The sequence below is a fragment of the Pinus tabuliformis genome, chromosome Q (genome assembly GCF_031772625.1).
Source record: "Pinus tabuliformis cultivar Carrire ecotype Pingquan chromosome Q, CPIR1, whole genome shotgun sequence".
NCBI lineage: Eukaryota > Viridiplantae > Streptophyta > Pinopsida > Pinales > Pinaceae > Pinus > Pinus tabuliformis.
Window position 1 is genome coordinate 797,201,066 of NC_142296.1, and position 288,358 is coordinate 797,489,423.

A 288,358-nucleotide genomic window follows, 5' to 3' on the forward strand; every position below is an offset into this window, starting at 1 on the left:
TGACTTAAGAAGAGAAAGAATTTCTAAATCAGCCTTAGCAGAACATGTTCACTCTTCCTCTCATTACATTTGCATGGAAGAAGCCAAACTTGTTAAAAAAGAAGAACACTATCTTAAAAGGAAAATTAAAGAAGCCATTGAAATAGAAAAAAGGAAAAACAACTTTAACCGGGATGATGGATTAAAACTAAGTAACACTTGGAAACCTTTACTTGAAATCTTAAAAAAACAATAATCAGCTCTTATCCCTTATATTAACCTTCCCTCCTCTCTTAAAATCAGTAAGAAATTTTCCTTAATCATCCTCATCATTGGACTAATTAAAACATAAATCAGTAATAGATTACTTCCCAACTAACCAAATATAAATACTTTAATTGGTAAGAAAATAAATAAATATTAGTAAATATTAAAATAAGTTAATTTTCTATCAATTAAGTCAAATACAGTAGTTAAGTAATTGATAATTTTTACATAAAAATAATAATTAAACAATTAAATTAAGTAATTAATATAATAATTAAATCAAGAAATAATAAAATTAAGTAATTAATTTATATCTCATCAATTAATTATCTATTTAATCAAATTAATAAATCAGTAAGCATAATTAAAAATATATATATATATATTATTTAATCAACTATTTTAATAAAAAATATAAAATAATATATATATATATATATATAATATATAATATATATATATAAATATATATATATATATATATAATAACATAAAATAAAATAAAATAAATAAATAATAACATTAATAAATAAATAAATAATTTAAGACAATTAAATAAATAATTAATTAATTTAAAATACATTAATAAATTAAGTAAATCATTATTCAAAATAATTAATTTGATATAAAGAAATTAGTAAACATAATAATTAAACCTATAAAATACAAAATTAATTAATTAATTAATAATAATAGTAATATGAATAGAAAATAATATATGGTATTTGAAGAGAAAAAAAAATAAATTTAAAAAAAAAAATAAAAAAAAAAATTTAAAAAAAAATAATAATAATAATAATACAAAAAAATAAATAAATAATAATAATAATAATATTAATATAATAATAAAAAAAAAATATAAATAAATAAATAACAATAATTAATAAATAAATAAATGGCCGACCTAATTCCTCACATCATTCCTTAATAACCTATATATATACCCTAACATAGCTCTTGGATTCATCATTAATGTTGAAGAATATCTATTGTCGCATCCCCTAATGATGGACTCACTTGGCAGTCCGAAACGTTGGGTTCACAAAACTCTGTAACAGGTCATTCCTCCTCTCTATCTAATAAAAAAGGATTTAGTAAGAATGATAAGGAATGTGTTTATTAAAAAAAATGGGAGGTTTTACTAAATCCTCCTATCTGGCTTTAATTCCAAAGGATGCAATGCCTTCCACTTTTAGCAGATTCTGACCTATTTCTTTATGCAACTCTTCTTACAAAATAATAATGAATATCATAACCAACCGAATAAAGAAAGTTCTCCCTGAGATTATCTTGGAAAACCAAGGAGGCTTTGTTCCAAATAAAAAAATTATAGACAATGTTATGGTTGTCCAGGAAGATCTACACTCAAGCATGCTGAAAAAAGAACAAGGAATCATCATAAAACTGGCTATGGCAATGCCTTTGATTGTGTAAGTCTTCCTTACCTCACTGTTGTCTTAAGGAAATTTGGTTTCTCAAACGAAATCATTAAGGTCATCAGTGCCTGCATTATGGGACCATGGATGGCCCCATTAATAAACGGAAGACTGAGTGATTTGTTTCAAAGTTCCAGAGGGTTGAGGTAGAGTTGTCCTCTTTCAGCTTTCTTATATATAATAATGGCAGACTCGTTAAGTAGAGCTCTGGAAAAGAATAGGAGAGAAAGAACACTAACTGGTTTGCACATTTCACATGGTGTAAGAAGCATTAATCACTCCTTGTTCGAAGATGACACATTGTTGATGGGTGGAGCCTCATGCATTATTGCCCAAAGATTCAAAAAATTCCTAGATAAATTCATGGAGGTTTTAGGCGATCTCTTAAACAATGCAAAATGTAGAATATATGGTTGGAATGCTCCCTCCCGCACCATGCAAAGAATATCTCAGATCCTTGAGATATCCATACTGGAAAATTGGAATCACTTCTTCTACCTAGGACTACCCATATCAAAATAAAATCTAAAGGCTAAGTTATGGAGCACACAAACTAAAAAGATGAAGAAAAAAATCCAAAGTTGGGGAGTGTTGTGGTTGAACATTGTGGGTAAGGTGACCCTAATCAAAGCTATGATCACTATGCTGCCAATTTACCAATATGCCAATATTCTGGCTTCGGCCAGCATCCACAAACAAATGGAATTAATAATCAGGGGGTTTCTATGGAAGGAAGGAAAAAAGGAGACCAAAAAGTTCAGCTTGGTAAAATGGGAACAAGTAATTTTGCCTTATGAGAAGGGAGGCTTATCTATAAGGCTACCTGGAATGATGAATGTTGCCCTAGGGTCCAAAATTATATGGAGAATGATAACTGGAAAGGACAACTTGTGGAAACAAACTTTGGCTTTAAAATATATGAATCTTCAAAGAACCCACTTGTTGGATGAAAATGTCCCAAGTATGGAAGCTAGTCAAAAAAATGTTACCTACTATCACCAAGTACACTTCGAAGATGCCCGGAAATGGCAAAAGTATCAAGTTTTTGGGAGACAGAATCATGGGGAAAGAGCCTTTATCAACATACCCAAGTATCCATGAGATAAGAGAATGGATTAAAGATAAGGGGCTAACCTCCATGCATTCTATTTCTCGATGGAAAAATAGAAATTGGCATGACTAGCACATTCCAAATCTGCCTCCAAATTTAAAAAGCCAATGGGATCTCTTAGTCCTCCATCTCAAAGGATCAACCCCAACAAATATGGAAGATGAAGACACAGTCATCTAGGATCCTAGTGGGGGTGCCTACTCAGTCAAGTCTGGATATAACACTCTCCAGGATCAACAAGATGAACAAGATTGGGCCCCTTGGAAATCTATATGGAAGACAAAAAGCCTCCCCAAAGTTAATATTTTCAGTTGGACTCTCCTAAAAGGAAGAATTATTACTGCTGATAACCTTAAAAGAAAGGGATTCTTCGGCCCGTCAAGGTGCTCAATGTGCCTAAATGAAGAAGAATCCATCCAACACCTCTTCTTGGATTGTCCATTTACTAGAGAGTGTTGGAAGCAGCTTACTAGTCCTCTAGAAATAGAACTCAACTTCTCCATAACCTTTAAGGAAATTTTTACTGAATGGGAAAAAATTACCCTTACTCATTGAAGAACAAGCAAACCAACAAAAGGTTTTGGGAAATTCTCCCGTCATTTCTCTATTCGCAGATTTGGCTCTCAAGAAATAAAAGCATTTTCAAAGACCAAACCCCAAAGATTGGAAGAATCTGTCAAAAACCTAGGGACTCACTTCAGAATTTCTAAACATGAAAAGTTTAAAAACTATAGACAGTAGCAGCCTCCAGCAAGAAGAAAGGAATTGGATCAACCAAGAAACTATCAGAAGTAACTAGAATATCAGTCCCAATGTTAGACCTCCAACTCAAAACTGGAAAATTAGATTAAATAAGGAATAATTTTCATCATGGAAAGGAAATATGAACATGCATTGTCTCTTCTTTGATGGTGCCTCCAAAAACAATCCAGGTAGAGCTGGAGCAGGAGGGATCCTCCTAGAACTAGGGGGAATAATCTAGTCACTTATGAGTGGGGGTTGGGGGAAACCTCTAACAATAAGGCAAAGGCTTATGGCTTGCTAATGGGAACCAAGATACTAAAAAAAAAATCAAAGACCCTATTATAATGGGAGATTCAACAATCATAATTGAAGCCATGATCAGTAGAAGAAACCCTCCAAATGTTTCCATGCACCGAATCCTCAAAAGAATAAGGCAAAATATGGAAGACCTGGGAAATGTCACTTTTAAACATATCTTGCGGGAAAACAACAGTTTTGCGGACCACCATGCAAATTTGGAAGTAGCCAAGTCTGAAGGGGAAACAAGAGTAGTTGAGGATGTGTTCCTCACACCTATTCCTTAGTCCTATTATCCATGTATGAAAATCATGTCAAAAATATCTTCATTCGATTATTTTTCGTGGTTCAATGCAAATGTGATCTGCAATACCCATACATATCCCCGTAGTGATTTCTTTTTTACTGACAAAGCATGGAGGTCTCGTGACTCCACACGCATCTCACTGCACATTTTCTGCCATTCTATCAGCTCTAAGATATTCAATATGCCTCTAATCGAGCTCCCCCAGGTAAGCATTTCTTCTCTTCTGACTTGGTCTCCTTCCGCTCCCCCCTCTCCTTTATATTTTGGGCCTCCCTCTCCTCTATTCACTCCCCGATCGTCCCCTGTTCTACCTGTTGATCTCTCTCCCCAGCGAGCTCCCTGTTTCTCTGTTGTCCCCTCCCTTCTTCTCAGCCTGTGTTCCATCCTTCTTCGCCTTCCCTCGGCCCTCTCGGGCCTTCTCTCTCCCCCTCTCTGCAATCCCAAGCCTACTGCAAGATCATAGCCTGTGGATTGCTGCTCTCCTCATGCAATCAATCCTCTAGTGAGCTTCACATCATCGCTCTGCTCTCCCTTTGGCTTTGCGCGTTTTTATTCTCTCTCCACTAGCATCTTTATTATATTCTCCATTTTTGTTGTCTATGTTGTAAGGCTTGATCTCTTTTGCTTCCTATTTCGAATCAAGCCAACAAACTGGTGCATTAACCAAGGGAAGTTGGAACTTTGTCCATACAATAAGAAGGATCATAGGCATCACTCTATCAAGCTCAAGGGAACAACAATAGGGCCTTCATCTAGCAGAGATACCAGGAAGAACCAGCACACCACAAAGGATCATATCTCATATCAAAGGACAACAGAAGACCGCTCAGCAATGGACTTAAATCCAGTAGATCGAGCTTCCCAAAATGAGAAATGCGCTACATGCAGAGCTAACAAATTCATGATCGTCAAGACAAGAGAGACAATTCAAGGCTTGAAGATTCAAATGAGGTCTGAAAAACTATGCTTTGAAGAGCCAAATGGAGAGTCAAAAGGTTGAAATAGACTCCCTCACCAACAAGTGCACTCACCTTGAGGAGACAGTCAACTACCTCAAAAACATTACTCTGAATCAGGAGGGACAAAACTCAAACTACCAGAGCAGTAAACGGAGATCTCAGCAAGATCAATATGTAAACAAATATCAAATTGCCCCACAAGTGTTTTTGAAGTCTCTTAGTTTCTAAAAGTTATGTTATGTAAGTGTATTTTCTTGCTTTCACAATTTGTAAGGCAGTATGCTAGAAATGTAATTGGAATCTCTGGAATTTTTGGATTCATGTCTAAAGGAAGCCAAGACTGCGTTCTCGACCTTCTCTCCTTCAGCATGACTCTTTCCAGCCCCATATGTATCAGGAGCTTAATCCTCTCTCTTTTTTGGAATATATACAACCATAACCGATCTTGTAAAAATAATAATAATAATAACAACAACAATAAAGATTTACTTTAAAAAAAATACAAGAGGGGTTTAGAGTAAAAAAATACAAGTCCAATTTAGAATTAAAAAATACAAATCGATTTTAAAGTAAATTTAAATTTATGTTATTGAATTAAAACTAAAAATAAAACAACATTAGTTTTAACATATGTCAATAATAACAATCATAATAATAGCCTTAAAAATTTCTAGTTGTTACCTTTCCGTAATTTTCTGCCGTGATATCTAAACCACAAAGGTGAAGGAGATATCCCTTTGCATCATGGTCAGTGATGCATTCTTCTGAATCGTTCTCCTTCCATTTTTGTGTGTTGTAGCACAGAGGCCCTGCAGCCTTGCCTATCAAATTGTCGCCCCTCCTGCATAATCCTCCCTTCTTATTTACATAACCAATTTCGTCTTTTCATTTTCCCTTTGCACCCTCACCCATTTCCAATAATCTGGCTTGTTGGGCTTGGATCTATCCAGGTGGTCAACCATGGTCAATCTGGCCACTCCCCCCATTTAGATCAGGAGATTTTTTATTTTAACTCCCCGGTCTCGAATGGGCCAAAGTTTAAGAATGTTTCAAACTCTCATGTCGTGAAGAAGCTGGATGAGATCCCTAAAGTCGAGATTTAGACTCCACAAGTTAGCCTTTGAGCCCTTCAAATAGAAGATTGGAGTCTTATGGGTCAATTTATGGGCTTATGGCCCTCCCCAAGAATTATCCGCCAATGGAACCAAAATAATTTGAAGCCCTTGATAGATGGGGAAGTCACTTTCATCATTTTGTGGTAATGGATTTTTCACCTTCTTCTTCTCAGAGAAATCAAATCGAGATGAGATATTCCATAGTGGTCCTTACTCCATGGGGGTGCAAGGGATATAATTTGATCGGTGGAGCCTTAATTTCAATCTTGATTATGATGTTCCCTCCACAGTCCCTGTTTGGGTGAAGTTTTCCCTTCTTCTCCTTCACTGCTAGAATGACGCTAGCTTCAGAAAGATCGGGAATGCCCTAGGAAAATATATAAACTATATTAAACCTAGAGACAGTGTCCTCTCTTGTGTCAGGATTTGTGTTGAAGTATATCTAGAAAAGGGTCTCCCTACTGCAATCAACCTAAGATTGAATAATTGGACTTGTATGCAAGAGGTGGACTATGAGTATTTGTTGTTTAAATGTAAAATTTGTCATGCTTACGGGCACTTCGCTAGAAATTACCCTAAGAAACCGGAAGACCCGGAGAAACAAAGTAAACAAGGGGACCAATGGCAACTAGCCAAAAGGATTAAGGGCTCTCAAAAGAAAAACCCAAATCGGGCCCAGAGGAGGGCACCTACTAAAGAAACTGCGCCCTCTTCCCCTGAGAATAAATCAATGGGTGATGGAGAATGCACAAGTAAATTAGACCTACTAAAGAAACTGTGCCCTATTCCCCTGAGAATAAATCAACGAGTGATGGAGAATGCACAAGTAAATTAGGAAATGTGGGAAAATCGGGCAATGGATTCAAAGTGCTTTCTAATGAAGAGGAAGAGGGAGGGATTTCACATAATAATCCCTATATCATCGATCCAACCCCTAATCTCATGGACTCCCATGTCCCGGCAGAAGGACCTTCAGTTTCTTGACTTAATGAAGACATAGAGCTTATGCAAGTCGACTCTTCATAAGATGAGGAAGATTTCCTCTTTCCAAGAGAAGTCACTCTGGGAGCTCCTTTTGCCAGCTCAACATACGAGAAGTTGGAAGCATACAAAGTCAAGGAGAATGATCTTTGAACCCATAGATATGTGAGGAAATCCAACAAATAAATAAGGATCAAACAAGCGGAAAAAGAGAAAGATTTGGGCCACCAACCTCCCCTCAAAAGCATCCAAATGGGAGATACTGGAAGCAAAGGAAATAAGAGAAGTTTTGGATCTTCCCGGCCAAAAGGAGCCCCTCATCCCAAAAGTAAACAATGGCAGTTCTCTCCTAGAACTATAGGGGATTAGGGTTTGAAAGAAGGAACATGTAAGTAAAATCCCTAATCAAGAAATAAAAACCCTATATTTCCCTTTTCTAGGAGACAGAGCTTGAAGACCAAGAAATCATTGCTCAACAGTTTAAGTTATGGAATGGAATCAATATTTCCTCAACTAGTGCCATAGGTGCTTATGGGGGCCTATGCACTTTTTGGCACCCATCTAAGGTTTAGCTCCTTAACTCATCCCAATCTCTTCATTGTCTTGTAACTACATTTATGATCCTCACCTCCAACCGGGTATGTTATGTTATTAATGTATATATGTCAATTCACTTTAGAGAAAAGCATGATGGTTGGTTCTCTCTCCAAAACCTAGTTGAATCTGTATTTGGAGCTTTTATTATATTTTAGTATATTTGAGGGAGAAAAAAGGAGGTTCGCCTGTTCGATATCCCTTCCAGAAGAAAATGGAATATCTTATCTCTCAGGTGAATTTTATGGATATTAAACCTACAGGTCTTAAATACACCTGGAACAATAAAAGAGTGGATCCAAATCATGTCACAAATATATTGGATCGTTTCATGGTATCTGACTACTTTCTTCGATGAGATATCCTTATAAAATCTTCTATTATTTCATGGAATGGTTCTGACCCCCACTCCATCTGCTTGGACCTCTCCTCCACCATCAATTTTGGCCCTATCCCCTTTAGATTTAACCCCATTTGGGTACAATACCCTAAATTTTATGAGGTAATTGCTCAGTCATGGCTACCTTGGGTGAAAGGAAACCCTATTAAGATTTGGGAAACAAAGATCAAAATATTGACAAGTAGCATAAAAGCTTGGGAAAAATCATTGATGCAAACTAGCGAGATTGCTATACAAGAAATGGAAAAAGCCATTGGCTAACTCCACTCCTCCATGGAAAAAGAATCAGTGCCTAAAGAAATGTTGAGGGAAGATTAACTCTTTTTGATAAATACCATTCATTATTTAAAGATGAGGAGGAATATTGGAGGCTAAAATCATGAAGCTTATGGCTACAAGGACGAGATTGAAACACCAAATTATTTCATAAACAAGCAAAAAAAAGGGAATGGAAAAAAACTATTCAGGAAATTATGATGAATTGTAATAAGATTGGGGACTTTCAACAAATTAAGGAAGAAGTGGTGGCCTTTTTTAATAAACTCTATTATGAGCAAGATCCTACCTCGGAGGATGCAAATATGTATATGCTAGAGCATAGTCCATATGTCATCACTGAAGAAATCAATCGACAACTTTCTCTCCTTTCTTTTCAAGACGAGATTTGAAGAGTGTATTCTCCTTTCATCCTGATAAATCCCCTGGCCTAAACTACTTATCTGCCCATTTTTATCAACATTTCTAGGAAATGAGTAAGCATGAATTCTATAGAATGATAGGTTATTCCCTAAAACATTGTTGCATGGGAGGAGGGATCAACTCATTTTTTCTTGCCTCGGTCCCTAAAGAAAAAAAATCCATCCGCTTTCCACATATTTTGTCCCATCTCTCTGTGCAATGTTTTCTACAAACTGATATCCAAAATCCCTAATGAAAGATTAAAAAGCCTTCTCCTTGTGATCATATCAGAAATCCAAGGAGGTTTTGTTCTGAGCAGAAAAATATTCGATAACAAAATTATGGTACAAGAAGTTATTTTCTCCAATAGAGCGAGAGGTGATAAGGGGATGGCCATCAAACTAAATATGGCCAATTCCTTTGATCGACTCAGGCATAATTTTCTATTCTGAATGATGAGCAGATTGAGTTTCGACAATAATTTTATCTAATGGATATCTCTCTGCACTTGGTCTGCATGGACCGCCCCCTTTGATCAATGGCAAAGTCACAGTTTTTTTCCAAGCTTCTCGTCGTCTACGACAACGATGTCCTTTATCCCCTTTCCTATATATCTATATTTTTTATTCCCTTAACAAAAGGTTGCAATTTGAATGCAACAACGACGGTCTCCTAGACCTAAGATTCACTACATCTATCAAAAGTGCAAATAGTTCTCAATTTGCATACAACACCATTTTTCTCGGAGGGGCATCGATGACTACTGCAAATAGATTCAAATTGGTATTAGATAACTTCCCGATTGCTTCTAGAGGTCAAACAAATTTGAATAAGCCGAAAATATTCACTTGGAACCTCGATGGCGAGAAGACTTTGAATTGGTGTGATCTTCGGCTTCAATGCCACTAATGGATGGAAAGACTTCAAATACCTAGGTATTCCTATTTGTTTGAAATCCCTCTCTTCCTAGGCATGGAAATTGGTTATTTCAAAGGCAAAAACTAAGTTGGAATCTTGGGGAGCTTGTTGGCTTACAATGGCTGGTTGAATTGTCCTCATCAAGTTGGTTTTGTCAGCCATCCCTCTATAACAGTTCTCTACTTTGTTAGCCCCTAAATATATTCTACAATATTTGGGAAAGGAAATTTGTAAATTCCTTTGGGAAGGGAATAAAGGCACCACGAAAAAAGTCCATTTGATAAGTTGGGCCACAGTTCACACATAAAGGATCATGGAGGTTTTGGGATCAAAGAACCAACCCTCATGAATTAGGCCATGTGAGAAAAGCTTGTTAAGAATATGAGAACCAAAAAGGACGCTTGGTGGGTTCATATTTTTCAAACGAATATGTACATTTGGAAGGAAAACCTCCTCCTTTGAACCATCTCTACTCACCTACGTGGAAGTTGATTTCCGCTTCGTCTGACCTTATCAACAACCACTTAAGTTGGACTCTAGGGAATGGCTCATCCATTTGTCTTTGGCAAGACTCCATCCTGAATCACCCTCCTCTCCAATACTCAGAAGATCTTAGGCCTCTCCTAGAGTTTCTATCTAATCATGGAATTACCTCATTAACTCACATCTCAAATGGAATGAATCAGAAAATTGGATCAGATGGTGTTTTGATCATTCCCCCCCAATCTTTCAAATAATCTCGATCGGCTCAAAATATTCCTATCAAGATGTGCCCCAATAAATTGTCACACAAAAGACAAGTTGGGATGGAAAGCTCATGTTTACACAGGCAAGGTCGGGTATCAAGAGCTGCTTTTCTCAGCTCATATTCCTTCAAAATACTCTTTGTGGAATAAATTATGGATCAACATTTCCATACCTAAAGTAAACACATTTGTTGGACACTTCTTCATAAAAAAAATTAACTGCTAAAAATCTTCAAAAAGAGGAACCTGTCGACCTTTATGCTGCCCCTTTGCAAACATGACAAATAATCCATCCCACATTTGTTTCTATTCTACTTTTTCTTGTCTCAAGTATGGGATTTTGCCTTGGGACCCTTGTCCAGTCATCTCAATATGCTTACTGATCTCTCAATTTTCATGAACAGTTGGAGCAAACAATATTATGGGTCTCTAGTGGAAAAGCCCTATCTAAATGGATCTAGAACTCCCTCCCGAAATATATTTGTTGGCAGATCTTGTAATGACCCGCTTAAATCTTATCATGCAAATTTTATTAATGTTTACATTACCTGAAAATATTGAGAAATATTGGTGAATACCTTCATTTTGGAAACTATAAATTTATTTACTAATATAAAATTCATTATTTCTATTTTATTCAAATTCCCAACTTGCCCTCTCAAATTGAATCTTAGGTAGGATATGGTCTCCTTCCATTATTTCAAATTATATATATATTTACCTCACATTCCCAAATGAACTCTCACGTTTACTTAGGAGAAGACATGGTCCTCTCCATTTAATTACATCTCACATTCCAAAATGTGCTCTCACATTTACTTGGGAGAAGACATGGTCCTCTCCATTTAATTACCAATATATATATTCATCTCACATTCCCAAATGTACTCCCAGATTTACTTGGGAGAAGAGAAGTCAACTGTAAGGATGGAGGAGAAGTTAATGACATTAATGAGAGGTGGTTGAGGTGGAGAAGAGAGGGAGGGTATAAAAAGGGAAGGAGGAAGGGAGAAAAGGGGAGGTAGGGGTCTTGCTTTGATTTTGGGTTGGCTGTGATTTTAGGATTGTTGTGATTTTGGAGACCTAAGGAACCTGTGGAGGTTTCTTGGGTTTGTTGAGAGGAGGGAAATATTGTTTATCTTGGTCTGGATTATTCATTTTGGACACACTACATTTGGTTGGACTTGGGCTCGGAGGGCTAGGGAACCTGTGGAGGTTTCCTGGGCTAGGATTTATTCCTAGTTCGGTGGGAGGTAAATCTAGATAGGTTAGTCAAGAGGAGTGTTTTAGCAGGAGCAGCAGCTCAAAGGCATTTCCACTAGCTACTGGTACAGCTATTCCGCTATGCATATATTACTCACGTTAATTATTGAAATAAAATGTTCACAATAAGTTATAGGGATTAGAATGTAAATGGTAAAATTTTCATTGTTTAAAAGCCTTGTAAGAAAGTAAATTATTGCCTCTTATCGCTTTTAAATTCCAGAGAAAATAGATTTGTTAGAAGACCCTAGGATAGGGCTCTTACACATGGTATTAGAGCTATGGTTCAAAATATGGATCCAAAGCCCACTAAACCCCAAATACTGCTAAAAGGAGGGTCGCGGCTACTTTGGGTTGCGCAGCCAAATTCTTTCTAAAGCTTTGTATAGGAGGCCATCCTACCACCGGGGGTGCTCTGGAAGGGGTTCCACTTTAGTTCGGAGCACGATCAGTCTCAGCTGGGGTTTGTATCTTTTCAGAGGCAGAAATAGGTGTCGGTGGTCTCTGGCTCTCCTGTGGAGCTTTGACTACAGATTGAGTATTTTGGGTGGGTATAGCACCCTCCCCAAATTGATTGTTCATTTTATCATCTGGAATCCCGCTGGGCGCTAAAGCCTTGGAATAGTGTTGCAAATTCTGCTTGCTTTTCTGCTCCCAAGTGATTTTCCAAGCGTTTGCAGGGCCATACTGCTGCGGAACAACCCAAGGAAATATGAAATTCCTTGGCTGTGACTGATTCAACAACTTTGAGTCTGACTTTGGTAATCCAAACCCAAAATCACGCATCAAATTCACTTCCAGAGCATCAGAGAAACCTCGCTTTGCTCCTAAAGCAATACCCTTCGATGCCGCGTGAAGAGCCCGATAATTGTAATCTCGTACAACCTAAGAAAACTCACGGCTGTTGAACGAGTTCATCCAGCATTTCTGAGCCTCCTCGCTTTGGATGAACCAAGAATCATATGCTCCCGGGTGCAAAGGTAAACAGAGATCCTTCAGAGAAGAATGCAGCTCAACAGGAGACACATCATTAAGCTTGGATTGGCCAGCTTCGTCCACCAGATCAGAACTTTTCTTCATGAAAACAAAGCGATTATATCTGGAAATCTCTTGGCTATTAACGTAGCAGCTCTCCCGTTCCAAGATCGATTCTCGCTAGGGACCGTACTCGTCTGCTTTCCCTTTTGTGAACACTAGGAATATCAAGCCGAGGCGGCTCCGTTACCTCAATAGTCAGGCTTTTCGCATCTCTCAGACCTGGGAAACTCTGGCCGAGACGTGGTTGTTCTGGCCAAGTCTTTTCAGACCTGACAAGTTCTAGTTGGGTCAAAGCTAGGTCAGCCTGAATCTGGCTGCCTCTAGTTTGAATCGTGTTTCATTGACGAGTCAAGTCTATGTGGTCTTAGCAGTCCTCCCGTAACTATGCTTCCTTAATACATTCTTCTAGTGGTGGGTAAAATTTTCAAAGTTCCCTATCTGTATTCTTTTCTACGTTTAATGTGCATTCATTTATTCTATAGAGATGTTTATTCTAGTATTTTCAAATTAAAATGCATATTTATATTCTAATTAATTCGTGAAGTGCTTCTACTAATTGCTTATTGTCCAAAGCACTCTTGTAATATTGTCTCCCTTCTTCTTCTTTTTCGTAATTTTGGGAACTCTTAAATCAATGCTTTTTAAAGCATTAGGTTAACAGAGTCCATTGAAAAAAAAAGGAAGGCATTAAAATGGAGTTGTGCCTCATTCCATCTGGATATAGTAGAGATGACCTTTCTCACTGCTAAAAATTTTGGAACCTCGCATAAAGATTCCTTTAATAATCTGAATTTTGGCCCATATTCAGATGAGTCCAGCTATGTCCAAAAAAATGACACGTCAATTCCATAAAATGCATATAAACACTCCGTTATAGTAGGTAAATAGCACAAAAGCTATGTAAAGTAATTTTCTAGTTATATTAAGCAATATAGCCTTTCCATTTAATAACAGATACAGATAATATGCTAGTAAACACTGCTTCCAATATATAGAAGGTTACTCGAAAAATAAAAAGTATTGAACTATTCTTTATCATATAGGACGTTATGCTTGCCCAAGCTCCGAAGCCATCCAATCCACAACCCCACTTCGCTATGCACAAAGGAATGCTCGCTTGTAAAAATCTCTGCGGAGGCTCAACTACCATAGTACCTAACCAAATGCTATCACAAGTGAAATTAAAATCTCTAATCACATTCCCTCAAATGGCCAATACACGTCATTTCACCAAAAAAAAAGAAGTACATCAACAGAGTAGTGCTGCTCGACCCATTGTACCAGTGCTTTCTTGCTCTAATGGCTAAGCCGCCAATAACAAGCTTACAAAAGGGAGCGAAAATTATAGCAAAGCCAAGGTCAAATAGCTCCTAACTTTTCCTTTTGTGGCTATATTTACATATTGATACGGATTTCAAAAGGGGGGGGCAAGGAACTTAACATCCTCAATATCTGTTGTCTTTCCTAGGTAACTATAATAATGGGTTGTTGGACTATTTCTCTTTTGCATTCCCAATTGGTTTCCCTTCCTTGGCGTTCTGCAACTTGTCTCTTGCTGCCTCCAACGATCTTTTAAATCCAATCTGTGGCTGGATCAATGGCTTTTACAACTATTGTGGAAGCCTGCAAGTTGATATTGTGGTTGTTGTATGTACCTACAACCCTTAAGGTGTTGCATGCATTTTAGGCCATTGCAATCAAATTATTATGCCTTTGTTGATGTCCCACAACTAATCTTTGTAGTTCTCTGGCCTTTGCAAGCGTGATGATCTTCCCTACACACACAACACATAAATCAAAGAAATAAAGTTAATAATATGTAACCAAAACCAGGATCTTTATGGAAACCACCTTAGAGGCTCCATTATCGTCAGTAAAACTCTAGTACAAAAAAATAAATAAATAAAAATAAAATAAAAAATAAAAAATTAATAACAGATACAAAAAAAAAAACAAAAAACAAAAACAAAAACAAAAAAACAAACCCCACTACTGAAACAACACTGTCTTTAGTTTCTCCAAACAAAATTCCATCACATAATAAAAGTCCATAAAATGGAATCAAATAGTTGTCATTGTGGAAACAGATAATCAAATAGGTATCATTATGGAAACAAAATTAAATAGGCATTAGTGTGGAAACAGATATATCTTCTTTAGCTCTCCAAGAACAAATTCCAACAATTAAAAACAAATGAAGTTTGTAATATATAATCACGAAAATGGCGATAACTTCTCTTTAGAATCAAAAGAGTTCACCATACAAGTAAAGAACAGTTAATAATCCGAGAGAGTGGGTTAATAATATGAAACAAAGTGGGTATCATTATCCAAACTGCAATACCTTGGATTTTCTAGGATTTCCTAGAGAAATTCCAGCACATACTAAAAGAATTAAAGTTGATCATGTTAAATCAATTCCTCTAATTTTGAATACAATGCACCTTCTTTATCATCACTCCACCACTAAAAACCACTAATAATTTTTTTTCTCTCCTAGTAAGTTGTGACATAAAAGTTAAAAAGCAGTCAGTGACTAAGAGAACCAAATGCGAGAGACAATCATGCAAATGCAATCAAAAAATAGGTTCTTCCTATACTTTCTTTGCCAAGACTCTTAAAAGGCAAGTAATGAATGTTTAAAGAGAACCAAGGATTTAAATGTTAAGCTTGAAATTTAAAAATGTATATATATATTGCAGCAATAGGAATATGAGAGAGCTCCAAACCCTCTTGTTCTTTCCATACTAAATATCTTTTTTTTTTCTTTTCTTTTTTTACTTTCTTTCTTTCTTTCTTCTTCTTCTTCTTCTTCTTCTTCTTTTTTTTTTTTTTTTTTTTAACATGGTCAATTACTTTTGTATTATAAAACGAACAGAAGAAGGACTAAGTCCTATTACATTCCGGTTGTAAAAGGTCTTTACTAAAGGAACAAAAGGGGAACGCAGTCCCTACCTCATCATGTGAGACCTTGTTTCTAAAGTACTGAAATTTAAGTACTGAAATTTGGTTCACAGACTCCTCTAGATGCTATCCCTTTTTTTACTGTATCTGGAGGAAGCTTCACCTTGCTCGCTTTGGCTCAATGAAGCGATGTAATCTACTGCATCCTCAAGATGCTTGCATTTGTCCTTCAGCTCTTCAATCTCTGCTCTTTGTTTCTCAATTTCAATTTGTTTGTAGTTATTTATGCTCTTCATCTCTGAACGAAGATCTTTGAAAGTTTGTATAAATTGACCTATCATGAATCTATTGGCACAGCACATTGCACAACTCTCGTTCTTTTCCACTTTTTCTAAGGGGTTGTAAGACATCTTTGTTGGGATGTCAACTATATTACTCTTTGGATCTCTGTTTTATGGCTGAGAGCTTCTATGCTTTTTGTTATGATGGCCTTCTAGCTATTTGCTTTGATCTCTCTTCTCGTCTTTTGAATAATTCCTTTCAGTGTGCCAGTGCGACTGTTTTCTCTTATTGATGCTGGGGAAATTAGGGATCTACTTCTGAGAAATGGGAAAGTGAGGAGTAATAGACTTAGGCCTTAGAGACTGGAAATTGCAAATGGATGAGATGCTAAGGGGGCTGATGGAGTCTGAAAGTATCGACAAGAAGTAAAACTCAGTGGCTTCTCTGTTTTTTTGCAAAAGATCAGGAGCACAACTATGAAGGGTGGGAGAAGCTGGTGCTGGAACAGAAAGGTCACACTAAGTGAGGAGACAATGGCCAGGTGTTCTGATCGGATGGGACCGACTCTGATCGGGATGGTGAATATCAGGGGACTGAAAAGAAAGAGTTCTAAGAGGAGTAGAGTGCGAAAAGGTGGAAACCATAGCCTCTGTTAACAGGGGCCTATAGACTCTTAACACAATGACAGACATGTTGTTAGTAACAGCTTGCTTAACAAGACAATTCTTGCAGAGATTATTTCCTCTGATAATTTCATCAAATCACTTACCTCTGCTTAGCTCCTGCGTTTTGAGGTTGATCCTTAGTTTGCTGACCACTCTTAGCATGCCTCCCACCTGATCCTTCGATTCCAAGCACTATTTTTTGCTTACTATTTGTTGCTCTGTAACACCTATTTCCCAGTGCTTTCTCTGATAATGGATGTTCCTATGCTTGTGATTCTTTTATAGACTTGTCTAAGAATGTTGGACTCATGACTCTTCTCGGCCTTCACGATAAAATCCCCCAGACTTCCGTGCTTGCCTGATTTACTCTTCAGATCAGTGCAATCACTGCCTTGACTGATATGACCTTTAGCTGCTGTGTTCTATTCATGGGGACGATTTCTGCTCTGGTGCCATTCACGATGCGTCCTTTTCTTCATTATGAGGATTTTCTTCACTGCACGAGAAGGATTGACTATTATTTTTCTGCCTGTTATGTGCAGGTGTATCTCCTGCTACTTGTTCGTAATTTGATTCCTTGCTTCTGTTGATTTGATGTGATAAACTATACTTTGAGCCTTAGACCATTCCTCCAGAGGGGACGGATTATGGGATAGCTTGTTCATAAATATTTTGGTGTTCTTTCACCATTCCAGCTCTCTGATCCACTGCCTTGTTGGCCAGTGAGTCAGCCTCCCTATTTTGGGTTTTGAGGACATGTTTAAAAACAACATTCCCCAATTTCTTTATGTTGTCCAAAATTCACTATCTAATTTTATTTAATGCTACGTTTTTGAAGTCTCTCCCTGCTTCCATTGCTGCTATTATAATTGCTGAGTCACCAATTATTATAGGGTCTTTTATTTGATTTTTTTTAGGATATTGGTACCCATTAATAAATTGTCTACCTCTGCCCTGTTGTTTGTCATTGTTCCTAACCTCCATTCATATGTTTCTATTGTCTCGCCATTAGGATCCAGGATTAATTCGCCTGTCCCTGCTCTTCCTGGATTGTTCTTTGAAGCTCCATCAAAGAAAAGAATGTGTTTTCTTTGATTTTTAATCCATTCCTCCATTTCCATGTCGTTCCCACGAAACTTTCAATCTCTGCTTTTGCCCCCTGCCTTCTTTGGAGGTTGGCTCCCCGCTGAGCCATCAATGAGGACTTTGTTGTACCAATCCTTTTCTTCTTGCTGCAAACTATTTTGATCTATACTTGATGCTCCATTTGCACTTATCATTTCCGAAACTTGTCCCCATGTCTTAGCTAGAATGGTCCTTGTATTTGGCTTTTGGCCTTTAAAGATACACTTATTCCTAGCTAGCCATAGATGCCAGTAAAGAGTGGAGGGTAGGCACTTCTAGATTAGACTTATGACTATTTTTTTTTCTTTGCATATGGGTAGCTTTGCTCCCAATTTTTGTTTAGAGTTGTCAGCTGCTCTATTGTGTTAATGTTCAATTCTAGAGAACTGATAATTTGCTTCTAGCATTGTCTTGCAATAATGCAATTCAAGAATAAGTGTTGAATACTTTCTTCTTCTCTTTGGCACATGACGCATATGGAGGGGCCTTAGAAACATTTTTCCTTAAATTTTCCGCCATAAGTATCTTTCCTTTTAGTAGAGTCCATGCAAAAAATTTTATTTTGGGTAGGCATTCGTTCTTCCATGCTGCTGTCCATAGGTTCCAATTTTCATAATTGTTGTAGTTTTGTAGGAAGTTGTAGCCTGATTTTACTGTAAATTTTCCACCATTTGGTAACCATATATAATTATCTTGGCTCTCTTTGTTTATGGGGGCTGCTCCTACTAATAGGAGCTTCAATTCTTCCCACTGGTTTTTCAGTCTATCTAGGAGTGACTGCACTCTCCAAGTTGTCCAGCTGTTTTGTTCCCAATCAGATATGGAATATAACGAAGTTGTACCTTTCTCCTCCATCCATTCTTTCAGTCCTCTTAAGTTTTGTTGATGGTTCAAAGGGGCTGCTCCCATGATTCTGTCATCCCAAACAGAGATAGATTTCCCATTCCTCGGGTTCTTGGAAATTTAATCTCTAATTTGTGGAATAATTTTTTTGATAAGTTTCCAAACTTGAGTACAAGGACGGTCTGGAATTATTTCGGTGAGCATCTTTGACTGATGAGAGTTGAGGTATTTCCTTGATAGTGCTTCGCCCCACCATTGATCCTTACCCATTTAGCATTCTCCAAGCTAACTTGATCCCAAGTGCATTGTTTGTCAAACCTGGTATCCTGATTGAGATACCTCATTTTTCAAATGGGAGAGTCAATTGATCCCATCGAACAAGACTTAATTTTTTGGATTCTTGTTTTCCGCCTTCCCATAGGAATCCTCTAGTAGTTAATTCCATTTGTTTGTGTGCACTTGCCGGTGCCATAATTATGGCATACTGATATAATGGCAAGGCTGAGAGGAGTGCTTTGATTAATATTGACCTGCCTGCTAGATTTAGCCACGTCATTCCCCAACTTTGGATTTTCCCCCTCATTTTTTCTATTTGTTTGTTCCAAAATTCTGCCTTGACCACTTCTTTTGCCAATGGTAATCCGAGATATGTAAAATGACTCCATTTTAATTGAACCAGGATTTCCATTATTTGTGAGATCCTCTTCATTATGTTAATTGGCACATTCCAGGTATAGATTCTGCATTTCTTATTGTTTAAGAAGCCTCCTGAAGCATCAAGGAAATCGTCTAGAAATTTTTTAAACCGCCTAGCTAATATGCTAGAGGTTCCCCCAATAAGAAGAGTGTCATCAGCAAAGAGCGAGTGGTTTATTTCTTTGACCCCTCTAGCGATTCTAATACCTGTAATTTTCCTTTTTTCTCTTTGATTTTCTAGCTGAATACTCAATGTTTCAACCATTATGATGTAGAGGAAAGGGAAAAGCGGACATCTTTGCCTCAGACCTCTTGTGCTTCGGAAATAACTACTTGGCCTCCCATTGATCAATGGTGCTATCCAGGGAGTGGAGATGCATGCCATAACAATATCTATGAACTTGGAAGAAATGCCGAACTTTTGAAGGACAACCATAAGAAAATTATGATTTACTCTGTCGAAAGCATTGGCCATATCCAGCTTTATGACCATGCCCTTTTCCTTTCTTTGTATACTACTGTGAATGGCCTCCTGCACTATAATTACATTGTCTGTAATCTGTCTTTTTGGAACAAAGCCACCTTGGTTTTCTGAGATGATGCAAGGCAGAATTCTTTTCAGTCTATTAGCCAAGATTTTCGTGATAATTTTGTAAGAAGAGTTGCATAGAGAGATTGGCCTGAATCTATCAAAAGAGATAGGATTTGATTCTTTAGGAATGAGAGCCAAGTGTGAAGCTTTGTATTTTCTCCCACTTTATTTTTCTTGAAAACATTTTTGATCATTCTCACTAAATCTTTTTTTATTGTTCCCCAATGATTCTTGTAGAAGGCAATTGTGAAACCGTCCAGCCCTAGTGCTTTTTCCGAGTGCATGCTCCATATTGCTTCTTTTATTTTCTCCTCTGTGACCTCTTTCTCTAGATCTCTGTTTTGCTATTCGCTGCTTTTACTACTGATTTGCCGAAGAAAATCTGCATTGTCCACTTGCTGATCCCCTACGGAGAGGAGGAATTTATAGTAGTTATGTGTTGCTTTTTTAATTTTTTCCATTCCCCTTATTTCCTGCCCTTCCACTTGTATTTTTTCGATTTGATTGCCTGCTCTTCTTATTTTTAAATTGTTGTGAAAAAAGTGGTGTTTTTATCCCCCGCTTTTAGCCATAAACACCTGACTTTTTCCTACTTTCCTCCTCCTCTTGCCTGTTTTGCTTGTATAGATCCAAGAATATTTCTTTTTCATGTGCATGCTCTTGCTCGCTATCTTGCTTATTTTCTTTTACCTTGCTCATTTTTTCAAGTTTCTCTTGTAGTTCTATTTTTTTATTTTTTTCCTTGAGAGCATTTTCTCTTGCCCATGCTTTTAGTTGAAATCTTAAACTTTTCAGCTTAGTTTCCCATACATAATGGGGAGAGCCTATTACAGTGTTTTTCCAACTTTCCATTATTAGCTTCTCGAAATCTTCCTTGCTATCCCACATTTTGTTGTATTTGAAAGGAATTGGCCCTTAATTCTCCAGCCTATCCAAGATAAACACAACAAGCTTATGGTCAGAAGCTGAAGCGTGCACAATTTTGCTTTTCACTGTGGAAAAGGCTGATGCTATATTTTCTTGAATCAGGATTCTATCTAATATTTCCTTTACGTTGTGTGCACCTGTTCTTTTATTGATCCAAGTAAATTTTTCATTACTTGGAGGTATATCAAGTAAATTGTGCTCTTCTATGAGTTCATCCAGCGCTGCTCTTAAGGGATCACTGAAATAGTTGCCTCCCAGCTTCTCATCTATAATTTTAATCAAATTTAGGTCCCCTCCTATAATTAATTTACCTCTTTGCCCTTCTTGAACTTCTTCTTTCACTAATTTCCAGCATTGAGCTTTATCTCTATAGTGGTTTGGAGAGTATATATTTATGAAGCTAAACTCTTCGTTTGTACTCTTATTTTTTAAATTTGTTCTTACCCAATAATTATTGAGTTTTTGGTTGGCAAGTTCCCATTTCCATTTGTTCCACAATGTACATGTACCGCATGAGGCTCCATTAGGGTTTATGGTTGTTCCTTCAAAAAAAAAAAGTGTTTTGATCATTTTTTGAACTTCTTGATTGCTGACTTTGGTCTCTTGGATCATAAGAAAATCTGGTTGTTCCTGTTTTATTATGCCCCGAACTGCATTGATTTTAAAAGTGGATCCCAGACCCCTGCTATTCCAAGAGAGCGTAATCATTATTTACTGAATTTGTGGTGAGTCCCTCCCTTTTCCTTTTGCTGATTTTTTTCTCCACTCCCCTTCTGTTTGCCAAGAAAGAAGTCCATTGGCTGTTGAGTGCCTATGGCCATTTCCTTTGTTGCTGCCTCATCCCTTATTTCTTTGTTGGATTTCCTACTTACATTTTTAGGCTGATCCCATGCTTGGTTGTTTTCTTTTGCTTTGTTTCTTGTTTGTATTCGGTCGACTGTGGGTGGAGGGGAGGATGGGCTCTATGTGGGGGATGATATAATGGCTAGTGCATTAGCTTGGGAAGGAGAACGAGGGGATGGAAAGTCTCCTCCTAGAAGCTCGAATGGGTTTGAGGAAGGGATTGATGGAGGGGTCGTATTTATTGGGGGAATAGAGGTTGTTGCATTGGTTTCATGGGGCTAGAAGGAGTTCGATGCAGCTTGTTTATTATGGGGTTTCTTTCTTTTTACTTGTTCCCAAGTATCTTCTTGAGCTTCAACATTCTCAAAATTCTCCACTTCTTTTAGTTTACTACATCTATTTGCAAAATGACCGTATTCATGGCATACCTTGCATTTGAATGGGATTTGTTTGTAGTCCAGCTATTGGATGTGTGTCCATTGGTCCACCTTGATTTTTATAGCCTCCGGTATCCATTTTCCCAGATCTACTTCCACGCAGATTCTAGCACAAGCATGCATATTGTCTTTTGGTTCATATCTGCCTATGTACTTTCCTATCGCATTTCCGATTGCTTTCACCGACTCATCACCCAACAGTGAAGGGGAAGATGAGGAAACCTAACCCAAACCGGAACAATGCTTGGGATATCCATCTCTGGATCAAAATCTAGTGACCATCTATTCAGATATAAACCTCTTGAGTCCATAAAATAGGGTCCATTTCTGAATATTAAGTTCCTATCTTCCTTAGTTTCAAATAAGAATGTAAAATATCCCCTTCCACATAAACGTATGGCTATTTTTCCTTGTATATTTGCACTCTAGTTTCTCTCTACCCATTTTTGGATTGCTCTGGGAAAAGGCCACAACCCTGTAAATTGTCCCACCAAACCATGTTCATCTAAAGAGATAGCAGCTTTTCTGGGGAGTGTTGGAGGTAATGAGATCTCTGGTACGTCTACTAACTTCTTCACAAATTTACTAGTGGTTGGCCTGGCTTTTGGAGCTCTATTTTTTGCTCTTAAAGATGTAAATGTTGTTTCTTGATCATCAATCCCTTGATGGGAGGAAGAATACCCCCCTGCTAAAAGGGGCATGGTGTGGAAGAACTCAGCAGCAGGAGGCTGCCAAGGAAAGAAAAGAGAACGGAAAGCTGCGCAGGAAGAGGGTACGCATCAGTTCAGAGGCCGAGACCGAGCTCTGGGGAGCTCAGCAGCAAGAGGCTGTCAAGTGGAGGTGCTGCAGGAGGCAGCGATGGCTGCTAGGTCAGGCTTCTTGCGCGTGCGAGGTATAAGCCCATACTAAATATCGTTAACTAGGCTAGAAAACCAGAATTGAGTCCTCCCTCGTTACAAACGTCATGATCACAAGTAACAAATAGAATAGAGCACTAACAACTGCGCAAAAATGATATTAGATTTACATCCTTGCAAATCAAAATCACATCATATTGAGCAGGTACTGATTTATATCTGACGATATTCCTTGCTGAATAGTAAATATCATTGTGCTTGTAAAACCACTGAACTCCAATATAGCACTTTGAAGGTTCTTCCCAAAAAACAACCAATATTGTTTTGAAGAGACATTTTTCAAGCAACTGGCCAGAATAGACTAAAATGTTTGAACCATTATGGTAAAGACATCTGTTACCCAATTTATATTCCAAAATCTTTCCACATGCAAGAGAGCAATTCTCTATTTGTTTGTTATGGGCTGCACCTATCATTTTTCCACAACATTAACCAATTCATACTCTACTAGCAACAGATTATTCTCTTCTTTAACTTTGAAGTCAGCATCTTCAGTAACTTCAACTCTTCCCCACTTGTCAACTGCCAGCCTCATTGAGCCCCTGAACATATCAATTTTTGCATTGCGTAGAATTACAGCTGAGCCAGCCTTCATCAAGTCCACTAAAGGTAACAAAAAAGTTATAATGTTAGAATGATCATAGCAAACTACATGTGTATAAATTTATTTCAATTTTTCATACCTTCCTCAAACGAACATCTAAACTCTTGTATCCTTTCAAATTGCTAATAATCTAAGAGACAAAAACACATGGCAATATGTTATACACTGAAATTAAACAACAATAAATAACAATATTGAGATCGTGAAACTGAAGACTTCCAAATGTATTTCAGCTGGATCAGAGTCCTGAAATGACAATCCATTTGATCTATCAAATGCGGCCTACTGTCATCATTTGACTAATTAAATGATTAACCCATCCCTGTGTGTGGAAAAACCCATCACTCCCTTTCCAAAATTATGGTCCACGGGTGAAAGGTATCGTAGGTGCCGAATGTAACAACATAGGATAACTAATGATAAGACTTTTCCTAATGGAGGTGTGAATGATAGCATGAAGAACATTGGATTGGATATGTGTTGTTAAGGACACAGAGATAACGTAACAGAATTATAAGAGAAACTGGACAATCTGCTTATCTTCTGTAACCAATGGAAGAGAAGACCACAAGACAAAAGATGACTTCAATACTTACAACAGCTAGCTCTAGAATTTGGTCCATGTTAGGAGGAGCAAGAGGCAATAATAATGTTACAACACAAGCCATGATCATTGTCATTGCATGTAGACAAGGTATGGAACACACCTCCAGATCTCACTTATCTCTAACACTGGTAGAAACCAATAAGTAAAACCTATGACTATTTTCCAATACCGTCATAATGATAATTTGCTACAGTCATTGTGGTGAGAGAGCCAATGTTGCATTAAGATCATTATAGTTCCCAAATTGGCTAATGAACCTCGAGGAGAATCTGGAACACTTACTGTGACACAAAAAAGGTAAAATAACTATGAACATCTGCATTAGGCCAAGATTTGTGAGGCCCTCCCCTGGAGAAATGTCAGAAGTTTTGTTGCATTATGTTATGAATCAACTGTAATCTGAATTTGTAGTCTGAAATGTAACTGGGTATCTGACATAAAACTCCTATCAATTGAGGCTATGATATCACTGTTACGAGCCAACCAGATTTCTACTATTATATCATAAATCTGAAACCACGAACTCAATATGTAAAGCAACAGAAACCCAAAATCTGAAACTAACAAGGCCATAACTGCCCAAAAATCTTCACCGGTTTTTGGAGGGATAATAGGCACATAAATGAACAACAGGAACAACAAGAAAATACCAGTGAATTTCAATCAGAACTGAACAGACTTTCAAGGGAATAACCAAATCTAAATAGGAAATAGTTTTAGCTGAACATTATTAACCCCAAAAATATGTATGTTGAATAGAAACTCTCCTGTGAAAGTATGCCAATTCCCAAGCAGAATGGAGATGCTTGAAGAATCCATGAAAAGAGGACTTCCTTATAATTGATGCTTATATGAATGGATTTAATAATTCAATAAACACTAAATATAAGTAGAATTGAAAGGATCTCATGGATGATAGATACATTAATATAAACATGCACAACATCAATTAATGTGAATTTCGGTGTTAATTAAGCAGGCATGTATTAATAACTCTTTATGGTAAGAAAAGAGAAGAAGCACCCATGTAATTAATTGTAAGTATCAGAACATAGTATTGGGGTTAAATTGGAGGAATTGTTGTCTGACACTACCCCTGATCCCAGCAGAGTGCCAGACTGTGAAAACCCCAAATGTTAGGTTTTGAGAGTTTCAAAAACAAATTATTACGTAGATGATTTCTGTTTAAAATGTCCAGCTCGAGAACCAACACATCTCTCTACCATAAATTTCATATATTAGCAATATTTCGAGCATAAAGCTGAAAAGAAGCATACCTTGATCATTCCTGGTTGTAAAAACAATAACACCAGTTTCATCACCAACCAAGCACTTTGCAATACGCATTTGACGAACCTGAGAACCATCCGACCAGCCCTTTTGTAAAACCATCTTCGCAGTGACAACCTTCACAGTCAAAGTATGACCACTAGTGCCTGGTCGCAGCTGGTCAACTTTAGTGAATACAGGTTTTCTCATCCCTGGCTTTGACTCTACCATAGCTGACAATATTTCTCAATGATTACCTACCATCAAGTTGTAGAACATTAAAATTATGCGACTGAGCCTAAGCAATATCTATCGAACAAAAAACCACTACACTACACTGATATAGTTGTGGTAGCATTCAAAAGATCGAACCATGGATATAAATGTGATGTGCAATTAGCCTTGAATTTGACATGCAAACTTAAATTGGAAGCACCAAAAAAAGTGGATTTACTCGCAACAAGCTCCTTTTAGGAAGGAATAGGGAATGACTATGATCATTCAAGAAAAAGAAAAAGAAAAGCCTTGAGATCCTATATGAAGTGGTTATGCATTAACTCAAGGTAACTCTTGTACTGTTACAACATTGATCCAAACTAATTAACATACAATAACATGGTTGACATAAATGGAAAACAGAACACGTTACTTTAATTCCTATTGGAAGATATAACCCATCAAAGGAACCACTTTGTCGCCTGGGACTTTGCACGACCTCGTCCCTTCGTGACCCAGTTAGTTCAGGTGAGAAGACTAAGGGAGATCAACAAGTGGAGCCCTGTCATACAACTTAGTATTCCATCGATCCCATAAATATGCACAACAAATTAGAGTTAATATGGGCTCTAAAAACCCATTACACAAATTAGAGTTAATATCATTCACAATCCACATGCAAAATTAAAGTTGAGATCCATTATAACCCATACAGACCTAGGGTTAAGGATTTTCATAACCCTTTCGAAAACGGGGTTCAGTTAAAAACAAACATTAACGCAGAAACTGACATCATTCATTTCGCAGTATGGATCTAGTCTTGTCACGGCTTCACAACTTAAAACCCCCAACTTGTTTACCCTAAAACGAAAAAAAATAAAAGACAAAAGAACCATTAACATCCATATATAGCTTTACAATGGAGCCAGTAATTTATACCCAAAATGTGTCCCAATCAAAAAAAGGGGAGTCAGTTCTATTTTACATATGAGGGTGGCTTTTAATTCTGTTGATAGTAGATTATTATTATTCTTATTCAAGATATAGTAGATTTTCCATTCGGATAGTAGGATTATCTTTCAGATAGTATAATTTTCATTCTTCATGGAGGAGATCATAATAACAAACCTTGAGTCTGAGAAGTAAACGACTCTGAAGCACGAGAATTCAGATTAGGATGTGATGAAATATCCTACATGTCACGTTAATGATTATTCTATAGGTGGTGGAATTATCTAGTGAAAACATAAATTGAATACCATGGACTTGTGTAAGGCTTACTGTGATAGTTGTTTTAATGATCTTAAATTAAATGAGAAGATCAATTCGTAGAGAATTTGGGATTTTAATGGAATCTTATAAAAGACCAGTGAAAATATTAGAATACACTTTTACCATTATTCTAGTGTTGAATAAAAATGCCATGAAAAATAATGTGTCTCTAGTTTTGGATAAAAGGACCCTCAACTTTCTTCGCAACTTTTGTGGTTACTGGCCACTTGTGAAAGGAGAAGGCATCTTTTGAGATGCGGTGCCATTTAGAGGGGAAATACTAATAGCAACAAGGCAAAGGCAATTATTCCATTCGTTTATTCATTTCTCATTTGTCTGGTCATATTGTGAGCTGCAATATATATCATGAAATTGTTTTAGTACTAGTAAACAATGATTAAATATATAATTTGAACCTTTGACATTTAGAGGACATTTCTCTCAATAAGTATGAAAATCATGCTGGAAACAATTTTTGAAGTTTGGAGTCTTTTATTTTTTAAGTTAACTAATTGGTTTGGAAGATGAAAAACCAACAACTTGGAAGAGTGGGACTTTTATATTCACTGAGGTATTAAAGAAATTATATGCTTGAAACTTATACTAGCGCCTTCTAGTGGAATTGATAGTGCACTAATCCGTTGTTTGCCAATATTTTGGTTCTGATACCACCTTATAGCATATTCGAGTTCGAATGCTATTTTCCATGGTGGACAGTTGAATCCATTTCAACTCTAACTGTTATCAAGGGGTTTCACAAGGTTGTCACATGAGCATCTGTGATGCCCATTTTGACTTAGATAGCTACCCATACTAAGGCTCTATTTTGAAGTTTCGTGTTATTATTTATGAACATTATGTAATATTGATGCATTTGGTTGGACACGTGAAACTACTTAGGTTTGATTTTGATGATGAAAATGTTTGATGTATGACCTAATGTATGACGTACTTGGTGATGATTTATCTAGTGCATGACTTATCAGAGCTATAGTTGCTTCATGTATGGTTAAGTGGATATGATTTATCTAATAAGTAACGTAATGAAATTATGATTTGTTTCCAATATGAACTACAAAATTGACACGTGGATACTAGACTTAACAATGTGATGATTATACGTCTTGTTGTGATATAAATGCATGAATGAGAGCTAACCCACAGGGGGGAAGAACTATATGATAGCTGAGATCTACTCTTCCATTGAAGGAACGTTGAGACATCCCATGGGGAAGGTATAATGTACATGATTCTACTACATTTGGTATCTACTTGATATGCACTCTTATGGCACGAGTAAAATGCAAATGACAGGTGGAAAGACGACCTGACTGGATTATTCGACGACAAGTCCAACCAACTCTGTAGTGTGGTCCATGTTAGGGCATTGACCCTAGTTGTAAGGAGGGGTGAAGGCATTTCTCATCGTGTATCCTCCGAAACCTGGAATCGTGGGAGGGCAGTGGTGGACACGCTCCCCTAGACGTGTGATGACGATTGCCAGTTGCCTGCTGGGGAAGTTAGGTCGATATAGTCGACGCTTCCACCATGTTGGTTTTATCAGTGGTTAGTATGGCCATTGCCACTGATAAAGCAGCAAAGGATGGATAGGGTGGGAACGAAAGTAGGTCAGGATGGATAGGAGGATATAGATCAGTTGGAGACTCTTGATGGGAAGTAATTTCATTGTCTGACTTATCAAATTTTACCGCTATAACTCTCTCTGGTTTGCTATGCTTTCAAACTCCTCCTATCTTTTCATTCTAACTTCGGGACAAATTTTTCTGAAGGAGGGTGTATGTAATGCCCCACTTAAACCTTATCATGCAAATTTTATTAATGTTTACATTACCTAAAAATATTGAGAAATATTGGTGAATACCTTCATTTTGGAAACTATAAATTTATTTACTAATATAAAATTCATTATTTCTATTTTATTCAAATTCCCAACTTGCCCTCTCAAATTGAATCTTAGGTAGGATATGGTCTCCTTCCATTATTTCAAATTATATATATATATATATATATATATATATATATATATATGCATCTCACATTCCCAAATGTACTCTCACATTTACTTAGGAAAAGACATGGTCCTCTCCATTTAATTACATCTCACATTCCCAAATGTACTCTCACATTTATTTAAGAGAAGACATGGTCCTCTCCATTTAATTACATCTCACATTCCCAAATGTACTCTCACATTTACTTGGGAGAAGACATGTTCCTCTCCATTTAATTACCAATATATATATATATATATATATTCATCTCACATTCCCAAATTTACTCTCAAATTTACTTGGGAGAAGACATGGTCCTCTCCCATTAATTTCCCAATTTTATATTCATATCACATTTCCAAATGTACTCCCAGATTTACTTGGGAGAAGAGAAATCAATTGTAAGGATGGAAGAGAAGTTAATGACATTAATGAGAGGTGGTTGAGGTGGAGAAGAGAGGGAGGGTATAAAAAGGGAAGGAGGAAAGAAGAAAAGGGGAGGTAGGAGTCTTGCTTTGATTTTGGGGGTTGGCTGTGATTTTGGAGACCTAAGGAATCTGTGGAGGTTTCTTGGGTTTTTTGAGAGGAGAGAAATATTGTTTATCTTGGTTTGGATTATTCAATTTGGACACAATACATCTGGTTGGACTTGGGCTCGGAGGGCTAGGGAACTTGTGGAGGTTTCTTGGGCTAGGATTTATTCCTAGTTGGCTGGGAGGTAAATCCAGTTGGGTTAGTCAAGAGGAGCGTTTCAGCAGGAGCAGCAGCTTAAAGGCATCTCCACCAGCCACCGGTACAAGTATTCCGCTATGCATAGATTACTCATGTTAATTATTGAAATGAAATGTTCACCATAAGTTATAGGGATTAAAATGTAAATGGTAAAATTTTCAATATTTAAAAGTCTTGTAAGAAAGTAAATTATTGTCTCTTATTGCATTTAAATTCCAAAGAAAATAGATCTGTTAGAATACCCTAGGATAGGGCTCTTACAGATCAGGCTATCTGGAAATAATGTTATCTTCAAGAATGTCTCCACCACTCCTAAATTAACTACTAATAAATCCCTCTCACTGTGTGTGGAATTCAATCGAACCAAACTAAAGGATCGAGATCCTTCTCTAGATCATATTAAGAGGTGGTAGATGGACCTACTTACGATCCAATGGGTAAACTCCTCCACTCAGGTCAATACCACTTTATAGCTAAATAAAATTGGAAACTACATCTCTCAGATAATTAATTTGATGGTTGGGTAATTAAGCAAAATAAATGGATCTTATTCTTTGATGGTGCATTAAAAAATAATATAGGGTGGCAAGAGGGGGAGAGATTCTTCTCAATCCCAAAGGAATACAAGAAGCAAAGTACACTTGGGTGCTAGGTCTCAAATCAAATAACCTTGCTAATATGTACGTGTTTTATTTTGGACTCCAGCTACCCAAAGATAAGGATATTTATTTACTTGTAATGAAAGGATCCCTTCCTATGAATATTCAACTATCTCTCCTCCTCTGCAGAATCAAATCTATTATGGAATCCCTCTCTCAAAAAGAAAATTATCACATCCTTCAAAATCAAAACAAATCGATTCTCAGGAAAATAGAGCTTGCCAACTTGAAGCAAGGCACTATTAAATTAATGGATATATGGGGTGGAAAGATATTCCATGACAATCTATCACATGCATATAAGGTCTTACCATTTTATGCGGTTTACCATTTTATGCGGTTTGAATATTTAGGGATATATGAATCATAAGAAAATAAATGAGTCCAAGTGCAACATAGTTACCGATCAAACAGGAACTTTCACCTGAGAACAGGTACTCGAGCCCAAAAATCCCCAAAAAATATGAAAAAACACCTTGAAGTCGAAAAGTGTTGATGTGGGAATAACCTTTTTTTTCTTTTTTCAATATTTTTTAAAAATAATAGTAAAAAACAATAAAAATCTATTTTGTTTAGTGCAAAAAACACCTTGAAATCGAAAAGTGTTGATGCTGGAATAACGTTTTAACCTCAAAATGGGTACTCGAGCCCAAAGATCCCAAAAAAACATGAAAAAACACATTGAAATCGAAAAGTATTGATGACGGAATAACATTTTCTTTTCATAGTAAAATTTCAATATTTTTTAAAAATAACAATAAAAGCCATTTTGTTTGGTGCAAAAAACACCTTGAAATTGAAAAGTGTTGATGCCGGAATAACGTTTTTTTAACTTCAAAACGGGTACTCAAGCCCAAAAATCCCAAAAAAAAACATGAAAAAATACCTTGAAATTGTAAAGTCTTGATTCCATAATACTTTATTTATTTATTTGTTTGTTTAAGAGAAATTTTTTGGCGTAAATCACAAGATAAATCATTTGTCGACGCGTTTCGAACCAACAAGTGTGGTTCATCGTTAGGACAAGTTGAAAAATTAGATCCATCTTTCCCTGTTAAATAGTATGAGCAGAGCCTCCAACAACTAACAAGGGTAATTGTTAAATTTGACTAGGGACCCGGGTCAAACAAACCAGAAGTTAAAATAAGGGACCTTACCTTTACCTAAATATATAATTTATGAGTATAAATTAATTTTAATTAAATTGGTTCATGAGTTAATAAATAGTTAAAAATATTGACTATTTTATAGATAAATGGAAATTATAAATAATAGAATAGATCGTATAACTAAAAATATATAAAGGAATAACTAACTAATTAAAAATATGTATATAATTTTTAAAAGAGAGGTTAGGTTAGTTGAAAAAAAAAAAATAAAATAATATATATATATATATATATATATATATATATATATATATATATATATATATATATCAATTAATTCATTCATTCATTAAATAAATTAAAAATAAAAATATTAGAATTAAAAAATAATAATAATTAATTAAAATGGAAGATATTTAAAAACAAAAACAAAAAATACAAATATTAGAAAAAAATAATAATAATTAATTAATTAAAATGGAAGATACTTAAAAAATAAATAAATAAAATAAAAATAAAAATAAAAATATTAGAATAAAATAATATTTCAAAAAAAAAACTAAGTAAATAACCAGAAAAAATAATGGAATATATTCTAAAAAATTAAAAGACCAAGAAGAAAGCGACTAGGGAGAGAGAGTTGGGACCCAACACCTACTAATTTTCCAGCCATCCTCTCTATTGAGATTGCTCAGTCTCTTTTCAATCTCAAGAGCTTCCCTGAATTTCCGATGATGGAACTGCGAAACTCTAGCAATGACACTAGCCTCCTCAATACAAACATGATGATTGGTTTTTTCCGCATGCTTAGCTAAAGCGGAAGACTTTGATCTCCTATGCTTGAGGTCAGCTGCGTGTTCACTGATCCTTTGATTGATGGAGCGACCCATCTCACCAATATAGGGGGTCCCACAGGAACAAGGGATAATATATACCCCTTTCATATCTTTAGGGTCGATAGGATCCTTTGCTGATCTGAGGGACATACGAATGGTGTTAAGGGGCCTAAAGGTTACAAGGACACTATGCATCTTGAGAATCCTTGCAATCTTATCAGTGGTCCCTTGAACAAACGGAAGATGGACACCTGGAATCCGCTCCTTCGGTTCCCTTTTAACAAGAGAATTCTTGGCAGCTTTTAGGAAAGCCTTCTGACCCATGTATCTACTATAACCATTCTCAACGAAGACATCAAGGAGATGGGATTTTTCCTTCTCAAAACTCTTTTTATCCGAGATCCTTAGGGCTCGAGTAGCAAGGGTATTGAGAACACCCATCTTCTGAGCTGGGAAATGGTGGGAATTGGCATGAAGATACTGCTCCGTATGCGTTTTCTTTCGAAAAACTTGGTGGGAGAGGGAACCATCACTATTCTTAGAAATAAGAATATCAAGGAAAGGGAGGCAACCATCAACTTCATGTTCTTTAGTGAACTTAATGGCCGAGGATTGATTGTTGAGATGATCGAAGAAGAGATCTAATTCCTCTTGGCCGTGAGACCAGATAACATTGGTGTCATCCACATACCTTTTCCAAAGCTTCGGAAGGAGACGGGAAGAGTTTAGAGCCTTGGACTCAAAATCTCTCATAAAAAGATTCGCAATGACAAGGGATAGGAGTGAGCCCATGGCAACTCCACAGGTTTGCTCAAAGAACTCTCCCTCAAAACAAAAAAAGGTGGAAGTGAGGCAGATCTCGACTAATCGAGCGGTGTCAAGATCTGTTAAGCGGTTGATAACCTCCAAGACCTCATTAATAGGGATGCAGGTGAATAGGGAAACCACATCAAAACTAACCAGGATGTCCCCAGGGTCAAGCTTAATGTCCTTAAGTTCCTCAATAAAGGAAGCAGAGTCTTTTACGAAGGACTCTATACGACCAACAAGGGGCTTGAGCCTTAACGCAAGGAATTTAGCAAGAAGGTAGGTAGGACCTCCAATGGTGTTGAAAATAGGCCTCATTGGAGCTCCTTCCTTGTGAATCTTGGGGAGACCATAGATCCTAAGAGTGATAGGGTTGCTCTCAATGAGTTTATGGTGCAGGGAACTCACAGAACTAATGGATTTAATGGCAAGAGCCACATTCCTAGTGACCTTTTTTAACGGGTTTTTGGGGAGCTTTTTAATACTACCGCTATTATGAATATGATCCAACATCTTATTACTGTAATCAACCCTGTTAATTAATTAATTATTATTATTATTATTTTATTTTATTTTAAAGAGTAAATTTTCAATATTTTTTTAAAATAACAGTAAAAAACAATAAAAGCCATTTTGTTTGGTGCAAAAAACACCTTGAAATCGAAAAGTGTTGATGCCGGAATAACGTTTTTTTAACCTCAAAACGGGTACTTGAGCCCAAAAATCCCAAAAAAACAATGAAAAAACACCTTAAAATCGAAAAGTGTTGATGTCGGAATAAGCTTCTTCTTTTTTTCAGAGTAAATTTTCAATATTTTTTAAAAATAATAGTAAAAAACAATAAAAGCCATTTTGTTTGGTGCAAAAAACACCTTGAAATCGAAATGTGTTGATGCCGGAATTTTTTATTTATTTATCTTTTTTTTTAGGGTACATTTTCAACACTTTTTAGTAATGACGTTAAAAACAAAATATCGTAACTCTGGAAAACTTTAAATTTCCAATGATTTCAAGCATGACATTAATGATAAAATATCACGTCTTTGAAAACCCTTAAAATCCAATGATTTTTAAGTATGACATTAAATTTAGAATATCACTTCTTTGCAAAACCTTAAATTGCAACTATTTTCAAGCATGGTGCTAAGAAAATATATTTATAATTGTTTTCAGCCATAACATTAAAGATAAAATATCACAACTTAGAAAAACATTTAAAATCTTGACAATTTTTCAACCATGGAATTAAAACCAAAGATTATGACTACAAAGCAATCTTAAATTTTCAAAATATTTTAAGCATGACATTATGGAAAAAAATTATGACTAAAAAAACTTTAAAAATGAACACCTAAATGAAAGAGTTATTATAACAACAATAATTTTTTTTAAATGCTAAATGTATAGCAATTTTGAAGTCTTAGCCTAACACAATTTGATACATTCGAAAAAAAATTAAAAATCAACTATCAAATTGACACGCATTGTAGGTGAGCTCAACCCATTGTAATGAAAATTTAAAGACCGACCATGAAACTAACACATTTTGGGGCGGACTCGATTCATTATAACGAAAAAAATTAAAATCAATTATCAAATTGCACATAATGGGATCGGGTTGCTAGACAAGCATCGACACATGCCCTACAAAAAAAATAATATATATATTTTTGTGTGTGTGTGAAAGATACATAAGAAAACAAAAATTCAAACATTAAAAAAATAAATAAAATATATATATATATAATCAAATATAAAAAAAATAGAAATTCACAAATTCAAATATTGAAGAAGAAGAAAAAAAAAAAACTCAAAAAATCAAAAGAAAACAAAAATTCAAATATTGACAAAATAAAATAATAACAAGTAATAATACATAATATATATATATATATATATATATATATATATATATATATATATATATATATATCTTAATGACATAAAAATAAAAATAAAAATACCCATACCATGTAAAATTAAATATTGAAGATGAAATTCCCTGATCGGGGTGATTTCGACGGTGTACAGAACAATAAATTCAAATCAGGTGAGAAGGAAGGACAGGACAGAGGAGGGTCAGGTAATTATGAATAAGGATAGAGAGATCATCAGAAGAGAGCGCATCTCAAGGAGGAACGTTGATGGAGTGGTGACGGAGGGAGGTGGAAATGACAGAATGTCAGAAATCAAACATGAGTATGACAGTACGAAGGAAGGACGAAAGGACGCAGGCGGTGAAGGAGGTAATAAGTGGCAAGTAACACGGGCAAAGGAAGCAACGAGAAATCGGAAGATACGATGACATAAAAAAGGAAAGCGGGATAAAGGAAAGCAAACGCGAAAGGAAACAATAGAGAATTGGCGAAGAGATAGGGTGGCGAGGGCTCAGACCAAGATAACAGGAGGACAGAGGAGCTGGAAAATCCAAACAGACAGTGCAGAAGGTAAGGGTTGAATGGCGACAAGAAGAAGGTCGAGGAACGATGGGAGTGAAGCCAATGGAGAACGAAGCAACTAGGAAAGGAAAGGAAAAGGAATAACGGAAGAAGAAATGGCTGAGGATATCTTAATTGTCCAGGAATATTCAGAGGATGACATAGAGATGTTTGATTCGGACCAGGACAGAGGGGAGAAGGAACGAGAGAATATTAGGAGGGTAGTAAAGCTTGGGACGAATGACAAGCAGGAGACCAGGGAAGATGACGAATGGAGAGGTCGAGGACGAGAAGGAGGTCGTGATTTTGGCAGTGCCTCGAGCACGAAGAGTCAGGGAGGCAGAGGAAACTACAGGAATAGAGGAGGAACAGGAGGGAGACGGAGACAACGCGGAAGGGGAAGGGGAAGAGCAGGAGGTTACCGGGAAGAACATGCAACTACATCTGCTAGAAAACCCAGAAGATCTATAGGAAAAAAGATTCAGTTCGCGGAGAGAGCCTATTGTGAGAACACCAACAAGGACATTAGAAGGATAATACAGCAACTGGAAGAGGAAGCAACTTAGGGACAATCAGACTCTGAAATGGAAGACTGGGAATATCTCCTCCCGGATGCAGGAAACACGAGAGGCCGTATGACCCTGTATAAGCAGGCTCTACACGTATACTGGGTAATGAAAAGACTGCTAGCTAAGGCAATGGAGCAAGTAGCTATGGAAATGGCAGAGCTTTCTCAAGGAATTCCAAATCTAAGGAAAGAACTGAAGAACATCCAGATTACTCTGTTAATGCAGGACAAAAAAATGGATAAAATACAGCAGCAGATAAAGGACTACTACCCAGACATCAAGAAAGAAGTGGAGCAGCAGACAGACATGGCGGTGCAATAATGGAAGATATGTATATATGCTGGTTTCAAGATATTGTTAGATAGTAGAGTGGCATCTTTAGTTCCTTTTTGAAGTTTAGAATGCGGACACGAAGCAATAGAAATCTTTATGATCGTTTAGTATATTTAGCCTGGACAAGAAGAATTAGAACTTTCTATTTTTGGATGGTTGTTAAAAATTTAAGGTGGCCAATAAACCCGGTTTCCCCTTGGGGCGGGTTGAGGCCACCACAAGCATGTAGTGGTTTTGAAATGAAAAAATTGATAGAATTAGACCATGAGCGTAACAAAAGGGCCTTGAACCTTATAATCTTCAGTTTGAAAGAGGAGGTAGACGATGATACTTTAGCAATAGCCCAAACATAATTACATAACAGAGTACAAATTGAAACAACGTGTCTCACAGAAGCAACAAGGTTGGGGAAACTAACTGAGAATAAAGGAAGGCTGATCCGAATAAAGGTGAGCCCTACTGACCATAAGTATGACATACTTAGTAAAATCTCAAGTCTAAAAGGAACATGAATATTTATAAATGAAGATCTCATTCCAGAAGATCAAACAGAATTGAGAAAGGAGGTTCAAAAGGTAAAGGAAGCTAGGAAGGAATGAAAATGGACAATAATCAGAAATAGAAAAGTCGTTATTCAAGATAGAAACCAAAAAGATAATAATAAATAACAATTCAACATACTACGGATTCTTTCTTGGAACTGTCGAGGCTTTCCATGGAACAAATGCCCCAAGCTAAGTTGGATCTCAAATGATGTTGATATTATTTTGTTTGTTGAAACTTGGGAGCACGAAGAATCTAAGGTCCCTAACATAGATGGCTTTACATTATGGTCTACCTGGAATAAGCAATCCTCCCGTAGAGGCATTGGGGATATAGCTTGTTACATTAAGAAGAACATCTCTCCCCATGCTAGGATCTATTAAAACGACCCTTACAACCAATATAGTTGGATAGAAATTACTGACATTTATGATAAAAAGATCTACGTAGCAATTTGTTATTCCCCCCCATCAATTCTAACTTCTATAAGAAAAAGAATCTGATAAAAATAGTCTTTTTAATGGGTGACTTTAATGCTCGAACTTCAAGCAACCAAGCTATTCTTCTAAGCAATCATTCCAACCCTAATCCTCTTTGGTTAGACAAAGACCTTCCTCTGGCTAGCCGGTACAAAAGGAGCTCTAAAGACCTCGAGGAGAATTTTTTTGGGTGAGACCTAGTCAAGCTTTGTAGTGCTCAGGATCTCATAATTTGTAATGGTCTAAAGAAGTGGCCCAAATCTAGCCAGGTGACCTACATCCATGGGCTTGGTAGCAGTGTGGTAGACTATGCTATCTCTGATCTCCCTCTATACAACGAAATAACAAATTTTGACATCTTAAATGACCATGAGCCTGACTCTGATCATAGGCCTTTACTTATAACTCTCAATTTTTTCATGCATAGAGATCCCATAGAAGATAATCCTTATAGTCAAAAGAAGTTAATATTTGATAGAAATAAAAAAAGATATCTTTCTAAATGAATTAAAAGATCTTTATCGTAATTTTACTACAACCCTCTCATATTCTATTAACAAGTTCTCATTTGAAGTTTCAAGTAATAAAAGAAATAGCAAAACCAACCCATGGTATGACAAAGATTGTAAAAGTGTGAGGAGAGCAATTAAGGAAGTTGCTGATGAATCTCTTAAAACTGGCAAGATAAAAATATACAAAGCCCTAACTAAAAGGAAAAAAGGCAATATATTCGTAAAAGACAAGAGAATCTCTTACACCTCTCTAAGGTAGCTCCTAAGAAATTCTGGAGGAAGATTCTAACTAGGAAAACTAAAGATAATAATAAAATTGCTTTACACGACTGGAATTCCTATCTTATGAATCTCCAAATGTCATGGATAACTTTGAAACCCTGCTCACAACGAAAGAAGTTTTCTCATTAGAAGACATTGATTTTGGGGTTAATCGCTTGGCTAATGGGAAAGCTAAGGACATTGAAGGTTACCAGGTGGAAATCTTAAAAATTGGAGGTCTTGTCCTCATCCCCCACATTCACAAGCTTTTCAATCAAGCGGTCAAGCAAGGGTTCCCTAAACCATGGACTCAAAGCCTCATTATCCCTATTTTTAAAAGTGGGGATACAAATAACCCCTCTAATTATTGGACAATTATGATCAGCCCTCTCCTAGCCAAGTTATATGGTATTATTTTGGAAAGGAAGTTGAGCATATGGCTTGAAAGTGAAGGTAAGCGGGCTAAAGGCCAAGCGGGTTTTAGAAAGCAGCACTCAACAACAGACCACCTCGTTATGCTTAGGATCATTGTGGAGGAATGTCGCAATGATAAATCCAATCTCTTTTGTTGCTTTGTGGACTTTAGAAAGGCTTTCAATATGGTTCCTAGAAACAACCTTTGGAACAGATTAGAAGAGCTAAAGGTTCCTTTTGAGTTGAGAACTGTCACTATAAGGTTATACGAGAATGTAATTGCCAAGTTAAAGAGCAATGAGGGGTGATCGAAAGATATTAAGTGTAATATCGGAGTTAAACAAGGTTGCCCCCTCTCCCCTACCCTATTTGGCATTTACATCAACAAGCTAGAAGGTTGTTTAGAGGAAGAAGGATGTGTTGGCACAATCTTAGCTGGGATAGTCATCATCCTTCTTCTCTACGCTGATGATATTGTTCTTCTTGCAAGGTGCCCATCTGATCTTGATAAGCAACTTATACTTCTTAAGGATTTCTGCTCTACCATGGGTATGATTGTTAACACTGAGAAAACAAAAGTTATGATTATCAAATCCAAGAAGGACACTTACGCTAATTTTATGTATGACAATAGTAACTTGGAGGAAGTGTCTTCCTACAAGTACCTAGGAATTGATATTCATCACAAGCTCAACTGGAACTATAGCATTGAGAAAAGGATTAATGGGGGATGGAAAGCTTATTTTGGTCTTGAAAATAATTGTAAAATGACAAACCTCGTAATGTGGGATAGAAAGAAGTTCCTCTTTGAAACTTTAGTCACTCCGGTTATCTTATATGGATGTGAGGTTTGGGGTTGTAGCATCTCTATAGAATCTTGGAGAAAGATTGAGCAAATCTAGAAGCGTTTTATAACGTATAACCTAAAAAATTAAAAGCAACACACCCTATCCTATTCTCCTTATATAAGTGGGTCTTTCCTCTATCGAGAGCTTAGCTATGACTAAGCTTCTGTTGTACAAGCACAAACTCAATAACATAGGAGACCATAGACTTCCTAAGCTAGCTTTAAATTCCAGAAAAAACCACCTAAGGCTCAAACGAGGTTGGTATAAAGACACCAGGGCTTGGTTAAACCATTGGGAGATCGACAAGAATGTTGCATTGCAAAACATTAATAACATTAAAAATATTGTTACTTCTAAGTTCAAAGAAAAAATGTGGTGTGATAAAGATTTAACAGCTAAAAGAAAATTAAGATATTATAAGGAGGTCATCAACCCCACCCTAGAAGATCAAAAGTATCTCTATGATTTAACTAGCTCAAAGAAGAAAATTAATATAGCCAAGATTAGAACGAACTCTCATGAGCTCCATAGTGAAACGGGTCGTTGGGCAGTTCCTAAAACACCATGGATGGAAAGGTTCTACCATCTCTGTGAGAATACGAACATCGAGGATGAAAATCACTTCCTCTTAGAGTGCTCCACGTACAACCACATTAGATCTCAATTTCAAAAACTTTGTTGCAATACTGACCTTCCTAGCCTTTTACGTTGTCAAAATTACAATGAGCTCAGGAGGCTTCTCTCCGAGCTTTTTGAGCATAGGGATAAAATCTTAAATCAGACTAAATAATTCATTTCTTTAAGTCTGATAGACCAAAGTTTGGTCTCAGTGGACGTTAACCATCATCATCATCATAAAAAAAAAAACCAAAAAAAAAAATTACAAAAACAAAATACAACATTAAAAAAAAATAAAAATAAAAACTTAAAAATAAATAAACAAAAATTATTCCCGAGGACCAACCGACCACGGTGGCAAGGGAACGATTCATGACAAAAAATAAATTAAATTCATAAAATATAAAAAACAAAACAAAAACAAAAACAAAAAACCATAAAAAAATAAAATCAAAATCAAAATTAACTTGTAAAAATGAAAAATTTAAATAAAATTTAAATAAAATATAAAAAATATATATAATATAAGAAAATATAAATAAAAATTTAAAAAAAGACCATTTTTTAAGTTTAAAAAAAAAATAAAAATAAAAAATAAAAACATCATTTAAAAAAATGTTAAATAGTTATCGAAAGACAAAATAAAATTTAAAATAAAAATAAAAACAAAACAATTAAAATATATATATATATATATATATATATATATATATATATTAAAATTTAAATTAAAAAAAAGAGATTAAAAATAAACAATTTAAAAAATAAAAATAAATAAACAATTAAAAATAAATAAAAAATAATTAAAAAAACAATATAAAAAAATAAATAAAACAAAACCAATTACAATATATCATTACCCCGCTCCCCTCCCCTCACCCATCCGACCCCTACCGCACCCCCCTCCCCACTCTCGGCCCTCCCCCTCGCTCCCTTATCACCCTTCCCTCCCCCACCTGGAATCGACCCTACCTGCCACCCTCACCGACCCCCCGTCCCCACTCTCGACCCTTGCCCCCTTTCCCCGCCCCCCCTTACCCCCCTCCCCTCCCCAGTCGGGACCCTAGGTAAGGGGGGGAGGGCCGAGAGTGGGGAGGGGGGTGCGGTGAGGGAGGAAGGTGGGGTGCAGGCCGGGTGCAGTGAGGGAGGGGGTTCGGGTGCGGACCAGGTGTGGTGAGAGAGGGGTGAGGGAAGGCAGGTGAGCGATCGGGAGGGGGATAGGGTGTGGTGAGAGAAGGGGGTTGGCTGGGGGCCGAGTGGGTGAGGGAGGAGTGAGGGGAGGGGGATGAGGGGTCGGGAGGGCGGCTCATTTAATTTGAATGTGTTTTTTATTTTATTTTTAATTGTTTTTATTTTTAATTTTTTATATTGTTTTTTTTAATTGTTTTTTCTTTAATGGTTTATTTTTAATTGTTTTTTATTTTTTAAATTGTGTTCTTTTAATTGTTTTTTTTTAAATCATTGTTTATATATATATATATAATTTTCATTTATTTATTTATTTATTTTCCAAAGAAAAAAAACGAACTTCTTATATTAATAAAAAGTTTCATGTACATACACAGCTCTATTGTTGTTGTAACTGTTTGATTATACAAAAAACTCATAAGAGAGTATTTCTTCTCTTCCCGAGAATAGAACATTTCACCCGCGATCTTGTCCCTTGACTTTTTCATGTGTCCATCTTGTTCTCGTTTTTTATTTATTTATATATATATATATATATATAATTTTTATTTATTTATTTATATATATATAATTTTTATTTATTTATTTATGTTAATGTTATTTATTTATTTTTATAATTTTAATTAAAATAAATAAATCTTAAATTTTATTTTATTTTTTTTATTTTGTTTATTTAAACTATTTAATTTAAATATTTTTTATCTTTTATTTTATTTTTTTCTTGATTTTTTTTTAATTTAATTTTTTTGGGTAATTATTTTAAGTTTTTTTTTTGTAATGAGGTTTTTTTTATTATTTTTTTTTAACTTAAAAAAATGTTTATAGATTTTTTTTGTGTGGATCAATTTGTTTTTCTTTAAATTATATATTTTTTTTGAAAAAAAAAAATCCTTTTTTTTATATTTTTATATTTATATTTTGTTTTTTAACTAATTTTTTATTTTTACAAGTTAATTTTGCTTTTTTTTTACATTTTTATAGGTTTTTTATTTTATTTTCTTATATTTGATTTATTTATTTTTTTTGTCATGTGTTTTTTTTTTACTAACATGTTTTATGGTTTATGTTTTTTAATTTATTTGTCATGTTTTTTTTTTTAACATGTTTTTATTATTTTTATTTTTGTCATCTTTTATGTTTTATGTTTTTTTTTTAACATTTTTATAGGTTTTTTGTTTTTCTTTTTTTTTTATATATATTTTTTTGTATTTGAATTTTTTTGTCATGTTTTTATTATTATTATTTTTTATGTTTTATTACTAATATGAAAATCACCAACATTTAAAAAAATTTATCCACACTTAATTCATTAGAAAAATTTAAACTATAAAAACCAAGTCCTCTCAACAAAAAGGGTTGATGCTCATCAACGCTTTTCAAAATCAAGATGGAAATCACTAACAAAAAAAAAATGTTCACACTCGATACATAAAAAATAAATAAATAAATGAAATTAAAGTGCAAAAATAAGCTCTCTAAAAAAATATGTTGATATTACATCAACACTATTCAAAATCAGCATGAAAATCACTAACATTTAAAAAAATGTGTTGATGTTGCATCAACACTTTTCATAATCAGCATGAAAATCACTAACATCGAAAAAAAAAAAATGTTCATACTTGATACATAAGAAAATTTAAAGTGCCAAAAATATGCTTAAAAAAAAAGGTGTATTCTGGAATCACCACTTTCCAAAATCGGGTGATTTTTTGCTACCTCAAAAAACTGGTACCAGTTCATTTTCTCATTTGATCGGTAACTATGTTGTGCTAAGGAGAGAAATTTGTGGGGAAGAAGGCCATGTGCCTATGGACTTAAATCATGTGGCAATGGAGAATTCAAATCTTATCCATGCTCTATCCTCCAAGTGTACATTCAATCTAAGGAATACCAGACGGGGTAAATTTAAGTGGTTTTAAATGGATGCGTTCACTAAAGCGTGGTGGAGATAAGGGTATTGTGTTGCATTCAAGGCAAGGAAATTTAGTTCAAGCAAAGAAAATATGGTTCTTGAAGATATTGGGAGGAAAAATAATGACATTTATGGAAGATGGTTGGAACATTTCCTCCAAGACTCCAGTGATCTTTCGCACTCTCCCAATCCTGGTAATCCTTTGGTTAGAGGATTAAAAATGGGTTGGAGATCTCATGCTCCACTATCCAGACAAGAAACCTTGGTGTTATATAGCTATGTGAAGAGCTTAATCTACCCTCCTTCAAGTGCACCAAGAGGATTTAATTTTGCATGGGTTGACAGACTGAAGATGTTATTGTAGGTATTTATGTTCATGCCTTTGGGGCAGATCTTTGTTTCCTTATCAATATCCACCTAGTCACAAAATTTGGTCTATTTAGCAAGTCCTGCCCACCAAAGATTCTGATCATTTCCCAGAATACTCTTTTTTTTGTATCTTTAGTTGGGCAGAATCATGGTTCTTTTCCTGGGATCCTCCGTATTTCAAACCTTGTGGTTTATATTTGGGGATTTGGGCTCATTTTCTCTACTTGGCACTTCGAGTCTTAGAGGCATATCCATCTCCTGGAACTAGAGACGAGTTCAACTTAGTTTGGTTGTTTTCGGGGAAATTAACATCTTAGTCCCGCATGGTAGAATCAAGGTGCCCCTTCCTCAAGTTCTGGGTGTTTGAACCACTGATCCAGGTGGCTCTGTCGATTCGATTACACAAGTGTTCAAAGTGTCGTCATCAGTGAATATGGGTGTCGTTCAGTGTCGTTGTCGCTTCAGTTCAACCTCGACAGATCGACAGTGTTGGTTATGATCAGTGTCGTCAGTGGCATAGACGCATCGTCCAAGTTGTCAACGATGTGTATGGATTGTCGTCATGGCAAAGTTTGGTCATCGTTTGTCGATGATATGTATGGCTTGATTGTCGCATTGTGACAAAATATGTAATATGGATTTTTTATTCTAGACCCTAAAAATCCTAATCCTACATCTTAGTCCTATGTACTAAATCCTATGCCTAAAACCCTAAGCCTATGCTAAACACCTTAACCTAGTCCCTAAACCCATATTTCAAACACTACACATTCATGTTATGTATTTAAAATACATTGTCATACAATGTATTAATCAAAATACATTAAAACAAACCTAAACTATGGTTTATTACCCCTCGGCCTATATTAAAACATTACAATTAAATCAAATTACAGTCCTTAACCGTATCGGCTTCTTAACCGCATCGGAGATCATGTGAACAACGCAAAAGGTTTTCGGTTAGCAGGTTGGAGGTTACCGTAACTGTAACCGCGTCGAGAGAGCTGTGGCAATGTGAACAAGAACGGGGACCGTCAGGGTTAACGGACAACAATTAAGCGTCGGAACCGCGAGATAGCAGGTAACAGTCAGCATGAGATCAGAGCACGTGGCCACACCGCTAGCCGGGACCGTCGGAGTAAGCCGTTAGGTGGCAGTCAGCCACCTATTCACATGCCGACGGTTAACCCCCTCCACCCGGTTAGCTGACAGCTAATGGTCATCGACTATTCTAATGTTTTATTTTGGGTTTGTAAAGATTTTAATGTGGATTTAATGCCAAGAATCATAAATATAATCCCTAAGTGGCAATTTGTGATGAAACCAAGGGGAATCAAATCCCACAAATCAACCTATACATGCCAATCATAATTTGGAGACCTCAAGTGCACCAGGACGCCTTTAAAAGGCATGTATGCTCATTGAAGAAGAGGGGAGAGGTTTTTAGAGTTTTTGTATGCAGATTCTGCAAGAGAGAGTCTGTTTTGTTTTCAGTGTAATAGGAGCATCGGGAGTCGGAATTGGCAACCAAGATAGGCGTTGGAAAGTTGGTTCAAAGAACTTTCTGTTGACAGTAACCAGAAGTGCTTGCGAGCACATTCAGTTTGGTCAAATTTTTGTGTAATCAAACTCCTCGGCTTCATTCCTAATAAAGCGGTCGCCCATCTTGAAAGAGGACCCGAAGACGTAGTCCATCAGGGATGAACTTCGTAAACAATATTGATGTCTGGTATAGCTGTGTATTTGTTGTTTTCAGTTCTGTTTTGCATCTTGATTAAGTTTTCCAACTGTCGCAAAGTCCTTCTTCTCTTCACTTCTCACGATTTCTGCACTTCCGGTTAATAATCAATTCATTAATGGCATAATCAATTCTACATCAGTTTTAATATGATCGTTTTCAGATCAACCACTGCCCTATATTTCCTCATTCTCCCATAGGTAATGATGATGGGAACAATGAGTTTAAGAAACACGTGAACCGAAAATTAGCTTCCATTTTGTTCTTCATTGAAAAATTACATAAGCTTCAGACCAAAATGAACTAGTTTGAAGAGAAAATCATTTGGATTTGAAGTCAGATTGAGAACAGGCAACTCTAGAAGAATGTTGAAGAAAACAACAACACAACAAGTAATGCCTTAGGGGGATCTTCTGATAAGATGTCCATCAATCCCTCCTAGTTGATTTATGGTTAAATTTTGCAAATGTACTGTGTTTCTTGGCCAATTTTGTAGAGCGTGTAGTTGTAATAATCCCTTCATGATATATGAACATGAAAGAAGGACTATAGTAATTTTTGAAACTCCATATGTGATATTTCTAGAAGATCTGGCACCTTTGTACTAAATGTAAACATTCCCCAGGTTTTCTGTTGTGTTCCAGGCACATATTTAATGAAATTACTAATCACTCTTGTAAAAAAAAACAATCTTAATAACAAACATTTATCTTTGATTATGTGTTAGTCCTCGACATAGAGAAAAAAATATCTACTTAATTAATTTGTAATAAGAAAATAACGAAAAATAATATTTTTGTTCATGGATTATTAATGAGATTAGGAAAATGATTGTTTTTCATTAATTGACAATGAAGAAAAAAGATTAAACTCTATTCATAACATAACACGGAGGATATGTTGTCACATAACATCACATTACAACAACAAAAAATTAAACAAAAATTAAATAATTATATGTGACAATATATAAAATAAAAAAACAAACCAACATAGATCCATCTCAACTGAAAATATCTCAAGCACATCAAATTTCTCAAGGCGTCAATTTTTTCATCATTTAATATAAGGGAATTAATACATAACATGGAATGTTTAAAGGAATTAATATGTAACATGTAATTAAATGATTAAAAATCTTACACATGATTCCTCTCAATGCTTTATATACCTAAAATTAAAATAGATTTACAATCATATAATAAATAAATATAAATATTTTAACATATCAATAAAACAAAAAATCTTCAATTTATATAATTTGAAAAAATTCTAAATTTAGGCTTCTGTGATGTGAATAGCTCTAATTTTTCTTCTAGATCCATCACAACTTATTATTTGAATCGATGTTTCTAGCCAGCAAGTGTGGCTCATCATCAGGACAATGATGAGAAGTCTAATCTGGTCCAGCAATATAAATATGCGAGAAATAAAAGAAAGGGCAAAAATTAATAAGTCAAATAAACGATCAAAAGATTAAAAATATATTAAAAACCCTATAAATATGGAAATATAAATATATTGATAGATAATAACTAATATTAGTCATATACCTCCCCATATCTGAGTGATCAAGTGGTGCCTGAAGGCATTGAAAGACTTCATGTCAGTCAATGCACTAGTAATTAAGGCTGGAGGATGGCGACACTCCAGGCCAACCATCTTCACAAGCCCCATGCAAATTTTGTGATGGGGTGGAAAGGCAACAAGAACTTAGAATTTATTTCCAACTTGGGACAAAATCGACTAACAAGGAAATAACCTATTCAATTGCTCATTTGCACAAAAGAAACCAGAGTGAAAGTTAGTGGAGTTGATAAGATAAATTCTAGTCACATAAGGCTAGCAACAATGGTTAGGGAATGCAACTATCCCAAGAGAGGGGGAAGAGGCAAAGGTCAAAAACCACCTCCTCCTTAGCATGGCCCTAGCACTAAGTGTTTCGATGAGGACCTTCCAAGACGCATTCGTCGCATGGTTGTGGACATGATAGATCAAGAGCTTGGAAACACATGCAATAATCTATGGGCATTGAGAAATATGTTAGGATGCCAACTATTAGAACAAGAAGAAGTCAAGACAATTGTGGAAGGTCGTGTCTTCGACCTGGAATTTTACCTAATTCAGGTGTGCGCTTCTCTACGAGTTATAGCTAGAGACATGAGAATTTGGTTCCCACCTCCTCCTTCGCCTCCAACACCTTCCAACAATTCAAACAATTTTTCTTCTCAGAGTCCTCGAGACTTAGTCTCGCAAGGGGCTAAGCCCCTCTGTCTCATGAAGATGAAACCAATGAGCGGGGTGAGGGGGCGAGGGGGAGGGTGGGGGCGCCGGGAATAGTCTTATGGAAAGCCTTGGATTCTAAGCAATATTATGGAGAAAACCCCCGGGTGTGAAGATTCCAAACTAGAATCCTATTGCAGCAACTGGAAATTATTCTCCTAATTGTTTATTTAATTTAAATATTTATTTGTTGTTTTCTATGGAAAATATTGAATAAATCAAACTGCAATTTGCACAAATAAAATTGCAGAAGAATAAACGTTGGAAGAAATGCTAGCACACACACATAAAAATAACGCAATTATTTTTGGACAAAAAGTCCCGAAAAAAACCCAACTTTAGAAAATCGGTGTAGTAGTTGAGGGTTTTACTATTAAGCAGCAATGAGAAATTTTGAGTACAACCAGATGATGAAATCTAGCAATCCTATAGAGAAAAATACTAGAAAAAATCTAGTGAGGAATTTTCCTCACCCCATAGGCAATCTCTCGGCTCAACTTGCCTTCAGAAATTCGGCCCTTTGACCCTCTGTGCCAGCCTCTATGTAACCTGTTGGACGTCTAACCTCATACTAGTCTATAATGAAGTCGTTATGCCTTCTATTGACTTGAAAGATGCTTCTTTATCACTCTGGGACTCCTTCCCGGCCTCTGGAACTGAAAACGTCTCTCCCTCTTAGAAAATCGAGCTTGCCTCTAGAGGTTGTTGCGCTTCCCTTGCGTCAACCTCTCTGCAGCTCTTCTGCCTCTCTGCAAATGCACTCGCTGGATCTGGAATGCCTCCTCCAACCTCACTATCTCTTCTCCTCTCCCATTGCTTTAATCTCTATCTCTCTCTTTAACAATTGACTGTTTCTACTCTGGAAATCGATCTGCTAAAAAATCGAACTACTCAAGTGCACTCTCCATCACCACATCAACCTCCTCTTTTAATCCTCTCTTGGAGCACCAACGACCAAGATTAAAACATAGTCAATGCCTAGGATTATCTCTTGATCAATCCATGTGATTTTCTATATGATTCACACCTTGACTTAATTAATATTGATTAATTAACCATATTCCCTAAGCTTAGACTTAGGAAATTTTTAAAAATTGGTTAATAATCTAATTAAGTCATTTCCAGGGGGAATTTCCAGAAATGATTTCCAGGTTTTGGAGATATTGGGTATTCTAGTATCTCCACCAAATTTCGTGGCTAGAACACATCCGATGCTACAAAAACTAACACTCCCTCTTAGCGAGGAATGTGTTCTAGTGCTATTGCACATCGTGTAGCAACACCATGTCTTTGCATTATCTTTTGTCACGTTGTTGATGTCTGGCCATACTTACCACCAACTACTACGCAACTCTGATATACGCTGCATCTGTGTTGCTGCTGACCCTGTTGAACTGCTTCCAACACTGCATTTGTGATGTTGTTGACCCTATTAAACTGTTGCCAACACTGCAACTCCCTCTCATTTGTTGCTGCTACAATTGCAACATCTGCAACTGAAAAACATTCAAAATACTGAATCAATTGTGATCAGTGTAATGCATCAGCCATCTGAGTCTCTGAATGCTACTAGCCTCTACACTATATATTGAAGACTCTACGTTACTGTTGACTGTGCACTATGCCAACTACACTACTGCCAACTCTGCACTTCGCTCCCCAACATCTAACTACTACTAATCTCTGTGACTATCAGTTTGACATCTGACTGCATCAAGTATCACTGATCCATCCTGCTACTGAATATTTTGGGCCCTCGTAGCAAGGTATTGATCTTGGAGGTGGACTCCTCAAGGATCCTGCCTGTCTGTAGCATTCTAGGGCTACAACACCAAATCTCCCCACCTCACTCTTGGAGGTATATCAACAAACATGGCGAAGTCTTCCTCCAACTTGGAGGATAATCTATCGATCTCTATTGAAGCTGCCTACTAGTCCTCCTTCTCCTCCTTCTCCTTCTTCCTGAGAGGACACTGGGTACTGTAGTGAACAAACTCACCACAGTTGAAGCACTTGACCTTCGACATGTCCTTATTCTTCTTCCTTTGCTCCCCCTAACCCTGATTGGGACCCTTAGATGCGAGGGCCACATTCTCCTCCTCCTTCACATGCTTCAATCCGTTGCTGCTACCACTGACAGAGCTCTTCAATAGAGCTTGTCTCAACTCCTCCTACTACAAATTGGCCCACATCCTGTCCCACCTTGGCAAGGTATCTCTACCCAAGACACTTTGGATGAATACCTCCCACTCCTTTGAGACATTATTGAGTGCCAATTGCACTATCTATGTGGGTTGAGGTGCTTCCCCAACAACTGAAAATTGGTCTAGAACCTCCTGGAATCTGGTTAGGAAGGGATCTATGCCTTCCCCCTTCCGCATTGTGATGCATCTCAACTTCTCCTCTAAGTACATCTTCCACTGCTCAGAAGTACCTTGGTATAACATGGAGAGAGTCTCCCACATCTCTTTGACAGTATCTTTGTCAGCTATATGTGAGACAATATGATCTCGGACTCCATCTAGGATCAACCTCTTCGTCTGCGCCATCTCATTTTTGTACTCTTTCAGGTCATCCGCTTCTGTGGGAACTGCTACCACCGCATCAATATAGGCTTTCAGGCCATATTCATCTAGAAGGAAGGACATCCTTGCCTTCCATATGACGTAGTTGGAAGCTCCATCCAACTTGTCCTCATCATGAAGCCCAACAGTGACCATCTCAACAATCTGTCAAAAATTTCCTATTTCCTTCTGCTCAGCTGCTGCTTTGTTGTTCACACTCCCTTATGGAGTGAGAAGATCTGCTCACAACGACTATTGATCTGCAAGGAAAAATCAAACTTCTTGAGACTAGAAGTTCCATGAGGAAATTTTTCCTTCTCTGTGTGCTCTTCTCTCTTCCACCCGACGCTGGCTCTGCTCTAGCATACTACTACAAAACCTTTGCATCCAGCTAGAGATCTGCTCAACGAAAAATCTAAGTTGGTCCCTCAACCTTTGCAATCACTCGATCTCGTAGGATCAAAATTTTCTGCCCCTCACTCAGAAAAATCGAACCTCCACAAGTAACTCAGTCTCCTCACATAATGACTATGTTTCCCTTTGGAATTTCAACCTGCTGCCCTCAATGAGCAGCAAAATTCCTTCTCTCTTTGCCTCTGAGCTCTCCGGCTGATCAACTGCACTCTGATATCATGTGAAGATTCCAAATTGGAATATTATTGCAACAACTATAAATTATTCTCCTAATTGTTAATTTAATTTAACAATTTATTTGTTGTTTATTATGGAAAATACTGAATAAATCACGCTGCTAAAATTGCGGAAGAATAAATGTTGGAAGAAATGTTAACACACAGACATAAAAATAACATAATTATTTTTTGACCAAAAATCCCTGAAAAAACCCAATTTGGGAAACCAATGCAACAATTGAGGGTTTTATTATTAAGTAGTAATGAGAAATTCTAAGTACAACTGGATGTTGAAATCTAGCAATCTTACAGATAAAAATACTGGAAAAAATCTAGTGAGGAATTTTCCTCACCCACAGGCAATCTCCTGGTTCAACTTGCCTTTAGAAATTCGACCCTCTGACCCTCTGTGTCAACCTCTGCGCTACTCTGCACATCCTGCTGGATGTATAGCCTCAGAATGGTCTCTAATGAAGTCGTTCTACCTTCTTCTGACTCGAAATATGCTTCTTCAACACTCTAGGACTCCTTCCCCGCCTTTGGAACTGAAAATGTCTCTCCCTCTCAGCAAATTGATCTTGCCTCTAGAGAATGTTGCACTGCCCCTGCATCAACCTCTTTGTGGCTCTTCTGCCTCTCTGCAAATGCACTCGCTAGATCTAGAATGGCTCCTCCAGCCTCACTATCTCTTACCCTCTCTCACTGCTTCGATCTCTAGCTCTCTCTTCGACAATTGACTATTGCTACTCTGGAAATCAATCTGCCCAGAAATCGAACTGCTCAAGTGCACTCTCCATCACCACATCGACCTCCTGTTATAATCCTCTGTTGGAGCACTAATGACTAAGATTAAAACATAATTGATGACCGGGATCATCTCTGGATAAATCCGTGTGAGTTTCTAGATAATTCATGCCTTAACTTAATTAATACTAATTAATTAACCATATTCCATAAGTTTAGACTTAGGAGATATTTAAAAACTGGTTAATAATCTAATTAAGTCATTTCTAGGCAGAATTTCTAGAAACTATTTATGGGTTTTTGATATCTCATTTGTTCTAGCCTCTCCACCAAATTTCGTGGTTGGAAAAAATCCTTTGCTACAAAAAATAACATCAGGGAACCAGGACCTTTGAGTAATAGTGTGATGGGACCAATGACTAGTAGTCGGACAATGGCAATCGATAAACAACTGGAGGTGAACCCACAACAGGATGCAAACACAAGCTATGGTTCAACTCTAGTGGAATGGGAACAACCACCCTGGCTGAAGGATGGACAAGAGGATCCCTTCAAGTAGCTCTAGGCATGTCCTTGATCACAAACAAGAATTAAGAAAGGATTTCTCTGCTTCTGTGGTTCATTTATATATCAACTTGGTTTTTGTATAATTAAACTATTCTCATAACATTAAGAGAGGCCATCTATTTTCCCATATATGGGCATACAATCATCCCCATAATAGTTCCAAGCTAGTCAGTCATTTTTGCTTTTTGCTCAAACTAGACATTGTCTAACAAAGACTTTCTATGGCTACATATTATGTAAATTTTCCATGATCTAATGAATCCTTACTTACAAAAAAAAATATTAGTCATATACCTAACAAAAAAGGTCAAAACCTTAATATAATAAAATTAAAAGGGCCAAAGCTTAAAAATAAATAAAATGAAAAAAAAAAAAAAATAAGAACACACACACACACACATATATATCTTAAAATTAATTAACTATATGAATAACCTTAATTAATAGGGTTTAAAGATTTAATTACTAAAAGATTACTTCAATTTTTTTTAGTAATGACCCTTAGGTAGGCCCACCGAAAGGGGCCGCATGCCCAATGGACTCAACAATCTTATGGATCCAAGGAAAAAAAATTAAATTACTTAAAAACTTACAATAAAATATAATAAAACCCTATCATTACAATTATATATATGTGTGTGTGTGTGTGTGTGTGTGTGGTTGGTCATATATATATACATGGTTGGTCATATATATATATATATATATATATATATATATATATATATATGACCAACCATATGAATTAATTAATTATATCCCTAATATGATGGAATAGAAAAAATTAATTAAAAAAATAAAAATAAATTTAAGAAAATAAATTTAAAAATATAAAATATAAAAATTAAATTATTTTTATAAATATTTATCTCTATGTATATGATTAAAAAAGAAAGAAAGAATGAGGACAAAAATGAAAATAATAATACTGAACTCTTAAAGAAAATATAAAGAGAGCAAAACACAAGGCATAAGAGGATTCAAGAGGAAGAAAACTGACAAAAGGGTGAGAACCCAATTCTTGCTAATTTTCCAACCGTTATCCTTGTTTAGATTACTTATGCGTTTCTTGATCTTAATGGCCTCTTTGAATTTCCTATGATGATAATGACCAATCTTGGTTAGCAATCTGGAGTTTTCATTGCAGATGTGATGTTTAGTCTTCTCTCAGTGCTCTGCAATGGGTGAAGTACGAGACCATGCTTGATCTCAACTATGTGTTCTTGAATTCTCATTCTAATGGAATGAATAGTTTCACCAATATAGGGAGCCGCATAGGAGCACAAGATTAAGTAGACACCTTTTTCGCTTGGAGGGTCAACTAGATCCTTGAACGATTTAAGGGTACTATGAATAGTGTTTAGAGGCTTGAAGGTGGCAGAAACCTTATTATTCCTTAATATGTGAGAAATCCTATTAGAGGTTCATTGAATGCAGGGAAGCTGAAAACTGGACACAATATTGCTAGGGCCATTTTTCGATCTAGGGCCTTGGTTGGCTTTTTGGAAGACTATGAGGGCTTGGTGTTTCTTGTTACCATTCTTCATGAAAACTTCAAGGAGGTGGGTCTTTTTCTCATTAAGGTGGTTCTCATCAAAAACTCTTAAAACCTGAGTGGCTAAGGTGTTTAAAACACCACTAGTCCAAATGATGATGGGAATCGACATGAAGGTACTGTTCTATATGAGCATTTTATGGAATGCTTGATGATAAATGGACCAACCTTTGTTCTTAGAGATAAGGACATCTAAGAACAGAAGGCGACCATTAACCTTATCTTCCATGGTAAACTTAATGAAGTTACACATTAAAATGCTGCAAGAATAATTCTAATCTATTGTGACCATGAGGCTTAATAATAAAAGTATCATCAACAAATCTTTTCTATGGAGAAGCCAAGGCCTTGGTCTCAAAGTCTTCCATGAAAAAGTTAGCCACAATAGGGAAGAGAGGAGAGCCCATGGCAACACCACACATTTGTTCGAAGAAGTCACCCTGAAAGCTAAAGAAAGTGGAATTAAGGCAAATCATGACTAACTTAGTCATACTAGAGTCAATTATGTAGTTAATAACATTATTGACTTCACTGATGGGAATTTTTGTGAACATATTAGAAACTATGTCGAAGCTTACCAAAATATCATAGGGTTCAAGCTTGATATCTTTAATTTCTTCAACAAATGAAGATGAGTCTTTAACAAAAGATTTAGTGAGGCCTACCAGGGGCTTAAGCTTTTGGGCCAAGTACTTGGCGAGAAGATAAGCGGGTCCACCTAGTGTATTAACAATAGGTCTCAAGGGGGCCCCTTCTTTATGAATCTTGGGGAGGCCATAGATTCAGAGAGTAAGGGGATTAATCTCAATCATCAATGTTCTCATTCTCTAATGGTCATATCCTATCTCTATTTATTCTTGGTATGACACTCTTCATATCATCAATCTAAGCTTTTTGTCCCTAAAGATGGGTGAAGTGTTTGCTCGAAATGTCAGACTCCTCAATGAGATCACATAGTATTTTAGAAGAAATTCTTAACATCATCATATTGTTAGCCATGAAAATATAGATGCTATGATTCATTTTACCATAAAAAACAAACTAACAATAATTCGGATTTCTAACAAGTTCATATTTAAATTTAATTAATAAACATATAAAAACTTAATATTTATAATAAAATCTCTTTTCTAAGTCGTTGTTGTTTTTTCCCCCTTTTTTTGTTTTGTTTTGTTTGTTTTTTTTAATATGATTCATGGATCCCAATGATCTGTGACCACTACATCCATGGAATATTTGTACAAGGAAGATATACCCCAAGAGTGTCGAGAGAATTGAACCCATAACCTCTCAACAACAAAGGTGCTTTAACAACGAGGACTTGACCAATTGAGCTAACCCTCACGGCTAACTTTTTTTTTAAGTTATATAATCAATGCAATACATATCACACACACACATTTGAAAAATTCCAAGTATATATGTATGTAATTATATGTATTATCAGCATAGATCCATCTTAACTCTGGATCTACCAAGTGCTGAGAGGGATGAGATTTGATCCCTCTTGACGCTTGGTAGATCCAGAGTTAAGATGGATCTATGTTGATTTATATATTAGAAATACTCATTGTTTTTTACCTTGAGAAAATTTAACTCACACAAAAGCATTTTTTACTATGATATACTAATTATTTTTTACTTTGATAAATTTGCTTCACACCAACTAATTTTTTCATGCAACATTTTATTTTTGTAACCATTCAAATTCTAATTTCATGTAGCATTTTACATTCAACAGACAATCTTTTAGTTTTGTAAGTATTCCAGTCTCTTTCAACATTTTACACATAATAGGAGTTATTATTTTAGTTTTGTAAGTATTCCAATTTCACGTAACATTTTACATGTAATAAGAGTTCACTGTGACTTATTAATATTAGGTTTTGACAAATAATCTTAAATGGTTTTTTACATTACAAACAAAACCTAATCAAATTCGAATGAAGAATGTGGTTTTGGTAAGATTTACAATCTTGTGATTTTGTTGTCCCAATGTAAAGCAAGACAAAATTTACAGACAAATAATCTCATTTCATTACTATATGTTACAAATTATATAGATTAAGAATTTTTGAAGATGAAACATATCTTCACTTCGACAACAATACTCCTTCGCTAAATGAATGTTATACTTTTTTTTTTGTTTTCTTTAATTTTTTCTACTCTTAATTTCTTTTTGCAATTAACAATATAACTGTATATATGCCTTTTTTGTTAAAAAGTTTAATTGAACAATATATTCAATATTATTCTTTATTTTTCATTAATTAGATGACATATATTTTTAAATTCAGAATGCAAACTTCTATGGTGCATAATGTTAAGATAGAATGTTTACGGAAAATCACATCATCAAGACATGGAAGAAAGTACGGATCCAACCAACAATTATATATTGTAGGGATGCAAAACTACTAAAAAAAATAGACATTGAAAGAATGATAAAATAATTAAGATGAACGTTATATAGTTAAAAAAATGTAAAAAGAAAATCTTAAAACGAAATATAATAAAGGTTTTAATAATAAGTAACTATGAATTTTAGTTATATATATATATATATATATATATATATATATATATATATATATATAATATTTTGAATTAGTAATATATATATATATATATATATATATATAATATTTTGAATTAGTATTATCACTTTGCCTTAGTATTATAATGTTGATATAATAATAATAATTTCAAAATAAATAAATGAGGAATTTCGAAATTATTAAATCAAGTCCTAATAATAATATGTTATTAAAGGTTAGATATAATCTCAGAAACATTACCTTGTTTTAATATTATTATGATGACTAATATTAATACTATGATATAATACTAATAATTTCACAAAATATATATATAATAATAATAATACCTAAATACATAGGAGTATATTAATAATAAAAGTAGGAATTAATTAAAAAAAGAAGAAAAAGACGAGAGAACAACATTAAGAAGGAAAAGAGAAGGGGAAAGACACTAAGTAAGGAAACAAAGAGACGAGATCCAACAACTACTAATATTCCACCCATCATCCCTATTCAACATGCGAGATATTTTTTCAATTTCGATAGCCTCCCTAAACTTTCGATGATAGAAGTGGTTGATCCTTGCAATGACACGAGAATCTTCAAAACAAACATGGTGTTTAGTTTTGTCAGCATGTTCCGCCAAGGCTGAGGAGCTAATCCCATAATGTCTAATATTAGCCACATGTTCACGAATCCTTTGATTTATAGAGTGACCTTTTTCCCCAATGTAGGGGGTCCCACAGGAACATGGGATTGAATAAACACCCTTCATATCTTTTGGATCTACAGGGTCCTTGACGAACTTGAGGGAGCTACGAATAGTGTTAAGGGGTCTAAAAGTGGAAGAGATCCCGTGCTTCCTTAAAATCCGAGCAATCTTGTCAATGGTACCTTGGATAAAGGGAAGTTGAACATTAGTAACAAACTCGCTTTGATCTTTTCCTAATTTAGGACCTTTTTTAGCCTTTAAGAAAGCTCTAAGACCTTGGGACCCACTATAACCATTCTTCCTAAAAACTTTAAGGAGATGGTTCTTCTCCTCATCCAAGTGGTCTTTATTGGAGACCCTCAGAGAATGAGTGGCCAAAATGTTGAGAACACTAACCTTTTGAGCCAGAAAATGATGGGAACTAGCATGAAGGTATTGCTCCGTGTGGGTTTTCTTTCGAAAGACTTGGTGAGAGAAAGAGCCATCATTTATCTTGGGGATGAGAACATCAAGGAAGGGAAGGCTGCCATTAATTTTGGTTTCCAAGGTGAATTTAATGAAGCTTGATTTTTTATTTTTATTTTCCCATGGAAAAAAGTCGTAATTTCTATTGATATATAAGAAATTACATTTTGTAGATGCTGAGGCATATGCATGTGGAGGCAAGATTGCCTGTCAAGATACATAAGACTGTCCAAAAAAGATATAAAAACTTAAAAGTTGTATCTCCACGCAGGGAGTCTGTTATCAGCTATATTGTGTCTATGCCTTCTCTCTAACAGATAGAGAGAAACAGTCCATAATTGTAATGTCTCTGCGCAGAGAGAGAAAACTATATACCAAATCCAAAACAGTATGTCCAAAGTCATATATATGAACCACTAAAGTAGATACAAGAACCATAATTTATACAATATGAGCAGAAAGTAATAGGGCTTATAGCCCATTTTCTCCAAGTTCCACAAAAGGTCTGTGATAGTATTGATGGAAGGACCCATCAATTTCCTCCTGAATCAACCAGTCATTGCCCTGTCTATGCGCTGCCTCTTTTGAAAGGTGATCTGCCCCCGTGTTTTGCTCCCTGTAAATGTGGCGACAGACAAAGGAGTCAAATGAGGATATCAATCTTTGAGCTTCTCCTAGTATATGCCTCAAAGAAAATGCATTACAATGGGATGCATTATTAAGCCAATTACAAACGATTTTGGAGTCACCAAACAACTGTAGATGTCTGCAGTGCTGTTCCAAAGCAAAGTGGATGAGATGTTTAGCAGTACTGAGTTCAACATAATTATTAGTTCCCCTGCCTAGATTAATTTGGATCTTAAAACAATGAGAATCATTTAGGTAAAGAATGGCTCCTCCACCACATCCTGCCTCCTGCGCGGATCCATCAAAATATGCCCACGGTTTTGATTTGTCTATGGTTTCAGGAATGATGGTGTGGGGAGGGGTATTGGTGTCCTCCTCGGGAAGAAGATCAAAATCAGCAATAGTATGGAGCAGTATAGTTGGCCAATGTGGGGCTTTGAGGTTGAAAATAGAATGGTTTCTAGCAATCCATATAGACCAGCAGACTAGAAGGGGCATGTTCCTGGCTTTTCCAATATGGTTTTGACACCAAGTACTCCAGGCATCCAGAATGTTATGCCCTTGCCAGGCTTTTAGGAATGGATAGTGTGCAATGATGCAATTCCAATATTCCTTTGAGGATGGGCAATTTAGGAAGAGATGTTCAGTACTCTCTTCATCATTGCGACACAGGTGACACCAAAAAGGGCCATGAAAGGACCTTTTCATCAGATTAGACCCTGTAGGGATCTTATCAAACAGTATGTTCCACAGCAGTAGATGGGTACGGGGGGCCGCCTTAAGCTTCCAGAGTAATCTCCAAGTCGGGTTTATGTTCTGAGGCTTGTAAGGTTCCATAAGTCTAATGTAGCCCTCTTTTGGAGAGTATGTTCCGTGTTTGGCAAAAGCCCAAATAACCTCATCCGGTTCTTCAGTCAGACGGATATGTGCTTGTGTAAGCGCTTCCGTGTATTCCTGCCAATCAAGTCGCCACTGTTCGGGGATGTCCAAGTCATGAGCCGATTTCCATGCCTGCTGAAGAAAGGTGGAATTATTTCTGTCACCGATGTGTTTAATGTGGGTGATACCCCTGCTGTTTAGGTACCTAATCAAGTCTGCTGGCAGTCTGTGTGCATTGCCACAGCCAACCCATGGATCCGTGCCAATACGAACAACATTGCCCTCATTTATTCTCCACGTGATACCTTCTCGTAGAAGTGGTAATGCATTCATAACCGCCTTCCAAATATTGGAGATGTTATTACTTGTTCCATGTAGCTGTCTGAACCAGTCCATCAGGTTCATGGGCCAGATGTATTTCACTTGTGCAACCCGGGACCAGAGACTGTTGGTGGTGATAAGGTGCCAACCAAGCTTTGCTACCAGGGCTTTTGAAAAAAGATCAAGCCTTTTGATGCCCCATCCTCCCCATCTCTTTGGTATTGCAATTCTGTCCCATTTGACCCAAGCGAAGATTCTACCCAGTAGGTTGCCCTTCCATAAGAATCTGCAGCATATGCTTTGGAGCCTGTTCAAAATACCTTTCGGTATCCATGCTAGGGTCATCCAGAAAACAGGTGTGGCCTCGATCACAACTTTAATAAGGACTAATCTACCAGCACGGGATAGGTATTTATGGTACCAAATCTGTAGGCGCTTTTCCACTTTAGCAATGAGCCACGTCCAGTCTGCAATCCTGTATCCTAGGGGCTTGAGCCTGAAGCCCAGATATTTTAGACCGTCTTCCAGATTCAGAGAGGTGAAGGGGAAGCGCTGTGTGGTGAATATGATCTCATGTTGTGAGCATCCGAAAGTAGTAATTGTGGATTTCCCGTCATTTACTATCATCCCGATTGCCTGTTGAAAGAGTTTGAATATATTCTGGAGGACCGTGGTGTCTCCAATACTGCCATTTAAGAAAATGAGAATGTCATCAACAAACAATAGATGGGTCAGATAAAAATTCTCCGAAATCTTGATGCCAACCAATTGATTTCTATTGCAGGCAGCGATGATTGATCTACTTAATCCTTCCATGATAAGTAAAAATAGTAGGGGGGAGAGAGGACATCCCTGCCTGAGTCCTCTCTCTGAAAAGAAGAAAGATGTGGCTTCCCCATTTAATAAAACACTGTAAGATACATCCTTGATGCAACTCATGATCCACTTGATATATGCATAAGGAAAACCCAAGTGGGTCAATAATAATCTAATGTAGAGCCAATTTGCTCTATCGAAGGCCTTCGAGAGGTCCACCTTCAAAATCATGCCTTTCTGCTTCTTCGTCTGCATAGTGTGTAGGAGTTCCTGAGCTGTGGCAATCACCTCATGTATCTGTCTGTGTTGAAGAAAAGCAAACTGCTCTGAGGATATATGTCTAGACAGGATTGGCTTCAGGCGATTTGCGATGATCTTTGCAATAATCTTGTACAGACAGTTGCAAAGGGAGATGGGTCGGAAGTCATTGAAAGAGGAAGGGAAGTCAGATTTCGGGATAAGGGCAATGAAGGTGGATTTGATGGTTGGGGATATTTTGCCACTTCTTCTACAATCCTCCACAATCTTGAGTAAATCATCCCCCAGGATATCAAAAAAAGCAATATAGAATTCGATGGTCCACCCGTCAGGTCCAGGGCTCTTGTCTTTCTTGAACCATTTTATAGTTGCTTCAAGTTCTTCCTTCGTCACTTCCATCATCAGATTCTCCGAGTCTTCCTGCTGCACAAACCTGGGAAAATGTTCAGCAACCCGCATGATTTCCAAAATATTCACATCTCTAGGCGCCTTGTAGATGCTTTTAAAGTGCTCAATGGCTAATCTAGCCAAATCCCGCTGTGTTGTTACCGATTGACCCTGTTCATTGTGAAGTTCCCAAATAGTATTTATAGCTTTTCTACCATTGGAAAATTTATGAAAGAACTTAGTATTGTTATCTCCTTCAGTGAGCCAAATTGCCCTGCTTCTGAGTCTCCAGCTCTCCTCCCTTTCTTTCAGGATTTGGGAACGCTTCGTGACGAGGGAGGTATATAGGTCTTTGCTTTCCTGTGATAAGAAGGTGCCATTAGATGTGTCCTCATATGTGGCAATGGCCCATTCTGCCTCCCTCAGAAAGTTGTCATCATTTTTTCGTTTCTGGTGTGCCCAATTTCTAGAGATCCTCTTAAGTTCTGTCAATTTTCTGATAAAGCCATTAGTATGATCCTCGCGTTCCATAATAGGGTTTGTTTGCCAATAATTGGAAACCAGCTGAATATAAGAGGGATCCTTGAGCCAAGAGGCGTTGAACTTGAAGGGGCTTTTAATCCTCAGGTTTGTATCCGCCAACTCCAAAAATATTGGCCGATGATCAGAAATACCTCCGGTACCAACCCACTGTCTAATACGAGGATGAGAACTTAAGAAAGCTTCTTTGATGAGAAATCTGTCTAGTCTCCTTGCAAGGTTGTGGTCACCACTGCGGTTGTTAGACCAAGTATACTGTATCCTGGCAGATGGAATGTCTACCCACTGATGCTCCTCGAGTAAGGTAGAGATAGTGTTAGTAAGGCCATCAACTTGGGCCGAGTGACCCCAGGATTCACTGTATCCCAACGAAAAATTCAAATCCCCCCCAATATGATATTGTCTGCCTGCAAGAGTTCAGAGTCGAGGAGGGACCTCCAAAATATCGCCCTGTCCACGCATGGACCATATACATTCATAATACGGACTTCAGATTCAAGTGTGTGGGCAAATATGTCCATGCCTATGAAACCTCTGCCTCCCCATAAGTTCCTGAGTTCCATAGACTTATTGCAGAAACCAATAGCAGTACCTCCAGATCTCCCAGACGCGTCCATGGCATGGAAGGTCCAATTTGGCAGCCAAGAATTAAGTGTAGAAATAAGAGAAACAGCCGAGCATAGGGTTTCTTGTAAGAATATAATGTCCAACTGGGTCGATGTAAGCAGTCTTCTGAGTGCTAGTTTTTTGGGAGGGCTAGCAAACCCTCTACAGTTGAAGGATAAGAACTTCATGGAGGGTGAGGTTGAGGGCCATTCCTAGCTCTAAGGGCCCTGACAATGGTTTGCTGTCACCCGAGGGAAACTTCTTCACCCGCAGTGTGTCTGGCTTTAGTGAGTTGTGATGGGCGTCCCCTGGACGATTTAAGGGAGGTTGGGGGAATCACAGGGTCCAGACCAATCGCATCAAATCCCCTATCCTTCGATCTGGAGCGGAGTGGGTACCGGGGGGATATAGGGGGGGAGAGGGAGGGGAGAGTAGGAAGGGAGGATGATGTCAGAGATGGGATGCTGGGGGCAGTGATGGGAGGGGGAAGGGGAAGGGAGCAATAGAGAGAGGAGGGGGGGGAAAACCCTGGGATCTCAAGAAAGACGAAGAGATCGAGGATGAAAAAATAGGGGGAGAAGTACCCATACATGAATGAGATGCAATATCTTTCGAAATGCCAGATATAGGAGAAGTGAGAGGGGAAGATGAAGATAACATACCCGATGTCGAGATGATCTCCTTCACTAGACCGGAGCATGTTGGAGGAGGAGGCGAGGGAGGGATTGTATCAGCAAGACGCTTGTCAGATGCCTCTTTATCAGGTGTTCCCCGGGAGTCCCCTGCATCTTGTCAATATTTTCTGGTTCAGTGTCTATAGCCTGCCGAGTAGGGTTTCCACTGGGCTACTCAGTCTCCATTCTCTGATCAGTACCCCTGTTCTTATGCAAGAGAGGGCAATCCTTGTACAAGTGCCCTACTTTGTGGCATCTGCGGCAGCGATACGGGATGCCTTCGTAATCAATGATCTACTTGCGGGATGTGTCCCTCCACTGTATAGTGATGTACTCCTGTAAGCCTCCTCGAGTGTCGAGGTTTATTAGGATACGAGCATATGCCATCATACCCGTGTGTTGATAGGACTTATCGTATTCCATGTAGGTGCTGATAGCATTGCCAATCCGCCTGAAGATGTCTTCAGACCAGTATTGTAGTGGGAGACCTGGGAGCCGAATCCACACTGGTCCTATGCCAATTTGCTCAGTCTCTGGATCAAAAAGAGGTGTCCAACGTTTCAGAAGAACCGGGGCGTGTTCGAAATGCCAGTAGGAGGATAAGACCCAATTTGTGTGATCAGCACGAGTGAATCTCAATGCAAACCAACCGCTTACAAAAGTCTGCACGAAGGGGATGTCCACCAGATGGTGACCCCAAACCTCTGATGCCCAGGTATTCAAACGGGCGGCCGTGTAGTTTCGTCCTCTGATGCGACCGACCAAGACTCTATCAGCAAAATCCATAGTCTCTCCCCACTGAATGTCCTCTTCTAATCTCAGGAAGATGTCGTCCGCCTTTGATTTGTAGCACTTGTACTTCTTCTTAATCCCTTGAAGAGGAGACTGATGTTGTACCCGAACTGAAAGAGGGTCTGAAGAAACAGGGGGAGGGTTAGGGTTTGACGAGGAGGGGGTGAGGCTGCCAACAGAGGTAGGTAAAGTATCGGCGAGAGGCGGGACAACGATAAAACTGCCAGAAGGAGGAGCAAAAGAGGCCTGAGGGTTTAAACCGACAATACCCACGGTCACCGGTGGAGGAGTAATCAGTCGAGCCTGTGCTCTTGATACAAGGAGGTCTAACCCAGGGTTAGGGTTTAGGCAGTCAGAGACGAAACCAAGGGTAGCCGGGGAAGCCGGGGGGGTAGAAAGCGATGGCCAGGTAGGTGGGTCATCTGGCAGGACCACAAGATGCGTCCGTGACGGTTCCGCCAAAGAGTAACCAGAGCTATACAGTCCAACCGACGCGGGAAATGAGGAACGCCAGATGGATACCCCCTCCAGCGGGTCTTCAGAATAGTCCACGGCATCAATGTCATCCATGTCGACAGCTGCTCCTTGGAATGGAGGACACCTCGAAACTGCAGGAAAAAACTGGAGAAATGCCAAGACTCGGACCGGACTGCCAGGAAACAGGAGCAGACCGTAGATAGAAACGGCTGGTAACGGAACAACAATAACCCCCCGAAATCCCGACAGGTCAAAAACCCAGGTAAGAGAAGCGCAACAGAGAGAACCACAAAAACGCGACAGTAAAAACGTCAAGCAGGTTATTGGTGGCCTTCCATGGTTAACTTCTGTAACCTGTAGTGACCAGAAACCCTATCTGTAACCTTCACGAGCCATCTCTCCCAGTAATCAATGTTAGTTATTTCAAGTTGTTTTCAGTTAAACTAGTTCCAACTGCTAGAGGAACTAGTGGAAGGTCAATTGTGCATCGGAACTTCAGCCTAACTTAGTGATCATCTAGTTAACTGATCAATCAACCCAAAATAGCTAGTGCATATAGAGAATTCAAGTTCATGAAGCTTGAAATATTATTTAGATACTGGAGGAATAAATCCAACTTTTCACAACCATGAGGCCAGTTGATGAAGGTATCATCAACAAATATCTTCCAAAGCTTAGGCTTGAATGGAGCAGAAGCCAAGGCTTTAGATTCGAAATACTCCATGAAAAGGTTGGCAACAACAAGGGAGAATGGGGAACCCATGGCAACAACGCAGGTTTGTTCTTAGTACTCACCTTCAAAGCTAAAAAAGGTAGAGGTGAGGCATATCTCTACCAATTTGGCTGTATCCAGATCAGTGACACGCTTGATCACTTCAACCGCTTCATTGATCGAGATATTAGTGAAGAGTGAGACAACATCAAAGATGACAAGGATGTCCCCTGGTTCAAAAGTTAAACTATTTAACTCATCGAAAAACGAGGAGGAGTCCTTGACAAAAGAATAAGAAAGGCCAACTAGAGGTTTAAGTTTCCGAGCGAAATATTTAAATAGGAGGTAAGTTGGCCCACCAATGGTGTTGACAATGGGTTTGAGGGGGGCACCCTCTTTATGGAATTTGGGAAGACCATAAATCTTAGGAGTGAGAGGGTTTCTTTCAATAAACTTATGGCTGATGGAGCTCACAGAGCTACTAGATTTTATAGCGGAAGCTACAACATTCGAGACTTTTTTATAGGGTTTTTCTAAAGCTTTTTGTAACTGCCACTATTACATAAATGATCCAACATCTTTCTTCTATAGTCCTCCATATCCATGATAACCACAACTCCTCCTTTATCTGCTTTGAGAACAATAATGTCGGGGTAATGACAACATTTTTAATTTTATTTTTTCAAGGTAATGACTACATTTCCCTCATATTCCTTATTTTTCATTAATTAGCTGACATATATTTTTATTTTTTTAACATAACTTCAGTAACAACATTTCTCTCACATTCACATTTTTTTTTGTTGTTTTTTTCATTCATTGTTTGACATATATTTTTATTTTTTTACTTATAATGAATGTATTGGTATAGAATAATTACTTGTATGGACAAGGTGTTTGGTATATAATATTTACTTATTAATGTACTGAAAGTAATGGATGAAGGAACAAACCCTACATTATAATAGAGAATTATATATTTGTTCTCGTGAAACATTTATTAAGTATATGCATAAACAAAAAGTGAGAAGTAAGAAATAATCAAGAATGGGTATTTCAGAGCATGAGTTTTCGGTTAAAAATAGTAAACAAAAAAAATAGATATCCTCTTCTGTATTATTTGACTTGATCATTTACATTTTTTTTTTTCATTCATTGTTCGACACACACACACACACATATTAACATAATATTATGTGACAACATCTCCGCTTTTAATTTTTTTAATGTAACATTATGTGACAACATCTTCCTACATTTTTTTTAACATAACATTACTTGACAATATCTCTGCTTTTAGCACATGACGTGCATGGTGTAATGGTAGGGGCGGAGGTTGTCACTCCCCCCACCCAGGTTCGAGTCCTGCAGAGGCAGGTGATTGATGTAAAAAGTTGTAAATGTTGTAAAAAAAGTTGTAAAAAAAGGGGTCCCGCCGAAGCTTACAAAAAAAAAAAAATATCTCCGCTTTTAATTTTTTTAATGTAACATTATGTGACAACATCTCCCTACATCTCCCTCCCTTATGTACTGGGTGGTAGAGCACATCTCGAGTGCAATAAGGATTTTAATATTTTTTTAAAGATGTGAAATTTATATATAATATAAATAATATTATTTTTTTGGTTGGCGTGATCCACAAGGATTTGAACCTTGAATCTCTTGTTTACATACTATTTCATATCATGGCAATCACTAATTTAGCTACCCCAAGGGCTAGCGTAAATAATATTATTAAGAACTAATTTATATTCATCTTAATTCAAGATCTGCCAAATATTAAGATAAATTAAATTTTTTGAGTTACAAACTTTTCCTCAAATTTTATACTAAAAAAATATTTACATCATAAAAAAATTGATCTTATCTATTCTTAATATATTTAAAATTTAAAAGTAAAATAAATATATACTAATTTAAATATATAAATTTTATTTTTTATAAATATTTAATAATTTTAATGTAAAAAATAAATTTTATTTTTTAAATTAAAAAAAATATTTATGGAATATCATTGCTTGGTGTTTTTTGTGGTCACTTTATTTTATGGAATATCATTGCTTGGTGTTTTTTTTGGTCACTTTATTTTATCGAATATCATTGCTTGGTGTCTTACTGCCAACTAAAAACAAACTAACTCTAGCTAAAGCTAAAACGACATCCTTTCAGCTAAACTATATGTTTGGTTTTACTATCATTATTTTCATTTGGCGCTTTCTCTTCGTTATTGCCATAGTCACTCACTATTCATTTCATGATCGAATCTTTGAAAAGTTTTCTCAACTGATTTATAAAACTAAAATATTAACCTCTAAATATAACCTTTTCCTCGAACTATATTTACCTTTCTTGGCATTATACACCTTTTTGGTAGCTTTTATACATTATCTTTGTGAAAACGAACACGTGTATCAACTCTATCACAATCATAACTTGCACATTTACTACCAACTCATATAATGAAGCTTTATACAATCACAATGCAACAACAATAATGATCCAAACATCACTTTAATAGTACAATATACATAATAAAAATAAGACGTAGTCTTTAACGCGACTTTTTGAAAGCCTTTTCGGCGATTTTTTCCGGTGAAAATCCGGCAGTAATTTATTGAAATCGAAGTTTGATAACTAGTTTCTGCACAATGAAAGCGTCCCATTTTTCAGGGTGCTGAATCCGAATATGCAGTTAAAAAACCATTTTAACTGCAACAAATCATGATTTCATCTCAATTTCTTCCGCCATTCCGTCACCGGAATCTCAAAAAGTCGCATTATAGACAACTCCATAAAAATAATACCCTTTCTGTACAAAAGTCTCTTTATATAAAATTAGGTAATGCAATTTTGATGTATAAAAGAAGAGTTTATAATGGTTGATATTTATCAGCACAGATCTATTTCATTTCATTTATGATCTAATATGAATTATTTTATGTACAGATCTCATATGAATTGAGAGGATTGATTAAAATTTTGCAAGTTTAATTTTTTTAAAGTACAAAATATATTGTATTATTTTTTATTATTTAAATTATATTTTTAATATTAAATAGAATATATAAGATTAAATAAATATTTTAAGTATAAAAATTTGATTTTTTCATTATATAAATATATATTTTTTAAAATCATATATAATATATATTTAATTTACATTAAAATATTTTACATCAAAATATTTTATTATACAAGTTAAAATGATTTATTATTATTAATATATTTTAAGTATATTTCAATATTAATTCTTATTAAAATATTTTATTAATAAATTACAATGAATATTTTTATATACAACATCAAAATGTTTTATTTTAACATTTTTTTCTATATGAAGTTGATATCTACATAAATTAGTTAACATAGATCTTTAAATAGTTTATTTAAATCTCTTGTTGAAATATTTTTGAAAAGTATAAGATTTAAACATCTTACTCATATTTTTTTTTTTCCTTCTTAAATTTCTATTCATTTTTTTTATTATAGTTGGCATTATTTTTCTATTTAAAACATAATTTTTATTTTTTATTTTTATTTTAAATGGGAACAGACAGACATACAAACTAACACATCCTCTGATATTGGCCTATAGAATCAGCCTCTCCACTCAACAATGGTATAAGAAAGTTGATATATAATTATATCAAAATGCATTATCCAATATAACGTGAAGAAATGTTGTAATGTTTTATCATAGTCTATTAAATATTTTGATTCAGTTAAATTACATAAAAATAAAATAAATAATAATTATAATTATTAATAAAATATTTGGACACACTTAAATTACATCAAAATAAAAATAAAATAATAATAATTATAAAATATTTTCACAATAAACAAATAAAAAATTAAAATTAAAATTAATAATTAAACCTATTGAGATTCATTTCATTTTCTAAATTTATTAAGCCAAAAGAACTAAATTTTTAAAACGAAAAAAATTAATACTAAATAATTTTAAAATTAATATATAAAAAAATAAATACAATACCCTCATTTATTTTCCATCTGTTAGGTGGCCTCATAAATTAATATAAATATAAACTGATCTTATCCTACACAGAAATTTGGGAGACCATATTCCCGAACCAAAAATATCATTGAGATGTTGCTCTCGCCTGTGTTATTTCAATTTCTCCTTCTCTGCCAATTATGTACGATGTCCGCATAGAAGGTGGAATGGCATCTTACCATTCAACCTAATCTTTGGGGCCCATAGGGAGAGGAAGCCATCATGAATGACTTCATGGCATGGCGTGTCCCAATTGGCTTTCTGATTCCTCCTCCCCTTACCTTACATTACCATATATGTGGACGGACAATCAAAATGAGAAAAGTCACATTGTGCAAAGGGGCCTTTTGATGCATGTGATTACCCCATTCATCCGAATCTCAAAAGGCAGTTTGTGGAAAAGAGCTTTGGATGCACATATGGAGTTTTGTAGGATTTTGATACATCTATAATACTCCCGAGTCCCAACGGATTCTCAAGAAATATTCCGTATGACTTCGGCAATGATTGAAAATGACGTATACTGTCGTCTCTCAACCGACCAACCTACCTTCAAATGAAATGTTGGTTCAAGCGCGGAGGTAATTGGGTTTGGGGGGCTGTGAATTTTACCTCGGACATCCAGAAGTGAGAAAATGGGATCAGAGGGGCCTCCCGTAACTAAAATCCATGTGACAGGATTCACAAAATTTCATGGAGTTGCAGAGAATCCAACGGAGACGATTGTGAACCGGCTGAAGGATTATGTCAATAAACAGGGCTTGACTGATGGAGCCACTCCCAGCAGCTGCAATGTATTGAAGACTGCCGGAGAAGGAATTGTCAGCACTCTCTACGCTCTTTTGGACTCGGCTTTGCCGTGGAATGACGGGACAGGTGCTCAATTTCTGTCAGAGTCTGGCTGTGGAGAGCGGATCATTTGGGTGAGTTTCTACAGACAAGCCCTCAAATGGGTTGAATTTATTTCGGCGAAATGATTGGTTATTTCAAATGGGTGCATTGATATGATTTGAAAATTAAAGAAAAATCGGGTCTTTCAATAGGGTTAGATTGACTTCATTGAAATTCCAAGCGGCTTGAACTTATATTATTTAAAAAAATATGTTATTTCAATGGGCTAGTTCATATGATTGAAATTTTCTAGTGCTGGATAGAATTGTGTCATATTTAGTAGTATTTGCGCGGTAGATTTATTATGGTGGCTAGTATATAAGGTTTTGTTTCACTGTTTTTCACAAAGAAAAATAGGTGGTGGGTGTAATGGTATTGAAATTTCATTTGCCTTTAAGCATAAGATATTGATTTTCAGCTGGCAAAGCTTGAGGCTCAATTAGGTACTCATGTTCTCTGTGTGGCTTGAGCAGTTTTCACTTCCTGTTTACGGATTTTCAATCATTACAGTCCATCTGCTCATGATTTCGCAGATAGTACTTCCTGTTTACGGATTTTCAATCATTGCAGTGCATCTGCTCATGATTTTGCAGATAGTAGTTCCACTAACACGGGCCACTCTCCCAATCACCCTCCTCGAAAGGATCTAACAAAACAACATGCTGTTTTGAACAATTTCATTGAGTTCGAGGGATTTGTATTAAATTTATCCCATTTTGAGTTAATCGATGAGTCGCTGATGTAAACTTCACTGCATTCAGAATTTTCTGACGACAATTATATGATTTAGCCACCGGATGATTTAGTTAGCCTTGCCATGGAAAACTGTTTGCTTTGACTTTTTTGGGTTTTAATTATCTGTTCCTGTGCTAGGAGGATCAGGCTGTCAGATAGGATGTTTCTTAGATGGATTAAATGGGGTTCCAGATGCACGATGGGCAGCAAGCTTATGTGGGCATTGATAGAAGGATAAGAACCCATCACTATTCATGAGATTTGCATATGTGAGTTACAGTAGTGTTGAAGGAATGCGCATAGCTGCTTAGATCAATGCCATCTTCTACTTTGAACAATTACCACTCTATAGGTGCCTGGATGTGATAACTAATGTATCAAAATCAGAAACTGGGAACTACTGGAAATAGAAGCCATGCTGACTGTGGATAATTTTAATCCATGATGGTGATGATATTTCAATGATTTCGTTTTTGCAGAAGTGCTTCAAGAAACATGTCCAAAGGGGCTGCACCGCAGAACGGACTTCCTTTCCCTTAGCTGTTATTATGTCCAAATTTTATTTGGACGCAATATATATTCCCATCTAGGTACTGCCCAGTTTCAGCGCATTTTTGCAGCCATTTGGAAATGCACTAAGTAGTTCCAAGGCAAAATTACATGTTGGCAGTTATTTCAAAATTTCATGCAATAATGTGAATTGCTGAATATTCCCGTTATATTGCTGAGTTGATGCTCCAACAGCTTTTGAATCGCCCAGTTTCAGCGCATTTTTGCGGCCATTTAGAAATGTACAAAGTAGTTCCAAGGCAAAATTACATGTTGGCAGTTATTTCAAAATTTCATGCAATAATGTGAATTGCTGAATATTCCCGTTATATTGCTGAGTTGATGCTCCAACAGCTTTTGAATCGCCATACGGATTCTTTGGCAACAAAGTACAGTCCATTAGCATCTCGTTTTTCAAATTTCTGTGCAAGAGGAGTCCGTAGGACCCAATTTTGAGATTGGCTCCTTTCGCCTATATTTCGCAAAGATAAAGAGACAAAAACATTAGGGGGAGGCTATATGTTAGAAAATTACAAAGGCCTTTTAATGACACTGAATAAAGTTACTGTGTTACTTTTTAATTCAATGTATGATGAGGAGTCCAGAGGATTAGGAACTAGTAGTTCAAAATCTTTTGATACTCCTTGCTAGCCAAGATCCCCTTTGCTATGCTGATTGAAGATTATTAGAGATAATAAGTAGGAGATATTGTTTTACTTTTTAATTCAATGTATGATGGAGTCCAGAGGATTTGGACCTCGTAGTTCAAATGTTTTTGATCCTCATTGCTAGAGAAGGTCCCCCTTGCTCTGCTGATTGAAGATTATTAGAAATAATTATTAGGAGCTAATAAAATATGCATACAATCCAAAGGGGAACCAAAAGAGAGCCCGTGGGATTTGAACCCAGGTTTCCTCTACCAATGTCTTGCCTTTTAAACCACCCTCCACTAAGCTGCATTCTAAGGGAAGTTCTGCTGAAAACTTCTTTTGAGAGTAACATGGTTTTATTTTAAAACAACTGGGGGACGCACTAACAAGGCAAAGAGAGGACCACATAGGACCAACTGACCGATTTTAGAGCACTGAATGGCAGAGCTGGATCACGCCCTTATTATTTAAGTCAATCAACCCAGCGCATGCTCTGTAATGGTTTGCTTGGAACATGTTATATGTGAATTGCTTCTTTCCCATGATCCCAATCCCGCCAGAAAAGTCAACCTGGATTGATCCCAACCCCTTCCCTCTTTCTTTCATGTATGAAGTTCCAACCTAGGTGCCTCTCTCCTATTCACAGAAAATAGAAGTAGGCTAGAAGTTAATGTTTGAAATCTGAAAGATTCATGCAGTCCTCTGGCCGCGATCAGCACCCTTTCCAGGGTTAACGTCAAGAATGTTTCTAACATATCATTCCAACTATCTTTTCATCATCACTCTCATCACTCTCACTTTATTCTTCCTCAGAGGATGAATCCTGCTCTATGGCTTTGGTTGGAGCCAAAGTGTTTGGGACTTGAGATGAGCTTGGTTTCTCTTCATCACTTTGCTTTTTAGGAAAAGGTTTACCCCTTGGAATGTAACTAGACTTTTGGGCCTTTTCTAATGCAGTGATTTTGTTCATAACTACCCTATCTCATGAGTGGAATTCTTCACTAAGCTTTTCCATCCTTTTAAGGATGGCCAAAAGGGTTTCTTCATGTTGATCTTTAGTCTTTTCCTTCTTGATCTCGACTTTGGCTTTAGGAATGTCATTGGCATCCATTCTTGAAATACATAGGTTCTCTTCGACCTCAATTGCTATTTCTTTGGCTTTGGCCAATGTGGAAGGTTTCTTGTCTCTTAATGTATAGGTGAGGTGGCCCCCAACAACTTTTATGAATTTGTCAAGGATGTTAGCATCAGAGGGTTTCAAGTGATCAGGGATATCTCAAACTACCCTATCAAACTTTTGAATGAATTCCCAAATGTCTTCCCTCCCTCTATTTATTTGATAGAACTTTTTGATGTTAAAGGTTCCTTGGGAATTGCATGACCATCTTTTCATGAATAGGTCTTCAAAATCATCAGAATCCTCGATGCATGTTGGGGGAAGACTAAGGTACCATTTTCTTGCTTGTCCCTCAAGTGATAGAGCAAAAAACATCATGAGCCTATCTTCATCAAAGATCATTCTAGGGGACATGTGCCAATAGAATTCTTCAACAAAGTCACGGGCACTCATAGTAGCATCCCCTTTGAATTTGGGTAACCATCGGTTATACTTTTCAGGTAATGGTTTGGGATCATCATTGAACTTTAAAAGGGATGTCTTTCACTCTTGGTCATCTTAGGATAGTCAGTGGTAGAACTAGTTTCCATCTTTGGGGTAGGATCACTAACTTCCTCAAATTCAGGGAGAAGAGCGGTCCCAGCAGGTGATGGGGCTCATTCCTTCTTTTTTGCAGCAGCCCTAGTCACCGGAGGAATGTTGTCACTTTCTAGTAAATTAGGGGTTTTAAGAATGAGCGGAGTCGCCAAGGGAATACTTGAATTGTCGTCAGTGAATCAATTCCTAAATGATTCACTAGGGAGGCAGACTTGCTTTCTCCCCGCCAATAGTGCCAAAAATGTTATCGCTCAAACTAGCTGGGGTCCTAAAAGGGGATCCTTGAAGGGCTACTACTAGGCTAAGGGCAACAATGGAGCAATATCCCACTATCACCTCGGTTAAGGCTCCTTGCTCTTTACAGACTTTCATTGATGGGAGGAGACCCGTTATGATGAGGATCACAAAATGGATAGACCAATGATAAGGTGAGGGGTGATCTTAGAAGCCTATTCACAAGAGAGGCTCAAATATGTGGCTTGCTTGTTTTGGAGGCAAGGTTTAAATCTCTCAAGGAAGGGCGTAAGGGGAATTTCAAGGTTTAGGTTTAGGGTATATATCTTATAATGGAGGTTCCTAGGCCTTGAAATCTTTGTGAAAGCTTGGATTCCCATTGATCCTTGAAGAATTACCCTTAATAGTGTATGGGACCACACAAGACCAAGTTGACCTGGGGTTAGGTCAAGGGGATGGGGTTTACCAACCATTGATATGCTTGAGCTATTCTGAAGGGAGAAAGGGACCAAAGAAAGAATTTTTAATGCAAGACAATGTGAGGGTCCCAATGAGGCTTCTAGCCTAAGGAAACCTGGGGCAAGATTCAATCTCGAGGCTAGGGCTCGAGATATCTCAAAATTCCACTGTCGAAATTTCATCAAGATTGGAGGGCACCTAGGAGACACACCAATGCAGTAGGGGCCAAGAGATCAAATTTTTTTGATGGGTAGTTTGCAAGATAAATGATGCCATAAGGGACCTAATGGGCTAGGCCTAGAAAATGAGAAGGAGTAGGATGAATAAAGTTTAAGGTGATCACCTTTGGGTGGACCAGTGCCTAATCCTTTGGGGAGATTGGAGTCAGGTAGAATTATGACTATGGACCTTTGAATTTCCTAGCTCAAGGAGACCTCAAAGACAGCTTCGCTTAGCACTAGGGAAACAACAAAAGCAACCTCAAAGACCTTATACTTTGTTTTGCAAGGTAGATGGCTTATCAAGATGGATTTCAACAATGAAACATCCCTAGGAACATTCATTCATTATACATGGCCCAGTCATGAAGCATTTGTTGAAGGAAAGGTAACTAGGTTCGGTTTTCATTATGACGTTGAACGATAATTTTATGAAAAAAATGTTATTCCTCGCATCATGGGTTTCATGAGCAAGATGTGTTTACCATAGATAAAAGACTTCTTCTTGATGTCTTTAGCATTCTTATGTTTAAAGATCAAAGAGAACGCTCCAAGATAAGTGTCACTATCTTCATGCAGAAACTCACTCTACAAACTACAGTATATCTCGTTGGAATGTCGGCTCAGATTTGAAAACTCTCCTGCAGGCTTGAAGCATTATTGGTGACCTGTATATATACATGGGTAACGAAGAATCAAGAAACATAAGGCTTCAGATCACAAGTCTTTGAATATACAAGGAAGGGTCTCGACATATATCCCTGTCATCAAATATACAAGGAAGGGTCTTGACATATCTCTCAAATACACAGTGAAGGGTAGAGCTTCGACATTTATCTTAGAAGCTCATAGATCGAAGGACGAATTCCCAGCATATTCCACAAGAGCTGGGACATATCTCAGAAGTAGAGTCTCGGTATGTATCTAGTCTTGACATATATAATTAGGAATCTCAGTGTATATAGTCTTGGCATATATATCTTAGAAATCTCGGTGTATATAGTCTCGGCATATATATCTCAGAAGTCTTGCCTCGACATATGTCTCAAAAGTCTCGGTGAAGCATCGAAGTATATCTCAGAGCCTCAGTATTTATCTCAGAGCATCGAAGAAGTTTCAGAACTACTCTCGATAGATATATTTCAGGGTCTCGGTTCAACTATATGTGAAAGGCTTTTTGAAAGCCTGTAAGAATACGAAGATACATAAGTCAAGAGAGTATTCTTAGGACATCCTTCGAAAGGACACTCACTGTAATGCATACACTATATGACTTATAGGACTGTGCATTGGTATACACAGTAACAAGCAGTGACATATCTTATCTCTGGTGTAATCAACGAAGGACTATGACAAGTTGAGAAGAGAAAGTATCGAAGACAGTGAAAGGCATAAGGAGAAGGAGAACAGTGATGATAGTGAATCAAGCAGTGCAAAAGTTAGTGACAAATATCTTGGAGGTAACTTTGAATCTACTTTGTTAAGAGTCCTGGTATTCAACATCTAAATATCTATAAGAAGAGATTCAAGGATTTTCCTCTTTGAGAGAGAGAGAGATTTTGGCCCTAGCAGCGAGCCAACTTTTGTGTTCTCGCTCTTTGTTTTTGGTAGCAATTTGATGAAGTAAACACACACTATTTATAAGAAGAAGAAGATCAAGCTAATAAAGGGAAATTGCAAAAGTACTTCACAAGTTGTTATCAAGTCTAGAAGAATCCTAATATTCATAATTGCCCATCATTCTTCAACATGGTATCGGAGCTAAGGTGACACATCAAGGAAAGGGCATCTCAAAAACACTCATAAGGTGACTCATCAAGGAAAGATATCTCAAGAGCAACTACAAGGTTGAAGCATCAAGCCAAGAAGTCTCAATTACATCAAAGACAAGGAAGGTTTACCATTTACTATCCATCAAGGAGGACTACAAAAGCAAGAGGAGAAGCCTTTTGTATAAAGGCACGTTCAAGTAGAGCAAGCCAAAAGGGACCTACATCAAGCTACACCACCTTCAAGGAGAAAAGTACTACAAGCCAAATCATCAAGCAAAATCTCATCATCAAGCAAGTCCATTGGGAGAAAGCAACTTGAAGAGCATCTAAGAAGGCAAGCTATCAAATCTTCAAGAAGAAAGCAAGTCTATTACATCTCAAGTAAGTATATATATGTCCCCTTCTGAACATTCAACAATGTCTTTTTGCAAGGAAAGTAACAAACTAGTTGGGACAACTAACTTCCTTGCATGGAAGAAGAGGACTGACTTACTTCTCAAGGAGAATGAACTCATAAAACTTATCAAAGGGAATGTTACTATCCCTGCTAAGGATGTAATGTTTCTAATTAGGAAATTAAGTGATAAACAAAGCAAGTAGACAAACCAACAATTAGAAATGAGAAACAATCATCATACACCCATGAAAACGCTGGAAATAGAGAACTTCTGAGCCATTTTATTAAATCATTATGGGAAAATACAACAATGAATGGAATGGTGCACGTGGGCTTGTCTCCAAGGACAAGTGTGACAAAACGCAAGTGAGCAATTGATGATCTGAGGGCTGTCTAACTGCTGCTCTAGAACTGATCTACGCTGCCCAAAAACTACGTTGTCTGCTAGAAAAGAAATGCTGGAAACACTGCTTCCCGTGCTTAGAAAATTATGAAACTTCAACTCCCTGATCCTCAGCAAAAACCCACCAAAACCCAGGAAGGGTTTGGCCTAGTTCAGACTTCTGAAATTCGATCCCCAAGGAACTCGTTCTTTGCTCAAGCTGGCAAACTCGATCTGTCTGAATGATGCTGGGATGTGATACCTTATGAATTTTCTTCCTTCCCTGATGTGATCCTAGCGCTGTGGCTCTCTCCCTCAATGCCCACGTGATTCCCAGTCTGGCCCTCTACATAGTCCTCTAAGGCTGAGTTTCAAACTGCCCAATTGCTGCACCCACCTACTCCAAAACTCCTCGCTAAGGCTGACCTCCTGATATCCTTCAACTCTCCAAGTTTCTCCGGTAAGTGCTGGCCCAATGAAGCTCTGATCACAACTGCTTGTTCCCTTCTCTGCTGGCCCAGAAATACGCATTGCTGGTTTGTGGCTGAGTGTGCTGGCTATGAATCTTCCTTGGTGCTCCTCAAGGTGCTTTGAAAATGCCTTCCCAGGGTGGCACTCGTAGTCCCTCAAAGGCAAGGTTGAATCTCCCGCTTGAGAGATTCGTGGCTAAGCAACCAGTTGACTCGGCTAAGCAGCTTGAGCAAACAGTAAAGTGATTTTGATGTACAAGAATGAATGAATCCTCATGTGAGGAGCTCTTCCTCCTTATGACTTCGTGGGCCTCCCTTTTCCTCATGCGGGCCCCTCCAACAGCCATATGATTTCCCTCCAAGGCAATTTGAATTGCCCCATGTGTTCTCCCACGTGGGTAGTCCCCACCTTCCACTAGAAAATTAATCCAACCTTCATTTCTCCTAAGTCCCTAAGTCAAAATTGCTTGGGTCCTTTACTTAACAAAATTTGTACAGAATTGGGGAGAGAGAAAAACGTGTTACAAATTCATTTGTGAAGGGACATGACAGTCCTCCCCTCGCAAATGTTGCTTGCCCTCATGCAACTTCAGTGCTGGGTGCTCTAGGATGTGCTCACCCTCCCAGGTGGCATCCTCATCCAACAGGTTTCTCCAACGCACCAAAAACCATCTAGTGGTCCTGGTCCTCAACTTCCTCTCCTGTCTGTCCAAAATGGCCTCAGGCTCCAAAACCAGATGGCCCTCTTCATCTAGTGGGGGTAACTCCACTGCTGTTGTCACCCGTTGTCCCAACACCTTTTTAAGGCATGAGACATGGAATATGTTGTGAATCCTGCTCCCTGGAGACAGCTCGAGCTCGTAGGCCACCTCCCCAACTCGCCTGACTACCTTCTATTGCCCATAAAAACGGGGCTCTAGCTTCTCGGCCCCCTTCTACTTCAATGTGGACTGCTTGTATGGCTGTAACCGGAGGTACACCAAATCCCCCTCCTCGAAATGTCTCTCGGTCCGGTGCCTATTTGCGTACATTTTCTGCTGGTTCTGCACTGTCACTAAGTTATCCTTGAGAGCCTTGAGGATATCTTGGCTCTCTTGGATCCAATCTTTGGCCTTTGGGGCGGTCCGGTGCCTATTGGCGTACATTTTCTGCTGGTTTTGCGTTGTCACTAAGTTATCCTTGAGAGCCTTGAGGATATCTTGGCTCTCTTGGATCCAATCTTTGGCCTTTGGGGCCCGACTATCTCCAAAAACAACGTCAACAAAAGATAATGCATCATAACCATATAAGAGACATAAAAGAGTCATACCAATGGACATGTGATGGGTGGTGTTGTAGCAATACTCGCCCAAATGTAGCAATACTCACCCAAATGCAGCAAGCGAATTGAAGCCCTCTGCTGCCCAGTCACGTAGTTCCTCAGGCACCCCTCCAGCCACTGATTAACTCGCTCAGTCTGGCCATCTGTTTGGGGGTGGTAGCTCGTGCTAGGGGTGAGCTCAGTAATAACCAACCTGAAGAGCCCCTGCCAAAAACCTCCCGTGAACCTACTAGCCTTGTCACTCACTATGTTCTTAGGAAGCCTGTGTAATCGGAAGATCTCCCTAAAGAACAACTCTGCAACTTGTGAAGCCGAATATTTGGTAGGGATGGTGAAAAAGTGGGCATACTTGGTCAACCGGTCAACTACTACATAGATGCAATCCTTGCCCTGTACTGTGGGGAGCCCCGTGATGAAGTCCATGGAGATACTCTCCCATTTCCCCTCGGGGATGGGGAGTGGTTGTAATAATCTTGCAGGATGAATCAACTCCCTTTTGTTCCTCTGACATGCCTCACACTCGTGTAGGTGCCTCAACACGTCCCCCTTGAGTCCCTTCCATGTGAAACGCCCTTCCATGTGAAATGCTCCCTGATGGCCATGTATGTTTTCCTGGACCCCTGATGCCCTGACAGTGGCGAGTCATGTGCTGCCTAGAGCACTCTCTCCCTCAACTGCGTGTTGGGAACCAGAAATATGTGCCCCTTGTAGTAGATGACCTCGTCCATCACCCGGTAGAGCTCATTTGCGTGGGTACCCTCTAGAATATCGCATGCCCTCCTGTCCTTAGAATACTCAATCAATCACTGTGCCTTCCAATCATGGCAAATGCTCATGAGTGATAGGCCTGCAGGTCTCCCGGATAGGGCATCAACCACCACATTATGTTTTCCCCGCACATACTCTATGTTGAAATCATAGGCTCGCACCTTGCTGACCCATCTTTGTTGGAATTTCTAAGTCTATCCTTTAGAAATTCTTCCTATACTATCTGATTTATTTCTTCCTACTTGTTTAGTTACTTAACAAGTTATTTACCATGTAAATACTGAAAATAAATACAAGTACAATATCAACACATACAGATCATCAACTTAAAGAAACAAGCACGCAAGTGACACAATTATTTTTGGACTAATGTCCCCGGAAAAACCCAATGTGGGAAAACTGGTGCAGCTATCAGAGGGTTTTATTATTAAGCAGTTTCAGAATACAATCTGGGTGCCAGAAATGGCTCACCCAACAGAGAATGCCCTCGGCAGTAGTACCTCTCAGTTGGAGACAGATATTCTGGCTAAATCACCGGAGGAACGATCCCACAACAACACTGCAGCACTTCTGCTGCTCTCTATCACTCTGATAGGGACTGCGTCACCCTATCTAGCTCTCTAGCTCCAATCTGCCCCATGAAATCTCCTAGTGTCAGCCTCTAGGGTCTGCGTCAGCCTCTCTGGCCCAGTGTCAACCTATTTGGCTCTGCATCAGCCTCTCAGGGCTTTGCATCAGCCTCAGGAGCCTCTGCGTCTCCCACGCTGGCCCTCCTCAGGCTCTGCACAACTCCTGGTTGCTTTTGCGTGACCTCTAGCTACCTCAGTGTGGCCTCTAGCTGCGTTAGCGTCAACCCTCTCTCGGCTTCTGCGCTAATGCTTCCAGTACTATCTCTGCCTCTCTGCTACTGTATTCATTGTCCCTCAGCTGCAACTCTAATCACTCCTTCGATTTCCTCAGCAAGCCCTACCCCAGAAAATCGAATTCTTGATCAACTCAATGTGTTCTCCAACCGACCCTCAAACCTCTTCTTATACTTTTCTCGTTGACAATTCAACGATCGAGATTAAGTCCCTAATCAACGACTAAGATTAGATTTGGCTTGATCCATGACTTTTGGACTATTCTAACTCAGTTTTATATTAATTCACATTAATATTTAATTTTTCCTAAGTTTAGACTTAGGAACTCCATTGAAAATATTAATTATTTTAATATCTCCAATTTGGTTAGATTTTGCCCAAACCATTTCCGGGTCTTGGAGATCTCATTTGTTTTAGCCTCTCCACCAATATTCGTGGCTAGAGCACATCCGATGCTACCCCAAATCAACATTCCCTCTTAGCGAGGACTGTTCTCTAATAATACTCCACATTGAGTATCACCTTAATTATCCAACATTGGTCCCTCTGTTGATGCTAGGCCTCCCCGCGCAACATCCTCTGCACTGCTACATCATGTACTGTTACCCATGGCCTTGCCACTTCCACTGCTGCATCCGTACGACAACTCCAACTGCATCCGTGCTGTTGCCCATGGCTCTACCACTGCCACTGCTGCATCTGCATTGCATCCCCTCTCATCATGCTGCATCGTGCTGCCCATAGCGCTGCCACTACTAACTGCTGCACTGCAACTCAGTTACTAAGAAGTAACTGATCCTCCCAATTTTGACGTCTCTGTCAAGCTAGAAACACTGCCGATGCTGAAGCTCCCTTTGTCGCTAACTAGTGCTCCCTCTATAGACCTCTGCGCTGCTACAACAACTCCATGCCTCTCGCACTACTACCTCATGCTGTCTTGGGACTCCTGCACTGTAGCCCTCTCTGTCGTTCCATTCGCATCCGTCTCTACCGACATCCGCCAGTCCTGCTACTCTTCTTTGGGGCTCCCGTAGCCAAGTATAATCCAAGAGGTTGGGTACCTGAGGATCCTGCCCCTCATCACCTGTAGCCCATCTGACTGCAGCTCGATGTCTCCCCACCTCTTCTCTCGAGGTGCATGAGCACTCATGGCACAGTTGTCATCAGTCTCCACTTCCTTCTCCGCCTTAGCTGGCACAAACTTGGTCTCAGAAGCCTCTCCCTTGCTCTTCTTCCTAGGACATTGGTTCGCATAGTGACCCAATTCCCCACAATGGAAGCACTTGACCTTGGAGGGGTCCTTCTTTCTTTTCTCCTGCTTTCCCACAGATGTGAGAGCCGCGTCTTCTTCTTCCTCCTCCTCCTTGATTCTGACCCCTTTTTCGCTACTCTCCGCCTTGGACACCCGTCTGATCTCTTCTTGACGAAGAGCCGTCCACAGTTCCTTCCAATTTGGAAGGCTCGTCCTACCTAGTATGCTCTGGACAAATACCTCCCAATCCTCTGAGACTGTGTTCAATGCGATCCTCACCATCAGTTCCTGATCCGGTGTGGCCTGTATGGAAGTTAGCTGATCACGGATCTCCTTCAATCCATCGAGGAAGGTATCTATCTGCTCTCCCGTCTGCATCTGATATGACCGCAGCTGATTTTCAAGTAACATCCTCCTCTGCACAGAAGTATGCAGGTACAATTTCTTCACGTCCTCCGACATCTCATTTGCCGCCTCCTTCTTGGCAATGTGTGGCACCACATGATCCTTGATGCCATCAAGGATGATGCATTTTGCCTTGGCCATTGCCTCCTCGTACTTGTCATTTTCAGCTGGGTCAACCGGGATCACTATCGTTTTCAAGGTGAAGTGTTTGATGCGATACCTGTCTAGAATGGACAAGATCTTGGCCTTCCAGACTACGAAGTTTGAAGCTCCGTCTAGTCTATCATGATCTCTTGGCCCATTCACTGCCATTTCGCTGCTCCTATTTCGACTCTTTCAAGTCTCTCTACTTCCCATTTGGAAGTTCTCCGTTTGACTCCCTCTGAGCCTCGATTTCCCTTCTGGAAATCCCTTTGCCAATCCTCAGCGGCAACTTCCTCCTCCTTGGTCTTGCCCTGTTAGGTACTGTTCTAACCACAGTACCCCACCAACTTTGCTCCACAACTTACCCATAGCCTCCTATGCCCCAACAGTTTGAAGGTTAGAGTCTCTACGCTCTGTGCAATCCCGACACCGGCACAATCTGCACCTCTTGGCCACAGTGTCGATCCTTCCTGGTTGAGAAAGATGACCGGGCACTGCGTAGGTCAAGTTTGCTCCTCTCTGCCTCAACGCTGATCTTCCTCCTGGCTCGAACGGATGACGCAGGCTCTCTACGTCACCCCTTTCTTGCTGCTTTCTTCTAGGAACAACTTCTGTCACTCGGGACAACTGTTTCTGTTGTTGCTGCTCTACTCGGCTGATGCCTTCAGTTATCTCGTGATCTGCAACCACGCTCTGATACCATGTTGGAATTTCTAAGTCTATCCGTTAGAAATTCTTCCTGTATTATCTGATTTATTTCTTCCTACTTATTCAGTTAATTAACAAGTTATTTACCATGTAAATACTGAAAATAAATACAAGTACAATATCAACACATAGAGATCATCAACTGAAAGAAACAAGCACATAAGTGACACATTTATTTTTGGGCTAATTTCCCCGAAAAAACCCAATGCGGGAAAACTGGTGCAGCTATCAGAGGGTTTTATTATTAAGCAGTTTCAGAATACAATCTAGGTGCCAGAAATGGCTCACCCAACAGAGAATGCCCTCGACATTAGTACCTCTCAGTTAGAGACAAATATTTCGGCTACATCTTCGGAGGAACAATCCCGCAGCAACACTGCAACACTTCTGCTGCTCTCTATCACTCTGATAGGGACTGCGTCACCCTATCTAACTCTCCATATCTCCAGTCTACCCCACGAAATCTCCCAGCGTTAGCCTCTAGGGTCTGCGTTAGCCTCTCTGGCCCAGCGTTAGCTTCTTGGGGCTTTGTGTCAGCCTCAGGAGCCTTTGCGTCTCCCACGCTGGCCCTCCTCAGGCTCTGCGCAGCTCCTGGCTACCTCTGCGTGGTCTCTGGCTGCCTCAGCGTGGCCTCTAGTTAGATATGCGTCAACCCTCTCCTGGCTTCTGCGCGATGCTCCCGGTACTATCTCTGCTTCTCTGCTACTGTATTCACTACCCCTCAGCTGCAACTCTGATCACTCCTTCGATTTTCTCAGCAAGCCCTGCCCCAGAAAATCGAATTCATGATCAACTCAATGTGTTCTCCTACTGACCCTCAAGCCTCTTCTTATACTTTTCTTGTTGACAATTCAACGATTGAGATTAAGTCCCTAATCAACGACTAAGATTAGATCTGGCTTGATCCATGACTTTTAGACCATTCTAACTCAGTTTTATATTAATGCACATTAATATTTTATTTTTCCTAAGTTTAGACTTAGGAACTTCAATTTTTTTTTTAATTATTTTAATATTTCCCAAACTAGTTAGATTCTTCCCAAACCATTTCTGGGTCTTGGAGATCTCACGTGCTTTAGCCTCTCCACCAATTTTCGTGGTTGGAGCACATTCGATGCTACCCAAATCAACAATATCTGTTGTCTGTCGTTGAGGTCCTGCTGCCCCATGAAGTGACGAAGACTGTTGTGATCAATTTTCACTCGGAACTTGTTACCCAACAAATACCATTGGAACTTGGCCAAGGCATGCATAATGGCCAAAATCTATTTGTCATATATAGAATATGAACTCTCATGGGGTAAGAGTTTCCGACTCTCGAGAGCAATGGGGTGCCCACCTGAGATAGTACTGCTCCAACTCCCTCCCCGGATGCATTACACTCCATGGTGAAGGGCTGGGAGAAGTTCGGAAGTGCCAAAACTGGACAACCGCTCATCACCTCCTTGAGGCGGTCAAAAGATGTTTGTGCCCCATCTGTCCATGCGAAAGCCCCTCTCTTTGCCAAATTCGTGAGTGGAGCTGCCAACTGCGAAAATCCCTTGACGAACTTTCGCTAATATGTGCAGATGCCCAAGAAGCCCCTCAGCAATATCACATCTCTGGGTACTTGCCAATCACGGATAACTTGTATCTTCTCCTCATGGACCTTCACCCCATCTGCACCAATGATATGCCCCAAGTAGAGCATCTTAGTTAGGCCAAACTCACACTTGGACAACTTGGCATAGAACTGTTGTTCCTCCAAAATATGCAACACCTCCTCCAAGTGTTGGAGATGCTCCTCCCAAGTCCTGCTGTATATCAAGATGTCATTGAAGAAAACCAATACAAACCTCCTTAACTGCCTCCAGAACACATGGTTCATACACGACTGAAAGGTAGCCGGGGTGTTGGTCAACCCAAATGGCATGACCAAGAACTCAAAGTGCCCATAATGGCATCGAAAAAATGTCTTGGGGTTATCGTGATCCATCACTTTAATTTGATGGTACCTTGAACGTAGATCTATCTTAGAGAAGTACTTGGCTCCTCTAAGGTCATCCATCAACTCATCGATGCGGGGTATGGGGTACCAATTCTTCAATGTCTTCCTGTTGAGGGCCCGGTAGTCAGTGCATATGCGCAAGGTTCCATCCTTCTTCTTCACCAGCTCCCCTGAAGAAGCAAAGGGACTAGAACTTGGCCTGATGTGGCCCAATGCCAATAGTTCCTTGATGGCTCACTCAATCTCGTCCTTATAGGCCTTAGGATGCCTATAAGGGGTCGTAATCACCGCCTCCACACTAGTCTCTAGCTCGATGGTGTGCTCAAATCCCCTATCAGGTGGTTGCTTTGGTGGGATATCTCTAAATACCACTGAGTACCTATCCAACAAAACCTGCATGTCTAGAGATGGTGGCTGGGCCTGCCCTCCAACCTCTGAAACCCTCAGCTCCACTGCCCATGCTATGTCTCCATGTCGCAGATCTGCCTCCATCCTATGCGCTGAGACTGTCTGTGGTGGGTACGAATGCATGCCTCTAAGGACCACCGATTTGCCATCCGGGCTGGTGAATTCCATCTCCAGTTTCTTCCAATCAGTGGTAACTCGCCCAAGGGAGTACAACCACTGGACACCCATGACCACTTTGGTGTCTAACACATTGACCACAAAGAAATGGTCCGTCATAGAGTAGTTCCCCATGGCTACTGTGAAAGAGGGCACATACCGAGTGCATTGCATGGTACGATCACCCGACACCAAGACTGAAAAGCCCTCAAACTCAGTCGTGGTGAGGCCTCTCCTCTGAACCAATTGGGCATCTATGAAGTTGTGTGTAGCCCCACTGTCAAGTAAGACTGACACCTGCTGTGCCTGTATCGTGCCTCTGATCCTCAATGTTAGAAATTTAGGGACTCCGCATAAAGAAACAAGGACTCCCCCGGATGGGGCAAAGGATTCCCCTCCTGTGGAGGTGGTGGTGGTGGTGGTCCCCTCTCTGCTGGACTCTCACCATCTCCCATACCACACTCCTGCTCCACCTTGTCCTCCTGGTCACTATCTGAGAAGACCTCAATGTAATGTGCTTTGCCAGCAGTGCACTGATGGCCTGGTGCCCAGGGCTCCCGACAAGTAAAGCACAACTTCCTCCTCCTGAGGTCCTTTCGTGTCTCATCATCCAGCTGCCCCCGTCCCTGGGTGGTTCTCTGAGGTGGGGGTCTAGTATCATTCCCCTTCTGGGGGTAGGGGGTACGTGCAAGAAAGGGTGCTCGTGTCTTGGGGATGACCCCCTGTAAATCTCTGGCACACATAACTGCTTCCTGCAATGTGGAGGGTCTGCGTGACTTCACTAGTCCACGCAGGGGCTCGAGTAAGCCCTCTATGAAGGTGTATACCCTCCGAGCATCTGATAGGTCCGACACCATCACTGAAACTCTCAGGAACTCCGATATGTACTGTTCTGGGTTGCTTGTTTGTCGAAGTTGGGTTAGCTCCCTGAAATGAGCCTCCGGATCCCTCTGGTCAAAGCGCTCCACCACCCTCTTGGTGAAATCCTCATATGAAGTCACGCTGGCATGCCCCAAGGTGGCCAAGCCATGGAACCACTAGTCGTAGGCTCCCCCCTCCATGTGCAACATGGCCATTTGTTAGCAATATATTTTCTAACTTGTTGCTTGACTGTTAACAATACACCAGGTTCCTGAATGTAATATATATATTATTAATTGATAAAATTTGAATGATGAATACAAGGCTGAAGCGGTGCTCCTTTAATAGGAGTTGACTAGCCATGCCTAATCAGAGACATGTCCTTTGGGACTAATGTCTCTTCATTTAACTAATCAATTGTTAATTAATTTACCATAATTAATCTTTTATTTATTTAGATTATATTTAACATTTTAATAATTTTTATGAATTTAAATTCATAACATTGTTGTCCCCTTAAGATGATTTGTCCTCAAAGCATAGGTAGGTTTGGGTGTCGATGAAGAAAACGTTCTGATTCCTAAGACGATTCTTCCTCTGGTAACCTCTTCCATTTGATGAGGTATTCCTTTATTGTCTTGGACCGTCAAACCTTTTATCGTGTAGCGAGTATACCTTCAGGTTCGAGGACTATTCTTCCTTCTTCATCAGCCTCTGGTATTTTTCTTTGTGCTATTTGGTTTTGCCCTAATACTCTCTTGAGACTTGATACATGAAAGGTATTATGGATTCGACAATTATCAGGTAACTTTAAGCCATAAGCTACGCTACTTATTTTTTTGATTATCTGATACAGCTCATAATATTTAGGTGATAATTTATTCTTCCCTTGTTTTAGTGATAGTTGCTTATAAGGTTGGAGTCTAACAAAGACCCAATCTCCCTCCTTGAACTCTCTTTCAGAGCAGTGTTGGTTGGCTTGTTGTTTCATTCTATTACGAGCCATGGCTAGATTTTCTTTTAGTAAGTTGACGATCCTTTGACTTTCTCCTATGTGGTATTTAATTGCTGGTACCCTGGAATCAAGGAGTGCAAAGTCTTTCCACCTGGGTGGCTCGTAACCATATAAGGCGTTGAAAGGTGTCATTTTAGCTGAAGTGTGGTACGTGGTATTATACCACCATTTTGCCAGGTGTAGCCACTGGGTCCATCTGTTTTTTTTATCTGTAACGAAGTAACGAAGATATGTTTCCAAGTATTTATTAACGATTTCGGTTTGCCCATTTGTTTGGGGGTGATAGGCCGAACTCATGTTGAGGGATATTCGTGCTCGGTGATAGAATTCCTTCCAAAATTTGCCTTTAAACCTTACATCTCTATCGCTGACTATGACCTTAGGAAAGTGTGTAGTTTGCAAATATTTTTAAAAACACATCAACGATTCGTTTAGTTGTGTCAGTCTTTTTAATAGCCATAAAGTGGGCATATTTAGTGATCTTGTCGACTACAATTATTTTATCCTTTCCGTCAGATTAAGGTAGTCCTTTAATAAAGTCCATCAAAATCTCTTCCCACTTTTGATTTGGAATGTGTAGTGGATGTAGCAACCCTGGGGTTGGAATATTTTGGCTCTTGTTCCTTTGACAAATATCACATTCTGCAACATATTTCTGGATTTCCTTGCTCATACCCTTCCAATAGAATGACTGTCGAATGTTGTAGTAAGTCTTGTAGAATCCGACATGTCCGGTTGCAGGCGAATTGTGAGACTCTTTTAGTATTTTCACCTTAAATTTGGATGCGGGTGTTAGGTAAATTCTTGTTAATTTAAAGTATGTTCTATGCTAGAGCAATTTATTTAAATTTTCATAGTTAGCAATCACATCAACATTAAGATAAACTGTAGATAGAACATAAATATAAATCGCAGAAGACATGCCAAGACAAGAGGACACAAGATGTGGCGCTAGCCAGGGACAAACCCCACAATGTGTGGGGAAACCCTTGATCAATTCTTCTTTTATGTTCTTCAAAGTTCAGCAGAGAAAGTGAGAGAGATAGTACATTTACATCAAAAGTCAATACTTTGACTTATCTAGATCTGAGCATAGATCATCTCCTATAACGATGATACATGAGATCAGTTGAAGACATTCTGCTTCAACTGATTCTCCTAGGTGACGGCTTCACCTATCCATTTCGTTCATCTACTGCACCTTACTATGTAGCACCATCATGCTGCATCATGCATCATCATGCTGCTCATGATCACTGTGCTGCCCATACATCAAGTTGTCCATGACCGCATACTTCATGCTGCCCATGTGTCGTGCTGCTTCATGATTTCATCATACTGCCCATTTATCATGATACGGTCCATGCTCCATGCATCATGCTGCTCATAAGGCTGCCCATCATGCTGCTCATAATGCTGCCCATGTTATCCTTCTGTTGCTTCATTATGGAGTTCATACACATATCAACCTTAGCTGCTTGCTATGGCTTGCAGCCTAGCAAAGCAGCTAGGCTATATTATTTCCGTATAGGGTTTGCTCAGGGATATGACTGTATCCCATACATTGAACTGGACAGCGTATTCCTTACATTACAGCGTGTTCCTTCTTACCTTGTTGCCTTGATTGCGCTCCATATATATATATGACGTCTATATGACTCCATGATGAACAACGTATTTCATCCCTCTATGAACAGCGTATTCCTTCTTACCTGTGTGCCTTGACTGCCCAACGTATCCATGACTGTAGCGTATATATGACAACACAGCATATCCATGTAGAAGACTGCGTTCCAATGATGCGTTCCAATGCCTGCGTTCCAATATATATTGTCCTTCCATTATAGCATATTTATGCCCAACGTATATTCTGCGTATATAAGTCGTTAGAGTGTGCTGCCATGACTGCGTTATCCATGACACTACGTGGTAAGGTCCTTTATCACTGCGGCTTCACCAGATTACTGCGACTACCATTTATTGTGCTACCATGATTGCGTTATCCATGACACTGCGTGGTAAGGTCCTTTATCACTGCGGCTTCACCAGATTACATGTTGTGCGTATATATCTCTTCATAAACAACGTGTCTTAGGGCTGTATGAAGATCTTCTTTGCTGCGTATTAGGACCTGTGTTAGGGCTCCTCCTAACTGCGGCTATGCCTCTTAGTGACTGCGTATAACAGGTCCATTTCTTGCTGCGTATAGGCTTCTCTTCCATGCTGTGTATAGATGTGTGTTAGAACTAGGGCATCATAGGCTAGCGTACATTCTCATGGTGTCTCTCTCCTGCTCCAAAAACCCAAGACGTGGAGAGGAGGAGATCACCTCAATGTGTGTTACAAATGACATCAAATCCTCTTCAATTTATACCAAAAACGTATAGGTTGAATAGACATGTCGTTTGGACTTCTTGAGCCTACATAAGTTGCTGGTTGGCTTGATAATAAATCCATAATCAAAATAAATTTATATCTCCATAAATACTTATTGGAATCTGATGATCTTTAGATCATTCCTACACCTCTCGACGAGAGGGATCCATTAAAAATATCAGCTGTCATAAATAAGCTGACCCACATGGAGTTTGGCCCTAGTTTCCAGTTTAACAATTCTACCCTTGTACCATAAGATATCATTCTTCCACTCGAAGTTGGTATACTGATTGATATTCTTAATCATTGAGTCACAATCCTCATCCTTGGCATATTTGGCTCATATTTCGTCCAAGCATTCCGGAACAACTATCATGACGGCACATGTTGTTTGGTCGTCATCCTTACGTGAGAGTGCATTAGCTATGACATTCTCCTTTCCTTTCTTGTGCAATATTTCTAAGTCGAAAGCTAACTTCTCCATCCACTTCTGTCGTTTTGTCGATAATGTCTTTTGCTGAAGTAAGAACTTAAGATTGTTGTGGTTGGTTCGGATTGAAAATTTACTTCCAAGCAAATATTGGCGCCACTTCGTTAAAGCGTGTATGATGGCGAGCATCTCCTTTTGGTATGTTGATTTTAAGCCTTCTCGTTTATTAAGTTTCCCGCTCTCAAATGCTATAGGGTGGTTGTCCTATATTAATATAGATCCAATTCTGAACCAAGAAGCATCACATTTGATTGCAAACAGTTTGGAAAAGTTAGGAGTCGCTAGCATTGGTGTGGTTGACATTACTCCCTTTAAATTCTCAAAACACTTGTCTGCTTGGTCATTCCACTGAAAAGATTCTTCTTTAACAAATTGGTCAAGGGTGCTGTCAGATGTGCATAGTTTTTTATAAATCTTCTGTAATACCTAGTTAGACCTAAAAATCCTCTTAGATTGGATACGTTCTTGGGTTTGGGCCATTCTTTGATTGCCTTGATTTTGTTGGGATCCACTTGGACTCCTTCCCTGGATATAACATGTCCTAGGTATTCAACTTCCTTTTGCCCAAACATACATTTTGATAGCTTGGCGTAGAACTGGTTCTTCTTCAATACAGACAATCCTTCTTCCAGATGCTTGAGATGTTCTTTCCACGTCTTACTGTAGACTAGAATATCATCGAAGAAAACTAATACAAACTTCTGCAGATATGGGTGAAAAAGTTCATTCATAGTTGCTTGGAAGGTGGCTGGCGCATTTGTTAATCCAAATGGCATAACCTTAAACTCATAATGCCCTTCATGAGTCCTGAATGTTGCCTTTTTGACGTCTTCTAGTCTTACTCGTATTTGGTAGTAGCCTGATCTTAGATCTAATTTGGAAAAGTATTCTGCATCGTGTAGTTCATCTAGCATTTCATCAATGAACGGAATCGGAAACTTATGTTTAATAGTGATTATGTTTAAACCACTGTAATCTATACATAATTAGAAGGATCCATCCTTCTTCTTGACCAATACTACGGATGCAACGTATGGACTTCTACTTTTCGTAGTGATTCCATGCTTTAGCAGGTCTTGTATTAAGCGTTCTATTTTTGTCTTATGGTGATGGGGATAATGATATGGCTTAATGTTTATTGGTGTTGAGTTTGGTTTGACTTCGTTAATGTGTTCAATTTGCCTTTTAGGGGGTAACTTCATTGGTAGATCTTGAAAAACCTTCTCGTATATCTGAATCAAGGATGAAATTTTTAGCAGGTCTTGTATTAAGCGTTCTATTTTTGTCTTATGGTGATGGGGATAATGATATGGCTTAACGTTTATTGGTGTTGAGTTTGGTTTGACTTCGATAATGTGTTCAATTTGCCTTTTAGGGGGTAACTTCATTGGTAGATCTTGAAAAACCTTCTCGTATTTCTGAATCAAGGATGAAATTTCTGATGGCTGGTGGGTCCCTTCTATCGATAATAACTCCAATTGTTGACATTGTGCGACAAATGCTGGTGCCCCCTTGCGAATAAGTTTCTTCATCTGCTGAGCGGAGATGACTTGAGTTGGTGGTGCTTGAAACCCAAACAACTTATATTTCCTTCCATCCCACTTGAATTTAATGAACTGCTTTATGTGATTTGTTGAATACGTGCCTAGTGTTCGTAACCATTGTACCCCTAAAACGACATCTACTCCTCCTAGGGGAACTGTATAAAAACTGGATTCCATTGCGTATTCGCTTAATTGCAAATTAACTTTATGGCACTTGACTACTTCATTTATACATTTCCCATCTACTACCATAACTTTTAAATCTGCTACTGGGTAAGCAAAAACGTTCGGTCTTTTTGCAACATTGACATCTACAAAGTTGTGTGTACTTCTTGAGTCTACTAGAACGATAACACTTTGCTTCTTGATGTGACCTTTAAGCTTCAGTGTCTGTGGTTGAGCTATCCCTGTGATGGCTGCTATGGAAATTTGTGGCATATGTTCTTCTGATTCTGGACTAGGGTTTGCATTTTCTTCATTGTCCTCTTCGTCAGAGTTGTCTTTTGAAGATTCCTCTTCTTGTTTGGCTTCACAGTTGTAAAATTTGTGTTGCGCATTTGTGTCCTGCATAATACTTGTCTCTGCACTTCTAGCATTTGCCATCCTTTTTCGTTTTGACACTAGATTGTTGTTTCCCTTCATTTCGCAATGGTGGTGGAACGTGCTTGCTAGTGTTCTCTGATGAGGGTTTACCTGCCTTTCCCTTGGAATAGCTGTTAGTTCTCTCATTATTGGCATATGGTGCCTTGTGGAGTTTATATTTCCACTCGATAATTATGGTTGCGTGTTTGGCCTCCTCAATGGTTTTGGGTTTATGCAATTTTAATTCTTCGCGAATGTAATCTTTAAGGCCACAACGATACATTTTTAACAACTCATCTGAGAACCCTCTTTGCCTTACTGCTAATACTTCCCATTCGTGAGTGTATTCATTCATTGATCCTTTTTGCTTCAGGTGAATGAATCTCTTGTAGACATCATCCTCCTCCTCGTCGTGAAACCTTTTGAGCAGGGCGTTTTAAAAGTTTTACCAATTGAACTAACAACCCGTACATTTAGGCAACCACCACAAAAACCAATCGTACGCTTCTGCTTCTAAGTAGTTGGATGCAGTCATGACTCTTTCTTGCTCGCCGAGTGGAGGGTTTGCTTAAAAAATGGCGTCCATCTTATTTACCCATACGACGATGCCCTTATAGTTCTTACCATCATACTTAGGTAATTCATTTTTGATTTTAAGATGGTTCCTTTCGGAAGATTTAGTATAATATTGTCTTCCTTCGAAGTGAATTTGTGGTATTTGCTGCTTCTCATGTCTCAGGAACTCATGCTCTGGAGAAGTCTCACCTTTAGGAGTTTTGGGACTTTATGTAGCTGAAGGTGGATCAGTCGCTCCGAAGCGCCAACTCATCAATTCTTTTAAGTAGGAGATATTGTTGTTCATTTGGTCCTGCTTACTAATTGACTTCTCGACGTTATCTAAGTGTTTATTTAATTCGTTGATGTCCTCTTGAATTTTTTTCATATTGTCATTGTTGTTGCTTGCCATTTTGTTTTGTTTTTTATTGAAGACCCATTTTTTTTTCAAATAATTTAATTAATTAAATTATAATTACATAATATATATGTTATATAATTATAAGTTACATATTATATATATACATATATACATATATATATATATATATACACACATATACATATATATATATATATATCTATATATATATATAATTATAAATTATATATTATATAATTATAATTAAGTCAAATTAAATGTTAATGCCAATGTTATCTAACGATGGGTTACGCTGCTGACCTGGGTCACGACTGTTGACCGTCGATAACAGGGCCATGACTGCTGACGGCTCTAACAACGGATGGATCGTTGTTGGTTGCGTAAAACTGTTCGACAGAGTACATGCCGCCCGTAACCCCGCAGAAGACACAGTGGGTGTGGTCTTCCACGCCATGAAGCAGACGCCACAGAAACCTGTCACAACCTCGGGAATTGTAGGCCACAGTGATGTATTGATCAGTTCGTTATGTCAACAATGTGCTAGATGCAGCAGAAATGCAAATGGAGGCAGCGGTGAGGGCACAACAGGCGGATGTGGAGTGGTAGACGCAGAGGAAATGAGGAGGCCCGTCGGGCCTGACGGCCAACAAGGTGACGTGGGGGGTGTCACTATATGCTGTTGGCTCCGATACCACTGTTAGCAATATATTTTCTAACTTGTTGCTTGACTGTTAACAATACACCAGATTCCTGAATGTAATATATATATTATTAATTGATAAAATTTGAATGATGAATACAAGGCTGAGGCAGTGCTCCTTTAATAGGAGTTGATTGGTCATGCCTAATAAGAGAGACATGTCCTTTGGGACTAATGTCTCTTCATTAAACTAATTAATTGTTAATTAATTGACTATAATTAATCATTTATTTATTTAGATAATATTTTAACATTTTAATAATTTTTATGAATTTAAGTTCATAAAACCATCTTGATGGCTTCTAGCTCTGTCACCCGGTCAAGCTGGAAATACGTGTCCATCTTCTCAACCTAGCCCCGAGCAGTGCACTTGGTAGTGCCATTGTATGTGGGGAAGTACATCTTTCCTATCGTCCTTTGCAACTCATAGCTCTGCGTGCCCTGTTGTCCATAACCCTTGCTCTTCTCATTCTGCTTGAGCTTGCAAATTTTTTTGAAAGAGAGTTCTTCCCTGAAGTCTGCACCCATGGACTGCCATTCTCTGAAGTGTTCTCCCATCTATGAAGGGTCTTCAGCCCTTGCTGGTTCAACCTGTGCCAAAGGCACGAAAGATGGTAGTGTGGCTCGAGTTGGCCCACTCGCTGATGGAGGTTGTGCTGCAGGGGAAGGATGATCAGATTGTTGAGAGGCCCGCGAAGTTTCCCCAAATAGGAATCCCCTAGGAGTGGTTCTCTCTCGGTTTTGCATTTTAATCTCTTCTAGCATTTCCTTCTGCCCCTTTGCTAGATCATTCAAAGCCTTCAAGAGGCTATCGAAAGCTATCTTCTCCCTGCTCTTGGGCTCTCCCATGTCTTCCTCTGCTACTACTGCCTCTACCCTATCCTCAATTTCTGGAGTGATCTCCAACTCTCTTTCTCTGCTTCAGTACCTCTGCCTCTTGTATGTAATATTATGCTAGTCCCCTTCTCTCATAGGAGAAACTCCCCACGGCTGAACCAAGACCTGGGCTCTGATACCACTGTAATGTTCCTAACTAGGAAATTAAGTGATAAACAAAGCAATCAAACAAACCAGCAATTGGAAATGAGAAACAATCACCATACACCCATGAAAACGCTGGAAATAGAAAACTTTTGAGCCATTTTATTAAATCATTATGGGAAAATACAACAGTGAATGGAATGGTGCACCTGGTATTGTCCCCAAGGACAAGCGTGACTAAACCCCGGTGAGCAATTGATGATCTTAGGGCTGTCCAACTACTGCTCTAGAACTGATCTACGCTGCTCAGACACTGTGCTGTCTGTTGGAAAGGAAACGCTGGAAACAGTGCTTTCCGTGCTCAAAAAATTATGAAACTTCAGCTCCCTGATCCTCAACAAAAACCCACCAAAACCCAGGAAGGGTTTGGCCTAGTTTAGACTTCTGAAATTCGACCCCCAAGGAGCCCGTCCTGTGCTCAAGCTGGCAAACTCGGCCTGTCTGAATGATGTTGGGAAAGCTCTCCAAAAGTGCCCCAAATCACCGAGATGTGATCCCCTATGAATTTGCTTCCATCCCTGATGTGATCTCGACGCTGTGGCTCTCTCCCTTAATGCCCATGTGATGCCCAGTCTGGCCCTCTGTGCAGTCCTCCAATGCTGAGTTTCGAACTGCCCAATTGTTGCACCCACCTGCTCCAAAACTCCTCCCCAAGGCTGACCTCCTGATATCCTTCAACTCTCCAAGTTTCTCCGGCAAGTGTTGGCCCAATGAAGCTCTGATCACAACTGTGTGTTCCCTTCTCTGCTGGCCCAAAAATACGCACTGCTGGTTTGTGGCTGAGTGTGCTGGCTATGAATCTTCCCTGGTGCTCCTCAAGGTGCTTTGAAAATGCCTTCCTAGGGTGGCACTCGTAGTCCCCCGAAGGTAAGGTTGAATCTCCCGCTTGAGAGATTCGTGGCTAGCAGCCAGTTGACTCGGCTGAGTAGCTCAAGCAAACAGTCAAGTGATTTCGATGTGCAAGAATGAATGAATCCTCAAGTGAGGAGCTCTTCCTCCTTATGACTTCGTGGACCTCCCTTTTCCTCATGTGGGCCCCTCCAACAGCCATACAATTTCCCTCCAAGGCAATTCAAATCGCCCCATGTGTTCTCCCACGTGTGTGGGCCCCACCTTCCACTAGCAAATTAATCCAGCCTTCATTTCTCCTAAGTCCCCAAGTCAAAATTGCTTGGGTCCTTTACTTAACAAAATTTGTACAAAATTGGGGAGAGACAAAACCCTGATACAAATTCATTTGGGAAGGGACATGACAAAGGAACAAACTCAAGCCTTAGCCAAATACAACAAGGATGAGACAAGAGCCCAAAGGATTTTAATAGAATCCATCAAAGATTCTCTCATTCCTTATGTCTCCAAGTTGGAGACATCCAAAGAAATCTATGATAAACTAGTAGAGTTATTCTCGGTAAGCACAGCTTGGGAAGTGATATCTCTTCGAAATGATTTGTACAAGATGAAGATATCCAAGGAAGGAATAACTTCATATTTCATCAAGATCTTTGAGATGAGGGATCAACTTCAAGAGTTGGGAGAAGTCATGTCTGACAGAGAAATGACAACCGTAGTACTCAATGCTCTACTCGAGGATTGGGGAAACTTCACATCAAGCATATACGCCAAGAAGGAAGCTACCCCGCTAAGTAAACTATGGTCTCTATGCAAGATAAAGGAAACTAGACTCAAAGCAACAGATGATGTGGGATCAAAGGAGCAAGCATTTGCAACCATGGCCAAGAGAAAGGGAAAATTTGGCAAATTTGGTCCATAAAGAACAAACCATAGAGATATGTCCAAAATCCAATGCTTTGGATGCCAAGAATATGAACACTACAAAGGGAATTGTCCTAAACTTAAGGACAACAACAATAAAAGAAAAAGAGAAGAAACTCATATGACTCGAGAAGTGAAAGACGAAGGCAAGAAGCAAATGAAGGAAGATCCTCGAGATCTCTACTATGACTAAGTCTACTTCTTTACTTAAAGTCTTCTTTCAAAGTTTTGAGTAGTAAAGGAGCATCTAGAAATAGAATAAAATGCATGGCTAGAAATACCTTCTAGAGCATAGAAGCATGATGTACATAGAGTTCAAAATACTCATGTAGAAGGAGCATTTAGAAATAGAACAAAATGCATAATTAGAAATATCTTCTAGTATATAGGAGCACAATGTACATATAGCTCAAGATATTCATGTTGAAGGAGCATACCTATTATAGGACCTCATCCATGATAAAGAAAACAATTGATCATGATTGTAAATCCTAGAAGGCCTCCATCATCAAAAGGAAGAGACATTTGCAAGATTAGGATCTTCAAGATTCTATGACAAGAATCTTCAAACGAAGGTTCATAAATAAGAGCAGATGTGTTATCAAGAATTCCATTCATGGAATACAAGGATGATATGCAGACAAGAATGGATGAAGGAAAGAAGGGCTACATCAATCAAGAAGGACCGTCAAATGCAGTCGAGATGATCAAAATCAAGATGAGGTATGTATGCATCAAAAATTTAATTCATGTCATCATATATGTTATTGAGTCATGGGAATAGTTCTAAAACATGATCAAGTACAAAAGGATCTCTTTCACCAAAAACATACTCAAGAGCATGTACAAGTCAACAAGAGAAATGCTCACATAAGGAGCATAAGAATTGTTGACTAGTCCAAGAGGCAAGTAAAGAAGAAATACTCTCTTAAGGAGTATAAGATCGCTGACTAAGAAATAAATGAAGAAGAAATGCTGACTAGTCTAATAAGAAAGTGCTCTCACGAGGAAGTACAAGGTTGTTATTTAAACAATTCAAGAAGAAGCCAATGAAGAAAGAGACCAAGCATGTGAAGAACACCATGGTCAGAAGGAATCACTATTTGACAAGATCCATTAAAAGACATCTCCCGAAAGAAGGCAAGACAACTCTGACAAAAGAAGAAAAAGATCAAAGGACACCCTTGACACATATGAAGACCTTGGAGATAGTAAAGTGCAGATAGCTCATTCAACTCTATGAAGATGTCATGATGAAGAAGCCATCCAACAAAGGCACTATCTAATGTTGAATCAATTTAAGGATGAAGTCATAAAGGGCTACTAAATCAAAGAATGGGAACAAGCAAGTACAACTAAGCATCTATGAGACAAGCATTCTGAAGCATAGCCAAATGACAAAGGAGCAGCCAGATAACGAAAGAACCTGCCATACATCAAGAAGGACACTTTCTACGAAGGAGAAATGACATGACAAGCCAAGAAGGAAAGTGATCAATGGCCAATACCCTACCAAGAAGAAGCTCAATCAAAGACTTCATGACATCAAAGGAAAGAAGGAGATCAAGCAGTGGAAGGACCCACGAAGAAGAAGTTGCTAATGAATGGACAAGTCCCTAGCTAAGAGGGAGTTATTACAAGTTTTCAATTACAAAGGAACTTGGACAATTTCCTTGTCAGAGGAAGCTTGGGCATGCCTTCCTCAATTAAGAGGAAGAGATAGACACAACATTCTTGTCTTCACTTGGGAAGAAATAATGGGAGGATTGGGTAATCATCTGGCATTCGATACTCTTTGAGGATGTGTAGGTCATCCAAGACAAGAGTAGGCAAGAGGACCGATATTCTTTGAGGGTTGGGAACCCAAGACAAGAATAGTCCTAGAAGGTCATACTTAGTGAACACCCGGGTGAGTATATACCTTGAGAGACAATGTCTAAGGTGTATATAAGTCATTGGTCCCGCCAACATTATGCTCTGATCTATTGATAGATAGAGTTGTTAGTCAAGGCCTTGCTATGTGACAATGTTGGTTATAATAATGTTATACAAATGGATTACTAGTCCGACTCTTTTTATTAGATCTCTTTAGTGTTGAATAGCCATGTACCATTTAATGAATACCTCCCTAGTTAGGAGGGAGTGTTGAAGGAAAGGTAACTAGGTTTGGTTTTCATTATGACGTTGAACGATAATTTTATGAAGAAAATTGTTATTCCTTGCATCATGGGTTTCATGAGCAAGATGTGTTTACCATAGATAAAAGACTTCTTCTTGATGTCTTTAGGATTCTTATGTTTCATCATAAATATTATAAGAGTCATAAGGTCAAAGATCAAAGAGAACGCTCCAAGATAAGTGTCACTATCTTCATGCAGAAACTCACTCTACAAACTGCAGTATATCTCCTTGGAATGTCGGCTCAGATTTGAAAACTCTCCTGTCGGCTTGAAGCATTATCGGTGACCTGTATATATACATGGGTAACGAAGAATCAAGAAACATAAGTCTTCGGATCACAAGTCTTCGAATATACAAGGAAGGGTCTCGACATATATCCCAGTCATCGAGTATACAAGGAAGGGTCTCGACATATATCTCAAATACACAGTGAAGGATAGAGCTTCGACGTTTATCTCAGAAGCTCATAGCTCGAAGGACGAAGTCTCGGCATATACCACAAGAGATGGGACATATCTCAAAAGTAGAGTCTCGGTATGTATCTAGTCTCGGCATATATATCTCAGGAATCTCGGTGTATATAGTCTCGACATATATATCTCATAAATCTCGGTGTATATAGTCTCGACATATATATCTCAGAAGTCTCGCCTCTGCATATGTCTCAAAAGTCTCGGTGAAGCATTGAAGTATATCTCAGAGCCTCAGTATTTATCTCAGAGCATTGAAGAAGTTTCAGAACTACGCTCGATAGATATATTTCAGGGTCATGGTTCAACTGTAATGTTCCTAAGTAGGAATGTGAGTGATATTAAGCAAATAAATAGTGCAACAACATATAAAAATAAAAACACACATTAGACATCCATGAAAACGCTGCCAATCAGGAACTGCTGAGCCATATTATTAAAAATCAGAGGGCTAGATACAATATGAAATGGAATGGTGCACCTGGGCTTGTCCCAATGAACAAGCAAGACCAACCCCAGGTGGGAAAATAGTTGAGTTGAAGGCTGCCCAACTGCTGCACCACTCTGCACTGCGCTGCCCCAGTAAACTGTTGCCCCGCTGAACTTCGACCTGTTAGAAGGTGCCCAAAAACTGCCCAGAAAATTATATCCTTTCAGCCCCAGACTCCTTGGACAAAACCCAGAAAAACCCAGAAAAACCCAGAAGGGAATTTCACTAGTTTTGACTTTGGATTTTCGGCCTCCTTGGAAACTTTCCCCAGTTTCGGCTGCCAATTTCGACCTGCAGGAAACAACTTGCAAATCCCTCTAAAAACACCTCTGAAATGATGGTTTTACCTGTGCTATCCAACTCCTTGCTCCCCGGATGGCTCTTGGCCAAGATTAACTGCTCTCCCAAGTTCCCACAAATTGCTGCTACAGGCTTCTGCACAATCCCTCTGCCCATAAATTCGAATAACTGATGCACTGGTCTAGCTGGATGCAAACTCCAGCGAAAATGTCCTCAACAAGCAGCCTCATCAGCTCCCGGAACTCCCAACAAGTAATGAACCTCCTTGTTGGCTTCCAACTCCTCCTCCGTGTTTTTGGCCGCCCAGGAAATACGCAGTTCCCTCTCTGTGCCGTTCGCTGAAGTGTGTGACTGTGATGAACTCCCTGAAACTCCCGTGGAACGGCCTCCCTAGGGCGGGCATGGATGGTCCCCGAAGAAGAGGTTGAATCTCCCGCGTGAGAGATTTGTGGCTAAACAACTAGTAGACTCGCTGAGCAGCAGAGCGTACAAGAGAGTGTTTGTTTGCAAATGTTCAAGATCAAAACAAAATGAGCGCTGATCTCTCTTTATAACTCCTTGGGCCCCCCTTAGCCTCATTTGGGCCCCTCCATCCACCCATTTGATTTTCCCTCCAAGCATATCGAATGGCTAATTTGAACTCTTATGTGGGTGGCCCCCACATTCCACTAACAGCTAAATAAAGTTGATTTGCCCCTAAGTCCCTAAGTCGAAAGTGTGGGGCCCTCTTCCTTAGTAAAAAATGTGCAAAATTGTGTAGCAACACTCTATTACTAATGTGTTTGAGAAGGGACATGACAGTCCTCCCCTCCCAAATGTTGCTTGCCCTCAAGCAACCTCAAAGCTAGGTGCTCCAAAATATGCTCACCCTCCCAAGTGGCATCCTCATCTAGCAAGTTCTTCCAATGCACCAAACATCACTTGTCCTTAAGCAATGCCTGAACAAACACCCTCTCTGACTGTGGACCCCCACTATCACTGCAAACTTCACCAGTGTTCCAAATGTGCCATTGGATCGTCCCTTATTGTTGTACTATCCTATAGTGAAGGAGTCCGTCGATACCAGGATCCCAAGCCAACTTGATCAACGTGAAGTCCCCCTTGCTCCACTCACTATCCTGCCAGATATGGGCATTAGAACCCCTGTGTCTATCACTAATAAGTAGAGAATCCTGACAATGTAAAACTCTGCCCAAATCCTCAGGAAGCTGCTCTACCGAATAGTCCACCCCATGCAGTCTGATTGTGGGCCCTTGACGATACAACTCAATCCCTATGCAAATGAAGCCTCTCCTGCATGAGCTCCTCCTGAAATCCTCTTGCTGGTCATCTTGCCATGTTGATGAAGTCTCCCATGCCCTTAGCGAATCATTGAAACCCGATGGAGAATCTTAATGACCCTCCCCTATAGAGACCAGCTCACCCCTATGGGTATTTGAACTGCTAAGTACTATGATGCTAGGGTCCCATGCCCAACGCAACAAGAAACTGTCCAGCTGACCCCGCGACACCCTGGTCATCACTAACTGTCTAACATGCTCGTACTAAAGCCTCCTCTCGCATAGGTCTTGACCACAATCTATGCGATGATCAAGGTTAGGCCCAACCTGCCAAAGCGACCGAATAGTGTCAGCGCCTATCCCTCCATGGCTGACCCCAATCTTGAGTAACAATATACCTCGCCCCATGGTGAGGGCTTTAGTGATTCCCCACGTGTCTGCCTGTGAATGAATCAATTCGCATGTTATCCTGCCCATGCTCACTGAGGAATGGAGTATCCCACCAATCCACTGGATCCCTAGATCCCATAACCATACTAGAGGTCCACAACCCCCAATCCTCTCTGCCTGTCGCTGTAATATGCTGCTAGATGTTGCGACTCCTTCGTGCCCCGTCTTTGACTCCTATAGGTATCCAATAGGTAGGCATCGAGCATCAAGAATCCGTGTTGCAAATAACCAACTGCTCTGCGCCTGCCAAATTACACAACAAGATCTACCATCCCAACTCCTGATGATGTGCCCTGGTCCTGTTGGAAGCCTAGGCATCATCTTGCCCACAAGGGCTACCATCCCTCGCACCTCATGCTCACCTAATGTTTCAAGTTGTCGAGCTGGAAAAGCACCATACAACTGCCTTCGGGTCACTTCCCCAAGTGTGAGCCTAGGGGTGGAACTTATGCTATCTCGACAATCAACCATGCTATCCCTCAGCCTATATCTGTCAACTCGTGCACCTACCAAGTGTCTCAACTGGAGAGTCTCCTCCCAGGCCATGACATGCGATGTCTCATCCAACTGCCTAGGGTGAGCTTCCCATGCCTTGCTGCTTGAATGGAGAGTGTCAAGGGGCAACAACCAAACACTATGTGACTGTAAGCAACAACGAAGGAGGATGGGTGGGTATGTCCCGAAGGGTATGATCAAGAGTCTGCCAGAATGCTCAAGAGTAATCCTATAGACGTCCCTGTCTCTGCCTTGGATCTGCTGACAACCCCCTCGAGGCCCTATCTCTGCTAAACATGGTGTCACGAGATGCTCAACCATGTCCTCATCGATCCTAGGTGAGATGCATCCAATGGTACACCTATTGCCCCTGTCCATAAGTCTCCTTGGAGGTAACGCTCCAAGCGCCCACTGCACTGCATCATCTACCACTGCATACCACCTAGTATCACCGCAGTCATCGAGATGCCACTATATACCGTAACCTGTCTCTGTACACCATGGAATACCCCCGGCTATAGCCATACCATCCTGTATCGTCTTGTGTCACTGCACTTGTCACTCCCCGCACGTCCTCAATGCGATGCGAGTCACTCCTCCTACCCCACAATGTCAATTGGCATGTTGTGGTATACCACCATGTATCTCCATGCTCCTCTGCAGGCCATTGCTCCTCGCTGCATAGCCCTGCACACCATTGGGTGCTATGGCCTAGAATTGGGTTTGTATGCATGAGGCCACGTCCCTCTATATAAAACTGGACGCTACGACCTAACTCTGTGCAGTCTTGTGTACCTTTGCCTACTATCATACCACCCTGTAACATATGGTATCCCGCATGTGCCAAAGTGTTTGCCATTCTGATAGTGACCCCACCATGACACGCGTCATGTCCCCTCGTCCATCCTGGTCACCCTAACTCCACTCCTGCTAGGGGGGTTATCTCTGCTGTGCCGATCCTCTGTGACCCCCGAGTCCTAAACCTCAATGGGAGAACATCGTCTCCATACAATATCCGGTCTGGTGGCATACCCATGCCACCTCCTCCAACCAGCTCCTGCTAGAGAATGCTAATCATCTTGCACCCCCATGTGCAACCAACATGCCAAAACAACCAATGGAGTCTGCTCACAAACAACTTGGCCACTAGCATCAACTGGAACTCCCCTAACGAATGCATGCGCTCAAGCACGGGGTTGACTACCTCATCAATGCCATAGCCATCCAGCATGTTTGATATCAGATAGGAAGCCTTGCCTGGATCCCAATGCCGACTTGAGCCTCCAACACCCTCAATGTCTGAGAGCTCCCACTGAGCTTTAATTCGAACTACGACCATCTCCATGAGTCCAGCCCATAGAACAAGCCCTCCATGCTGCGAGTGTTGCACCCTGCGCAACTCATGACGCCTCAACTCACCATCCTAGTCAACACATAAAATTTGTCGGGGAGTCTCTACATCTCTCCCCCCATGGTGCAAAGGTAGTCTATCAATGTGCAAGCCCCATCTATATATGCCTAGAGAGAGCTATTATCTAGAAGTACTGCAACTTTGTTGACGGTCTATGCATTTAACAACTCTAAGTCAGTGGTGGGCCCCCAAGAACACTGCTCGTCCTCCTCCACCATGGGCTAAACATGAGTCACAAATTGCCCCTCCATGAGCTCACGCCCCTCTATGTGCTCTCCATGTTGTAGGTGGTTGTCATCTCGCAAATCTATCGTAGATCTGGGTGCCTCTGTACCTATCGACTCCTCATCAAGGGTGGCGATGTCTCTCGGGACCTCATCGTCCTATCGTGCGTTGCTATCACCTGAAAACTTGGTCACAACCCTAGATATCTCGAAAATGGATGTCACCTTCTCAACGTTGGACATGTTTGTGCCTCCTGGCACCTCATCAATGGATGGTCCTATGGGTCTATGCTCTACTTTCTACCCCAAGGTGTCAACTGGTGCTATCAAAGAGGCCTCCAACAATGGTGACTCTTGTGCCACATTGGGTATGCCAATGTGATCCTCACACTCCTGCTTGTCCTCTGCCTCATGTTCAATCTCCTCCTCAGGCCCTTGATGTCTAAGACCAGGTCTCCACCAACAAAATCGTCTCCTTGACTCATCCTCTAGTTGTCTTTGGCTTGCCTGCTCCTTTTCAGAAGATCCGGTGCCCTAATTCTATCGGCGTTCCCCACATAGTGGAGATGGTTGTACTCCCATGGCTTGTCAACCTCTAGTGTCTATGTTGTTAAGGTCAAGGATGGATCTGGTCTGACACCTTCCTCAACCGAGCCAACTTCTCATCGCTCCAGTGGATTCCACCCCAGAATTCCTGCATACTGAATCTCCCTTGAGCCATGGGTAGTGTACGGTGTAACTCATCACTTTGTATACATGCACAAATCTCCCATGATCTTACTGGTTACCCATAGCTAGGCCAAGATCATGCTCTGATACCACTATAATGTTCCTAAGTAGGAATGTGAGTGATATTAAGCAAATAAATAGTGCAACAACATATAAAAATAAAAACACACATTAGACATCCATGGAAATGTTGCCAATCAAGAACCGTTGAGCCATATTATTAAAAATCAGAGGGCTAGATACAGTATGAAATGGAATGGTGCACCTGGGCTTGTCCCAATGAACAAGAAAGACCAACCCCAGGTGGGAAAATCACTGAGCTAAAAGCTGCCCAGTTGCTGCACCACTCTGCACTGCGTTGCCCCAATAAACTACTGCTCCGCTGAACTTCAACCTGCTGGAAGGTGCCAAAAAACTGTCCAGAAAATTTTATCCTTTCAGCCCCAGACTCCTTGGACAAAACCCAGAAAAACCCAGAAGGGTTTCACAGGTTTTGACTTTGGATTTTCGGCCTCCTTGGAGCCTCTCCTCAGTTTCGACTGCCAATTTCGACCTGCAGGAAACAACCTGCAAATCCCTCTGTAAACACCTTTGAAACGCTGGTTTTACCTGTGCTATCCAACTCCTTGCTCCCTGGATGGCTCTTGGCCAAGATTAACTGCTCTCCCAAGTTCCCACGAATTGCTGCTACAAGCTTCTGCGCAATCCCGCTGCCCAGAAATTCGAATAACTGATGCTGGTCTAGCTGGATGCAAACTCCAGCGAAAATGTCCTCAACAAGTGGCCTCCTCAATTCCCGGAACTCCCAGCAAGCAATGAACCTCCTTGCTGGCTTCCAACTTCTCATGCGTGTTTCTGGCTGCCCAAGAAATACACAGTTCCCTCTCCGTGATGTTGGCTGAAGTGTGTGATTGTTTTGAACTCTCCGAAACTCTTGTGGAATGACCTCCCTAAGGCGGGCATAGATGGTCCCCCGAAGAAGAGGTTGAATCTCCCGCGTGAGAGATTCGTGGCTAAACAGTGGTAGATTCGCTAAGCAGCAGAGTGTACAGGAGAGTGTTTGTTTGTAAATGTTCAAGATCAAAACAAAATGAGAGCTGATCTCTCTTTATAACTCCTTGGCCCCCCCTTAGCTTCATTTGGGCCCCTCCATCCACCCATTCGATTTTCCCTCCAAGCATATTGAATGGCTAATTCGAACTCCTATGTGGGTGGCCCCCACATTCCACTAGCAACTAAATAAAGTTGATCTGGCCCCTAAGTCCCTAAGTCAAAAGTGTGGGGCCCTCTTCCTAAGTAAAAAATGTGCAAAATTGTGTAGCAGCACCCTGTTACTAATGTGTTTGAGAAGGGGCATGACATCAACTATATGTAAAAGGCTTTCTAAAAGCTTGTAAGAATACAAAGATATTTAAGTTGAGATTATTCTTAGGACATCCTTCGAAAGGACACTCATTGTAATGCATACAATATATGACTTATAGGCTATGTTGCACGAAACTTCTAGGAACCAGAGGTTTTGGGTTGTACTCGTACCCAAAACTCGACCATCTTGTAATCATCTATGAGAGTTAATATAGACTTGTTTTCCCTTCTAAATTGTCATCTATGGGCCTTATTCCCTTTTTTCTTGCAAAGATAATGTGTTATTCACTTATTTATTTATATATTTTTTCTATATATACATATATGACATTTGGGTTGACGTTTCAACCGACGTTTCCATTTTTGGGAGGTGACGTTTCTAAACGTACCCGTTTTGGAAACTCTGAAACGTTTCGACGTTTCGTGCAACTTAGCTTGTCGGACTGCGCATTGGTATACACAGTAACAAGCAGTGACATATCTTATCTTTGGTGTAATCAACGAAGGACTATGTCAAGTTGCAAAGAGAAAGTATCGAAGACAGTGAAAGGCATAAGGAGAAGGAGAACAATGATGACAGTGAATCAAGCAGTGCAAAAGTTAGTGACAAATATCTTGGAGGTAACTTTGAATCTACTTTGTTAAGAGTCCTGGTATTCAACATCTAAATATCTATAAGAAGAGATTCAAGGGTTTTCCTCTCTAAGAGAGAGAGGTTTTGGCCCTGGCAGCAAGCCAACTTTTGTGTTCTTGTTCTTTGTTTTTGGTAGCAATTTGATGAAGTAAACACACACTAATTATAAGAAGAAGAAGATCAAGCTAATAAAGGGAAATTTCAAAAGTACTTCACAAGTTGTTATCAAGTCTAGAAGAACCCTAATATTCATAATTGCCCATCATTCTTCAACAACATTCACTATCTAGAAACAAAATTTCCACAACTTCGCATATAGAGATGTAACAAATAAGCCCTAGTATATTGAAATCCCAACAACAATGTATGTGACAAAAATAGAGATAAAGAATAGCATTAAATTGTACTTACATGTATAAGAATATATCCAACCATCCAAAATTTTGCCATTCAAGAAGCTGCAAGACATATGAAAATAATTCGAATATCAAAATTCATTCCATGCTACAAAAATTCGTCTTCGAAGAAGGAAATCTCTAAAGAGATACAAGTTCCAAATCCAAGTGATGATGTTAAAATGAATCCTCATCACTTCTCTTTATACACTTCTAATGAGTTCAATTTAGCTAATTAGGTCTACATTAGCCGCTAAAATAAAATAATGTGCAAAATAGCTAACTTTTGGTGACAAGCCCACCAAACTAGCTCATAAACCAAAGACTAAGCCTCTTAAGAGGTCGAATAATCAATAATACATGTTGTTGGGCCTTCTAAGAATCCTGATGAAGTCCATAAGTGCCATAATGATGAATAGGACTACTAAAAGAAATGGACAAGGGGTTGACCCCTTGCTCTCCAAATAATAAACTTGTGGTGCTCCTAATGGGTGTGGGGGCACACAAGAAATGTTGCATTAATCGTTATCGGGATAATTTTGGTGCGAGGAAAAAATCAGAAAAAATCGTAATTATCGGGAAATAATCTGGAAAAAGCTGTTTGGTACAAAAATATCCATTTTTTTTTTTCATTTTTTTTCATTTTTTTAATATCTAAACCATCTACAACATAAAATAAATACATTGACACATAAATATGATAAAAGAACTAATATATAAGATGTTTAAGTGCTAAAATCACACATAACATTGAATCATGTTCTGAATAGTAAGTCCTAACTCCTGAGTCCCAACTCAGTCTCAAAATACCAACAAAAAATATAATAATGTATCTCATTATGTCATAATGTCATATACAATAAAATGAAGAAAATAACTAAAGTCTAATCCTATTGATTTCCTCTGCCCCTCTTGCAAGAAAATGCCACAGCTTTCCCTTTCCTTCTAGATGTAGATGCTGGTGCTGGTGGAGTTGGCAGTGGAGTCTGCTGTGCTCTAGAAGTTGAAGAACTAGAAGTAGGATGTAATGTTTCTAATTAGCCATGGCTAATTGGAATATTCGATTTTGCTCAATTTTGCCTCATATAGTTATTTATAAATAAAAAGGTGAGGAAAGGGGGACATAACTCACTTTATGAATAAAGTCACTCTCTAGTAGCACAATGTTGTAACTTAAGAGGGGAGCCAAGGGGGCCCTAGGACCACATAGAGAAGGGGCCCACGTAGACACTTGGAGGGACTGCGTAGATGAAGAAGGAACAAGTGGCAAGAGAGAGGCTACGTTGGAGGAGGTGGGCCTTAGGGTTTTGAGAGAGGCCAACGCTATAAAGGAGAGAGGAGCCTCCTCATTTTGGTCATTCGATTATGTTGCATTTGAGCTAGTCACTTTGACCTAGAGCATGCTGGCTGTTCAGCCTGTCTGCAACACTGTTTAGTGCATCGAGTGTCTCTGTTCGGAGATCTCACCCTTAGCCCCGGGGGACTTCGAGTGCCTGCTCGGGCAAGGTAGTTTCATCAGTATTTTGCAGGAGGAGTGATTTTTGGAGTTGAGGAGGAGCTAAGTATTTGGATGACTGCGCAGTCTTGAGAGGGAAGGATGCAGTTCTTTTGGTAGGGGCTCCGGATTGGGTTTTTGTGGAGGATTTGAGCTTGGAGATTGAGCAAGGGATCAGTTCTTGCATATTGGAGGATTTTGGCAGAGTTTTGGAGGACTCTCTTCAGGGGCAGCACAGAGCCTTGAGGGATTGCGTAGATCCCCAAGTGGGTGATTTTCAGGGGTTAGCTATTTTAGAAAAGCTTTCTGGGCTTTTCTGGGTTTATTGAGCAGACGCTGATTCCAGAGTTTCAACATCTTTTGAGGAGGGGAACAACCTCAAATCCTCATTTGATTCCAGCAGTAGCAGCAGCAAAGCAGTTCTCCGACAGTTTGGACGCAGTTCAGAGAGAGGCCATTTCCTTACCATTCTGAGTGTATTTCTTCACTTGCCTTGTGCAAGTCGAGGTGCTATCTTTCTGATCACCTCTTGTACTCTTTCCATTACTTAGTATAATAAAATGGCTTAGCATTTCTCTCGGCATTTCTCGAGTATCTGCTTATATTCCATGTATACATTATTGTATGTTGCACTACTGTTATTTCTCTTGTTAGAGTTTGCTTGTGTTTGAGGGATATCTCTGATAAGGGATATTACAGTGGTATCAGAGCATAGATCTGGCTCATCCTGTGGAGCTAGCAGTCTATGACATCGAGGGAGAAACCCTACATCTGTTATAGAGGTAAGAAATACAGAGATATTGAGCGTAGGTTGGAGAACACCTACGGAGAGGGAGACTGTGTTCGGGTGGTGGACATAGAATAGGAGCCTGTGGTGAACATAGAACTGGAGGAGCTTGTGGTGGACGCAGAGCAGGAGGATCCGATGGCAGATGAGGAAGGGAAGAGATTTGCGGACATGCTCCTCAAATCGGTGCAGGATCTGTCGAGGCAGATCAAGGTGATGGGGCAGAGATTCATAGTGGTGGAGGCTAGACAACGTGAGAACCCACAGGTTTTCTAGGTTAGTGAGGGATCGGGTACATCCCACCATTTGCCAGAGCAGGGTGCCACTCAGCATGATACTACTCAGCAGATGGCCTCACATGCCCCTACACGCTCTACCATGCCCACTTTCCTAGGAGCAGACACGGGGGCCGGAGCCCAGCAGGAGGCAGAGCCCAGTCATATGGGCGATTATTTTGTAGAGTACCAGGCCTATGGGCAGGAGTTCAGGGATGCTCTCTCATTCAGAAACTTTGTTCAGCTCCAACACGATAGTAGACGCTGTGACCATCACAGCGGATACCGTCATTATCATGATGGAGACACCCACTGCACAACTAGTAGATTCCACTTGCCTACGTTTGATGGCTCATCAAACAGTTCGACAAAGTCTTGGGTGGAGAAGCTGGACATCTATTTCTAGCTTAACCAGATGTCGGAGACAGAGGCCATCAAGGTGGCGACATTACATTTGGATGGTGAGGCCCAGGACTGGTGGTTACATGGGTTGGTTAAACTCGGACACTCCACAGTGACGACATATGCCGAGTTCACCAGGAGACTGATAGAGAGGTTTGATCAGAGGGATCCGGAACAACACTTTGTTGAGCTGACGAGGCTCAAACAGACCGGGAACCCAGAGACCTACATTGCAGATTTCTTGAGGGTTTCAGTGATGGTGCCAGATCTATCCGCGGCACGGAGGATCTATATGTTTGTTGAGGGGTTACAGAGCCACTTCGGGGTCTAGTCAGATCCACTAGACCAGCCACACTCCAGGATGCTGTTAGCAGGACCCGGGACTTACAGGATGCCTTACCCAGGACCCGGACACTTTATCCCCAGAGACGGGCTTTCCAACCTAAGGGGAAGGATGTGAGGATTCCGCCTCCAAAGGGGAATCCAGGATGAGCATAGATTGATGATGATGCCAGGAGGGAGCTGAAGAAGAAGCGGTTGTGCTTTACTTGTCAGGAGCCGTGGGCACCGGGACATAGATGTGCTGCTGGCAAAGCACATTTTATTGAGGTCTTCTCCGAGAGCAGCGGGGAAGAGGATGAGGAGGATGATGTGGAGGTAGGAGATAGTCATGCCGTGCAGGATCCTTTGCCACCTCCACCACCAGCAGCAAGTGGTGCAACTTTTGCACCTATCAGAGGGGCCCTTGCAGCATTGTGAGGAGTTCCCAAGTATTTGACATTGCGCGTACGGGGGACAGTACGTGGCTAGCGAGTTATTAGTTTTGGTGGACAGTGGGGCAACCCACAACTTCATTGATGCACAGATGGTTGAGTGGAGAGGTATACAGACAGAGAGCTTCGATGGCTTTTCAGTTTTGGTCCAAGGAGATCAGACCATGGTGTGTGCTCGTTATGTTCCAGAGTTATTAGTGACGATGGGCACCTACGCACTGACTGACCACTTTTTCATGGTCGATATTCCAGACACCAACATGATACTGGGTGTTCAATGGCTTATCACTCTAGGGAAGGTCACGACAGATTGGAAGGCCCTAGAGATGGAGTGGCATGATGATAAGACAGGGAGGCATGAGAAGATACGGGGATAGCACACATATCCGCCTTAGACTGTTTCGGCTCATTGGATGGAGGCAGTCTTCTGGAAGGGAGATGTAGAGTGGGCAGTGGAGCTGCGTGCATCAGAGGCAGGGACCACAAGGCAGACAGTGCACCCAGAGATACAGTCCATCCTTGACCAGTATGCCACAGTGTTTGGGGAGATTTCGCCGGGACAGCCACCAGATCGGGGGTTTGAGCACACCATTGAGCTTGAGCAGGGCATATAGGCAGTGATTACTACCCCCTATAGGCATCCCAAGGCCTATCGGGATGAGATTGAGCGGGCCATTCAGGAGTTGCTGGCTCTTGGGCACATTCGGCTGAGCACGAGTTCTTTTGCTTCTTCCGTGGTGTTGGTGAAGAAGAAGGACGACACATTGAGGATGTGCATTGACTACAGGGCCCTGAACAAGAAGACCCTAAAGAACAGGTACCCCATACCCAGGATCGATGAGTTGAGAGGAGCACGATTCTTCTCAAAGATTGATTTGAGATCTGGGTACCATCAGATTTGCGTGAGGGAGTAGGACATTCCCAAGACCGCCTTCAGGTGTCACTGTGGGAACTTTGAGTTTTTGGTGATGCCCTTTGGGCTAACCAACGCCCCAACTACATTCCAGTCCTGCATGAATCACATATTTCGCAATCACTTAAGGAAGTTTGTGTTGGTGTTCTTTGATGATATTCTCATTTACAACAGGACTTGGGAGGAGCATCTCCAGCGCATTGAGACAGTGTTGCACATCTTGGAGGAGCAACAGTTCTATGCCAAGCTCTCCAAGTGTGAGTTTGGGTTGACGGAGATGTTGTACTTGGGACACATCATAGGGGTGGACAGAGTGAGAGTCCACGAGGAGAAGATCAGGGCCATCAGAGATTGGCCAGAGCCGAGGAACGTGACAGAACTTCGGGGATTCATTGGCATTTGTACTTACTATTGGAAGTTTGTCAAGAGTTTCTCACATCTTGCTGCCCCGCTGACAGATCTGACGAAGAAGGGGGCATTCAGTTGGTCGAATATAGCGCAGCGAGCCTTTGACAAGCTCAAGGAGGTTATGAGCAGCTGCCCAGTGTTTGTATTGCCGGATTTTTCGCAGCCATTTGTTTTGGAGTGTGATGCGTCGGGAGAGGGGATCAGCGCAATGTTGATGCAGGGAGGTCACCCTATAGCCTTTGAGAGCCGGAAGCTCCTTCCGCATGAGAGGTTGTATTCTATATACAACAAGGAGATGCTGGCCATTATGCATGCATTGGCCAAATTCCAGCAGTATTTAGTGGGTAACAGGTTCAAGGTGAGGACTGATCACAACAGCTTCAGGTTCTTTTTGGAGCAGAAACAACTACAGGAGAGGCAGCAAAAGTGGATCAGTAAGATCCAAGCGTATGACTTTGACATTGAGTATGTCAAGGGTAAGAACAACGTGGTAGCAGATGCCCTTTCACATAGACCAGCCACGTTGTCTCTTATGAGCTTGGACACAGACTGGAGGGCTCGACTCTTAGTAGAGTACTCCAAGGATAGATTTGCATGTGAGGTTTTGGATGGGCAGGTGGCGGATGACAGTTACAGGGTAGTTGATGAGATCATCTACTATAGGGACCGGATCTTCTTGACTGAGGGATCTTAGCTCAAGAAGAAGATACTTCAGGCATCACATGATTCACCATTGGCCGACCATCAGGGGTTTACCAAAACCTACAAGGCCATTAGAGAGAGGTTCTCATGGAAGGGCCTCAAGGAGGACATACTCCAACATATCCGAGAGTGCGATATTTGCCAGAGGAACAAGGGGGAGATGAGCCATCCCACAGGATTATTGCAGCCTCTTCCCATTCCGGAGGGGAAATGGGAGAGTATTTCGATGGACTTCATCACAAGGTTGCCCATGGTGCAGGGCAAGGATTGTATCTTTGTCGTCGTTGATTGACTGACAAAGTACACACATTTTTTCGCCATATCCGCACACTACACTGCAGTGTAGGTGGCCGAGCTGTTCTTCAGAGAGGTCTTCAGGCTACATGGTCTTCCTAAGACCATCATCAGTGATAGGGACAACCGTTTCATGGGCGAGTTTTGGCAGGAGCTTTTCCGGTTGGTGGGGACGGAGTTGACCCCGAGTACCAGTTATCACCCACAGACGGACGGACAGACGAAGATAGTTAACAAGTGGTTGGAGGGCTACTTGCGTAACTATGTCAGTGGGCAGCAGTGAGCATGGCTGAAGTGGCTGCATCTGAGGGAGCACTGCTACAACACTACACATCACATGTCCATTAGTATGTCACCATTCTATGCTTTGTATGGATATCATCCTTTATCTTTTGCTGACGTGATGTTTGGTGCTAGCAAGGCCCCGAGAGTCAAGATTTGGATCCAAGAGAGTCAGGATATCCTCCGAGCTCTCAAGGATAATATGGTTACATCGCAGAACTAGCAGACGCTGTACGTTGATAGGGGTCGGATGGAGAGACAGTTTGAGGTAGGGGACTTGGTCTACCTACGATTACAGCCATACTGACAGTCGTCACTGAAGCAGAAGGGAGTTGATAAGCTCAAGCCCCGCTTTTATGGGCCATACAGGGTGATACGCAGGATTGGACAGGTTGCGTATGAATTGGAGCTGCCCCAAGGTAGCAAGATTCATAACGTTTTTCATGTATCATGCCTGAAGAAGGCATTGGGGCAGCAGGTGACAGTGACAGATGAGCTACCACCCACGGATGATGAGGGGCATTTGGTGTTGCAGCCAGAGGCTATTATTGATACCAGGGAGAGGCAGCTACGGAGCAGGACGGTCTGGGAATTCTTGGTGAGGTGGAAGAATTTACCAGATGAGGATGCCACTTGGGAGAGTGAGAAAATTTTGCAGCATCCATCACTTCAGTTGCTTGAGGACAAGCAACATTTTGCTGGGGGAGACTGTAATATTCCTAATTAGCCATGGCTAATTGGAATATTCGATTTTGCTCAATTTTGCCTTCTATAGTTATTTATAAATAAAAAGGTGAGGAAAGGGGGACATAACTCACTTTATGAATAAAGTCACTCCCTAGTAGCACAACGTTGTAACTTAAAAGGGGAGCCAAGGGGGCCCAAGGACCACGTAGACACTTGAAGGGACTGCGCAGATGGAGAAGGAACACGTGGCAAGAGAGAGGCTACGTTGGAGGAGGTGGGCCTTAGGGTTTTGAGAGAGGCCAACGCTATAAAGAAGAGAGGAGCCTCCTCATTTTGGTCATTCGATTATGTTGCATTTGAGCTAGTCACTTTGACTTAGAGCACACTGGCTGTTCAGCGTGTCTGCGGCACTGTTTAGTGCATTGAGTGTCTCCGTTCGGAGATCTCACCTTTAGCCCCAGGGGACTTTAAGTGCCTGCTCGGGCAAGGTAGTTTCATTAGTGTTTTGCAGGAGGAGTGATTTCTGGAGTTGAGGAGGAGCTAAGTATTTGGATGACTGCGTAGTCTTGACTCTTGAGAGGGAAGGACGCAGTTCTTTTGGTAGGAGCTCCGGATTGGGTTTTTGTGGAGAATTTGAGCTTGGAGATTGAGCAAGGGATTAGTCCTTGCATATTGGAGGATTTTGGCAGAGTTTCAGGTAGAGTTTTGGAGGATTCTCTTCAGGGGCAGCGCACAACCTTGAGGGATTGCGTAGATCCCCAAGGGGTGATTTTCGGGGGTCAACTATTTTAGAAAAGCTTTTTGGGCTTTTCTGGGTTTATTGAGCAGAGGCTGATTCTAGAGTTTCAACATTTTCTGAGGAGGGGAACAACCCCAAATCCTCATTTGATTCCAGCAGTAGCAGTAGCACAACAGTTCTCTGGCAGTTTGGACATAGTTCAGAGAGAGGCCATTTCCTTACCATTCTGAGTGTATTTCTTCACTTCCCTTGTGCAAGTCGAGGTGCTATCTTTCTGATCACCTCTTGTACTCTTTCCATTACTCAATATAATAAAATGGCTTAGCATTTCTCTCGGCATTTCTTGAGTATCTGCTTATATTCCATGTATACATTATTTTATGTTGCACTACTGTTACCTCTCTGGTTAGAGTTTGCTTGTGTTTGAGGGATATCTCTGATAAGGGATATTACATAGGAGCTATAAGAAGTAGACCACGTCCTCTACTGGTGGCAGGGGTAGCCCGGGCAGGTGGTGTCACCTCCTCCTATTCCTCCTGTTCCTCCTCCTCCTGCTCCTCCTCCCCCTCCACTACATCCTGCACTAACCCATTATCAACAGACTCCATGAGAGGCCGAGAGGCCTCAACCCTCCATGCAGCAGTGGTGTCAATCCCATCCAATGAGATGGTCTCCACATCAGGTGGCCTCTCAAGTTGCCTTACCCACAATTGAAGATCGTAATAGATGTAGACCATGTCATTAAGTCGCTGGGACTCCAACCTGTACAAAGATCATGAAATAATAATTAATAATTATAAAAAAAATATTGTTTAATGAATTCAAAAATTTATCTGGAAATTTGCAATGTTTTAAATGTTTAAGTGTTAACCTGTTGCGCTTCTTGTTGTGTATTTTTTCAAATACACTCCAGTTGCGTTCACATCCTGAGGAGCTACATGTTTGGCTAAGGATGCGAATGGCAAGCTTTTGTAGAAGGGGTACCCTGCCACCATACATTCTCCACCATGCATCTACAACAAAATTACAAATAAAATTTTAAATAAACATAAGAAAAAATTGGAATTTGAAGAGACAATGAAATTTGAAACGAAGTTACAAACTAAAAAATACCTTGCATTTTAATCGTCCTATCAATGACAGCCATATCAAAGCCAAATGTGCCACCTGCCATCCTATATGTCTCAATTTCTTTAGAGATCTCTATATGTTCTGTTGGAGATTGCACCATCTTCTGGACACAGGATAAGAATCCATCCATGATTTCAGCATCAAATAGAAACCCACACGTGTAAGAAAATGCGGGGTTCAAGAAAAGCCCAACAGCATGAATGGGACGATGGAGTGTGTTTTTCCATCGCTCATCAATGACTCCCCATAGGAGGAGTTGTCTCTGAAACCCATCATCTCCCTTATCATCATAGTAGGCCCGAATGGATTCTTTGGCCCTGTCCATGGCCTCATACAAATAGCCCATTGCGGGCTTCTCACCATCAACCAATCGAAGAACCTTTACCAAAGGTTTAGCAACGGCGCACACTTCCTGCACTCCCACCCAGAAGTCTTCCTGGTATGAAACTAGTCTGCATACGGCCTCTTCCTTCTGGTTTGCGGCTCATTGGCAAAGCACGCCACTCCTCTAAAAGAAACATTCTCTTCACATCCCACATAGAATTTAAGAGGGATTGAAGAGATATGAAACTGGTGGCAAACCGTGTAATGGCGGGGCACACCAACTCTTTGTTGTTGGTGAATCTTCTCATCAAGCTAAGCATAGATGTATGGTTATATATAAATTTTGTAATGCTTTTCGATGAATCAACAATATCTTTGACAAGGGGTATTTTCCTTATGTCCTCCAACATCAAATCAATACATTGTGCAGCACAAGGTGTCCAAAATAAACTAGGATCCCTGTCCATAAGCATCCTGCCAGCATCAACATAATTTGCAGCATTGTCCGTTATGACTTGGACAACATTTTCTGCACCCACCTCCAAAATAAACACATCTAGCAGATCACATAAAGTTCTTGCATCTTTGATTTGTGCAGATGCATCAACAGATTTGATAAACATAGTCCCCTTGGGACAACTAACCAAGAAGTTTATAATGGTTCTCCCCTTTTGGTCAGTCCAACCATCTGACATAACAGTGCATCCTGTTTGTGCCCATGATGCCCTAAAATCCTCCAATCTTTGGGTGCAGTCAAGCTTTTTATTTTGAAGAATCCGGCCTCTGAAATCATGATAAGAAGGGATTTTGTATCCTGGGCCAACACTTGCAATAACATCAATTGCAGGTTGGAAAAATGGATTATTTCTTACAATGCTGAAAGGAATATCACTCCAGAGGAGAAATTTTGCTAGTGACTTGTCAGCTTGTTCTTTCTTAGTTTTTTTAGCATTGAATTGATAGATGGCTGTGAACCAGGTGTGGTTCGAGGAACAAAAAATGATGTGGCAGCTACCGGATTGGTTGATGCTGCAGTAGAACCAGTGCCACTTGCTTTAGTTGACTTTTTTAGTTGCCTCTTCATTTCTTCTTTGGCCTCTCTATTCTGGTCTAAAGTTTCCAATGCTTTCATGGCTCTTCGGATGAGTTCAAGATTTGTATTTGTGCAAGGCCCCACATCAAATCCAGGGATTTGTGCAAGGTGATACTTCAACCTGTACACCCCCCCGGACATAGGGTGGCCACACAACTTGCAAGTCAAGTTTAGTCTATCATTCGGAGCTTTAGGTTCACCAAATTCCCAGAAAGGGTCCAATTTCCTTGGCATGTTTGTTTTTGAACTTTGAAGTTGAAAACTTGAATGGTGTTTCGGTGAAGTTGTGAACCTATGGGAAAATAAGGATTACAATTTAGTATTTAGTAATTTACAAGTTACAAACTTACAATTTAGTATTTTAATTTTTACATTGTACAAAAACTAAAAAAATTACATACATTTTAATTTTTAAGAAACCCCATTCCAAACCCAACCAAAAAAACTAAAAAAACAATACATCAAAGACCCCATTCCAAACCCAACCAAAAAAACTAAAAAAAAATTACATTGGGCAAATTTCATAAACCCCATTCCAAACCCAAGTTACCCAACCAAAAACAATGAAAAAAAACATAAACAAAGTTTCAAAACAATGAAAACAAAAAAAATTTGGTGCCCATACCGTTTCTATGGAGATAATCGGTCTCCTCCTCTTGATTTTCTCCTCCACGCACTTCAAATAGCTCCAATCCTCTCCAACACTTCACTGCCCTTCGCACGCCTAACTGTGCAAATGAAAAAAAAATAAAATCATTTTTTGCCTTATAAAACCGCGCTGCCTCGACGTCCTGCGATAATTTCGGAAAAAATCGCGATTTTTTCAAATTATCGCTATTTTTTCGAAATTATCGGGTATAAAAAAAATCCACAATTATTACTCGCGATAATATTGGCTTCGGGAAAAAAATCACGATAAAACGATAATATTGCGATAGTATCGCGATTTTCACAACACTGCACACAGGTAACCTCATGGGTCTCTAAGTAGGTTGAAGATGCATGTAGATCATCTGTAAGGGCTTAGATGTTGTTGTAAGTGATGCCATATCAACATACAATTCCTGGACCATATGCCAAGTGCATGGTACAACTGTGGGGCCAACTGGGCATGGTGAACGAAGTGCATCTTTTTCGTCCAATAGGTGAATCACGAGCAATGTATGTGCTGTCTATAAGTGTGGAGGCCCATGGCTCTCTACACACACTTTACATGTGCCGATGTAGATCTCTGGAGGGTTAGGACCTCGTATAGGGATACCAAACTCAAAATGGAGACCATCTGCAATCATGCATAAGATCCAATGTGTCCCCTAATTGAGTTAAAGAGCTTACAAACCATGGACAACAAGTGGGTACTTCATAATGGCAAGCCCTTCCATAGTGTGCTTTGGCATGTGCTAATATCTCCAAGCTCCAAAGGAGGCTAGCAAAGTACCCTATTAGGTGGTTTCTATCTTTAAGGGGGTTAGTATGTCCAAGGTACATTCTTCAAATGGTGGTGGCATGTGATAAAGAAATGAATGGAATAAAGAATGAAAGGGGCAAAATTCTGAGCCACATGTCGGGGTACAAGGGTAGCTAGTAAAAGGGAAGCCCACAATTGGGTATATAATGTATAGGAGGGAGCAATCGTGGTGCATGTGATGGCCCGACCTTGATTTTTCCACCCTTCTTTATATGCCTTTTGCCTTTTATGATTTTTCTTTGATTAACTGCTCGGGGCTCAAAGGATAAGAGCATGATGTGTAATGTATAGCGGTGGACACCCCCTTTTAAGGTAGGGCGGTTCATTGCCCACCAGGGGTTGGGACAATCATGGGTTCCTAAATGATAAAGGAGGCTCATCCAGGGCCTATGGAACCAGGGTGATGGCCATGGGTATTGGGTAGAGCTCATGCATTGACTTTTGCCCATATGCTAAATATGTTTGTCCCTACCATTTTTTGCATCTTGTGGTACATTTTTCTGTTGAATTTGGCCAATTATGCTTTTACTTTTTCTTTTCAGCTGCTTCAACCTCTGGGGCATTGTTCCAAGCCCGAGCCAAGGTGTGGGCAACGGAAAGGGGAGGCTAACCTTATGTGGATCTAATGGAGAAATGTGGACCTAGGTAGGAAAGATGATGAATGGGGTTATATTGAATGGAAGGGGAGTGATATATGTGGATGGCGAAGCGAGACCACACAATCAAAATCAGGGTTTCTCATGTAGTACATTTCTAAAACCAAATGGTCAGTAAAGGAGATCCCACGAGACTAAGATCCAAGGGTAACATCCAAAAGAGGTCTAGGGGATAGAAGCATGGACTTAGCCCACTCTTTCGGCCGAATCTCCTCATATCCATGCCCAAAATTGTCCGTGACATGCAAACTACAATAGTCAATTACCAAATGACAAGGCATACCTTTAGTTTCGGGAGGCCCACCTTCAAACATATGATCATGACAAATTGGTGAGGGACCACGTGGCTGGCTCAGGTGGCAGATAAATGGCACAACAAGCTAGTTGGTGGCTGTTGGCTGCCAGTTGAGGACGATGTTGGAGAAAATTATCTCCTAGGGATATCACCCACAAAGTGGTGGGTAACAGGGCCATATAAATCAGAATGAATGAGTTCAAGTTTTTTATGTGCTCTGGAATGAGAATCATTTAAACACTGTTTGCTATGTGTTGTCGCATAGAATGTCTAGGCACCGTGACAACGACTCAAATTGGGGGATGCCACCCTGATCTCCAATCTCTTCGTTTAAGCTGTCTCCCTACAATAGGCTAAGGGGGGTAGACCCTACGGAAACGGAATGAAGGAGAACTAGTTGGGAACCAACCAGTTCGGGAGACACAGTGAAACGATCAAGTACTTGATTAAGATTTAGCAAGACTTTTAGGATTCTATTAGATTTAAACGATGATACCAATGCCTTAAGGAGTCAACAATCTTGCTAGGAAATTTAGGACCAAGTAATTGATTAGCAACTGCTGCTTGGATGAATAACTATCTTATATGAAATGCAGATCCTAAAACTAATGTGAGATGCGGGAATCTTGGTAAATTTTAGTTAAATGCCTATCTACGTTTAAGCCCTTCAATCCTTTCTGTATTGAGCCTAAATTCGTAGTAATGGGCAGAGAGAAGATAAGGTGAAGCAGACTAAGGTGTGATTAATGACACCTCTCCTGAAAATCTAACATGCCTGGTGCCTCCCGTGCTGCAGAGAGTTGTGGCTTTGACGACTGCAAGGCCACTGTTTTAAGTACTATTAAAAGCAGGCTTCTCAAGCAAAGATGGATGGGTACCTATCTCTCTATCGACCATGCTTATGTTTGGAAGTAAATTTTAATTATGCCGAACTAACTTAATATGCAAAATGCACAAGATGATTAGAAGATGAGATGATGTTAAGATTCGAGGATTAGAAGTGCTTATGTCGCAATCTATCAAAGCTCTTAATCACCAAAGTGAAAATGTTCACTTCACTAGACAAGGATTGAAAGATAAACCCCTTAAAATATCACAATTAAACCACAAGCTTACTTCAAATCTTCTAGATATTTTCAAATGCAGTTATAGCTCAAAGAGAACAAACACTTCTTCACAATTTAATATCAGATGCTCAAAAAAATCTCAGTTTAGGAAAAAGATATGTAATTTATCACAATTCCATGGCAGAGTACTTTAATAATTACTCTAAATATTCGCAAAATATTTAACATGCAATAAACATCAAATAATTCAAGTAATTAAATCACGCTTAGAATTAATTCAATTACAAACAATCTCAATGGATGTCAAGCATAAGAAAATGCTTAAAACCTTAGCATGCAAAACACTTTTGCAATTAAAATTCGAAAATATAAATACCATGAAGAACCATGAAATTCAAATGCTAAGCAATTCAAATAAATTCCAGAATAAAAATGTTTTTTCTTAAGTGACCTCAATCCAGAAAAATTTATTGCTCTCCTATAGTCAATCTTTAGCGACGATTTAAAATTTATTTAAACGTGTATGATTATAGAAAAATTAAAAATTTTAATTCCACAAAATTTTCCCTTTAAATTTAAAGTCCCAAACCCCTAACACAAAAAACCCCATGAAGGAACTTTAGATTTAATTATTCCTTAGGCAAATTTCAAAGTGCTAAGGTTTATAAAATTAATGTGACAAATGTAAAAAAAATAAAATCAAAAGACTTAATGAATTAAATTTTTAATGGGCCAAAGGCCACATAATTTTTTTTTTTTTTTTTTTTATTTTTTTATGTGAGAGCACAAAGTTCTCTTTTGATTTAATTCTTTAGAAATATCAAAGTCACATTAAAAAATGGAAATGAAAATTTTTAAAATTTTGTTTTTATCGCAAATAAAATCAAAGTGTCATAAAAAATAAAAACAAAAAGGAACAACAAAAATAAAAAAAATGAAATTCGATTCCTAAAAAATCAAAGTCACACACTAAAAAAATAAAAAATTTATAGTTTCTTTTTAATTTAAACAAAAGTCAAAACAAAATAAAATGTGAAAAGCAAACCTAAAAAAAAAAATTCGAATTAAGAGAAGCCTAACCCTAACGAAATCAACACAAAAGTATTAAAAAAAAAAAAAAATGAAAAGTGAATAGAGTGTTTGTATGCAGGCTCGATGGCGGCAACGAGGGTGAGAGCTCGAGGAATGCAGGGCGAGGTAGAAAAGCTCGAGGGAGCTTGGGCAGCGACAAAGGAGGGAGATACGCAGGTTTGCAGGTTGCGAAAGGGATGGAGCTGTAGGCAACGGATAGGAATGTAGAAGGGAAAGGTTGCGGGTTGAAGAATGAGAGATGCGTTTGTAGAGAGGAGTATGGCAGGGAGGGAATGATGGAGGAGCAGAAAAGAAAGCAAGGGTCGAGGAGGTAAGCGATTGTAGAGAGGAGGAAAAATGCAGAGAGAGGAAGCAACGAAATTTTAGAGGGTTTCGGGGCAGTGAGTGGTAGCCCAAGAATCCCATAAATTTATGAAAAAAATTTAAAAATTTTGCCCGGAATCCTTTCTGCTTTAGAGTTTGTTCTTAGAAAAACCTCAAATCTGATTTTGAAACCCTCATATTGAAAGTTTTTTTTTTAAATAATGTCCCTGAAAAATGATATTGAGGCCGAAACTTGCCCTCCAGGGTCTAGCTCTGGCTTCAAATTAAACTTCTCCTTCAGATCTACATGTGCAAAAACGCAAACAAAAATACTCAGAACCCAGATATATAAAAATAAATAAAACCCTAGAAACCCAAGTTAGAGAAAAGTTCGAGATCTATATAAAATTTTTACAGATCTATGCACAAAGATGGTAGATCTATCAGATCAGAGGAGTATGAGTTTAACTTTGCTCCCAGATCTGATAATCTAAGGCTCTCAATAGCTAGATCTATCAATTTTTGTACAAATATTTAAAAACGATTTTGAAATTTTTAGAGAGGTATTAGTCCAAAAACACCCTGTATAAAAATGTTATATCGTTAGAGAAATCCTAGAGCTTATATGAGGTAGACTCTTTAGAAAATATATGCTGAGAGTTGGCTGGTCCAACCAAGGACTATCCCCAAACGCTCAACAAAGGCCCTGAGAGATCTCCTGCAAACACTAAATCAACCATCAAACCAAGTAGAGAAATATAACAACAATGAAATTCTGAAGAAATAGAGATACCGAATACTGTGATCAAAATTATTTTTTTTACCATAAATCCAACAAACTGAATCAAATACATCTATTCATATCATTCTAAAAGAGCTATTGATTGATAATTTTCACATAACATTAAGCAAGAATTAAAACAATATTAACATAAATTCATGAAGAGGAACACCTCCGCACGTTGAAACCCCAAAGACTTTTGCATTAATTCAAAAAAGTATACAGAGAGAGCTTAGTACACGATTCAAAGATCGGATGATAAGACAGACTGATACTGACCTCTAATTTATAGGTAAAATCTCTAACGGCTAGTTGGCTTGATCCCTGTCAAATTAATCTTGACTGTTCATAAAGATTTAATTAATCTTTAATCATCACCATCGAAATTGTTTAATTTTTGAGGAACAAACGAATTTATCATTTAGTTGACTTTTATTTAACTCAAAATTAATTATTTTGAATTAATTTCCTCAAAAATTTGACTTTGACTTAACCACCAAGGCCCAAGGGTCCAAAATTTCTTGATTTCTTCAATATTCCGTTGGTCGGGACCTCTAAAAATTAACTTCTTTAAAACCCACGAATTTCACCATTGGAGAATTTAATTTTACGTAGGACACACAACTAATTAAATTTCTAGTTTAGGATTTAAATTTAATTTTGCCAGAAAATTTAATTAATTGATTGATGAGAGGATTAATAATTTTTCCAATCCTCTAATACTTGGCCATGGTGTCTAATTATGAGGGACCATGCACTAAATATTTTTTACATGAAGATTTTACAATTCAATACATGAAGGGGGAACACCCATTCATCATAGACCTTCAACATTTACCCATTTCTGCGACACAAAATATGATCTAGTAGACCAAGTAATATATAATAAAATAATCTAGCCAATTAGCTAGGATTATTCCCAAATTACTTTTACAAAGACGAGATAAAAAAACACTAGGATTCACTTAATATCTTGACGACAAAATCCACCCAAGCTTTGGAGTGAGGTTGGAGGGAAAAACTCTATCGATCATTTGTGTCTAGAGACATAGATGAATCAATGAGACAAAAAACCTCATAAGATAGAAATTGTCATCAAAATACTATGCTTACCTAGGTTGTTACATACATAATGGTCTTACTAAGCTCATTTACATTATAACCATGCAGAATGGGTTTACATCTTTAACAAATTTATCTGATGATGATGAAATCTGAAAGGCGCGAACACTCGAACATAATAGATCCCTATTGCGAAAAAAAACGGTGTATTGCTATGGGGTTGTTGACACAAACTGGTCAACATCTGGCTCTACTTGTGACTCTTTGCTTCATCGAAGGAATGTGAAAATCTAGAATCTGCATCTAAGAACACATAAAATTACATAAGTAACGTCCATCCAAATATCATCATATAACATTAAGCACATGAAATAAAAGCTCATCAATAATACTATTAACATGAAAAGTAAGTCTAATCCTAAAACATAAATGAAATGTTGAAATGACAAGGTGTTGGGTTAGAAATACAATACAAAGGGTGCCCCTTGGCATCAAATGTCATCTTTGAAGAATAGCTTGAGCATTTCACCATTTGCAGGTAAGTCAAGTGGTTCGCTATCCAATCTGCTCAAGTGGAATGAATTTGGTCCAGCAATGTCTCGTAGAATGTACGGTCCCCGCCACAAACTGTCAAATTTCTTATGTTTTTTCCTGGTTTTTCATTCTTGCGATCTCAATGAAGTACCATATCTCCAACTTGCAAAGATCTAGATCGAGATGATTTATCAAAGCTTTTCTTAATATTAGACTAACTTTTACACATATTATCAAAAGCTTTTGTACGAGTTTCATCCAACTCCACAATCTGATCAATTCTATTTTGAACAACATCTTTATCAGTAGAAAAATGTTGAAGGAGTTGATAAGCTGGCAATTTAAGGTGCAAAGGTAAAGTTACATCCAAGCCATAAACTAATTCAAAGGGACTTTTACTAATAGCTTTCTTTTTCGTAATCCTATCTACCCATAAAGCATACTTGATTTTACTCTCCCAAGATTGCTTATTATCTCCTACTATTTTCTTGATAATGGTTATAAGATTTTTATTACTTGATTCAGCAAGGCCATTACCTTGAGGATAGGTAATTAGATGAATGAGATAAGACAATGCCATACTTGAAGTAAAAATATGAAAATTCTGAAGAGCTAAAAGCCTTGGCCTTATTAGTAGTCATCTTGGCAGGGACACCAAATCTAGTAATGATATTATTTTCAATGAAGTCCATAATGACTTTTTCAGTGGCATTCTTAGTAGGGATGCTTCTACCCATTTAGTGAAATAATAAGTTGCAGTTAAAATTGATGAGTAACCAATGCTAGAATTTTCATGAAACTTCTCAATGAAGTCCAGACCCCAATGTTGGAAAGGTGCCTCAACAACCACAGGTTGTAGGGGCAGGGAAACTAGCTTCTGCTTCTCAGTGAACAGTTGGCAAGCTTGACAACTTCTAACAAATTTATGAACATCAGAGAAAATAGAAGGCCAATAGTAACCATCTCTAAGGATTTTGTGGGCGGTAGTTCTAGTGGCGTAATGACCACCACAAAATCCTGAATGAAACTCGCAAATCAACTTTTTAGACTCTACTTCATGAACACATCTAAGTATAATGCCCTCATGATCTCTCCATCCAAGGCCATCCTTTATGAGGCAATACTTAGTGGCTTTTAATCTAAGAGCCCTTCTCTTATGAGCAACTAAATGGTTGGGACATGCAAGATTTAACAAGTAATAAATAATATCCTTGTACCACTCATGCTCTCCTAATCTTTGCAGCTCAGGTGAAGATGAATCGTTAAGAAAAATCAAACCAAGAGCTTTCTCATTACCTTCGGTCATCTTTTTAGCCAAGCCTTGACCTTTGACTAACTTGTTGGGTCTAATCTCTAGGTCATATTATTGGATTTTAGTAACGCACCTAGCACGAGTCCCTAAGCAATCAGTTTGATTTAATATATCTTTAACCGCAAAATGTGGGACAAAAGCAATGATTTTGGAATAACCTACATAAGTTTTGAATTGCTTAAGAGATTTAACTAAGGCATAGGCTTGCTTTTCCATGGTAGTGTAATTTAATTCATAATTTTGAAGTGTTCTACTCATGAAAGCAATAGGCTGCTCATGACCATCCTTATTTTTCTGTAATAAGACACCAACAATGGTATCTTCAGAAGTGAAAAAGAAAATCATGAAATCCTTTGAATAATCATGACTAACTAAAACAAGAGCTTTGGCAATAACACCTTTGATTTCCTAAAAATCCTTTTTGCCATCTTCTTTCCATAAAAAATTTACATCCTTCTTTAGAAGACTTTGAATAGGCTTAGCTATTTTTACATAATTTGGAATAAATCTTCTAAGAAAATTTGTTTTTCCAAGAAAAGATTGAAGGGATTTCAGATTATGAGGGAGAGGAATCTTTTGGATCACCTCAACTCTTTCAGAATCAATCTTGATTCCATCTTTAGAGATGATGTGACCAATAATTTCCCTTCAGTAACTCCAAAAACAGACTTAGACGGATTTAAGGAAATCCCATACTCTCTACATTTATCAAAAACTTCCCTAAGATGACCTATATGACTAATACCATCCTTAGAAAAAACTGTAAGATCATCCTGATAATTTTCGATAATTTTCCTGATTAAACCCTTAAAGGCATAATCCATAGCCCTTTGAAAATAGCCCCAACTTTGGTTAATCCAAATGACATTCTAATATATTCGAAAGTACCCCATGGTGTGGTGAATGTAGTTTTGTGACGATCCTCTTTCTTAACCCATACTTGGTTATATCCAAAAAAACCATCTAGCAATGACATCATTCCAGAACCAGTTACTCTTTGCAACATAGTCTCCATGTTTGGCAAAGGGTAATTATCCTTCTTACATGCTAGATTAAGGTTTCTGAAATTGACACAAGGTCGAATTGTACCATTCTTTTTCCCAACAATCACCAGGTTGGAACACCATGTTGAATGCCTTGTTTGAGCAATAATTCCTGCTGCAAGCATCTTTCAAATCTCTTTTTGAACTAAAGGGGCTAACTTAGGATTTATTTGCCTAAGCTTTTGACAAAAGGGTTTAGCATTTTCATCTTTCAAAGGGATATTGTGCTCCATAACATCTTCCCTATAACCTTTTAATTCATCATAAGAAAATGCTAAAACATATCGATATCCACGAAGTAAATTGGTTAACTTTTTCCTTTCTTCGTCATTAGTACCCTTACGAATTTTGACAATCTTGGGATCACTAGAGTTACAATGTTTACTTCAATGAATTCACGTGGATCCATTTTATTTTCCTCTTTCATCTTTGTGGCATCATGCCGATCAAATTGTTGCTCTAAAGAAACAACATTCCTAGGAGTAGTATTGATAATATCTTCATGATCATCAGATCCATCCTCAGAATCTATCAAATTTTTTTCAAACTCATCCAAATTATCAGGAAAATGAATCACTTGTTTCTCATCATCAAAAACTTGCCAATGCTCTGAATTATCTGGAACAGAAGGTCTAAAAATAACTTCCATTTTTATCTTATCCTTGATCAACTCATCAGTATACTGCAAAGTGAAGCAACTACGACAAGCTCATCTTCTAAACTATTCTGCTCTCTTGGGATAGCTTCAAGGTCAAGGGCATCGAAGTATTTCATAGTATCCCATACAAAATTTCGATAATTCCTTAACCTTTGATTTTTACATGTAAATTTATTTTTAATCTGCATGATAACTAAGTCAGAATCTCCCTCAATACTAAGCAATTTAACTCTTAAAGCCTTTGCGAACCCAAGACCCAACAACAAAGCTTCATATTCAACAACGTTGTTGGTTGCTTCAAATTCCAATCTATAGGCAAATTTGAAAACATGACTAAGGGGAGACTTAATACTATTCCAACACCTTTACCATGCCTATATGATGCATTGTCAAAATACATGTACCACACTTTATCCTTCAGATCCTAAATCTTTTCATCAACCTTATTATCGAGAAGAATTATGAAGTTAGACAGAATAGCATAATTCCCAATGTCCGATTATCTCATCATGAGGTCTCTTAGGATCTTCAACGTGGAATCTTCTTTCGGGCTATCTGTTAAGTCTTACAAACCCTTCACCTATAGGAGAAGGAATCGTAACATATGACCAATTCATCTGAATACTCCCTCCTAGATTGGAGGCCCATTTTCTAGATAATAGCATATCCCAAGCATCAGGCACATCAACAACAACAATTTCCATAACAATCATAATGTCAGGGTAAGCCGATAAATGAACTTGTAAATCCTTGATTAACCCATGAACTTCAATCTTCTTAGAATCCATGGCACATATATTGTAGTAAGGCCTAGAAACTCTTAAATTAAGCTATTTCATGACCCTCTTGGTCATGACACAAGCTGATGCATCGAAATCCGACATACAATTATTCAAATTATATCCATTAACCATCCAAGTAATAAAGAATGGTTGATGATCCTTGTTATCTGAATCCAAACTTTGCAAATATATAGGAGCATCCAGATAGTCAGTTTCAAGTGCCTTTTGTTGAGAAACATTCACTTGAGGAGCTTCAATAACTTTCAATAACTTAGCTCTTTGGGGAGGAATCTTCACAATCTCGGTGATAGGAACCCAATTTTTTGCATTATTAAACCAACTTTCCAAATCAACATCCAATCCAGAGTTTGAACCAGGGTTAAAACTTCGAGGGTGAATTTGATTTTCACGTTGATCCTTATCCCTTCTTTGATAAGTCAAACCCTTATCTTTATCAATTTCCATGACTTGCTCTGGAGAAGGCTTTTCACCAAATAATTTAACCATTACATCCTTTTCATGATCAAAATTATTTATACTAAAGGACGATGTGGAGGCTTGACATCTTGATTGTTTTCCTTAACCTCCATCCAATCTTCCATAGACAAAGAAAACGCTTTACCAAGAACATTTATTTGATTACTTGCCCCAAACATTCCACTATCCATAATCCTTTTAAATGTGGGGAAAGTATCCTCCTCATGAAGAGCATTACAAGCTCTACAATAAGGCGGAGTTTCATCGGCCAAATTAGTAGATTCAAGCGGATTAGGCGGTCTCTACTCATTAGGTTGCCCTTTCCTCTGCCAAGCATTATTATTTCTAGGTTGGGAACTTTGAGCGTGTGACCTTTCCATTTGGACCAACCTAGATTGCAGAGTACTTATCTCTTTAGCATGGTTAGAGATTAATTTTGCTTGGTTAATCTCCATGCTTTCTAGCTTTTTAAGTAACTTCTACATAGGATCATCTTCAAATTCCTTAACTTCTTTACCCTTAGGCTCTTTTGGCTTTGTGGAAGCTCTATCAAAGCCTGGAATCTCAAATTTTCCAGATGCCTTCTTATCCTTCTCAAGCTCTTCGGCTAAAGTTTGACACTCCTTATAATCAACAAGTTTAGCACGTCTTAATTCATAAGAGGTATCAACGTTAAAAGCATCAATGTAGAAGTCCCAGAGAGATTTATCGGGAGGTTTATAATCTTGAGGTAATTCCTTAACAATACCATTAAACCTTTTGTTAAATTCCTCAACAGTTTCATTTTCTTTTTTCTTTATGATACTTAGGGCTTTAACCAGATGCCTTTCTTCCTTCTTATCTCTGAACTTCTCCTTGAAGGCATTAGTAAGACCTTGTAACGAATTGAAGGAATGATCAGGTTTTTTGGTGAACCAATCTAAAGCATCCTCTTCCAAAGAGAGCACAAAGAGCTTCATCCTCACATCCTCATGAGAAGCATTAGCACCACCCCATTTGTTAATGAATTGCCTAAAGCAATTAAGATGATTTTTTAACGCTTACCGCTTTATTGCCTTGGAAAGAAGGCAATTTCTCCACAGCTTTATCGGGAAGGTCATGAGGATAACCTTGAATGTTAGCAAAATTGCAAGGAAGATACAAGTCATCCATGATGTCTTGCTGAATGGGATATGAAAAAAGCAAATGGATATCAGAGAGAGCTTGTTGTCTGAGATTAACAAGTGTACGAGAAGAGAGCTTGTGTAATCAAACCCTGAGAGCCTTCTCAAGATTAGGAGCAGGATTAACCAAGCTACTTGGGTGTCTTCTAGTACAAGCTCCTGTAGAAGATGATGGAAGTGGAGTCGCCACCTGGACAGAAATCTAACTTTTAGACCCCTGAGATGAAAGATGAGAAAAATGAATAAGATGAATGCCATAAAGCCAAGGTCCAATAAATTGGTCCCTGGCAACGATGCAAAAAAATGTTGTCGCATAGAATGTCTAGGCACAACGACAACGACTCAAATCAGGGGCTGTCACCCTGATCCCCAATCTCTTCGTTTAAGCTGTCTCCCTACAACAGGATAAGGGGGTAGACCCTACCGAAATGGAATGAAGGAGGACTAGTTGGGAACCAACTAGTTCGGGAGACATAGTGGCGCGACCAAGTATTTAGCAACACTTTTAGGATTCGATTAGATTTAAACGATCATACCAGTGCCTTATGGAGCCAACAATCTTGCTAGGAAATTTAGGACCAAGTAATTGATTAACAACTGCTGCTTGGATGAATAACTATCTTATATGAAATGCAGATCCTAAAACTAATGTGAGATGTAGGAATCTTCGTAAATTTTAGTTAAATGCCTATCTACGTTTAAGCCCTTCAATCCTTTCTATATTGAGCTTGATTTCGTAGTAATTGGCAGAGAGAAGATAAGGTGAAGCGCACTAAGGTGTGATTAACGATAACTCCCCTGAAAATCTAACATACCTGGTGCTTCTGGTGTTGCAGAGAACTGTGGCTCTGACGACTGCAAGGTCACTGTTTTAAGTACTATTAAAAGCAGGTTTCTCAAGCAAAGATGCATGGGTACCTATGTCTCTGTCAACCAAGCTTATGCTTGGAAGTAAATTTTAATTATGCAGAATTAACTTAATATGAAAATGCACGAGATGATTAGAAGATGAGATGAAGATAGATTCGAGGATTAGAAGCGCTTATGTCGCAATCTATCAAAGCTCTTAATCACCAAAACGAAATGTTCACTTCACTAGACAAACAATTAAACCACAAGCTTACTTCAAATCTTCTAGATTCTTTCAAATGCAATTATAGCTCAAAGAGAACAAAAAGTTCTTCACAATTTAATATCAGATGCTCAAAAAAATCTTAGTTTAGGAAAAAGATATGCAATTTCTCACAACTCCATGGCAGAGTACTTTAATAATTATTCGAAATATTCGCAAAATTTTTAATATGCAATAAACATCAAATAATTCAAGTAATTAAATCATGCTTACAATTAATTCAACAACGAACAATCTCAATGGATGTCAAGCATAAGAAAATGCTTAAAACCTTAGCATGCAAAATACTTTAGCAATTAAATTTCGAAAATTAAAATACCATGAAGAACCATGAAATTCAAATGCTAAGCAATTCAAATAATTCCACAATAAAAATGTTTTTTCTTAAGTGACCTCAATTCAGAAAAGTTTATTTCTTTCCTATAGTCAATCTTTAGAGGCGAATTAAAAATTATTTAAACGTGTTTGACTATAGAGAATTAAAAATTTTAATACCACAAAATTTTCCCTTTAAATTTTAAAGTCCCAAACCCCTAACACAAAAAACCCCAAGAAAGAACTTTAGATTAAAAATTTATTTATTCCTTAGGCAAATTTTAATGTGCTAAGGTTTATAAAATTAATGTGACAAATGTAAAAAAATAAATAAATAAAAAGTCTTAATGAATTAATGGGCCAAAGGCCACATAAAAATTTAAAATTTTAATGTGAAAGCACAAAGTTCTCTTTTGATTTAATTCTTTAGAAATATCAAAGTCACATTAAAAATGTAAATGAATTTTTTTTTTTGTTTTTGTTTTTATCTCAAATAAAATCAAAGTGTCATAAAAAATCAAAACAAAAAGGAACGACAAAAATAAAAAAAATGAAATTTGATTCCTAAAAAAATCAAAGTCGCTAAAAAAAAAAATTAAAAAAAAAAAATTTAGAGTTTCCAGCTCTGCTTGCTTTGATTTTACTTGACCCATGAGTCCGTTGGTCGAATAATATTCTTGAATTTGAATCTGATTGGCTGTTGTTGGGTTGCTTTTTATAAAACCACAAAATGACCTTGGAGCTAGGCCACTGGAATGCATACTTGCAAGTTTGGTAGGTTCAAGATCTATAGCAAGACCTTTAAGGCCCATTGTTACCAATCCAAAGTTGCAAAATCATTTGTGCATTTATTTGTGATCTCATTTTGCTTGTTTGTTTGATTTCACCAGGACCCCCGCCCAGTCTGCTGATATGTTTGCAGGTTCATAAAAAGTGCTTTGCTACAAAACACAAAAAACAAAGCTATTGTAATTTAGAGATTACCTGCTGCATTTGCTTACAAATTTTGGCACAATTTCACTAGCAGTTAGCATAGGTTTACTAAGTATTTTCACAATTTTGATTTCATTTGAGGCCTACTCTCAACTGTCCCCTCATTCTTCAGTTTACCACATTTAACTATCACACATTAATGTTTTGCATTCTATTTTCAGCGTTTAGAATAGATTTCAATTCCACAAATAAAATACGAAGTGTTGAGAACTGGGAACTTCTGATGGGGGTGAAAAACCTTTATCACTCCTCAGCGTTCCTGAACTCAGTGGTTCACTCCACATTCCTCTATTTTGGGAGACCACCTCGATTAGTAAGCTGTCGAATCCTTGATATGAATGTTGTTTTTGGGATTCAAATCTTTCCTAGTGACTATTGTAGGTTGGACTAGAGTGAATTTTTGAGCTTGTTGGCAGCCTTTTGTCATGCTGCAATCTGTTGATTTTTGGTGGAGAGGCTAAGGCACACGAGATCTCTTAGACCCAGAAATCGTTTGGGGAAATTCCACTTGGATGGAGAGATATTAAAATAATTAATATTTTTAATGGGGTTCCGAAGTCTAAACTTAGAAAAATAAAAGCATTAATGGGTATTATTAAAGATAAGGGTGAAAAGCTTCTAAATAACGAGGATCAAGCCAAATCTAATCTTAGCTGTTGATTAGGGACTTAATCTCGGCCGTTGAATAGTCAACAGAAAAAGTATAAGAGGAGGCTTGAGGGTCAGTTGGAGGCACACCAAGTTGATCAGTCAGTTTGATTTTTTGGGGGCGAGGTTTGCTGAGAGAATCGAACCAGTGATCTGTTGCAGCGAGGGGCAGCTCGGTAGGAGGTCGAGAATACATAGCAGAGAGGCAAAGATAGTGTTAGAGAGACAGTGCAGAGCCAAGTAGAGTTGACACAGAGGCAGTGAGAGTTGACGCAGAGGTAGCCAGGACTGACACAGAGGCCGAGGAGGCCAGGGCAAAGGACACAGAGAGCTACAGAGCTCACGCTGCACTGAAGAGGTTGCGCTGGGTGATTTTCGTGGGGTAGATTGAGTGCTGGTGAGTTGACGTAGCGCCGTAGGAGGGTGACGCAGTCCCTAGAGGGTGACATAGTTTCAGAGGGATGCTTGGAGCAGCTTTCGCTGTTCAGCTAAGGAACAATCGAAGTCACTGTGGGGCTCATCATTCAGTTATTTATCAGCTGGAATATCTGTCTTCGAAGAGAAGCACCACTGCCGAGGGCATTCTCTGTTGGGTGAGCCATTTTTTGCGCCCTAGTTGTATTCAGAAAACTGCATAATAATAAAACTCTCATTCGCTGCATCGTTTTCCCGCATTGGGTTTTTGCGGGGACGATTGTCCAAAAATAACGGTGTCCCTTGTGTTGTCTCAGTTATTTCAGTTGATGATCTGTATATGTGTGAAGGCTGCATTTGTGTTTATTTTGGCATTTATATTGATAAATAACTTGTTAATTGAAAGAACAATTAGGAGATAACAAACCAGATAATGCAGTAGGGATATTTGATGTCTCTGACTTAGAAATTTCCACACAATCTAACTTCATAACCCATATAAAATGAAACCTAGCTCCATCTAATTGAAGAATAATTAGATTAGAATAATTGCTTACAATCTTTTGTGTTTTTCCCCAATCTTTCTCTTGCCACCTTAATATTCTCTTTAGGGGGAGAGTCTACTCATCCAGTGGGCTGTGGGGGTGGTTACACTCGTAAAACATAACTAACAAGCATGTAAAATTCCCAAACGAAGACTCTTCAGATATCACTGCATTTTCACTGTAGTTTAGTGTGATATTCCCACTTAGCATTATTGGTAAGTGAAATATCAATTTTGATAAATTGTCTTCATTCACGTTGGCAGTTAGGAAATGTGGGTTTAGAGACCCCACATCAGATTTTGATTAAAATCAAGCCCCAAACATTAGAGGAGGAGGAGAATATTGAGCCCCTAGTGGAGCGTGGGGGCCACACTTGGAGAATTGCAGACCAAATGGAGAATACACATGCCTTGGAGGGAAATTCAGTGGGAGGAAATCAAGGTGGGCCCACGTGAGTGCGTTGGAGGCATCTTGACAAAAAGGAAGGGAAGGCACTCATTTGGTCATTCAATCATCTATTCATAAATTGTGTCTTTGACATAACATGCTTGAGTTGAAGCCAAGTCTGCAAGTGCTATTTAGCACATGAATGTCCCTGAGCAAAGATCTCAACCCTTGCTTTGGTGGACTTTGAGTGCCATTCCAAGGAGGGAGTTCCATCCTTTTTACAGTTGTTCCAACATTGGAGTTCGAGTTTGTGGGGAGGAGACACGTCCAACAGTGTAAGGGCTGCACAGTGCTTGGAGGAGGCGCACTTGGGAGTTGAGTTGTGAAGGGAGTTTGGGCCTGAGGTTTGAGGAGGAGTCTGAGAGAGCCTTTGCTTGGATTTTGCAGCTATTTTTGGGGCATTTGCAGTAGGATAGATAGGTGGGCTAAATTTCCCAGCAGTAGAGCTATAGAGGGAAAAGAGGGCTGAAATTCCCAGTTCACTATAGCCCAATTCTTTCATGTGCTATTCCGGGTATTTGGTGGAGAGTCCAGGGTTAATTTCCTGGAATTTTCTGAGCTCTACAGGAGGCCCTAACAACAGATCTTCTCACACAACAACGTATTTCTAGGCAGTTTAGCGCAGAGCCAGGAGATGTAATAGCAACGTACTTGAGGGGAATTTCTTATTGTTCATTTGGGCTTAGCTAGCTTGCATTGAGCATTCCGAGGTGCACTCTTTCCAACACCTAATTGTACCCTCCTTAGATTTTAATAAAATGGCTCAACAATGCAGTTTTGGTGCATTTTTGTGATTTGATTCATGTGTTTAAATTTTGTGGCTTTTTGTCTATGTTTGCTTTGCTATTTACTGTAAAAATTCCCTAGGAATATTACAGTGGTATCAGGTCTCATAGACCTGGCTCAGCTTGTGGGAGCAACGCAGTCTATGACACCATAGGACAAGAAAAACATCACATACTGGAGGCAAAGGTACAGGAGTAGAGAAAGGGAGTTGGTAATTACTCCTGCTTTGGAGGCACGTGGAAAGACAATCGTGGTAGAAGAGGTGGGGGAACCAAGGACTAAGGAAGATGCAGCATTCGATAGCCTCTTGAAGGCTTTGAATGACTTGGCTAGGGGACAAAAGGAGATGTTGGAGGAGATCAAGTAGCAAAACAGGGACAAGGGCCTCCACCCTTAGTTCCTTTTTGGAGAGACATCGAGAGTCTCACAGTAGTATGACCATCCTTCACTGGCCACTCACCCACCAACTTATAGTGGGGCATTTAGAACCATGCTGCCTGCTTTCTTACCATCAACACGCAGTGAGCATGGGGGACTGGATGAGACAATGCCTATGGGGGATTTCTTCAGGGAATGGCAAGCCATGGGGGAAGATTTCAAAGCGGCCTTGTCATTCAGAGATTATTGTCAGCTCAAACAGAATGAGAAGGGTAGGTACAATGGGGGGCAAAATTCGCAGAACTCAGAGCTATAATGCATTGTTGGGAGGATGTATGTCTCCACATATGACAGTTCTTGCAAGAGCATAACTCGAGTTTGGGTGGAGAAGATGGATGAGGAGATCCAGAGAGACCTCTGAAGGAGGAAGTTGTGTTTTACCTGTCAGGAACCATGGGCTCCAAGTCATAGATGCGCAGCGGGAAAGGCCCACTACATTGAGGTCTTCTCTGACAATGATGGGGAGGATGACGCATACTTGGAGATGGGTGGAGATGATAGTGTAGGGAAAGTAGATATGGGGCCACCACCACCAACCTCGCTAGGGTGAGCTACTTTCACTCCATTAGGAGGGGTCCTTGCATCTCTACCTGGGGTACCCAAGTTTTTTACAATGAGGATCAGGGGCACTGTGCAGAAGCAATTTGTTTCGGTTTTAGTAGATAGTGGGGCTACCCACAACTTCATTAATACACATATGGTCCTTTGGAGGGGTATCACAATCGAGGAGTTTGAGGGTTTTTCGGTTCTGGTGCCAAGAAGTGCACACGCTATGTCCTAGCTCTAATAGTAACCATGGGGAATTACTTAATGACAGATCACTTCTTCGTGGTAGATGTGCCGGACACCAATGTGGTGCCGGGTGTCTAGTGGCTCTATTGTCTTGGCAGAGTCACTACTGATTGGAAGAAGTTGGAGATGGAGTTCATAGGGCTAGATGGAAAACTAGTTTTGCTACAGGGCATGCACTCTTACCCTCCATAGACTGTTTCGGTCCACAGGATGGAGGCAGATCTGAGACATGGGGACATTGAGTGGGCTGTGGAGTTAAGGATTTCAAAGGCTGGAGGTTAGGCCAAGCTACCGCACACAGATATACAGGCCATTTTGGACAGGTATTCAGTAGTGTTTAGAGACATACCGGCAGGTCAACCACCTGACCAGGGGTTTGAGGATACCATTGAGTTGGAGCCAGGGGTACAGGCAATGATCACTACCCCTTACCGACATCCTAAGGCATATCGAGATGAGATAGAGAGGGCTATTCATGAGTTGCTGGCACTTGGGCACATTAGGCCCAACTCTAGTCCTTTTGCTTCATCAGTTGTTTTGGTGAAGAAGGAGGATGGGTCCCTATGGATGTGCATTGACTATAGGGCCCTTAACAAGAAGACCACAAAGAATCACTACCCCATCCCAGTCATATATGAGTTGATGGATGAGCTGAGGGGGGCGAAATTCTTCACTAAGATTGATCTACGCTCAAGGTACCACTAGATCAAGATGAGGGACTAGGATGTCCCTAAGACCTCTTTCAGGTCCCACTATGGGCACTTCGAGTTCTTGGTTATGCCCTTTGGCCTAATCAAGGCATCAACCACTTTCCAGTCCTGCATGAACTACATGACATCTTGATCTACAACCAGACATCGGAGGAGCACTTGCAGCACTTAGACACAGTGTTGCGTATTCTGGAGGAATAATAGTTCTATGCGAAACTGTTGATGTGTGAGTTCGACTTGACAAAGATGCTCTACCTAGGGCACATTATTGGGGAGGATGGAGTGAGAGTCCATGAGGAGAATTTTAGGGCCATTCGGGATTGGCCAGAGCCCTGGAATGTGATAGGGTTGAGGGTATTGGTGGGCATATGCACTTACTACAGGAAGTTCGTAAGGGGCTTCTCTTAGTTGTCAGCTCCCTCCACTGATCTAACGAAGAACAGGGATTTTGAGTGGACAACTACAACGCAGAAGGCTTTTGATCACCTCAAACATGTCATGAGCAGTTGTCCCATATTGGCACTTCCAATTTCACCCAGCCCTTCATGTTGGAGTGTGATGCATTCGAAGAAGGTATTGGCGCAGCTTTGATGCAGGGAGGGCACCCCATAGCCTTCGAGAGTCAGGAGCTATTGCCCCATGAGAGGCTGTACTCTATTTATGTAAAGGAGATGCTAACCATCATGCACAAGCTAGCCAAGTTCAGGCAGTACTTGGTGGGGAATCGGTTCAGGGTCAAGATTGACCACAACAGCCTTAAGTTTCTCTTGGAGCATAAGCAATTGCAGGAGAGGCATCAGAAGTGGGTGAGTTGTTGAAGAATCTAGGGCAGATAGCATTAGATAGATTCTTCTATACTTGATAACAATTTGTGAAATGCTTTTACCATTTATCTTATGTTGATCTTTTTCTTATTATGAGTGTGTGTGTTTACTTCATCAAATTGTTGTCAAAACAAAGAGACAAGAACACAAGGAGTTGGCATTCTGCCAGGGCCAAAACCTCTCCCTCTTGGTGAGGAAAAACCGCATGTAATTCTTCTTTTAGAGATTCCAATTGACGAACATCAAGACCATGATCCTTGACCTACTAGGCCACCCCATGACCAAGTCAACAATCCTCTTCTTACTGTTGAGATCATCATCAACATTGCTGCTTCACCGAGGTCACCATTCATGCACCTTCACTGAGATATTCATCATAATAATGAGAACATAACTGTTGAACCATGTCTCCATCTTCTCTTTGATCATTATTGCACTTCTCACTGAGATCATTATCATATTGATTAGGCTTCCATACTGAGATATATATGTGAACACTTCACTGAGGTCTTCATTATGATCTTTCATCATAGTTGTCATTGTGCCGAGATTGTGACTGTGTTTTGGCATACCGAGAGTGTATAACAGTGAGATCATAATCATGCCGAGACTGTGACTATCTTGGAGAATGATGTCTAGTGTGTATAGCTGAGAGTTTCTTGCACCAGGATCATTATCATGATAGATATGCCGAGACTATCCTAGTATACCAAGACTGTGATCATGATGAACATCCAAAACCACAAAGATACTGTACCCATCAAAATACTTGAACTTATGTGCTCAACCGAAAATTGTAATCCTGTACCTTGTCTAAGATACTGTGCCCTGTTAGAGTGATCTGAGTTCTACTCCTCTGTACCTTGTCCTTCACCAAATCATCTCAAAAAGAAATGCGAGTTTTGTACTTTCCTACACCTCTGAAGTTTCAGAGGAATCCAAAATTCTTCCGTGTCTTTTGCAGATACCCCAGCTAGGTATATATAGTGGTTTGCCCCTGCATTTGAGCCGGCATGTCCATCAAAAAGTTGTGACTCCATATGTGAGCTGACTTGATGTTAATATTCATTTTGAGGTCGACTTAATAGTTCTCTTCACTGTTTAGCAGACAAACTTTTTGATGCTTGACTTCGAGGATTGTGCTTGGTCTTGGAGGGCTAATCTAGTCACTAGGTAGACTCATATACATTACATATATGCTCAAGAAGAGCTCTTCAACATTATTTTGACTCTTTGACTTTCCTAGACCTATGGAATGAGCAAGAAACTCATTCATATTATTTATAAAAACAATAACTCTTTTTCTTGACAAGTACAAAGATCAAAATTACATTGACAAATATTGAACCTAGTTACACTTTCTTTCAACATGAGTAAGCTCCAAGAGTACGATTTTGACATCGAGTATGTCAAAGGGAAGCACAACGTGGTGGCAGATGCATTGTCTAGGAGACCGACTGCCCTTTTATCTGATGAGCATGGCCCCAGATTGGAGGGCGCAATTACTGGTGGAGACTGGAGTACTCCAAGGACTGATTTGCATGTGAGGTACTTGATGGGGCAATGACAGATGATTGGTATAGGGTGATGAATGAGGTGATTTACTATAGAGATCGGATTTACTTGGTGCCTAACTCCAAGCTGAGGGAGAAGCTTTTGCAGGCTGCCCATGACTCACCACTAGCTGGGCACCAGGATTCACAAAGACTTATGGGATCATCATGGAGCGTTTTGCGTGGAGGGGCCTGAAGGATGACATTCTGAGGCATGTTCAAGAGAGTGACACATTCCAGAGGAACAAGGGTGAGTAGTCACATCTTGTCGGGTTGCTACAACCTCTTCCTATCCCTGAGGGGAAATGGGAGAGTGTATCGATGGACTTCATTATTGGGTTGCCCATAGTACAGGGAAAACATTGCATTTATGTGGTGGTTGATCGACTGACGAAGTTTGCACATTTCTTTGCCATCTCAGCCCGGTACTCGGCCTCACTGGTGGCCAAATTGTTTTTCAGGGAGGTGTTTCGGCTACATGGTCTTTCAAAGATCATTGTTAGTGACATGGACACCAAGTTCATGGGGGGATTTTGGCAGGAGCTATTTCGACTGGTGGGCAATGAGCTAATTTCGAGCATTAGTTACCACCCTTAGACAAAGGGACAGATCGAAGATAGTCAAAAAATGGATGTAAGGTTATTTGCGTAACTTTGTGACGGGCCATCAGTGAGCATGGATATAGTGGTTGATATAGTGGTTACATCTGGGAGAGTCCACATTCCGAGCTCTATACAGTTACGATGCATTGTCTTTTGCTGACGTGATGTTTGGAGATAGCAAGGCCCCTAGGGCCACCGATTGGATACAAGAGAGCCAAGAGATTTTACGGGCTCTCAAGGACAACATGCAGACAACCTAGAACCAACAGAAACTTTATGCAAACAGGGGTAGAGTCGAGAGACAATTTGAGGTAGGGGACTTGGTCTTATTAAGGCTTCCGCTGTACAATCAATCATTGCTCAAGGAGTAGGGGGCCGAGAAGTTCAAACCTCGTTTTTATGGGCCATACAGAGTCACTCACAGAGTTGGGGATGTTAGAGAATCTAGGGAAAAGTAGTGTTATGATGATTCTCTGAGACTTGGTAACAATTTGTGAAGTCTTTTTACTTTTTCTTAGTTAGATTATTCTTCTTCTTCTTCTTATTAGTGCATATGTGTGTGCTTCATCAAACTGCTACCAAAACAAAATAACAAGAACACAGAATTTGGTTCTCTTCCTGGGACAGACCCTCTCCACTCTTGAGAGGGAAACCCTTTGTAATTTTTCTCTTATTGAAGCTTCTTATTTGAACAACTGCTAAACCCTAGATCCTTGATTAGGATGTCCTCCAAGCATGAGTCAAATCCTTCCTCTTTTTGCGCTGTCACTTCTGGCACATCTTCTGGCTCTTCTTCCGACACTTTGTCTTCTAGTACTTTTGTCTTCTAGGTTAGGAAACCCTAGAATATTAGGGCTCCTCTTCTTTGCTATAAGGAGGTCCTTCTTTACTTATCTTGGAGACCTTGTAGACCTTTCTCTACATCCAAATGATACCCTTCAAAGTGCTGCCTTTAAACTGCTGTCAATTTGCAACAACTTACCTCTGAAATCCTCGCACGTGTGGACAGCAAGAACCCTAGAACAATCCTTCTATTCTCGCTGGCTCTTCCTCCTTTCCTTGCTGATGAGAGAGGCCTTGTAGGCCTAATTTGTACCCGAAAATTGTGAGATATAATGACTTGCACCTTACTGTAGTTGTGGCCGCAGGAAGTCCTTACTTCTTCGCACATGTGACTGTGTGTATGCCCTAAAGATAGTCTTTTCTTCTTCGCTGTTTCTCCTTCTTTCTTCGCTGCCCTTGTAGCCCTCTTTCTCACCTTTTCTTTGTGTTACTTTGTCCTCCTTGCTTGCAGATTTCAGAGATATGATTGTGTGTATAAATGAGGAGTGGACATGCTCTATTTATAGAGGTCTGTCCCTCCTCTCCTGACTATCCATTAGGTCGACTTGACTGTCTTCTAGGCTGACTTGACAATTGCATTATATATCACATTTATTCATCTTTTTTGTTGCTTGTAGACTTCGTTGGAGCTAGGAGAGGATTTGACTATGCTTGGAGTTATTTCCTTGACCTTGTATGATGACTTTCTTTTCATAATTACATTTTGACTTTGACTCTCTAGAAGCACTTCAAAATGTGCTTAACCTATTTTCAATGAGCAAGAAACTCATTGACAAATAATACAAAAAATAATTTGTCTTTACTTGAATAAGTACAAATATCAAAATTATATATATGAAGACCGAACCTAGTTACATCTTCTCCAACACTCCCTCTTAACTAGGGAGGTATTCATACACCATTACAAGGTGTTTGGCAATTTTCAATCTTGAAGAATTCACATAAGAGAAATTGGATTAGCAATCCATTTGTTATAGCATCATAGTCATCAACATTGTCATAGTGCAAGGCCTTGACTAACAGCTCCATCTCTTTACGAGACCATGAGCCATAACGCTGGCGAGACCAATGATTTATAGACACCTTCATCATTGTCTCTCAAGGTACATACCCACCCGGGTGTTCTCGAGTATGACCTTCTAGGACTATTCTTATCTTGGGTTCCCAGCCCTCAAAGAATATCGGTCTTCTTGCCTACTCTTGTCTTGGATGCCCTACACATCCTCAAAGAGTATCAGATGCTAGGTGATTACCTAATCCTCCCAGTCTTTCTTCCCAAGTGAAGACAAGAATGTTGTGTCTATCTTGTGTCTACATTTCCATTCATGGCCTTCATCTAGACTTATGGTTGTTAATCCTGCATGACCCATGATATGGAAAACACAATAGTCACTCCTTTGTAATCAGGGATGATTCAAAACTCCCTCTTGACCAGGGACTTGTTAGAGCTCCCTCTTAACTGGGGACTTTTTCCTTCATCAACAACTTCTTCTTCATGGGTCCTTCAGCTGCATGATCTGCTTCCATTCTTGATGTCATGAAGTCTTCGTTCGAACTTCTTCTCGGTAGGGCATCATCCATCCATCACTTTCCTTCTTGGTTAGTCATGTCATTGCTTCGTGGAAAGTGACTATCAGGTTCTTCTAGTCATCTTGGCTACTCCTTTTTTCATCTTGTCCATGCTTCGGAATGCTCTGCTCATGGATGATTTGTCATACTTGCTAGGTTATATGCTTTGACCTGGTAGCCCATCATGTCTTCATCTTGATATTGCTTCAACATTGTTTTTCCTTTTGTTGGATGGCTTCTTCATCACGACATCTTCATAGAGTAGAATTAGTTATCTGCACCTTTTATATCTCCAAGGCCTTCATAGGTGTCAAGGGTCCTTTCTTCCTTCATCAAAGTTATCCTGCCTTCTTTTGGGAGATATCTTTCAAGGCATTTTGTCAGATAGTGATTCTCAGTGATCATGGTGTTCTTCACATGCTTGATCTCTTTCTTCATTTGCTTCTTCTCAGATAGATCGGTCAACCACCTAATGCTTCTTGTGGAAGCATTCCTTCATCCCTTGCTTTCTGGACTTGTCAGCATTTCTTCTTGCTTCTTAGTCAGCAATCTTATGCTCCTTATGTGAGCATGTTCTTTTGTTGACCTTCATTGCATTGTGGTACATGCCTTTGATCATGTTGGTGAAAGAGATCCTTTCATGCTTGATCATTTTATAGAACTATACCCATGACTCAATAATATACAAATGATGACATGACTTAAACTTTGATGCATACATACCTCATCTTGATCCTCCTTGATCATTCTTTGGTGTAGCCCTTCTTGCTTCATCTTAGCCTGCCTGCATATCATCCCTTTTCTTGAATCCCATGAGTGGGATTCCCAATGAAACATCTGCCTTTGTTCACGAACCTTCTCTTGAAGATTCCATCATAGGATCTTAAAGATCCCCGCCTTGCAAATGTTTCCTATCTTTGATGATTTAGGTCTTCTAAGATTCTTATCATGATAAAGTTTTCTTCCATCATATATGAGGTCCTATTCTAGGTATGCTCCTTCTACATGAATATCTTTGAGCTATATTTGCCATGCTCCCATATTCTAAAAGATATTCCTACATATGCTTTTTTGTTCTTCTCATAAATGCTACATCTACATGAGTGTCTAGAACTCCATGTACATCATACTACTAGATCCTAGAGGGTGATTCTAGCCATGCAATTTAGTTTATTCTTGCATGCTCTTATTCTACTCAAAACTTTTGAAAGAAGTCTAGAAGGAAAGAGTTTGATCTAATCATAGTAGAGATTCGAAGGATCTTCCTTCTTTTGCTTCTTTCCTTCCTCTTCCACCTCTTGAGTTATATGAGCTTCTTCTCTCTTTCTCTTGTTGTTGTTGTCCTTCTTAAGCTTGGGACAATTCCTTTTGTAGTGTCCATATTCTTGGCATCCAAAACATTGGATCTTGGACATGTCTTTGTTGTTTGTTTTTCGTGGACCAAACTTGCCAAACTTACCCTTTCTTTTGGCCATGGTAGCAAATGATTTCTCATTTGATCCCACATCTTCTTTCGCCTTAAGTCTAGTCTCCTCTGTTCTGCATAGAGACCACATATCACTGAGAGTGGTTGCTTCCTTCTTGGCATAAATGCTTGATGTGAAGTTTCCCCACTCCTCAGGTAGAGCATTGAGTACAACAGTTGTCATCTCTCTATCAGACATGACTTCCCCAAGCTCTTGAAGTTGATCTCTCATCTCAAAGATTTTCATGAAGTAGGGAGCTATTCCTTCCTTTGTTATCTTCATCTTGTATAATTCATTCCTCAGAGATAATACTTCTTCGGTGGTGGATGCCGCGAATAACATATCATAAATTTCTTTTGATGTCTCAAACATGGAGACATAGGGAATGAGAGAGTCCTTGATTGATTCTATCAGAATCCTTTGAGCTCTTGTCTCATCCTTATTGTACTTGGCTAAGGCTTGAGTATGTTCCTTAGCAGGGACAATGATGTTCCCCTTAACATATTCTAGGAGCTCATTCTCCTTGAGAAGTAGATCAATCCTCTTCTTCCATGCAAGAAAGTTATTGGTGCTTACCAATTTATTGCTTTTTTTGCAAAAAGACATTGATGTATATTCAGAAGGGGACATGCACTTACTTGATAAATTTTGAGATTTGATGGTTTTGCTTCCTCCTTGATGAATGATGGATTGTAGACCCTTCTTGTCCTTGAAGTGGTTGAGACTTCTAGGCTTGATGCTTCAACTTTGTAGATGCTTGAGTGTTCTTGAGTTGCCCTTTCCTTGATGCGTCACCTTCCCTCTGATACCATGTTAGAGAATCTAGGGCAAGGTAGTGTTATGATGATTCTCTGAGACTTGATAACAATTTGTGAAGTCCTTTTACTTTTTCTTAGTTAACTTATGCTTCTTCTTCTTGTTATTAGTGCATATGCATGTGCTTCATCAAACTGCTACCAAAACAAAATAACAAGAACACAAAATTTGGCTCTCTGCCAGAGACAAACTCTCTCCACTCTTGAGAGGGAAACCCTTTGTAAGTTTTCTCTTATTGAAGCTTCTTATTTGAACAACTGCCAAACCCTAGACCCTTGACTAGGATGTCCTCCAAGCATGAGTCAAATCCTTCCTCTTTCTGCACTGTCACTTTCGGTACATCTTCCTGCTCTTCTTTCGACACTTTGTCTTCCAGTACTTTTGTCTTCTAGGTTAGGAAATCCTAGAATATTAGGGCTCCTCTTCTTCGCTATAAGGAGGTCCTTCTTTACTTATCTTGGAGACCTTGTAGACCTTTCTCTACATCCAAATGATACCCTTCAAAGTGTTGCCTTTAAACTGTTGTCAATCTGCAACAACTTACCTCTGAAATCCTCGCACGTGTGGACAACAAGAACCCTAGAACAATCCTTCTATTCTCGCTGGCTCTTCCTCCTTTCCTTGCTAATGAGAGAGGCCTTGTAGGCCTAATTTGTACCCAAAAATTGTGAGATATAATGACCTACACCTTACTGTAGTTGTGGCCACAGGCAGTCCTTACTTCTTCACACGTGTGATTGTGTGTATGCCCTAAAGACAATCTTTTCTTCTTCGTTGTTTCTCCTTCTTTCTTCGTTGCCCTTGTAGCCCTCTTTCTCACCTTTTCTTCGTGTTACTTCATCCTCCTTGCTTGCGGATTTCAGAGATATGATTGTGTGTATAAATGAGGAGTGGACAACCTCTATTTATAGAGGTTTGTCCCTCCTCTCTCAAGCCGACATGACTGTCCATTAGGCCGACTTGACTGTCTTCTAGGTCGACTTGACAGTTGCATTATATTTCACATCTATTCATTGTTTTTGCTACTTGTAGACTTCGTTGGAGCTAGGAGAGGATTTGACCATGCTTGGAGTTATTTCCTTGACCTTGTATGATGACTTACATGATGTAACATGCCCTCAAAGGGTCTTTTCATAATTACATTTTGACTTTGACTCTCTAGAAGCACTTTGCAATGACCCATCTTTAATATGGAGGGCACAAGAGTATTAGCATGCATATGATAGCTACATATGCATGTATTGCATGTATTGCACTATTATATATATATATTCTAAATTAACAATAAATGTTGAAAATCGACACTGCTTCAGATAGAAGTTACACCTCACCCATCACCAAGTATATTGCCTAAATGTGTCTTAATTAAGGAGAAAATACCCTAAATAATTTCAATAATATAAATTTAAAAGTATAAAGTAAATTTGGTTATAAAGAAATAAATGTAAAATTTAACTTTAATTATAAATAAAGGTATATATTTATATATCCCATAATATTAATAAATTATATTAAAATAATTATTAAAATATGAAATTTAAATCAAAATAAAATAAATATTATAAACTATGGGCATTTGAAGAAAACTAATAAGAAAAAATCCTAAAAGTAAACTAATACACATCAATATCTTGGTAACTTGGGGCAAATGGAGTTACATGTTACAAAGCGGGAAAGGTGTCACCAACTAGGAAGAGGTGACCGCCAAGGAATAATATACATAGACGGAAGAAGAGCGTGAAAAGGGCGGGGGGAATATACAGAGGAAGCAGAATGATAAATCTGTTGGAGGTGAGCCAGAGGCTGGATTTTGGCACTGAAAATTGGAAAGTCTTCAATAGTTCTTGGAGTTTTGGGCACGGGGGCCAGTGGACTTCCATTTCGAAGTTCTCTGGATCTGGGAACCGCAGAAGTTGATCCCAGATAGGTAGGGAGGAATAAGTTGGTTTGGTAATGGAATCAAAAAACTTGGAGCAATGTGATCAACACCAGACGGGAGAATCAGGTACGACAAGAATCAGGTATGCAGATACATTTAATTTGATAGAATTTATTTGATAGAATTTTGCAGAAGAAATCTGTCAATCTGATAAAATTTAATATCAATCTTTACATTTGATTGTAATGGAGTATGAGTCTTATTGAATTGAAATATCAATCTTTACATTTGGTATCAGAGCAGCATCAAAAAAAAAAAATCTATCTTTTGAGGTAGAGTGACACCCCTTTTAAAAATTACGAACTCTCTTTATTCTTATGCTCATTAATAGAGAACATGAACTCTCTTTATTCTTATTCTCATTAATAGAGAACATGAACGTAGCTTACCCAACCAGAATGCAATTGTACTCCATTTTAATATAATATTGATGGATAGTTCCTCTTCAACTAAAAACTCTTACCACTATAGGTTACCTTTGGATACCAGTCAACTTCTCACTTCTGTTAATGGAAATCTAGATATTCCACTCTTATAGTAAATTTCCATTGGAAAAGGCACTTGTGCAAGATCTCTATTCTCATCATGTTAATAAACATATAACTGTACTATATTATGGATCTACTACTATTTCTAGTTTTTCTATTATTTACCACTCCAGATATGCAAATACGATCAGAAAAGCTGAGAAGAAGCGTATTCAGATGATAGCCTAGTTCTTTCTTATGTAAACAATGACTTAACCCAGGATAACGATTATGATATAAAATTTTACTCTCGAAAAGAAGCAAAAGAAAATTATAAATTGTCGGTTGATGTCCTACTACTGCTGCCTCCTTGATGTCCTTTCCAAGGTTTTCAATGATGAAGTTTTCCTTCACATCGTGTACTCAGAGTCATCTCAATGTTATTATTCGTTCACTACTTCAACATCATTGGACTTTCGCAACTAACAACTATACTTATGTTTAGCGTTAAACATATAGGAATGAAAGCCGTAAATTTCATGCACGATCAATACACGAAAGAATGATTTCCAATTATTATGCTTAACGTTGCTGGTGCATGGATACTTATATATATCATGACTTATGTTAAGGATGTGATATTTATAATTTTAATTTTATTTTAATTTTACATATCAACATGAATGATGAGATGGAAATAAAATAATGAATACACTTGACTACTAGATGTGAAAATGAACTTACAAATATATTGGCTAGATATAGCCAAGTATGTCATATGAACTCAAAGATCAATATCATAGATGAGAGTTTATTAAAATGCATAGAAAATCGTTATTTGAATACAATTGATTTTGAATATATCGATGCATATGTTATAATCTGTGGGCAAGTGTTTACATTGCAGATAGTATCATTACCAAACCGACTACATGATGACTAAACTCCAAGAACAATTGAAGCTCAAGAGATTCCATGATAGGGTATCAACCCTAATTCTACTAGGAGGGGTGGAGGTGTTGCCCACCGTTTATCCTCCAAAACCTGGAGTCATGGGAGGCCTGTGCGAGTCACGCTCCCCTAGACGTGTGATGATGACTGCCGGATGCCTACTGGGAAATCAGGTCAATATAGTCGACGTTGCCATCCTTCGAGTTATGAATGGTTAGGTCAGTATAACTGACGCCATGGCATACTCCAGTAGAGGACGGATAGGATGGGAGCGGAAGAGATTAGGAAGGATAGGATGATTTTAGAATAGCTTGGGAACCTGGTTGGGGCATGGCATGATCATTAAAATTATAAAAACACCAATTTTATAATGTCGTTACATTAAATAAGAATTTAACCTCGATACGCAACCCTAACAAGAATGTACTAATCGCTAAAATAAGTATCGATATACGGTTCAAAAAAAAAAAAAAAACTCTAACTTCGGGACGAAGTTTTCTGAAGGAGGGATGTATGTAATGACCCATCTTTAATATAGAGGGCACAAGAGTATTAGCATGCATATGATAGCTACATATGCATGTATTGCATGTATTGCACTATTATATATATATATATTCTAAATTAACAATAAATGTTGAAAATCGACACTGCTTCAGATAGAAGTTACACCTCACCCATCACCAAGTATATTGCCTAAATGTGTCTTAATTAAGGAGAAAATACCCTAAATAATTTCAATAATATAAATTTAAAAGTATAAAGTAAATTTGGCTATAAAGAAATAAATGTAAAATGTAACTTAAATTATAAATAAAGGTATATATTTATATATCCCATAATATTAATAAATTATATTAAAATAATTATTAAAATATGAAATTTAAATCAAAATAAAATAAATATTATAAACTATGGGCATTTGAAGAAAACTAATAAGAAAAAATCCTAAAAGTAAACTAATACACGTCAATATCCCTGTAACTTTGAGCAAATGGAGTTACACGTTACAAAGCGGGAAAGGTGTCACCAAGTAGGAAGCGGTGACCGCCAAGGAATAATATACATAGACGGAAGAAGAGCATGAAAAGGGGGGGGGGAGAAATATACAGAGGAAGCAGAATGATAAATCTGTTGGAGGTGAGCCAGAGGCTGGATTTTGGCACTGAAAATTGGAAAGTCTTCAACTGTTCTTGGAGTTTTGGGCACGGGGGCCAGTGGACTTCCATTTCGAAGTTCTCTGGATCTGGGAACCGCAGAGGTTGATCCCAGATAGGCAGGGAGGAATAAGTTGGTTTGGTAATGGAATCAGAAAACTTGGAGCAATGTGATCAACACCAGACGGGAGAATCAGGTATGCAGATACATTTAATTTGATAGAATTTATTTGATAGAATTTTGCAAAAGAAATTTGTCAATCTGATAAAATTTAATATCAATCTTTACATTTGATTGAAATGAAGTATGAGTCTTATTGAATTGAAATATCAGTCTTTACACACTTCAAAATGTGCTTAACCTATTTTCAATGAGCAAGAAACTCATTGACAAATAATACAAAAAATAATTTCTCTTTTCTTGAATAAGTACAAATATTAAAATAACATATATGAAGATCGAACCTAGTTACATCTTCTCCAACAGGAGAGGTGGCATATGAGCTGGAGCTACCCCTGGGTAGTCAGATGCACAACATTTTTTATGTATCTTGCCTGAAAAAGGCACTGGGATAGCAAGTGACAGTAGTTGCAAAGCTACCTCCTACAAATGATGAGGGGCACTTAGTTTTGGAGCCGGAGGCTATTCTGGATACTCGAGAGAGGCATTTGAGGAACATGGTCATCAAAGAGTTCCTGATCAGATGGAGGAGCCTACCAGATGAGGATGCCACTTGGGAAGGGGAGCAAATACTTCAACATCCTTCATTACAGTTGCTTGAGGACATGCAACGTTTTGGCGGGGAGGATTGTGATATTCCGACTTAGCATTATTGCTAAGTGAAATATCAATTTTGATAAATTTTGTCTTCATTCACATTTGCATTAGGAAATGTGAGTTGAGGCCCCACATCAGATTTTGATTAAAAGCAATCCCCAAACATTAGAGGAGGAGAATATCGAGCCCCTAGTGGAGAGTGGGGGCCACACTTGGAGAATTGCGGCCCACATGGAGAATACACATGCCTTGGAGGGAAATTTGGTGGGAGGAAATCAAGGTAGGCCCACGTGAGCATGTTGGAGGCATCTTGACAAAAAGGAAGGGAAGACACTCATTTGGTCATTCAATCATCTATTCAGAAATTGTGTCTTTGACATAACACGCTTGAGCTGAAGCCAAGTCTACAAGTGCTGTTTAGCACACGAGTGTCTCCGAGCAGAGATCTCAACCCTTGCTTTGGTGGACTTCGAGTGCCAACCCAAGGAGGGAGTTCCATCCTTTTTTGAATTGTTCTCGCAATGGAGTGCGAGTTTATGGGGAGGAGACACAGCGAGCAGCGCAAACACTGTGCAATGCTTGGAGGAGGCACACTTGGGAGTTGAGTTGTGAAGGGAGTTTGGTCCTGAGGTTTGAGGAGTTGTCCAAGAGAGATTTTGCTTGGAGTTTGCAGCTATTTTTGGGGCATTTGCAGCAGGATAGACAGGTGGGCCGAATTTCCTAGCAGCAGAGCCATAGAGGGAAAAGAGGGCCGAAATTCCGAGGTCAACCATAGCCCAATTCCTTCGTGGGTTATTTTCGGTATTTGGTGGAGAGTCCGGGGTTAATTTCCTGGAATTTTCTGAGCACTACAGGAGGCCCTAGCAGCAGATCTTTTCACGTAACAGAGTATTTCTAGGCAGTTTAGCGCAGAGCCAAGAGATAGAGCAGCAGTGTACCTGAGGGGAATTTATTATTGTTCATTTGGGCTTAGCTAGCTTGCCTTTAGCAAGCCCAGGTGCACTCTTTCCAACACCTAATTGTACCCTCCTCAGATTTTAATAAAATGGCTCAGCAGCGCAGTTTTGGTGCATTTTTGTGATCTGATTCATGTGTTTAAATTTTGTGTTTTTTGTCTATGTTTACTTTTGCTATTTACTGTAAAAATTCCCTAGGAATATTACATTTAGGATATTTTCAGTGGTAACTTTTGTCAAACCTTTCACAAACACACTGCTGTAGATATTGTTTTCTGTCTATTTCAGATTTACATTTGATATTCAGTACGTGTTCTCATAAAAATTCACTGGACAATGATGTATTTCTCATATGGCATTTAATCAATACAAACTGCATCAACAATAACAACAATGGCAGCCTACAGTCAACAAATCTTTTCACTGTCTTTAACTATGGGTTCCACACATTAAACTTAGTAGCCCATATACATGTCACAAACAGAGGAATAATAGTACAAACTTCAAGGAACAGGACACCTGATATTAATGCTGCCCAGAAATGTTGTCTCCACCTCAGACTTGACCCATGATAGCTCGAATCAACTTCAGAAATGACTTTGACTGTCACAAGTGAAAACTCGTGTATGGAAGAGTGTAGGCCCTCTTTAAGTGATTGTCCAACAGATGAAAATGATGGAGAATCTTCGCTTTAGCACAGCTCCAAAGCAGATGTCAAAACTCTCGACAATATGCCCTCTTCCCAAACCCAGAACTTCGACCAGCTCAGTAAACAGTCCCATCGCCCTCAATAATGGTCACACACAGCAGTATTGAAGGAGAACTTGTCGCAGGCTTCTAAAGGAAACTCGGCTCATCCATAACAGTGGGAACTTGGCCCCATGGATGTAGACTTCGACCCAGCAAAGAAGGGAGTTACTTGTTCTTACAGAAAGAGGGAAACTCGTGCCACTGGTGCCCAGAAATCGTCCCTTTGTTTTATTCCTCAAACCGAGTCTCTACCTCAGGTGATTTGAATAACAGAATGAGAGGAATACATCCTCTCTTTTCAACAGTGACTTGGCTCCTAATATGGGCTTGGATATTTGGCTCTCCCAAATTTGTCTTCAAACTGAAAAGGTCAATGAAGTAAAATAAATCGGAGATTCCACTGATAACCCCTATTCTAACTAAAATCTCTTGTAAATTTCTTTCTCCTCGAACTCCAATGGTGAAATATGTGTGATCTTATTCCTTGAACTAGTTAGAGTGTATAGTTTCAGCACTGAAACCAACTAAGGTAGTTAGGGTTTCTCAATGTTAGTTTTTGTAGCATCGTTCAAATGTTCTAGTCTCGATTTGTGTCAGAGAGGCTAAGAGCACACGATCTTCAAAACCCAAAAAAGTTTTCACGAGATAAGCTTGTGAAACACCTTAATTAAATTAATTAGTCATCCTTTAAACTTTTCCTAAGCCTAACTTAGGAAAACTGGTTAATTAATAGGAATTAATTAAGGAAAGGTGAGAATGCTCTAGAAACTCACACAAATTGAGTTTGAGATGATCTTAGCTGTTGATGGAGATCTAATCATGGTCGTTGATTCACCAATGAAAAATTATAAGAGCAAGTCGATGGGGATGGAGATAGAGAAACCGGAGCCATGTGGGAGATTATTTCGGTTCTTTATCTCATGGCTTATCTATCTCCTTTACATTTTGAGAAGAGAAGATTGCCATGTGGGAACCTCATGCAAATGAATTGACAAGGAGATTGAGAGCTTAGATGGAATAAGTTAACTGTTTTTTTCCAAGGAAAACCTTTCAGGGAAACCTCTGGTCACTTGTTCACATTTTGCAGATGTTACCTAGTGTAAACCTGTTGGTTCTGATTACAGCACCTGACCCAGCAGGAACCTTGAGCGAGGCACGCAACATGGGCAGCCAGCCTGGGGTATCCGAGCCAAAGACCTTTTGCATGTAGCTCAAAACACTCAACCACTCAAGTGAACCCACCAGGATAATAAGTTGACTGTTTCAAAGTTTTAACAGAATATTGTTTACATTTATAAGTTGTTTTTCATTATCATTTTGTGGGGCATTGCTCTTTTATCAAAGTCACATCAAAATTCGAGTACTATCCTTGCTTCAATTTCAAGCTTACAATGTAGATACTGGCAGCATTACCAAAATTTAATATGGGAAATCACTTTGGTGAAGAAAGACTGCATTTGGCAATATTAATATTGAAACTTTCTGGAGTTTATTGCATCACATACTTGAATCTGGTATGTTGGGTTTCATTAGTATGTACGCATAAATATTCTCATAATGTAATTATATAGATCCTCTTTGTGCATGTTGACTATTGAGAAAATATTATCTAAAAGTTCAAGTTGCGAGGATGCAAAAATGATGCAGAAGTTGTGATGAAAGTGGAAAAATATGGACGTTCTAGCTGAAAAAGGCACTAATATTCTTTCCAATTGATAAGAGTTCTATGTTCTTGGGAGAGAAAAATGTTCTGTTTGTTCACTCGGAAAATATTGGTTCCTAAAATTGCTTTTTTTTCAGCTACACCTTGGAGTGAATAGTGGTGCAAGCAAATTTGCTGTAGAGTTCCGGGCATTGAATGAAGCTACATTCCGCTGCCCTGATGAAATGGGCTGGCAGCCTCAGGTGTGTCCAACTGTATTTTTTAAATCCTTTTATATCATTGATTTCATGATTTTGTAAAAAGTCATATTTAGTGTTTTATACATTTTATATGTGAAGAGAACAATAAAAGTTGGGTATTATGTTGGTTATTTATTCTCATTTAATTTTAATCTCAATATTATTTTGCGAGACATACATGAATTTGTAATCATCTCTACTGCAGAGGACTCCCATATTTCCTGAGGACGGTGACATTTCCCATGCGATAGAGGTAATTTATGTTTTTGTGTTTGCATGTATTTGTAATTTGAAATATATAGGATTTGTATTATGCATTACATCAATTTTCTTCTGAAAGGTAAATTTGAAAGTTTGAGTTTCAAAATGTTTTATTGTATTGTATATATTTCTTAGTGTGTTAACTCATTTCTTTAACTGCACTAGGTAGGTTTGGTAATTTTTATCCAACTCCTAGCAGAGTGTCATTAAGAGATATATGGACATGTTTATTAAACTACGAATGTTCCTTGACGCATAGCAACTGGTTGAACTATGTAACACTTTCATTCTTTATTTTTGGTTAGGTAAATGCATTTTTTGGATCTATAGGAACTACGTATCCCCTTTTTTGCATTTCAATGCCCCACTTCAACGTGGGGACCTGTCAAATATCTCCAGCACGCATAATAGGGTTCTAGACCCTCCAGGGTTTGAAGCTGGGTTGTTTGCATAGTGATGCTCCATCTCAACCACTGTGCCACAACTGACTGACTGCAGTGATTTCGTTGTTGATATAAGTATAGAGAGTACAAAACAGGCGCAAGTGTATGAAAGCCTCATTATTTCGACTGCAGTATTGTTGGCTTCATTTTTTATAATTGAAACAGGCTTGTTAAAGTAGCACAGGTCATACTGTGTCATTACCAAGAATGCTAAAGTGTTGTAAGTGATTTCTAATTACACACAGGAGAGCACTTTTTCAAATGTACATTGGACAATACTATAAGGATTACATTTCCTAGCAAGCTCAGTGAAAAGAGAGCATCTCATTATGCATTCTTAAAAGCCATGATTCTGTTGCCTGCTTAAGGGATAATAAAATGATAGGTAGAACAATCTCTTCATTGATCTCAAGCCCCTATATTAAAGGGCCTTAGTCATGTGGTAGTCATTGTGTTGGAATATTTGTGAAAGGTCACTTGAAGGCATGGTGAAAACTCCTAAATGCGAAAACAGTAATTGATTCATATGGGCCCTTCAGTGCTCCAATCCATAACCTCAACTGTATCTAATGCTGTTAGAACTGAGGTCAATGAGCTTATCCTATTTGTGCCAACTAAAGTTCCCAAGTATGGATAGTCTCTCATGTAGATTTTCCATGAAATTCTGCAACTGCTATGATGAACAATCTGAAACTAATTTATTTTCACCAAGACACAGAATTTCTCCACAATAGATAAGCAGTGGAATAAAATGCAGAGATAAAGAACACAGTCACACAATTAACACTGATTTTTCTTGGGAAACCCAACTGGGAAAACCCTCTCCTTGCTGTAGAATTTTATTGATAGAATAAATATATCAAATACAAAGCAATCTGTCTATTGAGAACAGAGATGTTCTCCTGCTGATCTAGCCTAGACTTGCCTGCAAAAACTTTGATCACAGATCCTACTTCCTTGCATAGTCTCTGCCCCTATTTCCTAGTGCAGTTTGGGTCCCTATTATTTAGGAAAAACCTCCTAAATCCTAGCGCAAACCAGCAGCAAGAAAGTCTCTCTATCAGTGTATTGGCTCCTCCAAAGTACGCATTCTCAACAAGAAGCTCTCTCACACAAACTCGTGCAACAATAATGATTACAAACTTGTGCCTTCATCCTCCTTTTATCAATTCGATCCATGCTATAATTACACAGTTTACAAATTTAGATAACAACAGTTGTGATTGACTTAGTTAGCTGAGTTTGAACTGAACTCTCTCCAATCATAGCTTGGAGTTTTAACTTTTACATGCCCCAATTGAAACTGAAGCTTCCAACTTGGCTTCTTCCAAACTCCAACTGCCACTTGGAGATTCACTTAACTGACCCTCCAACTCTGCGCATGAATTTACTAACTCCACGAACGTCCATGGTAAAAGGAAGACTGATCGTGGTCTCTCTTTGGCTAAGGCACAAGCCAAAGAAGACCTTCTCTCGCTACTATTTTCAACACTTCCTCTTAGTGAGGAAGAGATTTTGTACAACTCCCAACTTGTCTTTGAAATAGACAAAATTGCTTCTTGCCAATGCGTTAGTCAAGATATTTGCTCCCTACTCTTCTATTGGAATGTATGGTAGGTTCACTATCCCTTTTTGCACACAATCTTTGAGATGATGATACCTGATTTCAATATGCTTGGAGCGATCATGAAACACTGGATTCTCAGAGAGCTTGATGCAACTCTGAGTATTACAATGTATCAAAATAGGTTCCATCCCTTGTCTGAAAAGTCCCACAAGCAACTTCCTCATCCAAATAGCCTCACATGCTGCCAGACTAGTAGCCATGTACTTGGCCTCCATTGAACTGAGTGCAATTGATCTCTGCTTTCTGCTGTAAAAGGAAACAATTGCTGACCCAATGCTGAAGACGCCACTTGAAGTACTCTTCTGATTTGTGCAACTCCTTGCCCAATCTGCATCTGTGAAGCCCTCAAGCCTCACTCCATCAACCTGTTTGTACCATAATCCATAATCTGTTGTGCTCCTGAGATACCTCAAAACATGCTTTGCAACAACTCAGTGAACTCTAGTAGGCTCTATCATGAACTGAATTAGTTGGTTCACTGCAAAACAAATATTACGTCATCTGTTGACCAAATACATTAATGGCCCGATGAGCTATCTGTACAGACTCTCAAGGGGGGATAGTATATATCAAATCTGATATATTGATATAACAGTGGCATAATCATTATAATACAAGCCTAAAGAACCCACACATTAAGCTAATAACTCATACAAGACATCAAAATAAATTACAAGGGTTTGATATATCAATTTTATTGTTTTATGTTGGCTGTCATATAATTTTCAAGGTCTAATTTGAAATTGCAGAGGTTTGATTTGAAAGTTTCAGGTCTGATATAATTGTTACAACAGTGTATTCAGGGCATAAACACTAAGCCTAAATTCATTAACAAGTCACTTAAGGCATTGAACATTAATCTTGTGGTTAAATTGATTGCATATAAGTTATTTTTGAGAATTGTTGGGCAATTTCCAGATCTGATATATTTGCTACAGCCATTTATGCAGTCATATAAACTAAATAAGAATCATCAAAATTGATTGAATATCATCTAAAAATCACTCAAATTGATTAGCTAATCATTGGAGCTTATTTGGCATTAATATTTAGGCACCTTGTTGGTTTATTAAAGACTGATTCACTGATTTCTTGAGTTATTATATATCTGATATACATCATTTTGAGATCTGATTTGAGCATAATAAATCTGATCTATAGTGTCTAAGCAATCCTATAATCAAGTGAATATCATTGGAAGTTAAATGCATTGATTTTCTAGCTTACCTTTGGCTTCTTGCATCACTTTTTGACTGCTGATATAAAATTGCAGACCCCATTATACAAGGTTACAACAATAATAAATCACATATAAGTGTCCAAAATTGGGTAAGGAAAATTTCCAATTCATAATCATTCATGGTTGAAGTGATTTGGGCTTAATTTTAGTCATTGACATCTTTTACACTCTTTCATTCATACAAGTGCTCTAATCAAGTTGATAAGTGTTTAATTGACTAATTTCTCTAAGTGACGTTGTGGATTAATGCTCTTAATTTCTCATTGCCATTACTGTCATTGAGTAGATTCATTGCTTATTGTTAAATTGGATATCTCTTATGGATGCTATTCTGATCATAATTGTGATAAGGGATTTAAATTTCTCTGTTGTATCTAAGTGGCATATTGGTGATTTATTGATTATAATCTTGGAGATTGTTAATTGTCTTAAGTAGCATTGATCTTGTCTTTGAGCAATTGTCTATTTATATTATTGTCACATTTCTCTAGCAATGTTAAGCTTGAAGACTTTCTCTTGTGGTTGATATTTTATTCATTTATTGTTTAAGTACCTTACTGTTCTCAATTGTAAATCATTGTTATTAAGTACTTAACTAATTAAGTAATCAGTATCACACCTTAAGAGCATTCATCTCTTGCACTTGCATACTAGGTATAGCCTCTTGCATTAATAATTTACCTCCAAGCATAAGCTTGGTTGATAGAGAATAGGACCACTTTTCTCAATTTAGCTCGAGGGGCTTAGAACCTCTTTAGTGGTTAACACGATGACCTTGCAGTCATTAGAGCCACAGTCTCTATAGCGCCGGAGGCAACGGGTGGTTAGAACACTGGGAGATGTATTTTTAATCAAGCCTCTGCTTGCTTCCCGTTGGCTTCTATCCCACAACCTACTCTAGAGACTAGTTGCAAAATAGTTAGGAGGAAGGTTACATTTAGAATAGGCATCTAACTTAAAATCAACCAATATTCTGCATTTCACCTAACTTGTAGAATTTTCACTTCATCTTAGGATAGTCAAGCATCCAAGCAATGATTGTTCATTCGGTTACTTGGCATCAATTTGATAATAAGCAAGAAGTTGGCTCCATAAGGCACTGGTCTCACATTTAAATCTAATCTAATCTCTAAGTCTTGCTTAATTTAACCAAGTAGCTAAGCCATTCAATCGTGTCTCTTGGACTTGTTGGTTGCCAACTTGTCCTTCATCTTCACATTTCCATAGGGACTACCCCCCATAGCTTGCTATTGGGAGACAATGAGAAAGGAGAGGTCAAGGATCAAAGTGATAGCCCCGAACTTGAGTCGTTGTTGCAGTGCCTGTATAATCTGAGTGACAACATTTTATGGCATCGTTGTCGGGGACCATCTTCTTCTCGGTGTTTCAACGACATTCTATCATCTTATCATTTCTCATCCTTTCTTATCATATCATTTTGTGATCTTTCATCCTTTTCATTTAGCCGACAACTCCACAACATTTATTGGCGGTGTTATATCTCTTCATCTTTTCATCACCTTATCTTTCTTCCTCTCACTAATCTTTTCATCTCTTCTATCTGTACCTTTAGCACCTGGACATTTAGGTTGGTTTCCTGTCTGGGTGGCGACTCCACCTATTCATCCATATACAAGAGCTTACTCTAGAAGAAATCCTGGTAGCTTGCTCAAATTCACTCTCAGAACTTGGTTGAACAAAGTACATTCTAGTAAGCATCCATTTTTTGTCAAGTAAGAAGCCCTCCCTGATATTTATCTGCTTCTCCTTGTCTAATTTTTCGGTTTTTTCCTTGTGGGTTTTAGAGTTAGATTCATGTTTAAGTGGCGACTCCATTTCTTTCATTTCTCACAAGAATTTTTGCTGGAAGCTCGCTTCTTGTGGATCTCTTGTTTTTCTTGAACAAGGATCTCTCTTTGACGTCCATTAGCTCCTTTTACCCTTAAGCAATTCATCATGGATGACTTGTTTGCCTCTTTGCCTTTTACTAACATTCCTCATGGTATTCTAGAAAGGTGACATATTACCTTCTTTCACGGGTAATGATACAACCGTTCATACAGATCACATCAAAAGGTTCACAACTTTCCTTCAAAGATATGCTCGTGCGACTGCATACAATCATGAACACGTCAAAATGCAACTTTTTGTCCTTTCCTTGAAAGGTGATGCTAGAAATTGGTTCTCTGATTTTCCTTACAATTCTTTTGATTCCTTACAAGCCATCGTCAATGCTTTCAAAAATAGATATGGGGATCAAAAGGATTCACCTTGTGCCCCTAGTACTATGAAGAAAGATGAAAGTGATCCTGTAAAGGACCCAATTATCGAAGAAAGATTTCAAGAAAATACACCACATCAAAATGTGCCATATTGCAGACATTGTGACCATTCTCATGATGAATCCACTTGTGTTGTTGCAAGAAGAATCCTCGATAGTGGAAGGGCAGGGACGAAGGATCAAATTAATATTGATGATGAAAAGGAAAATGATAAGCATCTTATCAAGGAACTAAAGCAAATGATTAAAGACATGCAATTCAGTCAAGCACAGTTGATGAAAACCATGGAACTTAATCAAGAAAGATTAATAGCAGATCACGCCAAGGATATGAGAACCATGTATACCAAATTATTGGCCATAGAAGAAAAACGTGATGAGGAGCTAGAAATCATGAAAGTTAATCACTCCAATCAGATGACCACCATGCAAAATTATTTGATCACTATGGAAGCAAATCATAAGGAAGAAATGAGTTCTATTCAAATAAATCATGATAAAGTGATAAAGGACATGCGAGCCAGTCAGATGGCTCTTCAGAACAAGTAAATATAATTAGACGATCACCTTTCAAAATATGATGGATACCATGGAGGAGAATCATGCCAGAGAAATCAATGCTATGAAGGATGAACATTCTAATCAAATGAATGCCATAAGAAGAAAACAAATCATTCTTCAAAATAAGCTGCAGATAATGGAAAAATCATAGGTTCAGGAACTCTAGCCAAGACCAAAGGATCCAAAACATGAACCTCAAAGCTCACAAAAGCAACCTTCATCTTATTATGAAGAAGTCATTGATTCCATTGAGAAATGGTTAAATGAAGATGATCCAGGCAAGAAGGAAATTGATAAGAATCAGGTTGATGCTTGCAAGGTTGATCCACCAGTCATAACAGATCAGGTTCATGAAAATAAAGAAGAGCAGGTCACAAAAGTCTTGGATGTTCCAAATTTTCCATATGAGCGTTGTCCAAATCAGATAGAAAGTTGCACACTGATCGCATCAACATCAACATCGCATCCTGCCGAGAGCAAATGTAAAAAGCGAAAGAGAAGAAGGAAGAGGTTTGATGCATCTGATGGCCGAGAGCAACTCGATATTCGGATAAGACAGAGTCCTTTGATATGCAGGATCGAGCATGGCACATCTGAGAAGCAAACTACAAACTTGCCGAAAAATCGACAAATGCTCAGTATGCACTATGTTCAAGACAATTGATGCCATAGGGCATCTTTGTATAGTATCTCTAACCTTACTCTTCATTTCTGTCATTATTTAGTTTGATTTTATGCACTTATGTTTTATATTTCAGTCTCTTAGAGTAGATTTCTTCTATTCTATCAGATATTCTATATACGCATGATGATTTTGATTATGAATGAATATCTATTTGATGGACTTCTGTTTTCTTAGATACAGGATTCTGGGATTCTCATGTTACTTCATTGAAGCAACGTGTCCCCATATAGAGCCATATGTTGCACACATTTTGTCGAAGTTCCAAGGAAGCAGTTGTAACAATTTTTTCAAAGGTCAGGATCATCAACCAACAACTTTTTGAGTCATTATAAACCCATTCTGCAAATTTGTAATGTAAATGATGCTAGTAAGACCGTGTATTTATGTAACAACCTAGGTAAGTCTATTATTTTGGCGACGAATTTCCTCCTAGGAGGTTTTTCGTTTCACTAATTATCCGTGTCTCTAAATATGGATGATCGACAAAGTTTTTCCCTCCAGCTTCACCCCAAAGCTAGGGTGGAATTTATCGTCAAAGTCTTAGGTGAGTTTTAGTGTTCTAGTCGAGTCTTCTGTAAAAGTGATTTGGGAATAATTTAAGCTAATTGGTTAAATTATTTTATTACTATCACTTGATTTACTAGATCATATTGTGTCACATAATTGGGTAAGTTATTTGAGGGTTTATAACGAATGGGTATTCCCCTTTTGAGGGTTGAATTATTGTAAAATCTTACGTAAAGAATATTTTAGTGCATGGTCCCTCATACTTAGACACCATGGCTAAAATATTTGAGGGTGCAAAAATAATTAATCCCCTCAAGTGTCAATTAATTAATAATTTTCGCAAAAAATAAAATTAAATCCTAAGCCTAAAAATTAATTAATAAGGGTAATTAAAATGTTAGAGAAATTAAATTTTCCAAGCGGAAAAATTCGTGGGTCTTAAAGAAGTCAAATTTTGGAGGTCCCCCACCAAGGAAATATTGGAGATTTCAAGAAAAATTGGAACCTTGGACCTTGGTGGGTAAGTCAAAGTCAAATTTTTGAGGAAATTAGTGCAAAATAATTAATTTTTGAGCAAATAAAAAATGGTTTTAATGAAAAATTCGAAATTTCTCGAAAATAATTATTTTGGAATTTAGACTTCTGTGATCCATAACATTGTTTCATTGATTTTTACTTTTAACTGATTTCCTTATATCGAATTAATAAAGGCCTTCCTTTTCTAAACCTTATAAGTGATAAGATAATTAACTAATAACATAGTTAATTTTAATAAAAATTTTAGTAAATAATTATTGATTAATTAATGAATATAAATTATTAAATTAATGATAAGAGGTAATCCAATTTTACCTAATGACCCTTAAGGTTAAATGATAAACAAGAAGTTATTAGAAGAGTATATGATATACCAATAACATTAGGTTAATGAATATACTATTATTAATAAACATGTACGTTAATTATGGCATTTACCTTAGGTAACTACATTCTAGGAATATTAATGATTTAACTAGAATACTATTTATTGTTTTTTAATAATATTAGAACTATAAATTATTAAGAAAATATAGATTATTGTTTAGTACTTATTATTTTAATTTCGAATGGGCCTTTACAATTAAATTTTTTTAAATTAAAATGATTTATTGGATTTAAACTTTTACCTATTATAACTTGATTCTAAAAACAATAGTAATTTATTACCATTTATTTATAGTTAAATAATTTGGGAATAATAATATAATTTATTAATGACCATTATATGTAGTTTACCATTATTAATTTACCATAATTTATTAATAACCATTATATCTTTACCATTGGATCCTTAGGTATAAACAATTTTTATTAAATAAATACGCAGTTACCATTGTAACTAAATTCTAAAGATTAATAGTAATTTAATACTATTTATTTGGAATTAATTAATTTAGGAATAATAATAAATATAAGTTTTTAATAAATATAATGACCATTATATTTAAACATTATATTTATTATATTCAATTAACTAATAATAGTAGGTTTCTGTTAATAATAAAATTATTAGTTTGACTATGATCATCAGGTCAAAATTAGCCGTTGCAATATAACTGTTGGGGTCTCTGCACACTCTATTTAATCAAGCTTAGCCAGATCAGTTCTTCAACTTGTCCTGACGATGAACCACACTGGTTGGTTCGAAACGCGTCGACAAAAGATTGATTATGTGATTTTGCCGAAGATTACTAAACAATAATTATTTTGATGACAAAGGTTAAAAGATCATCAAAGATATATCGACCACTGAGATTATTTTGATGGGGATCAAGTCAACTAGCCGTTATTTTCCACTTGAGAAATTTCTTTATAAATAGAAGGCTTTTTGCCTCTATTTTCATCTTGATCTTGAGTTCTGCTTTGATGTAACTTTTTAAATGTTGGTGTAAAGCTACTGTCCTGTGAGAATGTTTTGATCATCATAATAAAAGAGTTTGGGGTGCAACTCATGGTGTTTTTGTCTCATTGATTTGTGGTATGTGCTGGGTACTGGCATTCCTATATTGTGCTTCAAATATTAATTGAACCGTTATTTCATTTGTAGATGACAGGAACATTCTATTGGTAAGTTTTGGGCTTATCTTAGGTGATTCAATTCATTGTATGTTCTAACGGTTTCTTCTTGAGAAAGTATATAGAGTATGCAGGTTCCCCAAATCCTTGGGCTCCAAGTTCACAAACAATGGGCACAGACTGACTATGTTTGGATTCTGAATGTTTTATGTGATTTTCTAACTTCGCTAATGCTGTGGTTTGACATTTATCTTTCGAAATACATCTAGCCATTGTCAAGATCTACGAAAATTCTATTTTCAAATTTTTTCTCAAGCACTGTATATTTGTAAATTATTTTTGTAAGATAATTTTTCTAATCCTTGTTTTGCAACAATTGGGGTTTGGGGTTTTTATTTTACTTTTGTATATATTAGGTTTTTTGGGAAAAATTATTACTATTTGCACAGGTGAAATCTCTCAAGGGATCAAAGGAAGGAGTAAACTTTTGAAGTTTCCAACCCTTAAAAACCCTAGACGTCTAGGGTTTTTGAGCCCATTTTTGTAGGTTGCTTATTTTCAAATTGGGGAAGAAACCCATTTTTTGAAGGCCCTAGCCCTTACTCAACCTAAAAGGCTAGTGTTTGGGACTTATTTTGCAAGCATTAAGAAGGCTGTAAGCCCTACAAAGGTTAGATCTCATTGCAAACAAGGGTTTCTTCAAGGGATTGACATTTTATTACTAATAATTTATAATTGCAGCAGTCATAAAGGTCCGATCTTTGGGTTTTGAGCTAACATTTTGTGAGTGCATGTGTTGAGGAGTGATTTCTCTCACATCTCCAAACTTGGCATAGGCCATTAGGCCTTGGGGTCTGCTTCTATTGTCTTCATCTCTCATTTTAATTGACCGCATAATTTATATCAAATCTGATATATTGATATAACAGTGTCATAATCATCATAATACAAGCCTAAAGAACCCATACATTAAGCTAATAACTCATAGAAGACACCAAAATAAATTACAAGGGTTTGATCTATCAATTTTATTGTTTTATGTTGGCTGTCATATAATTTTCAAGGTGTGATTTGAAATTGCAGAGGTCTGATTTGAAAGTTTCAAGTTTGATATAATTGTTACAATAGTGAATTCAAGGCAACATATTCACAGTTAGGTGAAGTCCTTATAGTGGGTGATTTCAATGCTAGGACTGCAAGTGAGCAAGCTAGCATTCTTTGCTATAAAGATGATTGCGACCCTATTTGGCTTATAGAAGAGAGTAATCATCAGTGGGAAAGAATTTCAGAGGACAAGGGCTGCAATCTCTTTGGTGAACAACTGCTTACTCTATGGGGGGCCTTTGATTTAGTCATTTGTAATGGCTTGATTGGATGGGCAAAGTCTGGTAATTTCACTTGCAATACTTACAATGGAGCAAATGTAGTAGATTATGTAATTTTCTTGCATGGTTTGTGTGAGAAAATGGAGGAATTTTTGATTGGAGATTAGCTGTGGGACTTAAAATCAGATCACAAGCCAATTTATTTATGTTTCTCTTGGACTGGAAAGAAACAATTAGAGTAAAAATTTCAGCATGTCCAACAAAATCTCCCACAAGGCAGAGTTCTTTTGATTCCGGAAAATTGTATTACCTTCAAAATGACGCTAGAGAGGATCTTCCAGAAGGAGAAAATCACAATTTACAACCTTCATAGTCATGAATTAACACATTTAATTCAATGCGCACTTGCAAAGTGCAAAAGAGCAAAAATTAAGAAGTCTGAAACAAATTGCTTTCCGGTTAATGCTTGGTTTGACGATGAATGCAAAAATGCAAGGAGAATGTGGAAAGAGTCAAACAAAGATACCATAAAAGCTCAAAGCTTACAAGTAGTTATTAAGCAAGAAAAAGGCTGATCTCATGTTTTCAAGGAGGGAAGAACTAATCTTCCTTGGGAAAAATAATCCCAAATTATTTTGGAAGGAGCTCCAACCGAGAAAGATACAAACTGGAAATAGTATTACAATTTCTAAATGGTTTGACTATGCAAGACAACTCTATGAGCAGGATCCCAAGGTTGACCCTCCCCCCTTGGTCAACACTAATACTGAACTCTTCACGGTGCAAGAGGTGGAGATGGGTATCAAGAAGTTGGGTGTTGGAAAAGCAAAAGACTTAACTCCAAGTAGAATATCTAAAGTGGGGCTCAAAGATCCTTGCACCTCACATTACAAAAATTTTCAACAACATCGTACAACAGGGCTCCCCACAGATTAGACAACTAGACTAGGAATACCTCTTTTCAAGAGCAGTGATGTCAATAATCCCTCCAATTATAGGACCATCATGATAAAACCTTTGTTTGCAAAGCTATTTGGAAGCATGCTAGAAAATAAAATTAGCAAGTGGGCAAAAGAAAGAGATAAGCGTGCTAAAGGGCAAGCAGGTTTTAGACCTAAACATTCCACAGTTGATCATTGTATAACTTTAAGGCACATCATTGAAAAAGTTTGGGAGAAAAAGAAAGAAGTCTTTCGTTGCTTTGTTGATTTCAGAATAGCGTTTGACTCGGTTCTTAGGGATAAGCTTTGGCACATAATGGAGGAACTTGGGGTTCCTAAACATTTGAGAGCAGCTGTGCATAGGCTGTATGAAGAGGTGAAAGTCAAAACTAGAACTTCAGCATGCATTTCTGAAAGTTTTAGAAGCGATATCGGGGTCAAGCAAGGTTGCCCAATGTCTCCTACCCTTTTTGGTTTATATATCGACAAGCTTGAGGAGTGGTTAAATTCACAATGGGGTGATGGTATCTATTTGGGCAAGTTTGTTATAAGGCTTATTTTGTATGCAGATGACCTTATTCTGATTGCTAAATCGACTCTTGGTTTGCAAGAGCACTTACTGTCCCTTGAGCATTTTTGTAGTAGTGTGGGGATTCAAGTCAATATCAGTAAAACAAAAGTAGTGGTTTTCTCTAAGAAAAAAACATAACCAACATAAGTTCTACTTTGAAGGCAACATTTTGGAAAAAGATGCGGATTACAAATATCTCGGAATTGACTTCAACAAAAATCTAAGTTGGGATGGTTGTAGAAAGAAAAGAACTTTGGGGGGTTGGAAAACATTTTATGCTTTTCAAAATAGGTGTAGAGAGGCAGAGTTATGGGACTGGAAAACCACTCAAACTCTTTTGGGCTTCTAGTGATTTTGGTGATTCTCTATGGTTGTGAACTATGGGCCAACAGTACATCCGGCATGCAGTGGTGTTAAGTTATGGTATGTTCTATGCTTATAACAGTTTACTTCTTTTTATTATTATATTCCACAGATTAGCAATCACATGTACATAAAGTAAAGTGCAGATAGAACATTAAACGATTGACAGAAAACAAGCTAAGACAAGAGACACAAGATGTGGCGGCTAGCCAGGGACAAACCCCACAATGTGTGGGGAAACCCTTTGATCAAATCTTCTTTTATCTTCAATAATTCAGCAGAGAGAAATAGTACAATAAATCTGATTGATATCAGCAGTAGCAAACCCTAGATCAGCAACGTCAGCATTAGCGGCTTCATTATCAAACTAGGGCAGACGATATCTCACAAACCGACTGTCAGATCAGCTTGATTCCACCACCCAAAGTTGCGGCTTCCAGAGGAGGTTCAGAGGAACCTACAGCGCAGTTCAGATGAGGAGATCTTCTAGTCCACGCAGGTCAATCTTTACTTCTGCAGTCGCAGCTTTAGTTTTGGCAGTTTCCAGCTTCAAACTAGGGCAGTCAATATCTTGCAAACCATCCGTTGGATTGACTTCATTCCACCACCAAAAGTTGCGGCTTTCAGAGGAGATCCAGATGGACGTACAACGCAGTTCTAAGGAGGAGATCTGATGGTCAACACTGGTCAAACTTTGGATCTGCAGTTGCAGTGTCAAGTTCAACAACTTCCGGCTTCACATGTGTGAGAGAGAGACCCTTTTTTGCGCAGTAGAGAAGAGACTCATTTCTGCGTAGTAGAGAGAGAGAGATCTGATGAGATGAGTCCAAATGAGGAAAAGTCCTCTTATATTTATACACAACATTGGTGTTTGAATAGATCCGACTGTTGGGCTTCTGAGCCTACATGAGTTGTAGGTCGGCTTGATAATAATTCCATAATCAAAATAAATTCATATCTCCATGAATACTTATCGGAATCGGATGATCTTGATATCAATCCTACACCTCTCAACGAGAGGAATCTAATAAAAATATTATTAGCCATGAATAAGATGACCCACATGAAGTTTTTCCCTAGTTGCCAATTTTAACACTCCCTCTCAACTAGGGAGAACGTCATCTGCAATATGTCTATCGGTCGTTACTATTCATCCATTAAATGCACTGCCCTGTACAGCCTGTGCCTTGCCTTGCTCTGCTCTATTCTGCTTGTTCTGCTTTGTCTTGTTCCGCCCTGTACTAATCTGTATTGTTTTGCTCTGTTCTGCTTTGCTTTTGTCCGAATTATGAAGAAGAAGAAATGATCGAGGATGTATCATACTGACTCAAAGTCAGTCTCAGAGTATGTACCACTGGTCCCAGACCAGTCTCAGCCAACCCGAAGTCAGCGTCATAGTGAGTACAACTTCACTGGTCCCAGACCAGTATCATCCTCCACTGACTCAAAGTCAGTCTCAGAGTGCATACCACTAGTCCCAGACCAGTCTCAGCCGACCCAAAGTCAGCTTCATAGTAAGTACCACTCCTACCACTGGTCCCAGACCAATATCGTAGTCTCAGAGAGTGTACCACTGGTTCCAGACTAGTCTCAACCGACCTGAAGTTAGCGTCATAGTATGTACCACTCTCACTGGTCCCAAACCAGTACTGCATTGACACGAAGTCAGTCTCAGAGTATGTACCATTGGTCCCAGACTAGTCCCAACCGACTCGAAGTCAGTGTCATAGTATGGTACAACCCCTACCACTGGTCCCAGACCAGTATCATTGATCCCAGATCAATGGAGGTCATCCTAGCGTAGGGAGTACGGTAGATACAACAATGCGTCCATCGGTACTACTATGGTCCCTAACTTCATTTCCTTGCTCATTGATTAGATGAGAGGTACTTCCCATGAGTCCCAGACTGCATGGGTAGGATGCCTCGACAAGAGAACTAATAAATCCTGTCCTCATAGGAGAATACATTAATCCTGCTACAATCGCTCCAAGCCGCCATGGAGAACACATCAATCCAGGCCTCACAGGAGAACACATCAATCCTACTACAAGCGCCATGGAGAACACATCAATCCAGGCCTCATAGGAGAACACATCAATCCTGCTACAATGTCGCCATGGGGTGTACATGTATACCACCAGGGGATAGTGAATCATCCTGTGGTCATATGTTGCTCCAAGAAGCACCCCACACCCCCCCTGGAGCTCCCAGAGCTCAACGCATTATACATGACCCTCATCGGAGGGAGGGTCTTTGAACAACTCCAAGTTGTTCTCAGAAAGTCAAAAATTTTACTTTCCCAAGGGGTTTTGTCAGAATGTCGGCGACCTGTTCATCTGTACCGATATGTTGGAGCCTTATAGCTTCCCGCTGCACCATATCTCGAATATAGTGGTATCTGATATCGATATGGTTGGAGCGATCATGAAATACAGGATTTTTAGACAAACAAATCCCACTCTGGTTGTCACAAAGGATCACAATGGTATCCAATGTGAATCCAAACAGCTCACTGAAGAGCTTTCGCAACCAAACTGCCTCACCGGAAGCCACGCTGGCAGCAATATACTCTGCTTCGGCGATGCTCAAGGCCACCGACTTCTGCTTCTTGCTCATCCAGGATATCGAAGCAGATCCCAAGGAGAAACAACACTCGGAAGTGCTCTTATGGTCCTCCACATTACTTGCCTAGTTAGCATCTGTGTATCCAAATAGTCTCACATCTCTGGTAGTGTATCTTAACCCTTTAGTGATAGTGCCACGAAGATATCTAGCAGATTCTTGGCACCAATCCAATGTATGTGGTGGGGTTCAACCATATGTTGACTCAACGTGTTGACTGTGAAGCATATATCTGGACGGGAGTTCACTAAGAACATTAATGCTTCGACGAGTTGCCGATACTCGGTAGCATTTCGGAAAACAGGTCTAGCAGCACTACTGCTTAACTTCTTGAAGTCAAGCTCCATCGGGGTAGTTACAGGCTTGCAGTCCACCATACCAAATCTTTCCAATATCTTCACCACATATTTTCTTTGAGATAGGAAAGTTTCTCCTGGCTTCTGCCACACTTCAAGTCCTAGGAAATAGTGCATCAGTCCTAGGTCCTTCATTTCAAATTCAGAAGCCAACCCTCTCTTACATTTGAGAATGAGAGGGTCTGCACGTGTTAGAAAGGGGTCATCCACATACAACACCAGTATGAGAGCTTTATCATCTTCAACCTTAAAGTAAAGGTTAGGATCGGCTTCACTCCTAGTGAATCCCAGCTTCATCAAGTAGCTGTCGATCCTCTCATACCATGCTCGGGGTGCTTGCTTCAACCCATAGAGAGCCTTCTTCAACCTGCATACATGAGATCTTCGGTCATAAATTTCAAATCCTTCGGGTTTCTCCACGTAGACCTCTGCTTTGATAGAGCCGTGTAAGAACGCAGTCTTGCCATCCATCTGATGTAGGTTCCATCCTTGTGAAGTGGCAAGGGCTATGATCGAGCGGATGATCGTATATTTGGCAACAGGTGCAAATATCTCATCATAGTCTATACCTTCCTTCTAGGAGAAACCACGAGCAACAAAACGAGCCTTATACTTTTTCGTACTTCCATTTGTTGCATGCTTTATCTTGTAAAGCCATTTGGAAGTAACAACTGTCTTGTCCTGGGGTCTGGGAACTACTTCCCATACATCATTCTACATGATAGACTCATATTCTTCAGTCATAGCATCCTTCCATACTTGATGCTTGACGACATCTGAAAATGATGAAGGCTCATTTTGTATGATCGTGCTCATGATGGTCAGGTATCCCTGATACCTATTAGGTTTCTTACTTTCACGAAAGGTTCCTCGGGGTGCAGCATGTCCTTCAGCGTCATCAACTAGCCCCCTAAGCCATGAAGGCCTCTTCCTAGAAGAGGAAGTCTCATGTGAAGGAGGATCAAATGGATCCATGGGTTCTTCTACATTAGGCATTGATTCATCATCCTTTTCTTTCGGTTCCTTAGTGTCGACTTCTTGAGAGCTCCTCAAAGTCGAAAGATTGTTCACCTTGCTGAGAGCCATATCTTTGTCAAAGGTGACATCATGACTAATTACGACTTCCCTTTGACGCGCTACATAGATTCTATAGCCTTTAGTATTTTCACCATAGCTCACGAAAATTCCCTTCTTTCCAGATGCACCCAATTTGTTTCTTTTCTCTTTCGGCGCATGAAAATATATAGGTCTTCCAAAAATTCTAAAATGAGAAACATCAGGTTTCTTACTGGTGAACTTTACTTTAGGAGTCTTGGAACCCAATGCTTGATGAGGGCATCAATTTTGTACATATACGACAGTGTTTGCAGCTTCAACCCATAGAAACTTCGGAAGTCTTTGATCATGTAGCATGGCTCGGACAGCTTCCATAATTGTGCGGTTCTTCCTTTCTGCCACACCATTCTGTTCAGGAGTATATGGTGTAGTAGTCTCCCTCTTGATGCTAGCCTCTTTACAAAAATCTTGGAACTCATTAGATTCATATTCAGTCCCATTATCAGTTCTTAAGATCTTGATCTTCTTTTCGGTTTGATTCTCGATTAGGGCTTTGAAGTGTCGAAACCAAGGGAACACTTCATCCTTCTTTTTCAAGAAGTATATCCAGGTCTTTTGAGAATAGTCATCTGTAAAAGTGAGATAATATGAATATCCTCCCAAGGAGTTCACAGGCATCATACCTGATATGTCTGAGTGAACTAGTTTTAATATATCGGAGGTCTTGCTTTGACTTGAAGGGAATGGTCCCCTTTTGAGATTTCCTTCGGCACATCCCAGACATACACCTTCTTTATCTCCTTGGAATTCGGGCATCCCTGTTACCATCTGTCTTACATCGGGTAGAGCTTTGTAATGAAGGTGGGCAAACCTCTGATGCCAAAGTTCGGACTGAAGCGTTGTGTCATAAGACATGACACCTAGCGGACTTCCACCGACCTGATATAAAGAATCAACTCGAAACCCAAGAGTGAAAGCATCTTTAACATTATTTTTCCATATACGTACCTTGCCATCGCTGAAGGTTACCTTGTAGCCTTTGTCTTCCATTGCTGAGATGGATACCAGGTTCTTTTTGAAATTAGGTACATATAATACATTTTGTAAGTGAATCTTATTACCTTGATTCAATTTGAGAGAAACATTGCCTACACCTTTCACGGGGTATTTCATGTCATCTCCAAGGACAATTTCCAGGTTAGTTTCTTTCTCTACCAGATTATGGAGTACTTCTTTGTAACCAGTGAAGTGTCTTGAGGCACCACTATCAATGAGCCAAATTCCCATTGAGTCCGAAGGAGCGGAGGTAGATAGAGCAGCTGGTAGATAATATTCAGCCTGCTTATTGTCAACAGTGTTAGATTCATACCTGGAATTTATAGCCTTTTTGAATGGTTGCCCTCTTCCTTGATTTCCAACATTCCTTTTATCGTTGCTGTTGAATTTTCCATTCCTTCGATTACCACGAGAGGGATTTTGATCATCGTCACGGTGAGAGTCCTTTCTATCAGGGCATTCCCTTGCATAGTGACCTGCTTTATTGCAAATGAAACATCGTCCTTTTGTTCCACCCTTAGATCCAACCTTTCTTTTCGATTTAGACCCAGAATTATTTCTTTTCTTAGCATGAGAAGAAAAGCAGCAGGAGGAACTTTAGGCAAGGGCATTTCTTGCTCTTCTACCCTTGTTTCTTCTTGAATGCATCTAGCCATTAGTTACTCGAAACCAGGAATTACATTATTGTTCAGAAGAGTAGTCATGAACACATACCATTCGGATGGTAATCCTCAAAGAGTTGTAAGTGCCATTTCTCTGTCAGTAATAGTTTCCCCAATAGATAGGAGATCGTTCTTGATCTCGGTGATTCTTAAGAAGTATGCTTGCATACTCTCATCTTTACCCTTCTTGACTTCCCTCAACTTATTTCTAAGAAACAAAACTTGATTTGCATCATTAACTTTAAATAAACTCACCAGTCTATCGTAGATTTCCTTGGAGATGTCTAGATTAGAGATGTAGGCCACCAAGCGCTTGTTGATAGAGTCCCGGATGATTTTCTTTGCTTTAATTTCTCTGTTCTTCCATTTGTTCCTGGCAGCAGGAGGTGCATTTGATGGAGGCTCAACAATATTGCCTCTCACATGATCCAACACTCCTTGACCCTCCAGGGTTAGATCGATAGACATCTTCCATCCGTGATAGTCAGCTTTCTCACAGAGCTTGTTTTTGGTAGGAAAGAGTGTTGAGGACCCCATCGTTCTTTTAGGATAGCCTTGTCAATTTTCTCTTCGGTGATTGCTCTTGCTCTTGCTCGGGCTTTGTCTTCACCTCAGCGCTGTTCCCATGTTAAGTTATGGTATGTTCTATGCTTATAACAGTTTACTTCTTTTTCTTATTATCTTCCACAGATTAGCAATCACATGTACATAAAGTAAAGTGCAGATAGAACATTAAACGATCGATAGAAAACAAGCCAAGACAAGAGACACAAGATGTGGCGACTAGCCAGGGACAAACCCCACAATATGTGGGGAAACCCTTTGATCAAATCTTCTTTTATCTTCAATAATTCAGTAGAGAGAAATAGTACAATAATTCTGATTCATATCAGCAGTAGCAAACCCTAGATCAGCAGCATCAGCATTAGCGGCTTCATTATCAAACTAGGGCAGACGATATCTCACAAACCGACTGTCAGATCGGCTTGATTCCACCACCAAAAGTTGCGGCTTCCAGAGGAGGTTCAGATGAACCTACAACGCAGTTCAGATGAGGAGATCTTCTAGTCCACGCAGGTCAATCTTTACTTCTGCAGTTGCAGCTTTAGTTTTGGCAGTTTCCGGCTTCAAACTAGGGCAGTCGATATCTTGCAAACCGTCTGTCGGATTGACTTCATTCCACCACCAAAAGTTGCGGCTTTCAGAGGAGATCCAGATGGACCTACAACACAGTTCTAAGGAGGAGATCTAATGGTCAACGCTGGTCAAACTTTGGATCTGCAGTTGCAGCTTCAGGTTCAACAACTTCCGGCTTCATATGTGTGAGAGAGAGACCCATTTCTGTGTAGTAGAGAAGAGACTCATTTCTGCGCAGTAGAGAGAGAGAGATCTGATGAGATGAGTCCAAATGAGGAAAAGTCATCTTATATTTATACACAATGTTGGTGTTTGAATAGATGCGACTATTGGGCTTTTGAGCCTATATGAGTTGTAGGTCGGCTTGATAATAATTCTATAATCAAAATAAATTCATATCTCCATGAATACTTATCGGAATCGGATGATCTTTATATCAATCCTACACCTCTCGACGAGAGGAATCTAATAAAAATATTATCAGCCATGAATAAGATGACCCACATGAAGTTTTTCCTTAGTTGCCAATTTTAACAAGTGGAGACAGATTGAGAAAATTCAGAAGCGTTTGATTACAAACAAATTCAAGATTAAAAGTGCAGTTCCTTATGCTATCTTGTCAAGTGAAACAAGGGTTGCTCCTATTGAAGCAATTCCTATGGTGCGAGTCATAAGGTATTTAAAAAAAATTGAGCAGATGGAACAGGGTAGATGGCCTAAGGTTGTCTTCAATGACAGATTGTGCAAAAAAAAAAAAAAAGCAAAACAAATCTTGGATGCAACAAAATAACAAATGGTTTAGTAAATGGGGTATTTGCTTGAATGCGTGTCCCATAAACAACAAAGAGAGAAAAACTTTTGTTATGGAAAAGTTCCACAAGCATACTTGGGATAATGAGCTAGGAAGAAAGAAAAAATACTATATTGAAGTGTTTAATCCCACTCATAGTCATCAACCAAAAGCATACATAGAGGCCAATATCTCTTGGAGGGCCAAAATTCTTATTGCTTAGTTAAGGACCAGTGTTACTTGGGAGCGGGAGCGGGAGCGGGAGCGGGGAGCGGGAGCGGAAGCGGGAGCGGGAGCGACCATTTTCAGAAGCTCCCGGTTTGGGAGCGAATCCCGGAGCGATTTTTTAAAAATATATATATTTTTTATATTTTTTAATTTTTGATACATATATGTCAGCAAAAGCATGTAGAATGATGAAATAGACATAAAAAACATAAAAAAACATAAATTGATCATTGAACCATATCACATCAATCATCTAGAAATTATAATCGTCATCAACCTTAGTAAAATAATAAATTAAAATAACATTCAATTCAATAACATTTATCATCATTGATCACCAAAGTAACAAGTTGTACTTGTAAGCCAAGTTTAACCATTACAAGAAGTAATATCGAAGATATTTCTAAGTCCTAACTTCTAACTGTTAACATGATATGAAATGTTAAAAATTTATAAAATGAAACATGAATAATGAGATGAAATGAAACAACTTTAGTCTTTCACAAAGCATCATATTCATAATTCACAATCATTACCAATGAGTTATAATTGCCAAGGCCCAACTTCAAACTTCAAATTTTCATTGTCACAGTGATATAATGTTTACAAAAAATATCATAATGATATGAAAGAGTCAAGAGTCAAGGACTCAAAACTCAACACTGAACAGTTATGAAAACTAAAGTGACAAGTCTAATAGATATTAGAAACTAAAAAAGACAAGTAAACTGTAAATCTACAAGTGGCCCTTGCCACGAGAGTCTCCAGGAGTATAAGTAGGTCTTGGCGGTCTTCTAGGAGTCTCCCGCCCAGACCGACGACCAGAACTAGAGCCTCCACGCGAGGGTGTCGATGGAGGTGGTGACAGCAATGGAACAAGACTCGGGCCCCGAGAACTGCTACTGGATGGTGGAGGTGGAGGTGGCATGGCTGCTGCAGCTGCTTCAGCTTCATCCCGTACAAGCTCATCTTCTAGTTCTTCCATATGTACAATGCCATCCTCTAAATTGTCGTCCTCAGGGTGATTGTCCCAAATTTTATATGTGGGATCTTCATTAGCCCGATCACAGTAATGGCTCAACAACCTCAAATTGTAGTGCACATAAACCAAGCTTTCTGCTCGGTTTTCGTTGAGCCTGTTTCTTTTCACATTATGTATATAACTGTAGGTGCTCCAACACCTCTCTGCAGAAGAAGAATTTACAACCTGTGCAAGAACTTTCAATGCCAATTTTCGCAAAAGTCCGTCGCCGCCATATGTTTCCCACCATGTGAGAGAATCAAATTTATCTTTGTCGTCCATTGCATGGAAGTTACCATACAAACCACTGCCAGTGAAGTATCTGCCTATTTCAAGGCGCACAGCTGCACATTCCTCCCTGTCAGGCACCAACTTTTCTAATGCATCCAGATATCCTTTAGTTACCTCTCGATCTAAATGGGGTTTGGTCCTAACACCACCCCCTGCTGCAGGTTTGCCCAACCAAGAATCTGAGTAGTATTTTGGCGTAAGGATATACGCCAAGCAATGTAGTGGAAGGTTAAGCCTTTTCCACCGTTCACACACACAATCGTGAATCAGATTGTACAAGTCGGGATCTCTGTTATTAACAATGTCTTTTATTTCCCCCAACATGGTATCCATTTGCTCATACACCTCGCCAATCACTGGTTTGTCTGTATCTGCAAACCGAATCATGTTATAAATTGGCTTGGTGAAATCCAATACCTGTCTCACAGCTGTCCAAAACTGCCCATCAAGAGCGGCCTCCTCCACCGTTTCAAAACCTGCAATGTCAGCTACATTTGTAGCCCTTTCCTTTAACACCTGCCAATTTGGACTTGATACCATGCTAGCTAAACCCTCTCTTACCTTCAAAAGGCGCCTGAAGGTGAGGTAATAGCTACCAAATCTAGTCCTCGCAATCTTCAGCAACTCCAATCTCGAGTGACTGCGGAAAAGGCCATGGGTATTGCTATGATTTGTAATAAATTTTATCATTTTTTTTCCTCTCTTGTACAAATCCCCAATCCATTGGTATTGTTCATTTTTGTTTTTGACAATATCATGCAACAGAAGGTTCAATGTGTGAACCAAACATCCAGACCAAAATATGTTCGGGTATCTATCCTCAATAATTGCTCCCGCTGCCTTACAATTAGGAGCATTATCAGTGATGACTTGGATGACATTGTATGGGCCAATACGCTCAATTGTTTCAAGCAATGCTTCTGCAATGTTGATAGCGGTCTTGAACTTGTCTGAGTAATCATGTGCAGCTAGAAAAATGGGACCACTTCGGGACACAGCAAGAACACTTATCAATGGCTTGCCTTTTACATTTGTCCATCCATCAGATACAATGGACACCCCATTGTCAGTCCAAGAACTTGTCATTTTATTCAAAGAATGTGATATTTTTGCTTTTTCATGATCAAGGCCAACTGTTCTTGCCTTGTCATACCCAGGGCTCTTGTATCCTTTAGGGGCATCATTTATGGCAGAAACCATTTCGTGCCAATAAGGTGAGCGTAGAACATTGAATGGTATCCCATTTGCATAGAGGAACCTGTAAATTTTTGAATCCACATCATTCCTACACCCCTCATCAAGGAAATTTGATATGGTTCTACGGCGTAAAGATGATGACCCTGAGCCTCCATGTCCATATCCACTGCCTTGGGAGGATGCTGAAGGAGTTCTTTGTGAGCTTGGTTCAAAGAAACCCCTTGATCTTTTTGCTTTGTATTGGGCGTCCTCCTCTTCCTTTATGTATTTGGCTCTATCAACTGTTGACACCGCGTCGCAAGTTCTGATTCCTATTTGTTTCTCTCCATCCCATGCCCTTTTCCCGCAAAGGTGTCTTCTCAAACGGGTGTATGAGCCTGTGAAATCAGTGTTGCAATGGGGGCAATGAAATTTAGTGGTTCCACCCCCTCTCCCTGTTTCAGGCCTCTCAACATATTTCCACAATGGAGTTTGGTCTTGTTTAGTTTTTTGACCCTCATGTTCACCCTCCACATCCTCCTCACTGGGGTTTTCACCTATTTGACTTCCTCCGGCTTCTTCATCCACCTCTTCAGTTTCAGGCCCCCTCCGTTTCCTACTCTCCACCACCATAATAACCAGAAAGGGGACCAGGAAGAGGAAAATGCCAATAAAAATGCTCAGGTCCATCGTGTTTGATGTTGGTAGGGTTTGAGTCTTGAATCTGCAAATTAATTTAGTTTATTGGGATTAATTCATTTAATTTATTAATTTAATTTAAATTAATGATCTTTAAACTCAAACAGGTAAATGAAACTAACCAAATTAACTACCTAACCAGCTAAACTAACTAAATGATTAAGTTACTTACCTCTGCAAGCTTGCTCCTCGCTCCTTGGCACTTGCTCCTCGCTCCTCAGCTCTGGCTCCTTGCTCCTCAGCTCTTGCTCCTTGCTCCTTTGCTCTCAAACTCAAGCTCAATCTCATTGAAATGATTTTGTTTTGGCCCATTGGGCTTATAAATCCAAAAAAATTAGTTTAATTTTTTGTTTTTTTTCGGGTCCGCGGAATTTTTTTCCGCCGAATCGCTCCCGGAATTTTAAAATTCGCTCCCGGAGCGTTTTTTAATGCCCAGGAGCGATAAGGGAGCGATCGCTCCCCGATCGCTCCCGGGCATTAAAAAGCGCTCCGGGAGCGCGGGAGCGATCGCTCCCTGAAGCGCTCCCTCACAGACCAGGGAGCGCAAATTTTTTTACGGGAGCGCGCTCCCGAAAATCGCTCCCGTCCGGGAGCGATTTGGGGAGCGCGCTCCCGACCCGCTCCCGCCCGGAGCGCGCTTCGGGAGCGGGTTCGAAGGGGGGGGGGGGCGCTCCCCCGCATCACTGTTAAGGACTAATTCTCATCAACTCAGTTGTGAAACAGGGTGCTGGAAAAGGCCAAAAGAAGTGTGAGAGGAAAGAGTATGCATTTTTTGTTCTTCCGGAAAATGGAAACAAAAAAACATTTCATTTTAGAATGCGAGACCTTCAAAAACAACATGGAAAGTTATGCAGATATGCTGGCAGCTAGCTCTTAGGATAATCTATTTAGCGAGGGGTTTGTCGAGAAGCTAGGAGCATTTATTGTGAAGCTTCACAGAAAAAGGGCCGAATACATGAAGCAAATGAAGAAGCAATATGTCCCATAGGTTATATTTAGCCTTGTGGACGTTAAAATAATTTCTTTCTTTCTTCTTTCTAAACACACATAAAATAAGCCTGAATTCATTAGCAAGTCACTTAAGACATTGAACATTAATCTTGTGGTTAAATTGATTGCATATAAGTTATTTTTGAGGACTGTTGGGCAATTTCCAGATCTGATATATTTTCTACAACCATTTATGCAGTCATATAAACTAAATAAGAATCATCAAAATTGACTGAAGATCATCTAAAAATCACTCAAATTGATTAGCTAATCATTGGAGCTTATTTGGCATTAATATTTAGGCACCTTGTTGGTTTATTAAAGATTGAATCACTGATTTTCTGAGTTATTATAGATCTGATATATATCATTTTGAGGTCTGATCTGAGCATAATAAATCTGATCTATAGTGTCTACGCAGTCCTATAATCAAGTGAATATCATTGGAAGTTAAATGCATTGATTTTATAGCTTATCTTTGGCATCTTGCATCACTTCTTGACTGCAGATATAAAATTGCAGACATCTGAATACAATGTTGCAACGATAATAAATCACATATAAGTCTCTAAAATTGGGTAAGAAAATTTTACAATTTATAATCATTCATGGTTGAAGTGATTTGGGCTTAATTTTAGCCATTGGCATCTTTTACACTCTTGCATTCACACAAGTGTTCTAATCAAGTTGGTAAGTGTTTAATTGGCTAATTGCTCTAAGTGACATTGTGGATTAATGCTCTTAATTTCTCATTGCCATTACTGTCATTGAGTGGATTCATTGCTCATTGTTAAATTGGATATCTCTTGTGGATGCTATTCTGATCATAATTGTGATAAGAGATTTAAATTTCTCTCTTGTATCTAAGTGGCATATTGGTGATTTATTGATTATAATCTCGGAGATTGTTAATTGTCTTAAGTAGCATTAATCCTTTCTTTGAGCAATTGTCTATCTTTATTATTGCTGCATTTCTCTAGCACTATTAAGCTTGAACACTTTCTCTTGTGGTTGAGATTTTATTCATTTATTGTTTAAGTACCTTATTGTTCTTAATTGAAAATCATTGTCATTAAGTACTTAACAAATTAAGTAATCTCACCTTAAGAGCATTCATCTCTTGCACTTGCATACTAGGGATAGCCTCTTGCATTAATAATTTACCTCCAAGCATAAGCTTGGTTGATAGAGAATATGACCACCTTTCTCAATTTAGCTTGAGGGGCTTAACACCTCTTTAGTGGTTAACACAGTGACCTTGCAGTCGTTAGAGCCATAGTCTCTGTAGCGTCGGAGGCAACAGATAGTTAAAACATAGGGGGAGGTATCGTTAGTCAAGCCTTTGCTTGCTTCCCATTGGTTTCTATCCCACAACCTACTCTAGAGACTAGTTCCAAAATAGTTAAGAGGAAGGTTACACTTAGAATATGCATCTAACTTAAAATCAACCAAGATTTTGCATTTCACCTAGCTTGTAGGATTTGCACTTCATCTAGGATAGTCAAACATCCAAGCAACGATTGTTCATCCAGTTACTTGGCATCAAATTGATAATAAGCAAGAAGTTGACTCCATAAGGCATTGGTCTCACATTTAAATATAATCTAATCTTTAAGTCTTGCTAAATTTAACCAAGTAGTTAGGCCATTCAATCGTGTCTGTCAGACTTGTTGGTTGCTAACTTGTCCTTCATCTTCACATTTCCATAGGGACTACCCCCATAGCCTGTTGTTGGAAGACAACTAGAAAGGAGAGGTCGGGGATCAGAGTGACAGCCCCCAACCTGAGTCATTGTCGTAGTGCTTGTACAATCTGAGCGACAACAAAGACTATGTCTCACACATCATTCATCATGATGGAGCTATAGTCTTCCACTGTGGCATCCCTCTAGACTTGCTCATTTGCAATCTCCTCAAAAGTAGAAGGATCAGACTCATTGATGCTGCTCAATAAGTCGAAATAACTAGAAAACCTTGTTGGTGGTCTACTCGGCTTGAAAGTGTTGCTAGGTGCGTGCACATGCTCCTCAACATCTCTCAAGCTGTACACGACCCATCTTGGCCTCCTCTTGGTAGAGCTAGAAGGAACATCTTACTCCTCTAGATGCACTAGTTGTGTCTCTGCTGCTGGCACTGATAGTCCCTACCCAACCTTAGGAGCCTCTCGCTCTCGATCCTTTACCCCTACTGGCTGTCTCTCATGAAACCTCCTAAAGGTCTTGCCTTCATCGAATTTGACATTCTTAACATTCCTTTGTCTAGGAATGTAGACTCGATAGGCCTTTGAGACCTCACTTTAGCTCACAAACATGCCCTTTTCTGACAAGGGCTCTAGCTTAGTCCTTTTCTCGTAGGAGTGTGAACATAAACTAGACTAGCAAATATATGTGGATGAATTACCTTTGGCTTCACTCCTGTGAACATCTCCTCAGAAGTCATATTCTCCAACACTCTGTGAGAAATCCTATTATGTAGATACAAAACTGTATTATAGGCTTCTGCCCACAATTACATAGGCAATTCTTGGTCATAAATCATTGTCGTCACTAACTCTATTACGGTCATGTTTCTCCTCTCTGCAACCCCATTTTGTTGAGGGTTGTAAGGTAGTGTGAGCTCCTTCTTGATCCTTGCTTCCCTGCGAACCTAGAACTTATAGGAGGTATACTCGCCCCCATTATCCGATCTCAACACCTTAATATTCTTCTCAGTTTGGTTCTCCATAAGAGCTTTAAACTCCGAAAATCTACCGAAGCCCTCACCCTTGGTCTTTGGGAAGTAGATCCAAGTCTTCTTGCAAAAATCATCAATAAATGTCGCAAAACATAATGACCCTATGATTGATTCCATTGACATAGGACCACAAATGTTTGAGTGCATTAAGTCTAGCACTCCCTCAGATTTGGTCTCATTATGAGGAAATGCAACCTTTGGTTGCTTGCCAAGTGCACACCCTTTGCACACTCCTTCTTGCTCCATGTTGCTAGTTGGAAAAGTTGTAACCATTCTCTGCAACATAGGAAGAGCCCTGTAGTGTAGGTGTCCTATCCTCGTTTGCCAAATCTCACATTGGATGTCACTCTCATGTACGAGAGCCTTTACTGATTATCCTCTCAACAGATAGAGATTCTTCTTCTCCTTTCTCCCAATTACTCGCCTCTTGCTGGGATATGCTCCTTTTGACCCAAAGCCACTTCACCTCCCATGCAACTGACTTCTAGTGCTTTGTCTTCTATGGCCGAAATTGAAAGGAGATCTTCTCCAAACCCAATACGTACAACACTTTGTTCACCTCCATGATATCCCTTGAGTCCATTTGAAACTCAATACTACCACTGCCCTCTACTGCATACTTAGTATTATCACTAAGCTATACACGTATATCTTTGGGTTCCTTGGTCATGTTGGCGAAAATGTCTCGAGATGTTATCATGTGACGAGATGCTCCACTGTCCACAAACTAGACACCTCTCATGATGGTTCCCGAAAGTCATGACACGAAGGCAAAGTTCTTCTCGAACTTTTCAGCCAACTCGTCCATTTGTGCAGTGGCTGTCGTGGATGTCTTTCCCTTGTTCTTCTTCTTGTTTGCACACTGATTGGAAAAATGCCTGAACTTTTGACATGCAAAGCAATTGAATTTGATCATGTCCTTCTCTTTTTTACCCTGTGAAGGTACACCTCCACTCTAATTTTGCTTAGCCTTCCCTTTGCCCTTTTTTGTTTGTGCAACAAGAGCGAGCTCCTCTTTCTCCTCAACACTCCTTCGCTGTCCTTCGCTTAATGAATTTTCACAAATCTTCTTTTGGATGAAATCATCCTACAACTGACTCCAATATAGAAGTTGTTGCTTGGCCAGGATTCCATCCACAATGGTGGTCCAATGCTTGGCACATCCTTCCAGAGCTACTTTCACAATCTCTGAATTATTCACAACCTCCCCAACAATCGAAAACTCATCACGAGCTTGTCGGATCCTGTTAGTTTTTGTAGCATTGGATGTGTTTTAGCCTTGAAATTTTGTGGAGAGGCTAGAATACATGAGATCTCCAAAACCCATAAATCGTTTTTGGAAATTCCACCTAGAAGTGTCTCAATTAGATAATTAACTGATTTTTTAAGGATTTCTTAAGTCTGAACTTAGGGAATATGGTTAATTAATCAGTATTAATTGAGATAAGGTGAGAATCATCTAGAAACTCACTCAGATCGATCCAGAGATTATCCTAGTCGTTGATTAAGTTTTAATCTTGGCCGTTGGTGCTCTAACAGAGGATTATAAGAGGAGGTCGATGTGGTGATGGAGAAATAATCCAATACAGATACTTAGTTGCCCAAGCAGTTCAATTTTCTCAGAAGCAGTAGCTCAGCAGAAAAGATAGAGCCAGAGGGTGAGTAGCAGGTGGAAGAGGAGGGCAGTAGCATTCCAGGAGGAAGATTTCCAGTTCCTGGAAGATGCAAGGGAAGGAAGACCGAAATATCTAGAGGGCTAGCGTAAGCTTTGCGTAGAGGGTGACGTAGGGAGCATAGCGCAGAGGGTGACATAGGGAGCTCAGCGCAGAGGCTGGGGAAGCGATTTCAGAGGCAGAAAATAGCTGTGTGGTGAGAGAAAATTCTCATGATATTTTTGCCAGTGTTTTCTTCAGATTAGATTGCCAGCTGGGCATCTAAATTATTGCACTCAGAATTGTTGTCGAATATTAATAATAAAACTTGCTACACCGGTTTTCCCAAGTTGGGTTTTTTCGGGGACAATTGTCCAAAAATAACTATGTCAAAATTATTGTGTGTGCTAGAATTTCTCAGTTTCTAATAGTTTATTTTCCGCAGTATTTTTATGGTGAAAATTGTAGCTGTGATTTTATTCGTTATTTTCCGTAGCAAATAAACTGCATAATTAATTTTTGAGTTAGAAGAATAATTTCCAGTAGCTGTAATAGAAAAAAATTCATAGATCCTTGTGTGCTAAGATGTTACAGTCTCAGACTTCTTCATCCTGATGCTATTCAATTTTTCCCGCAACACCATTTTCCTGTTTTCATTTGTACTGTTATTAAGATTGGTTAGGGCCACCCGCATTTGACGTGCTGTGTCCTAACCTGATATGTGAGGAATTATGTCATCCTTCACACAATCCAAATTATACCCATCGCTTTCACATCCTTTTGATTGTGTTCAGTTGCTAGGTTTGGATCTGAAGGAACATGGATATCTATGTTCACAAAATTCCGCAAACCATTCATTTTTAAAACTATGGTTATCCGCTCCTAGGGGTTGAAGTTAGCGGCCCCATCCAACATGTCTTCATATCGCAAACTACTCAATGATGCCATCTCACAAATCGACATAGTAACTTGGCCCCAAAACCCTAGTTGCAAAATTAAAAAAATAGTTCCACTACCAAGAAAAGAAGAAATTTGTTGCTGCAAACCCTAGTGATGTCAAATCTCTCCTATAAAGTCTGCTATATAGACCGTGGAGCATCAACTCACATGATAGGGGTTAGAGAATATTTCTCTAGCTACAAAGAGGAGCAAATGGACTTCCAGATTACTATGGGAAACAAAACGAAATGTACTCCAGTGGGGAGAGGTACCATAGATTTTCAAGGGGTGTTAGAAGCAAGCACCAATGCTACATATGTATTGCATGTGCCACAGTTGGGTATGAACTTGATTTCAGTATCCCAGTTACAGGATTAAGGGTATGATATTCACTTCGTAGGGAAGAAAGTGTACGTCAAACACCCAAGCTGGAAAAAGGTAAGACAAATTGGTGTTCGAAGTAACAGATTGTACTGGTTACAAATCGATTCCCCAAAGGCACTAATAGGTAGTGACAATAACAGTGGGAAGGAGCTGAATGAGTTATGGCACATGAGAATGGGACATATACACCATGGAGCATTCAGGATGCTCAAAGAAACGGTAACAGGGGTTCCAGAACTTGGCACAGAGCATGATGATGTGTGCAGAGGATGCTTGCTTAGGAAGTATTCTAAGGCAACGTTTCCAAGAAGTGACAACAAAGTAGATGGCATGTCAGGACTTATACACTAAGATATTTGCGGCACAATGTGCACTAGAGCTCTCAGCGACGATGCCGAATATTTTGTCACCTTTATTGATGATCATTCTAGGAAAACCTTGATCTACTTCTTGAAGACCAAGGATGAGGTTTTTGATCATTTCAGAGAGTTTAAATCTCTCGTGGAGAATGCGATTGGGAAGAAGATCAAGGTGCTTCGCGCAGATAATGGTGGAGAATATATTCATAAAGACTTCACAGATTTTTGTGCGAAGGAAGGCATCAAGAGGGAATGGACAACTCCATATAATCCACAACAGAATGGTGTAGTGGAGCGAAAAACATAACCATTGTTGAGTTGCAAAGGCCATGTTATATGACTAGGATCTACCCATATTTCTATGGGCAAAAACATGTAACACTGTAGTGTATATTTAGAACAGGACTTCTCATAGAGCATTGGGGAAGCAAACGCCAGAAGGAGTTTTCACATGGAAGAAGCCAAAAGTTAGCCACTTCAGAATTTTTGGCAGCATTACTTATTGCCATGTGCCAGATGATAAACAGACCAAACTGGATTAGGTTGTAGAGAAGGGGTTCTTTGTTGGGTACAATGAAACTTTAAAGGCATTTAGAATCTACATTCCTAGCAATACGAAGATAGTAGTAAGGCGAGACGTGAATTTCATGGAGGACCGAGCTTTCAGGAGATCCTGTGAGATGCCTGTAGGTGATCATAATCAGTCAGCAAAGGCTCTTTTAGTCTAGTAGTAGGGGTAGCCAATGGGACAGGCAGGAGGATAGTCACAAGGGTCAATCACTGTGACCAACACCAGTGTTTCCTCAGGTGCAGGAAATCTAGGGAGTTCTCAGCAGATGGAGCAGCTGGGACAGGATGAGGAGGAGTTGGCAGAACCTCCCACGACTAGTGGTTGAGTTAGCATAGAGGTTCATCAGACATTAAGAGATGCAAAGGAGATTATTAGAAATTTTAGGACAAGCAAGAGACAACCTGACAGGTACCATGCATTGGTGGCTCAGGTTGTAGAACCTTCCAGCTTTTAGGAGGCTGCACAACATCAGGTGTAGGTAGATGCCATGGTAGAAGAATATAGCTCTATCATGACGAATGATGTTTGGGAGGTAGTACCAAGGCCTGAAGACGGATCAATTGTAGGTTCGAGATGGATCTATAAGGTCCAATATGCAACAGATGACAATGTGGAAAAGTACAATGCTAGGTTCGTGGCAAACGAGTATGCACAAAAAGAAGAGATAGATTATGAGGAGACCTTTGCCCCAGTTGCCAAATACACTTCTATCCGGTCATTTATATCTCTAGCAACTTAGATGGGATTGCAAATTCACTAGATGGACGTCAAGACTCAAGACAACCTTCTTGAACAGGGTGATAGAGGAAGAAGTGAACATAGAACAACTATAGGGCTTTGAGACTCATGAGAGGCGCACACATGTGTGCAAATTGAAGAAAGCTTTATACAGAATCAAGCAGGCTCCCAGGGCATGGTATGGTAGAATTGACACCTACTTACAACAGATGGGATTCGTTAAGAGTGATGCAGATCCCAACCTTTACTATTTGATGGTAGAGGGTGAGCCTCTCATTCCTGTTTTGTATGTGGATGATCTCTTTTTGACAAGATCAAGCCAGAGGGCTTTGAGACTCATTAGAGGTGCATGCATGTGTGAAAATTGAAGAAAGCTCTATACAGACTCAAGTAGGCTCCCAAGGCATGGTATGGTAGAATTGACACCTACTTGCAGCAGATGGGATTCGTCAAGAGTGGCGCAGATCTTAACCTTTACTATTTTATGGTAGAGGGTGGGCCTCTCATTCTATTTTTTTATGTGGATAATCTCTTTTTGACAGGATCATCAGGGCTCATAGAGGACTGCAAGAGGAACTTGGTAGCAAAATTTGACATGAAGGATTTGGGGTTGATTCACTATTTCCTAGGATTGGAAGTGTGGCAGTAGGATGGGGAGATTTTCCTTGGGAAAGGAAGATACTCAACAGAGATTCTGAAGAGGTTCAGAATGCAATATTGCAGACTCATGTCTACGCCCATGATTACCAACTGGAAGAAGATAGATGCATCATATGCCAAGGATGTCTATCCCCCTTTGTATAGACAACTCATTGGGCCTCTCATGTATCTTGTCAACACTAGGCCAGATATATGCTTCACAGGCAATACCCTTAGTTAGTTCATGGTAGAATCGAAAAGGGTACATTGGGCAGCAATGAGGCATATTTTGAGGTATATTCGTGGCACAGTTAAGTATGGGTTGAAATATACTCGAGGAGATGACGTCAGACTTTGTGGGTACACAGGTGCAGATTGGTCAGACAGTTCAGTGGATAGGAAAAGTACCTTTGGGTATTGCTTTAGTGTTGGATCAGGGATGGTTTATTAGTGTAGCAGGAAGCAGAACTCAGTAGCACTAAGCTTTGCAGAAGCAGAGTATATGGCAGTTAGCATAGCTACATGTGAAGCTATATGGATTTGGAAGCTGCTAGTAAGCTTGTTCAAGTAGAGGATGGAGGCGACCAATGTTTATTGTGATAATCAGAGTTGCATAAAGCTCTCTGAAAATCCGTTGTTTCATGACAGGTGGAAGCACGTCGATATTCGGTGTCACTTCATCATAGATTGTGTACAATGTGGAGCAATCCAACTACAATATGTTCCCACAAAAGAGTAGGTTGTAGATATACTCACGAGAGCTCTAGGGAGAGCTAAGTTTGTGTATTTTAGAGAACAAATGGGTATGGTGGAGAACCCATTTCAGTAGCAGGCACTGGCTACTTTGGATGCCTTTCAATTGCAAATGTTGCAGTAGCGACAACAATAGATGAGAGGGAGTTGTAGTGTAGATGCAGTGTTGGCAGCAGTATGGTAGGGTCAACAACAACACAGACGCAACCTATATCAGAGTTGCGCAGTGGTTGGTGGGCAGCAGCAGACAAACATCAACATCGTGACAAGAGATGATGCAGAGACAAGGTGCTGCTACAGGATGTGCAGTAGCACTAGAACATATTCCTTGCTAAGAGGGAGTGCTAGTTTTTGTAGCATTGGATGTGTTCTAGCTTTGAAATTTTGCGGAGAGGCTAGAATACATGAGATCTCCAAAACCTAGAAATTGTTTCTCGAAAATCCACCTAAAAGTGTCTCAATTAGATTATTAATTGATTTTTTAAATTTTCCCTAAGTCTAAACTTAGGGAATATGGTTAATTAATTAGTATTAATTGAGATAAGGTGAGAATCATTTAGAAACTCACTCAGATCAATCTAGAGATGATCCTAGCCATTGATTGAGTTTTAATCTTGGTCGTTGGTGTTCCAATAGAGGATTATAAGAGGAGGTCGATGTGGTGATGGAGGAATCATCCACCGCAGATACTTAGTTGCCCAGGCAGGTCAATTTTGTCAAAAGTATCATCTTAGCAAGAGAAGATATAGCCACAAGGTGAGTAGTAGGTGGAAGAGGAGGGCAGTATCATTTTGGGAGGAAGATTTCCAGTTCTTGGAAGAGGCAAGGGAAGGAAGATTGGAATCTCTAGAGGGCTAGCATAAGCTCTACGCAGAGGGTGATGCAGGGAGCTTAGCACAGTGGCTGGGAAAGTGATTTCGGAGGCAGAAAATAGCTGTGGGGTGAGAGAAAATTCTCACGATATTTTTGCCAGTGTTTTCTTCAGATTAGATTGCCAACTGGGCATCTAAATTATTGTACTTAGAATGCTGCCGAATATTAATAATAAAACCCTCATCTGCTGCACTGGTTTTCCCAAGTTGGGTTTTTCTGGGGACAATTGTCCAAAAATGACTGTCAATTATTGTGTGCGTGCTAAAGTTTCTTAGTTTCCAGTGTTTTATTTTTCGCAGTATTTTTATGGTGAAAATTGCAGCTATAATTTTATTCGTTATTTTCCGTAGCAAATACACTGCATAATTGATTTTTGAGTTAGAAGAATAATTTCCAGTAGCTGCAATAGATAAAATTCACAAATCCTTGTGAGCTAAGATGTTATAGTCTCAGACTTCTTCATCCTGATGCTGTTCGACTTTTCTCGCAACACCATCTTCCTGTTTTCTTTTGTACTGTTTTGAAGATTGGTTAGGGCCACCCGCTTTTGACACGCTGTGTCCTTCCCTGATATGTGAGTAATTATGTGATCCTTCACACAATCCAAAATTATACCCATCACTTTCATGTCCTTTTGATTGTGCTCAGCTGCTACGTTTGGATCTAAAGGAACATGGATATTTGTGTTCACAAATTTCCGTAAACCATTCATTTTTAGAACTATGGTTATCCGCTCCTAGGGGCTGAAGTTAGCTGCGCCATCCAACATGTTTTCATTTCACAAACTACTCAATGATGCCATCTCATAAATCGACTTAGTAACTTGGCCCTAAAACCCTAGTTGCAAAATTAAAAAAATAGTTTAACTACCATGAAAAGAAGAAATTTGTTGTTGCAAACCCTAGTGATATCAAATCTCTCCTTTAGAGTTTTTTAGAGCTCCAATACCATGTTAAATCTCCTAATGCTAACCCAAATTTATTTTCTCGCAACAATTATGCGAAAATTCCGTAAACTGGAATCCCTACTGTAGCGACTAATTAAAACTTTCCTATTTGTTAATTACTGAAACAAATTATTTACTGTTTGCTACAACAAATATCAAAGCTAATACACTGCAACCTACACCAACTAAATAATATGCCCAAAACAAGAACATAACAATAGAGAAAGATACAACACAAATGACACAATATTTTTAGGAGAAATATCCTCGGAAAAACCCAATGCGGGAAAATCGGTGCAGTAGATCTGAGAATTTTTATTATTATGCAGTAATTTTTTGAATACAGCTCTAGATGCCCTCCCGACAATCCAGTTACAGAGAAATAAATTGGCAGAAGAAATTTGTGAGATTATCTCACTCTACCTGGCAAGTCCCGGCTGCTCCGACAGCTAAACCAATGTGCCCTCGGCTATTTCTGCGCTGCCTCTGCTTGTGCCCTGCGTCAGCATCTAAGGCTCTGCGTCTGCTCAATTGGGGATCGATTTTCCTTTTGGAGCAGTTTCCAACCCTCCTGGCTCAGAAATGTCAGCGCCCTTAGCAAATTCGAACTTCTACTTGGAAAACTGCATTGCTTTTGCGTGAGCCCTTCTGCCTCAGCGTCAACCCCTCCTGGGTCTTGTGCTGCCTCCTTCTGGTGTCTCTCTGCCTCTGCTGCATATCTTGGGCTCTGGAAAAGATACTCCAACCCAACTATCCCTGCCCCTCATTGCACAAGCTCACTATCGATATTCTCCCGACTGCTTCCTTGCTTCATAAAATCGAACTTCTGAACTCACTTTGTGTGTGTGTTCCAATTGACCCTTAAGCTTCCTTAAATAATCTCCTTGTTGACATTCAATGACCCAGATTAGAATCTAATCAATGGCTAATCATTTCTGCTTGATTCTCCTCTTCTTCTAGAATTTACACCCACAATTTATATCAATACCTTTAATTATTTTATTTTCCTAAGTTTAGACTTAGTGTTCCATTAAAAGTAATTAATTATTTTAATAAAACTGTTTCTGGGAGGAATTTCCCAAAACGCTTTTTGGGTTCTTTGGAACACATGTGTCCAAGACTCCTTGCAAAATTTGAAACTTAGAGCACTTCTGATGCTACTAGAACTCAACACTCCCTCTTAGTGAGGAATGTGCTCAAGCAATGCAATTCGCTGAAGTATTACTCTGTTCTATAACATCTTCTACGCTGCTGATGTCTGACATGCTGTTCACCAACCACTACACAAATGCTGCATCTGTAATGCTACTGACCTTGCCTTTGTCAATACTGCATCCATACTGCAACTCCCTCTGAAATTCTGCATCCGTGCTGTTGTTGGCACTGCCACCGCCAATTGCCTTTGCACTACAAACTGCTATTGCTACTGCATCAACAACGAAAAACATCCCAAATTATTGAACTAACTGTGTTCAGTATGATACCATGTGAATGCTGGTACCTAACTGCTGCTAGTCTTTGCATTGACCCTCTGAATCTTCTGCGCTACCACTGACCTCTGCTCTGTGCGATCTGCATTGCTGCCAATTCTATTCCGGGATGTTCAGACTTTGACGCTCCTAGCCACTGCAACTGTGTGTCTGACACTCCTCGACACAATCTGACACTAGTCCATCCTGCTACTTCTGATCTGGGCTCCTGTAGCAGGAATTGATCTGAGAGGTGGGCTGCTCAGGGATCTTGCCCATCTGTAGCTCTTTTGAATTACAACTCCAAATTAGCCCACCTCCCTCCTGGAGGTATCTCGGCTGTCATGGCAAACTCCTCCTCGATTTTCACGATTGCAGCGTTCAGATCGTGCTTCTCATCTTTGTCCTTCTTTCTGAGAGGACAATGTGTTGTGTAGTGACCCATCTCACCACACTTGAAGCACTTTATCTTCGAGACGTTCTTTTTATGTCTCTGCTGCTCCTTCTGCCTCTTTGATGCAAGGGCTTCATTCTCCTCCTCTTCCTTGGGCTACAACCCACTGCTGCTGCTTCCGTCAAGGTTACACTTGACTAGATCTCTCCTCACCTCCTCTTGCTTAAGAGCTGCCCACATCTCAGCCCAATTCGGCAAAGTCGCCCTGCCGAGGATACTCTGGACAAAGACTTGCCACTCATCTGAGACAAAATTGAGGGCTAGTCTAACCAATTTAGAATCTTGAGGTGTAGACTCTGTTGTCGCACAAAGTGTCTAGGCATCGCGACAACGCTCAGAGTAAGGGTTGTCACTCTAATCTTTACTCACTCTGTTTAGATTTTCTCCTATACATGTCAAGGGGGGTATTCCCTAAGGTGAATGGATGAGGGTAGCCTGTGGAACACGGGTTCTAGAAGATTTTAAGGATGAACAACTTGATGAATTTAAAGCAAGTCTCGGTCAATTAAGATAGATAGATTAAAATAAGACACAATCACAAGATATAAATGACTACAGACTAGTGCCTTTAATATTTGAATTAACCATAAACTAAATAAAATAAGTTATCCAGAGAAAACTTATGAATGTGGCAAAGCGACAATCATGAACAGTTAATTGAAAAATGCCCAAAACTTTAGCATACAGGGTAATTTAGCAAAATAATCTTTCTGCAACAGTCAATATGATTTAAAACATTTATCACACCTTGACGATAGAAAAATCATGAAAATTTAAGATTTTGCACTTAGAACCAAAAAACTCCAAGCAACTTTAAATTAACATTTTAATTATTCCTTAGGCAACTGATTTAATGTGAAAAATGAAGAAGTAAAACAAATCAAAGTATAAATAAATTAAAATTTTAATGGGCCATAGGCCACATTAAAATTATTATATGTGAAAGCGCAAATCCCTTTTTAGTCTATTTTATCCTCAATCCCAAAGTCACTAAGAATTTTTAAAAATCTTTTAGATTTTCTTATTTTTTAAAATTTTTAAATTTTAGAAACTTTTATGTTTTTTTAATGAAAATAAAGAAAAAAATTAAAAATTAAAATCATAAGTTAAAAATGAAAAGTGAAAAAATAAAATAAAATAAAAAATTGAAAGTAAAAGTCAAAACAAAAGATCGGATTAAAAAAAAATGAATCTAACTAAAGTTCTAAAAGAAATGAAATCAGATTAGATATATATAAAAGAACTAACCTAAAACCTAACCGTGAACACTAAAAGAAAAATATAAACGAATGGAACCTAAAGAAAGAAAATTGAAAGTGTTTGTTTGGTTTGTGTTTGAACTTTGTAGGGCTCGACGACGGAGAGAGGAGGTTTGCTTGACGGGCAACAGACAGAGCTTGAACGAGGAAGAGAGCTGGGCAGAGATAGATTGTAGGAGTCGCAGGGAGGGAGTGACGAGGAAGGGAGCTTGCAGGTTTGGATGGAAGGAGAGCAGCGATGAGGGCCGTGATAGAATAAAGCTACGATGCAAGTGGAGGGGAGAATGGGATGAGTGCAGCGTTAGAAAGCCGCAGAAGGTAGCCAGCAAGAGGATGCAGGGGCAATGGAGCAGCGGAGGGAGTCTACGTCTAGTTTGCAGGGTTTAGGGATTGAGTAGAATGCGCAGAGGGACGCGGGTTGAGGGTCGAAGGTGAGAGAGAGAGAGGAGCAAATCACAGGAAAAAAGGGAGCATGATGACAATAGTAAGGGATTATGCAGGTTGATGGAGGGAAACACTGTGAGCAGGAAACAAACAAATCCGATTTTTTGTTGTTGTTGGAAAACCCCAGGCAACAGAGAAATTGCAGCCCAAAACACAAGATAAACCCAGAAAAATGAATTTCACACCAATGTACTTTTATGCTTCAGATCTATCAATGAAACTCTTATAAAAAATTTCTATATTTAAAAAAAAAATTTCAAATCCTTGAATTGCAAAAAAGGCCGGATAATATCCTTGCAGAAATGATTTTGAGGCTAGATCTTACCCTCCAGGGCTTAGATCTGACTTCAAATCAAATTTCACTTTCAGATCTGCAACCTGTACCTGAAAACAAAAACACCCAAAAGCCAGATATACACAAAATAAATAAAACCCTAGAAATCGAAGTCAGAAAACCCAATTTTTTTTACATATATATGCATAGGAATGGCAGATCTATCCGATCTGAGGAGTGTGAGTCCAACTCCACTTCCAGATTTGATAATCTAAGACTCTCAACAACCAAATTTATCAATTTTGTACATAATAATTAAATTATTTAAATTTTAAAGGAGATGCTTAGCTTGAAACCCTTCATGCATCACCAATAAAAATCTTATGATAAGCCCGGGATTAAATTTAGCTGGGCTCTTCAGAAAACACGTATCGGGAGTTGGATGGTCCAACTGAAAACTTCCCCTAACGCCTGAGGATCTAAAAAATCAAGACTTTCCTACAAAACTCAATTCAGCCATCAAAATAGAGGGAGAAAATAATAATAAAATTCAGATAAATAGAGATACTTGCTTTTACATTTAAAATTTACATTATCATTTAAACCCCAGCGACTGAGCAAGATACTTGTACTCAAATCACTCTTTTAGAAGCTATCATCAATGGCTAAAAAAATTTGTGCATGAAAACGACACATCTTACAGTATTTCCATGAAGAGTAACACCGACGAAAATTAACCCCAAAGTCTTTATTTATTATTCAGAAAAAGATTACACAAGAGCTTTTCGCTTAGCACATAACTCAAAGATCGGATGGATCAACTAAAAAATGACTTCCTATTTAGAGATAAATCCTCCAACGGCTAGTTCTAGTGATCCTCGTCAAAGCAATTTCGACCGTTGATGAGGATTAAAATTTCTTTTAATTTCATCCGTCGAAATATTAAATTCTTGAGGAAATTCGAATTTTTAAATTAGATGCATTTTAATTAACTCAAAAATAAAATTTTGAGTTAATTTCCTTAAAAATTTGACTTTGTCTTAATCCCCAGGGACCAAAGGCTTAAAATTTAGCAAAATAATTAATTTACCCCAGTCCTGAGACCTTTTAAAATTTGATTTTTAAGGACCAACGATTTTTTTTTTTTGGAGAATTTAAATTTACCTAGGACCTAGGATTAATTAAATTTTTGGCTTAGGATTTTGATTAATTTTTGGCTAGAAAATTTAATTAATTAACCTATGAGGGGATAAATTATTTTTCCTACCCTCAAGACACTTTACATCATAATTTTCATATTTTTTACATCATAAGGGGGAAAACCCATCTGTAATAGACCTTCACAGACTACTCATTTCTATGACCCAAATATAATCCAACAGAGCAAGTAATTTGTAATAAAATAATCTAACCAAATAGTTAGGATTATTCCCAAATCACTTTTACATAGACTCGATCTATAACACTAGGACTCGCCTAAGATCCTAGTGACAAAATACATTCCGGCTTTGGGGTGAAACTGAAGGAAAACTCTGTCGACCATTTGAGAACATCATAATTTTCATATTTTTTACATCATAAGGGGGAAAACCCATCTGTAATAGACCTTCACAGACTACCCATTTCTGTGACACAAATATAATCCAACAGACCAAGTAATTTGTAATAGAATAATCTAACCAAAAAGTTAGAATTATTCCCAAATCATTTTTACATAGACTCAATCTATAACATTAGGACTCGCCTAAGATCCTAGTGACAAAATACATTTCGGCTTTGGGGTGAAACTGAAAGAAAACTCTGCCGACCATTCGAGAATGGATCAGTGAGAAAAAAAAACCTCCAGAATGTAGATCGTCACCAGAAACGTAGGCTTACCTAGGCCATTACATACATGACACGGTTTTGCTGAGATTATTTACATCACATATATGCATAATGGGTTTACATTATAACATGATGATCAAGCTGCTGATGATAGCCGGATGGCATAGACACATCGATCAGACGCTATCCCTTTTGCGGAAAAGGGGGTGTACTGCTATGGGTCGTTGACACGTAGTTTTCAACAGACCCCACAACTGATAACTCATCTCGGGTCTCCTGAAGCTTCGTGAGGAACGGATCCACACGCTCCACCTTCTGTGTCTGAGCATATCTCAGTTTCTGCTCAAGGTACATCTTCTCTTGCTTGGAAGATCCCTGATACAGTGTAGACAACGCATCCCACATCTCCTTAGCAGTCTTTCTGCTAGCGATGTAACAAACAACATGATCCTTCACTCCATTGAGGATGATTCGCTTTGTCTTTGCTATTTCTGCCTTGTACTTTTTCAGCGGATTTGCATTTGCAGGCACAACCACCATGTTGTCGACATGTCTTGAGGGCATGCTCATCTAGAAGGAATGACATTCTTGCCTTCTAGATGACATAGTTGGATGCTCTGTCCAATCTATCTTGATCCCCCAAGCCACTGGTTGCCATCTCTGCCACGAAAAACTGTCGAACTGCTCCTCTTTGCTCTTACTGTTGTTGCTTAGCCAATAAGGCAATGGACTTCTTGACGGGAAGTCTACTGAGGAAAAATTCCCTCACAGTGCTTCTCTTCTCTTCTGATGTCTTTCTGCACACCAAAAACGGCCTGCAGAAAAATTGTGTCCTAACAGCTCCTCACATTGAGGCTTCAACGCTGCTCCCTCTGCCATAGCGAGAATTCGATTTGGAAGCCCTTCTCTCTGTCGACTCACTCAGAGAGAGACTGCCTCGAAATCTAGCTTTCCGGCTAGGACTGCGCAAACCCCTCTGGGGATTCAAACTGTTATCTCTTGCAACTTTTTTGACCTCCCTCTTCTGCTTAGCGCTGGGTTCTCTGGGACTGTTCTTCTTGCTTCACCTGCACTACCTCTGATACCATGTGAAAATTCCGTAAACCAAAATCCCTCTGCAACCACTGATTAAACTTCTATTTGTTAATTACTGAAACAAATTATTTACTGCTTCCTACAACCAATATTGAAGCTAATACACTGTAGCCTACACCAATTAAATAATATGCCCAAAACAAGAACAGAACAATAGAGAAAGATACAACACAAATGACAGTATTTTATGGACAAATGTCCTCGGAAAAACCCAATGCGGGAAAACCGGTGCAACATGTTATGCTCCACGATATCCCAAGGCCGAGAACGGATATCAAAGGAGGTAACGTCAAACCACTTAGGGATTAACAGCTACCCCTGCTAAACCAGAGAGGGATCTCTCTATGAGCTCACAACCAATGATGACTAGAGTAGGAAAGGATGTTAGGCTAGATATGTTCAACTCAAAGGTTTTGAAGATTTTAGGGTTTTGCTGAGTCAGGAGTGAAAATCAAGGAACCAGGTCAAGGGATCAAAGGTTTCAGCTACAAGAGATATAAAGGAGAAGGGTAGGTATGCTTTTGTGATACTTTAGGGTTTTGTCGATGTACTATAGGGTGGAAAAGCAGAGATCAAAATGAGCATGGCAAGCATGAATTCATTTATCAGAAGACAAGTGACATAAATATGAAATTCGTAACAAAACAGAGCTTAAAACTAAGAATTCCGTTTATAACCTCAAAGGAAAATCACTGAAAATCATAGGCATGGAAAGAGAATGGAATTATCATTCATATAAGACTATAACAGAGAGAAAACATGATCACAAACTCACAACACAAGAATTCCTGAATAATAGCTGCAACTGTCCTTTGAATTTCTGCAAAAGTGATGAAGTACAAGCTCCAAGAGTTCTACTCACTGATGTCCAACCTATTCTATGACTGAAAACTAGATACATATAGACCAAAACCATTTTCCCCTCTCTCAGGGTCGAATCCTTTAGTTTAGGAACTGATTACATGAGGTGTTCAACAAAACCCTAATGTCTAGGGAGGTTAAAACAAATCCTCCATTTAAACTTTGACTGAACTGCCCTCATAAATGAGGCCTAAATTTACATGAAAACAACCTAACAAGCTTATTTACCTTTCATTACATCATTATTACACCAAAGACAAGTAATTACATCATGATAACTCAAATCTAGCTGATAAAACTGAGAAATAGTGGTTTCAGCCAAAAGCGCAACAAATTCAAGCAAAAGCGCAGCGTGCCAAGAGAAAGCACAATGAAATTGGTAGAATTGATTTTTGGAGGCCTTCCCGAGGTCCAAATCTTGATCTGAAAAGTGTTGGAGATAGCCCTGGATGTCTGCTACATGATAGAATCTTCAAGAACTGAAAAAGGTTGCTCCTAGCCCTCCAAAACTTCATTCTCCCAGAGGTACTCTCAAAACCACAACGAGCTCTTCAAAAAGAGGGTAGAGGTGTTTTTTTGAGTAGTTTTCAGCCTTTTCCACCTACCAAAACTTGCTGAAGGTCTGCTCCCAAAGGCTACAAGTGATGAGGAATCTAAATATGCAAACCAAATGTCATTTAGAGCTCCCCGTTAAAAGCGCATCGTGGGGCATGCTGTGTTTTTGACCTAGTGACCGTCTCAAAATTTACCAAAAATTCATGAATTCCAAAATTTCTCCAAATTCCTTCAAAATTGGTCCAGAGCTGCTCCATGAAGTCTTGAATAGGTATGCTATGCTATGAGGGAAGCATCAACAAGCAAATCCAACTTAACCCTCTCTTTTGGCTTGATTAGGGTTTCCTTGAGTTTTTCCTTCAACTGTTTGATCTTGACTTTGGAGACCTGATTCCTTGTGTAGTAATGAGCAACCATGTGTCTTTGCAATTTGTTGTCTTTGTTGGCCCTCTTAAGAAGCTTTTCCAAATGGCAATTCACTTTGTCAAGCCAAAACTCCCTATTCTCATTGATTTCTGCTGCAATTAGGTCAACTGAAGACATTTGCTCTCTTTGTTGCTGAAGTGCCCTTTTGAGGCCTCTAGTCCTTGGCCTCTTCCTTGTCACCTGCTCTTGATGCTCATCTGAATCATCTGTGTCAACTACTGCTTTTCCCTTTACATCTTCTTTGCCAACATCAACCTTATGCTTATCCAAGAGTAGTTGATTTACCTTCAATTGCTTATTCTCCTGCTCTAGGAATGAAATCATGAAATTGGCCTTAGACAAGTTGTCCTTAAGCTCTTTGATCTCAGCATCTTTCTCCATGATGACTTGCTTTACTGTCTTATGCTCTTCATTAATCTTCAAGTCTACTATATCAGTGTCAAGATGGAATGGCTCCTCATCTTGCAAAGGTGCCTCATGCTGTGATGGTGATCCTTGTTCTGCTGATGTAAGCTTGGCCCCTTCCACAATGTGTGGAGCAAACACAAGCCTCCTTCCTCTCTGATATGTTTGAGTCACCTCAGGCCTAGGTGTCCTCTTGACTACAATTCTGCTAGATGAGCCAATCTCCATATGCTTGGATGGTGCTGATGGTGTACTTTGGCTTGTAGACTGACTAGCAGAAGGCAAAAAGACATTTGATTGAATGAATGTCTCCCAAGTGATGTTCTTTTGTGCAAGCTGATGCAATACAATGATTTTGATGAGGGCATGGTGAAAAAGGCTGGTTTGATGATCACTTTGTTTATGCTGCACCTTCTCTGCCATTTTAGCCAAGCTCTTGTAGAGGTAGTAGGGTAGGTTAAGTGGTTTTACCCCTGTGAAATGCATGAGCAATTTGACATGATACTTGTACAATCTAGAAAATCTTCCCTCACATGTAAAATACTTCATAATGATCTTCATCAATGGAGCAAACTTCTCAAGGAGCTGTCCAAAAGGAAAAACCTTCTTAATGTTGTGTTTGTAGTGACCTTTGATGAAGGGTTTGTAGTTTTGCACATCCAAGTCCAGGCTCTTAAACCACTTCTCTCCACTGTTTGGTATCCCTGTGTTGCTGTTATGGCTTTAGTTGAAATGGTGAAACTGACCCCTGCAATAGTGACCTTATCTCTCCTAAGATTAGTGGCAAACAAGCTGGTCAACTTGGCATGATACTTGACTTGTTGAACTTGCTCACAAAACCCTAAACACCCTACATTCTGAAAGCATTGATTGGATAGTGAGGAGGACATCAACTCATGGGTGTTGAGTGGTTCATACCTTGATATTTGACCTCCCTTATTATAAGATTTCTTTTCTTCCTCCATGTTGGTAGTTTGCAAGAGAAAACCCTAGTGGGAAAAACAGGGGAAGTGAGTGAAGAGATAGGATGAAGGGTTTAGGGAAGGGAAATGAGGGTAAGAAAATTTAGGGAAGTAGGTAGGAGTGTCAGGGAACTTTGGGAAGTGGAAAGGAATGAAATTGGTGTAGGATTTAGTCTAGGGAATTTTTACACAATCCTAGCTAGGAAAACTGCCAAAAACACAGCGTGGGGACAAATGGAGGCTATGCACCCTATAAACAAGGAAATAAAGTTGATGGAGGTGTCTAGAGACTTGAACTTACTTGTAAAATGCTGATGAAACTTCAATTGCCCTTTGAAAACCCTTGAAAACAAGTTTTGTGGCCTTTGGAGAGAAAACACAACGGAATTTCTGAAAGCGCAACGTGCCTACTTGGATTGAGTTTTTGAAGTATCCTTTGCCTATGAAAACGCTGTGGAGGTGGCTTGTTGATGAGTGAGAGTTCTTTGCCTATGAAATGAGTGAGAGAAATGAATTGGTGTGGTCTTTATAGCTTGTAGAAGTCAAATTCTTCATAGTGGTACGGTGGCCCACCATGTGTTTTTCACTTTGCTTTAAAAACTATGTATCTTTGGAACATTTGAATGCAACTTTAGAGCATTAGAACTTATTACATGATATTTGAAATAAATTACATTTTGAAACAAAACTTTTAGAGCAAATTCCCTATTACTACTTCATTTGTTGGATTTATGAATGAAATGACAGATTTTGATGACTTTGACCCTAATGACCTAATGATGACTCCGAGTTGAATGAGGACCATGATGATATGATTGAAGTGATGATGATGACCTTTCATTGATGGCACATCCAACTGAGTGATGGCAATGACTGGAACATGAAAATTTTGAAAGGAGCAGTAATAGACCTAGACACACTAGCCAGTGACCAAATTTTTATTTTGAAAACCTAATGAAATGATAACAATTTGACTTGAGATCCTAACACAAACCTTGTAAGAGCATATGTGATCACCGATGACTGGCAGGATTAACAGGCAGTAACACATCAGATCTGAGGGTTTTTATTACTATGCAGTGGTTTTCTGAATACAACTCTGGATGCCCTCCCAACAATCCAGTTATAGAGAAATAAACTGGCAGAAGAAATTTGTGAGATTGTCGCACTCTGCTCGGCAAGTCTCGGCTATTCCGACAGCTAAATTAACGTGTCCCTGGCTATTTCTGCACTGCCTCTGCATGGGCCTTGCGTCAGCCTCTAAGGCTCTGCGTTTGCTCAACTTGGGATCAATTTGTGTTCTAGAGTAGTTTCTAGCCCTCCCAGCTCATAAATGTTAGCGCCCTCAACAAATTCAGACTTCTGCTTGGAGAACTGCGCTGCTTCTGCGTGAGCCCTTCTAGTTGAACGTCAACCTCTACGTGAGCTCTTCTGGCTCTGTGTTAACCCCTCCTGGGTCCTGCGCTGCCTCCTTTTGGTGTCTCTCTGCCTCTCTGCTACGTATCCTGGGCTCTGGAGAAGTTACTCCAACCCAACTATCCCTGCCCCTTACTGCAAAAACTCACTATCGATATTCTCCCGACAATTGCTCTGCTTTAGAAAATCGAACTTTTGAACTCACTCTGTGTGTGTTTCGAAAGTGACCCTCAAGTTTCCTTAAATAATCTCCTTGTTGACATTCAACGGCCCATATTAGAAGCTAATCAATGGCTAAGATCATTTATGCTTGATCCTCGTCCACAGTTTATATTAATACCCTTTAATTATTTTATTTTCCTTAGTTTAGACTTAAGGTCCCATTAAAAATAATTACCTATTTTAATAAAATTGTTTCTCGGTGGAATTTCCCAAAATGCTTTCTGGGTTCTTTGGAATACATGTGCCTAAGCCTCCCTGTAAAATTTGAGACTTAAAGCACATTCGATGCTACCAGGAATCAACACTCCCTCTTAGCGAGGAATGCGCTCTAGCAATGCAACCTGTGGAAGCATCACTCTGTTCTATAACATCTCCCTCTGCGCTGATGATGTCTGACATGCTGCCCACCAACAACTATGCAAATGCCATTGACTCTGCCACTGTCAACACTGCATCTGTACTGCAACTCCCTTTGAATTTCTGCATCCGTGTTGCTGCTGGCACTGGTATTGCCCACTGCTCCTGCACTGCAAACTGTTGTTGCTACTGCATCAACAATGGAAAAACATCCCAAATTACTGAACTAACTATGTTCAGTATGACACCATGTGAACGCTGGCACCTAACTACTGCTAGTCTCTGCGTTGAACGTCTAAATCTTTTGCACTGCTGCCGACCTCTGCTCTGTGCCATCTACACTACTGCCAACTCTGCTCTATGCTGTTTAGTCTCTGGCACTCTTAGCCACTGCAATTGTCTCTCCGACACTCCTCAACACCATCCGACACTAGTCCATCTTGCTACCACAAAACTGGGCTCTTGTAGCAAGGTATTGATCCAAGACGTGAGCTCTTCAAGAGACTTGCCCATATATAGCTCTTTCGAACTATAGCTCCAAATCAACCCACCTCTCTCTTGGAGGCATCTCGACTGTCATGGCGAACTCCTCCTCTTCGATCTTCGCAGGTGCAACCTTTGGATTGTGCTTCTTATCTTTGTCCTTCTTCCTGAGAGGACACTGAGTTGATTAGTGATCCATCTCACCACACCTGAAGCACTTTATCTTCGAGACATCCTTCTTTCACCTTCGTTGCCCTCCGGACCCTTCAATGCAAGGGTTGCATTCTCCTCCTCCTCCTTGGGCTTCGACCCACTATTGCTACTTCCGTCAAGCTTACACTTGACCAAGTCTCTCCTCAACTCCTTTTGCTTGAGAGCTGCCCACATCTCATCCCAATTCGGCAAAGTTGCCCTGCCCAGGATACTCTGGACAAAGACTTGCCACTCATCTGAGACAAAATTTAGGGCTAGTCTAACCAACTTGGAATCTTGAGGTGTAGACCCCACAGTTGATAACTCATCTTGGGTCTCCTGAAGCTTCGTGAGGAATGGATCCACACGCTCCCCCTTCTACATTTGAGAAGATCTCAGTTTCTGTTCAAGGTACATCTTCTGCTGCTCGGAAGATCCCTGATATAGCATAGACAACGCATCCCACATCTCCTTAGCAGTCCCTCTGTGAGCGATGTGACAGACAACATGATCCTTCACTCCGTCAAGGATCATTCTCTTTGCCTTCGCCATTTCTGCCTTGTACTTCTTCAACGGAACTGCATCTGCAGGGACAACCACCACGCTGTCAACATATTTCTTGAGAGCATGCTCATCTAGAAGGATGACATTCTCGCCTTCTAGATGACATAGTTGGATGCCCCATCCAACTTGTCTTGATCTCTCAAGCCACTGGTTGCCATTTCTGCCACGAAAGCGATCGAACTGCTCCTCTCTGCTTCTTACTGCTGTTGCTCAACCAATAAGAGAGCGAACTTCTCGGCGGGAAGTCTACTAAGGAAAAGTTCCCTCACAGTGCTTCTCTTCTCTTTTGACGTCTTTCTGCCCAACGAAACGGTTTGCAGAAAAATTGCGTCCCACTAGCTCCTCCTCACGCTGAGACTTCAACGCTGCTCCCTCTACCACAACAAGATTTCGATCTGGAAGCCCTTCTCTCTGTCGACTCACTCAGAGAGGGATTGCCTTGAAATTCTGCCCTCCTGGCTTGGACTGTGCTTTGGCATTGTTTTTCTTGCTTCTCTTGAACTAGCTCTAATACCATGTGAAAATTCCGTAAACTAGAATCCCTATTGCAGCAATTGATTAAAATTCTCCTATTTGTTAATTACTGAAACAAATTATTTATTGCTTCCTACAACAAATATCGAAGCTAATCTACTGCAGCCTATACCAATTAACTAATATGCCCAAAACAAGAACAAAACAATAGAGAAAGATACAACACAAATGACAATATTTTTTGGACAAATGTCCTCGAAAAAAACCCAATGCGGGAAAACCGGTGCAATAGATCTGAGGGTTTTTATTATTATGTAATAGTTTTCTAAATACAACTCTGGATGCCCTCCCGACAATCCAGTTATAGAGAAATAAACTGGCAGAAGAAATTTGTGAGATTACCTCACTCTACCAGGCAAGTTCCGGTCGCTGAACCAACGTGTCCCCGACTATTTCTGCACTGCCTTTGCGTGGGCCCTGCGTCAGCTCAACTGGGAATCAGTTTGCCTTTGGAGCACCATCCCTCCCAACACAAAAATGTCAGTTCCCTCAGCAAATTCAGACTTCTACTTGGAGAACTGCGTTGCTTCTGCATGAGCCCTTTTGGCCCAACATTAGCCTCTGTGTGAGCCCTTCTGTCTCAATGACAACCCCTCTTGGGTCCTGCGCTGCCTCCTTATGGTGTCTCTATACCTCTCTGCTATGTATCCTGGGCTCTGGAAAAGATACTCCAATCCAACTATCCCTACCCCTCACTGCAAAAGCTCACTATCGATATTCTCCCGGCAGTTGTTCTACTTCAGAGAATCGAACTTTTGAACTCACTCTGTGTGTTTCCAAGTGACCCTAAAGCTTCCTTAAATAATCTCCTTGTTGACATTCAACGGCCCAGACTAGAAGCCTTTAATGACTAAGATCATTTCTGCTTGATCCTCGTCTTCTTTTAGAAGTTACGCCCACAATTTATATTAATACCCTTTAGTTATTTTATTTTCCTAGGTTTAGACTTGGGGTCCCATTAAAAATAATTAATTATTTTAATAAAATTGTTTTTGGGTGGAATTTCCCAAAACGCTTTCTCGGTTCTTTGGAATACATGTGCCTAAGCTGCCCTGCGAAATTTGAGACTTAGAGCACATCCGATGCTACTAGAAATCAACAGTATTTACTAGCTATAATCTTTGTTCAGAACATTTGGTTCCTGCAGCTGCTGCTAGTTATCTATTTTTTTCTTCCTTTAGGATGTGTCGAATAAGACTAAAAAACTCATACGGCAATTTCAAGTACAAAGATGCCTATGGTTGTCGATGATTAGATTAGGGATAATAAAAAACAAATGGTATAATGTTCTATGATAGATGATAGTGAATGTTTTCTGTGAATGTTGTTGGTGAAATAGAATACATCATTTCAGCTGATTTACAGACCTGGGTTTTAAAATTTAATCCATCGTGTACATTTTAAAATTTAGACTTGAGATAAGAACTCTTCAGGGGCCATTGGGAGAATTTTGGTGGTTTCGGGATAAGACATTTGTCTTGATGATTAAGCCATCCAAACCTGAGTTGATACATCAATCTTATTCTCATTTAGATACAGCATTGCTGATTTCTTGTGTTCATAATTTTGGATATTACTACCAATAGCTATGCTGTAGTCAATAATATCATCCGATCAACATGACTTGTCTATTTCTTACAGTTATAAAATAATTGTTAACTTGTTAAGTTACACTAAGTGTAAGACAAGAAGCTAGGTACACATACTGGTCCAACTTTTCCTTTTTGTTTCATTTGCTATTGTCAATGGGACCAGGCACCTTTAAAGATTCAAACTGCTTGTATCGGCTAGATTAATTCACTTCAGACATAGTCCTGCTATGGAAGAGGATTATTTTGGGCTTGCTCAATAACATGGAGATAGTGTGAAATGAAGTAATGGTTATGTGCTTGCCTTTCTGTTCCCAGATTATAGTCACATCGTGGATATCTTGCATACAAAAGAAATGTGACGAGATGTGCTGGAAACGGAAATTTAATTTATGTGCCTGCCTTTCTGTTCCCAGATTATAGTCACATCGTGGATATCTTGCATACAAAAGAAATGTGACGAGATGTGCTGGAAACGGAAATTTAATTTCATGTTTGTTTAGAAAGATTAAATTTGGCTTTTGAATGGAATTCTTCCCTGCTTACTGTTTTGCTTACTGTTTTCAGTAACTTGTATCATTGCAGACAACCCTGCCAACCAAAGAAATTGTGCAAGCTTTGGTGAATAAAGGATATGATGTTGTTCTGTCTGATGATGCTGGTCGGTTTGTTTGCAATTATGTATACTATCACTCACTTCGCTATGCTGCCAAGCATGGCATCAAATCTCTGTTTGTACATGTCCCTCTGTTTTCAAAGGTGGATGAGGAAATTCAGATGCAGTTTATTAAATCTGTTTTGGAGGTACTGGCATCTATTTGATACATTCTTGATGTATTTGATTCCTGTGGAAAACAATGAGGCTTGTGTACAGATTCTTCTGTTTCATAATCATCCATTTTGCAATTCTTTCAAGTGCCATAGATATCTATCCTGTGATGAAAGTATCACACCCAAGATCCAAAGGTATATGGAAAACTCTGTTCATCCATATCAAAGATTTGTGTTAAATAATATGGATCTTATTATCAGTGCAAGCCGATGGATTTGATTAAAAGTGGTATACTTAGCATTGATGTTAATTGTCAGACTTGTTTAATTTCATTATATTCGTGCTTTAAAAGGGCATTGCCCATGTATGGAGCCTTTCATGAATAGTCTTGAAACTTTAATGAAAATTTCTATTGGCACAATCTCTTTTATCTAGTTCTATCGAAGTTGTTTTTCCTTTTGGTCACGGTCCATACCGTCCATTGAACACACATGGATTATATATGATAATAGACTAAACAAAACGTGATTGTATAACCTTTTTCCATTTCTGTATGGAAAATACAACGTTCAGACTCGAGAGTCCATACATTGATTATTAGGAATTAGTATAGATGCAAGAATTAGAAAGGAGAAAAATGAAAATTTGAAAACCTTTCAGAGAAATCAACAAGTTAAGGGCACCTTTCAGACTTCGTGTTATATGTTGTGTTCCTCTCTTTGCTTGCTTGGCGTTGTTGCTACGGTTATAAAATATCCTCCTTTCTTTATGTCATACTTGGATTTTTAAGTTGAGAATACTTTTATTGGTGGGAAGAACTATAAAACACCTAATATCCCACAGATGAGGGGATCTTTTTGTTTCCGTTTTACTGGAGCTTCTTAATAATTGTAATATTTGAAATTACTATTTGATTACTCTTGATACAGAAAAGCAAATCCATGTGCGGGCAACTTAAATATGGGAAAATGTTTCAAACTTTTGGTAAGATCAGTAGATCAGGAGGTTAGAACTTACTAATGTAAAATTTCAAAGAAGTTTTGGGAGAGTTTATAAAGAAATTTGTAAAAGATGGTGGAGAGTTTTATTCCTAGTGAATCTTTAACAATTTAGGCCATCAAATTTGTACAAATATTTTTATTGAAGTTCTATATCCCTACTTGAATGTTCTTTTACAGTAAAAATCCATCAGAGCATTGTCTGCATATGGAAATAGATTCAACAGCAGCTAGATCCAGAGGAAAAGTTGAGCATTATGTTTGTGCATAATTTCTATACCTAGGTTAACACGATTAATGATATTGGCCCAAGTAGCTAATTACACTACCTTGACCATCAATCACAGATTGGTTGATGTTGAATTCAAGTTAAAAACAATAGTGAATGAAAATGATTAGTTCCTCTTGAAGATCAGTAAAATTAAATTTGTTTAAGTCTTGAAGGTGAATAAGGTGGGGAATATAAAAATTATGTTGGTCATATTGAGTCAGTGCAGATTTATTCTCATATAGTTAAAACTAAAGAGGCTTGATGACAGAATTTCTAACTTATTTACAGCTGATATGATGATACTAAAATGACAAGTCTAGGACTGAAAATTTTGACACAATATTCTAAATTGTACTTTGTTGAGTCCAAGACATTGAAATTTGGGATCCTTTATAAACGTGTTGTTAAATGAGAGATTGCATCAAAAGTCATGGTCAACTCCAAATTAAAGGTGTCTTGAAAGGTTTACATAATTTTTTAAGACGCAAGAGAATGATGTAAATGGGCATATGGTTGTGTGTAATATTCCCACTTAGCAATATTGCTAAGGGGAAATATCAATTTTGCCAATTTTGACTTATTTTGCATTTACACTTAGGAAAAGTGGGTTATAGAGCCCCACTTGAGTTTTTGAGCTAAGGGCAGGCCCAACTTAGGAGAAAGGGAAGAAAATTGAAATGTTAGTGGAAGGTGGGGACCACTCATGGAGAAATACGACCCCCCTCTGGGATATGCACTCCTTGGAGGGAAAACAATGGGGAGTTCGATGGCTGGGCTCCACATGGGCAATTGGGAGGCACAATGACAAAAGAGGAGGATGCACTCATTTTGGGCATTCTTGATCATTTGAGCATTCACCTTGACTAGCACGCTTGAGTTGGAGGCCAAGTCTACATGTGCTGTTGAGCACAAGAGATTTTCAGGCGAGAATCTCACCCCTTGCTCCAGTGGACTTCGAGTGCTAGCCCTAGGAGGGAATTCGATCATTCTCAGATCGATCCGAGAGCATTGCAGTAGGAGTGTGGAGGAGTTTTAGCAATGATTATGTAGGGCCTGCAGAATTCTTTTTTGTGCCACACGTGGGACTCAAGGAGAGGGAAATTTGGGGTGAGATTTGTGGGGGAGTTCGGGAAGGAGTTTTGCTGAAGATTTCAACCATTTTGGAGACACTTAGCAACAAAATTTACAGGTGGGTCGAAATACTCAGCTGTTGGAGGAGCTAGGGGAAATTGGGCCGAAATTCTGAGGTCAACGTTTGGCCAATTCCTTCGTGGGTTTTTGTGGGTTATTGGAGAGCCCAAGGTTAATTTCCCAGAATTTTCTGAACACAGGAGGAGGCCCTAGCAGCAATTTCTTGTAGCCAACAATTTGGTTTTCTAGGGAGATCAATGCAAAGCCATAGAGAGATCAACCAACAACATTTGGAGGACTTGTCTTCATCACTTGGGCTTTGCTAGCTTGCCTTGAGTAAGCCCAAGTGCACACTTTCCAAACACCAAATTGTAACCCCATGATTTTATAATAAAATGGCTCAGAATAGTGCAATTTTTGGCTCAATATATGGTGTATGATTTGTGTGTAAATTTTATGTGTGTTTTTGCTATGTTTGATTTGTTTATCATTGTATATTTCCGTTAGGAATATTACAGTGGTATCAGAGCTCGTAGTCTTGGCTTAGGTTGTGGGAGCAACACTGGTCTATGACACTAGAAGACCAACAAAATGTGACTTACTAGAGGCAGAGGTACAAGAGTAGAGAGAGGCAGTTACAAATTACCCCAGATCCAGTGATAGTTGAACTGGAGGTTGAAAGGCCAAACATGGGAGATAATGAGGGAGACAAAAGGAGTAAAGAGGAGGAGTTTGCCCAACACCTTCTCAAGGTCGTTCAGGATTTGTCTAAGGGTATTGAGGAGTTGAGGCAACAAACTTGCAACAACAAGGGCAAAGGGATTCAAGGGGAATTCCAATTTGGCGAGGGCTTCAACACTTCACATCACCACGGGGTTCATGGCCCCAACACACCCCTCATTCCCAGTACACCACCCAGGTCCACTATTCCCACGTTTCTAGCATCCGGTGCTAGAGGGTCACAAGGACAAGAGGAGATGCCCATGGGGGACTATTTTGTGGTGTATCATTCCTATGGGCGTGACTTTAGAGAGGTGATACCTTCAGGGACTTTTGTCAGTTGAAAGGTAACAATAAGGGAAAAGGGCAAGGCGGAGGAAGCTAACACATGGTACCAATTTGCAGCGTACCATGGGGAGATTATTCCTCTCGACTTTTAATGGTTTGTCCAATAGCTCAGCGAAAGCATGGGTTGAGAAGTTAGATGTCTACTTCCAACTCAACTAGATGATGGAGGGGGAGGAAATTAAGATTGCCACGTTGCATTTAAAGGGAGAAGCCCACGACTGGTGGTTCCATGGGCTAACCACGATGGGGCATGCAAGTGTTACAATGTATGAGGATTTCACTAGGAGGGTGTTGGAGAATTTTGAGAGGAGAGACCCGAAATAGAATTTTGGGGAGTTGACAAGGCTCAAGCAAACGGGGAGTGTTGAGGCCTACATCTCCGAGTTTATGAGGTTATCAGTGGTGCCTGACCTATCAGAGGCCAGTAGGATTTTCATGTTTGTAGAGGGGCTAACAGAGCCAATGAGGGGATCGGTGAAGTCCAATAGGCCCACCAGCTTGCAAGACGCAGTTGGGAGAGCGCAAGACTTACAGGATGTTCTATCCAAGACTAGAGTGCCAGTGCCACCTAGACAAGGGTTCTAGCATAGGGGGAGAGACACTAGGGCTCCACCACTGAGAGCCAACCATGGGTGAGGGCAGTTGGATGAGAAGACTCAGAGAGATCTCTGGAGGAGGAAACTATTCTTCACTTGTCAGGAACTGTGGGCACCAAGCCATAGATGCACAACAGGCAAGGCCCACTACATTGATGTCTACTCCGACAGTGACCAGGAGGATGACGTAGAGTTGGAGGTGATTGGAGGTGACAACGTGGCAGACGTGGAGAGGGGAACACCACCACCACCACCCCGGGGAGCCCCTTTCTCCCCAGCTGGAGGGGTCCTTGCATCCTTACATGGGGTACCTAAATTTTTGACGTTGAGGATTAGAGGCACATTGCAGGGGCAACATGTCTCAGTTTTGGTGGATAGTGGGACCACCCACAACTTCATTGATGCACATATGTTGTAGAGGAGAGGGATCATGGCCGAGGGGTTTGAGGGGTTCTCAGTCCTTGTGCCAGGCGACAGGACCATGCAGTGTACACGATATGTTCCCTCTCTGATAGTGACTATGGGGAACTATTTAGTCACATCATTTCTTTGTGGTGGATGTACTAGGCACCAATGTGGTGATGGGAGTCGAGTGGCTCTATTCTCTTGGTCAAGTCACTACTGATTGGAGGAAGTTGGAGATGGATTTTACAAGGCCAGATGACAAGTTGGTTGTCCTTAGGAGCACGCATTCTTACCCACCATAGATTGTTTCAGCACACAAGATGCAGACTTACCTGAGGCATGGTGACATTGAGTGGGCAGTGGAGTTTAAGGATTTTTGAGGTTGGGGGTCAGCCCAGGCCACCACAACTTGACATACATGCCATTTTAGACAGGTACCCGGTGGTTTTTGGAGACATACCGCCAGGACGACAACCTGAGCGGGGATTTGAGCACACGATTGAGTTAGAGCTGGGGGTACAGACCGTGATTACCACCCCATACAAACATCCCAAGGCTTACAGGGATGAGATTGAGAGGGCCATTCATGAGCTGTTGGCACTTGGGCATATTAGGCCTAGCTCCAACCCTTTTGCTTCATCAGTTGTTCTGGTGAAGAAGAAGGACGAGACATTATACATGTGCATAGATTACCAGGCCCTCAACAAGAAGACCATGAAGAACCGCTAGCATAGTTGAGTTGATGGATGAGCTGAGAGGGGCTAAGTTCTTTTCCAAGATCGACTTGCGTTTGAGGTACCACCAGATTAGAGTGTGGGATCAAGACGTCCTTAAGGCAACTTTCAGGTGTCACCATGGGCACTTCGAGTTCTTGGTTATGTCCTTCAAGCTAACCAGCACACTTGCCACTTTCCAGTGTTGCGTGAACCACGTGTTTCGTGGGCAGTTGCGGAAATTTGTGTTGGTGTTCTTTGATGATATTTTGATTTATAGTAGGACCTGGGAGGAACACTTGCAACACTTGGAGATGGTGTCACGTATTTTAGAGGAGCAGTAGTTTTACGCCAAGCTGTCCAAGTGTGAGTTTAAATTGACGAAGAAGCTCTATTTGGGGCATATCATTGGGAGGATGGCATGAGAGTGCATGAGAAGAAGATCAGGGTCATCTGAGACTAGCCAGTGCCCCGGAATGTGACAAAGCTAAGGGGTTTCGTGGGTATCTGTACCTACTACAGGAAGTTCGTGAAGGGCTTCTCTCAGTTAGCAGCTCCCCTCACTAATTTGAAAAAGAAGGGGGTATTTGAGTGGATAGATGGGGCACAGGAGGCTTTTGAGTGCCTCAAACAGGTTATGAGCAGCTGCCCGGTGTTGGCACTTCCAGATTTCGCACAACCCTTTGTACTTGAGTGCGATGCATTAGGGGAGGGCGCAGGAACAGGCCTGATGTAGGGTGGACACCAGATAACTTTCGAGAGTCAGAATCTACTACCCCACGCGAGGTTGTACTCCATTTACAACAAAGAGATGATAGCCATTATGCATGCGTTTCCAAGTTTAGACAGTACTTGGTGGGAAACAGGTTCCGGGTGGAGACAAACCACAATAGCGTCAGATTCTTCTTGGAAAAGAAGCAACTATAGGAGAGGTAGCAGAAGTGGGTGAGCAAGCTTCAGGCATACGACTTTGACATTGAGTATGTCAAGGGTAAACACAATGTGGTAGCTGATGCGTTGTCCAGGAGGTTGACCACCATCTCATTGATGAGCATTGTGCCAGATTGAAGGGCGTAGTTTTTAGTGGTGTATTCCAAGTACTGATTTGCATGTGAGTTCCTTGATGATGTAGTGATGGATGACTGGTACAGGGTGGTGAACGAGTTGATTTGCTTTTGGGACTAGATTTATTTAGTGGCCAACTCCTAGTTGAGGGAGAAGATCATGCAGGCTGCCCATGACTCACTGTTAGTAGGGCATCAGGGGTTTACCAAGACATAGAAGGCTATTAGGGAGCACTTTGCATGGAGGGGTCTTAAGGATGATGTTCTGAGGCACGCTCGGGAGTGTGATACGTGCCAAGGGAGCAAGGGTGAGCAGACACACCCTGCTGGGTTGCTACAATCTCTTCTTATCCCTGAGGGGAAATGTGATAGCATCTCAATGTATTTTATTACTGGATTGTCTACAGTTCAGGGCAAGGATTGCATCTATGTGGTGGTAGACAGATTGACGAAATTTGCTCACTTCTTCGCAATTTCAGCCCAGTCCTCAGCCTCATAGGTGGCTAAGCTATTTTTTAGGGAGGTGTTTTGGCTTCACAGTCTTCGGGAGACCATTGTTAGTGATCGGATAACAGGTTCATGGGGGGATTTTGGTAGAAGTTGTTTCCACTGGTGGGCACGGAGCTCACCCCGAGTATTAGTTACCACCCCTAGAGTAATGGGCAAATGGAGATCATAAACAAATGGCTGGAGGGATACCTATGTATCTATGTGATGGGCCATCAACGTGCATGGATACGGTGGTTGCATTTGGGTGAGTAATGCTGCAACACAACGTACTACATGTCCATAGGTATGTCCCCATTCAGAGCTTTGCACGGTTATGATGCATTTATTTTTGCTGACGTGATGTTTGGAGACAGTAAGGCTCCTAGGGCCAAGGATTGGATTTAGGAGAGCCAAAATATTTTACGGGCTCTCAAAGATAACCTACAGACTACACAAAAGCAACAAAAACTCTAACCTACAGACTGCACAAAACCAACAAAAACTCTATGCAAATAAGGGTCGTGTAGAAAGGTAGTTTAAGGTCGGGGATTTGGTCTTCCTGAGACTTCAGTCGTACAGACAGTCGACACTCAAATAGAAGGGCGCCGAGAAGCTCAACCCCCGCTTTTATGGGCCGTAGAAAGTCACTAGGAGAGTTGGGGAGGTGGCATATGAGCTGGAGCTACCCCCAGCGAGCCGAGTTCACAACATTTTTCATGTGGCTTGCCTTAAAAAGGCACTGGGTCAGCGGGTGACAATAATTACAAAGTTACCACCCATGGATGATGAGGGGCAATTTGGTTCTGGAGCTAGAGATTATTTTGGACACTGGTGAGAGACACTTGTGGAACAGGGTCATTAAAGAATTTTTGATCAGATGGAGGAATCTACCCGATGAGGATGCCACTTGGGAGGGAGAGAAGATACTTCAACATCCTTCATTGCAGTTGCTTGAGGACAAGCAACATTCTGGTGGGGAGGACTGTGATATTCCCACTTAGTAATATTGTTAAGGGGAAATATCAATTTTGCTAATTTTGACTTATTTTTCATTTACACTTAGGAAAAGTGGGTTATGGAGCCCCACTTTAGTTTTTGAGCTAAGGGAAGGCCCAACTTAGGAGAAAGGGAAGAAAATCGAAATGGACAACAATGGGGAGTTCGATGGCTTGGCCCCACATGGGCAATTGGGAGGCACAATGACAAAAGAGGAGGAGACACTCATTTTGGGCATTCTTGATCGTTTGAGCATTCACCTTGACTAGCATGCTTGAGCTGGAGGCCAAGTCTGCATGTGCTGTTGAGCACATGAGATTTTTAGGCGAGAATCTCACCCCTTGCTTCGACGGACTTTGAGTGCCAACCCTAGGAGGGAATTCCATCATTTTTAGATCGATCCGGGAGCATTGCAGTAGGAGTGTGAAGGAGTTTCAACTGTGATTGCGCAACTCTTTTTTGTGCCACACGTGGGACTCAAGGAGAGAGGGAATTTTGGGCTGAGATTTTTGGGGTAGTTCGGGAAGGAGTTTTGCTAAAGATTTCAGTGATTTTGGGGACACTCAGTAGCATAATTTATAGGTGGGTCAAAATACCCAACAATTGGAGGAGTTAGGGGAAATTGGACTGAAATTCCAAAGTCAACATTTGCCCAATTCCTTTGTTGGTTTTTGTGGATTATTGGAGGAGAGCCCAAGGTTAATTTCCCAGAATTTTCTGAGCATCAGAGGAGGCCCTAGCAACGATTTCTTCCAGCCAACAATTAGTTTTCAAGGGAGATCAGCGCAGAGCCATAGAGAGATCAACCAACAACATTTGGGGGACTTGTCTTCATCACTTGGGCTTTGCTAGCTTGCCTTGAGCAAGCCTAGGTGCACACTTTCCAAACACCATATTGTAACCCTGTGATCTTATAATAAAATGCCTCAGCACAACACAATTTTCAGTTCAATATAGGGTGTCTGATTTGTGTGTAAAATTTGTGTGTTTTTGCTAAGTTTTCTTTGTTTACCATTGTATATTTTCGTTAGGAATATTACATTGTGAGCAATGTTGCAAAAAATGGCGAAAAATCGGCAACATTGCAATTTTTTCAAGCTGCCAAAAAATAACTGGGTAAAATTCGTGTTTTTTTCTTTCGGTAAAATTTTCCTATTTTTCCTGATTTTTTCCAATTTGAAAAAATAAATATATTTTATATTCTTTAATATGTGTTGCGGTTTGCCGATTTCTGCCATTTTTTCGCTGATGTTGCTGAAAAAATGTTTTCTGGACCCTTGTTGATTTTTGCCAATGCCGATTTTATAAACACTAGTAGTGATACCTTTATACTCATGCACATCATGGTAAAGTTACTTGAAGTTAGATGAATTTGAATTTGTTTACAAGACATTGAAAATGTTAGTATTGCAGTCCAAATTTGGAGTTAATTGAGTTCTCATGGCGTTAGCCTTGGTCAAGGCATTGTAAATTTATATTTGGATAGGGAGATTGGCCATCTCAATGTTGACTATTGTATTGCCTTTACTAGTTTAGGATTTGGCTACATGTGTGCAAGAAATTCCATTGTGGGGAGATGGAAATTGTAAGACTAATGAACCGTTGATGTATCTTGTGGAAAACTACAAGGAGGCTTTTTGGCAAATGTGTTGTTAAATGAGATATTGCATCAAAAGTCATGGTCAACTCCAAATTAAAGGTGTCGTGAAAGGTTTACATAATTTTTTAACATGCAAGATAATGATGTAAATGTGCATATGGTTGTGAGACCTTTATACTCATGCGCACATAGAAAAGTTACTTGAAGTTAGATGAATTGGAATTTGTTTACAAGACATTGAAAATATTAGTATTGCAGTCCCAATTTGGAGTTAACTAAGTTCTCATGGCGTTAGCCCTGGTCAAGGTGGTGTAAATTTATATGTTGATAGGGAGATCGACCATCTCAACGTTGAATTGTATTTCCTTTACTATTTTAGGATTTGGCTATAAGTGTGCAAGAAATTCCACCGAGGGAGGATGGAAATTGTAAAAATAATGGACCATTGATGTAGTTTGTGGAAATCTGCAAGAAGGTTTTTTGGCAAATGACTAGACCAAATGAAGAGTGGAATGTTTAGGTCGTATAATTCCCTAACAAAAAGGGGAAAAAGAGGAAATTTCAGCACAAAGAGAAATGTAAAAGACAACAAAGTGCCGTCATATATGGTTAGCTTTGATTCCTTGAGATGCACTGAGTAGATGTTAAAAACATTCTGTTTGTTGTTCTACAAAAGGAGCAGATGACAAACGAATGCGCTTTAGATAAGCTATCTATTGTTATCAGGAGTGAGTCATGTGGTTTGTTTCCCACTCATTCCAAGCCTTATTCCTCCTTGAGCACTTGAGAATCTTGAACATTATAGAAAGCACCATGACTGTTGGTGGAGTGTTGAAAGGGTTTTTACTTTGAATTGATGATAGTGTATCGTAATGTGCTTGAATGCAAAATGGCACATTAAATTTGCAAATAGAGATTTGAATTAAAATGAAACAAAATATGTACCTTACAACAAATATAGAGCTAAAGTGCAAAATATTGTCTCTGGAGCACCTGCACAAGCAACATGGGATGCATTTGCAAGTTCAAATATTTGGCTGGAAATCTTCTCCATGTCATCTATTGAGACGATATGGTAATATATTTCATTGTAGATAAGATAGAAACACCAACTTACCCAAAATAAATAGAAGGCCTAATTTGTGGTTGATGAAGTAATTAGGCTTCATCTAACTTAATTTAATAAATCTTAAACAACCAAATTATATATCTTATTTGATGTATGAAGATTCATATTATTTCACAAAACACTATACCTTTTATTACAAAACAATTTATACCTTGCATATATTTTTAAATAATAGAATTGTTTTGTTTAGGAATATAAAATATTTCTCCTAAAGTGCTTTGCTTTCAAAATATCATTGGATTTTTTTATAGATAATGTCTTACATTATTTTTTAAATAATACTTTTTATATTCATATAAAATATTTACATCGGTAAAGTAAACAATAAAGGGTGGAAATGTACATAGAATAGTCTCTTCATTAATGCCAATTAAGCATAGACAAAGTTCGAATATGGATTAGGGTCTAATAACGTGGCATATTTAATAAGTAAAAAACCTTTTGCCAACAATTGTGTGCATACCTTATCCTTGTTGTCACTCAAATTGTACAGGCACTACGCGAATGACTCAGATCGGGGGTTGTCACTCTGATCCTCGACCTCTCCGTTCTAGCTGTTTCCCAATAACAAGGTATGGAGGTTGTCCCTATGAAAGATAGAAATGCAAGACTCGTTGGAAACAAACAAGTCCAAGAGACACGATTGAATGACCTAGCCACTTGGTTGGTTTATCAAGCTTTTAAAGATTAGATAAAATTACTCATGAGGCCAGTGCCTTATGGAGTCAACTTGCTTTAGATCGATTAAAAACCAGGTGATCGGATGAACAAATGCAACTTGAATGCTTAAATATCCTATATTTTATGCAAATCCTATGACTTAGGTGTGATGCAAGAATCTTGATTGCTTTTAACTAGATGCCTATTCTAGATGTATCCTTCCTCTTAACTATTTTGAAGCTAGTCTCTAGAGTAGGTTGTGAGAAAGAAGCCAAGGGAAAGCAAGCAAAGGCTTGATTAACGATACTTCCCCTTAGATTTTAGCCAGCAGATGTCGTCGGCGCTGCAAATACTGTGGCTCTGGCGATTGCAAGCCCCCACTTATCCAATAGCACAATAAAACAAATCTTTTCCATAATGAACTATTAGAACATGAACAATAGAAGCCTTATGTCACTTATGTTCCAATTACATTCAAATGAGTAGTGAGTAAATGTATGACAACAATGAACTAACAGTGAATTAGCGTTAAAAAATCCCAAATTATTTAATTTCTTAAGTGCAATTTAAATGAAGATGTAAAATCAAAGGATCCTTAAGTCACTGTTATAGATCAGACCTTATAATGCACTCAAAACATAAATGATAGTCACCAAAATCATGAAATTCTCACCCAAACAAAAATGTCCAATTTGTCCAATGATTAGTTAGTGAAATTAGGAAACTTGATGATTTTAGGGCCTTCAAATTAGATTGATTACCATTGTTATGAATTGATTGTCTTATTGAAGCAAAACAATGAGGATACTTAAGGGTTTAAAGGGAAAAACACTTAGGCCCTAGGCCTCGAAAATGACTAGAAGAGCTGCCCAAAAGTTTTCCAAACGAAATGCTACATGCAACCACAAGAATTTGACCAATACCTTTGTAAAACGTTAAATGTTAGCTTCAGAAAAATCACTAATCCAAATTAGAGAGGAAAATGAGGCTAGCGTTGGGGTGGAGAAGGGTTGGAAGGGAGGACACAAGGGCTGAGAGGCCTTGCAGAGTTGCCGCAAGCCCTAAAGAGGACTACAGCTTAGGGAGGAGCCCATAAAGGGCAGAGATAGGGGAGGAGGCAGGGATAGGCAAGGCTAAAGGGATAGAGGTTCACGATAGGGGCTAGGGAGGAGAAGGGAAGGAAGCAGAGGGAAGAAGAGGAGCCTTAAGCCCTGCGACCATGGTTGGGAAGGAAACCGAGGGTTGATGAAGGGAAGAAAAGGGTAGTAGAGGGCTAGAGGGAGGTCTTTTAGGCCTAAGGTCAAGGTAAGAGAGGCAGGGCGAGGCCCTCAAAGGCTTGAGAATCTTCCTCAAAAATTAGACGACAAGGGATCTAAGGCCAATCTAGCCCTGCGACTCAACTAAGGAGGGAAAGGGGGTCGCAGATAGGATAAACTAGGTCCTGGAAGCCCCAAAAATATTCAAACCTTTGCACACATTTTTATTTTTGCTTCAGATCTTCAAAATTTGCCACTAAAAATTTCTTGAAGGCTGATAGCTTTTCCTTGGGCTTGAGCGTTGAGATTGGAGGAGAAATAGATGGTGGATCTTGCCTTCCTAGGCCTAGATCCAACTCTAGAAACCCTTACCAAATTATTCCAAGGCTTGAAACCCTTGAAAGTCTTCAGATCTAGCTTGAAGCTTAGCACAAATAAAAACAAGAATACCCAAAACCCCAATATATACAAAATTTGAAAAATAAACTGCAAAATCCAGTAGTTGAAAAATATGGGTTATGTTATCCTCCTGATAAAGGAGATCGACGGAGGTAACCTGAAACCACTTAGTGTTCAACAACTAATCCTACTAAACTAGAGAGGGCTCTCCTATGAGCTCACAACCAATGATGACTGGAGTGGGAAAAGATGTTAGGCTAGTTATTACAACACTAGGGTTTTGCAGATTTAGGGTTTGCTGGATCAGAGGTACAAATTAGGGAACTAGGTCAGGTATTCAAAGGTTCAATTGCATGAGATATAAAGGAGCAAGGTAGGCATGCTTTTGTGATAGCTTAGGAGTTGGTCGATGTAGTGTAGGGTTGAATAGGTAAGAAAATCAAGATGAGCATGTGAACCATGAATTCATCTATCAGAAGACTAAGCACATAAAATGAGATTCCTCAAACATAGCTTAATTACAAGAATTTTGTTTAATACCTCTTAGGAAAATCACTGAAAAGCATACATATGGAAAGGTAACTAATTTATCTTTCATATAAATGTTTAACAGGAGAAAAGCAATACCAAAAACTCACGCCACAAGAATTCCTGAATAATAGCTGCAACTTGGCCTTTGATTTCCTGTAAAAATATGATGAAGTACAATCTACAAGATTTCCACTCTATGATGTCCAACCTTGAATCCGACTAAAAAATAGATACATATAAACCAAAAAAACAACTTCCCCACTCTCAGGGGTCAAATCCCTTAGTATAGGAACAACTTACATGAATTTCGCAACTAAAACCTAATGACTAGGGAGGTTGGAACAAACCCTCCATTTAGACTTTGACTGAACTGTTTCTCATAAATGAGGCCTAAAATTACATCAAAATCACTCTAACAAGCTCATTTACCTTCTATTACATCAATTCAACTGACAACATGATGATTTACATCATATAATCCAAGTTTGACTGAAGAAAACTCGAAATTTGGACAAACAGGAAAAAGCACAGTGCCACCTGCAAAAGCGCAACACCATTAGGCATAAGCGCAATGCCAAATTTGAGGAGGTTTTTGAAGGCCTTCCACTGCTTCAAATCCAACTCTGAATATACCAATGGAAAACTTGGGATGTCTAGTTGTCGTTAGACACCTCAAGCAAGCAAAATAGGCACTCCAAGACCAAGAAAAACTCATTCTCCCACAACTACTCTAAAAGTGCAACGCCTAGTCCAATAAGGTGGCAGAAAGTGGGGTTTTGACTTGTTTTTGGGCATTTTATTCAAACCTGTTTGTTAACAAGGCACCAAAAGTGGATAGCTATCATGTATAGGTCATTATCTATCCATCCATATAAACATTTTGGCATTTGGAGGTCTGAGGAAAAAGTGCAGCGCCAAGGCACTGGGCTTTTGGCTGAACTGTTCTTCCTGTTTATGCCAAAAGTCACAAGAACTCAAAATTGTTCAAAATTTCTTCAAGTTTGGTCCATGAAGCTCTGAAAAGAAATGTCAAGCAAGGAGGGAGGCCTCAACTAGCAAGTCAAGTTTATCTTTCTCTTTTTGCCTCCTTAGGGTTTGCCTCAACTTCTTTTTCCAGCTGCTTGATTCTGACTTGGGAGACCTTGTTTATAGTATAGTAGTGCATGGCCATGTTCTTCTGAAGTTTAGTGGCCTTGTTTGCCCTCTTAAGGAGATTTTCCAAGTGGAAATTGACTCTATCAAGTCAATTTTCCCTATTTTCCTCAAAATATTCTTCAATGGACTTGTCAATGTTTTGTTGCCTCGATGGAGAGGATGTTTCAGTGATTTTCTCTTCTTTCCTCTTCAAACCTCTTGTCTTAGGCCTTCTAGGCTTGAGCTGAAAACCAGTGGCTTCAATCTCTTCCAAGTTTATCACTGTTTTACCTTTGGCACCATCCTTCTCCAAATTTGCTTTAGATTTATCAAGCAAAAGTTGCTTGACTTTGAGCTGTTTGTTTTCTTGCTAAAGGAAAGAAATAAAAAAATCTTCCTTGGACAACCTACTCTTCATCTCTCTAATCTCAGCCTCTTTCTCCTGGATGATATGCTCTGAATATTTGACCTCCTCATGCACTTCTAAATCTGCCATATCAGTGTCAAGATGAATCTGTGCTTCTTCATCCAATGGTGTCTCATGCTGCTGTGATGATGTAGGCTTGGCCCTTTCAATAATGTCTGAAGCAAACAAAAGCCTTTTCCCTCTTGTGTAGGTCTTGCTCACTTCTGCCTTAGGAGTTCTTGTGATAGGTCTGCTTGTGGAAACCACCTCTTCTTGTGCTGGAGAAGACAAAAGGAATAGAGTGACTACTTGACTGAGCTGGAGAAGGCAATAAAGCTGTTGAATAGATGAAACCATCCCAAGACAAATTGATTTGTGCCAGTTGATGGCAAACCAAGATCTTCACCAAGGCATGATGATCTTCTCCTAACCTATGCACCTTCTCTGCCATGTTACCATGCTTCTGTAAAGGTAATGAGGTAGGTTGAGAACTTTTACACCGGTGAAATGCATCAAAAGCCTCACATGGAACTGATACAATCTTGAGAATCTACCCTCACATGTAAAATACTTCATGACCATTTTCACGAGAGGGGCATACTTGTCCAACACATGTCTTGAAGGGAAGATGTTCTTTGGAGCAATTTTATATGGAGGTTTCAGATATATCTTGTAATTCTCAAGGTCGAGGTCTCCCTTCTTGAACCAAAATTCTCCAGTTTTTGGGATCCTTATAGTTGTAGCAATGGTCTCTGCTGAAAGAGTGAACACCACTCCATCAATGGTCACCTTATCTCTCCTCAAACTAATGGCAAAAGTGCTGGTGAGTTTGTCATTAAAACCAAGGCAACCAACATCTTGGAAGGATTTCTTGAGAAAAGGAGAAGACATGATGTCATGTGCTGAAGTTGGCTCATACCTACTGATTAGACTTCCCTTATGCCTCCTCTGCTCAATGGTCTCAGAATCCATAGCAAACCCTAGCTCAATGGGAGGGGAAATTAGGGTTTAGTGTAGGGAAAAACAAGGGATTTGGGCAATTTTTGAAATTGAGGGAGATGAAGGGGTTAGGGGGTCTCTAAATTCTTAGGAAAATTTGGGGAGATAGGGATGGGTGTTGGGAAGTGGGGGAAAGCGAAATTTCATGGAATAAATGAGGGGAAGGGGTTCAAAAAGAGAAAACACAGTCCTAGCCTAGGAAAGTACAGTCTAGGCTAGGGTTTGTGGAAAAATAGTGTAAATGAGGGATAGGAGTGAGGGAATGTGTCTATGGAGGTATATGGAAAGTGGGGGAGGTGAGTGAGTTCTGATTGTGAGGGTTCTTCTCAAAAATACAACCAAAGAGACTATGAAAGCATGAAAACCCTAGGAGAGGGAAACCTGATCTTCAAGCATAAGCTGGAGTAGCAACAAGCAAGAAGATGCCTCACTTACTTGCAAATGATAGCCTAGAACCTGCTTGTCGATGTAGAAACCACTAGAATGAAGTTTTCCCCCCTTGAAGAAAACACAACACCTTTGGGAAAAACGCAACAAAAGCACATCACAACAAATGATGAGGCACTTTAGGAGCACAAAATCGTTTTTCTGAAGGTGCAAGAGCACTTTGAAGGTGAAGATACTTTTTTTTTTTTTGCAAGTGAAATGAGCAAATGAGAAGCTCTTTTGGTATTTTGTAGCTTTGGAAATCAATTTTCTCCTTTGATGGTGTAGTGGCCCCATCATGTCCTTTCACATTTTATTTTGAAACTGTAGCTTTAGAACCTTTTAGGATATAAAACATCATAATGGAGATATAAAATCACTTTATAACCTTTATTGAAGATTTTTCCCTATCACTACTCCTTCGAATGATGATTTTGGTTGTGAAATGACTTATTTTCATGCTTTTGACCCTATGACCTAATGATGACACTACATGAATGAATTAGCTGAATGATGACATTGATGACTATGAAACCATTTCAACAAGGGATGACCTGACCATGCTGATGTGCATTGATCATAAAGGTGAAAGGAATAGTGATGACCTACCTAACTGCCAGTGACCAAATTTTTATTGAAAACCTATTTGAAACCATAAAAATTTGCAGTAGAACCCTATCAAAAACTTTGTAAGAGCATATTTGATCACTGGTGACTGGCAAACCTGATAGACATTAACATGTTAGAAAAAAATATTCTACAAAAATAATTTACAAGTTATATACGTATATATAATGTTTGTGAAAAATAAATAGTTTTGAGAAATATTTTTTTAAATGATGAATGATGACAATAGATCAAATGTGTTTCAAAAATTATGGTATTGCCCACAACCTTAGCGAAGTAAGAAAACCAAACAAAATTCTCGAATCTCAAACAAGGTAGGCTTTCCTCCAAAGTTTGTGAACTTAGAGCCCAAGGGTCAGGGAACCTGCAAACTCTATATATTTTTTTCAAGAAAACTTATTAGACATATGGCGAATCATATCACCTAAGATAGACCCAAATCTACCAATATAATGTTCTTATCACCATCTAATGAATACACAAGCTTATTAAATTTTAAGCACAATATAGGAAATCCCATGTCTAACACATACCACAGATCATCAGACAAAGAACACCATGAACTGAACCCCAAAGTATTTTATTATGATATTTCAAACGTTCCTAGCATGTTAGTGAAACAAAACCAATGTTTCAAAATTACATCAACTAGAGTCATAGCTTTCATCATCGTCACTTGAGAAACAAATGGATTCCAATTTATAGATAAATCCTCTAAGTGGAAAATAATAGCTAGTTGGCTTAATCCCTGTCAAAGTAATCTCGATCGTTGATAAATACTTTATGATCATTTAATCTTTGTCATCGAAAATATTTACTTTTGAGGAATTTTCAAATTTATCTTAAAAATCATTTTTTATTAATCAAAAAATTGATTTTTTGGATTATTTTCCTCAAAAATTTGACTTTGACTTCGACCATCAAAGTCCAAGGGCTTAATTTTTCTTAAAATATCCATTTTTCTTTGGTAGGGAACCTCCAAAAATTAATCTATTTTTGAACCACATTTTTTTTGGTCATTTTCCACTTGGAGAAATTAATTTCTCTAGAATTTATTTTTTGACTCTAAATTAATTAATATTCTGGCTTAGGATTTAATTTTATTTTGCCTGAAAAATTAATTAATTGACACTTGAGGGGATTAATTATTTTTCCACCCTCAAATACTTTAAGCCATAGTGTCTGATTGCGAGGGACCACACACAAAACTATTTTTTGCATTAGATATTACAAATTCAACCCTCAAAGGGGAAATACCCATTTGATGTAGACCTTCATAATATTTACCCAATTCTGCGACACGTTACGATATAGTAGACCAAGTGATCTGTAATAAAATAATTTAACCAAATAACTTAAATTATTCGCAAATCACTTTTACAATAGAATTGAATAAAAACACTAGGAATCACCTAAGACTTTGTCAATAATTTCCACCCTAGCTTTGGGGTTTACGCTGGAGGAAAAAATTACGCTGATTATCCATGTTTAGAAACACACATAATTCGATGAGACGAAAAACCTCCTAAGATGAAATTCACCACCAAAATAATAGGCTTACCTAGGTTGTTACATAGTTAAACGGTCGTACTAGCATCATTTACATTACAATGTGCAGAAATTGGGTTTACAATGACATAGGAATTGGTTGGATGATGATTGTGAACCTTGAAAAGATTTGTACGACTGCTTCCTTAGACTTGTGACAAAATAGATGCAACATCTGGCTCCATATGGGGACATGTTGCTTCATCGAAGTGATGTGAGAATCCAAAATCCTTTATTCAAGAAAACATAAGACCATAAAATAGATATCCGCTCATAATCAAAATCATCATGCATATATAGAAAATTTGTTGGAATAGAAAAGATATATTGTAACAAACTGAAATGAAAAAAGTTATAACATAAGTGCATATAAAAAAACTAACTAATGACATAAATGAAAGGGAGTAGGGTTAGAGATATTATACAAAGGATGCCTCATGGTATCAGATGTCATCCCTGTGGCATAATCTGAACAACTATTTGCTTGTTGGTAGTGTGAAAATTCCTTAAACCCGAGAATCCTTACTGCAACAACTAATGATATTTATCATACTTGTTAGATTTACAAGAACACGTTATTTGTAGTTTCCTACGACAAACATTGAAATACATGCATTGCAACCTACACTAATTAAATAATATGCTAAAACAAGAAATTGAACAATAGAGAAAGATACACACAAATGACAGTTGTTTTTGGAAAAACGTTCCCGGAAAAACCCAATGTGGGAAAACCGGTGCAACAGATCTGAGGGTTTTTATTATGAAGCTGAAGTTATTTCTAAATACATTCTCTAGATGCCTTGTTGGAAATCCGGTACAGAGAATATCACTCGACAGAAGAAATTAGTGATATTACCTCACTCTACACTGCAAGTCCCGACTGATCTGGCAGCTAAACCAACGAGTTCCCTGACTACTTTTGCGCTACCCTTGCGTGGCCCTGCGTCAACCTCTAAGGCACTGTGTCACCTCTACTAGGAATCGATTTTCCTTCTAGAGTTGATTCCATCCCTCCCGACTCAGAAACATTAGCCTCCTCAACAAATTCAGACTTCTGCGTAGGAGGCTCTGCGCTACTTTGCGTGGGCCTTGCATGAGCCCTTCTTGGCTCTGCATCACCCTCTTTGAACTTTACGCTGCCTCCTCTGTGTGTCTCTCTACCTCTTTGCTGAGTATTCTTGGCTCCGGAGAAGATCCTCCAGCCAAAACTCCCTCTGCCCCTCTCCGTGTGATCACTACAAATCACTGCGCTGCCTCTAGCTTCAACAATTCAATTTGAGTGATCAACTCTCTGTGTATCTTCCAAATGACCCTCAAGCCTCCTTAACTAATCTGCTCGTTGAAATTCAACGGCCCAGATTAGAAGCTAATCGATGGCTAAGCTCATTTCTGCTTGATCCTTGTCTTCTTATAGAAGTTACACCCACAGTTAGATCAATACCCATTAATTATTTTAATTTCCTAAGTTTAGACTTAGGGTTCCATTAAAAATAATTAATTATTTTAATAAAAATGTCTCTAGGTGGAATTTCCCAAAACTCTTTCTGGGTTCTTTGGAATACATGTTCCCAAGCCTCCCAGCAAAAGTTGAGACTTAGAGCGCATCTAATGCTACCAGAAACCAATAGGTAGTGTTGAGAAATCAATGTTAGTAGAGTTAGGGTTATATTTCTCTTTCTTGATAATTACTTGTGAACTAAGTTGGCTTATTTTACTTCTTTGTTATATTATCTTTCTTCAAGCAATTACCAAATTATGTGTGTATGAAGATCATAAAAACACGAGACACAAGATGTAGGCACTCTGCGAGGGAAAAAAGCCCTATCTAGGGTAAAACCGAGTCAAAATCTCTTCCTTCAATAGTTTCTTGAGACTCTTCAACCTAGACACACACCTCCTCAAACCACCAAGTCAACCTCTCCTTCCAGCAACTTTGACCTAGATCTTCGACCTTGATGCAACAACACTTTGACCCATCAAATCCAAAATTTCAGCCTTCTAGCAACAAAATCTTTGACCCAACACTTTCAAAATTTCGACCCTTCTAGCAGTAAAACTTTGATCCAGTAACTGACCCAGTAACTTCGCATAAGAGAGAGAAGGAGATACCCAAAACCTTCAACCTTGATCCTTCCAACACTTCTTCTTCTCTTCTTGGAATTTCACACTTTTTCTGCTTTCTTTTCTTGAATATCGAACTTGTGAGAGAGATGATCCAAATGAATTTGAACTGCTTGTATATATACCCTTTAGGTGAGGTCGAATTGTGTAGTTTGAGGCCGACTTGGTGTGGAGGGGTCAAATACTTAATTTGACTCAATAATAATCCTTTTTACATGATTCAAAAGCCCAAGAAGGGTCTCATAAAATTTACAAAGACTCTAATGACAATATAAATCCTAAGAGTTGACAATGGGGACTTTGACTAATAAAAGATGACCCAAACATGAAACCCATGTTTTAACAAGTCATTGTAATAATAATACAAATTTTCTTTTTCATTCTTTTGACAAGTACATTACATAGACTCAAATACATTTATGAAGACCAAACATAGTTACATTCTTCAACGCTCCCTCTTAACTAACGAGGTATTCATAATAACATATACAAGTACAAGGAATATCTCAAAACTTATGAACTTTGAAGAGTTTAGGCACTACAGTGACAAGGACTAGATTCCTGACCAAGGCAATCTATCAGGGTGTGACTAAGATGGACTAAAGCTTTTAGCCTCTCTAGGTACGATAAAGATTACTTGCTAACCATTAACCCAAGGATCTAGGTGTGTATCCGAAGTCATAGCTCCATGACCAACGCACCCTCCCTACTTCGAGATCCAAACATCAACACACAGTGTCGACCAGATATCCTCCCAGGCAATGTGTCTCACATGCAAAGCCTCAACAAATCTCTTCCAAACTTTTATCATCATCAACAAGATCAAAAATATCAACTAAACCAAGCATGCTTTTAATATATTCAAACTTCTTAGTAGGAAGAGACTTTGTTAGTATATCAGCTACCTGATCGTTAGTCGGGACACACTGTAGCTTCACGATCCCATCCTACACCAAGTTCCTAATGTAGTGTAACATACCGTTGATATGATTCGTCCTAACATGAAACACGAGATCTTTAGACATCTTGATGCAACTTTGACTATCACAGTTGATGACAGTAAGACCCAAAGGCTTCTCAAACAAATCTGCCATAAGCTTCCTCAACCACACAACCTCATTTCCTACTTCACATGTAGCGGCATACTCTGCTTCAACACTACTCAAAGCGACGGGATCTTTCTTTCTACTAATCCTTGAAATCATGGCAAATCACAAACTAAAACATCCACCTGTAAGGCTTCTTCCATCGGTCTTAGTGCCACCCCAATCAGAGTCTGTGAAGCCAATCAACTTGACTTCCTTGCTATCATATTTTAGGTAGTGATGTATAGTGCCACGAAGGCATCTCAATATATGCTTGGCAGTTATCCAGTGATTATGACGAGGCTCCAACTGAAATTGACTAAGAATATTCACAACAAAAAATATATCTGACATATTATTTACCAGATACATCAGAGAACCCACCAACTTATGATAGGAGGTAGGTTCTACGAGACTTGAGTTAGAGCTCCTCAACTTCTTGAGATTGGTGATCATAGGAGTGGTCATGGGCTTGGAATCCATCATTCCAAATTTTTGCAACAACTTGATGATATCCTTTCCTTGCTCCAGATATATCTCCCCAAGCCTCTGCCATACTTCCAGACCTAGGTAATAGCGCATCAATTCCAAATCCTTCATCTCAAATTGGGATGCCAACATCTTCTTGCATTCTTGTATCCTTCGCTCCATACATGTAATGAATAGATCATCCACATTGGCTGCCAACATATTCTTGCATTATTGTATCCTTTGCTCCACACCTGTAATGAATAGATCATCCACATATGGTAGAATAATTACTGGCTCATTATCCACAACCTTGAGGTAGATATTTGGATGAACAATACTCTTCACAAATCCAATTTTTAAAAGGTATGCATCTATTCTTGCATACCATGCCCTATGAGCTTGCTTCAAACCACATAGGGACTTCTTGTGTCTACAAACATGAGTCTTTTCTATTTACTTCAAAGCCTTTAGTTTGTTCAATGTATACTTCCTCATCGATGGTCCCATTCAGAGATGATGTCTTTACATCCAAAGATATAATGGTAGTATACCTTGTAGTGGGTGCAAAGGTTTCTTCATAATCTATGCCTTCTTTTTGAGAAAAGCCCCTTGCAACAAATATAGCTTTGTAGTTGTCTATAATTCCATCAACAACGTGCTTGATCTTGTAGATCCATTTGGAGGTGACAATTGATTTGGCACTAGATCTAGGAACGATTTCCCAAACCCCATTTTTCATGATGGATTGATATTCTTCTTGCATTGCCTTCTTCCATACTTCCGGATGAGCAACTTATTCAAATGTAGATGGTTCAACTTCAATTAGTTTTGTCATATATGCATCATATCCAAAATATATTTTTGACCTTTTTCTTTCTCTAAAGGCCTTGTATATATACCCTTTAGGCGAGGTCGAAATTCTCAGTTTGAGGCCAACTTGATCTCTTTGAGGCCAACTTGGTGTGGAGGGGTCAAATACCTAATTTGAATCAATAGAAATCCTTTTTACATGATTCAAAAGCCCAAGAAGGGTCTCCTAAAATGTACAGTGACTCTAATGACTCAATATAAATAAATCATAGGAGTCCATAGTGGGGACTTTCACTAATAAAATATGAGCCAAGCATGAAACCCACGCTTTAATAAGTCATTGTAATAATAATAATAATAATAATATAATAATATATATATATATATATATATATATTTTCATTCTTTTGACAAGTACATTACATAATGACTCAAATACATTTATGATGACCAAACCTAGTTATATTCTTCAACAGGTAGGTCCATAAGCTATTTGTTAGATGTCCCCCGCTAAAACTTGACTCTTGTTGGTTGATGAAGACTTTGATCATTGTGCTGCATATCTCTATCAAATTCAAGTCTGCTTCTTTTCTTACTTGGAAAGTGGGATGGAAGATGAGATGAAGAAAAGTGATAAACTAACTGAATGAATTCAACCTCATACTGCAGTGGATGACCTTGTGGTTTAATCTCTTTGCTATTTTATAGCCTCTTTGGAATTTCAACATGGTATCTTCTTTCTACTTCTCTGTATAACCTGACCATACCACCAGTTGCTGCAAGAATAGTAGTATATGAGAGATCCATCTGAATACATCCTCCTAAATCAATTGCAAACTTTCTGAAGAGAAGAATCCCCCACACATCTGGAACATCAATGATTGCTATGTCCATGGTGATAATCTTATATGGATAGTTTTCGAAGGAAACTTGTAAATCTTTAACGACACCAAGGATTTCAATCCTTTTCAAATTCATAGAGAAAATGTTATGATAAGGACTAAAAATCCTAAAATTTAACTAATCCATAACCTTCTTAGTCATAACATTCATTGAAGCACCAAAATATAGCATGCAATTATGAAGAAAATAGTCATTAATATCCAAGATGAGAAAGAAAGGTTGATGATCCTCATTAGTCATGTGGAAATTCAAAATTCTTTAACTTAATTTCTTTGTCTTTTGGATGTGTATCAACCTTATCATGTTGGGCCATGCCTAAAGCCTTGAAGAATGCTTCCCTTTGAGAAGGAATCTTTAAGAGTTCAAGTATTGGGACAAACATTTTTATATTGTTAATCTATGCAACCCAATCAACTTTTACTCCCGATTTATACCTTTCATATGCAACCTATTTATTCTGACTTTTCGATAAGTGTAACCCTTACTTCTATCAATTTCCAGAATTTGTTCCTGAGATGGAGTTTCACCATATATTTGTGTGATAGGATACTTTTCATCACTAAAGTTATTCATTGCGAAGGAGGAGGAAATCATATTTGTGAAACGACATTCTTTGGGGGAATTCTGACTTACATTATTTATTTGTTCATTTGTTGCTTCATCAAAGATTTTTATAGCAATAACACATGCACTTTTTTCATGGAAATTTCCACATGGTATGCAAAACAAGATAGGCTGATCAATAACATTCACAGACTCAAGAGGAGTAGGAGGTCTTTGGTCATTAGGATGATTCCTTCTTGGCCATTGGATTATCATTTCTTCTATTATTATTTTTGTTTTTAGGTTGGACATTTTGTGCTTGATTTCATTCCATTTGAATTAACCTAGACTGCATGGAACTTATTTGTTGAGCATGTTCAATTCTCATTTCCTTAACCATTTGCGTTAATTATTTAATGAGATCATGCTCTACCTCAATTTCCTTTCCTTTACTCTTGATTGGTCCTCTTTCAAAACCAAGAATCTTTGACTTACTTGAAGCCTTCTTATCTTTCTATAATCCTCCTGTTGTATTTTGAGCAATAGTTAAATTGACAAGCTTTGTACATCTTATCTCATATTGAGTGTCAAAACAAAAAGCATCAAGATATTGTTGTAACACTGTCTTGTAATCTTGATTCATGTCTCTGAGGATACCATTGAATCTTTGATTAAACTCTTCAATTGTATCATTTTCCCTTTTCTTGATGGAGATAAGTTATTTGACCAAATATTTACCTTCTCACTTGTCCTCATATTTATCTTTGAATGCAATAGTGAGAGCTTGCAAAGAATCAAAAGCGTTGCCAGGATTGTCATGAAACCATTGCAATGCATCTTCTTCTGATGTAAGGACAAATAGTCTCATTTTGACATATTCATGATTGTATGCAGTTGCATGGGAATATCTTTGTATAGAAGTTGTGAAATTTTTTATGTGCAACTCAACACTGATTTCATTATTGCTTTGGGATGCTAGAAGCTTCTTCATAGTAGAGTCATCTGGGAGATCGCGAGGATACCCCTAAATGTTGGCAAAGCTGCAAGGCCTCTAATAATCCATGAAATTTGGATTGGTGGGATTAAGGAAAATCAAGTGGATATCAGGGAGGGCTTCCTATCTGAGAAAGATTAAATGCTTACTGGAATGTAATTTGTTTAATCGAGCTCTCAGAGCCTTTTTAGGATCGGGAGTGGGGTTAACCAAGCTACCAAGATTTCTTATAGAGTAAGCTCTTGTAAATGGAGTCACCACCCAAACATGAAACCAACTAAAACGTCCTAGTGCTAAAGGTGTAGATAGAGAAGATAAAAACATTAGTGGGATGACAAAAAATAAGGTGATGAAGAGATAAAGAGAAAATCACAATGGCACCAGAAAATGTGGCACTGATGAGATAAGGAATGATGAAATATGAAAGATTGTGAAGATGTCGTTGAAGCTTCAAAAATAAGATATCCCTGGAAACAACGCCAAAAAATGTTGTGGCGTTGCTGGATCAAATGAAAAGGTGGAAAGATGAAAGAAATGATGGAAGATGAAAAAAAGTGTCTTGAGCACCATGGACAACAAAATATATCCCTGACAATGACACCAAAAAATGTTGTCACTCAGATTGTACATGTACTGTGACAATGACTCAGGTTGAGGGATGTCACTTTGATCCCCGACCTCTCAGTTCTAGCTGTCTCCCAACGACATGCTATTGGGGGTTGTCCCTATGAAATATATAAATGCAAGACTCGTTGGCAACAAACAAGTCCGGGAGACACGATTGAATGGCCTAGCCACTTGGTTAGTTTTAGCAAATATTTTAATGATTATATTAAATTACTTATGATACCAGTGCCTTATGGAGTCAACTTACTTGCTTTAGATCGATTAAGGACTAGGCGACCAGATGAAAAACTATTGTTTGAATGCTTAACTATCCTATATGTTATGAAAATCCTATGACTCAGGTGTGATGCAAGAACCTTGATTGCTTTTAATTAGATGCCTATTCTAAGTGTATCCTTATTCTTAACTATTTTGAAGCTAGTCTCTAGAGTAGGTTGTGAGAAAAAATCCAAGGGGAAGCAAGCGGAGGCTTCATTAACAATACCTCCCCTTAGGTCCTAGCCACTTGATGCCTTCGACGCTGTAGAGACTGTGGCTCTGATGACTGCAAGGTCACTGTGTTAACCATTAAAGAGGTGTTAGGCTCCTCAAGCTATAGGAGAAAGGTGGTCCTATTATCTATGGACCAAGATTATGCTTGGAGGTAAGTTATTAATGCAAGACTAATTCTAGGATGAGATGCAAGATGAACGAGTGTTTCTTAAGGCAAAATTGTTTATGTTTCTTTGATTACTTAATTAAGATTAATCTCAAGTTATGACAATAAGTACTTAATAATGGAAAATAAGAGACAATCTTAACCACAAGAATATGTGCCAACTTAACAAGTGCCAACAAGATACAAGAGATATCCATGATATAGTTGCTCAAGTGTTTAAAATATAGATAACCAATATGCTCAAAATCAAGAAATGACGACAATGATAACAAGTAAAGAAACTAGAGCACTTATCCACTTAGAACAATTAGCCAATGAGATAATACAAAGTGCCAATGACAATTACTCAAAAGAGACAATAAGATTATCAATGTTCTTATACAATTAGAAGCCTTTTAAGATATACCAACAAGATAATGCCAATATTGCAAATAGATTCCTCAATATCAATTGTTCAAGATATATTAGATATTTGATGCCAATGGAGTTTAAACACTTAAGATATTTGATGCTCTTTTGAATACAATTAGAACAAGTTACTTCAAATTCTAATTAGAGTGATAGAAACAATTATATCTCCCAAAAATACAAGTGATGTAACACGAGATGCCTAAATAACCCAAACCATTCAACACAATGCTTTAGAGAGTGAGCTTATTAGTGAAAACTTATGACTTTAGAGATACAAAAAATCACAAGAGACGAGAGTATTAGTATCCTTATCCAATAGCACAATAAAACAAATCTTTTCCACAATGAATTATTATAATATGAACAATAGAAGCCTTATGTCACTTATGTTCCAATTGCATTCAAATGAGCAGTGACTAAATGTATGACAACAATGAACTAACATTGAATTAGATTTAAACAATCCCAAATTATTTAATTCCTTAAGAGAAATTTAAATGAAGATGAAAACCATCAAAGGATGCTTAAGTCACTGCTACAGATCAAACCTTAAAATGCACTCAAAACAGAGATGACAGTCACCAAAATCATGAAATTTCACCCAAACAAAAATGCCCAATTTGTCCAACGATTAGTTAGTGAAATTAGGAAACTTGTTGATGATTATAGGGCATTCAAATTAGATTCATTACTATTGTTATGAATTGATTATCTTTCTAAATCAAAACAATGAGGAGATTTAAGGGTTTAGAGGGAAACCACGTAGGCCCTATGCCTAGAAAATGACTAGAAGAGCTGCCCACAAATTTTCCAAGAGAAAGGCTACTTGAAACCACAAGAATTTGACCAATACCTCTGCAAAATGTCAAATGTTAGGTTTGGAAAAATCAATGATCCAAATCCTTGAGGAAAATGAGGCTAAAATGGTCAAATAATGGAAATTCTTGGCCTTGGGAGGATAGCGTTGGGGTGGAGAAGAGCTATAAGGGAGGACGCAAGGGCTGAGAGGCCTTAGAGGGCTTCCACAAGCCTTAAAGAGGACAACAGATTAGGGAGGAACCGAAGGGTAGCGATAGGGGAGGAGGCAGGGATAGGCAAGCCGAGGGGGATAGGCTCATGACAGGGGCTAGGGAGGAAAAGGGAAGGCAATGAAGGGAAGGAGAGGAGCCTTAAGGCCTTCAGATAAGGCTAAGAAGGCAAGTGGGGGCCGAAAGAGGAAAGAAAATGGTAATAGAGGGCTAGAGGGAGGCCTTTTAGGCCTACGATCAGGGTGAGAGAGGCAGGATGATGCCCTCAAAGGTCTGCAACTCTTTCTCAAGGGCAAACAATAAGGTATCTAAGGCCAATCTAGGCCTTTGACTTAGCTAAAGAGGGAAAGAGGGTTGCGGCTAGGGTAAACTAAGCCCTGGAAACCCAAAAAAATATTCAAACCTTTGAAAAAAAAATATTTTTTCTTTAGACATCCAAAATTTTCCATTAAAAGTTTCTTGAAGGTTGATAACTTCTCCTTGGGCTTGAGCGTTGAGGTTGGAGGAGAAATAGATGGTGGATCTTGCCTTCCTAGGCTTAGATCTACCTCTAGAAACCCTTACAAAAATATTCCAAGGCTTTAAACCCTTGAAACACTTGAAACCCTTGAAAATATTCATATCTAGCTTGAAGCTCACCTGCACAAATAAAAAGAAGAATACCCAAAACCCAAATATATACAAAATTTGAAAAATAAACCCCAAACCCCAGTCGCTGCAAAATAAGGGTTAGAAAAAATTATTCTATAAAAATAGTTTACAAGTTATATACATATATACAATGCTTGTGAAAAATAAATATTTTTAAATATTTTTTTAAATGACGAGTGATGACGATAGATCAAATATTTTTCGAAAGTTATGGTATTTACCAATGTCTTAGTGAAGTAATAAAACCAAACAAAATTCTCGGTGTCTAAACAAGGTCGACTTTCCTCCAAAGTCTGTGAACTTGGAGCTCAAGGGTCAGGGAACCTGCAAACTCTATATATTTTCTTCAAGAAAACTTGTTAGACATATGGCAATTCAAACCACTTAAGATAGACCCATAATCTACTAATAGAATGTTCTCATCACCATCTAATGAATAAACAAGCTTATCAAATTTTAAGCACAATATAGGAAAGCACATACCCAACACATACCACAGATCATGAGACAATGAACACCCTGAACTGAACCCCAAAGTATTTTATTATGATATTTCAAATGTTCCCAGCAGATCAGTGGAACAAAACCAACGTTACAGAATTACATTGACTAGACTTAGAACTTTCATCATAGTCACTTGAGAAGCAAATGGCTTCTAATTTATAGATAAATCATCCAAGTAGAAAATAACGACAACTTGGTTTGATCCTCATCAAAGTAATCTCGACCGTTGATAAATAATAGATCATATTTTAATATTTGCCACCAATTTTGTTTTTTTGAGGAATTTTTATGAAAAACCATTTTTTTGTTATTCCAAAAATTGTTTTATTGGATTGATTTCCTAAAAAAATTGACTTTGACTTAACCACCAAGGTGCAAGGGCTCAATTTTTCTCAAAATATCCATTTTTTCCTTGGTGGGGGATCCCCAAAAAATAACCTTTTTTTGACCCACAATTTTTTTTGGTTATTTTCCACTTGGAGAAATCAATTTCTCTAGAATTTATTTTTTGACTCTAAATTAATTAATTGTCTGGCTTATGATTTAGTTTTATTTTGCCAGAAAAATTAATTAATTGAAACTTAAGGGGATCAATTATTTTTCTACCCTCAAAAACTTTAGCCATGGTGTCTGATTGTGAGGGACCATGCACAAAAATATTTTCTCTATTAGATATTACAAATTCAACCCTTAAAGGGGGAATACCCATTCGATATAGTCCCTCATAATATTTACCCAATTTTGCGACATAATATGATATAATAGACCAAGTGATATGTAATAAAATAATTTATCCAAATAGCTTAAATTATTCCCAAATCATTTTTACAATAGACTTGACTAAAAAGAATAGGACTCACCTAAGCCTTTGTCAATAAATTCCACCCTAGCTTTGGGGTTTAAGCTGGATGAAAAAACTTTTCCGATTATCTGTGTTTCAAAATACACATAATTTGGTGAGACAAAAAAACCTCATAGGATGAAATTCGTTGCAAAAATCATAGGATTACCTAGGTTGTTACATAATTAAATGGTCGTACTAGCATAATTTACATTACAATTTGTAGATATTGGGTTTACAATGACATATGAATTCCCTGGCTAATGATTCTAAACCTTGAAAACTTTTGTACAACTGCTTCCTTGGAATTGTGATAGAATAGGTGCAACAATCCCCCTCGCATATGCCAAAACATTGACAAAGAGCTACCTCATTATCAAAAACACATTTATAATGATTTTCCTAAAGCATAAACAAAGCAGAGATCCTCTTACAGTTCCAAAGGCTATTGAAAGGAGAGTCCATTAAAGCCATGAAGTCACCAAACAAAATTGCATGCCAGTGCACTCGCCCTTGAATAAGAGGTAAATTCTATATTGGACATGATATTAACAACTCTTGGAAATTTGGAAATCCCACAACATATGTTCAACATTTTAGAATAGTAGCAGATAGGGCATAGTGCAAGGGAAAGACATCTTTTCATGGAGCCTTGGAAAGAAGGACCTAATATATAACTAGCCACATAAACATGTGTAGCTCATAGACACCCACAATATGTTTCTATGTGCTTGTCATTGATGTCAACCCAAGAAAATAGAAGATGGCTCGACTTTGATGACTAGTATGTCATGGAAAATCATTGTTTTTTGATTTCGGATCATATTTGTTGGATTCTCCTCGTCGAGCCAATTCTGGCAGTATGTGGCATGCCTAGAGAGACCTAATGGTTTGTGAGTTATGCTTGTTTGAAGACAAAGGATCCAATTTGTGGGTAAAAAGCCCAAAGGATGATGAAGTGGCACCCTACGTTGGCCAACACAATATAATCATGAAAATAGGTGTTTTTATCAAATGTCTATCATTAAAATATTGCATGGAGGGTCTCAAAGATTAATTTTTGAATTTATGAACCATGTAGAAATTTTGTTTCAAGTAAAAATATTAAAACTTGATTCCTAAGGGTAGGTGACCTCATTCCTTGGGATTTAAGATTTCAAAATTAAAATGTTAAATTGTGAATCTCCCTCCAAAATAGAACCTTTGATTAACCCTTATGAGCCCCTCCAAAATCTATAAAATGGATTAAATATCTGGACCTCCAAGGATATGAACTTGATGAATATTTCTTGAAGAGTCTTGCTCTGAAACTATCTCGGCCCTATGGAGGAAGGACATATCAATTGAGAGGCTTGGGATTTTGGTTCTTGTTTCAATCTGGGACTGGGTTTCTATATTTCTCTTTGTAGGTCTCGTCCATTGAGCACAATATTTATCATCTTAGGACCATCGAAGGAGATTTTAGGCATGATATGAAGGATGTGAGAATTAAGAAAGTAACCTACCAGGACTAGTGAAGATAGAATAGTAAGATCTCATACACCATCTCTATGTGACCATAATCGTACAAATTCTAGAACATGTATGCGACTCTAAGCATAAGGACTTGTTGTACCATTTAAGGCCCGAAGATATGAGCATAAGAAATCTTTTTCAATGGTTTGAAACTCCAGTGAATTAAGTATGAACACTGGCATCAATATGTAGCTTGAATTCTTGTAATGGTTTTGATAATTATAAACATTAGGACTTCGAATTTACATTTTCCCGAGGCACCAAAGTGAATTTTTTGTAGGCTGGTATAGCCTTGAGGTGTGGGGACCAATTATCTATGGTTGATCCTCCAAACATATGGAATTTTGATGGTTAATTTGTTGAAGCACTGCCATTATTTCATGACCGTGACTCCTTTAGAAGTCCAAATATCTAAGGTTAAGTAGCCTCCATTGCCAGGGAAGAAGCATGAGAGATGGTTGAATTTTGAAGTTTACAAGTGTGAATTTCATGTCAATTTTTTGTCAGGAATATTTCAAGACTGTTTGGCCTCATTGACTAAAAGACATCTTCAGTGAAATATAAATTGCGATATTTGCATGTCCGTGGCCCAATCAAATAGTCCTTAGGCAAACTTAAGATACATGTATATATATGTGTTTTCTAAGTTGACCTTGTGACCTATAAGTATTGAAGTAGTAGCTTTAAAATTTAGGCCCTGTCATAGTGAAGTGTTGTTACAATTCACAATTCATAGGTATGTTGTAGTTCTACAATTATTAAATCGTGTCCCTACAAGTCAATACATTGCTTGAAATTTTCTGGGCATACAAGAATCTGTGGAGGTATAAGTGTACAATTATGAAGTTTTTTTTTAATCCTTAGTATGTTGAAATTCAAACTTGTACAAATATTATATGTTTGTTGGCTTAATTTGGTGGTGAGGGTTGATTGTTAGCAATAAAGGTTTCTATAGTTATAACACAATTTACTGAAGAAGTTCTTGTTAGCAGTAGGGAGTCTGGAAGCAACAGAGTCTCATTTATGTCGCAGTTAGGGATTGAATTTTCATACTTGTGAAATATGAATTTTCTTTCATAAATAAGTAGACTCATTAGTATTGTGAACACTTGTGGTGTAAGGGTTTTCAACAGTAAGGATAACAATCTTATCTTGACTACAATAGTCTCATTATTCTTGGTAAGAGCTTCATCATTGTGTAATGGTTTTATCATTAATTTGCAGTAAAGGGTTTCATCTTCAATCATTGTGCAACAGTGAGGTCTCTTCCAATCATCTTTCAACCATATAGAAACAAGGTTTACACTATCCAACAATTTTGGTAACGGTCTGTTTTAGTTTGGTTTTAGTGTTATATCAATTGTATCAGTCTATCATTGTATGTGGGTCATTATCCCTAGTACGAGAGCCCACAATTTTTACATAAGTATACTCATTGTAAGTGGGTCATTGTCCTGGTACACGAGCCCACTATAGTTGTCAAGTTCATTATCATTTTCTTTCATGGTGGTTGGGTGCTGCTTGGCAGGTGGTTGAAGTCACCTTCAGGTTGGATCATAAGAACACTTTAGGGTGGTAGAGTGGTGCTAGGGTAAGTTGGAGCTTGCTAGGGTGTTGGAGCATCATTTCGACAATTGTTGATAAAACCAGGGCGTTGGAGTGTCCTTCTAGTTGGACTGGAAAATTAAATGCTTTTCTAAAGTACTGGGGAGTTGGGGCTTCCCTTTCAGTTAGAGTTGAAGCATTTGATGTACTCACATAATTATTAGAAAAAAGTTTGGTGGTTTTTTTCCTGGAGGCAATTTCCACCTAAAAATTTTGTTGTCTATTGTCTATTACTTGTTTTATGCTTTGAATTAATGTTGTAGATTAATTAATGCTCTAAAAAAATTAATAAGTTACTAATTGCTAAGAAACACTGATTCAAACTCTTAGTATTTCCAACAATTGGTATCAGAGCAAGTTCTTCACTAGCAGTTCAATAACTGGAAGGAGGTCATGGAGTGGAATAAGTTGGGAATTATAGTACTTAATGGGAACAACTATGCATTATGGACTGGAAAGATGAAGGCATATCTTCAAGCACAAGGATTTGATGTTTGCAACGTTGTATTGACCAAATACAAAGAACCTTCGACTCGTCCTTCCGATAATGATGACCAAAGGCTTTACGAAAGCTATGGTAAGCAAAATATGCCCTCATGAATGGTGTGTCAAATTCTATATATGTCAAAATAATGCATTGCAAATAAGCAAAAAAAAATTGGGACAAGTTTCAAAATATATATGAAGGAGACAAGAAGGTGAAGGAGGCCAAGCTCCAGTCCCACGAAGGTCAATTTGAATAGTTGAAAATGAAAGAAGAGGAAAAAATTGCAGCTTACTTTCTCCGTGTTGATGAAATAGTGAATGATATAGAAGCATTGGGAGAACCAATGTATAACAAGGTTGTTGTCAGAAAGGTACTAATATCTCTTCCAGAGAGGTTCAATGCTAAAGTCTCTATGCTAAAAGAAAGATATGATTTGGGAAATATCATCATGGACCAATTACATGGAATACTTATGGCATACAAAATGATGAAAGAGCAAGAAAATCCATCTAATTGAGAAGCAAAATTCACATCATCCAAGAAGACCAGGAGAAACAAACAATAATCAAGACCAAACTCTAGTTGTTGTGAAGACGAAGAATACTTAGATGAAGAAATTACTAACTTTGTGAGAAAGTTGAAAAGAGAAACAAGTAAGTTCAAAAGTAAAATTCCATTAATATGTTTCAATTGTGGTAAGATTGGTCACTTTGCATCTAAATATCCTCATAAGAAATATGGTAATGAAGATGAAGCACCTGGGAAGAAGGGTCAAAGAAGATTCAAAAAGCAAGGTAAAAAGAAAGTACTTAAGAAAAACATTTTCTCTAAAGAAGACAACTCCTCATCTGAAGAAGAGACTGATTGTGACAAAGAAAATGACACAGAAAGAGTGTTATTCATGGCTAGGGACAACAAGAAGGAAGCACTTGAAGAAGAATAGGGAGATGAAGAAGATATGGACGTGATTGAATTTCAAAACGAGATGGTCAGAGTTATAAATGACCTTAAGGTTGAAAGAGGAAACATAAATTCTCTAGAAGCTGAATTAAAAGAAGTAAAAGAACATGCTAGATGCTTGAAAAAGAAGAATGAAAAATCAAATGAAACCATAATAAGCCTTAAGGTATAGTTGGAAGAAGCTAGAAAAATTCAAGAATCACTCAGAAGAAAATTGGAAGAAAGAAACAAGGCAAGGGAATATCTAGAAATAGAGATAATTTCTCTACGAAAGAAAGCACAAAGAAGAAATGTTTAGCTAAACTTTGCAAATAGCTCCAGAGCTTTGGATGAGCTCATCAACAATCAAAGACTGCATAGTGATAGGACAATATTAGGCTACAAGGAAACATTCGTATAAGGCTCGACCTCCTCCATGACAGAAAAGGAAGATAGACAAAAATATTATGCAAAAATTACTAGAGGATCTATTGAGAAGGAAAAAGGTTTCCCAACAGAACAAAAGGTTCAAGATCAACATGAAGGTTATTGGAGAACAATTCCATGAAGAAGGTCTCCCCCTCTGAGGTATCAAACCATCTTTCTTGGTGTGTGTTATTCTTGTGGAAATTTTGGACATAAAGATGTCAATTTCCAGGCCTATGATAAGAGCAGAAGCAACTCTAGAAAGTTTGCCAGAAATAATTATCCCAAAACACCCGGGAAGATTATAGACAAAACTACAAAAGGTTTGTATGTTTAAGCAATGAATTAGAATTCCATAAGTGCAACAGATTTGGACATTTGGCTAAATATTGCAGGCTAAGCGCTCCCCCAATGGAATCATAACAAAATCAAAATGCTCAGGTCAGGAGGAAGAAAATTGAGAGATGCACACTTGCCCTAAAATCCCAAAGAAATAAGAATGTGTGGTATGTTGTTAGTGGCTACTAAATGCACATGACTAGAGACAAGAATAAATTCATTTCTTTGAAAGAAGAAAATGATAGATCTACAAACGTTATAGGAACATTCACAGTCAACCTTGGAGGCAAGGATGCTACAACAAAGGATGTGCTTCTCATTGAAAATATGAATCATAGTTTGCTAAGTGTAAATCAAATGTGTGATAAGGGACACACACTGCTCTTTGACTCAAAGAAATGTGAAATAAGGAGAGAGAAATCTGACAACCTAGTGGCCAATGCAACTAGAACTCCAAACAACATATACACTTTAGAAGAGATTGTTAACAAAGGTTGTTTCTTCGCAAAATAAGATGAAAGTTGGCTCTAGCACAGACGAATGGGACAAATAAAAATTGACAATCTTGTCAAAATTAGTAAAAAGGAGGTTGTGAGATAAATGCTGCATATTTCGAAACCAATCAACACAACATGTAAACATTTTAGGCATGGAAAACAAACAAGAGTTGAATTCAAGGCCAAGGTCCGAACATTCTATGTCAAAACCATTAGAACTGATACACACTAAGCTATATGGACCAATGAAGACTAAAGGACCAGATGGTGAACAATACTTCATGCTAATGATTGATGATTATACCAGGATGACAAAAATCAGCTTTTTGAAGAAAAAGTACGAAGCATTTGAATGTTTCATAATCTACAAGGAAGTGGTTGAAAATGAAACTAATTTGAAGATCAAATGTTTGATATTGGATAATGATGGAGAATTCACATCCAAATAATTTCAACACTTTTGTGAGAAACATGGAATAAAGAGGTAGTTATCAACAACTAGGACATCACAACAAAATGGAGTCGTTGAAAGGAAAAATAGAACAATAAAAGAAATGGTGAGAATAATTTTGAATGATTCAAAATAAAACAATTTTTTTAGGTTCAGGCAGTTAATACAATAGTGTACATTTTTAACAAAGGATTACTTAGAAGAAACTGTGATAGGACTCCATATGAACTATGGAGGGGAAGACCAACAAATATCAAACATTTTCGAGCCTTTGGAAGCGAATGCTACATTAAAAGGGAAGACTAGAAGACAAGAAAATTTGACTCTTGGGTAGATGAGGCATTTTTGTTGGTTATTTGTAGAGCCTCATGAATACTTCATTTTGACAATCTCCCTTACCAATTTTTCCTCTCTTTGACCATCATCATCAACTTAAAAGGCACGAAACTATAAGGTTTTTGGCATGGTAAGGTATTTAATTGTATTATCTTTCATATCTAATAATGTTCATTATTATTGAATTAATTTTTGTATTAGCTATTGAATTCATGCAATTTTCCAGCTAATCTATGTTCCTGTAGATGATTCCAAGGTTTATCAAGATCTGAGGTGCCCACTAAGAGGAGAAATATATGAACAGGTGGATATTGATCCCTTTAACAATTTCCTCCTATTCATTTGAACTAGATCATCAAAGGATTGTTCGATTGTGTGGTCAAAGGGTAAAAGTCAACATGTTGTTGAACAGGTGAGCGAGAGTCTGAAATCCTTGCGCTTCATGATTTTCTTTGCCAAATAGAAAATCATGAGAAAACGATATTTTGATATCTGTTAGAAGCTAAAATTAGAACTCTGTTAGCTAGGGTAGGCGTAAAAGCCTCGAACAATTATTGACACGGGCTTTTATAAATACCGTGCAACAAACATGAACATAAGGTTAATTTTTTATATATGCGACAATATTGTTTTAAACTCTGTTTTTACCTGTTAATGAAGAATGAAGTTTTGATGCGTAGTTGACTGTTCGATTAAAGTTTTGTGACCACCTGTTTGTGGAGGGTCCTTGCAAATAATGAAGGTTCTGCATTTTCATATATTTTATTTATCATTTGTTGTAGTTATTTACATGTTTTAGAATCATTTTGTAGTGTTGATTTCAATTAGATAGCGATAGCAAGATTTCACTAATCATTCTTTTCAAGTTGATTTATAATGATGCTAATTGTAGTGTAATCACTTTTCATAGATTTCGTTATAGTTTCATTTCAGAGCATGAGTGATTTCTTTACAGTATTTCATTTCAGAGCATGAGTGATTTCTTTACATTTTTCATTTAAGAGCATGAGTGATTTCTTTACAGTTTTCATTTCAAAGCATGAGTGATTTATTTACAGTTTTCATTTCAAAGCATGAGTGATTGATAATAAGAAAATGTGTAGTTTTTGATTTAAATAGAAGTCAAATTCATTTTGGTTTTTATGCAAAGGATTGCTAGAATATTAGATGAATAATTATGCTTTTAGAGATTAAATTTGTGTTGCAATAGATTGGTTAAGTTCTCTTAATTTAATGATATAGTGTGAGTTTTCTTTAGTTTCATTTTGTAAGCGTGAAGAGAATTTTTGATTTCAATAGAAAGGAGTGAGCAAGAATGTAATTGAGATTGAATATGTTCATTTTATTTTCTTTAAAAGAGTAAAATAGGAACACAAAACATCCTTAGAAATAAATTTTCAATAACTCAATTATACACATTAATAATCTGAAGGCTTCTAACATATATATTGCACTTGAACTTCACTAGTTTACCAACTCCAGCCAATAATTTATGTACCAATTTAAGACAATTAAATTGACAAACATTTTGGCGCCATTTCCAGGGAAGTGTAAAAATAAGTCTGTATATTTTTCATTTTGATAAAAAAACAACAAAAACAAAAACATGATATGCATAGGGAAAGAGACTCTAGTTTTAGATTTGTAGGTATAGGTAAGAATTTAATTCCAACAACATCACTCACCCAACCACGACCTCGTAGTGCCACACCACCCACAAAAACTTGAATTCCATCCATATCAGGGAAACACAAACTCCATGAGGTATTAATATTCGAAATCCAATCTAGAGATTCACCAACTTCATCAACAAAATCCATAATAGAAGAAGAAGATCCCATATCTCCAACGACAAGAGTAATTTTCCTATCTTCAAATGGAGAACAACTTCTAGCTTAAGAGCTAGAGGTTCCTGTTAAAGAAGAGGAAGAAGAAACCTATTTTAACAAACCATTGATAGAAGAATCAGAGGAACTAGAGGAATATGAAAACCCCATTTTGGAACCATAACCCTATATTATTTATGAAAAATCTACAATGGTTGGAGAAGGGGAAGGAGAGGTACATAATGTGAATGGTGAACAACCTAGGATTGGAGGAGGAAGAGGAGGAAATAGGGGAGGTGGAAGAGGTGGAGGAAGAGGAAGAGGGAGAGGAGAAGATATAAATCCAGAACCCTTTGGATTTCCTATCCTCGATGAAGATATAACTGTGACAATGAAAAATATCTCAACCTCTATCCTTCCAAACTTTCATGGACTAAGGACCGAAGATCCTGAAACATTTCTCTTTGAATTTTAAGTCTTGTGTAGATCATATGATTATCTTCATGATGCTCAAAAGTTGAAATTATTCCCTACAACCCTTAAAGATGCAACATTAAAATGGTTTATGGGTTTAGGAATAAATTCCATAAGAACATGGGAACAAATGAAAACTACATTCTTAGAGAAATATAAGGACTAATGTATGCCCCATAATATTAAGGATGAATTCTTTAAAATGGTACAAAAAGAAGAAGAAAATCTTGAAGACTTCATTGAAACATTTTCTTATAATGTCAAAAGGGAAAAAATGAATAATCTAGATGTGGAAACTTTGAAAGCTCTCTTATTGAAATCCATTAGAGATGAGTGGATTGATCTTCTCAATCTAATGGGTAAGGGAGACATTTCTCAATTATGACTAAGAGAAATTTGTGAGTTATGCATACACATTTCAAGAGGCAAAGCAAGAACTGGGAAAAATCCAAGAGATCCTCTTTTATCAAGGACTAATAAATTGGCAGTTGGGACAGTAAGTAGAGCAAAATTAGGTAATTTGATTGATAGTTTTAAAAAAAATATTTTAGGGAGTCTCAGTGAACAAATTGACACCCTAAAAATACAAAACAAGCAAAAAGATGAAAATGTTGCATTGTCCATTTTTTGCCCTAAGTGCAGAAAGAAACATGCCTTGAGAGAACGTCCTCTTTATTAAATAGTATAGAAACCTGTGTTATATGTGCGAAAAACCATGATACAAAAGAATGTTCCTTAATACCAGGTCTTAAAACTGTCTATCAAGAAGGAGTACCAAATTAGGTAGACCATCTTTGTTTTGTTGCTAAAAGACCATGACAAAATCCACAACCAAATACAACTCAAGGTTTTAACACTCAATCATTTGTACAATCATCACAAAGTAATTGGACTGCCCCAATTCCTTGGCAATATTGGCCACAACCTTGGTCACAAGGAAAAATCATTATGGAAAGTATCCTCAATATCCTCAATTTCCACAATTTCAACAATCATATCCTACTTATCCTCCACAATATTATCCTCAGCCTGTTCAACAAATTCAACCCCACAATTTGAATCCACAACTTTCATTACCATTTCCTTAAAGACCAAACCAATTTCCTACACAACCACTTCCAAATCTAAATAATAATAAAAATTCACAACCTGTTTACAATATGGAAGGACAAAATTTCCAAACTTACATGATAACTCCATTGGATATAAACAATGTTCAACTTAGATCTGGTAGAATATTAGAGAAAAAGTCCCCATGAGTTGTTATTCAGGAAAGTGAAAAAAAAGATCTCTGAAGAAAAGAAGTCGCTTAATGAAAAAGAAAAAACTCAAAAACAAGCTACTCCAACACATTCAAATAACTCAACTCTTATTATGGAATAACCTTCAGGATCTGTTTCAAAACCACCTTTTCCTAAGAGATTAAAAATAGATGAAGGGGTAGAAAAGCATATTTTATTTCCTGATTATGACATTTTAGATGAAATGAATAATGTTTTCATAAAAATCCCTTTGCTACAATCCATTAAGGAAATACAATTTTTGCAAAAACAATTAGGGAATTGAGAATAAAAAGGCCAGGAAGAAAAAGAAAAGAAGTCAAAAGAATCCAACTAGTTTGAAAAATTGCAAATATCATGATAGGTAAAACAAAAATTCAGAAATATCTTGATCTAGGAAGTCCCATTGTGAAAACACATATCAATGGTGTAGAGATCCCAAATACATTGATTGATTTAGGAGCAACGATAAACTTCATGAGTAAACAAACTATGAATCAATTAAAACTTCTAATATTCAGTATACACCTACACTATTACAATTAACAGATAGATATGTAATCAAACCCAATGGTGTATTAGAAGATATATATGTATCCTTAGATTCTTGGGAATACCCTGTCAATTTTATGATTTTAACACCCAAGAGTAACTTAGGAGGACATCCATTGATTCTAGGAAGACCATGGCTAGCTACAACCGATGCTTTTATAAGTTGTAGATTTGGTGATATGTTTATTTCTGATGGGAGCTCAACAAAGAAATTCACACTGTATCCACCTACAAAAACAACAATAGAAGTTGAAAATAAAGAATGGATAGATGGTGATATTGATATAAGACCAATACTTTCTACTTCACAAATACATGAAGAAGATCAAATTTTTAATTTAATGGAAAATAATGATTCTTCATCCTATTGTGAACCTAGTCAGAGTTTTCAAGAACAATCAACAATATTGAATATTTATCATCTCATCAACTATCCTTGCATTCTATGGAAAAATTTGGAAATTCCACAATTGAAATATTTTGAGGAAAAACTTTGAATATCAATAATAATTTGGAAGAATTTCAAAAGAAAGAACTAATAAAGATGTTACAAGAACATTCCTCTGGTTATGCATGGGAATATATTGACATGAAATGAATTGATCCTAGTAATTGTATACATCATATTTACACTAACAAAAATCCCAGACCAATTCAATAACCTCAAAGGAGAATGAATCCAAATCTAAGGGAAATTGTTAAAGAGGAACTACAAAAACTGCTGAATGTAAATTTCATCTATCCAATATCAGACAGTTAGTGGGTTTCACCTTTAGTAATTGTTCCTAAGAAGAATGGAAAATGGAGAGTATGCATTGACTATAGGGAATTGAATAAAGCCACTTTAAAAGATCATTTTCCACTTCCTTTTATAGATCAAGTTTTAGATACATTGGCATAAAAGAAATATTTTTCATTCTTGGATGGTTTTAGCGAGTATAATAAAATCAAAGTAGCCCCAAAAGACCAAGATAAAACTACCTTTACCTACCCATGGGGAACTTATGCTTACCAATTACTTCCTTTTGGATCATGTAATGCACCTGAAACATTCCAAAGAGCAATATTAGGAATTTTTTTTGATCTAATTCATGATTGTGTGGAAGCATATATGGACGATTTTACATTTTATGGAAATTCTTTTGAAGAAGCTCTTAAAAATTTGGAAAAATTTCTTATTAGATGTAAAGAGGCAAATCTCTCATTAATCCATGAAAAATGTTTTATGATGTTTACTGAGGGAATTGTTTTAGGACACCATATTTTAGGGAATAGAATTAGAGTGGACACATCTAAACTAGAAGTTATTTCTAAATTATCAATTCCAAATTTTCAACGAGATGTTAGAAGTTTTCTTGGTTTCATTGGTTACTATAGAAGATTCATAGAAAAAATTACAAAAACTGCATCCCCACTTTTCAAACTACTCACAAAACATTGTGAATTCAATTGGAATTCTAATTGCCAAAAGGCCTTTGAAACATTAAAGGAGAAAATCTCTAAAGCACCCATTCTTAGAGGACCAAACTGGAAACTACCTTTTCACATTTCAACTGATGCTTCAGACACAACTTTAGGAGCTGTACTAGGACAAAAGGATTTAACTCCTTATGCCATTTATTACACCAGTAAAAATTTGACTCATGCAGAGTTAAATTACATTGTAACAGAAAATGAGTTTTTAGTTGTTGTCCATGCCATCAATAAATTTAGACATTACATTACTGGCTACAAAACTTTTGTACATACAGATCATTCTGCAATTAGGTACTTAATGAATAAACCTATCACTAATGGCAGAATTACAAGATGGTTGCTATTGTTGCAAGAGTTTAACATCACTATTTTGGATTGACCTGGGAAACAAATTACAATTGTTGATTTTTTTTCTAGGATTCAATATGATAATAATGATGTACCTGTAGAAGACAATTTCCATGATGAATATATTTTTACAGTATCTATTAAATCTCCATGGTTTGCAGATATTGCTAACTATTTGGCTACAGGGAAGTTACCATCATATTTGTCTCCTTGAGAAAAAAGAAAGGTAATTCAAATTAGTGCATCTTACTCATGGATAAATGAAGAATTGTATAAAACAGGACTAGATCTAATCATTCGAAGGTGTGTAAGAGAGGATGAAGTACCATAAATATTGAAATCTTGTCATGATGAGCCATGTGGAGGACACTTTGCTGATAAAATAACTGCTTACAAAGTCCTTCTCTTAGGATATTATTGGCCTTCCATTTTTAAGGATGCCAAAGAATATGTTAAGAGATGTGATAGTTTCCAAAGAATGGGGAAACCTGTTCCATATGATGAAATGCCTCTACAACCTCAGGTACTTATTGAGCCTTTTGAAAAATGGGCTCTAGATTTTGTTGGTCCAATCAATCCACCATCAAGACAAAAAATGTACATTCTTGTTTGCACTAATTATGTTACAAAATGGGTAGAAGCTAAAGCACTTCCTTTTGCTACTGAAAATTCTGTAGTTTCATTTCTTTTCGAGGATATTTTTACTCGTTTTGGTGTCCCAAGGGAAATTGTAACAGATCAAGGTACTCAATTCACATCCAAGTTGGTACAAAAGATAATGGAGGAATATAAAATCAAACATCGGAAGTCCACTCCATACCATCCATAAGAAAATGGACAATTGGAGTCCACCAATAAAGTAATTGAAGCAATTCTCACCAAAACTATGCATCTGCATAGAAGAGATTGGGCAAAAAAACTTCCAGAAATTTTATGGGCATACTGTACCACATGGAGAAACACACAGGGCATACTCCCTATGAACTTGTTTATGGGAAGCAAGTCTTTTTTCATATTGATTTCCAAGTAAAACCCTTCAAGACAACAATTAAATTGGGTCTTGATCTTTCAGAGGCACAAAAGACAAAGAATGGAGTAACTAAATAAAACTAATAAGATAAGACAAGATGCTATCCAAAGAACCAACCTAGTTCAACAAAAGGATCTAGGTGGCATGAAAAATACATAAAAGAAAGAAAATTTCAACCAGGAGATTGGGCATGACTTTTTGACTCAAAGTTTGAAGATTTCCAAAGAAAATTTCAAACTCATTGGCTTGGGTCTTATGAGATTGAAACAGTCTTTGATAATGGTGTAGTTAGAATCATAACTATTGATGAAGAAAGGATCACCTTTCTTGTGAATGGTCATCAATTGAGAATCTATCATAAGCCATTGACAAAGGAGGAGTTTATCAAACATTTGCAAGACAACACTGATTTCCAGTTGGTTAAGAAGGATTTTCCTTCTCCTCCAACTTGACTCGCAAGCCTTTTTCTTTTCTCTCTCTCTCTCTCTCTCTCTCTCTCTCTCTCTCTATATATATATATATATATATATATATATATATATTTTTTTTTTTTTTTTTTTTTTCTTAGAAAAGAAAAAGGCTTGCGAGTCATGTTGGAAGAAAAGGAAAATCCTTCTTAATATATATAATAAAATTTGTATAAATGTGAAAACCAACATTGTTGGCATGTTTATACAGAAAATTCAGGGTCAAAACCAAGTAATTTTGGCATCCTAAATTTTATTTCCCATTCCTATTTTCTTTTTATCCCTCTTATTCTTTTTAGAATAATTAGCTACAAAATTAATGAGATTCTACAACTTTGACAAAATTCTGCAGCTGATGTTTGACAGGAACCACTAATTGGAGCAATTGAAGAAATGATCAAATCCACCCTTGGAAGCACCTGAAGACAATGAAAAAAGGAGCAATCAAATGTTAGAATCATCAATTCAAAAGGTATGCAAATATTTAATTTAATAATAAGGGTCAAAACATTAGTATATGAATTATATGGACAATATACCGCCAGTTCAAAAACCATCATTGCCGAAAGTGAGATGAAAATATCTTGTCATATCAAATAAAAATCCATAAACCACCCATTCATCCCTCATCATTACACAACACTCGTCTCAAAGTTCTGAATTCATTGTTGAAATCACCCAACCCACATTCATTCATACCCTAACGGTCACTTCACTTGTTTTTCCTCTCGCTCTCGTTCATACTCTCACCTAAGTCATTATCCCGAAACCCTGACTCATACCCTGTCAAGAAGCGAATTTTGAGGTGAAAAGTCTCAACCATGGGTGTCATAGTGAGAACATAACCAAATGGAAGAAAATTCATGGAAGGATATCCATAGATGAAGGAAATGCTGCAAAAAGCATAGTGGCTAGAGTTCGCGGAAAAGTTTGATGGTTTTAACAAGGAAGTAACTAAATCATTTGGAAAAGCTTTTGATGGTGTAGAGGTTGAAATTGGAGACATCAAGTTTGTAGTGACAAAATCTCTTATTACTGAAGCTACCAGACTATTAAGAATCAGAGAGAGATCGTTTAAGAACATGGGCATTGAAGGAGAAGAATGGAAGACTTTCTTGAAAAACCCAAGTATGGATATCACTATTTTTAAGAAAGGAATTCCTAGTACATCACTTAAGGGTAAATGGAGGAATTTGTTGCTAGTAATTCAAAAATTTGTCACCTGTGAAGGAATATTTGGTTGTATGTTATTTTACCACATTCGTTTGATGATGCATTTTCTTGAAGGGAATGAAATCAATCTCCCTTATTTTCTATTAAATAGCTTAAGGAAAATGTCTAGGAATGTCCAATTCATAGAAAACACCATGTATCACCATGACCTTATAAAAATATTGATTGAATTTCATCTTGAAAGACTAAGAGATAATTGGGATCACTTCCTATTTAGAAACCATTTTAAGGAGGAGGATCAAGAGCCACCTAGCAGCAGCAAAGAAAAAAGAGTAAGGAAGAGAATATCTGAGAATCCTATTAAAAAATTACCTCAACAACACTACAAGAACAGTCAGAGGATGAAACTTCTAGTGCATAAATTTTAGGAAGCATTGAAAGGCAATCTATTAGAAGAAATAAATTCAACAAAAAGGAAGAAAGCACATCCAATAAAAAAGAGGAAGCTAAAACAGAGAAGAAAAGAGTTAAAACTGAAAACCATCTTCGATCAAATGTAAAAAGAAGTGCCATGCTAATAAATAACCATCTCAATAGTATACAAATGTTTTTAATTTGGAGAAAGAAGAGAAAATGGAAGTTCCATCGCCTATTGTCATCTCACCTATTCATAGCCCAGGATGAAATACATCAGAAATAGATCCAGTACAACAAGAAATCTATGACTACATTGAGTCTCTAGATAAGAGAGTTGCAGAAAAAGAATATTGTTCTACAATCCAGGAAAGATAAATTCAGTCTAACAGTCCAAAAGAACCTCCACTCGTAAAAATTTTGAAACAAGAAGTCTTTGAGTTGGAGACATTGAATAAACATCTGAAGAAGGAACATGAGACATTAAAGGTACATAATGAGATACAAAAGACTGAGAATGATTACGTTCTTTTACATAAAAAGAAGTTAAAGAAAAAGAATGAATCTCTAAAAAGGAAGGTCATGAGTCTAAAATGCAAGATTTTGATGAAGAAACCCATAATGAAAGTTGCAAGAAAAAAGGTAAGAAGGACAAACTTGGATGTTCTGGCCCAAGTTTCTGAGAGAGAGAAGTGACAGAGAAAGACTTCCAATTTTGAATTTTTTCATGAGGACATGCAATGGCCTCCGTGTGGGGGAATGTAGAGCCTCATGAATGCTTCATTTTGACACTCTCCCTTACCAATTTTTCCTCTCTTTGACCATCATCATCAACTTAAAAGGCATCAAACTACAAGGTTTTTGGCATGGTAAGGTATTTAATTGTCTTATCTTTCATATTTAATAATGTTCCTTATTATTGAATTAATGTTTGTATTAGCTACCGAATTCATGCAATTTTGTAGCTAATCTATGTTTCTGTAGCCAATTCCAAGGTTTATCAGGATTTGAGGTGCCAGCTAAGAGGAGAAAGATATGAACAGGTGGAGATTGATCCCTTTAATGATTTCCTCCTATTCATCCAAACCATATCATCAAAGGATTGTTCAATTGCATGGTCAAAGGGTAAAAGTCAACATGTTGCTGAACAGGCGAGTGAGAGTCTGAAATGATTACGCTTCACGATTAACTTTGCCAAATAGTAAATCATGAGCAAACGATATTTTGATATTTGTTAGAAGCTAAAATTAGAACTCCATTAGCTAGGGTAGGCATAAAAGCCTCAAAGAGTTATTGGCACAGGCTTTTATAAATACCATGCAACAAACATGAACATGAGGTTAATTTTTGATATATGCGACAATATTGTTTTAAACTTTGTTTTTACATGTTAATGAAGAATGAAGTTTTGATCCATAGTTGACTGTTTGATTAAAGTTCTGTAACCACCTGTTTCTAGAGGTCCCATGCAAACAGTGAAGGTTCTGCATTTTCATGTCTTTTCTTTATCATTTGTTGCAATTATTTACATGTTTTAGAATCATTTTGCAGTGTTGATTTCAATTAGATAGCAATAACAAGATTTCTTTTTTTGCTAAAGCAAGAGTCGAACCTTCTTTATCATTAGTTCAGAAAATAATTTACATAAAATACAACCGTCCACGTGGAACCATGGACCAAGTAAAATCTACTCTCTAAAAACCAAGGGCATCGAGTTAAGGGTAAAAACCCCGACCCCTACCAACAAAACCATAAAACTCTCAAATGCCAAACAATACCGAGGCCATACAGTCGACCCACCGAAATCCGAAAAAGGGACCAAAATTACGTGATAACGGGTTCGAATGGGGGAATAACACTCGAATAAATGCAATACCCAAAATCCTCGAATCCCGCCATGAAATGGAAAAAAAACCACAATCGGACTTGCATCCTTTAATCTCAACCATCAAAACTCCTTGCCCGATCCAACGGCCAAGGAAAACATCACAATGCCTAGAAACCCGATGATTAGTTGCATGGACCCACTTACATGCTCGCTGATTCCTATGCGTAGATCCTCTGTGCTTGATTCGATGGTTGAGGATCATATCGCACGGGTCTAAAGCACCGATAGTTAGCGTGCAATGAGGGCGGTATTCGTTCCTACCCCTTGGCCACGTGTAGCGTGGTCAGTGGAATCACTCCCATCTCATAAAAACCACTTCCAGCTTGAAAGGCTCGCGATAAACTGAATACTACTCTGTGAGAGGCATTGTGTCCATGTAAAGAGAATCTGGGGTATTCCAGCCGTTGAGAAAGCTCGGATTCCGGCTTCTCACTCCATCCCCTCTGTGCTAGTTCATCAACCCATGTAAAATAAAGCTCCATCCGTCCAGCCAACTACCTGAGAAGTAGAATCTGTCGAGCAACCCATGAAGGACCAAACTGTGGAAAAAATAGAAAATCATAATGATACCAAATCATCTAGACCCCGCCTCCATGGATTTATTTCGATACACCATCATGTCTTCATCTACCTGGTAGTGACATTGTGCCTTAAGTCTATTCTGAGGCAATCCTTGCCAACCCATCACGACCCTGTTGACGGTACAATTCACTCCTTGATTAGCCAAAAAATCTGCCAGTTTGTTGGTTGTCCTTCGCACATGGTTAAAACTTACTGTGCGAAGGCCAAGGAGGTGGAGATGGATCCGTTGAAAGACTTGGATCAGCCTCCAATGTTTTGAGACCTTCTCCGGCTCCATACCACAACTAATTCTTTTGACCGAGTTAATGATTAACTCAGAATCAGCTTCGACAATCACATTTTGACGATTATCCTGCTCCAGGAGTTCTAAACATTGCTCCATAACCATTAATTCTACCATGTTGTTAGTGGCTATGCCTAAATGGAAATGGAAGATGAAAAGGATATTTCTGTTTTCATCCCTTAACACCCCTCCAAAGCCAACAGTGCCCGGGTTGCCTTTTGAAGCCCCATCAATGTTATATTTCAAAAAACCCTGAGGGGGAGGATACCAGTAGTCCTGCTCAGTGTCCATTTTCCTAATCTTCCTGTCCAGTCCCTGAGGAATAAGCCCCTGCATACCCAACTATCGGAGTATCGTCATTTCAGCATCTGAAGGTGGATTCTTAAGGGGATTTCACACTACAGTACCAACCGTCTCCTTAAGCTGTTTTAAGAGCTACTAAAAAGACATTGGTAGGGTCTCTTTTCATTTTTGAAGATTCTGTTGTTCCTTTCTTTCTAGACATTCCAAATATTGAAGCTTGGCGTAAGAGCCTAAGCTGAGACAAGAATTTCATAATCAGAAAAATTTCACCTCCAGTTGTTTAGGGTATTGATAATACTCCCTCTATCCCTATTGGTCTGTTGGAAAATGGCGGAAAAATAATTCCACAACCTGGAGGTGAAGATGCAATTATTGAGAAGGTGCTCCATAGTTTCCTCTTGAGCCTCACAGAGCTGGCATCTGGAAGGCCCCAGAACACCCCTCTTCCAAATGTTATCCCAAGTCAGAATTTTCTTATGATGAACTAGCCACATGAAGAGTTTAATCTTCATCCAGCCTTGATGCCTCCATAGATTCTGACACATCCTATCTAGAGCATGAGAATCCAGCTCAAGGAGTATGCGTTTTGCCTCCTTAAGATTAAAGGTACCCTCATTATTGTTGCCCCATCTAAGTTGGTCATGCCCCCCTGTTACTAGAATCTTCCTTTGTTCCAACATTTTCATAAGAGCCTCTACTTTTGCTTTCAAGGGGCTGTCTTCCCTGTAATCAATGTTCCTCTAGGTTCTCCATTTTCCTGCATTATTGGTTTGATCTGAAAAATCTTTTACCTTAGATAACCCTATGGTGTTTGTCTCTTTCTTGAGGTCCAAAAAATCCTCTTTTAACAGTATAGGTTCTTGTTGCCATTTATCCTCCCAAAATAATGCAAGATCTCCCTCTCTGATTTCCCAGAAGCTGTTCTTTTGTACTAAGCCTCTATTCTCTCGGCCTTATTCTAGATGTGTGAGCCCTTTATACTTCCAGACATTCTTATGTGATCATTAATTTGCCAAGTGCTGGCATATTTTTCTTTCTAGATACTAGCCCACTGAGCCTTTGGGCTTTTTACTCAATGCCACCATAATTTTGCCCCTAAAGCCCTGCTTAGAACCTCTGGATCGTCCAATCCAAGACCCCCATGATTTTTAGGTTTGCAAATTTTTTCCCAGTCTACCAAGGTCCATTTCTTTCTTTTCTCCCCCTTACCCCAAAGAAAGTCTCTTTGAATGGTTTTAAATTGTTGTAAGAATTCTTTTGGTGCTGGGAGTGCTGATAGCATGAAAACTGGATTGATTTAATAACAACCTTTGTAAGCACCAACCTACCAGCCAGGTTTAAAGATCTAATAGTCCAATTCCTGATTTTATCCTGCATCTTATTAGTCACTGGCTCCCAAATGCTCTTGTGCAAAGGTTTAGTAGTTAGAGGAACTCCCAAATATTTTGAAGGTAGAACATCCCTTTAAAAGCCCAGAATTCTGGAGATATTCCTTTGAATAGAAATATTGGTATTAAAGAAAAAAATCTTAGATTTGGAAAGATTAATCTCCATACCTGTAGCCATGTAAAAGTCACTCAGGATTTGTTTATATGCAAGAGCTTCTTTGACCGTGGGGATTCCCTGCAGCATGGTATCATAAACAAATTGTTGATGAGTCAAGGCCTGTCCATTCTTAGAAAGTTGGAGACCCTTGATTTTTCCGACTTCTTTTGCATGCTTGATAGACCGACCAAGTCCTTCCATCATGAGGATGAAGAGAAAGGGAGAGAGCAGATCTCCTTGCCTGAGGCCTCTTGAAGGAATAAAAGTCTTGGAGGGAGAACCGTTTACCAAAATTGAAAAGCTGGAAGAAGTTACTAGGGCCATGACCCATCTAAACCAGTTATGATCAAACCCAAAAGAAATAAGAACCCTCCTAATATAGGTCCAGTTCAACTTGTCATAAGCTTTGGTTAGGTCCAGTTGCATGATCATTCCAGCCTTCCTGTTTCTAGTAAGTGAGTGCACCACCTCATGTGCTTGAATGATATTATTGAGAATTTTCCTACCTTCCACATAACCAGATTGTTCCCCGGAAACTAGAGTAGGAAGAAGAGGTTTGAGTCTATTGGCAACAACCTTGGATATTATCTTGTAAGCCACATTGCACAAAGCTATGGGTCTAAACTTATCTGGAGTTTGAGCATTGTCCTGTTTAGGGATTAGGGAGATGAAGGAGGTGTTGAGCACCTTCAGAATAGTTCTATTCATCCTGGAATCTTCTACTACATTCATAATATCTTGTTTAACAATATTCCAGCAAGCTTTAAAGAAATCTACATTGAAGCCATCAGGGCCTGACACTTTACCATTTTGAATTTCCTTGAGGACCTCACTAACCTCCTCTTCAGTCATTGGCCTATTGAGGTTGAAATTATCCTCTCTAGACACCAGCCTAGGTATATGTCTTGTTAAGTCCTTGATGAAATGCTCTCTATCTGAAATGGTTTCCTTTGCTATACCACGAAAGTGCTGAACTAACACAACTTCTATGTCTTCATGGGAATTAAGAAGTTTCCCTCCCTCGTCCTTGATCGAAGAGATTCTATTATGAGCTCTGTTTTCCAAGGTGGATCTGTGGAAAAATCTGGTGTTTTTCTCTCCTTCTTTTAGCCATTGAACTCTAGATTTTTGTCTCCAAAATATTTCCTCTTGTTTACATAAATTCTCCCAGTCTTGCTGATATTTGGTGGCTTGATCATTTCTGACTTTATCAAAGCCAACCGTGATAAGGGCTTGGTTGAGTTCCTGCAATTTATTTTCAACAGATTTTTTTTCCCTCAAAAAAATTGCCAAATTATATTTAAGCTTGAGCTTGATGTGTTTTAGTCTTTTGTGTAGAAGGAACATTCTTGTACCCTGAATATGCAAATATTTAGACCACCAATTTGTAATGTTGCTGATGAAATCTGGATGGGTGAGCCAGATATTCTCAAATCTAAAAGGTCTATTCCTGGGGGTACCAATGCCCTGAACCTCTAGTTGAACCGGCCAATGATCTGAGCCTCCAAAGGGAAGAATTCTCGCTACCATTTCCTTATCAATGAGCATATGTTAGGTCCCTATACTACTAGTGTAACCCCTTATTGTTATTAATACAACCCCATTATTATATTGTTGTGCCCATGTAGTCCCCATATTGTTATTATTATGTCCCATAGAGGCCCACTAATGTTATTATTGTTATGTCGGCTCTAATTATATTATGACCCCTTAGACTCCTATATATAGAAAGGAGGTCTTGTCATTTGTATCATCCAAGAATTGTTCATTTGTGTAATGTAAAGGAGGTTTCCCCCTCGAAGAGGCTTATTTCTAAGGCATTCATCTATCTTTTCTATCTTTTTGTGAGTTGGTTTCATAACATTTGGTATCAGAGTTGTGGATTCTAGGGTTTCGCTACTCCAAACAGGCCATCGTGGAATTTTCACTATAACTTTTTCGCTACGAAGTTTCAGAAGCTTTAAAAAAAAAACCCATTTGAGAAGAAATCGGTCTTAACCTCACATCCGAAGTTCAAATCTTGTCTCGCTCTATTTTCAGAGATATAATCTGAGACATTTAGGGTTTCTGCAGGCTCCCGAATTACATCCTAAACAGGTGACCTAGGGAAAATCGTCATAACTTTCTGTCTGAGCATCAAATTGAAATTTCGTAAGAAGTTGTAGAAAGAGGACTTCCTATAGTTTTCTTTATATTAGTTTCAGGTACTAAGGTCGAAACAGTGAGACGTGGCACGTCGTACAAGTTCGCTCTACTGAAATAGTCTATAATCAGGTCATCGTGGGAGATTTGGCATAACTCTTTCTTGGATAATCAAATTCTGATCAGACTTATGGGGGTTAGAAAGAGAACTCAGAGAGCTACCACAGGTAGATATTTTAGAACTTGGAGATATAAAATTTCATAGTTACAGTCGTTTCAAGATCGAGCTCTTAAAATCAAGAAAAAGCGAGATGAGGAAGTTTGATGGCAAGGATTTGGTAAATTGGATACTACAGATGGAGAAATATTTTGATCTACATGGTGTACAACTGTTACAAAAGGTATGTATTGCATCTTCATATTTAGAACAAGATCAATTTTTATGGTATAAAGGGCTTTGTTCTCGTAAACCACTTGTTATGTGGTCAATTTTCACAGAGGAAATTATAGCACATTATGAGGATACAAAGAGCAACACCTTCTTTAGAGCAACACCACAACAATTGGAAGAAAAAAGAGAAAAAGGGCTTTGTTACAAAGTGGAAAGAAAAATTATGGAAACAAGGAAGTCTACCCCTCACAACTATAAAGATGGAAGTGTTGTTTCTTCTAGCCTTCCACAACCTACAAGGGTTATGCCACAACAATTGGAAGAAAAAAGAGAAAAAGGGATTTGTTACAATTGTAATAAAAAATACATTAAAGGTCATAAGTGTGCTGAGAAGAAATTATTTTACATTGATTTTGGAGAGGAGGAAGAAAAGGATCAAGAAACGTCAAAAGAAGAGTATATACACCAGGAACCAACCCTGGAGAAAGAAGAAATGAATCCGACCACATCTTGTAAAGCATTGGAAATAATTACTACTCCTCAAACTCTTAAGATAGAAGGACATATCAAGAAGAAAAAGGTTCAAGAAGTGAAAGACCGCATCAAGAAAGAAGAAATGAATTTGACCATATCTTGTAATGCAATGGTCGGAATTACCACCCCTCAAACCATCAAGATAGAAGGACATATCAAGAATAAAAATGTTCAAGAAATGAAAGATCACATAGAGCATCAAGAAATGAATCCGACCATATCTTGTAATGCACTGGAAGAAATTACCACTCAAACTCTAAACATAGAAGGACATATCAAGAAGAAAAAGATTCAACCAGTGAAAGATCACATTGAGCATCAACAACAAGTTCTCCAACTTTTAAAGGATAACACCACTTTGGTGCAGAATCAAATGAAACAACAGGTAGATCAACATCGCAATGAAAGAAGTTTTGATGTAGGCGATTGGGTATTTTTATGGTTACATACATACAAAAAAATGTCCCTCAAGAAAGCTATTTATGAGAAGGAAATGTTGGAAATACTACACGCACTTAAGAAATGGTGACCTTACCTAATGGGAAGACACTTCAAGGTAAAAACGAATCATGATAATATTAAATACTTTTTAGAACAAAAAATATGCTCTGAAGAGCAACAAAAATGGGTCACAAAGATGTTGGGTTATGACTTTGAAATCATCTACAAAAAATGGAAGCAAAATGTTGTGGCAGATGCACTCTCAAGAAAGGATGAGGATGTGGAAGCATTGTTGTGTGCCATTTCTATAATCCAACTAGATTGGATAAACAAAACGAGGTATGAATAGAATAAGGACAAAAAAGTGTGGACACTCATTCAAAAGTTGTAGAAGATCACAGTTCAAACAATATTGGCAGAACTTGACGAGGAAGGAAAAATCATATTGGAGCCTGGAGTGGAAGAACTTACCAGCTAAAAATTCCACATGGGAGGACAAGAATTTTATACAGCAACATCAAGAACTACTCAAGCGTTGAGGACAACACTTTTTGAAGCAAAGGGGCATGTTAGGTCCCTATACTACTCATGTAACTCCTTATTGTTATTAGTACAACCCCTTTATTATATTGTTGTTCCCATGTAGTCCCCATATTGTTATTATTGTGCCCCATAGAAGCCCACTAATGTTATTATTGTGCCCTTACATTATTATTGTTATGTCGGCTCTAATTATATTATGACCCCTTAGACTCCTATATATAGAAAGGAGGTCTTGCCATTTGTATCATCCAAGAATTGTTCATTTGTGTAATGTAAAGGAGGTTGCCCCCTCGAAGAGGCTTATTTCTAAGGCATTCATCTATCTTTTCTATCTTTTTGTGATTTGGTTTCATAATAGCATAAGGTCCTCTGAGATGATGAATCTGTCTAAATTTGAGGCTACTTGAGACTCTCCTCCTCTTTTATTGTTCCAAGTAAAGAGACCATTACTCGAATCAATGTCAACTAGCTTCATATTCTCCATAAAAGTTTGAAATGCTAAAGATTCTTTGTTTAGAGTTCTGGTTCCCCCTTTTTTCTCTGAAAGTGATTTGATCATGTTGAAGTCCCCACCCATGATCCATGGTATTCCTACATATCTCTCCTTGAGATCCACAAGAGAATCTAGAAACCTGAGTTTGTCATCCATTCTCTGAGGGCCATAAACATTCGTGACCAGATAGGTCTCCTTATCCCCCACGGGCTGAATAACCACTGATAAATAATTTCTAGAATCCTCAGCATCTATTATGCCAATCTTTTGGGGGTTCTAAAGAGTTAGGATTCCTCCTGTTGTATTTTCTACCTTGACTTCTAGAAACTCAAATCGATTGAGCCATTCGCTATATATTTCTTTTATTTTCTGAATGGAACATTTAATTTCCTGGATAAAGATCATATCCAGAGCTTCTTGTTTCATTCTGTTACTAAGTAACCTTTATTTCCTTTTATTACCTTGACCCCTGATATTCCAAGAAGTGAACTTCATCATTAAAGATTTGTAAAGGAGTAACTGGTTAGGTCTTTCATATTACCTGAATCTATCATTAGCTTTCCACATTCCATCAAAAGCTCATTCCACTTTTTTCTGCCTCTTTTCTTTCCTGGGTATCTAGGTGCTAAACCTGGTGTGTTTTTCATAGGTTTCACACCTTCGTTACCCTGTCTTTCAGTGTTTCTTTTCCTATCCATCCCTTTAGCCTGAGTTTTCCATATGTACAGCTATTGTACTCTAGTGAACTCTCCTTGAGGTAACGAGTCTACCCCTCCCATGGTTCCCTGTTTCAAGAACCCTTCAAAATCTAGGTGTTATCTATCAAGAATCTCCTGTAGTTCATGGTCCTCCATTTCCATCTCACTCTGGGTCATTTCCTGGTCCATCTCCAGTTCTACATCTCTCATCATAGGCTCTTTCTATTTATTATTATCCTTTGTTTGATCTTTGTCTTCTTCTTTCTCCTTCTCCACTGGACTTCCCTCCATTCCCTAATCTACTTTTGTTATCTCTCTTCTTCTTCGAGTACTTGGTACTTGTTCAGACTGGCTTGTGGCCCTTATGCTTGATGTTGCTTTAGTCCCCTTTTCCCCCTTTTCCTCTATGACTCACTTTGTGAAAGCTTTTAGTATCTTTCATTGTGGTAGCTTTACTCTTGTTTTCTATTTTACTGAGAGGACAATCCCTAAATAGGTGCCCATGCTCATGGCATCTACAACATCTGAATGGGATATGTTCATAATCTACTGTTTGCACCCATTCTTCATCAAAAACTTCCAAGATAACCTCATCTAGTAGAGCTCCAGAGAGTTCCATCTCCACAAAAATTCGTGCAAAGGAAGTGTATTTTCCCCTTCTAGTGGCTTCAGAAGCTTTGACAAAACGCCCTAATTTATTTCCTATGGCAGTTAACGATTCCATTTGCCAGTAATCAAGAGGGAGGGAGTAGAGTCTTACCCAAACCAGAACCGAAGTGAAAGTCTCACGCTTTGGGACAAATTTCATCATCCACGGCCGCATGTAGAGACTTGCTGTTGCGTAGAAGTAGGGCCCTCCTTCAAACACCTTGTCTTTATCCTCAATATTTGTGAAGACCACAGTAAAGAATCCCTTTGACCCAAGATGTAGGTCAATGCTTCCTTTTGGTTTCCAGTGGTATTTAATCCATGTCTGTAATGCCTTTTCAGTGGACCATAATCCCATGAATTTACAAATGATAGCATATGTCCGCATGTGGTCCTTGTGTGCCTGCATAGTAGGATCATTCAGAACTACTCTGGGTGTGACTTCACCTTTGGGTTTACATGGTCCCTTCTGTGCCTTGATTTTTCTCCCTGTTCCTTGTCTTCTTCGTCCTTTTTTTTTGTGCTATTATTCTCCCTTGATTTGTTTCCCTCTTGCTCCTCTTCCATGCTCTCTTTCCCTTCTTCTGCAAGACCTCTGACATATTCTATTGGTTTCTTACCTCGGCTGGCCACAGCCTGCTTGTAGGAGGGAGTGGATCTCCCTCCTTTGCGCCCTTCCATGGAGTTCAACAGCTGCTAAAGACTGTAAACCCTAGCTGTTCATCCCTGCTCCCCCGTCTGCGTTGCATTAAAGTCTGTAAACATTACTATCCATCAAATAATAAGAAAATTCAGCAATAACAAGATTTCACTCATCATTCTCTTCAAGTTTATTTATAATGATGCTAATTGTAGTGTAATTTCTTTTTATAGATTTCATTATAGTTTCATTTTAGAGCATGAGTGATTTCTTTACAGTCTTTCATTTCAGAGCATGAGTGATTTCTTTACAGTTTTCATTTCAAAGCATGAGTGATTTCTTTATAGTTTTGATTTCAAAGCGTGAGTGATTGATAATGATAAAATGTGTAGTTTTCGATTTAACTAGAAGTCAAGTTCATTTTGGTTTTTATGCAAAGGGTTGCTAGAATATTAGATGAATAATTCCACTTTTAGAGATTAAATTTGTGTTACAATAGATTGGTTAAGTTCTCTTAATTTAATGAGATAGTGTGAGTTTGCTTTAGTTTCATTTTGTAAGTGTGAAGAGCATTTTTTATTTCATTAGAAAGGAGTGAGAAGAAATGTAATTGAGATTGAATATGTTAATTTTATTTTCTTTAAAAGAGTAAAATAGGAACACAAAACATCCTCAAAAATAAAATTTCAATCACTCAATTATACGCATTAATAATCTGAAGGCTTCTAACACATATAGTGCACTTTCACTTCACAAGTTTACCAACTCCAGTTGATAATTTATGTAGCAATTTAAGACAATTAAATTGACAAACATTACTCATGCAAAAGTAAATCATACAGATGTTATAATCAGAGAACCAATTAGATAGTTGAAAGTATCAATGTAACATTTGATGAAGCTTGTGGACCAAAGAAGCTCATATTTAGGTGAACTAGAGACGCAAGAGGCGAAACTAGAAAAGGTCAAAGAGGATGCCCTAAAGAAACTGCAATCAAATGAGGAAACACAAACCAACCAGGAAGAGACAAGAAATGAATAGAAGGTACCTTCTAAGACTCCCAAGAAATGGTATCAAAAGAACCATCCTTCAGACTAGATTATTGGGAACATTGTAGAAGGCATAGGAATCAAAAGAATTCAACAGCTACGCATGCCAGAACAAGCACATCTTGCACCCTTGGCCACATTTGAGCCTAACAACTTTGAAGAGGCTAGTCACGATGAACATTGGGTAGCAGCAATGAATGAAGAATTGGATAAGATTGAAAATAATGACACGCGAGAACTAGTTCCATGACCAAAGGATAATAATGTCATTGGTACAAAATGGGTCTTCAGAAACAAATTGAATGAGGATGGATAGGTTACCAGGAAAAAGGAAAGATTGGTATGTAAAGGTTATATGTAGGTTGAGGGAATAGACTTCGAAGATACATTTGCACCCATCGCCAGGATGGAATCCATCAAGATGTTCTTGGCCTATACATGTTTAGAAAAGATCAAGGTGTATCTGATGGACATTAAATCAACCTTTCTAAATGGAGAATTGGAAGAAAAAGTCTATATAGAACAACCCAAGGGGTTTCTACTCATTGACAAGAAGGATTATGTTTGTTGTTTGAAGAAAGCATTGTATTGTCTCAAGAAAGATCCTAGAGCTTGGTATGCCTGTCTTGACAGGTACTTGTGGAAACAAGGGTTCAAGAGAGGAAATTTTGATATCAACCTTTATGTGAAAGTTGAGTAAGGCAACTTGAATATTATCCAAGTTTATGTGGATGCCATCATCCTTGGTAGCGATGATTACAGGTTAAGCAAGCAGTTTACATCATATATGCATAATGAGTTTGAGATGTCATTACTTGGTGAGTTGGATTTCTTCTTGGGACTTCATATATCTCAGGAAGACAAGGGCATATTTATATGTCAAGCCAAGTATATCAAATAAATGTAGAAGAGATTTCAGATGGAAGATTGAAAATCGATTAGCATCCCAATGGTGATTGGATACAAGTTGACAATTGATGATTTATCCAAGGATATAGACCAAAGGATGTACAGATCCATGATTGATAGTCTCCTATATGTAACAACTTCTATACCAAATCTGATGCAGACATTTGGACAAGTAGCATGTTCTCAAGCAGCACCAAAAGAATCCCATGTTGTTGTAGTGAAGAGAATATTTCAATATTTCAAGGGAAAAATTGATTTTGGGTTATAGTATTCAAAAGGAAATGACTTAACTATCACAACTTATACAAATGCAGATTGGGCATGCAACATTGATGATAAAAAAAGCACCAGTGGAGAAAATTTATATTTAGGTGGTTTTCTTGTATCATGGTTGAGCAAGAAGAAATGTTCAATCTCCTTATCCACAATGGAAGCATAATATATCACAACATGTTGTACTCAGGTTCTCTGTATGAAACCATTAGAGAAATTTTGAGGTCTCTAATGGGCCTCAAAACAAAAATGTACAACCAAAATCAACTTTATAAGAACCAATAGGATTCAAGATGATGATGTCAACCATGGGGGATGATTCACCATTATTGCTGTTGGCTTATATAGGCTTGACCTAGGTTCGGAAGAATTATTTAGCCAAACAAATCCTGCAGCTACCTGCCCTTTTGGCAACAACCCTCGAAGCGCGGACTGAGGTCTCACCCGAGGTAGCAGGGGATGGTACTAGAACTAGGTTTCCGCACCCTGGGGATGTCTTGGATGTGGTTTGGGGCTCATGTGCTATTCTGCAGCCTCGCGCTATGCCAGATCCGCGCAGATTGGAATACCCTTATCGCGCTTATTACAAATTGAATCACTTATTACTGGTTTGATCTAGTTAAAATGGTCTTTAAGCAAACATTTATTACTTTTGGTTACTTCGCGCATCAAGATTAACCCATTTCACATGTATTCAACCATAGCAAATGCAGAAATCATAATATTTCATTTATCATAAAAGAGTAAAGTTGCAATCAACACAAAATTCAGAAGAAACTTATCTTTATTATCAATCTTCAACAATACATCTAGATCCACCCTGCGCACTCAGCTGCAGGGGTTCGTGCACACAGCTGCGGACTTTCTAGGCCTCTGCGCACACAGCTGCAGAGCCTCTACCTTCTACCCTACTCCCTCGACTCGGACTTACAGATGCTTTTAAGCTATTGCCTTTAAGGACCCATTACATTCCATCTTTCAAAAAAACTACTTTCCCTCATAAAGCCCCGCTCTATTTATACTTTCCCTTGTCCCGCGATCCCTCCGCGAGCCGACTCTATTTCTATTTCTTTACATTATTTTTGGACATACTACCCTTTGACTTAACCTACTATAGTTCGCACTCCGTGCTTTCCGCGGAGTCTTTTACCCTAATATTACCTACAATTCCGGGCTTCGCACTCCATACTCGTTCCACGAGGCTTGCGCAACCCAACAGTCCCCAAACACAATCATCGTGACTTGTCCCAAGTCACTTGTTGGTGTGGCTAGACGCTTTATCTTGGTGTTGCGGTTCACCTCCCTTTGAGTGGCGTTCGTCATCTGGCTGCTCCTAGTTTGTTTCCTGCAACGCTTCATCCATCTCCTGCTTCAGTGTTTCTACCACATCTTGCAACTGATGATACTCATTCTGCTTTGCTCGGTTAACACAGAACACCCCCTCTGAGGATTTTAGCGTGAGTGGGGGAGCCGCATACGAGACCTCCTGGTACCACTGTAGCCCTTTCCGACCATCGTATCTTCTCTTCACACCATCCGCTGCAACCTGTGTTGCAATTTTGCAAGACCCTGGGTGCTGTCCGCATGATCCCAATCGTCGGGAACCATCAGAGGCGACTTATTGACTGCATCTCCACCCATAGTCGCCATTTGTCCATCCTTCTGTTGTTTTGTTGTAGTGCACCATCCTGCCCCTAGGCAGGGTGACAACATCCAGACCAATTCTACTTCGCATTCCCTTTTTTTCGGTACATCCCCTGCTAGCGATGCTGCAGCCTGTGGGATACCTGCAGCTGTCAATACTGGACTCCTTAGAGAGTCCTGCTCCTCCCTTGGCCAGATTACTACCTTCGGGCACATGCCTGGTGCAGAGATGATGAACAACTCCATCTGTATTTCCGAAGTGTAGGCTGCCTAGCGGATTCCCCATGGTGATTTATAAGCCATGCAAACTTCAACTGCCCAGATAGCCGCTCATTCCAGCTCATGTAACCTTCCCGTGTGAAATCTGTGGCCGATCATTTCATATCTAGGTCATACTGTTGCTCTTAATTGCCCGCTGCCCACTCCCTTTTGCCATAATGCAGCCTTCTTGTCATGAACAGTGGTATTAACGGTCATCATTCCTTGGAACAGCGCACCCGTGCGACTCTGTCCATGGAACCACACCCCTGATTGTTGGCCAAATGTACACGCACCCTGATACCCGTGCCTCTGTCCCCGACAATGGAACCATTTGTTGGCTTATATGGGCTTGACCCAGGTTCGAAAGAATTATTTAGCCAAACAAATCCCGCAGCTACCGGCCCTTTCGGCAACAGCCCGCGAAGCGCGGACTGAGGTCTCACCCGAGGTAGCAGGGGAGGGTGTTGGAACCAGGTTTCTGCACCCTGGGGATGTCTTGGATGTGGTTTGGGGCTTTCACGCTGTTCTACAGCCTCGTGCTATGCCAGATACACGCAGATCGAAATACCCTTATCACGCTTATTACAGATTGAATCACTTATTACTGGTTTGATCTAGTTAAAATGGTCTTTAAGCAAACATTTATTACTTTTGGTTACTTCGCGCATCAAGATTAACCTAGTTCACATGTATTCAACCGTAGCAAATGCAGAAATAATAATAGTTCATTTATCATAAAAGAGTAAAGTCGCAATCAACACAAAATTCAGAAGAAACTTATCTTTATTATCAATCTTCAACAATACATCCAGACCCACCCTGCGCACTCAGCTGCAGGGGTCCGCGCACAAAGCTGTGGGCTTTTCAGGCCTCTACACACACAGCTGCAGAGCCTCTACCTTCTACCCTACTCCTTCGACTCGGACTTACAAAATCTTTCAAGCTATTGCCTTTAAGGACCCATTACATTCCATCTTTCAAAAGAACTACTTTCCCTCATAGAGCCCCGTTCTATTTATACTTTCCCTTGGCCTGCGATCCCTCCGCGGGCCGACTCTATTTCTATTTCTTTGCGTTATTTTTGGGCAGACTACCCTTTGACTCAACCTACTATAGTTCGCGCTCCATGCTCTCCGTGGAGTCTTTTACCCTAATATTACCCACAATTCCGGGCTTCGCACCCCATACTTGTTCCGCGAGGCTTGCGCTACCCAACAATTCGAGTAAAAAAGTAAAAAGATTAAAAAACAATAAATAAAAAAAACTATTTTTTCAACTTGAATTTTCAGCTTATCTCCCTATAGTTTTACTCAAATTTTGAGCGAGAGCACTCATTGAATGTGGAATGTAATTCCTCATCTAAGGAGTACCCATTTTGTATACTTTCAATGCATCCTGCTACACAAAAAATGAGAAATACATGAAAAGTGTGATTGCAATCACGCTTTTTCATGTATTTCTCATTTTTCGTGTAGGTCCATTGAAAGTATGAAACATGGGTACTCCTTGGATGAAGAATTAAATTTCGCATCAAACAAGTGCTCTTGCTCAAAATTCGAGTAAAACCATAAGGAGATAAGTTGAAAATATGAGTTGAAAAAGTAGTTTTTTCTTTCTTCCCTCTAAAATTTGATGATGTAATCTAATTATATTTTATTATGTCCACTATTATTTTATAATATTCCTTAGGAGGCCCATTTTACACCTCAAAATTTCTCTAATGCAAATGTTATAGGATCTTCAGGTGAAGTTTCATGAGCTCATTCTGATGTTTTTTGATAACACCAGTGCCATAACCATCTCCAAAAATATTGTCATACATTAGAAAAAAACAAATCCTTATTAAATATCACTTTGTTCGAGAATAAGTGGCAGAAAGAAACATAAAAGTGGAATATATTGGGAAAATGGAGCAGATAACTGACATATTCACCAAACCATTACCGCATGAGACATTTGAGTATCTTTGACACAAACTTGGGATTCTCCCAAGTTCACATTGAAATAATTTTTATCCAGCCAAGAAGATAGGGGGGATTAGAGGTAGGTTACATGTACACAGAGTAGGCAGATTGTTAGAGAGAGTCACCCTTTTCCAATGATGTCAAAGGGGAAGAGAAGACAAGATAGGAAGATTAGAGGCATGGATTTAGGGGGAGTAGTGATCAAGGGGGAGTATGTGTTGCCATCAATGACAAAGGGGGAGATTGTTGCTATGTGGTTATCATTGATGTCAACCCAAGCAACACCAGAAGATGCCCCGCCTTTGATGACCAATATGTCATGGAAAATCATTTTTTTAGTCTAGATAATATTTATTGGATACTCCTCGTTGATCTAATTTCTATGGTATGTGGCATGCCCTGAGAGCCCTTACGTATTTTGAGTTATGCCTTTTTGAAGATAAATGATGCAATTTGTAGGTAAAAAACCCAAAGGATGGTGATGTGGCTCCCTATCATTGGAAAACACAATATAATCATGAAAATAGAAGTTTTATCAAATTTCTATGGTTAAAATATTGCATGGAGGGTCTCAAAGATTAATTTTTGAATTTATAAGCCATGATGGATTTTTGTTTCAAGTAAAAAAATTAAAACTTGATTCCCAAGGGAAAACGATCTCATTCTGTGGGTTTCAAGATTTCAAAATTAAAATTTTAAGTTGTGAATATCCCTCCAAAATAGAAAATTAAATTAGCCCTTATGAGCCCCTCCAAAATATATAAAATGGATTAGCTATCTCCTCCAAAGATATGATCTTGATGAAAATCTCTTGAAGAATCTTACTCTAAAACTATCTCGGCCCTGTGGAGGAAGTATCAATCGAAAGACTTGGGATTTTGGTTCTTGTTTCAATTTGGGACTTGGGTTTGTGGAGTTCTCTTTGCAGGTCTCATCCATTGAGCACAAGTTTTATCATCTTAGGACCAACGAAGGAGTTTTTAGGCACGATCTGAAGGTTGTGAGCTTAAGAAAGTAACCGACCAGGAATAGTGAAGATAGAATAGTTTGGTCTCATATACCATCTCTTTGTGGCCATAATCTGACAAATTTCAGAATATGTATGTGGTTTTGAGCATAAGGACTTGTTGTACCATTTAAGGCCTGCAGCTCTGAGCATAAGAAATATTTATCTGCGGTTTGAAACCCCAGTGAATTAAGTATGAATAATGACATCAATACGTGACCTGAATTCTTATAAGGGTTCTAATTCTAATGATTTGGCCTTCAAATTTACACTTTCTTGAGGCACCAAAGTGATGTTTTGTAGACTGGTATAGCCTTGAGGTGTGTGGACTAATTATCTATGGTTGATCCTCCAAACGTATGAATTTTTTATGGTTAATTTGTTGAAGCATTGCCATTATTTCAGGACTATGACTTCTCTAGAATTCCAAATATCTAAGCTTAAGTAGCCTCCATTTCTAGTTGAGAAGCATGAGAGATGGTTGAATTCTGAAGCTTACAAATGTGACTTTCATGTGGGCTTTTTCTCAAGAATATTTCAAGACCATTTGGCTCCATTGACTAGAAGACATCTTCAGTGAAATATAAATTGTGCTATTTGTATATGTTTGTGGCCCAATCGAATAGTCCTAAGGGAAACTTAAGCTATATATATATATATATATATATATATATATATATATATATATATATATATATATGTTTTCTTAGCTGACCTTGTGACCTATAAGTATTGAAGAAATAACATTAAAATTTCGGTCTTGTCAGAGTGAGGTATTGTTACAATTCACAATTTAGAGGTATGTTGTAGTTCTTCAATTATTAAATCGTGTCCCTACAAGTAAATACATTGCTTGAAATTTTCTGGGCATACAATAAACTGTGGAGGTATAAGTGTACAAATATTGTAATCCTCGGTATGTTGAAATTCAAACTTGTACACATATTTTATGTTTGCTAGCTTAATTTGGTAGTGAGGGTTGATTGTTAGTAGTAAAGGTTTCTACAGTTATAACACAAATTATTGAAGAAGTTATTGTTAGCAACAGGGAATTTAGAAGTATCAGGGTCTCATTTATACAATAGTTAGGGTTTGACTTTGCAGACTTTTGGAATGTGCATTTTCTTTCATAAATTAGCAGATTAATCAGCATTGTGAACACTTGTGGTGTAAGGCTTTTTAACAGTAAAGATATTACTCTTATCTTGACTACACCAGTCTCATTATTCTTGACAAGGGCTTCATCATTTTCTAAGGGTTTTATCATTCATTTTCTATAAATGGTTTCATCTTCAATCATTGTGCAGCAACGAGGGTCTCTTCCAGTCATCTTACAACCATACAACAACAAGGATTATAGTATCCATCACTTTTGGTAAGGGTCTATTTTGGTTGGGTTTTAGTCTTATATCAATTGCAATAGTCTATCATTGTAAGTGGGCCATTATCCCTGGTACGAGAGCCCACAATCATTTTCAAGTTCATCATCATTTTTTTTCAGGGTGCTTGGGTGGTGCTAGGCAGGTGGTTGAAGTCACCTTTAGGTTGGATCCTGAAAGCACTTCAAGATGGTAGGGTGGTTCTAGGGAAAGTTGGAGCTTGCTAGGGTATTGGAGCATCCTTTCAACTATTGCTGATAAAACTAGGGCGTTGGAGCGTCCTTCTAGTTGGAGCTAGAAAATTGAATGCTTTTATCCCTTTCAGTTAGAGATGAAGCATTTGGTATACTCAAAAAATCATTATAAAATATTTTAGTGGTTTTTGTCATTGAGGGGGTTTCTACCTAAAATTTTTTTGTGTCTAATGTTTATTGTTTGCTTTATGCTTTGAATTAATGCTAAATATTAATCAATTCTCTAGAAATATTAATATGTTACTAATTGCTAATAAATATTGATCCACCCCCTCTTAATATTTCCAACACAATAGTGATAGTGTAACCTTTAAATCTATTAACTCTCAGCATCCTAAGATACCCACCACGCACTAAGAATGGGGCCAACCTCACAATATTTTTGTGGGATGGAGTATGAATTGCATGAGTATTATTAAACAAGGACCCAAAAATCCTCTCCTAATCATGCCGTATAGGTTTTGGTGATATTAATCTATGTATTGAGCATGTGACCTTGTGGAATGAGTATAATAATCTCCAAGTTTGTGAGCTCATATGTGCATTTAAATACAAAAGGTCATGCTAAAGAAGGATATCCCTCCTGCTCAATTATCATCCCTGAAAATAGAAATATCAACAATACACGTGCCTATAATCCTATAGTTCCAAATGGGATGTTTTTGTAGCGGCTGTAAGGTCCATTTCGTATAAGGTCCATTTCCATACTATATAGAGATATATATTTTTTTGTTTGTTATAATCACAACAAAATACCACCAGAAGAGAAACGCATTGAAATTTCAAATTTATTCATGTTGTGTCTAACACTTTCCTGAAACTCATTTCAGGAAACATATCATAACATTTACATACTTTTAACTAAGATCAAATAGTAATGAAACACATATGTACCGTTCACCAAAAGGCGAGACTCCACTTGCTCTGCTGTTACTGGTATTCCCTTGTTGCCGGTCACCTCCGCGAGTGAATGATGACGTACTTGATCCGAATGCAAAGACCCGCCGATTAACCTCCCATCCTACTCCTTGGGTACTCTTCTTCCCCGCAGACCCTCGAGCTGCAATGGGGTTGTACAATGGAGGAATGCACTAGTTGGTAGAGGAGAGCACTCCTTGGCTCAAGAGTCCCCTCTCTAAAATCCTCTACCTCACCAAACTCACTATAGTTTCGTAATCACTGCTCTGACATCATCTCATCCATCCAACAATAGGGTTACCAAAAAAAGTCCCTTCTCCCATGGCTTGCCCCTTCTTTTATAGGAGTCCTCATAGGTGACTCTTGTCATGTCATGCATAATTAATTATTTTTTTTATAATTCAATAGCTTGATTATTCACCCACCCATGTGTCACTCTCTCATCAAGGGTATCCCAAAATTATTTACTTAAATTTTTATTTAAAACTAATATTTTCCTCACCTCAACAAAATTCCTATTTCTTCTCCTAGTTGTCTCTTTATCCCCACCTTTTATTCCTTAATTTGTTTTCATTACTTAAAGTCAATTAATGAGTCAAGATTTGATCCCCTATCTACTCCCTAATTTAACTCAGGTTATCTCTTAGATGGATATTCTTATGTTGTTTGTTGCCACATGGAGGTTCTTTACATTTCTCTAGATTTAATTTATTATTTTTATTTTAATTCACCTTCCTCTTTTCTTAATTAGGTTTAATTAGTTTAGGATTAATATTTATCCTTACAATTATGTCCCTCTTTCCCCTTTTTACCTAATTAAACCACAGAATCTTCCTAGTATTTTCCAACATGGGAAGGGTAGAGTTTTTAAGGTAATCTATTTTATTTCTTCCTATGATCCTCTTAACCCAAGTTTTATTTTAGATTTAATTACCTTGGTTTCTAACATCATTTACCCTTGATGTAAATTTATCTAGCTTTCATTCCTTGATTATATCTATTATTTAATTTATTTTTAATGGTTCCAAGGCAAGTTTGGTCATGCCCTTCAAGAAATTCCCTTGAAGTTCCAAGGGTGCCACACCATTTGCCCTTCAAGCATTCAGTGACTACGAGGGGAAAATATAGGTGCAACGTCATAGACAACTATCATCTCTTATGTTGCCTGCTATAGTGAGACTAATGGTGTTGGGGATCAAGGAATCCGCCTTGATGTGCGCCCCATGGTAAAATCCTCATGAGTGACCCAACTTTGGGAACTGCCCTCATGGCATCGTGATCTTCAAGGCGAAGGTGTTTCAACCCTTCCAGCCCAAGTCACAGCGGGAGTGCTAGTGGGTGAGATCAGGGACACTGTCTCACCCCTCCCATGTAGTTCCATCCACTTGTACAACCCCATCACCCATATGTGAGTCATTTGGCCAAGCAACTAATCTATGCATGCAACCACTATCATCTCATCAACATATAGATAAACATTTATAGCAAGCTTCAAAATTGACTTTGAAATAAAATAATATAATTTTTTTTCTTCATCAAACTAGTTGTCATCAACTCGTCATATGCGAGTGCCTCTGGTGGTTTCCTGCCATACTCAATAATCATTAGTAACAAGGTTTCTCAGTGTTAGTCATTGTCATAATAACATCATTAACTACACCTAGTCATTCACATCATTGTTCATTGTAAGCCCGAACTAATGAAAGTAGGTAACATAGGGGACACATCCATCATGGCTATCATCATCATAACATCAATGGAAACATACATATCCATCAAAGCTATCAACATCGTAACATCAATATAAACATACCTATCCATCAAAGCTATCATCATCATGATATCAATAGAGAGTATACATATCTTTTATTGCCATCATTATCATAAATTCAATAGAGACCAAACATAACCATTTATGCTACAATCACCATAGTATCAATAGAGAACATGCATAACCATTAATGCTACAATCATCATAATACCAATAGAGAACATGCATAACCATTAATGCTACAATCATCATAATACCAATAGATACATACATAACCATTAATGCTATCTTCATCATAATATCAATGGAAAACATACATAAACATCACAACCACTAATAATAGACTCATATGTCCGGATCCTCAACCTGAGGTCCTCAAAGAATAATGTGTGGGCCTTAGGGCTAAATAAATGTTAGTGTCATATCACTGTCAGTCAACTAGAGCGGGGCACTACATACACCCCCTCTTAATAATAGACTTCGTCTTGAAGTCCTTGGAATAGGTAAGGAAAATGGTGACGCATCTCCTCGGTGTCCTCCAAAGTAGCTCAACTGGGACTATAGTTGTCCCACTAGACCTTAACCTGGTCCACTAACAGTCGTCTAAGTTGCAAAGTTCATTGGTCCAGTATGTGAACTGGTTTGGCCATCACTGTTCCCTCATCCGAAACCTGAAATGACCAAAGTCAATAACATGCGAAGGATCTGAAATATAATGACACAAAACAGAAACATGAAACACATCATGCATATGCACTAAGGATGGAAGTAAGGCAAGCCTATATGCCACCGACCCTTTCTTTTCTAAGATTTCAAAAGGTCCGACAAACCGTGGAGACAATTTTTCTCCCTTTCCAAATCTTATAGAGCTTTTTTTTGGGGCCTTACTCTCAGGAATACCCTATCTCCCACATCATAACTTTGGTCTACCCAATGAGCATCAACATAGCTCTTTTGTCAATCTTGTGCTTCTTTTAGCCTTCCTCTAATCATAGTCATTTGTTCTTCCATCTCTTGCACCACTTCTGGTCCTATTAATACTCGGTCCTTTAGTTGGTCCCAACTGAGAGGTGTTCTATAAGGTCTTCCGTATAAAAACTCAAATGGCGCCATCTTGATGGAACTTTGATAACTATTATTGTAAGAAAATTCCACAAGTGGTAAAAACTCCTCCCATCTCTTTTGTTGGTCCATCACATACATCCGAAGCATGTCTTCAAGGATTTGATTAGTCCTCTTTGTCTGCCCATCTGTCTCTGGGTGATAAGCAGTGTTGAAGTTCAACTGGGTTCCCAAAGCTTCTTAGAAACTGGTCCAAAATCTTCCTGTAAACACTGCTCCTCTATCAGATATGATCTTCCTAGGCACTCCATGCAATCTCATAATCTCATTAATAAAAACTCTGGCTATTTCTGGTGCCTTGTATGTAGTCTTAACTGGTATGAAATGGGCGCTCTTGGTCAACGTATCCACCACTACAAATATGGAATCATGTCTTCTTGAGGTCATTGGTAGTCCCACAATGAAGTCCATTGATGTAACTTCCCATTTAGATTTTGGTATCTCATGGGGCTGCAATAATCCTGTTGGATGTCTATGTTCAGCTTTTACTCGTTGACACTCTAAGCATCTTGCTACCAAGTTTACGATGTCCTTCTTCATCCCTTTCCAAAAGAAGAGTGGTTTTAGGTCCACACTCATCTTCTTAACACCAGGGTGTGCCATGTATATTGCACGATGTGCTTCATTCAAGATTAACTGGCGTATATTTTCATTCGGTGGCACATATATCCTTCCCCGAAATCATAGTAGCCCATCATTATCAAGGGAGTATTCTTCATATTTTGGGACCCTCATTTCATCCTCCTTCAAACTTTTGCTAACCTCCTGATACCAGGTGCCTTTAAATTGTAAATCAAGCAGTTTCTCCCTCAAATTTGTCTTTAAGGGAATCACTGAAAATATCCGAGGCCTCCTACTTAAAGCATCAACCACCCAATTTACTGTTCCTTTTATGTAAGTGATATCAAAATCATATTCACTAATTAGCTCAGACCATCGTCTTTGTCTTGCATTTAAGTGGTCTTGAGTGAATATGTGCTATAGCTCACGATGGTCAGTCCTAGATCAAACTTCCTTCTTAGAAGATAGTGTCTCCAAATCTTTAGTGCATAAACAATTGTTGCCATTTCTAGATCATGGGTTGCGTAGTTTTCTTCGTGGGTTCTAAGTTTCCTTGATGCATAAGATATTAATCTTCCTTCTTGCATCATCACACAACCCAACCCTTCGTTGGAGGCATCAGTGCAAACCAAAAATTCTTGTTCCATATTTGGCACCTTCAAAATTGGTGATGTCGTTAATAACACCTTTAACGTTTGGAATGCCTCTTCACATTTTTCGGTCCAAATGAATTTCTTGTTCTTTCTTTGGAGCTCATTAATGGGGCTTGCTATCTTCGAAAACCCTTCGACAAATCTACGATAATACCCTACCATGCCCATGAAACTTCGTATTTCATGAACATTGGTTGGTGTTGGCCATTCCATGATGGCTTCGATCCTTATCGGGTCTACTGCGATACCATCCCCAGAGATAATGTGGCCAAGATAATGAATCTTGGTTTGGTAAAATGAACACTTTGACAACATCCCGAATAATTGGTTTTCTCTAAGACATTGTAGAACTATCCTCAAGTGTTCATCATGCTCTTCTGGGGTCTTTGAGTAGATCAAATTGTCATCGATAAAGACTTGTAAAAAATTGTCTAAGTAATCTCGAAATATTTCATTCATCAAACTCATGAAAACACCTGGGGAATTTGTCAGTCCAAAGGGTAAAACTACAAATTCATAATGCCCAAATATTGTATTAAAGGCTGTCTTCGAGATATCTTCTTCCTTGATTCTCAACTGATGATATCCCGACCTCAGATCTATCTTTGAATACACAGCTGCCCCCCTCATTTGATCAAACAAGTCATCTATCCTTGGCAGAGGGTATTGGTTTTTTTTATCGTCACTTTGTTCAATTGGTGGTAGTCAATGCATAGTTGCCAAGACCCATCCTTCTTCTTAATAAAAATCACAGGGGCTCCCCACGGAGATATGCTAGGTTGTATGAAACCCAAGTCCAACTGTTCCTTTAATTGGATCTGCATTTCCTTTAGCTCTGGAGCTAACATACGATAGGGTGCCTTTGCAATAGGCTCAGTGCCTGGTTTAATGTCGACGATGAAATCAATTTCCAATTTTTTTTTGGGTAGCCCGGGTAGTTCTTTGGGAAATACATCCTTAAATTCAACAAGAAATGGATGTTTATCAAGGTTTTCAGAATCACCCTTATCGTTTAGAGCTAACACCGAGAACATTTGACATCCCTTTTGCCTATATTTCATTAGTTGCATGGAGGAGATGAACCTCAGGGACACCCCTCGGTTCTTTACCCTTAATAATTTTCTTTTGGTCGTCATCGTCTGAGAAATGTAGAATCTTGTCTAAGAATATAATGATTCTGATAATGTTAAACTAGCACAACCATGAAGGGTAAATGACTAGAATAGTGCAAGAGTTATTTGAGATTGTATCTACCAAGAGTTGTTGCCTACCATTATTTATGCAAGTTATTTTTGTTTTTATTTTTAAGCATAATTTAACTTAAGAATGTCAATATGTGGATTTACCATAGTTAATGCCCACCAAAATTTATGCAAGTTATTGAGCAAATTTAGGTAAGAAATCTATTAATGTTGTATTTAAAAAAATCCAACTATATGACCAAATTGTACATTAGTGTAAAATATTTTTATAACATACGGACAATATTACCATATTGTAGCACTATTACCATATTGTAATATCTAAACTCCAATATATTGTAATTTGTAAATGACCATAATGAACAATTTTAGTAAAAATAGCTTCCTTGAAAACCTTACGCTCAACTTTATTTTGCAACAACTTTAAACACTAATCACAAGTAAGTTAAAATATGAATATATGATCTACTTTAAACTCAAACAAAAATCAACAAAATATGTCAAAAGAACCAGAAAAATTATTACCATTTAATTATGTTCTAATACAATTTTAAAATACAATACTGTCAAAAATACCCCAAAGGAAAAATATTAAACTTTTACTATATTTTCAAGTAATGTAAAAAGTAAAACATAGTAAAAAAGTAACTAACAAGTAATAAATAAAAATGTAAAAAGTAAAACATAGTAATTATATAATTTTAAAATAAGAAACAAAATTTCATGGACTTTAAAATAAGAAAAAAAATTTCATAAATCAGGAATTCCAAGAATACTTGCTAAGGCCAACACAAACAATGTATGGCTGCCCTGAAATGTAGAGACTTGTGAATCACTACGAATCAGAAATCCTAATTTTAAGATTTTACACATATCTGTAATGTCCAATATAGTTACCAAGTGGATTTTACACTAAACATAATTACCAAATTCGAATTTGAATTCAATAGATAAAATTTCGGATGAAAAATTTCAATTTGGAAAAATTTGACAATATACATCTTTTATATATATATATAACTTCATTGATTTTGAAATTTAAATAAATTTTAATAAATATAAACAATTTTAAAACTATAATTTACTAACAAAAACCACAACCACACTTATATATTTTCTTTAACCTCTCTATTTTTTCAAAACTCTAAACTAAATTCGTGAAATTTTATTTAAAAATTCTTTTGTAATTAATATATATTTAAAACTTAAATATTCAAAACTCAAAACTACATTTGCCCTGAAATCTTATCTGATATAAAAATTAATATATATATTTAAAACACAAACTAATATATATATATATATATAATAACCATTAGTTTAAAAAAAAATTATATATATATAACTAATAACCATTAGTTTAAATTTTTTTTTTTTTTATATATATATAAAACTAATAACCATTAGTTTAAAAAAATTAATATTCAAAACTAATTGCTCTTAACATAAATATATATAAAAACTCAACTCAACTTCAAAATTTATTTCCTTGTTCTGTGAGATTTTAAACCATTAAAGAAACCAGTGAAATTCAAAATTAACCGCCATTTACCTTTATTTTGTTTTTACAGGTCAGTGCGTTTTACCATTCGAGCCATGCAAATCCGTGTCATAAACTCTAAACCATGAATTTATACCAACTCTAATCATTGTATTTACTGGATAATGGCTACTTATTAACGTTTCCTATTATAGAATTTTTATAACTCTGCTAATTTAATTAAGGACAAAGAGTTCTGTAAGATTTAAACTTAAATAGGCGTTTCTGAGAATACTGAGAATTCGGCGATATCTCAATAATTTAAAATAATTATAGTAGACAATATCATTTGCATTGATTGAAGATTTTAAGCTTAATTACTTTTCTGAGGATTCGGGGATATCTCAGTAATTTAAAGACACTATCGTTTGCATTGATTGAAGATTTTATTGTTTTTAGGTAACCGTTCTCAAAGCTTTAGCTCGGCGACACTTTTTTCCCTGAAATGGAAAGTTGAAAAATGGAAAAGGGCGAAATGGAGAAGGGAAGTCTATCGCCGTGTGATGGAGAAGCTCGGAAGAAATGGTTGGAGGAGCACAAAGGAGATCGTTACAAGTGCCAACAACAGATAAATGCTTTTAAATATGCATGCTTCATTAAGAAACCTTCTCATCCATCTGAGCCGGATCCAAAGCCAAGCTATTAGCTATTTTTGGTAGAGATCGTTATTTCAGAAAATAATTACTATTTTGTTTCTATATGTAACACAGGATTTGATTTAAATCTCCTTTGAGCTCAACTTGTTTTAATAATTCTCTTTTTAGTTGATGTGATTTCATGTTATGAGATCTAGTTCTTCCGTGGAAATTGAAAAACTAGTTGAAAATACACTGTGTTGTGTGTATCAGTGCTTAGGGTTGACCATTATATATAGTACCTGCACAAAACCGCCACAAGAATTTCCAGGACTTATGGTTTCAGTGCTATGTCGATTGTAGATTTGGCGTTAGGGTTTACTTTATAAAAAAATTTTAAAATGTTGTGGAGGTTTTTTTTTTTTTTTGTGAGTTCAGCGATTTAATAGCGAGCGACAACACGAGCACTACCCAACATTTATTTGGATATTTATTTAGGCGAGTATTTGGGGAATTTGGCCAAATTTTTGTGTGAGTAGTTTTTAAACTTGTTTTTCTTTTCTTTTTACAACACCACTGAATAAAATAACTCTGGGCATGATTCATATGGGCTCACAAGTCCCTATTTAATGAATTCATAGTCGAGAATTGTAGAGTTGTCCGAGTATACACGAGTTAAGTATTGTTCAGCTCGTTGCCGGAGTCAACTTAGTCTTGAGATTTTTTTTTTTTTTTTTTTTTTCAGCAAGGTAAATTAATAAATACCCTCACTAGTAACTGGTAAGCTGCTACTCGGTGTCCGACGGTCAACTTCGAGGAGGAGGATGGGAAAAACCATATAAATGGCAAAAGAAAAAGGATAACTCTATATATATATTTTAATTTTTTTTCTCAGTGAATTCTGTTACCTAGATTTTACATAGTCCAAGCCAAACATTACACCTCACACTTTAGTCAAGTCAAACATTATACTTCACACTTTAGGGTTGCAGTGTTTTATTTTTATTTTTTATTTTTATAGAACCAAAATTTGCCACATCGAGTTAATTCAAACTTGATACAGATTCAAAATTAACATTAGCATAGGTTTCATTTCATCGTAGTCCTAAAATAGAGTTGTGTTCTTCTCACAAGATGGCCATGGAAACTATGAGAACCAACGCTAGTACTATAAACAATGGATTGTTAAACTCATAGAAGAAACATGGAACCTTTTTGAAGCGAAGTTTATTTCTTTATGGAATGCAAACACAGAACATTGTGGAGATGCTTATTTAGAAGCTACATATAATAATCTCGATGGTAGATTGCTCGTGCAGTAAAAGTATATAAAGGATCTATTTCATGACAGTCCTTGGATTTGGTGCTGCAAAAATGATCACGAGAATTGTTGGGTAGCTCATGTAGAAGATATTTTAACAAAACTAGTCATGCATGCATGGGCCCATAGGTCTCAAGGGTTCAACATGGCTCTGATACCAAGTGTAAGGTCCATTTCCATACTATATATATAGATATATATATATTTGTTTGTTATAATCACAGCAAAATACCACCAGAAGAGAAACACATTGAAATTTCAAATTTATTCAGCACTGTCTAACACTTTCCTGAAACTCATTTCAGGAAACATATCATAACATTTACATACTTTTAACTAAGATCAAATAGTAATGAAACACATATGTACCGTTCACCAGAAGGCGAGACTCCGCTTGCTCTGCTGTTACTGGTATTCCCTTGTTGCCGGTCACCTCCGCGAGTGAATGATGACGTACTTGATCCGAATGCAAAGACCCACCGGTTAACCTCCCAGCCTACTCCTTGGGTACTCTTCTTCCCCGCGGACCCCCGAGCTACAATGGGGTTGTACAATGGAGGAATGCACTAGCTGGTAGAGGAGAGCACTCCTTGGCTCAAGAGTCCCCTCTCTAAAATCCTCTACCTCACCAAACTCACTATAGTTTTGTAATCACTGCTCTGACATCATCTCATCCATCCAACAATAGGGTTACCAAAAAAAGTCCATTCTCCCATGGCTTGCCCCTTCTTTTATAGGAGTCCTCATAGGTGATACTTGTCATGTCATGCATAATTAATTAATTTTTTTATAATTCAATAGCTTGATTATTCACCTACCCATGTGTCACTCTCTCATCAAGGGTCTCCCAAAATTATTTACTTAAATTTTTATTTAAAACTAATATTTTCCTCAGCTCAACAAAATTCCTATTTCTTCTCCTAATTGTCTCTTTATCCCCCCTTTTTATTCCTTAATTTGTGTTCATTACTTAAATTCAATTAATGAGTCAAGATTTGTTCCCCTATCTACTCCCTAATTTAACTCAAGTTATCTCTTAGATGGATATTCTTATGTTGTTTGTTGCCACATGGAGGTTCTTTACATTTCTCTAGATTTAATTTATTATTTTTATTTTAATTCACCTTCCTCTTTTCTTAATTAGGTTTAATTAGTTTAGGATTAATATTTATCCTTACAATTATGTCCCTCTTTCCCCTTTTTACCTAATTAAACCACAGAATCTTCCTAGTATTTTCCAACATGGGAAGAGTAGAGTTTTTAAGGTAATCTATTTTATTTCTTCCTATGATCCTCTTAACCCAAGTTTTATTTTAGATTTAATTACCTTGGTTTCTAACATCATTTACCCTTGATGTAAATTTATCTAGCTTTCATTCCTTGATTAAATCTATTATTTAATTTATTTTTAATGGTTCCAAGGGTGCCAAGTTTGGTCGTGCCCTTCAAGAACTTCCCTTGAAGTTCCAAGGGTGCCACGCCTAATAGTTATTTGTGATGCCAAGGGTGCCAAGTTGGTCGTGCCCTTCAAGAAATTCCCTTGAAGTTCCAAGGGTGCCACACCATTTTCCCTTCAAGCATTCAGTGACTACGAGGGGAAAATATAGGTGCAACGTCATAGACCACTATCATCTCTTATGTTGCCTGCTATAGTGAGACTAATGGTGTCGGGGATCAAGGAATCCGCCTTGATGCGCGCCCCTTGGTAAAATCCTCATGAGCGACCCAACTTTGGGAACTGCCCTCATGGCATCGTGATCTTCAAGGCGAAGGTGTTTCAACCCTTCCAGCCCAAGTCACGGCGGGAGTGCTAGTGGGTGAGATCAGGGACATTGTCCCACCCCTCCCATGTAGTTCCATCCACTTGTACAACCCCGTCACCCATATGTGAGTCATTCGGCCAAGCAACTAATCTGTGCCTGCAACCACTATCATCTCATCAGCATATAGATAAACATATATAGCAAGCTTCAAAATTGACTTTGAAATAAAATAATATAATTTTTTTTCATCAAACCAGTTGTCATCAACTCGTCATATGTGAGTGCCTCTGGTGGTTTCCTGCCATACTCAATAATCATTGGTAACAAGGTTTCTCAGTGTTAGTCATTGTTATAATAACATCATTAACTACACCTAGTCATTCACATCATTGTTCATTGTAAGCCCGAACTAATGAAAGTAGGTAACATAGGGGACACATCCATCATGGCTATCATCATCATAACATCAATGGAAACATACATATCCATCAAAGCTATCAACATCGTAACATCAATATAAACATACCTATCCATCAAAGCTATCATCATCATGTTATCAATAGAGAGTATACATATATTTTATCACCATCATTATCATAAATTCAATAGAGACCAAACATAACCATTTATGCTACAATCACCATAGTATCAATAGAGAACATGCATAACCATTAATGCTACAATCATCATAATACCAATAGAGAACATGCATAACCATTAATGCTACAATCATCATAATACCAATAGATACATACATAACCATTAATGCTATCTTCATCATAATATCAATGGAAAACATACATAAACATCACAACCACTAATAATAGACTCATATGTCCGGATCCTCAACTTGAGGTCCTCAAAGAATAATGTGTGGGCCTTAGGGCTAAATAAATGTTAGTGTCATCTCAATGTCAGTCAACTAGAGCGGGGCACTACAGCGGCTACAACCACCCTCCAAAATTTTGCCTATCCTTCGATTTTGGAGCTTTCCTTCTAAATTAAAACAACTCATCTTGCACTAATCCAAGTACTTGTGCTTTGACTAAGCCTTATTATTTTCATCTTGTCTTGTGTTTTCTAACTTTGTTCATTTTCTAACTCATAAGCCGATCTCTTGACTTGGTCCCTTAACAGTTCTAGGCTTACCCCAGAGAACTGCACAATACTTGAGGGAAACTGGCCTTGCTGTTGGGAATTGCGCAGTCCTGATTGCCAATGAGGCTTGAGCTCTGGAAATGCACAATCATGGAAGGGAAACCTAGCATTGAGCACAAGAACTGCACAGACCCCACTTTGCTCAGAAACTGCGCAGTGCATTAGCCAGTGAGTTGCCCAGACCTTCCCAGAACTGCGCGGTCTTTCTAGGTAATGCATGGTAGTTTTTCCTGAAAAAGAAAAAAAGAAAAAAAATAAAACAAGAATCCCTAAAAATAGGGATCTATTTTTTGTAACTCGAAGGAGGCACTTGCGTTATTTTTAGAAATTTCTGCCAAGTGTCACTTTTTCCTTGATTTTAGGCATGCGCATCATAAACCCTAACTTGACCAAATCTATTTAATCAATGCTGCTAGAGCTCATTTGCACACTCGATCTTGGAGCTCTAGCATTCCCGAGGAGATCAAGGAGCCTTCAGTGCGATCGTTGTCACTTTTCCGGGTGAGTTTTTCTTTTCTCATCTTTTGCCGCTTTTTCTGTCGTTTCTTGTTGTGTAGCTTATGAGAATGATGTTTCACTTATTTATTTGCATGAATGTTGGCGTTTTATTTGGCTTTAGCTTGTAGAAGTGTTGTTTCAAGTTATAGCTTTCCTTTGCCAAGTGTCGCTTGATTTTTCCCGTTTTTGCACCAACAGTCGTTGTTCCGATGACTCTGCTCACATGATTCATTTTCCTTCAATTTAATCAACTTCTGCACTTGTTTCACATGCATGCATCAATAGTTAGTCATATCTACATTCAAAATTACACTATCTTTCAAATCTTCTTGTTTTTCACACTCCCCTTGGGCAGATCTATGTCCCCTTGCCCATCTCACTGTGCACAGCTAGCTCTACTCAATCTGGAGACTCAAGCCTTTGGCTTGGCTTCTGGAATTGCACAATGCATAGCCTGCGCTGGTTCCAACTGCACAGTTCCAAGAGCCAGTCTCCTAGATTGGCCACTGAGACTGCGCAATGCACAGTCTCTCCAAGGCCTTGGCCTAGACTGAACTAGGCATTGCGTAGTTCCAGTCATCAAGCTCCCACACTGACTACTAGGACTACGCAGTTCCCACAATAAGCCAATCCCCTATGTCATCCAAAATTGCCCAATCCTTCCAATAATAAGCCTGGCTTGCTACTTGATCTTGATCTTGAATTTATTTATTTATTTTTATTTTTATTTTTTTATTTTTGACATTTGCTTGCCATGAGTGTCCTCTCTATCCCATAGGTACTAAAGTTGTTGAACATCTCTCTAGACATTATAGTTAACACGACATCCAAGAGAGTTGCATCAAAGGAAACCGCCGAGAGAAGTACTAGGGAAGAAGTTGAGAAAATATCAGTGGATTTACTATTAGAAGTGTAAGTGTAAGTGCGCCTCTTTAAATGCCACTTCATATAAATAAATTGCATTTGTAATAAATAAAGGTTTGTGTGTAGCTTATTTATATGCCACAACCTTTACTTCTGATTTGGATAAAACTGTTTGATCAAATCATTTAAATTTATGTTTTAGATTAGAGAATAAGTTCACCAAACTGTTTAATCTTGGTCGAACACTAGAAGATATGATAGAATAGGATACATTTATGGCCTAATATGCTCAAAGTTTGGCCAAAGTTGTATTAGATTAGGATTAATTAGTGAAATAGGAAAATAATGGATGCTAATGTAAATGTGCCAAAATTAGATTAGTTTTTAATCAGAATTTAATTACCCTTTAAACAATGACTCATGTTTTGTAAATAAATATTGTTATGCTTTTAAGTCAAAGTCATATACGACAAAATAATTTTGTTTTCAAGCGCTAAAGGGAAAGAAAAAAACCACGGTGATCCGCCTCCCCGCCCAGATCAACGGCGAGGAAGCCACTTCGCACCCCTTCGCCATGTTATGTGATAATGACAGGAGGGGGTGCGAAAAGAAGTTTTATTTGTGCTGGTTCCCCGCTATGTGTCACCACCTCCATGCTTTTCACCCCCCTCATGTATTACCACTTACCACCCCACCCCCACCCCCCCCCCCCCCCCCCCCCCCCCCCCCAACCCCACCCCCTGAAATCCTTTCTGGTTTCCTACATCTTCCAATACCACGCCAACGTTTATCTACCCACCTTCCACCTCCAACCGCTGCATGTCGCGCGTCCTTATCCGTTTCTGCCAATCCATTGCCGCTATTCGTTCCTCCCATTACTGTTCTCCCTCTGCATTAAATTCCCATTCTCCTGATCAGTAACAACTTCCCTGTAACGATAAATTAATCTCAATTATAAATAACCCCCTCACCTATTATGCAGGCTTTCCTAAACCACTCTTTCACTGTTCCCGGTTTTACAATTTATGCCACTACCGAGCCTACAAACAATACATGTCATCTTAAGGTATCCCTGTTCCTTTTTCTCTTATCCTTCATTACAATTTTGTAACCATGGCACCTAAGAGAAAAGACAAGCCATCTACCAGTTCTTTTGCATTACAAGAAAACCCAAAAGCCTTCGATGCCTTAGAACTAGAGCACATTCCATTGGTTGACCAATATTTTAAAATTATAGACATAGAATGTGAATTCGACATGTTTGAATTACACAATTGGCTTAAGCATACCTAGATCGACTCTGAAGATGATATAAATCTATGGGAATCCCTTCTGCCTCTTTAATGTTTCCTCAAAACTATTCTTTTCCTGATCTAGTCATGTGGTGCCAAGTTAAGTATAACCCTTTACAGAGAACTGTGGTAGTTCAGAATGGAGACATTCTAATATCTATCACCCCAAAACTTATCAACAAGATGATTCTGATCCCTGAAAATGATTCCCTTAGCTTTTTCTCCAATGCAGTATTAATGGACCTATATCGAAAGCTCACCTTCCCTCAAAGAGCTCATATTTTTGAGATCTTTCTCCCTAAATATGTTGAGCTCCCTAAAAAGAATCCTCCTTATCCAACATCCATGTTCCCTGAGAGAGCTAAACACATAATTTCCCTAGTTTCTTGCTTGTTAGGCTACCAAATAGATCAATGGGTAGATGAAGCTATCTTAGGTTATCTGTCCATTTTCTCTAAAGAAAACAAACCTGCCTTCATGTATAATTACAATCAATTCTTGGCTAAAGCTATGCTTGCGCAATTGATGAATATACCTACTGAAGGAGTACGTAAATACTCCTCTGTGCTAGTACATATATTTATTTTTCAGCAGGGAGACATGTTACCTATTTTTCTACACAAGCAGGATGATCAACAAGTGAATCAAGCAATCACACAAAGGACCTCATTGATTAGGAAGAACTCAATTGAGTTCAGATTTTCAGAATTCATTGATTGTTTCATTCACCCAGTTGCACAACTTCTCAGCAGCCAGAGTGAACCCAGGATCAATACAAAAATCAAAAGGATCCTACATCTCAGTGATCAATATAGAACAGGAGACTAGTATCTTTACTAGAACTATACAAAGATTAGAGTATATCGCTGCAAATTGGCTCCATATAAACTGCCCAAACATGTTCCAATGAGAATTTTCTCTTTGGAATATATTAGGCAAATGTTTAATATGGATGAACTTCATTTTATTTCATGGAAGAGGAAATCTCAGTTCAAGATAAAGACCATGGAGGAGAAAATTGAGAAATTGCTTAAGAAAAAAGAGCAATTTAATCAGTTAGCTATAGCTCCCATCACAACTATTCCGATTACAGTGTCCACAACAACAGGGGAATCGACATTAGCCACAACACAATCTACATCAACAACAGGAGATTTGAACAAACTCTTATAGGAGATGACTCACCAAAAATAAGAAAACTAAAGGCTTCATAAGAAATTTAAGAATTTGGAAGATCAGAAGATAAAAAATCACACTTAGTATGTAGAAGAAATGGAAAACACCCACATGTTGACCAAAAGGATAGAAGATTTGCAGAGTGAGTCATTAATGGCTCAAACCTTGGCCCAAGCCAAGGAAAGCATTTGGGTAGATATTAGTTAGGCCATAACTGAAGTATGGCCCTCCATTCAAATCATTTTTGAGCAGAAGGAACTTATAAACAAATGCTAGATAGATATTGATGAAGTTAAGCATCTTCTTAAAGACAAACCGAGTGAAGCTACAGACATGATCAAAGTTATTAATTCAAAAACCAGGGCCGAGTTGGAATAGATTGAGATTCTAGATAGAACAAAAACCATTTTGGAGACCAAGAAGGTTTTGCAGAAAAAGAACCTTATGACTCAGTTAGAGACTAAGTGCCAAACCTTGAAGATTTATGTTCAAAGTTTTCATTTTAATTTTAACTTACTCAGTCCGAGAGGACTGCCAGGATTAGTGGCCCCAAATGATAGGTTGATAAGTTTGGAGGAATACTGCCAAAAGCTTTATACTATAGCAATTGATAAAGCAAGTTTTGCAGGCATAAAGGGTCATATTACAGGAAAAAAAATGTTAGAAGCTTTAGTTTTTGACTTGACAATTAAGCATGAGATTAAACACATTTTTGTAAATAAGCCCACTTTTGAGAAGTACATTGAGGTTAATGAAGTTTACAGGAAATTGGTAAATCTTTCTATACCAAGTGAAGAACGATGGGATCACTTGTGTGAAGTTATCGATTAAATTTCATCAACAACTGAAAGACAGCTGGGCATCACTTTTTAGGGACCACATCACCAATAGATTCCTAAAGAATAGTGCCAACACTTAGTAGTTTTGAAATTCCTATAGTTTTGTACTATTTTTTTATTTTTGTTTTGAAAACATCTAGAAGAAATTTTTGTATAAGTAACTCCTCCTTCGATTTATTAAGGGTTGAGCCCTTGGATGAGTTTTGAGAACA

General features: G+C 38.6%; 2 protein-coding genes across 3 annotated transcripts; one reads left to right on the plus strand and one right to left on the minus strand.

Annotated features, from left to right (window-relative positions):
- Positions 1-23,313: 23,313 nt before the first annotated feature.
- On the minus strand, positions 23,314-25,806 carry LOC149221883 (uncharacterized protein At4g28440-like). Its single transcript, XM_089383053.1, has 2 exons — positions 25,553-25,806; positions 23,314-23,667 (listed from the first exon to the last, which is right to left on the minus strand). Exons 1-2 carry the CDS (start codon positions 25,773-25,775, stop codon positions 23,477-23,479), a joined length of 414 nt encoding a protein of 137 aa, XP_089239179.1. The 5' UTR covers positions 25,776-25,806; the 3' UTR covers positions 23,314-23,476.
- A 43,115-nt stretch (positions 25,807-68,921) lies between these two features.
- Positions 68,922-205,712, plus strand: LOC149221884 (uncharacterized). 2 transcript variants are annotated; one of them, XM_089385266.1, is made up of 4 exons: positions 68,922-69,504; positions 153,497-153,601; positions 153,804-153,851; positions 154,165-154,567. In XM_089385266.1, exons 1-4 carry the CDS (start codon positions 69,217-69,219, stop codon positions 154,276-154,278), a joined length of 555 nt encoding a protein of 184 aa, XP_089241392.1. In that variant the 5' UTR covers positions 68,922-69,216; the 3' UTR covers positions 154,279-154,567. The 2 variants fall into 2 exon arrangements, with proteins under 2 accessions (XP_089241392.1, XP_089241391.1); XM_089385265.1 differs by lacking the exon at positions 154,165-154,567 and adding an exon at positions 205,105-205,712 and having other exon boundaries at positions 68,929-69,504.
- The last annotated feature ends 82,646 nt before the right edge of the window (positions 205,713-288,358 follow it).

Coding starts and splice junctions, on each gene's coding strand:
- LOC149221883 (XM_089383053.1), bottom strand. CDS start 25,775: ATGGTAGAGTCAAAGCCAGGGATGAGAAAACCTGTATTCACTAAAGTT. Junction 23,668..25,552: donor TACAACCAGGAATGATCAAG/GTATGCTTCTTT, acceptor TGTTACCTTTAG/TGGACTTGATGAAGGCTGGC.
- LOC149221884 (XM_089385265.1), top strand. CDS start 69,217: ATGGGATCAGAGGGGCCTCCCGTAACTAAAATCCATGTGACAGGATTC. Junction 69,505..153,496: donor GTGGAGAGCGGATCATTTGG/GTGAGTTTCTAC, acceptor CTTTTTTTTCAG/CTACACCTTGGAGTGAATAG. Junction 153,852..205,104: donor ACATTTCCCATGCGATAGAG/GTAATTTATGTT, acceptor GTATCATTGCAG/ACAACCCTGCCAACCAAAGA.